Here is a 288358-nt window from a genome sequence, read left to right as displayed (position 1 = left end):
CAAGTGCAGCCCCTATATTTTGTAATATCTTTTCATATGGCCAATGGATTGATATTGTAGGTCATAAATCGCACCATGGTTTTTCCTCTTTGAGGTTTTCCACATATAAGTTTTTGAGTTATTGTATCCATTTATGTGATTGGCTTATTGGTTGCATTGCTTCTTTGAATTATATATGTATCGATATACTGGTTGGTATATGCATGTTTTAATAAGGTTAAAATTAATCATACTGGTAGAAAACTAATTCACCCCCCCCCCCCCCTCTCAGTGTTCCTGGATTCCAAAAATTGGTATCAAAGCCTTGTGCCTTAGAGGAAGTTTAACAGCTTGAGGGAGAACTTGAATCCGGAATCCATGGATATGGGTTTTGAAAAGCAACTTGAGATGGCAATTAAAGATTATGATGTTGAAAGGAAGAAAAACTTAAAGCTACAATATGAATTGAATTCTGCTAAGGAATCCATTCTTGTCCTACGGGAGAGGCTTTCATTTATTCAATCTAGGAGGAAGGAACTTATGCAAAATTATAATGATGAAGAGAAAGATGTACTTAAGGAATAGTGTCAGAAGCTAAGTAAGGAGAACATGGTCATGAAAAATGAAATACAATCTATAACCGTGAGAATGTCTAAAGATATTGAGGACCAGAAGAAAAAGGAAGAAAATCTTGTTGTATCTTTGAAGAACAATTTTGAAGAATGTGGTAGGTTGGTTCATGAGAATGATATGTTGAGAACTGATTTAGTACAATCCCAGGGTAATGAACAAGATCTTGAGAGACAAATGATAATTCTGAGAGATGATATAACTACTACAAGTTAGTATAAAGAAAAATTCAAGATTAGTTCAGCACAAATAGATGAGTTATTGAAGAGACAAAGGCAGAATGGAGATTCCAGTGGACTTGGTTTTGAGCAAGGACAGAGTTTCAATACTACTAATGAAGATCAAAACCATAAGGCACTAGTAAGGCAATTCAATGCTTATAAATTTAATGGTAGATGTTTTGTTTGCAATAAATTTGGTCACATGGCTAGGCAATGTAGAAATAGAGAAAATGTGAACCCTGATTCTGCTCCCAAACAATGTTCTAAATATAATAAGTATGGTCATAAGACAAAAGATTGCAGAATGAATGTTAAATGTTATGCATGTGGAAAATTTGGACATGTAGCTAATCAGTGCAGGTCAAGCAATTATACTAGTTTTAGCAAAGCAATTCAAAGGAACAATGTTACATGTTATGCATGTAATGAGGTTGGAAATATTACAGATTCTATAGAAGCAAAAATCCACCAGTTGGTAATGGAGGATCAAATGAGAAAGGAAAAGAGAAGGTTAATGAAATTCAGCAAGATCATACCCATAGATGGGTCAGGAAGTCTGAAGATCAATCTGCAAATGGGAATGCACCGGTTACTTATCCAATAAAGGAGGTTGCTTCTGCACTGGTAGGTAGCTCATCTGGTAACTAAGGTGGATGCCTTAGGGGTAGGAAAAATTCATGAAGATGTTGCATATGCCCCAGGAAGAGGTTTTCGAAAATGTTCTAGACATTGGAGATGCTTATCCGGCATAGAGATGTTTAACAGAGATCTTGTATCTTTCACCGGATGTCATTTATATCAATGATGATTAGGGTTTTTCTTGAAGGTTAAAAGGTTGACTCCACTTAATTTTTTATCACCTTGCATTTAGAGAGATTAAGAGAGATTCAGAGCGATAAAAGGCAATTCAGTGCAATTAGATATCTTCTTGAGCGATTTCACCAGCTACTAAAAGAGTTTATTAGTGTTTCACTGGCAGCGATTAACAGGTACTTATATTTAATCATGAAAGTAGGATTATCATTTGTTCCTATCTTTGTTGCAAACTTGACTGTTGTTGAGGTCACGGACCATCCTAGGACAACTTTCAAGCGATAACTGCATGTGGCTACCTTGGATGACTCGATTGGAGCATTTTCCCATGTTCCAGAATGAGTTGTGTATGTCAAAGATGTTAGGGAATATATACACTGTCACAATGAGGATTTGGAGACATCTGATATAATGGGCATGTACATGAGTGAGCTAATGGGAGATTCTGAAAAGATCAACCTGAATACAAGCACATGGAAGACTTAGGGTTTATCGGCATTCTGGACATTTAGGAATTCAAAGATGAAATAGTTAGGTATGTTTTGAGCAAAGTACATAGAGAGTTCATCTGGTTGGATAGACCATACAAGATCACAAAGGAAGCCATCAGGGCACTCATCGATTTACCATAGGTTGGGCAACATCCAGATAAGAAGGTTTCTAATGTTTATATAAATAAAATCACCAGCGTAACATCAGGCAGATGATCCATGAGAATAATAACTATTACCGACATAGACATTAGATTTGGTAGCATGATCATCGGTTATAAGGTAACTCAGTCAAACCGACTAAATTCTATTTCTAGCTCCTGCATTTTCACAGCTTATAAGATGATGAGAGAAACTGAGAAATTTGATGTATGTGGTTGGATGTTAGATGAATTATTGATAAACCTAGGAAATATTAAAGGAGAAAAGAAAGGAACTTTTCGGTATGGAAACTTGATTGGTTGTTTAATTCTATTTTTCATGAATGAGACTCCTAGTTTTGGGAAAAGATAATGGGCATTTGATGTCCCCGTAGGGAGGCAATTAAAATAGTCAATTGCTACATTAGGTAGTCAGAGAGATGACAAAGTATGGGGATGTTTTAAAGCATTCTGGAAAGCTATGAAATCTAGAGAAAGGGTTCTTAAGAATATTGTTGACAAATACTCAACTGACATATGCTTCATGGTGAAGAAAGATAAAACACTCATGGAAGCGGTCAAGCCCCAAAAGAACTGGATTGAGGAAATGGGCTATGAAGTTGATGGACAGATTTTAGATGCCTATGCAAAAATGTTGATTGATGCACCTATTGATGAAGTTGAGAAGCCCTATGGTACTGCTAAATAGAAGACACAAGAGTTTGAAATAGAGTTCAACTAGAAGAAAAGAGAGAAGCAAGAAGGAAAGGTAAGTAAGTTTGTTGAGAAGGTCTCATAGGAAATTAAAGCATTGATTGATGTTGTCCTAGAGAAAGGTAAGAAGAAAAATGAACCAGAAGTATTCATTGAGTCTATTACAACTGAGTCTACATCTTAGGATGAGTCACCCCTGGCTTTCAAAAGGATTATAAGGAAGAAAATAGAAGAAACCAAGGTAGAAGCTAAAAAGCAACCAGTTAAGAAAGTTACATTCAAGTTACCAGCATAGAAACAAGCACCAAAAGTAACACCTTCAGCTCCATCTGACACTGCAAGAAGGAAGAAGAAGGCTGAAATTGATCTGGTAATTGAATCTAGTAATGCAACTATCATTCCACCAAAAAATTGTGCAGAATTAGTTAATGAGATTACTAAGGATGGTATGTTAAAGAATGTACAATTCTATTATGATAATTTAAAGGATGATGAACAAAGAGAGATAGAGGAAGCAGTTTTGTTGTATTTGGATATTTATAAGAAAAAATTCATAGAGATTGAAAACCAAATACTGACATAATTGTATGATAGGCTACATGGTAGGAGACTATCAGCAATGCAATAAGACAAGCACATAAAAATTCAAGAGTCGTTATCTATATGTGTTTCTATTACTCCAGAGGAGATGGATAAGATACTTGAGGTTGTAGATAGAAAAGTATTTAACGGCAAACATAGAATAAACAATCTGATGCTAGGAAGGGTAAATGAGATAATAAAGGAGACCCACACGGCATGGGTTAAGTTCTTTGAAGAGAACCGAGGTTTCTTTACTTCACTGGAATCAAAGACAGATACTACAGACATCCCAGTTGAAGGGAAAGGAAAGCGTATTATGGGTACTTCACCCCCAATTTTGAAAAACATTAAGATAATGGAAATTAAGCCCCCGGTAGACACAAATGTACAGGCAAATGTTGAGATATCGGCAAATGGAGAAAGTGTAAAGGTTGATAATGTACAAGATACTAATTTTGAGCATAACAGTCCTCTACATATAAATGTACATGATGAGGTTAAATTTCCTATAGAGGAACCAATAGTTTCAGAGACTACACTAAGTGGTGAAGCCACTGGTGCAAGTGAGGAAGCTATAAGGGATAAATCATCAAAGGAGAAGAAAGAGGAATCTGACAGGGAACCGGTAGTAAGTCCATCATTGTTGTCAATTGACACCTTGCAGGTTGTAAAGAAAAACATAACCAAGATGAGTTATACTGAACTCATGATGATGGCTACCCAGAAATTAATGAAGGAGTGATCTATGGATAAAGGGGTTATTGATCAATCTTTCACTGTTTTGCATAGCCTACTCCTGGATTGCAAGTTTCATAGAGAAGTGAGCCCATCTGGCAAGCTTAAGACAATTACCAAGCACATTTCAAAGGATTTTCAATCCTTGCAGCAGATTTCGAACCGATAAGCACTGGAGAAGTTCAAATAGGCAAAAAGAGCTACATTTGATCAAGTAATTGAGTTTGAGAGGAAGAAGATTAATGAAAAGTTGAAATTGATAGAAAATTATTTAAAGAAGTATACAAATATTTACAGGGTATGTTGTAACACAAATGTACTTATAGTTAATGTGGATAAGAAGATTAAGGAATTCCAAGAGAAAATTGCAAGTCTAGGTAATTCTTTTGATGGATTGAGATCATTGACTACATCCATTGATGGTCAAATTTTGGTTTTGGAAGCTCAAGTCTCTACTCTTGAGAAAGAAAAAGACATAATCATAAGAAGAGCCAGAAGTCTTAGAGGTTTGGTGAGTCCCCAGTTGGATTAACTCAATGTACATAAGAAGGAGTGTATAGATATGGTTGGTAAGCCCACACTGACATAGCTAAATGGACTTGTATCTATTGTGGGCACATTCAAATCTGGTTGGGATACTTATTTTGAGCTATTGGAGAAGGCTTATCCAAAAAAATTCAAAAACTTTAAGCTCCGATAAGGTATTTTTGGGATATTCTGATGGCATGATGAAAGAATAAGTATCTGATAGAATACTGAGAGGGGGGGGTGAATCAGTATACCGAAAAACTGATACAAAGTTCCCAAACTCAAATTCAATCACACAAAGTAAACATATCTTAGCTAAGATCAATATTCATAAGAATACTTGACATCAACCAGTTTGACTGTTATGACAACTTAACAGTAAACAACTTCAATCTTGTAAACATCTACAATGCTTAATCATAACTCAACATATTCATCTCTCAATGCTTCTATTTATCATGCCTTATTAGAAGCTAATCAAATCAACAAATAAGATCATAACCACAAAAACATTCACCACTTGACACAAATGTTTATACGTGGAAAACTCAAATAGGTAAAAACCATGGTTAGATGAGACTCACAAGGATAGCTATCTGAACTGTTCTGAAGTTCACCCTGTTAGGAGCCAAGCCTGTTAAAGCTTTACAATAAGTCATGTTAAGAACTAATTCTGGTTAAGAATCACCTAGTTAAGGGATTTACAAATATGCCTTGATGAAAAGTACAATACCCTATTAGGAGTAACCTCGCTGGAGGATTTAAGAATCCAAGCTAATGGACCACCTTGTTAGAGGGTTTAATGAGTAATAAAGCTTGTTAGAGCTTACCCGGTTAAGGGATTTCACTATTGCTGTAATTGTTAGAAAACAAGTAGTTTTCTTGATCTGTCTGAATATCACTACATTTGCTTGATCAGATCCTTTTAAGCTTCAATCTGCCTTCACTCAAAGTGAAAATCCATTCACTAGTTAGGCAACAACACACTCAATAGGTTTCTGCCAATCTTGCCAACAAATTTTACAAGCAATTTTATCGACCTTAAATACAAATTAATTAGGTCGGTAACAAAAAAAAAACCTAATTCTCATCATCGAGATTACAAACAATTCAATACAATCTTGACCGTTAGAAATCATGACAATCTCTTCACATTCTTCAATAAAATTCCAACCGCTCTATGATCACCGCTCAATCGGACTTTGTAACTCATCACGTGTTGTGCATTAGATGCAATCCACTTTGCTCCTTCCCTAGACAATAAACAAATGTGCCAAAACAATTTGAACTTATCCTCATACAATGATCACACGTGTCTCCATCATTACCGCTCATTAGATAATAAACCAACAAACTTGATTGGTTAGGGTTTAACAACTGATAGGGTTTACCAGTTACATTGCATAGAAAGGTTTAACCCTTTACACTGGTTTACCGGTTCAAATCACAAACTTAACATACCAGTTTACAACATCTTCCATAAATCTCTTCTTACCGATTACTAGCCAATATAAAAAACAACAATATCAAAAATAACATGAATACCATTACCAATTCAATTGACATCAATGATAACATATCATTAATGCAATCTTCTATGCAAAATGCCAACAAACTCAAAATGCCAACAATCTCCCCCTTTGGCATTGACGGAAATACAAATATCAACACCTCTGATTGTTGCTAAGATTGGTGAATAGGAATCCTAGTTTACATTACCATGTATTCACCTTGCTCTGTCTATCTTCAACATGTCGTTGGTTCACCTAATCAGACACATAATTCTTCTCCCCCTTTGACAATAGTTCTAAAGTGAAAGTAAAAACATGTAATTCTTCTCTCACTGTGCATCAATATCATACTGCAACTTGATGCTCCCCCTGTGGAATACATCCACTTCTTCATCAATCCATGTAAAATTCTACAAGTGGTTCAGGGAATGATGCAATCAGCATCATGCTCAACTAACTTCATGAAGAGGGACAACCCCCAATTGACTTCTAAGATACTCAAAAGTGGTCTTAAGTAGAGGTTTGGTAAAAATATCTGCAAGTTGCTCCTTGGTAGAAACATGCTCCAAGATAACATCTTTACTTTGAACTTTTTCCGTCAAGAAGTGATAGTTCAATTCAATGTGCTTAGTCCTTGCATGCAAAACAAGATTTTTAGAAATGTTTATTGTACTTGTATTATCTCACAAAATATTTGTTGGTTCTAAGATTTTCATCTTCAAACCTTCCAAAATGTGCCTCATCCACATAGCTTGTGTGCAATTCATATAAGCTGCTACATACTCAACTTCAGTAGTAGATTATGAAGTACAACTCTGCTTTTTACTACACCATGAAACTAGCCTTCCTCCTAGAAAGAATGCTCTACCGATAGTACTCTTCTGGTCATTAATATTTCTTGCCCAATCAACATCCGTGTATGCTTTCAAATCAAAATTTCCACCATATGGATACCATAATTCATAGTCAATAGTACCTTTTAGATATCTAAAAATTCTTTTGGTTACCATCAGATGTGCCTCCTTTGGATTCTTCTGAAATCTAGCAATAATACCAACTACATGGGCAATATCCAACCAATTGTGAACAACATAGTGTAATTTTCCAATCATTGACCTATATTCCTTTTCATCTACAGACTTAGATGCATCTTCTTTGGACAACTTACAACCTATAACCATTGGCGTTCCAACTGGTTTACAGTCACTCATACCGAAAGTCTTCAAAAACTCTTTCACATACTTGGATTGAGTAATGAAAATACCATTCTTCATTTGTTGTATCTATAAGCCTATGAAATTTTTTATTTCTCCTACTAATGACATCTCAACTTATTCTTCATTTCATCTGCAAAACAATTACTCATGTCATCATTACCTCGAAATATAATGTCATCAACAAATACTTCACTGACCAGTATTTCATCTCCTTCAGACTTGAGATAAATGTTGTTGTCATCACTGGTTCTAGAAAAGCCTATCTTCATCAGATGAGTATGAATTTGTTCATACCATGCTTTGGGTGCCTGCTTTAATCCATACAAAGCTTTATGCAATTTGCATACCATGTCTTCCTTATCTGTCAATGCATAACCATCAGGATGCTCTATATAAACCTCTTCTTCCAATATCCCATTCAAAAATGTAGACTTAATATCCATCTAGTATACCTTGAACTTCTTATGAGATGCAAATGCAAGTAATATTCTAACACCTTCTAGTCTTGCTACTGGTGCAAAATTTTCTCCATAATCTTCTCCTTCTTCTTGTGCATAACCTTTGCATATTAATCTTGCCTTGTTGCTTACTACAACACCATCTTCATTTAACTTGTTTCTGAACACCCATTTAGTACCTATAACATTCTTGTTTACCAGTTGAGGTACCGGGGTCCAAGTGTTGTTCTTCTCAATTTGATCCAACTCCTCCTCCATTGCTTTCACCCAATGATCATCACCAAATGCCTCCTTAGCACTTCTAGGTTCAAAGGTGGAAATCATGCAAGAGTTCTCTCTTATTCTCCTTCTAGTTAGTACTCTAGCATCCTTATTCCCAATAATTTGTTTAGGACTGTGATTTAGTCTCACATACCTAGGAATAATATGATCATTCTCTTCAAGTTCAGCTTCTTCATTATCATCTTCTTCTGAATTTGTTTGTTCCGGTTGAACAAGTACATCAGAATTTGCTTTACTAGTTTTTGATTTAATGGTTTCAGGTTCCAAAAGTAAAATGCAAGGATCTTCATCCTTCTTCTTAGAAATGGTTCCTTCTGAAACTTTAGGACATTCATCTACATGAACATCAACACTCTCAACAATTTTCTATGTGTGGTTGTTGAAGAATTTATAGGCCTTACTCTTGGTGGAATAGCCAAGAAATATGCCTTCATCACTCTTAGCTTCAAACCTTCTTATGTAATCACCTCTTTTAATAAAACATTTTCTTCCAAATATCTTAAAATAGCTAACATCGGGTGATCTCCCATACCAGTATTCATAAAGGGTCTTGTCCTTACCTCTTTTCACTAGAACTCGATTCATTGTGTATACAGTTGTACTTACAGCTTCTTTCCAAAAAATTTTAGCTACACCTCCTTGTATCAACATATTCCTAACAACTTCAACCACTGATCGATTGTTTCTCTCTGCTATACCATTTTGTTATGGTGTGCTTCGTACAAAAAGTTGTCACTTGATACCATTCTCATCACAGTACATAGTGAATTCCTCATAAGTAAATTCACCACCTTGATCTGTTCTTAGACATTTTATCATTTTGCACTCTCTTTCTCAGCCAGGGCTCTGAATGCCTTGAATTTACCAAAAGCTTCACTCTTATCCTTCAAGAATGTGACCCACATCATCCTTGAACAATCATCAGTAAAGATCATGAAATATCTATCACCTTGAATGCTTCTTGTTCTTATTAGCCACATAGATCTATATGAACCAAATCTAAAAAGTGCTCTGCTGAGGACTTGCTCTTGAAAGTTGAAGAAGTCATCTTTCCTAGCTGACATTCTTTACAAAGATCATTAACCAATTTGTCTAGCTAAGGCAGACCTCTTACTATCTTAGACTTGCTTACTTTAACAATATTGTCAAAATTTATATGACAAAATCTCCTATGCCAAAGCCAGCTATCATCTATTTTTGCAATCAAACAGTTGCTAACTTTAGGATTAAGATGAAATAGATTACCTCTGGTTTGTTTCTTAGTTGCAATCAATTCACCTTTGTTGTCAAAGATTTTGCACATATCATTTCTAAACTCCAGTGGATATCCTCTGTTGTTAAGTTGTGCTACACTCAAAATATTGTGCTTTAGGCCTTCAACCCAATAGACATCGTCAGCACTACTCTTCCCATTAAGAGAAATAACTCCCTTACCTTTAACCATACAGGGTGATTCGTTGCCAAATTTGACAACACCATCATAAAATTCCTTCAGGGAAAGAAATTTGCTCCAATCACCAGTCTTGTGATGTGAACAACCACTATCAATGATCCAATCATCAAAGTTATCCATCTTGGATACTAGTGCCTTCTGATCTGATATTTCTTCCTTAATAGCTACAAACACAATATCTTCACTAGCATCATCATCAGATTCTTCATCAGTAATACCACTGTCAATAGCTACAGGACAATTTATCTTGCATTTACCCTTATACTTCTTAAATTTGTCTCTCTTGTATTCATTTTCACCATTAGGGCAATTAGTTGCTATATGACGAATCTTGTTGCATTCAAAACATTTTAAAGGTAGATTACCTCTATATTTACCAGTGCCTATAAGCAGTCATTTTGCTGACAATGCTTCAAGTTCCACTAAGATGTCTTCATCATTAGCATCTTTGCTGGATCTAGATTCATAACCATGGCCGATATCTCTACTTCTTCTCACAGATGGGTTAGAGACAAAAGCTCTAAATGTGGATTCTGATTTTTGTACACTACCATCATAGCCATTTAATTCAAAGGCAGTAATTTTGCCAATAATAGAGTCAAGAGTTACCTTAGTCTTGTGAATGGATCTCAGCTCCTAAATAGCTACAACTTAGATAGTAAAGACCGGTAGCAGGGTTCTCAGTACCTTACTTATTACTATGGCATCTTCCACTTTCCCTTTGCACTCTTTATTTCACCAACTATCTCTTTAATCCTTTGACCATACTGCTGAATATTCTCAGCTTCAGACATTCTCATGTCATCAAACTTTCCTCTTAAACTCCCCTCTTTGGAAATCTTAACATGTTCATCACCGCCGTAAATATCTTCAAGTTTTTGCCACACTTTATGTGAAGGTTAAAGACCATGAACATCTACATATTCAGCATCAGACAAGGAACTGATAATAGCCTTTAATGCTTGGTGATTTTCTTGTTGTTCTATCTTCTGATCATCAGTCAAGATTCTAGTAGGTGTAATATACTTAGTTCCTATATGATCCCAATACTGACTACCAAGACTCTTAATGTAAATCTTCATTTTTTCACTCCATATTCTATAGTTATCTTTGTTGAACTTCGGACCTTCTTTCTTCGTCATGATCTACAAGATCTTTTCCTCAAGATGTTAGGCTTTTAGATTAAAGAGGACCTGAGATGATCTGATACTAGTTGATGGTATGATGAAAGAATAAGTATCCAGTAGAATATTGAGAGGGGGGGTGAATCAGTATACTAAAAAACTAATACAAAGTTCCCAAACTCAAATTCAATCACACAAAGTAAACATATCTCAGTTAAGATAAATATTCATAAGAATACTTGACATCAACCAGTTTGACTGTTATGACAACTTAACAGTAAACAAATTCAATCTTGTAAACATCAACAATGCTTAATAATAACTCAACATATTCATCTCTCAATGCTTCTAGTTATCATGCCTTATCAGAAGCTAATCAAATCAACAAATAAGATCATAACCACAAAAACATTCACCACTCGACACAAATGTTTATACATGGAAAACCTAAATAGGTAAAAACCATGATGAGATGAGACTCACAAGGATAGATATCTGAACTCTTCTGAAGTTCACCCTGTTAGGAGCCAAGCCTGTTAAAGCTTTACAATAAGTCCTGTTAAGAACTAATTCTAGTTAGGAATCACCCGATTAAGGGATTTACAAATATGCCTTGATGAAAAGCATAATACCCTATTAGGAGTAACCTCGCTAGAGGATATAAGAATCCAAGCTAATGGACCACCTTGTTAGAGGATTTAATGAGTAACCAAGCTTGTTAGAGCTTACCCGGTTAAGGGATTTCACTTCTGCTATAATTGTTAGAAAACAACATGTTTTCTTGATCTGTCTGAATAGCACTACATTTGCTTGATCAGATCATTTTAAGCTTCAATCTACCTTCACTCAAAGTGCAGATCTATTCACTGGTTAGGCAACAACACACTCAACAAGTTTCTGCCAATCTTGCCAACAACTTACACAAGAAATTTCATTGACCTTAAATACAAATTAATTAGGTCGGTAACACAACAAAAACCTAATTCTCATCATCGAGATTACAAACAAGTTGGTAAAATCTTGACCGTTAGAAATCATGACAATCTCTTCACATTCTTTAAGAAAATTCCAACCACTCCATGATCACCGCTCCATCAAACTTTGTAACTCATCATGCACTGTGCATTAGATGCAATCCACTTTGCTCCTTCCCTAGACAATAAACAAACGCACCAAAATAATTTGAACTTATCCTCATATAATGATCACACGTGTCTCCATCGTTACCGCTCATCAGATAATAAACCAACAAACTTGATCGGTTAGGGTTTAACAACTAATAGGGTTTACCAGTTACATTGCATAGTGTAGACACCTAAAATTAATTAAATTAATATTTGATTAATTTAAGCCTATCAACATAATTAATTAATTTAATTGTGTTATCCTTATTCCTCTCAGAATCAATTAAATCTAATTTAATTAATCCTGTCACTATTGTCCAATAATTTATTTATCAAATAAATTTATTATTCCCCTATTCTTCTAAAGTCATCTCAACAATTATTTCATCTAAACCCACTCAGTTAATTAATTCTAATTAATTAACCTAGTCATGTGATTCCTACAAATCACTTTTCCTAATCCCACTTATCCTAATTAATCCTTCTAGAATCTCTCATAATCATGCTTATCATTATTCTCCTATTTTTAATTCCAACTCATGTCACGTCAACATCGAGTCTCTCAAAGAAATTCAAATTTCTTTGAATCTCTCAATGCATCCTTATTTTGGAATTTTTAATTCCTCAAGTTTGAAATTCAAATTTCTCCCCCCTTTTTCCAAAGGAATTTTATATTCCTATTTATTTTCCCAAGGCACCCTTGATCCATGCCTTCTATCTAAAATCAATCTCAACCCTTCATAATCAAATCAATCTTGGCCCTCCGTTGGCCTTCTCCAATCTATAAATTGGAGCCAATCCTCCTCACAAATCATCCACTTCGCATGCATTGTCATGCTGCCATTTCTTCTAATCCTCTCTCAAATCTAATCCAAATCCTCCTATCCATCATTCCAATCCCATCCAAATATCAATCCACCTACCTTGTTGAGCACAAGGAGAGCAATCCACATTCACCCCATCTCTCTCTCCAACTCTCCATTAGTCAAACTTTGGAGCTAGCAAAGTTCGTGGAGGCAAGGAGGACAAGGAAGAGCTACTTGCAATGGGAGATTCATGAATATTCTTTGTCTTGTTTTCATGAGTATACTAAGGGATACCATCTATGGAACTAGATGCTTTAGTCCTCCCTTCCTCTATCATGCATCCACTATCTTCCATATCCACTGATCCTTATCCTTCTCCATCCAAACTATTCCAAAAATTCAAAAAAAAATTTAAAAAATAAAAAATTCAAGAAAGATACAAAAAAAAAAGTAAAGAAAAATCATTTCATCCAATGGTGAAAACCACCTCTTGTGGCACCTTGGGTAAGTACCATGATGAAAACTTGGAAAACAAGCGTCATGTGTAATCCCCTCATCCCCTTGCACTCTACACTTGGGGGCAAGCTTCATCCACACAATCCTCCCATCCATCTGCATCTTATCTAAGTCCACTCTCCTTTCCTATATTTGATCTTGACTATCCTATCTGTATCCTCCATCTCATATCCCTCATCCTATCAAAATAAATTCTCCATTCCTATCTTTCATCTTGATCATATAAGAGGCAAAATAATGTATATGCATGCATGCTTTGGAGCATTTAAGCCTTAATCTTCTACCATCCATATCCATTACACATTATCTTTCAAAACTCATACATCTTTATCCACCATTCATTGCATCCTTAATTCCACTACCCTCTAGTATGGGGCATGGCACTCCTTTGTAGCATAGTCCTTGGGTCTCCATCATCCTACCCTCCAGTCCTCCATATCCTATACATATTAATCCACTCCATCCATCTGTCTCCTATCCAAACAATAACTCCCTCCTTTCATCCATCCATCCTTTTTCCTATCCTTGGTTCTCCCTTGTCATTGGTTCCGTTCAATTAAATCCTATTCATTCAATCAAATCCTATCCACCCATCCACCCCATCCAATCCAATTTCTAATCCAATCCTATCTTATCCAATCATATTCTCCATCTCCTCCAATTCAATCATTAGTCCCATCCTCAATCCAATCCTACTCAATCATCCATCCCCCTTTTTTTCATCCTATGTAATCATTTATCCTTCTTCCAATCCTATCCAATCCATCAAACTGATCTTTCCCCATCTACCTGAGCTCACACTGACTTGTGCCTAATCCAAGCACCCATCCATACTTTGCTAATCAAATCCAACTGGCAATCCTCTCATCTGTAGATCTTGCACATCCAACTTGTCTTTTGTCATCCATCAATCAATCCATCACCCTGCCCATTAGGATGCATCCTTCCCTAGTCCGGCAACTTATCCAAATCCATATCCTACTCTTGGCAAGAGATATTAGTTCATCATGTGCATGTTGTTTGCATGCTAGAGCTTTTCGCTTTGTTTTCATCTTGCGTCCCAAGACTATACTTGTTCAGGACTGCCTTGATCATCCTATATCTTGGTATGTCTTGGCTGGTGTATAATGGGGCATAGTTTTCATGGCATGGTGTGTTTTAAGGTCTTCCTTTTATTAACCAGCAACCCTGCATTAGTGTTTATCAACACTTACATGATTGTATGCAAGGAATTCCAGTTTGACTGAGCGTCAGTCCACGCCTCGAATCTTCATATCATCCTGGTTCTTATAATCAGTGGTGTAGACTATCCATGGCAATATCAAATCTAGGTTTTCTCTCTATACTTTCTCAACAAGAAATCCAATCCATTTATCATTTCTTTGTCTCATTTCATTCACAACACTCCAACTCATCCTACTTCCCTCTTTCATTATCTTCATCCTTTCATCACTTTTTCTTCTAATCCCTTTTCAAGAGAACACCCATGTTCTTCAAACCCGCATGTCCTCTCGAGGAGGCATACGACTACTTCCTCGTCATCCTTCCTCCTCATCATTCTTCCTCATCTTATGATTGGGGTATTGTGCTACTAGTCCTTATCCTTTTCTTCATTTCATGACTGGGACATCATGCTACTAGTCCTTATCCTTTTCTTCCAGTATGTTTTATTCTTCTTTGATATAACATCATTTCACGATGCTATATCAAAGAGGGGCAAAATGTAGACACCTAAAATTAATTAAATTAATATTTGATTAATTTAAGCCTATCAACATAATTAATTAATTTAATTGTGTTATCCTTATTCCTCTCAAAATCAATTAAATCTAATTTAATTAATCTTGTCACTATTGTCCAATAATTTATTTATCAAATAAATTTATTATTTCCCTATTCTTCTAAAGTCATCTCAACAATTATTTCCTCTAAACCCACTCAGTTAATTAATTCTAATTAACCTAGTCATGTGAATCCTACAAATCACTTTTCCTAATCCCACTTATCCTAATTAATCCTTATAGAATCTCTCATAATCATGCTTATCATTATTCTCCTATTTTTAATTCTCACTCATGTCACATCAACATTGAGTCTCTCAAAGAAATTCAAATTTCTTTGAGTCTCTCAATGCATCCTTATTTTGGAATTTTTAATTCCTCAAGTTTGAAATTCAAATTTCTCCCCCCTTTTTCCAAAGGAATTTTATATTCATGTTTACTTTCCCAAGGCACCCTTGATCCATGCCTTCTATCTAAAATCAATCTCAACCCTTCATAATCAAATCAATCTTGGCCCTTCGTTGGCCTTCTCCAATCTATAAATTGGAGCCAATCCTCCTCACAAATCATCCACTTCTCATGCATTGTCATGCTGCCATTTCTTCTAATCCTCTCTCAAATCTAATCCAAATCCTCCTATCCATCATTCCAATCCAATCCAAATATCAATCCACCTACCTTGTTGAGCACAAGGAGAGCAATCCACATTCACCCCCTCTCTCTCTCCAACTCTCCATTAGTCAAAATTTGGAGCTAGCAAAGTTCGTGGAGGCAAGGAGGACAAGGAAGAGCTACTTGCAATTGGAGCTTCATGAGTATTCTTTGTCTTGTTTTCATGATGTTCTTATTCAATCTTTCTTGATATCTCATTTAAATGGTTTTTAGGTTTATTGAATATCAATCATGCATTAACCATTTTATTGTGAGACACATAGAAAGGTTTAACCCTTTACACCGGTTTACCAGTTCAACTCACAAACTTAACATACTGGTTTACAACATCTTCCACAAATCTCTTCTTATAGGTTACTAGCCAATATCAAAAACAACAATATCTGAATTAACATGAATACCATTACCGATTCAATTGACATCAATGACAACATATCATTAATTCAATCTTCTATGCAAAATGTCAACAAACTCAAAATGCCAACATATTCATTGTACAATTTTGGATTTTTGGTATCCTTTTTGGAAATTTTGATGGAATTGAGGTCAAAGGGGGAGTGATATAGATTTAAAAAAGAAAAGAGGGAGTTGTATACATTAGGGGGAGTATTGAGTATTTTATATTGATGAATATTCAACTCAACGGAAGTAGGCAAGATGAAATCGGCAGATGAAACCATGATCATTTTTCACATGAGTGGTGCCATCAATGCCAAAGGGGGAGATTATTGGCAATTGACACTCAATTGGTTGGTTTCACTATGTTGTAATTGATGGCAACATGACAGCTTATTTCTAATAACTCAATGATGAACGATGAGTACCAAACCAATACTAAGAGGGGGGGGTGAATTAGTATAGGCACAATAACTTTCCCCAAGCGATTTGACTGCAAACAATGAACTTGACTGGCAATCACTAACACTAGTTAGAACCAGATTACTACTGGTTAAACACAATGTTACTAGGAAAGACATAAACCGACAACACTTAGCTTTCCATACAACCTACTCCCTCATTTCCACTTTATCCTTATGCATAAACAGATAACCTATCATCAGAGACACAATAATTTACTAGCATAACATGATTCACCGCTTGACAGAAAATAACAAAGCATCACATGAAAGAGGCATCACACATGACACACACATTTTTCACGTGGAAACCCAACTAGGAAAAACCACGGTGGGGATGAATACCCACAAGCTATTTTTGAACTCTTTAGAAGTCCGCTCTGTTAGGAGCCTAGTCCGATTAAAGACTGTTACAACAGGTTCTGTTAGGAACTGATCTAGTTAGGGATCACCCAGTTAAGGGATGGCTAGAATACCCAGTTAAGGGTCAAACCCTGTTAGAGGTTACCTTGTTAGAGGATTTTATGAACTCAATGGCTTTGAGTCACCCTGTTAAAGGATTTACAACAAGCTGGTTAAAGCTACCCGGTTAAGGGATTTTCCAACTGTTGAAGTAGTTAAAGTTCAACAGGTATTACAATGATCTATTAATAGCACTCAATGATAATGTAGATCCACTTTAGTTCCTTCCTTCTGCACACACACTAGGTAGGTATCAATCCTCTTATCTGGTCTAGCAAGAATCACGTATCTCCACACTTAGATACACACACAAAATTTGCCAACAACCTCAATATGAAACACAACATCAACCTTATAAAACATAGATAGGTCAGCATCATAAACCCTAAACCCTAAACACTTAGGTTAAGCAATTGATCGGTTCAATCCTGACCATTGAGCACTTTGCATTTGAATATAACGGTCTTGAACAAATCTCAAGACATTCTCCATCGTTCGTTCTTCACCGCTTCATGGAGGCGATAACCCATCATGCCTTCTCCACCATTTGCAAAGACTTTGCACATTCCTGAGGTAGATAGGATCAATCTCCTTCATGCAAGATCCTTCACATGCACGAGACTGACGTGGCAACACGATCTGATCTCCATTACAATGCTAACTCATCACACAATGTCATCGGGCTTGGAACACTTCAACCAGAAACCCTGAAGCTAAGACTACCAACCGGTAGTCCTACCACATTCCATGTGTCGATTCTCATTCTGACATACCGGTTCTGGTTCACAACATCATACTGGATCACTTGGACAAGCATACCGCTTTACTTATTGCACATATGCCAGTTCTCTTTGCTAGTTGCTTAACTTCAATATACCAGTTCACTTCTTAGCATATTGACATCAATGACAACATACAATATCATCATGTCATCATCATATGCCAACAATTTCGGGTTCATTTTTTGGTTCAGTTGTGTACAGGCACGCACTTCACAGACACTTCACCAACACCGACACCCATAGGATGGAAAGAATTCTTAGGTTACCGGCAATGTAGGCCGAAATGGTTTAGGTATTGGAAACTGACATCTTTTGGATCTGGCATCGGCAATTGATTTTGATATTCATGTATTTATGTTATCTAGCTGACAAGTATATTGATATTATAATTATCTTTGTAAGCCGACATAAGGCATGATAAATTATATAGGATATATAGGTCAGTTGGATTAGATCATTTTGATATATGTGATATGATGTGAATATATATTAGGAAGGAAATAATGAAGGAGATGTGAAATATATCTGAGAGATCATGTATGTGAGGATATTTATGTAAAGGGGTATTCTGGCAAAGGGTTTAGGGTTTCAGACCGGAAAAAATAGAGCTTAACTGGCACTGTATTCAAGCATAGAAGATGCTATCTCTTCAGTTCAATCATTTCTCCAGATTGAAGTCTAGATTTATATATAGTCAGTGAGGCTCCTTTTGTGATTGAGCAATGTGCTCTAGGATGTGAGCCTTCCTACAAGTGCAAGCCCCTATATTTTGTAATATCTTTTCATATGACTAGTGGATTGATATTGTGGGTCACAAATACCGCCATGGTTTTTCCTCTTTGAGGTTTTCCATGTATAATTCTATGTGTTATGGTATCCATTTATGTGATTGGCTTATTGGTTGCATTACTTCTTTCAATTCTATATGTACCGGTATAACGGTTGGTATATGCATGTTTTAATAAGGTTAAAATTAATCATACCGTTAGAACATTGATTCACCCCCCTCCCCCCTCTGAGTGTTCATGATTCCAAAAGTACTGAAAGCCTTAAGTGATTTCTTCTTTTAACCTCATATTCATCCATGCAATCCACCCATAAATTTTCTAGGTTCAATATATGTTGAAAATCTTTCCTATGTATAAGGTGGGCCGCTGCAAACCCCTTAGCATCAAAATCAATTATGGGAGTATACAACTGAAAGTTGACCTTCTTGAACTCTAACCCTAAATTCAGGGCATCCGAGACACTATTACAGGTGTAATAAGTCAACTCAATGGGAAAAGAAACTCTTGTCTGGTGCTTCACCCGGTATTCTTTGTCAATATGAGAAAGTTGCCTGCATACTTTAATTAAAACTTGTCTGTCAAAGGCATATCTTGGAAACTTATATGGTTCACCTTCAAAACCACCAACCCTCAAATAAGTTAATATGTAGAAATGAATATAGAAGCTCCAATATGTTCTTACAAACTACATGGCTTCCTCAGTAAATCTTTTATGGATATTCGGCCCCTTTCAACTTAAACACCAGTCTCCCAAGGAAAACATCATGGAGCTTGTGATAATTCTCAGTAACTCTATTTTTTTACAAATGCGGATGATAATCATATATCTTCATATCATTTTGCCAATTTTCATGGTATAAGACAACCCATTGGCGAGTGCAAGCTAAACCATATATGAGGTAAGATGACATATATAAATTTTTGTTACCAAAATAACTTAAACCCTCATGCATCCTTTCAACAATCAACTCCGCCCAATCTATGTATCTCCCATCATCTAAAATAACCTAAACAAAGAAGTACATCCAATCTTTCCAAAAGAAGGCCATTTGATTCCCTCTAATCTTGTGAAACAAAATGGCAATATCTCGTACCTCTCTAATTAGATGTTCTCTAGTTAGTGGTCTAGGTAAATGAGAGCCACCCTTTTGAAGTTTCAATAACTAGTTTCGGGCAATAACACTTTGATATATTGTCTTCTTTTCAAAAAATAGCCCTAGCGACTTAGACACTATCTAGTCCTCATATTGTTCCTTCTCAGGAATCTTCATGATTGCAGCAATGGTTTCCCGATTCACTTTCAGAAAAACTTCACCATTTTTGGTTTGGATTCTCCTATAAATAGGATCATAGTTGTTCAAACATTCTTGGACTGATTCTGGATAGAGAATGGCTGGTGGAAAAGCTGCCACTTCTATTAACCCACTATCAATTATTTTCTTCATGAGATGGGAATTTGTAGAATCGTGCACTCTCTCATGAAATTATGTTAATTCTACTAATGGGAGGAAAGTATCACCTAAATCTAGGTGTGAACAAACTAGCCCCGAGTTTTGGTCAAGTTTAGGCAATGTTGGTCTCATATTGGGTTTCTACACAGGACTCAGAGGTAAACAAGAGACTTTGCAAGAAAACAGATTAACAGAGCTCCTTGAATACATGGAATAACAAGGATGAGGGAAAAAAAAAACTCACCTTGAAAGATGATTCTGGATTGCAAAAACAGAGGTCAAGTCACCATGCATAGCATCCAACACTTGCTTAATTGTGAAATGGGCAACTACAAGAAATAATTTTAAAACAAACAAGAAAACTCAAGTGAGGGTGAAATAATTGCTCACACGATTCATTCAGGATTAATTGACTACTTATCTATGTCTTCTTACTTTGAAAAGACCCTTTCCTAACATCTCATCATTATCTAGCTTATTCCTTTCTTTTGATGATTACCATGCAATATAGTACACCTCACGACATATTATATCAGGATCTTTTTAAATTTGAAATATTCCTTTTTTGAAACACCCGCCAACATGATGTTTTCCTTTTCCGCTTGAAGTTTCATTCATCCAACATTGAACCTTAAACTATGAACCCCTTCAACGGTGGTTCACAGGTTCAAGTTCAACAAAACAAAAATAGTCTACTGACGGACCAACATAAGAATATACAACATACCTTGCTAAAGACAAGACTTCAGACCAAAATCCACTCATACACATATTGAACCTTGAACCTTCAACTTTTGACAATAGTGGTTCAAAGGTTCAAGTTCAAAAACACACTCAACAAAACTTTAATAAAGACATGACCATGGAGCAACAAGACCGCTTGAACCCGAACTTTCTACCTTGGACAAGTTCAACAGAAATGTTCAAGTTGAAATAATTTATGACCCGACATATAACTAAACTTTAAACAAGGCTCCACTTTAAAGAACACTGCCAAGAATTATTCAATCCTAACAATTGAAAATTAAGAGAGGGTAACATCGGCTCTGATTGCGGACCAAGACTATAAAGGACTAGGAAGGGACTTAGAAGCTCTAGTTTCACACCAAAAGAAAGATAAGGATCCGAAGTAAACCAAAATAAAACACAACAAAACCAACACCAAAATAGACAACTACTCTACAAAGCTACACTAAAAGATGCAGGGGATGCCTACTTACAATTTGTAAAGCTTAAGATCCTGCCCATTATAAGATAGGGGAAGAGTTGTACCATCTAAATAAGAGAGCCTAAAAGTATTTGGTCCTTTGACTTCATAGATATGAAACGACCCTTTCTATAATGAATCAAGTTTATCATGTACTCTTTTAGGCTCCCTCCTTTTATCCCAAAGAAAAACTTGATCTCCCAACATAAATTTCCTTGGTTGATCCCTGTAATCAAAAATCTTTTTGACCCACTGCTGATGTTCTGTAATGTGATCCACCAGCTTTTCTCTTTCCTCTTCAATCTTGGCCAAATACATTACTCTTTTGTCCAATGCATCCTGAAAATACACATCCTCAACTATTGTTTGCAATTTGGAAGCTTCTAACTCCAGGGGAAGTGTGAGTTGAGCACCAATTCCATATACAAGCTCAAAAGGTGATATTCCAATTGCTTATTTTGGTGATGTTCTATCTGCCCACAAAACTTAATACAACTTCTTGTGCCAATATTTTGAATTTTCACTCACTAAATTTTTCATGATGTTAATAAATTTCTTATTACTAGACTCTGCTTGACCATTGCCCTATGGGTAATGATCTGAAGAATGAGCCAAAGAGATTCCATGATCATAAAAAAATAGAGAAATTTCAGCAAAGGAAAAGCTTGTGGCGTTATTAGTTACTATTTTTAGAGGTACTCTGAAGCGAACCAGGATATTCTCCTTCAATAATTCACATGCCACCTCTGAGGTTGTCCTTCTGACAAGTACTGCTTTTACCCATTTAGTGAAATAATCAGTGGCTGCAAGAATATGGGTATGTTCAACACTGGCAGAAGGTGATAATGGACCTGTGAATCTAAACCCCATTGTTTGAAAGGTTCTTCTATAACCACTGGTCTGAGAGGTAAAGCGGCGAGCTACAACTCTCCTATGAATAACTTGCATTTCTCACAATTGGTAACCCAGTCATATGCATCTCTAAACATTCCAGGCCAGTAATAACAATTCCTTAATATCTTGTAAGTAGTGACGGTGGAAGAGAAATGACCGCCACATGCATCATCATGAAATGTTTTCAACAAAGCCTCCTGATGTGCTTTGTCCACACATTGGAGGAAAGTGCCATCTAGTCCCTTTTTATATAATACATCATTAAAAATAACATACTTGGTTGCTTTTAATCTCAAGTTTCATTTCTCTCTGGGAGAAAAATGTGCAGGACACTCTCCATAGGTCAGATACAAGGCTATATTAGTAAACCAAGAATCTTCCAGACCCACAAAAATAACTAGTGGCAACTCATCTTCAACTCCATTTTTACTTTCTGCAATCAACTTACATAAGCCTTGGCCTCTTACTAGCTTTGTTGGTTTGATATCCATATTGAAATCCTGTATCTTTGAAGCCCACATTGCCCTATTATTCATTCCAATGTCTTGTTGCATCAAGATACTCTTCACAGCAGAATGGGGTACATAAATTATTGCATGGGAATAAAGAATGTAATATCTAAAATATTTCACAACTTTTACCACTGCAAATGCATGTTTCTCCATCAATGAATACTTTAATTCATTCTTTTTCAATGGTATGCTCATGAATTCTATAGAAACTTCCATATCCTCTTCATTTTTTTGCAACAAGACTCTTAACATGGTGTGCTCAGTGGCATAAAAATAAATGATAAAGTCCTTCTTAAAGTCTGGATTAATAAGCGTGGGGGCTTGTGCAATGGCCTCTTTTATTGCTTCAAATGATTTCTTCCCATCTTCATTACATTTGAACGTCTACTTCTCACTCATCATATTCATTATATACCTAGTAGTCTCTACAAAATTTGGGACAAACCTTCTCAAAAAATCCACCTATCCAAAGAAGGACTTGACTCCATTTCTATTAGATGGTAGACTCAGTTACTGGATTGCCTTCACCCTTTCAGGATCCACCTTGACACCCTCTTTGGAATTGATGTGACCAAGTAATCTTCCTTCAGTGACCCCGAACACTGACTTCTTCGGATTCAAAGACACTCCATGCTCCCGACATCTCTGCAATACTTACCTTAAGTCTCTTAGGTGATGTTTTCTTCTTTTCAAAAAGACAGTTAAATCATCAAGGTATATAATAATTATTTTATCTTTCAAATGACCGAAAGACAAGTCCATAGCCCTCTGGAAGGTTGCTCCAACATTTATCAGGCCAAACGGCATCTTGTTGCATACGAAAGTACCCCAGGGAGTGATGAAGGTTGTTTTGCGTTGGTCATTTTCTGAAACACTAATTTGATTATAACCAGAAAAGCCATCAAGCATAGAAATCATTTCTGAACCTGAGAGTGTCTGCAAAATATGATCCATAGCAGGCAATGGGTAATTATCTTTCAGGCTGTCTTGATTCAAATTCCTAAAGTCCACACAAATTCTTATTGCCCCATTTTTCTTATGAACTAGAACTATGTTGGCTATCCAAGTGGAATGATGTATAGGATATATGATTCTAGCCTTCAACATTTTGTCTACCTTGTTAAAGATGGCCTCAGGTACCTTGGGATTAAAGTTCCTAAGTTTTTGTTGGAAAGGGCTTGTTCTAGGCTTCAAGGGAATATGGTGTTGGAACTTTCCCTCCCTGAAGTTCTTCTGGTCATCATAGCACCAAGCAAATACATCTTTGTATTCCAATAGGAGACTTATGAACCTTTCCTTCTCTACAAGTGTGCAACATTTTCCTAGGTTAACATACTTAGGATCCTCCTCAGTTCCAATATTAACTCTTTCATAGCCACCAGCATCCTGAACTATAGGAATTTGCTCATCGTTCTTCTTGCTAAAGGCATCATGATGGTCAAAAAGATGTTCTAAGGAGACTAACCCTTTAGGAATCTTATTTCCTATAAGTTGTATTACTTCATCATTTATCTCTTGACCCAGTTCCAAAAAAAACTCCTTGCACTCAGTTTTTGATCCTTCAAAGAAAGTAGCAGTGAATATTTCCATTCAATGCAAAAAGTTCTTGATTTGCTTGTCATTTTCAAAAACCTGCCAAAATTCTAAATTATCAAGTACACTCAGTCGGTATATCAGTCCTACTCAATAGGTATCATTTGTGAACTCAGGATGAGGAACCAAAAGGAAAGTTGATACTACCCAAGAATCAGCCTTAGAATTTTGCTCTTTGGGAATGTCCTCGATAGAAAAAGCATCAAAACCCTTAATTTACATTATTTACATTGAACAACCCTTTGACTTGTTTCAGAATCAACTTTGCATCTCCCTTGACTTGCAATAACTGCACTCCCAACTTCTTTGCCTTGGTCAATCCCAATAACAGGGCTTCATACTCAATAGTATTATTTGTATTCTTAAACTCCATTTTGAAAGAGAAGGGAATATGTTTGACAGAGGGAGGATTAAGAACTACCCTGACTCTAGAACTTGATGCTGAACAACTTCCATCAAATTCTATCAACTATAAATCCTCTACTGCCTCAGGTTGAGACCGATTTCTTGCAACTTCATTATCGGATAAGATCAAATAATTCCCAAATTGACATTCATGATACAATATCTATTCTTTTGGATCATCAGAAGGAAAAATAGTGAACTTAGATTTGGGCTCTGGTTGCAAGATGACCTATTGTTTCCCTATGGGAATGGTGGCCTAAGACCAGTCCATCTTAATCTCACCCCATAGGTCTCTACAAAATGTATGAATTAACAACATGTTGTAACTTGTAGGAATATCAGCTATCAAAATGGTTAACTTAATTATTTTATCTAGATGAGTAGCAAGGACCACTTGAGCATCTTTGATCTGTCCTAAAAAGGGCATTTGTTTGGAGTCCATTGAGTAACACCTACCAAAGGTTTTTGTTAAGGATAATCCCAAGGCCTTGGCTACTGTAGATGGCATGATGTTATCTGAGGAACCTAAGTCTATAATACAGTTATTTAGTTTATGACCATTTATGAACAAGGATATATAAAAGGCTCAGGTTTTGATTCAAGGACAGACAACATATCATCAGTTTGATGGGCGACTATTTCAGGGGAAACTTCATGGGAAGCAGGATGAGTTGACACATCTCCTTGGGAGGACAATGTAGCGTTAGCTGATTTCTATATCATATCAGCCTATACATATGCATTATTTCCTTTCACAAACTTAACCAACCTATCAAGTTCTTTAGGATTTGATTTAATATATTCTGTTGGTGTAATTTAAATCTGAGAGGATTTAAAAAATTCAACAATATCAAATGAACCTTCAGTTTCTACAGATTTCAATAACTAAGGTTCTTGAGGTCTGAAATCGTTATTATAAAACCAAGAAATGATCTCCTTACCTTTGGGATTCACAACAGAAGACGAAGGAGCACCTTGAGGTTTGACATTCTATTGAATTCTAGTCAGCACAACATAGGAAGGATCCTCCAAGGTAACCAAAATATCATCTCCTCTTTCTGAATCTGACTCATACTCTAGGAAGTGGATTTCAGAGTCGCCAGGCTACCTGGGAGATTCTTCTATTGGTATTTGCATGAAGATTGTATTGATTAACTTTTATGTTGTCATTGATGTCAATTATAACCGATAATGATGTTGTAATAATTTTTTTTTGTAACCGATAGGAAGAACTTGTGAAGGAAACCGGTATTACTAGTGAAGGAGTGAGATCAACCGGTAAACCCTACCTGTTGATATGCTAAACACTAACCGATGGAGCTTGGTAAATCAGTTGTATTGGTTTATGATCTAATGGTGAGTGGTAATTATTATGACACGTATGCATGTTGTATGAGAATATTTTCAAAAGATTTTTGGTGCATAGAGATAACAGTTTTTGTCTTGGGAATGAGCAAGTTCATTGCATGTAATGGAAACCGTGTGATGAGTTATAGAGTTTGATGAAGCGGTGATCAAGGAATGGTCAAGGATATCTTGAATGATGTGCATTGATTTCTATGTAATTTTGTATGTAATCCAATGGTCATACTTGAATCGATTTGTTTGTAATATCTATGAGATAATTAGGTTTGTGATGTATTACCGACCTATTATTTTGTTTATAAGGTCGATGAGTTGTTTTGTTGTAGTGTTAGCAATTTGTGGTTGAGAGTAAGAGAGTGTGGTTGTCAAACCTGGTGATGTATATGTAGTATGTGTAAAGGGAGATAGGAGCATGAAAAGGATCTGAACAAGCAAGTGTAGTGCTATTCAAACATATCAGCAAACCCCTGTTGTTCTCTAACAATTACAATAGTCAAATCCCCTAACTAAGTAAGCTCTAACAAGCTTAGTGTTATCTAAAATCCTCTAACTAGGTGGTCCATTAGCTTGGATTTCAAATCCTCTACCGAGGTTACTTCTAACAAGGTATTGCTTCTAATAGGGCATTATAGTCCATCCCTTAACTGGGTGGTCCCTAACAGGATCTGTTCTTAACATGACTTATTGTAAAGCTTTAACAGGCTTGGCTCCTAATAGGGAAAACTTCAAAAGAGTTTAGAATACTTGTTGGTATTCATCCCCATCGTGATTTTTCCCATTTGGGTTTCCACGTCAGAATCAATGTGTCAAGTGGTGAATATTTTTGTGGTTATGTTTGATATGGTTAATTTTCTTAACTGCTAAATCCACTTTGATATGTTATGTTAACCAGTAGCAATCTGAAATATTTTTTAACTATTGTCAGTAAAGTATTTGAATAATTTAGTCAAAAGGTTTTGAGAGTTTCAAAGATGATTTATTGTTAGTCTGTTATATCAGTCAACTGGTTTAACTTGACAGTGATATTGCAATTTGTCAGTTCTGAGTTTTCTTTGAGAGGTTGATTTTGAGTTTGGTGAAAATTTTATATCAGTTTTCTATCTACTGATTCACCCCCCTCTCAGTAGTTGACCAGATCATTATTGATTCATCATACCATCATCTTCTTCACTTGACTCCAACAGTGTCTTCTTTTAACCCGCCATTTGAAAATAACGTACCATTTTCAGGCAAGAATTCCCATCATGATAATCAATAAGATGAAAGATATACATATTGGCTTTTGATGAGGGTGCCTCAATTGCTAGTCTTTGTTGCATAGAAGGCAATTGTAAAACTCTACTCCCAACCCCAGATGACTGATTAGGAGCCTTCCTTGAAATATCTTGGTAAGGTTGTGGATAAGAAGTATTAGTTTTGGGCAATTACCTTTTCAAGGTTATCATATCATTCATTAATCTCTGAACAACAGGATCAAATGAGGTTGATGCTTGTGATGTGGAAGTTTGGACTTCCCTCTTCCACCTTCCTGTAGTAACCAGATCATCCTCTAATTATACTACCAATGTTTTGACATCAGTTAAGGCTACTACTCTTTGCCTATGGATCAGGAAACTAATTTCAGAGGGCATATAATTGATGAAAAAGCATTCCAAATTATCATCAGAAGGCCTTTGGTTTATTGGAATCTTATGAACAATTTTGTCAAACTTAGCCACAAAATCTCTCATAGACTCAGGGACTTATTTCTTTAATTGAGCTAATTGTGCTAGAAGAGAATGTTCATCTTTGGTTAATTTCAGTCTAGCCTCAAACCTACTTTTAAGATCATTCCAATTTGTAATTACACCATTTGGTAAATGATAGAACCAATCTACTGCCACCTCAGTCAATGTTTGTACAAACAATCTTACAACTACATCTTCATGTTGAACAGCTAGAACCCCACAAGAAACATTAAATGCATTCAAATTCTCACTTGTTGAGACCTTTCCATCACCATTGAATTCAGGCAAATGATCTTTTGCTCCTTTGGGCAAAGGGTTAAGATTTGCACCAAGTGCAAGTGGTCCTACAACAGGGCCCTAGGGATTATTTGCAGCCATAGGTAAGATGATATTCAAAGGTGTAGGGTTGATTACACTAGGGAAAGCAACACCATGTAATGTTAGGGCTTGATAGGTAGGAGATACAGGGGATATAGAAGAGAAAGTTGGAGGTCTTCTCTTTGCTCTTCTTCTAGGTGTAAAAGAGGTTAATAAGTTGAAATTTTGGAGTTCCTGAAAAAATAGAATCAATCACCCCTTCACACCTCTGAGACCTTGTATATCTTTTTTATTCCAGCCTACTTATGATTCACTATTTACTTGAAACAAAAAGAGGAAATCGATCCTTTCAAAAAACAATCTTACTTTCCTTTTATTCCAGCCTCTAGTCTTATTATTTGACTCCCCAGCAGAGTCACCAAAAATCTATTGGTTAATAGATTTGTCTTGTCTTAATTTTATATTGATTGACTCGTGTTGCCCTTATTTATTGAAAGACAAATTGAACCAACAGTTGGGTAAATTTATGAAGAATTTACCCTCTGCATAAGGGTGTAGCTTCCCGTATAATATTTAATGAATTTTATTTAAAATTCTAACTTCACTTTTAACCTGAAAGTGAGTAAAGGCATTCACATTCATAATTCAACACCATATGAATTCTATAAAGATGAAAATTATTTTTGCAAACTCACAAGCTTACAACTAAATTAGCTTCACTTCTCAGAAAATTTCCTCTTAACACAGATCTGATCGAGTCTCTCGTGTCTCATAGGACAAGGGGGATCAGAACATTTGTGCAAAATCAACAAAAGACCTACTCATTAAATTAATTCACAAACTTCTGAAAGTTAAATAACCAAAACAACAACAAATGTTTCATAAACAAATATATATCTCAACAAAGATTTTCTATTCACATTCAAACGCATAGATTTGAAAGCTGCAAAATAAGTACCATTCTATTCATTGATAAAATGCCTTCCTTGAAAATTCAACACATTTCATAAGAAAACTAAGTCTTCTAATCTATATCATCACCAAAATTTCTTAGACCTTATCAAAGTCAAGAAAATCATTTTATATAGCCACAACCTGGCTAACAGTTCACATGGGAAACATGGAAAATAAACCATTTCCGCCCTGCAAATTCAGAGAAACCAGTGTTTAAATAGGAAAATAAAACTATTTTCACAACTAACTACTGAAAAGAGACATCCTAGCATAGAATATTCCTAAGTTGTTTTGATAACTACTTTCTTTTTCCAATCTGTGTAAGCAACAACAAAGTGTTGAATGATTGTGCTATGCAGCAACCCCATGTGTGTCATTCTTTGCTTCCATACTTCCTTTTCGTGGCATATTTGTGCTACTTTATCTGAATGTTCACCTAGGTTCTGAATGCACAAGAAAAGAAGTGACTCTGTTTTAGACATGAGGCTCAAGTCATTTGAAATCAAGCCCTTGGCTTCCTTGATGTGATTGATTTTCTCTTCTAATGACCCTATTATGACCTCAACTATTTCTAGAGTTTTTCCATCATCTTTTAAACACTTGAAACCAACACAACGAAGGTCATTGCGCATGGAAGATATCAATTCTATAAGTTGCTTCACCAATTTGGCAGACTCTTCATATGCCTATCTCACCAATGTATTTATTCATTCTACATTTCGTTGGCACCCGTATAGAACATTATCATCCAGAGCTAGAACTGGCTTCTTTGACAAGAACTTCATTACACCATATTTCTGTACTTCTCTCATCTGACCTGCCATTTTCACCCCTTCAGCTTCTTCATTCTTCCATATCACAATTTAATTCTCCAACTCCTTTGTCACTGTGTTTGCATCATCGTGAACCTTACTCAGATCCACAAAATATTTCCCTCCTTTCGGCAACGTCTGTCATTAATCTGCATTTTTTAATTTGCTCGATTGTTTTCTGATTGACAGGGGACTTAGGGTCAAAATATGTAGGAGTCTGAGAAATGGGTTGTGGATTAGGACTATAGATGACCTCAATGTATTCGGCCATCTTCATTATCTATTTCATTTCAGACTTATCCTTTTCATCCTTCCAGGATCTTTTCAGCATCCTCTTGGTTGAAACTTCTAAATGTAATGCATCTGTTGCACGAGTTCCTGCCCCTAAGTTCACTTTTTCCACCATGAAATCTTTACTTGTCGGATCAGCTATAATTTCATCAGTTTTTGGGTGAGCAATCTTCACAGTACAGTTACATGTATCTTCATCAAAATCAATGTTTGATACACTCTTTCACCTTTTGGCTATAGAAACCTTACCCAGACATTTATTGACCATATCCTCGATAGGGATAGATACTACAACAATGTTCCTCTTCTTACTAGTTAATGTGTTCTCCAACCATGTTGGCCCTAGGGTTGCGAGAGATTTGTCTGAACCAATTTCTACCTTCTTTTGATCTCTCACTACTAAAGTAGTGTCCACATTTAGGACTTCATCTATCTATTGGCTGCCACCCTCATCATCTAAATCTTGTACTTCCACATTTGGATTTGGAAAATAAATATCCATCTTAGGTATGGTCTCAAGGTCAATTACTATATCAGCAGGGGAAGATTTTCTTCTTCTCTTAGTTCTAGAAAGAATTATGCTTCCTATTGGTAAATCTTCTTTGCTTTGTACCCTTTGTATTATCTGCTCACCCTTCTCCTTTTTCCTGGAAGGACCTGCACAAGATGGAACAAGGGGATTAGAAACCAAGGTTTTAGTGGTAAAGGTTGAACTTTTTCTTGAACTTTTGCTCAGCCTCCGCTCTCTAAGCCACTTTTCTATCTTTCGGATAACCAAGAACATCCTAGTTTGAATATGTTCTTCTTCATTCTTCCCCCAATTTATTTCTTGAATTACTCCCTTCTGCCTATCGTCAATAAACTGGAAATCAAGCAGATCACTTTCATCATCAATAATATTTGCAGTATTCATCTTCAGACCATAATTCCTAATTTGTTGTACTTGTTGGAAATTGACACTCAATTGGTTGGTTTCACTATGTTTTCATTGATGGCAACATGGTAGTTTATTTTGGCTTCATGTTTTGGTTCAATTGTGTACCGGCAGGCACTTCACAGAGACTTCACCGACATCGGCACTGGTAGGATGGAAGGAATTCACAGGTTACTGGCAATGCAGGTGGACATGGTTTAGGTATTGGAGACTGACATCTTTTGGATCTAACATCAGCAATTTATTTTTATATTCATGTATTTATGTTATCTAGCCGACATGTATATTGATATTATAATTATCTTCGTAAGCCAACATAAGACATGATAGATTGTATAGGGTATCTAGGTCAGTTGGATTAGATCATTTTGATATATGTGATATGATGTGAATATATATTAGGAAGGAAATAATGAAGGAGATGCAAAATATATCTAAGAGATTATGTATGTGAGGATATTTGTGTAAAGGGTTTAGGGTTTCAGACCAGAAAAGATGGAGCTTAACCAGAATTGTATTCAGGCATAGAAGATGCTATCTCTATAGTTCAATAATTTCTCTGGATTAAAGTCTAGATTTATATGTAGTCAGTGAGGCTCCTTTTGTGATTGAGCAGTGTGCTCTAGGCTGTGAGCCTTTCTGCAAGTGCAGGCCCCTATATTTTGTAATACCTTTTCATATGGCCAGTGGATTGATATTGTGGGTCACAAATCCCACCATGGTTTTTCCTCTTTGAGGTTTTCTGCGTATAATTTTGTGTGTTATAGTATCCATTTATGTGATTGGTTTATTGATTGCATTACCTCTTTCAATCCTATATGTACTAGTATACCAGTTGGTATATGAATATTTTAATAAAGTTAAAATTAATCATACCAATAGAACATGTATTCACCCCCCCTCTCAGTGTTCTTGGATTCCAACTATTGGTATATGAGCCTTGTGCCTTGGAGGAAGTTTAACAGCTTGAGGGAGATCCTGAATCCGGAATCCATGGATATGGATTTTGAAAAGAAACTTCAGATGACACTTGAAGATTATGATATTGAAAGGATAAAGAACTTAAAGCTACAAGATGAATTGAATTATGCTAAGGAATTCATTCTTGTCCTACAGGAGAGGTTGTCATCTGTTCAAGGTAGGAGGAATGAACTTTTACAAAATTAGAATGATGAAGAGAAAGATGCACTTAAGGAGCAGTGTCAGAAGATGAGTCAGGAGAACATGGTCATGAAAAATGAAATGCAAGCTATAACCATGAGAATGTCTAAAGAGATTGAGGACCAGAAGAAAAAGGAAGAAAATCTTGTTGTATCTTTGAAGAACAAATTTGAAGAATGTGGTAGGTTGGTTCATGAGAATGATATGTTGAGAACTGATTTAGTACAATCCCAGAGTAATGAATAAGAGCTTGAGAGGTAAATGATAATTCTAAGAGATGATCTAACTACTGCAAGTGAATATAAAGAAAAATTCAAGATTAGTTCAACACAGCTAGATGAGTTATTGAAGAGACAAAGGCAAAATGGAGATTCCAGTGGACTTGGATTTGAGCAAGGACAAAGTTTGGGTACTACTAATGAAGATCAAAACCATAAGGAACTGGTGAGGCTATTCAATGCTTATAAATTTAATGATAGATGTTTTGTTTGCAATAAATTTGGTCACATGGCTAGGCAATGTAGAAACAGAGCAAATCAAAACCCTAATTCTACTCTCACTCAATGTTCTCAATGTAATAAGTATGGTCATAAGATAGAAGATTGCAGAATGGATGTTAAATGCTATGCATGTGGAAAATTTGGACATATGGCTAATCAGTGCAGGTCAAGTAATTATACCGGTTTTAGCAAAGCAATTCAAAGGAATAATGTTACATGTTATGCATATAATGAGGTTGGACATATTGCTAAATTTTGTAGAAGCAAAAATCCACCGGTTGGTAATGGACAATCAAATGAGAAAGGGGAAAAGAAGGTTAATGAAATTTGGCAAGATCATACCCAGAGATGGGTCAGGAAGACTGAAGATCAATCTACATATGGGAATGCACTGATTACTTATCTGGAAGAGGAGGTTGCTCCTGTATTGGCAGGTAGCTCATCCAATAACTAAGGTAGATGCCTTAGGGATAGGCAAAGTTCACGAAGATGTTGCATATGCCTCGGGAAGATGTTCTAGACATTGGAGATGCTTATCCAACATAGAGATGTTTAACAAAGATCCAGTATCTTTCACCCGAAGACATTTATATCAATGATGGATTAGGGTTTTTCTTGAAGGTTAAAAGGTTGAATCCACTTCATTTTTTATCACCTTGCATTCAGAGTGATTACGAGCAATTCAGAGCAATCAAAGGCGATTCAGTGTGATCAGATACCTTCTTGTGCGATTTCATCTACTACTGAAAGAGTTTGTTAAGGTTTCACCAACAGTGATTAACAGGTACTTATCTTTAATCATGGAAGAGGGATTATCATCTATTCCTATCTTTGTTGCAAAACTGATTGTTGTTGAGGTCAAGGACCGTCCCAGACCAACTTTCAAGCAATCTCTACATGTGGCTACCCTAGATGACTCGGTTGGAGCATTTTCCCGTCTTCCAAAATCAATTATGTATGTTGAAGATGTTAGGGCATACAAACACTATCACATTGAGGATTTGGGAACATTTGATATAAAGGGCATGTACATGAGCAAGCTAATGGGGGATTCTGGAAAGATCAAACCTGAATACAAGCACATTGAAGACTTAGGGTTTATCGGCATTCTAGACATTTCGAAATTCGAAGATGAAATAGTTAGGTATGTTTTGAGAAGAGTACATGGAGAGATTATCTAGTTGGATAGACCATACAAGATCACCAAGGAAGCCATCAGGGCACTAACAACTCCTACATTTTCATAGCTTATAAGATGATGAGAGAAAATGAGAAATTGGATCTATGTGGTTGGATGTTAGATGAATTATTGATAAACCTAGGAAAGATTAAAGGAGAAAAAAAAGGAACTTTCCGATATGGAAACTTGATTGTCTTTTTAATGCTATTATTCATGAATGAGACTCCCGGTTTTGGGAAAAGACAATGGGCATTTGACATCCCAGTAGTGAGGCAATTAAAACAGTCAATTGCTACATTAGGTAGTCAAAGAGATGACAAAATATGGGGATATTTTAAAGCATTCTAGAAAGCTATGAAATCTAGAGAAAGGGTTCCTAAGAACATTGTTGAGAAATACTCAACTGACATATGCTTCATGGTGAAGAAAGATGAAACACTCATGGAAGCGGTCAAGCCCTGAAAGATTTGGGTTGAGGAAATGGGCTATGAAGTTGATGGACAGATTTTAGATGCTTATGCAAAAAAATTTATTGATGCACCTATTGATAAAGCTGAGAAGCCCTGTGGTACTACTAAACAGACGACACAAGAGGTTGAAACAGAGTTCAACCGAAAGAAAAGAGAGAAGCAGGAAGGAAAGGCAAGTAAGTTTCTTGAGAAGGTCTCATAGGACATTAAAGCATTGATTGATGTTGTCCCGAAGAAAGGTAGGAAGAGAAAAGAACCAGAAGTATTCATTCAGTCTATTACAGTTGAGTCTACATATGAGGATGACACAACCCTAGATTTCAAAAGGGTTATAAGGAAGAAAACAGAAGAAACCAAGGTAGAAGCTAAAAAGCAATTGGTTAGGAAAGTTACATTCAAGTTACTGATACAGAAATAAGTACCAAAAGTAACACCTTTAGCTCCATCCGATACCGCAAGAAGGAAGAAGAAGGCTGACATTGATCTAGCAATTGAATCTGGTAATGTAACTATCATTCCACCAAAAACTTGTGCAGAATTAGTCAATGAGATTACTAAGGATGGTATGTTAAAGAATGTATAGTTTTATTATGAGAATTTAAAGGATGATAAACAAAGAGAGATAGAGGAAGCAGTAACATTGTATTTGGATATTTATAAGAAAGCCTTAATAGAGATTGAAAACTAAATACTAACATAATTGTATGATGTGCTAGATGGTAGGAGACTACCAGCAATGCAAGAAAACAAGCACATAAAAATTCAAGAATTGTTATCTGTTTGTGTTTCTATTACTCCAAAGGATATGGATAGGACACTTGAGGTAGCAAATAGAAAAGTATTTAACAACAAACATAGAATAACTAGTCTGATGCTAGGAAGGGTAAATGAGATGGTAAAGGAGACCCACAAGGCATTGGTTAAGTTATTTGAAGAGAACTGAGGTTTCTTTACTTCACCAGAATCAAAGATAGATACTACAAACATCCTAGTTGAAGGGAAAGGAAAGGGTATTATGGGTACTTCACCCTCAATTTTGAAAAACATTAAGATAGTCGAAATTAAGCCCCTGATAGATACAAATGTATAGGCAAATGTTGAGATACTAGAAAATAAAGAGAGTGTAAAGTTTGATAATGTATAGGATACTAATGTTGAGGATAACAGTCCTCTAGATACAAATGTATAGGATGAGGTTACAGTTCCTACAGAGGAATCGACAGTTACAGAGACTGCAGCAAGTGGCGAAGCCACCGATGCAAGTGAGGAAGCTATAAGGGATAAATCATCAAAGGAGAAGAAAGAGGAATCTGTTAGGGAACTGGTAGTAAGTCCATCATTGTTGTCAATTAACACCTCATAGGTTGTAAAGAAAAAAATAACCGAGATGAGTTCTACTGAACTCATGATGATGGCTGCATAGAAATGAATGAAGGAGGGATCTATGGATAAAGGGATTATTGATCAGTCTATCATTGTTTTGCACATACTAGTCCTAGATTGCAAGTTTGACAGAGAAGTGAGCCTATCCAACAAGCTTAAGATAATTACAGAGCACATTTCAAAGGATTTTCAATCCTTGCGGCAGATTTCAAACCGGTAAGCACTAGAGAGGTTCACATAGGCAAAAAGAGCTACATTTGATCAAGTAATTGAGTATGAGAGGAAGAAGAATGATGAAAAGTTGAAATTGATAGATAATTATTTAAAGAAGTGTACAAATATTTATAGGGTATGTTGTAACACATATGTACTTATAGTTATTGTGGATAAGAAGATTAAGGAATTTCGAGAGAAAATTGCAAGTATAGCTAATTCTTTTGATGGATTGAATTCATTGAATACATCCATTGATGGTCAAATTTTGGTTTTGGAAGTTCAAGTTTCTTCTTTTGAGAAAGAAAAAGACAAAATCATAAGAAGAGCCAAAACTCTAAGAGGTTTGGTGAGTCCCAGGTTGGATTCACTTAGTGTACATAAGAAGGAGAGTATAGATATGGCTGGCAAGCCCACACCGACAGATCTAAATGAGAAAGAGTCCTTTGCCCATATGCTAAATGGACTTGTATCTATTTCAAGCACTTTCAAATCTGGTTGGGATATTTATCTTAAGCTATTAGAGAAGTCTTATCCAGAAATTTTCAAATTTGTTAAGCTCCGGTAAGGTATTTTTGGGATATTCATTGTACAGTTTTGGATTTTTTGTATTCTTTTTGGAAATTTTGATGGCATTGATGTCAAAGGGGGGGTGATATAGATGTGAAAAAGAAAAAAGGGAGTTGTATACATTAGAGGGAGTATGGAGTATTTTATATTGATGAATATTCATCTCAGGGGGAGTAGGCAGGATGAAACCGACAGATGAAACCATGATCATTTTTCACATGAGTGTTTCCATCAATGCCAAAGGGGGAGATTGTTGGCAATTGACACTCAATTGGTTGGTTTCACTATGTTGTCATTGATGACAACATGGTAGCTTATTCTGGCTTCATGTTTTGGTTCAGTTATGTACTGGCATGCACTTCACAGACACTTCACCAGCACCAGCACCGATAGGATGGAAGGAATACTTAGGTTACCGGCAATGTAGGCCGACATGGTTTAGGTATTGGAGACCGACATTTTTTGGATCCGGCATCGGCAATTGATTTTGATATTCATGTATTTATGTTATCTAGCTGACATGTATATTGATATTATAATTATCTTTGTAAGTTGACATAAGGCATGATAAATTGTATAGGGTATATAGGTCAGTTGGATTAGATCATTTTGATATATGTGATATGATGCGAATATATATTAGGAAGGAAATAATGAAGGAGATGTGAAATATATCTGAGAGATCATGTATGTGAGGATATTTGTGTAAAGGGGTATTCTGGTAAAGGGTTTAGGGTTTCATACCAGAACAGACAGAGCTTAACCGGAACTGTATTCAGGCATAGAAGATGTTATCTCTGTAGTTCAATCATTTCTTTGGATTGAAGTTTGGATTTATATGTAGTCAGTGAGGCTCCTTTTATGATTGAGCAGTGTGCTCTAGGTTGTAAGCCTTCCTACAAGTGTAGGCCCCTATATTTTGTAATATCTTTTCATATGGCTGGTGGATTGATATTGTGTCACAAATCCCACCATGGTTTTTCCTCTTTGAGGTTTTACACGTATAATTATGTGTGTTATGGTATCCATTTATGTGATTGGCTTATTGGTTGCATTACTTCTTTCAATTCTATATGTACCAGTATACTGGTTGGTATATGCATGTTTTAATAAGGTTAAAATGAATCATACTAGTAGAACATTGATTCACCCCCCCCTCTCAGTGTTCTTAGATTCCAACAGTACTGAAAGCCTTAAGTGAGCTCTTCTTCGAACCTCATATTCATCCATGCAATTTGCCCATAAATATTCTAGATTTAGTATATGTTGAAAATATTTCTTGAGTATAAGGTGGGCCGCTACAAACCCCTTAGCATCAAAATCAATTCAGGGTGTATACAACTAAAATTTGAGCTTCTTGAACTCCAACTCTAAATTCAGGGCATCTGAGGCACTATTACAAGTGTAATAAGTCAACTCAATGGGAAAATAAACTCATATTCGATGCTTCGCCCTGTATTCTTTGTCAATATGAGCAAGTTGTCTACATACTTCAATTAAAACTTGCCTGTCAAAGGCATATCTTGGCAACTTATATGGTTCACCTTCATAACCACAAACCCTCAAATAAGTGAATCTGGAGATTTGAATATAGAAGCTCCCATATGTGCTTACAAACTGCATGGCTTCCTCGTTCAATATTTTATGGATATCCCCTTTCAACTCAAACACCAGTCTCCCCAGGAAAACATCATGGAGTCTGTGATAATTCTCAATGACTTTGTTCTATTGCAAAATGTGGATGATAATCATATATCTTCATATCATTTTGCCAATTTTCATGGTATAAGCCAACCCATTGGTAAGTGCAAGCTAAATAGTATATGAGGTAAGATGACATATAGAATTTTTTGTTACCAAAAAAAATTAAACCCTCATGCATCCTTTCAGCAATCCACTCCACCCAATCTATGTATCTCCCATCATCTAAAATAACCTGAACAAAGAAGTGTTGACATGTGTTTTGACACACCCACCAACAGTCAGGTAGTTTATGCAAACACTCACCACCTCTCCTGAAAAGTAACGAGTTTGGAAGAACTTACTACCCCAAGGTCTCTATATTTAGGTCTCGATGGTGATGGATAGTGCAATGGTTGATGTGGTTATACCTGTAAAGGGGCCTGCTAGTTAGAACTAAATCTCGCTGGTTACAGATAATTGCACTTCCTCTTTTTTTTGTATTTTATGATTTGAGATTCTTTAGGGAAATAAAATGCCAAGTGTAAGGGAAACAAGAAAATAACAATAAAGATCAATATAATGATAACTTAATGAACTATTCAATTAGTTCCCTGCAATCCAAGCAATTATCAAATATTATCCAAGTTAGCATTCAACAATGACCTCCAGAAAATCTGCAAAATCATCAATTTCACAAATCTGTGGAAATAAAATCATCAACAATATGGCCTATCATAGTAATTCTCATACACCACTGACGTGCGCAATACAATTCATAAAATGATAGACAAAATGATTAAACCACGTTGCTAACTCAAAACAATAGACACTACCAGATTACACAGAACAATTTGGTAGAATATAAACGTACATTAGGCAATCTACAAGCTGCTTTTCATTTTAATCTCCATGAATGTATAGCAAAAATAACTCAAACTTCTTAATAATCTACAAAATACTCTAAAATCTCTAAGTAGGCCACAAATCATCAATTTGGGACCCCTACAAATGAATCTAACTTCTCAATTTATAGAAGTTTTCCACCCTATTATCTACAAAATAACTCTACTCTAAATTAAGAACTGATCCTAGGAGTCGCAGTTAACTTGCAAGTTTCTGCCTTGATACTCCACTTAACTACAAAATGGGGATTGCATGAGCACTACGAAGACCCTGCTTGGTGAGCCATGTTTTCGTAATCATGCAAAATTTCTCTCAAAATTGGAACTTGAGTAGGAGTGGTAGCTTTGCTATCTTTAGCAATTGTATGCTTATCTTTTATTTCTTGGAAAAAGCCTTATAATTTTGAATTATACATGCAACTGCTTGGACTGGAGGATTGGCTACATGCTTGATTCTAAATTTATATTTCTTCAAAACCTCATCTGCATGTGCTCCTTGCTCATCTAACTCCTTCACCGTATCTGCCACCTCTTGACACTGAGTAATCAGCTGTGTGTATCTATCCATAAGGGCAATGTCGAATTGGGAAGCACGCCCTAGGTTTTGTACCTCATACGCATCCCACTAATTCAAAAATTATTGCTGATCCATTATTCTAGTATCAGCTATTCTGAGGCCAAAAGGTCCCAGTATATTTGTCATAAGATTCTCTTATGAAAAAATTTCCCTGAGGAGAGGGTCCTGAATGTTAGTCATATCCTTGATATATTGTTGATACATCTCTATCTTCAGCTCCAAAATGTATATATAGGACTGTAAATTTTCATATCTATCCCCTCCTAAGAGATCCTCTTCTACTACCACCTCTTCTCCCAGTCGTAGTATCCTTTTCAAAACTCAGAGTTGTTTATTGAAAGTGCTCTCCTTATGCTCCCATTGTGTCAAGCAGGTTGCCAAAGCTCCACCTACCTATACTGCCTTGCGGTATATTTCCATTGTATTCTGCAAGAACAATCTAATCTTGGCCGCATTTACCTGGGTCCAAGATTTGGCAGCAGCAGCCACTCGTCTCACCTCTAGTAGTGCCTTTACCTCTCCCTTTGGCAATGATGAGGTTGAAGGTAGGTCATCCATTCTACAAGAGTCTAGAGGTTTACACATTTCTATCAAGAGCTATTTATATTGCCCAAGTTGTGCCTTAAGCTCCATATTTGAGGTGTGCTCCTTTTCCATGCGCCCTCTGACAACACTTGTGGCTAGCTCCAAGGTATCCGGCTCTGCCCACTTGGTTTGCTTACCCAAATTTACCTGGGATTATTTGATATTTGGGAGAAACCTGTCCTTTGACTTCATGTGGTACTGCCACATCTACAATCACCTCACCAGAATCTATCTTTGATAAATGATGGATGGTTTTCATCTTTTTAACCTTTGGAGGTTCCTCAGTGATTACTTGTTGTAGAGTGACCTCTAGGAGTTCTACTTTTCTCTTTTTCTTCCTGAAGGTGAAATCTAGCCATTGTGGTATATCTTCATCTTCATCACCTTGATGTGATACAATATCCGCAGTTATGACATGAACCTCTTCCTGCTCCTCTGCTTCATCTCCTACTTCGGCTCTCATTTGCCCTGAGTCTTGGAGCGATGAAATCTGGTGGGCTAGGTTCGCTTGGAGAGCTTGTTGCTTGTGTAATTCTCCTAGCTTGCCACTTACCTCTTCATTGAATGTCATTTCTTCATCACCTGGCTCCGCCTCTGCTTGCCCGATTGCTATATCCTTTAGAAGGTCCTCTTGATCTTGGGGGGTTAGGATCAACCTTTCATTGAATATGTCTTATGCTTCACCCCCTTCACCTTCTAGCGGTCGTTGTTGCTCAAGATCCTCTTCTTCTTGATCAGAGTCAGACTCAACGTTTCTAACTTTTACCCCTTCAGTAGTGAATGTGAAACCTTGCACTTCGGGCTTCCCTATAGATATATTGACTAACGGTGGTGTAGGAGCAGTGGTGCCTGCAGCACTTGTTGTACCTATAGAAGGTGGCTAAGTGGGTATCTTCTCAGTGGCTTCTACATTCTCTTCTTGTTCCTAGCTACCCTCTCCTACAGTGTGGCCTATAACCGTCCTCGATGGGAGAACTTTGGTGAGTGGTACCGAGCCTAGCCCATCGGTCACCCCTAGGTCTGCAGCCTTCTTCAATAGTTAAAATTCCCTCATCTTTTCCTGGAGTTTCTTCAATAAGTCCTCAGTGCTCTCTTGAGGCTTGTCTTCCTCACCTGGGTCGGTGGAGGTATTCTACCTTGAGGCTGACCTTGTCTTTCGAGTGTATTCCTTATGGCCTCTTGACCGAGGTACCCCTAAGGTGGATTCCTTCTGTTTTGTTTTTGCTACGTTGGGACTTACCCTATGGCTTAACCATTATTTAGTTCTATTGATGACCACCCAGGAGACCTTCTCCATATTTGTATCTTTAGTTACAAACCATTTTACTAGGGAGAGGGGCCTCTTATCTATCCCTGATTCTCTATAGACTAGATCAAGTAACTCTCCATCATCCCTCAGGTCCTTTGGGAGGTTAGTCTCAATACCAAAATCTCTTACCCGTGGGACATATAACCTATTATAGTTATTTTCCTTGACCTCGAAGATATCTTGTAAGTTGGCTCAAAAGTCTTCCAAGCTAGGCCTGTGTCCCTCATATGCCTTAGGCATAGCTTGTTTGAGTTTCTCATAGGGATCATATAACTCCCTAGCATGACCGTATTCCTTCAAGTTTAAATCTTGAAGCTCTTGTTCCACCAACTTTGCCACTTGTATCTTGGAACAAGCAAAGTATCCAATAGACACCAAGAAATCAATTCTTATTTTATGCTTTGATGACAACAATGACTGGAGGCCTACAAGTTGTCTTACATATTCTAGCAGAATCACCCTATCCTTGCAATAACGAGGCAACAACATTGGGTTCCCTGTGAATACACTAACCCTGATGTAAGTGGAGCGTGGGTTTTGGATGAACCATCATGCCCACTCCCGGATGATAGCCATAGCCTATGGGCTAATCTGATATCTTACATCTCCTGTCAATTTGATGATTATTGGGAAAACAAAGGCATCATTAACTCTCTTGAAATGCAGCTTAGCATTGGCTAGAGTGAGTTGGGAATAATACTCCCATATCTTCTTCTGCCCTTCCTTCTCTCCCAATTGTCCTTCCACATGTAGGCCTGGGAATTTTCCGGCTCTGGCAGCTACCTAGATGACATATGATGTGAAGAAGAATTTTTGTGTGTGCTTCACCTCTTTCATCTGCTTACAAATATTATCAGAGAGGATCTATGGCTAGTCAAAGTATTGTTTCCCTATCAAGATAGTGTTCATGAACTGGAACATCCATGGATAGAAGTGCTTGCAGTCTGGCTTGCCAAAGGCCCTGCTGATCATAATGATCAGGTCCTTTTGGGGTTCTTTGAAATCTGCCCTTAGGATCTCTGTTGCCTTAAGCCCTGTCTTTCTTTCTTCCTCTAGCTAATTGGCATTCATGTGCCTCTTACTAGCTAATATTTTGTCATTCCATGCCTTTAAGGCCTCTTATTTGGTTAACAGAAACACTTCTTCCCTAGTGGGGATACCAAAGATGAACCACAACGTATCTGGGGATAAATCTATAACTATTTTTCCCTGTGTGTCTGTGCACTTTCTAGTCTCTAGATTGAAAAATGGGGCAATGGCCATTATTAACTCTGGTGTCTGCAATGATTGTGGGAATACAGTGGCCTCTACTAGGCCAGATCTCTTGATTCTTCAGCGGAGGGCCTCCAGGCCAGGTTTATTCAACTGAGTTATGATATCTTCTATTTCTATATGGCCGATTTCAGTGTCTGTAACCCATCTGATTTGATCCTCAAGCTTTGAGACATGGACTTGTCCCTAGTAATTGTACTTCATGGTAGCTGGGAGTCTATCAATTTCCTTGCCTCTTTTGTTGGCGGATGAGTCCATCTAACCACAGGAACCTGCAAGCCAAACACAAATCTTCAGTCTCCAAAATTAAGCATAAACTTTAATTTGCTTCGAGACTTCGGGGTCCCAGGTTAGGCACAAGAGGAGAAGGTGCAGAACTCCAGAGGTTTGGGGTTTCGAGGTTAGGTCTATACAAAAACCTCCTGGAACTCTGAGGTTTCAAGGTTCCGGGGTGGTGGGAAGGCAAGGCACCCGGAACTTCGGGGATCCGAGGTTGAAAATGGGCACCCGGAACTTGGGGAATCTGGGGTTCCAAGGTGTGGAAATGAAAACGCCCAAAACTCCGGGGATCTGGGGTTGAAAACTAGGGCATGCAAACGAACGTGAAAGAAAAGAAAACAAAAGGAAAGAAAAGGAAAACTAACTAAGAAAACACAACAAGGGAGAGAAAATTCACCAACCTGGTGAATCGAAGTGCCCTAAAATGCCAAAGGAAGCTCGAAGGTCTAGAAGTTCGCGACTTGGAGCTCGAGAGGAGGAACTGTGGATGCACAAATGAACTTTCAAAGTCCATTATCTCTATTTATAACCCCCCCTGAACTCGTCTGTACGAAGGTGTTAAACGCAACCTCGGGACTCTGGGGTCCCGAGCTTCCGAGCTCGACAAAAGGAAAGGAACACCATACCCCGAAACTCCGGGGGTCCGAGGTTCCAGAGCAGGTAGCAAAGATGACCTTGGGAGTCTGGGGTTCCAAGGTCAACAACAAAAATGACCTCGAGACTCTAGGAATCCGGAGTTCTGAGGTCAAAAGACAAAAAGACCTCAGGACTTCGGGACTCCGGAGTTTCGAGGTCATCAACAAAAACAAACCTCGAGACTCCAGGACTCCAGGGTTCTGAGGTCAACAATAAAAATGACCTTGGGACTCCAGGAATCCAAGGTTTCGAGGTAAAAACCAAAAAAAGACCTTGGGACTTCGGGATTCTGAAGTTCCGAGGTAAAACCAAAAAAAGGCATAACAAGAAGTACATCCAATCTTCCCAAAAGAAGGCCATCTAATTCCCTCTAATCTTATGGAGCAAAATGAGAATATCTCGTACCTCTCTAATCAGATGTTCTCTGGTTAACGGTATAGGTAAATGAGAGCCACCCTTCTGAAGCTTCAATAACCAGTTTCGGGTAATAACACTTCAATATATTGTCATTTTCGAAAAACAGCTCCTGCGACTTAGACACTGTCTAGTCCTCATACTGTTCCTTCTCATGAATCTTCATGACTGCAGCAATGGTTTCCCAATTCACTTTCAAAAAAAAATCACCATTTGTGGTTTGGATGCTCCTCTGCATAAGGTCATAGTGGTTCATAAATTCTTAAACTAATTCTGGATAGAGAACGACTGGTGGAAAAGTTGTTGCTTCTAGTAACCCACTATCAATTTTTTTCTGCATGAGATGGGAATTTGCAGAATCCCGCACTTTCTCATGAAAATATTTTAAATCTATTGATGGGAGGAAAGTATCACCTAAATCTGGGTGTGAACAAACTAGCCCTGAGTTTTGGTCAAGTTTAGGCAATGTTGGTCTCATCTTGGGTTTCTACACAAGACTCAAAGGTAAACAAGAAACTTTGCAAGAAAACAAATTAACAACGCACCTTGAATACATGGAATAACAAGGATGAGGGAAAAAAAAAACTCACCTTGAAAGAGGATTCTTGATTTAAAAAATAGAGGTCAAATCATCATGCATAGCGTCCAACACTTGCTTAATTGTGAAATGGGCAACTATGAGAAATGATTTTAAAACAAACAAGAAAACTCAAGTAAGGGCGAAATAATTGCTCACACGATTCATTCAGGATTAATTGACTACTTATCCAAGTCTTCTTACTCTGAAAAGACCCTTTCTTGACATCTCATCATTATCCGGCTTATTCCTTCCTCTTTTTGATTACCATGTAATATAGTATACCTCACGACTTATTATCTCAGGTTATTTTTAAATTTGGAATATTCCTTTTTTGAAACACCCACCAACATGATCCTTTCCTTTTCCGCTTGAAGCCGCATTCATCCAACATTGAACCTTGAACTATGAACCCCTTCAACGGTGGTTCACGGATTCAAGTTCAACAAAACCAAAATAGTCTACTGACAGACCAACATAAGAATATATAATGCACCTTGCTAAAGACAAGACTTCAGACCAAAATCCACTCATACACATATTGAACCTTGAACCTTGAACTTTTAACAATGGTGGTTCAAAGTGTATATGGTGAAAATGGATAACAATAATAATGATATTGAAAGGCTAAATGAATTCAACCACAAAACCCTAGCCTAACAACAACAAAGATCCACCATAACATATGAAGATTACCTAAGACAATGCAAATCAAATGAAATCACAAAGATTATACCATCACATATCCAATAGGGTTTGGATCTCCATTCTTCCTATCTCCATTGATCTTGCTTGATATATTTGCTCTCAGATTTTATGTGCACAAGAGCTCAATAAAGAACAAAGATTTTATGGGAATGATAAAGAATTAAGCTTAGATATTTATTTAATTAGACTGGACAATTTTGGGTGTCTACATTTTTCCCCTCTTTGAGACAATGCGGCTTGTCGCGTTGTTTCAAAGAAGATAAGATGAACTGATACAGAGTTGCTACCAGAGGTTCGACCTCCTGCCTCAACAACTAGAAGGATTTTGGCTTCTAAAACAAAAAGGTGCTAGTAAGGGCATCTACTCGTGTGGCCATACATGCAGCACTTTCAGCTCTGTAAATACAGAAGGCTCCCAGCTGGTAGGGGTTACGCCCTACAACTAATCAAATAAATTTGATCAAACGGGTTTATGGGGAGACATAGTGTTGGTATAAACTAATCAGCACACATTATCCATAGTTTTCACCATGAATACAGTTGTTTATAGTGGTTTGGAAGAAGATGGCTTTTCTTTTGCTACCACTTGGGTCGTTCTCTCCTCACTAGTAGTCCTAATGACCACACAGGAAGACAGACCCTCTAAAGAGTAAACAAAAAGAGTCTATTGCTCAAGACACAAAAGACAATGATTCAATTTTAGTGCACCAATTGAAGTGTTTGCTAGTCTATGAAAACAAGGCACAAAATAAAAATCCAAAAACCCTTGCTAAGGACTTGCAACAAAGATCTATTAGTAGTTTGGATTGTTTGAAATAATCACCCCTTCCTGCAAGCACACAAATTAGGTAAATTTTAGATCCAAAAGACTTTGTGAAATAGGGGCCTTCAACAATGCATTTTGTTGACCAATTCAAATATTTGATTCATCATAAAAAAAGACCACCTATAAAATTTCAAGAGATTTCCAGAAATGTAAGAAAATCCAAAAAAATTGGTAATTTGCTCAAAAAATTAATTTTTTATGAAAATTCATATAAAATGCAAAATCAATCCAAAAAATCTAAAATTTTTACTGGAGAGTCCCGATGGTCTTCCAAACCTATATAAAAAAATTTCTGCAACAAATCCAAGCAGTTTGTGAGATATGAGTAAAATAATACAAAACCCTAATTTTCAAAGATCTGATTTTTGAGGAATTATTTTGCATCAAATTTAAAATCACAAAAAACAAATCTTGTGTATAATTCTGAGATATTTCAAAATATGTAAGAAAATCTAAAAAATTCACTAATTTTCTCTCAAAATTAATTTTTTATGAAAAATCATAAACAAATCATATAAATTGAACAAGTGATAAAAAAAATCTGAAATTTTTACTAAATCCTTCTAATACTTTTCCTGACTTGCACAAAAAATTTGATGCCAAAATTCGAAGCCGTTTGTGAGATCTGATCAAAATAAGGAAAAACCCTAATTTTTAAAGATCTGATTTTTAGGGAAATATTTTGCATCAAAATTAAAATCACAAAGAACAGATACTATGTATAATTATGAGATATTTCCAAAAATGTAAGAAAATCCGAAAAATTATCTCATTTGCTCTCAAAATTAATTTTTTATGAAAAATCATAAAAAATTCATAGAAAATGAAAATGTACTCCAACAATTTTGAATTTTGGATTGAGAGCTCCTAATACTTTCTTCAACCTGCAAAACAAATTTGGTGTAAAATTTCCAAGTTGTTTGTGAGATATGATCAAATCTCTCCAAGATCTTGATTTTGTGTCCAAAACCCTAGCTGCACAAGGTTATTCTCCAAATTGTTTTACAAAACAACAATATAGGGTTGGAAAAATCTGCAAAAAACACAAATCTAACAAAAATCCATGTCCCACGGGGTGTGCCAAAATGTATATGGTGAAAATGGATAACAATAATAATGATATTGAAAGCCTAAATGAATTCAACCACAAAACCTTAGCCTAACAACAACAAAGATCCACCATAACATATGAAGATTACCTAAGACAATGCAAATCAAATGAAATCACAAAGATTATACCATCACATGTCCAATATGGTTTGGATCTCCATTCTTCCTATCTCCATTGATCTTGCTTAATATATTTGCTCTTAGATTTTATGTGCACAAGAGCTCAACAAAGAACGGAATGTGGTTGCAAGTAGGATCACCTATGTTCAAAAGCGTAGTGTAGTCAAGTAGTCAACGGGGGGTGAATGCATAGTGAGTTAGTTAGAATGCATAGATTGATTAGAATGATTGATTAGGGTTTGATAATGAAGGAAGCATCTCCTTATATAGAAGACACTATATGAAATGGAGGGATAAGATTGAGAGGTGTAAAAAGAGGTTGGCTATGATTAGAGGGTAGGTAAAAGAAATAATAAAATAATGAAAGGGGTAGGTAGTGTATGAATTAAGAGAAGAATGACATGTGTCATGGATAGAAAAGGTTAATGAATTAATTAAATAAATAAAGATTTATTTAATTAATAGAAGGAGTGAGATCAATTAAATAAATAAAATGTTTATTTAATTTAAGAAAAGGATAATTTAAATAAATAAATATATTTATTTAAATGAGAAATAAGGCTAGAAGAGGATAAATGAATTAATTAAATAAATAAAGATTTATCTAATTAATAGAAGAATTAAGCTTAGATAATTAAATAAATAAAGACTGGACAATTTTGGGTGTCTACACAAAGGTTCAAGTTCAAAAATGCACTCAACACAACTTTAATAAAGCCCTGACCACAGAGCGACAAGACCTCTTGAACCTGAACTTTGTACCTTGGACGAGTTCAACATAAAGGTTCAAGTTCAAAGAATTTATGACCCAACATATAACTAAACTTTACACGAGGCTCCACTTTAAAGAACACTGACAAGAATTATTCAATCCTAACAATTGAAAATTAAGGGAGGGTAACACATTCCAAAACTCAAAACAATTGACCCCGAAGACTCAAAATTGAACTTACAAGACTTAGAATTCAAAAATTAGTCCGTTAAAACTCCATTCAGAGAGGGGTTTTGAACAAGAAACTGCAAATTCATAATCAAGACAAAAGAAAACTTCTAGAAAAAAAGGAAAGATTAATAGACATCACAATTTTCATTCAAATGCAAAAAACTACAATAACCCTTTTCAAATGATTGAAAACCCCTTCAGAAATCAAATAGCATACATAGGAAAAGAGAGCACATACAAGGTTCATACTCAATGAATCAAACAAGAATTTCATAATATCTTTAGTTACCATTCAAAACTAATAAATGAACATATTCCACACACGCAACCAAGAAAGATTGAAAGATACTTGCATACGGATTTAAAATCCCACCTCAGGTTCTGTGGAGACAAACAAATTTAAATTAGATCGATGAAGAACTGAATTTCAGACACAATCCATGAACAACCAGAAGATATCAACTATAAATGAATCAAATTCAACATAAGGATTTCTAGCCAAAACTTCCAATCATAAATCCAAGAAATCTTTCGTGAAAGGAAAAACCCACTCAACAAGAGTTTTTTTTTAAATTCTCAAGTCATTTGTACTTCCCAAAAAATTCCCATATAAAATCTCCAGAGTGTTGTTACAACCCCCAAAAGAAGCTCTAAAAAATTATTATAAAAAATAATTAAAAACTCTCTCAACTCCTACAAAAATTTCCAAATTAAGAAAAACTATCCTCCACCGTTTTTAAATCTCAAAAATCATAAAAATAGGAATATTAAATTAATATCCCACCCAAAAATCCTAATAAAACAATATTAAAATCCCCAAAATAAAATATATATTTAATACTTATTTTCCAACTCATAATTTATCCTTCCACCAAATAAAAATTAAAAATTAAAACAATTAATAATAATATGTATATTTATTATTAAAAATAGGAGCACATTAAAATATTATATCAATCAATTAATTAATTATTAATATGATCACCCCACTTAGGTTATTTTTATATTAATAAAAAAGTAAATATAAAATACCACTACAAAATAATAATTAACAATTTTACTAAATAATATCATTAGACAAATAAACCAAAACTCACAACACAACACAACTACTCACGCTAGGATACTTGGATATTGTCTTGATGACAATCCAATATGGTAAGACAACACAAGATAATTGTCCCTAGTTCGATACAATGGCTAAGGCTAGGAATAATTTTGGGCTTTTATGCTATCTCCATAGTTGCCATTGGGAATAAAGACGCGCTTAGACCTGTGGAGCTAGGTGGAGTCAATGTTTAGTGCCTGCATCCTACATAACACAAAATGTCTTGAGAAACATATATATACATATAATTTTTTGAGTGCTACTAGGGAGATATATCTTGAATAATTTTATAATGTATCAAGATCAAGACCAATTTGCACATTTGGAAAGCAACAAATTTACATGCACAATGACAAAGTTCCAAACCATTTTGTTAAAGGGTTCATCAATTTTGTTACAAGGGGATCTTATAATTAAGTATTTTTTGGGGGGTGGGTTGTCATCATTTCTTTGGTATTTGATTCCACTATTTTATCATCAAGATAAATTCAAAGAACTATTTTTTCTTATACAAATGGGATAAGGAATCACTACCTTTAATAGGATCTAGTGCCTTATATCTTTGAACTTGTTATTGTTGGCCATATGATGGAATTGATTATGTGTTGCATTGATGTTTTATCAATGATGTCAACACTAGTTGTTATGGTTGTTTACCAGCTTTCGATAGAAGGATTGGATTGGGAAGATTATCAGTTGATTGTCACCGATATGATCTGGATGATAGAATAAGTTTGTATGGATGGTTCATATGCTTTTGAAGTAAGTTTTAGTTAGTTGGTATTGACTTGATGATCAGATGCTATCTCATGTTCTAGTAAGCTTGCTTTATTGGTTCGGTAAGGGTTTCACCGATAGAGATTTATTGAAGATCTTTGATGTAATGCATAAGTGGTGTTGGTGCAACTTTTAGAAGGGATTTAGGATGTTGATGGTTATTGTGTTCGTGCCTCGACTGATTGGTGTCATTGCTTTGGTGTGTGTGGATCTTATTTAGGTTCGGTGTTATCTAGGTTATGGACTGATTTTCATGTAACGTGTTGGTAGATCCTCTAATGCACTTTCAAGGTGATGTTTGTTTGGCCTTAGGCCGACATGCTTTATGATTTTATTTTAGGATTATGTAATGGATGCATTGAATTATCATTTGGGTGGCCGACCTAATTGGTTAGGTCTCGGGTTGGTATAAATATATGTAAGATCTCATTGTAGATCATGGAAAGGAGTGAATAATGTAATAATCATTTTTGCAGAGGATTTGGTCGATCATAGGTGATCGATTTGGGTTTATGTAAGAGGTTTTAAACCTCTGGTATTGAGCTTAACCGGAACTATAATCTGGCATGTTTGTTGCTATCACCGACAGTTCTTCTCTCTAGATTGTTGTCCAAATATTTTGAGGTGGTTGAGATCTCTGTAGTCAGTGAGACTCCATTGTGATGAGCAGTGCACTCTAGGCAATGTGCCTTCTTGCATGTGCAAGTCCCTGTTGTAATCATATACTTGATGTAGAAGTATCATCTAATTGTGGGTAGGATTTCCCATTGTGGTTTTTCCCTTTCCGGGTTTTACACGTACAAATCATGGTGTTATGTGTTATGGTTGCATGGTATTGATTCTCTATTTTTCAATTATGCTTTAATGCTTTATTAGTTATTCCAATATAAGGTTTTAAGTGTTTTAATTCTCATAATATGTTAACAACTGATTCACCCCCCCCCTTAGTTGTTCACCGATTATCCTAACAATTGGTATCAGAGCCTAGTCCTCTTTTTGCAAAAGCTTAACTGCTTTAGGAATATCCTATGGCAACTAATAATTCAACTACTATTTTCCAGAAGGACAACCCTAGGCCTGATGGAACAAACTATGGAGTATGGAAGATTCAGATGGAGACTCATTTGAGATGCATTGGAAAGGAATTTGGGAAATAAATCAGAATGGTTACACTCCTCATAATTCGACATCTAGCAATCCTGCACCGACAGACTTTGATAAGAACATTGAGAATGACACATAGCTAGAGAAGCCCTCTTAAGTGCCTTCAAATCAACAAATCATGGGACTATCAGACAAATCATTGGCAAAAGCTATATGGGACAAGTTGGAGACTTTGAATGAAGGTGATCCTACTGTTAAAATTGTAAAACTTGAATGTTACTGGGTAAGATATGAAAGATTGAAGATGGAGGAAGATGAAAGAATTTTTGCATTCATGGAAAGGGTAAATGAAATTGTATTGGGAATTCAGTGTTGTGGTGGATCTTTGAGTGAGGAAGAGATTGTTTCAAAAGTATTAAGGGTTTTGCCACCGACATATAAGATGAAGGTAACTACAATTAATGAGCTAAGAACTGTGCCTAATTCTTGTGTCAATAGAGATACTCTTTTTGGGAAGATATCTACTTTTGAGCTAAAAAAATTTGGTCCTCCTAGAGCTACAAAGATTGATACTGCATTTAAGGCATCAACATCATCAACCAGCAAGCAAGATTGGAAAGTTTTGTATGTAAAGGAATTGGAAGAGATTAGGAAAGAAGATGAAGAGATTGAGAAAATTGAAGCCCTATTTGCTAGAAGCATACCTAAAGGTCCAACAAAAAGTAAGTATGAAGGAAAATCTCCTTTCAAATGTTTTGCATGTAATAAGATAGGTCATTTTGCATCTAGATGTCCTGAAAGGAATTAAAAATTCAAAGAAAGAGAAAGAAGATCTTTTAAGCCTAACCCTGAATATTAGATCAAGCATAAATACAGAAGAAACAAAAACAAATCATGCTACTATGCTGATGGGGAAGGAGTAACTGATGACTCAGAAGAAGAACCGACAGGAGATTCAGCTAGTGGATTCGGCAATGGAAAAGATTGGGTATTTTATGCTATCAAGGAAGATGATCTAGAACCAATTATCATAAATGAGGAAAAATCCCTTGCAACAAAAGTTGAAGACGGATATGAATGGGTAATAGACAGTGGATGTTCTCATCATATGATAGGTGACAAAAGAAAGTTTCTAACCCTGCAAGAATTTGATGGTGGTCAAGTCAGATTCGGTAATAACAAGGCATGCATGATCAAAGGAAGAGGAACCATTTCATTGGATGGTAAGCATAACACTGATGATGTCTATTATGTTGAAGGTCTAAAGAATAATCTTTTGAGTGTAGGACAGTTGGTAAACAAAGGATTTCAATTACAATTCAAGGATGGAAAGTGCAAAATTATTAGCAAATCAAGATTGGAGATTGCAACCGGTACATAGACAAAAGGTAACATCTTTCATTTGAACTTCGGTGAAAACACATGTTTGTTTGATTGCACATATTGATGAAAGTTGGCTATGGCATAAGAGGTTGTGTCATGTAAATTTTGATTGCATTGTAAAGATCAATTCAACTTAGGTAGTTAGAGATTTACCTAAGATTGTGAAGCCTCATAATCCGGTATGTAAGGAATGTCAAGTGGGTAAGCAAATCAAAACTTGTTTTAAGAGCATACCTGATAAATCTAATGATATCTTGAATTGATTCATACTGACCTATGTGGTCTTGCTAATACAAGAAGCTTTCAAGGAGATAGATATTTCATGTTAATCATTGATGACTATTCTAGAATGAAGTGGGTTGCTTTTCTAAGGGAGAAATATGAAGCCTTTGAGAAATTCAAGTTCTTTACAGCTATGGTTGAGACAGAGACAAGGATGAAAATCAAGTGTATGAGATCAAATCAAGGTGGTGAATTCACATCCGGTGAGTTCAATAGCTATTGTGAGAAAAATGGCATTAGGAGACAGTTATTTGCACCCCAGACACCTTAGCAGAATGACATTGTGGAAAGAAAAAACAAAACTATTTTGGATGCAGCCAAAAGCATGATGATGGAAGCTAATCTGCCTCATATCTACTAGAGGGAAGTAGTAAGTATATTGGTTTATACATTCAACAAAGTTCATATCAAAGGAGATACCGGTAAGACACCTTATGAATTATGGTTTGGTCATTCCCCTACTCTTAAGTATTTTAGAATCTTTTGAAGTAAGTGTTATATCAAAAGAGATGATTCCATTGAAAAGTCTAATCTTAGATGTGATGACAAAATATTTCTTGGTTATTCAACTAAAAGCAAAGCATATAGATGTTATAACAAAAGATTGTAGAGAACTGTGGAGAGCGCTAATGTGAAAGTGGATGATCAACACAAAGACCAAGCTAAATCTTATGACAGTGAACCGACAATGGAAATGACCATAACTGATCTGGTAGTGCCTGTACCGAAACATAATATTGAACCAGTTACCCCGGAATCATCAGAAAACTCAATTGTGACTGAAGAGCAACACAAAGAACTTGAAAAATAAGAAAACACCAAGGTATGTAAGGCTAAATCATTCTAAAAATCAGATCATTGGAAATAAAAACAAGGGAGTTATGACAAGGAGAAGATTGGCAAATCAAGAGGTATGTTTCATTTCTTAGATTGAACCAGCATCAGTAATTGAAGCTTGTAAAGATGAATGTTGGATGAAAGCTATGGAAGATGAATTAGATCAGATTGAAAAGAACAATACTTGGACTTTAGTTCCCCGACCTAAAAATAGGAGTGTTATTGGAACTAAATGGGTTTTTAGAAACAAACTGAATGAGGATGGACAAGTTGTAAGAAACAAGGCTAGATTGGTCTGCAAAAGATATTCTCATAAAGAAGGAATTGATTATGGTGAAACTTTTGCACGGATAGCAAGAATTGAAGCTGTTAGACTATTTCTTGCTTATGCATCCTATAAGAACTACAAGGTCTATCAAATGAATGTTAAGTGTGCATTTATGAATGGAGAACTTGAAGAGGAAGTCTTTATTGAGCAACTTGATGGATTTTTACTGACAAATGACCAAAATATGGTTTGCAGATTAAGGAAAGCTCTATATGGACTAAAACAGGGTCCTAGAGCTTGGTATGCAAGGTTGGATAAGTATCTTTTGAAGCTTGATTTTGTAAAAGGTAATGCCGATAGTAGCCTGTATTATGAGATCACTAATGATGATATTCTGATTATTGAAGTATTTTTTGATGATATCATTTTTGGAGGTGAAAAAATTGTGCATGGAATTCTCTGATAATATGCAAAGTGAATTTGAAATGTCTATGACTGGAGAAATAAGATTTTTTCTAGGTTTGCAAATTACTCAGTCTAACAAAGGCATCTTTATCTGTCAAACTAAGTATCTAAAGGAATTGTTAAAGAAATTTGGTATGGAAAATACTAAACTGGTTAGTACTCCTATGGTTACAAGTGAAAATTGTCAATTAATGATGTATCCCCTTCAGTAAATTCTACAAGATATAAATCCATGATTGGTGGTTTGCTATATTTAACTTAGACTAGACCGGATATAATGAATGCAATCAGTAGTGTATCAAGATTTCAAAGTAATCCAAGAGAAAATCATGAAAGTGCAATAAAAAGGATATTATGGTATTTGCAAGGAACAACTGAATATGGTTTATGGTACCCTAAAGATGATGACTTTACTTTATGTGCATATACAGATGCAAATTGGGTAGGTGATGTTGATGACCGAAAGAGCACATCTGGTGGAGAATTCTTCCTTGGGATGAAGTCGGTTTCATGGATCATCAAGAAGCAGTCATGCATTTCTTTATCTATTGCTGAAGCTAAATATGTTGCAGCCACAACCAATTGTATTCAAGTTCTATGGATGAAGTAGATGTTGAAGGATATACAAGTGAGTTGTAATGATCTAGTAGTTATTCATTGTGATAACTCTGCAGCGATTGACATATCCAAGAATCTGATATTTCACTCCAAGACTAAGCACATATCAATCAAGTGCAACTTTTTGAAGGAAAAGGTGGAAGCAAAAGAAGTCAGATTTATTTATGTGAACACTAAAGAACAGATAGCAAACATCTTCACTAAACCTTTGTCTCAAGAATCATTTGATTATTTGAGAGATAGATTGGGGGTTTCTACCCCTCCGGTAGAGACTTAAATGATGCAGATGTGCATCAGTCTGGTATGCATTATTAGAGCTATCTTTTGCTCCGGATTGATGAAATAATGCTACTACTCAGGGGGAGTAGTTAGCCTTGAGATTTAGAGTTTTTATTCTGTTTGATTATTTGGCATTGATGTCAAAGGGGGAGGAATATATGTGAAAAACCATTACTATTTATTTTTCAGATTGATTGCACTCCTTAGGGGGAGTTTGGCGGTATTTGGTCTTTTGTTTCAGATTTGGTTCAGAGCTTCATTGCTAAATCATTCTATGGGAGATTGTTGATGGTCTTCCATTGGGGGAGACTTGTATGGCACGTCTTGGCACTTGGATATTTTTCACATCTAGTGTTGCCATCAATGCCAAAGGGGGAGATTGTTGGCCATATGATGGAATTGATTATGTGTTGTATTGTTTTTTTGTCATTGATGTCAACACTATCTGTTATGGTTGTTTACTGACTTTCGGTAGAAGGATTGGATTGGGAAGATTATCAATTGATTGTCACCGATATGATCTGGATGATGGAATAAGTTTGTATGGATGGTTCATATGCTTCTGAAGTATGTTTCAGTCAGTTGGTATTGACTTGATGATCAGATGCTATCTCATGTTCTAGAAAGCTTTCTTTATTGGTCCGGTAAGGGTTTCATCGACAGAGCTTTATTGAAGATATTTGATGTAATGCATAAGTGGTGCTGGTGGAGCTTCTAGAAGGGATTCGGGATGTTGATGGTGATTGTGTTTGTGCCTCGACTGATTGGTGTCATTTCTTTGGCATTTGTGGATCTAATTTAGGTCCGGTGCTATCTAAGTTATGGACCGGTTTTCATGTAACGTGTTGGTGGATCCTCTGATGCGCTTCCAAGATGTTTTATTGATTGGATGATGTTTGTTTGGCCTTAGACCGACATTCTTTATGATTTTATTTCAGGATTATGTAATGAATCTATTGAATTATCACTTGGGTGGCCGATCTAATTGGTTAGGTCTCGGGTTGGTATATATATGTAAGATCTCATTGTAGATCATGGCAAGGAGCGAATAATGTAATAATCATTTGTGTAGAGGATTTGGTCGATCATATGTGATTGAGTTGGGTTTATATAAGAGATTTTAGACCTCTAGTATTGAGCTTAACCGAAACTGTAATCTGGCATGTTTGATGCTATCACCGACAGTTCTTCTCTCTGGATTATTGTCCAAATATTTTGAGGTGGTTGACATCTCTATAGTTAGTGAGACTCCATTGTGATGAGAAGTGCACTCTAGGCAGCGTGCCTTCCTGCATGTGCAGGCCCCTATTGTAATCATATACTTGTTGCAAAAGTATCATTTGACTGTGGGTAGGGTTTCCCATCGTGGTTTTTCCCTTTCCAGGTTTTCCACATACAAATCATGGTGTTATGTGTTATGGTTGCATGGTATTGATTCTCTGGTTTTCAATTATGCTTTAATGCTTTATCAGTTATTCTGGTATAAGGTTTTAAGTGCTTTAATTCTCATAATCTGTTAACAACTAATTCACACCGCCCCTCTCAGTTGTTCACCGGTTATCCTAACAGATATTATTTCAAGTGACAATAAACAAACACACACATGGTTTAACAATAATGACATAATCTATTGACTAACACGTCTTACTATTTTTGAGGATAACACATTGATTCCCTTTCACTACTTTGACCACCATCTAATAGTTGTATGAATACCAGGAATGTCTATTTTATATTATGTTTCCTTGGATGATCAAGCACATGTAGATGGCATTGAGATCATTATCAATCCTCTTTATTTTGATGTTCCATCTATAGTTAAGCACATTCCTCCTATTCCTATTACTACTATAGGGTTCAAATTCACTTCCTTGAGGGCTTTTAGTAATTATCAACAATATACTTCATGTCTATAGGATCCACTTCACTAGGAGGTCTAATTACCAAAAATTTCACATCTATTTTGGGACTTTCACCTATCAAATCCTAAGAATACCTTTTAGCACTTATTCTTCTTATTTTTTAATACTAATTCTACAACTATTGTCTCCACATCCTTGGCTCTTTTTCTTCATCAATTTTCACATTGTTTTAGATGATCACTTTCTTTTATGAGGCTTGAGACTCTTGATTTTTTCATAGAACCTTTTGATAGTAGCATGGCATCACTTGAGTAGTTTATAGGAACACACATTTTAATATTCCTTCTTTCATAATCTTTTCAAGAATGGGAAGATGTCCTATATGTACACCTGTGAATTGCTTCTTCTTAAGGGGAAAAGTGTTGTTTAGTGATCTTAGATCATCTTCAACATTTATAATTGAGCATCCACCATTGCCATAGGAGACTACACTTTGAGGAGGGTCAACTCTCTTGTTTTGTCTATTTTTGGAGGATTTTTTCCTTGCATGAGGTTATCCTTCTCCATATTTTATGGGGTTATCTAATACTCTCTCCCTCTCTCTTCTTGGGGGGCTTCTTTTTTTAGGCTTCAAAGTTCCTTGAGGGACATATTTCATGTATTGGTACCTAACATGGCTACACATTTATTGAGACCCATTATCCTTCTTTCCATACCCAACTAAATTATGCTCATTGGGGACTTTATGCATTATTTTATTTTTATTTAGTTTATTATTTTATTACATATTATGCACCTAGGATAGGATGAACATACTTAGGTGGGCAACTGCTTAGGTAGGTTTTACCAACATCATGTGTCTTATACCTTCTAGTTTGGTGGAGATGTTGTGGACACATGTGATGACATCTCCTATTATCCCACATTGGTTGTACATTGTCATCTCTTGGTGGTGTATCTTATTTATACTAACCTATTATTCTTATTTTGTACACACAAATTAATATTTTATATTACAATCCACTAATTAAATTCTACTTTTTTATGCTTTCTTTTAGTCTCTTGAACTTGGGTGGATTCCATAGCCAATCTTACAACTACAATCCATTATGAGACAACCTAGCCATATTTGTGTATTGGTTTTTGTATTTAAGGATATTCATTAGTTCATTTTAAAAATATTTATGAATCTATTGAGTGCACCTAGAATTTAATTAGTAAAGGATAAAATGAATGTAACTACATAATTAGATAATTTCATCAACATAATGTAGTTACCAATCGAATTCTACGTGCACCCTTGATAGATTGCATTATTGGATTAGTTTGTTATGTTTGTTCTTTCACTCAAAATCATAAAACCAATCCAACTAGGAGTTTAATTGAGGATAATGCAATTCTCACAAGTAAAATTTCAAAGGTGATATGAAAAATCATCCACCCTTGCATACATTTAGATATTAAATGATCAAGGTGAGTGAATCCCAATAGTCCACTTTTTTCTATATTAGTTTTATAAGTACAAGTTTATGTTGCATACTAGTTTAATTCTACAAGTGCAAAGATAGGTGTATGGGTATGAATTTGATATAGAGAAATGCACAATTAGCTTGTATATTATATGATAGTTATTAATTTAGGGTAACAACAAATCAATTCTTTCCAACTTTCACTTTTTCATCTCCAAAATCTAGTTAAGTATTACAATTTATTTTTTCAAATTTAATAATAATATTTATATTATCTACTCCCAATTCTCTCTTATGTGTAAGGTGGTTATTTATTTATTATTTTAATTATTCAATTTGCCTAGATAATTTTGTGTAATACTATTACAATTTCCCTTACAAATTTTGTAATGAGTAAAGTCAATATTATTAAATATTAAATATAATTCTTAATATTTTTTATGAAGTAATTAAAAAAAAATAAAAAATTGTTTAAGTTTAAAATGGAAAGAAACTATTATTATGTTGACATATGCAATCATGCAACAATACTCAAATAAATTTAGATAATAAAGCTTAATTTAAATAAAGTCTTGAAATATGTATTGTAATTGATAAAGAAGGAAAAATGTGATTAGCTATGTGTGTAATAATGAATGTTCTATTGTAACATGCACTTTGTGATTTAACTTAGAATTTTGTCAATTGTGGAACAATGATGCTTCAAAAAACTATTAAAGAATCATGTTTCATCAAGAGTTAGAGCCACACAAGTGATCCTTAATTTTTTGCATGAAGGAGAACCTATAATGACAGTCTCAAATTTCGTCTCTCAACTCTTTATAAACTTCTTCAACCACATTTACTTGAATTAGGTGGTGCTTAAAATCACTAATATGTCATTTTATTGACTATAGGAGTTCAAGACTTATCTTGATTCTAGTTAGGCTATATGTACCAATTCAACAATGTGTAGACAATATCAAAGACATGCTAAATAGAATTAGAAACACCTATCTTATTGTTCTTATAAATGTAGATGTTAATGCAATACTCTCTACGATCTATTGATGTACCCGTTAATGAATGCCTAAATAACTTAGGGTTGCATTCTTTTATATATCATCTTATTCAAATTTGAATCTTCCACATACGAGTTAAGTAATAACTATTCAGAATGAAGTGAACTTGAGCTTATGATTAATTTTGGAAAATAGGGGTTAATGCTGCCCTAGAGCCAACTTATGACTAAAGACATTAGGATGAAAAGCTAGATCCAAACCATGAGAATTTAGACTTAGACCTAATTTAAACTAAATATCAATTCTTGGACAATGATACACCATTTGAACATTAAAACTTTCATATTAGAAACAAAAAATAAATAAATCTAAAACAATTGAAAACAATATTAAGAACGGATTTTTCACCTTTATAAAACTAAACACATGAATGATTAAAACTTTCTCATAATTCTAAATATAATTTAAAAATTGATAAGTATACCAAATTTTTCCAAAAATTACATTCAAACAATTTGAACTATATTATAAAATATTATTAATATAATTTAAATTAAAGATATTCAATTTTTTTGAGCAATATTTATAAAAATAAATTGGAAACATTATAAATATTATTTTCTTTAATAATTTGAATTAATGAAAATAATTTTTGAATGAATGTTTTTATTAACGTTCACTAGGCAGACAATCTATGGGACCCACGGTTAACCAATAACAAAAAAGCTTACAAAGTCCGTAAAAGCTCAAAACACCTTGCTAACTAATTTTGTTTTTTCCTTCTACACTTTGAATCTTCTAGTGTATATTAAACCATTCTATTTGTTAATGATATAGGTGAATGCAATCACTTGCAAGAGTGATTTGAGGTATGATGAGGGGGTTTCAACTCTATTTTTAAGAAAGAGGTGGTATCATAAAGATTTTTTTTGTGCTATTAGATTATTTTGTTGGATTATTTGGAATCTTTTACAAAATAATAGACTTAGAGAGTATCTTGTGACATCAAAAATGTTAAAACATAATTTTGAAAGGAAATGAATTATTTTTACCTTTTTTTATTATACACATAATATAAAATACAAAGGTATTATTTTCATGACACCATCATTGAAGCTAAACTACAAAATTCAAAGACTGCAGTTTAAAAATTTTCAAAAAAAAATCTCAGCATCTTCAGCTCTAAGGAAGCCCCTCCCCAAGACCCCAGCCTAAGATGAGTAGAGAGATGCAAGAAAGCATGAGTTCAGCGGTACTGTATCACTATCCTTGCCCTGATGGAGCATTTGCAGCATTGGCTGCACATCTTTATTTTTCTGCACGGCAAAAACCTGTTGTGTTTTTTCCGAACACGGTTTATAATCCAATCAGGTTCGTCAGCACACTCACCATTCCTCTGCTTCTCATGTTTCTATTGCTCGATCTTTAAACAAACAACGACAAAAGAACAAGATGACATTTAGTTTTGTTTGGAAGGTATACATAGAACAGGGTTCATCAGATATTCATTCACTCATCTGGGAAAAAGCAACAGAGATTGCATTTAGGAACCTGCATAGCAGAATAAATGAAAATTCATAGCATGTATACTATCCTCTGAAGCCTGGAAAGTAGAGCAAGCGTACATAGAATTTGAAATTATGTGATAGTATGTCAGGACCTAATATTTATCATTCATGATAAAGAGGCTTCAATGCAGGATTTCCATAGAAATAGCTTCATCAAAATTCAGCTACAATCTTGTAAAAGAGGTAGACAGACTATGCTAAAGTTTCATGAACGCATCAAATTGAGACTTAGTAAAAACTACAAACTGAAATAGAGGTATAATGGAACATAAGGCAATTAAGAGAAATCTATGTATCTGAGAACCAAACTTTTGGCGAGCACTAATTTTGAATAACCCATTGCCAGGGCTATAGGGCTCCTTCAAGGAAATGTCTCGATCATTCACAAAATTTGTTGATTTTGCTCAATGAATTGAACCCATGTGGCTAGAAAGTCCAATGGGTCCTTAGCCTCTTTCATACTCTTAGAGGATTAAATTTGGAAGGCATAAATTGATAATTTTGTTGAGTCAATAAATAAATTTGAATTCAAGAAGTCATGGCCTATTTCGGAGTTGTTGTCAAAACAATGAAATTGACCCAATATAGGGCAAACTGGTACCATGACTCCCAAGGCACGCTTTGTCAGGCTGAAATTTAATGAAGTCTGGAAAAGTGGTCACAACACAAAAAAATGTGTACTTTTTGGTGCCTTGCCATGCTTAAGTGACCTTTAGGCACTCACAATGTGTATTTGCAGAAATTAGTGAAAAATGACTAGAGCATGGAAAAGTGGCAGATGATCCCAGAGCACAAGCTTTTCCAGTTATAACCAAAAGCTAAGTAGCAAAACCTTCCCAAAAAGTGTGTGCTTTTGGGTGTCTTGCCATGGTTGAGTGACCTCAGGCACACACCATTTGTGTGTTTGCCAAAATCAATGAAAAATAATTAGGGCATGGAAAAGTGGCAGATGGTCCTAGAGTGCACACTTTTTCAGGTTATAAACTAAAGCTAAGTAGCAGAGCACACTTTTTATGTTGTGACCAAAGTCCTCCGGAGCATGTGTCTCCCATTTCTGGACCAAATGAGGCTGGTTAAGCGGTCAAACAAGTGTGCTGCTTCTTATTTTATCATGGCAAGGTTCTTCCAAGTGTACACTTAGCAACGCTTTGCCTCACAAAAATAAAAAAGAAAAAAAGAAGAGATTAAAATTAAAATAGCACCCTCGAAAAGTGGAAAAAAGAAGGGATAAAATTCAAAATTAACACCCTTGAAAAGTGTGCATGGCCCTAAAGTGAGTTTTAAAGGAGCAAAGAGACGGAACTTTGGTCATTTTCAGTGTCTGAGTTTGAAGTGCTTGTTTGAAGGCAAGAGAAATTTCCAGATTTTCCAAGGGTTTGCAGGGCATGTTGGCAGTTCATCTATGTTTAAGATTGCAGAGTTTGGCATGTTTATTTGTTTGATGCATTCAATAGTGGAAATGACAATGATACTCAAAGCATATAAAAATGAGCAGGAATAGAGTATATAAACACTTCAGAGATAAGGTAAAGTCTAACCTCTTTAAAGTAGAAATAATATGATGCCAGAAATATATTGTACCTTTCAAATACAGAGTACATTCAATATGTGTAGCATTAATGTCCAGCGTTGTAATTTGCTGACGTTAATGAGTATCACCAAAACTAAAAACAAGCCAGACAACACCAAGGAAAGTTGATTTCATATGTCACAGATCAAGCAGCCAGCATCTTGACTTCATGCCATGAATGGGCTGCACCTAAAGTAGAAGGATAATACCGTCCAATACAAAGCCAAAATAAGAGATTTCATAGGATGTAAGCATGACACATAGATGTCTACACACTGCACTGTTGATGTGTTTTTTAGGCACATGCGAACACAAAATAAAATACCCAAAAGTATCTTATCCTCTCTTGAACAAAATTACTCAACTGCTGAAGATTAGCTCAAGGATCACTTGAGACAACTCCAAGGTTCTTGTATATTAGGTCTTGACTTGTGGATAAGCACGAGTGGTCATTGTGATTGTTGTTTCATCAAGGGGCCTTACGTGTGAGAAGACTTCACGAAGTGCTTTACGAATGATATGCAATGAAGTTCTTTCCTATTACTACTAGATGTTTATCAAAAAATTGCAAAAGATGAAGGTTGAGAGATGCTAAGCTACTCCTAAGAATGGATGGTTAAAGGACGATATAAGTGAAACTCTACTAGTCTTAGTATTTCCATACAAGAACAACTGCACCAAAACTAGTGCAATCTTCTAAGGACATTTGAAGATTTTCAAATCGCTACTAAGCATAGACACCATCAATAGAATGCATATCCACGATTAAGCAACAATTGAACTTAAGCACTCACAATATTTCCAGTTGACCACACAAGGCATGCTTACAATCAGCAAGAGCTAGTGGTATGGATTATGAGCTTCACAATAAATCATATACAACATTCCATCATTCAATCTAAATACTTAAATCAATATCAAAGATTGACTTGAGAGGATGAAAAACCATGCAAGAAGCTTCAAGGGTTGAATAGAAATACCATAACTTCAATGTTTTATTCACCCAATAGCAAAGTAACACCAATTCTTCAAGTCCTTATCTTATCTCTTTGAATTCTAATATCTATCTCTTATAGCTAATGTCTATTGTCTAATGTCTCTTCTTGTCTAATGTCTAATGATTACAAATGAAATGAGTGGGGTTTATATAGCACTCCCAAATACAATGAAGGGCCAAGATCAGATGAAGATCAAGGGCCAAGATTTTGCCACCTAAACCCTAATTAGGGTTTGATACAAATAAAACCCTATCAAGATAAGCATTATCATGATATCAACCAATGAGAAAATGACATGAGTTGGCATGAAAATCGAGGAAGCATCCTCCAATAGGAAAATGATCTGCCAAATAGGATCATAACAAACTGTCACCTAGAACTTTGTTCCCTTTCTCCTTCTCTTTTCTGGCACATTCAATGAATCTGGTCGTAATGCCTTCTATCTCAGTTATTGTAATTTCTGGCAAATTCTTCAACTGTTCTTCCAAGTGAATGACTTCCTCAAAGGATGTGACGATGGAAGCCTCCCATTCAAGCTCAAGATCTTTTATCTTGCTAGCAAGCACCATGAATATATGCACATATTCCAATTGCTTTTCGGTGATCATTCCATCATTCCCATGGAAAACAATATTTATTCTTTCCTCTAACTCCTTGGTGTCTATAATCGTGCCAGGATCAATCTTTCTTTCCAAGATGATTTGTGCTACTTCTACTATTTTATCATGAATCAGGTGCATAGCATCATGGACTTGACTACATCCATTGCCAATATCTTCAAATACAATCTTTTTTGTGCGAAGTAGGCTACTCCAACGTATAAAGATCGGTGTATGTCCATCTTTTATTATCTTCTCTTTCACCAAAACTTCTCTAGATGTCTTCCTCATTTCTTGTAGGACGGGGATAGTGATGTCTCTAGTGTGGATAAATGCATCAAAGGCTTCTATGAGAGTATGAGTTCCTTTGAGAACTTTTATGACTCTACCAAGGGTCTTCATCATATCTCTTACAAATTTATTTGCCTTCGTGAAGGAATTTTCTATCCAGGTATCCATCAAGTGTGCGGAATTCCTTATCTTTTCCATATGATCCACTGATTTGGTAGGAAGCAAAGGTGGTGGTGTAACTGCTGGATCATGCTGCCTCAATGGTTCCTTGAACTGTTGGAAGTAGTTCCTTCATGCATTTATCTCTTTTTCTAACTTCTTATTCTTCTATACTTCCATTCTAATCATATCATTGAGTGTCTTCACTAAATCATTTACATCACCTATGGCTTGCTCCGGATTGACTGGACCTAGATCAATAGTCTCCATATCATACTCTTCCGCAGTGATTTCATCTTCATATTTGTCAACCATCGGGGTAGCTATTTGTATCCTCCAAGAACCTGAATCATCTCTTATCACCTTAGACATCTTCGTGGCTTTCTTCTTTTCAGGGATTTCTTGGGTTTGACTTGGGAGGCTATCCAAATCACATACTGATTCTTCATCAACTGCTATCACCTCTCTAGCAAGCCTTTCCTTAAGCCATGTAGGGATAGATGATCTTCCTTCTTCCACTTGTGTCTTTTCATTGAGCAACTCATCTCTAGGTGGGGAAGTTGCTTTATCATCCTTTTCTCCTCCAACTTCATGATTCACTTGAATGTAAGGAGCAAAATCTCTTTGATCTTGTGATACCTTTTCTTTGCCTTTGTCATTATGAACTGTAGATTCCATTGACTGGTTCACCCTGTTGTTGGGTAATTATGTCATAGTGTATTTAGATTGTTACGTGTGTTAAGGGTCGGTGGTTACGTGACGGTTGTTGGCAGTTGGCACCGGACAACCTGTACCGACACCTATATATATGTACTTGGTTTCCTATTTCAATGTGTAGACATTGTCGAAGAAAGCTATGTTTTGAATGTACTAGCATTTGGCATTAATGAATACAGACATGAGTTCTTCTCACTTGTATCCTTGTGTACTGCTGCCGTTTCTATATTCCTGTTCTGTTATGCACTCAATGCACACACACCCCTCAAGGGGAAAACATCTGGCGCTGTTGCCAAATTGAACCTGGAATGATGGGAACATACTACATGGCACGACGATAATGGGACAACCAGTGAGAGGGGACAAGTAGCAATCCCGAGGAAGAGCCGACGGAGTTGTTCGAAGGAGAGAGAGCACTGACAAGGGATTTCACCTGCATCCTACAGGCATCGATCGAAACTTACGTATGGAGGGAGGGCACGGCCGAGGATGTCCCTGAGAGCGCAGTGTGGAGTGCCCTTGGTGTAAGTACGACCGTAAACCGGTTGATGAACAACTTGCCTAACTTGTTGGCACAGGCATTCGTTTCTCTCCAAACTCGCCGAGAAGAAACCTACCGTGAGACCCATCGGCAACAAATTTTGTAGCAATTTGAAGAAAGGAGTCGACGAGAGGAGGAGGAACGTGACAAAAGCTGTCGACGAACCTTCAACCCCACGACAAGAAGGAATTGATGCCCGTGACACTAAACAAGGATAGAAACCGTGTGCCAAAGGGACAGGAAGAAGATGCGCACGAGGCAGCCACGAGGACACTAAGGTTAGAACAACAAGCAAAACATCGACGACGACTGAAGAAACTTGCTGAAGAAAGCGCAATTGGCAATGATGGCTCAGGTGCTGAGGGCCAAGTTTCCGTACTAATAGAAACCACTAGAAAGCAGTTGGGGGACCTTTCCTTGACATTGGAAGAGATTGGTGACAAGAGTACGGTAGAGCCGTACACGCCATACAAAGGTGCCGAGATCAGGAGGGAAGAGGAGACAAAGACCGAGAATAGAGAGGTGGAGGATACCAATGCGACCGAAGGTGTCGGGAGGACACAAGGTCACGGTAGTAGAAGCAACCTGTTCAATTCAGGCTCATCACACCCTGGTTGTCAGAGTAACCTGGTGGGACGCAACGTACCAAATCTCGGCAAAGTACCTTCTGGAGGAGTTCCTAGAGGGCCGAGTTCGAGTTCCGGAGGGTAGACTGGGCCGCCGCCAAGGAGCGTGATGGTGAATCGGCAAAAATAGCCTAAGTTGAATGGAAACAAGAAAGAAGACCCAATACGGCATTGCCGTACGTGTGAAACAATTTGGTCGGCCAATGGTGTGATCGACAAGGCGGAATGGGTGGTGCAGTTCCCCGCCACCCTACGAGGGGTAGCCATCGACTGGTACTTTGATGTTGATAAAATGAAGCTGGCAACTTGGGACGAATTACATAAAGCCTTTGAAACAGAGTTTCGACTTCTCAGGGATGACAATGAAATCGTGGTGGAAATCCTGAGTACCAAGCAAGGGAAAAACGAGATCGTCTGAGCGTATAGTCGGTGCCTGAAGGAATTGCTGGGAAAAATGGAAAACCAGCTCGGTGATGGATTAAAGAAAAGGTGGTTTGTGGAGGGTTTGAAATCGTCCCTTAGGAGCAAAATGAAAATTGTACCACCCACCTCCTACGAGGATGCCTATAACCGGGCAATGGACCTGGAAAGTGAAGGCAAGACATCCAGGAAGAAGAAAGACAAATCCTTTGGGGAGGAGGACTCCTCCGAGGGGTTGAGAAAGAAGGTGCAAGCCCTCCAGAAGGACATGCATCGCATGATGAAGGAATTTAAAAGTATGAAGGGAAGCACCAGTAAGAATGAGGAAGTGTGGTGCATGAAGTGTAAGGAGGAAGGTCATACAAAAGGCCTTCTGCGACATTTGCCAAGTGTTGGGACACTCCACCAAAGAATGTCCCTACAACATGAAGACACGAGGGAATCAGGTGCTTTTCACCCAGGAGTAGCCGTTACCCTCTGCTATAGTGGGCACATCCCAGACTCAAGCCAACACCACGACATCATCCGATGGTTATAGAGGTAACCGAAAGGGAGGGAAAGGCAACAATAATAATAACAATAACCGAAGTCGAATGCAGTATGATGCCAAAGGACGACCGATGATTCAGTGTCGAGCTTGCAACTAGTGGGGACACTTTGTGTGGGATTGCCAAAAAGAGGAAACACCCCAGAACTTGTGCAGTTGGTGCGGTCTTGGAGACCATGACGACACAAATTGCCCCAAGCCAGGGGTTAATCTTCTCAATATTGAGAAAATCGACGATGATAAAGAAGTGCTGGCAATCACCCGTACTCAGGCCAAGAAGGCACTTATCTCGACCCCGTATGGAGAAGGAGAGATTACGGGAGGCAAAGGCCGAAATTGAGCGAGAAATGATGACAAAACGACGAAAAAATGCAGGGGTGGTGAGTACTTCATCTCGTACTGAAGCAGAAAAGAACATTATTGGGCAAGTCTTGCAGATGGAGATGCCGATAAGGGTGAAAGACCTTCTGGACACAATGCCACAACTGAGGACTGCCATTCTTAGTACCTTACAAAGCACCGCACACACACCTTCAGGTGTGACCCAGATGGAAGTCCCGGTCAGCCCTTTGGCTGATCCAATGTTGTTGGCCTTAAATAGTGGTCAGCATCCTGGGGTAGTGGAAATGGGAATCCTTGGGACTATCCTCAAGGACACCATCGTGGACGGAGGACCTGGGGTGAATGTGCTGCCGGAGGATACATGGAAGAAGCTCGTGAAGCTGACACTATGGCCACCCACATTCAATTTGGTGGGAGTAGACCAACACGGTATCAAGCCACTCGACACCCTGATGGCCCAGCCCGTGACCATTGGCACACAACCCTTCTTATTGGATTTTGTGGTAATCCCACTTAAAAAGAAGGGCTATGACGCCATCTTAGGGAGAGGGTGGCTGGTCACAGCAAAAGTGACCACAATTGGAAGAAGAACACCCTTTCCATGGAGAAAGGGGGGCAGAAGTACGTTACTGATCTGAGGACTTAGGCCGTCAGTGAGGAGCTTGCATCATCCGACACTGACTCAGAAGACTCAAACAGATGGGAGTGGGATTCCTACGAAGGCAGAGACGAGATGGAACCAAATAATGGAGTGCTTGAACTCGATGGCTACTCAGAAGACGACATCTGCTCATTGAATGGACTCTTCCACTAGCAGATGGAAGATTATGAAGTATTCCATCCTGCGTGCCACATGCTGCAAATTGAAGAAGAGCCAGGCGAGAAAGATGAGTTCCCGCCAGAATATAGGGAGTATAAGGAGGGAGACGCCAGAGTGAATGATGTTTCGGCGTGCAAGTTTTCAAAAGACAAACCAATGTGGTACGAAGACCCCACCGTGAAGGAGACGAACTTAGGAGACACTGCCACCCCTCGAAATATCTGGGTGGGAGACGATTGGAGCCCGGTGTTGAAGGCTGTGTTGTGGCCATTTCACACATCGCCCCATTAAAATGGGGACCCCCCTCTTTTTGCTTTTGTTTTGCCTGTTCTTCTCTCTACTTTTAGGGTTTTGAGTAAGTGAGTGAGTTGTCTGGACTAGGGTTAAGCCTTAGGGGTTTCTTTTGGATATTTTCAAGCTGAGTCCAGTCAAATTTTGAAGATTATTAAGCATCCTCCCGAAGATTGCAATTATGAAATAAGATGAGCCTGTTAGGAAGTCAGGTATGTCTTAGGTTAGGTCTAATCAGGATTTTGAGGCAAATTCAAGCTATGTCTAAGTGTTAGCATTTTGATGATGGAATCGTGTATTCTTGCCTAGGTAAGTTTTGATTAAAATTTTGTTGAAGGCTTGCTAACTGGTCCCTGGCCTTGAAGATGACCTAACCCTGCCTGGTGAAGTGATTGAAGATTTAAATTGTGGATATTTTGGCTTATAAAGGTGAAATCGCTCCTGTCCCTCCCCCAGGGACCAAGGCGAAAATGTTATTTGGTGCATATTGGTTACTGACTTGTTTAAATTGTTTTGTGCAGGGTCTCCAGGGGAGATGAGTGGACGTGAATTGAAGATTTTAAGGATTTTGAAGGTTTGAAAATAATGAAATTTGAAGGATTAAGACAAATCGCTCCTGTCCCTCACTGAAGGACCGGAGCTTGAATTCCAAATTTGCATTATCCTTGCAAGATTTAAGTGATTTCGCGATTTGAAGAGGTCAAGGGAAGTATGTTTTGCCGTTGAATATAACTTGAGTAGGCCACAAAGAAGAGAATCAACCCAAATGGCAATAGGCGCTCCTGTCCCTCTCCAAGGGACCAGAGCAATTTTCTCACAAGACAAATTTCTGGCAAAGGTAAAGCAAGTTTCATGTTTGAGATGAATGAAGGGAGGCATAATCGGTCCATTGAAGATAATTTTGAAAGTTAGCAAAACATAAGTGAGCTCATAATTGCCAAGGCGCTCCTGTCCCTCAGCAAGGGACCAGAGCGAAATCTTCAAATATGCCTAATCGCCTAACATTTTGAAATGCTACTTTTGTTTCCAAGACTCAAGATGGAATGGGGAATCATGTTTTACGCCTTCGGAGTAACTGAAGGTCGATGTGGTCAAGAGATTGTGCAATAAACTAAAAAGCGCTCCTGTCCTTCACTGAAGGACCAAGGCGATTTTCATAAAATCAACAAATCCCCTCCAGAATCACGCCAAGACAAGGTTGTGCAAAGTGAGAAATACCTTTCGAAAGATGATGAACAAGGAATTACCCCCAAGAATCGACAGTCTTAAGCTAAAATGTAAAAATCGCTCCTGTCCTTCACTGGAGGACCAGGGCGAAAATCTTTGGAGAGTCTATTTTGCCTTGAGAAAACGAGTTGAACATGCACTGAAGGGACGAATGAAGATCATTGTTTACCTCCAAACTTGAATTGGCAATTTAGAAGATAAAGATCAAGGACAAAAGACAAAAATCGCTCCTCTCTCTCACCAAGGGACCAAGGCGAAAATGTCTTAAGGTACGCTCCTCTTGAAGAACGAATGAATTAAACTCAAAGTTCCCAATAAAAATGCCATTTTGAATGCCAAAGGTGAGGTTTTGAACGTGAAAATAAGAAATGCAAGGTCTAAAATGCATGGGCGCTCCTGTCCCTCTCCAAGGGACCAGAGTGATGTTATTGATATCCATTATTTTCCCCAGGCTTGAGCGCTTACTTCAAACAAATCGCATTAAATGCCAAATTCACTAAAACCTTGAAATATTTTAATTAAATTGGCATTTAATAAAGATATATTGGTATTTAATAATTTTTTTTTAAGCCTTGGAAAATCGATTTTTTATTATTATTAAGGCATTCGAAATTAATTATTATTTAAAAAAAAAAAAAAAACACAGAGCGCTTAAGGTATCATTTTTAATATTTTTGCTAAGTCGGCCTCTTTCTTTTTATTTATTTTTGGCCTATTTTCCAAGTCGGCCTATGGGAAAAGGAAGTGGTGAGTGCCTATATAACATGGGTATTTTGAACCATTTTAATCAATCATTCAATCATTCATTCAAGTGCGATTTGGAGAAGCAATAAAAGGTGCGAAATCTGGTCTAAGTTGGAGCGAATTTTGTTGAAGGCTAGGGGTGGTGGAGTTGATAAAGGAAGCACATTTTGAGGACTTCGATCTACATTTTGCTTAGCAAATTCGCCTTAGTTTTTGCATCATATCTTAGAATTAATTCTCAAGTGAAGGTGTCAAGGTGGCGACCCCAAAGGCAGGAGCATCCACTAGTCGTCCAGCTCTCATGAAGGAAGATCAAAGGAATGAAGAATTGGAGACCATGATCGTGTCAAAATGGAGCAACATTGGAGATACCAACTTGGGAAACTTCAGTGTGAAGAAGTTTCGAGAGGTCCCTTACATTGGAAAGCCATCACCTGTCGCAAAGAGAATAATTGAAAGTGGCATTATCAAGGCGGCCGGTTTCCCTCCAGCAGTCCAGTGCCATGAGCTGATGATCGAGTGCGCACGCCATTATGACCCACAATCAAGATCGATCGTGTCCAAGGAAGGGAACACTTTGGCTTACCTTTCAGAGGAGGCTATAAGTGAGGCTCTTCATCTTCTAGAACATAGGGATATGATTTACAAAAGCTTAGAAGGAGCTAGGTCCGTGTATGAAGATGATCTAGACACTTGCTTGAGCATCATCAATAAGAATTGGTTACTCAAAAGTCATCCTCGCCTGAGCAAGATTCCCAACACACCACATAGGATCGACTTCCAAGAGGAGTACAGAGATTTGATAACTTTGCTCAATCGAGTTACAGGGGCTCCTCAAGCCTTCTATTTTGAGAAGTGGATGTTCTACTTCATCCAAGTGATAGTTCAAGGAAAAGGAACAATTCATTGGGCTAGAATTATTAGCCATTGCTTGGATGTGCAGTTAAGAAGACTGAAGGCTACCAAATCCTTCCACATGAGCTCGTACATCATATATGCCTTGATAAGGAGTTTTGAATATGCAGGACTACCTAACAGAGGAATGATCGGAAGAGGGACCGGAGAAGTCAGAGTTTGTGATTCTTATGTCCATTTGCATCATCCACCTGGAAGTGACTACAAGTTAGTCAATGATACCTTCACGATGAACATCACCAGGACATTGCAAGCGGGATTCACAATCGGTTATCTCAAGATGCACAAGAGCTTGTGAAGAGGTATGGTGCTTGGTTCATCCAATTCCAAAAATTTACATATATTAGAGTTCATGGGTGTCCTTCGCCTCCCTATATGTTGCCAAGATATCCGACAGATAGGATAGTGCTACTTGAGGTGACTAGGCAGTTGGCAGCTTATGCAAAGACATTCAGACACAGGCATGGAAATGGAATTCCTGTGCCTATCATACTAGGGAATTCAGTTGAGGTATGTCCTAATGCTCTAGCCATGGATGACGCAGAGAAGGAGTTGGCCTTATATTCATTTTCTTTCTTTGCCTTAAGGGAGAATTTTGATCCTTATGGGTATATAGAAGAAACAGTTGGTAGAAAGTACAAGCACGAATTTCAGATAGAGGACTTTTGGATGAATCTCTCAGATGATTTAGAAGTGAAAAGAAAGATGCATTCCAGGTTACCTTTAGATCTCATCAGGAAATGCAAAGTTTACAGAGTGGCTGATCAAGCTCAGGACAGTGGCAGACATCTCCAATCATCTTATGACCGAGAAGACAAAGCAGTGAAGATAGATTGGAATGAGCCTGAGGTTTTTGACTTAAAAGCTTTGATGGCTCCAGTTTTGTCTTGTACTCGCAGATGGGTTGATGTGCAACATCAAAAGTTGAGAGAACAGAACATACCTATGACTTTTACTTTGGAGGAAAGACCAGGGGAAGGAGGAGCAAGTGTAAGTGAAGGCAATCCTCATCCTAGAAGCACAAGTGAAGGTAATCTTCGAAGCGCAAGTGAAGGCAATCCTCATCCTAGAGGTGCGAAGAGGAAAGAAAGACCTGAGAAAAGAGAACCCTCCAAGAAGAAACAAGAGGCCAATCGAGATCGCTCATCCGGTACATCTTCTCGACATGAAAAAAGGACAAGTCAGAATGTAGGACAAGAGAAGAGGGTACCTGAAGTTGAGGAATCTATGGAATCAATGGTACAAAATGATACACACGAAGAAGGGCAGGCGTCTCAACGTTCATCAAGTCAATCTCCTCAAGTTAATGAGCTACATGAAGACAAGAATAATGATGAAGTGACATCTCCTCTCTGAGAAGAAGAACCATTGCCTAAAGAGATACAAGTTAGAGAGACAAGATCCGCCATTCCAGATTGGTTGAAGGAGAGGCTAACAAGGGTGATTGTGATCGAAGATGAAGATAATGTAATTGACTTAGAGAGCCTTGTAGGAAATTCTCAGGGAGTAACAGAAAGGAAGAAGGCCACCAAGATGTCCAAGATGATCAGAGATGAGACAGGGTCTAGGAAGTTACAGATAGCTACACCGGCAGTGGACAAATATGAAGGCGAAATCCTTGCAGAGGAGTATGATGTAGAAACATTTGAACTTGGTCCACTCACCGCCGAGCAGACACTGGATGAGGCAACTGATTCATTTGAGGCACTTAAAGACAAGCTTAAAGAAGAAATGGAAAAGAATAGAAAGCTTGAGAGAGAGGTTGGTGCTTGGAGAGGCTACTTTAGCCATCTTAGTCAGCCTTTGGGACATCAGGATCCAACAGTGTCTCCTGTGGAAGCACTTCCCCTTGAATCGGTTGGCGAGGCAGAGAGAGTTAAGAGCTTGGTTCAACTTATGAGCTCTTGGATTGACAAATCCCATACCATAGCCGTTGAATTCGCAACAAGAATGATGCAGACCACCCATCGAGCTATCCAGGTCCTTGGGATCATTCACAACCTAATGATAACAGTAGCCGCCTTTGCCCACACTAGAGATGTTATCATTCTTGTTCTGCAAGTAATCAGGCAAACACCAAGGAAGATCCTAGCACAAGAAAAGATAATGGATGGAGCAGCTCATAATTTACTCCAGTGGTCAACTCTACTCCAGATGAAGGAAGTTCTTTTCGAAGACATTAGCACCAAATGCAATCAAGTTGAGGAGGTCATCCATCCAATTCAGGACAAGGTGTTTGAGGTGTTATGTTCTATTCTTGGCAGAAGGATTGAAGATGAGACAGATGTGAATCATCAAGAGTTGGAAGAGAAGGTTAAGGTCATCTTTTGCAAAGATGAGAATATTATCACAGATGAGCAAAGGGATCAAATGTTCGCTACTATGCTCCTGATTGAGAAAATCAAGGAACTCGAACCTGGATGGGATGTAGCTCTTCTCAAGGCCTTCGATCAAGTTATCCACTTGGAGGAACGAATGAGGAATCTTCCCGAGATTCCTATTGCTGAGATTGAAGGAATTGTGTCTAGATTCATTGCATATGCTAAGAAGGAGCATTGGAAAGGGAACAAGGTTCTAGAAGAGAGGTTGTTATAGATGATGTGGCACCTTAATTATCATTGGTCTATGTTTCCTAGATTTTTGTGCCAATTAAATATTTGGCTATGCATTTAATATTGTTCAATAAAAGGGGAACTTTTTGTAATAAACCCTAATTAGGGTTTAGGTGTCAGAATCTCAACCGTTGATCTTCTTTTGATATGGGCCGTTCATTGTAATTGAGGATGCTATATATACCCTCACTCATTTTCATTTTTAAGAGAGTAAGTTAGAAATTAGAAGATTAGAGCTTTTGGAGAGAAGAAAGTTATTTTGTAGCAAGATTGAGCATTGAAGAGAGAATTTTAAGCAATTGTTGTCTATTTTGGCTTTGAGATCAATAAAATATTGAAGTTATGGTGTTTTATTGCAATTCTTGTGGCTACTTTCATGGTTGCTTACTTTCTTGAATCATTCTTGGTCGAAGTAGTATTTAAATTTGAAAGACTAAGTGTTGAGCTTGATCTTTGTTGAGATTCATGTTCCAAACCACTAGCTTCTTATTGATTGTAAGGACGCCTTGTGTGGTCAACTGGAGATATTTGGATTGCTTAAACCTTCAATCATTATTGAACTATTGATATGTACCTTCATGGTAGTGTCCATGATTCTGGATGAATTGAAAAATCATTAGTCACCTTAGAAGATCGCATCAATTTCAGTAGAGTTGTTATTCCTTGGCGATACTGAAATTGGTAGAATCTTACCAAAGCTAGCCTACATTAAGTCATTCTTAGGATTAGATTAGAATTCATCTCTTGCAAACCCCACCTTTTGATCCTTTTTGAGAACTTGTTAGTTTTAGGAAATTCTGTTCCTGTAATACGGAAACGTAAGGCCCCTTGATGAAACAACATTCACAATGACCACTGGTGCTTATCCACACGTAGAGACCCTACATCAAAGAACCTTGGAGTCATCCTGATTGATCCTTTTTTGCGACATCTTCAGCAATCAGAGGCTTTATTCAAGAGAGGATAAGGTACCCTTGTGTATTTTATTCTATGTTTGATTGTGTACAAAATACACGTCAACAGGCTGCAGCATTCAAATTTTTCATGGAGTACAAGGACTTGTTCGCTTGGTCCTACAAAGATTTGAAAGGAGTCCCGCCTGAACTATGTGTCCATCGGATATCTTTGGTCCCTGGAGCCCAGCCGGTATAGAAGAGGCCGTACCGCATGAATAAGAACTATGTGGCCAAGGTGAACAAAGAAATCGAATGGATGTTGGAGGCTAGCATCATATTTCGGGTGGAGACAAGTGAGTGGGTCTCGCCGATCGTGATCTTGCTGAAGGAGGCCAACCAGATCCGCATCTGTGTGGATTTTCGGTGCCTCAACGCAGTCACCATCAAGGATCCGTTCCCTATACCTTTCACAGACAGCATCCTGGAGGAGGTGGCTGACCATGAAATGTACTCATTTCTGGACGGCTTTTCTGGATACAATCAGATTTTGATAGCTGAGGAGGACAAGTTGAAGACCACCTTTGTGGTGGTCGGAGTCTATGCATACAACCGAATGCCGTTCGGTTTGTGCAATGCTCCGACGACATTTCAGAGGATAGTCCTTCACATCTTCGATAAGATGTTTGTGGGAAATTTTAAGGCCTTTTTGGATGACTGGTCGATTTTTAGTAGCGAAGACACTCACTTGGTGGCACTGCGAGAATGCATGGAGAGATGCCAGAGGGCCAGGCTAGCCTTGAATCCGAAGAAATGCAGATTTATGGTACCGCAAGGAAAGTTGCTGGACCATATTGTTTGTAAAGCTAGATTAAAAACTGACTCGGATAAGGTACGGGTAATTGTGGAGATGGAGTCGCCCATTGATGTAACAGGAGTAAAGTCCTTCTTGGGACATATAGGATACTACCAGAAGTTCATTAAGAACTTTGCTCAACTTTCATTCCCATTGGACAAACTGACAAGGAAGGGCGAACCGTACATATGGGGACCGGCACGGGGGGAAGCATTTGAGGAACTCAAGAGGAGACTGGTGGCCACACCCATTCTGGCCTATCCAAACTAGGACCGAGAATTCCACGTACACGTGGATGCCTCGAACTATGCCATTGGGGCTACGCTAGCATAGGAAGGGGGACATGGGTTGGACCATCCCATCTATTTTGCCAGTCGCTTGCTGTCGAAAGATGAGAAGAATTACAGTACCACCGAGAGGGAAGCCCTCAGAATGGTCTATGCCGTACAAAAATTTCGGCACTACTTGCTGGCAACACCTTTCACTTTCTATGTGGATCACCAGGCGTTGATGTACCTAGTAAATAAACCCATTATCCAAGGCAGAATAAGCAGGTGGCTACTGCTCCTTCAAGAGTTCACTTTCACAATAATTGTACAGCCAAGCAAGATCCATGTGATCGCTGATCAGTTATCCCGGATTAGGTTGGGAGAGCCACCTTAGGGAGTCAATGATGACTTTCCTGACGCACATCTCTTCCAAATTGCGGCACTACCTTTGTGGTATGTAAACATTGGGGAATACTTGTCCACCTCTAGGTTCCCAGCCGAGATGTTACCGAGTGAGAGAAGGAAGTTGGTCTTGAGAAGCAGGATATTGATATTGAAAGGTCTAAATAACATCTTGCGTCGTGGGAGCTTGGTTGGTTCACCCCATATGCATTTCATAAATAGGAAAAGATACAAGCCGGAAGGAAGACAAAGCCAATCATGGAATCGAGCCACATAATATTATTACTGAGGAAGGTCTATGAAGACCAATCACATATGCAGACTCAAGAATATCGATTAGGGCAAGACCAATAAGCATGGTATACGAAGGACCGAGTAGAGTAAAGAGGCAAATTAATAACGATTAGCCCATGTGCTATAGCTTGGTAAATACACAGTAATCAGCGGCAATTAAGACAATTATATTATTCATTAAGAAAGCAATTAAAATGATAAATAATCATTAACATAATGTAGGGATACGATCTGCTTATGAGACATGTCTCTTGGCATCTAAGTGTAGTATCCCCTGCTCATAAATGACTGTATAGGCAAGGAATATCGTCAAACAAATAGCTGACAACCTGCTGTTCTAAGACTCAGTCCTGTAAAACCTGCGTGTTATGCGGTTTGACTGTTACAGAATTCTGATTGCTTTTTTCTGTGATTGTTCTGAATGCTGGTGAAGTGTATGTTTGCTTGTTTGGTCATATAGGTGTAATGCAATAAGCAGAAAGACAGATTGACTAATGAAGACAAATAAGAAACTTCTCAATTTAACATCCACAACTGATTGTCATTTCGTCAAACATATGGCAGGCATATTCAGATTTAAAATAAGACTTATTATGGCAAATATAAAACTCATAAACTGATCCCTTAATTTGAATGCATCCCCATTTACAATTATCAAGCTCTATGCTTGCAAAATATATGTATTATCCTCTATATTTCAGAAATAGAAATAATCATCTATGGCAGCCACACCTACAGCCTTTATAGGCAATGTAATTGTAACAAACACAAGGTATGAACCTGGTCAAAGATGGCGCCCTGCACTGGAAATGAGGAAGCAAGCCGAATACACTGAAAAGAGGACCTCTATGATGCCAAACCGCCTCCTTGCCAAAGTCACCCCTGTTTCAGATATGCTTCAGACTGGAAAATATTGACAGCTTCTATGAGCTTTCATAGGCACCAAAAATGATCGATATCCTTCCCCAAAGCTAGCACTACAAACAAATGATGTCTTTGATGCTTGAACAAGATGGAATAAGCAAAATCGTAGGTAAGGCTGACAGTTCTGACTGCTGCAGGTCTGCAGATTTGTATCAATTAATTACCAGCTCAAAACCCTCTTCTCAAACCCCAAACATGATCACTGTCCTTCTCCAAAGCAGCGCTATCACCAAATAGGAAGTTCGATGCTTAAACAAGAGGACATGAACAAAATCGTGGTGATGGTGGGAATATTTTGATTTGTGTCTCAGATCTGATTTTACATCTACAATCACACACTTATTCACCTTCAAATTGCTGATAGAAAGGATCGCCTTGTGACCTCAATAACACTCGATGCCAATATGGATTCCTATGACCAAATCGTGGCACCTCCTCACAATCATGAAATCTGAAAAATACTGAGACAAGAACTCAGCAAATAGAATTCTCAGTCAGCTCCAAATAGTAGAACTGTTGTAGACTCTTTCATGCCAAAATATCTCCAATAAGATCTCAAGTAGAAACTGGCCCTTGGCCACCAATGTAGCACAAATGAGATGATTGAAGTATCACCTCCTCAATGCAATCTATGGGAGTTTTTGTTCCCAAAGATGAAGATCTGCAGAAACTCCTCGGTTCTACAAAACCAAATCAATATTCAATTCAACAAGCAAACTGCCTTGAAGCTTCATCTACATCTCCCTTTATACTTTTTCACCCCAACATCCAAAAGATTCTAGAAGTGACTTTATGAAATAATATTTAATTAGTCACTTTATTAAATTAATTAAATATAAAGTCATCTTTTAATTTTTAATTTATTTGATAACTTTATAAATAATTAACTTAATATTATTAATTAAGCTATCCATGAAAAATAATAATTATTTGGACAACTTAACTAATTAAATTAATTAATTAATTCTTTCCAAAAATGGGGACATTACACTAAGCAATACAACCCTAAAACATATAAGGTATTTATCGCGGATTGAAGAAGAAGAGGAGGGAGAGAAAAAATGAAGGAATAAGAAAAGAAGACAACCATTTTTCCAGGAAGAGAATCATATACGGATTAGAATACACCCATGAGAATTGTTGGATAACTTATTTCTTATTTCATCCTTGGTGGATTCAGCCTTATTAAGGAAACGACCCTTGGCTTTGGACATATATTTTCCAGCGATACATATTAGAAATAGCACCTTTGGAATTGCTATACTTCGCAAGTTAAATCCGGCAAGCATCCTTTTCTAAAGTTCATATGTAATCGCAACTGCCATATAATCATACATATCAGACAAGCATTCATATATAGATTGAGGGTCTTAATTGACCAATACAAAGTATATTACATATTGATATAGCCAAATCAGTCATAGCAATCACAGTATTACTATAAGCAATATTTAGGAGATAATTGCATACTTAAAGACTCTAACCAGAACAACAAACCTGCATCATTGCTATAAGTGATTGAGGAAAGAACACATGGCACATTGACATCCATAAATTAAGAAAGGCTACAAGAGGTTGAGAGATAACATGCGGCATAATATGCACTACCATATTAGAGATAGCGGTGTAAACTCCACCCCTTGCAAATCAGAGATCATCCTTGCACAATTATTATAGGTTTGTAAAGCGGAAAAATCGAACCCTAGTCGTTCTCCCCTCCCCAACTCCGAGGAGAGAGAAGGGAGAGTCACTAAGGTTGATGGTTTTCACTTAGGGGAGACTTTACATTCAAAAGAGGGGTTGAAACCCACAAGATCCAATCCCACGCAATGCAAGATTGGATTCTAAATGAGTTTCAAGGGTTGTGATAGCAAGGATACCCTCTTTTGTAAAGAATGTAGATAGAAAGATTGAACTAGGAATGCATGTAAAGTAGGAAAGATTCGCTTATAAACAAAGATAGGGATATGGGATGAAGCTGCGGACCTGGAATTAGCAGTAAAATGTCGAGACGGTGTTGTTCTGCAAATTTGAGCGAAAGTTGACGGGACGATGGCGCCCGGCGTGCACACGGTCCTCCGAAAAATCCGCGAAACGAAGGGGGATCTGTTCGTCTCTGCACAAGGATTCCAGATCTTCAATTACAGCCGCATACCTGCAACATGCGAAGGTGTAATGAATGTTGTATTTTGTATGTTATATGTGATCTCCTCTTCAATGGTTGAATCCTTGTCTTGAATGCAACACTTAGCCTTGAATGGAGATTTAGAATGCTCAATTGCTTGAAGGAAATGCTTGAATGCTTGAATGCTTGAATGTTTGAATATCGCTTCCGCCTTTTTTCCCTCTACCAAAATGGGAGAGGAAATATAGTTTATATACTTGTCAATTAGGGCTGATAGACTGATTTTCCCGACCTTAGGCCGACCAGGAAACATTATTTTCCAATTTGCAAACTTAAAGACCCGAAGCCCCAAAAGAGACCGGGCCCAAAATAGGGCCAGGGACCAGGGCGCTGGGCGCCCTAGTCTTGAAGGACCAGGGCGCTGGGCGTCATGGTCCCACCTCCAGGGATAGCAGGGTGCAAGGAGGATCAGGCCAGGGTGCTGAAAAATGCAGTTTTTGATGTCATGAGCAGGTTTCGGGGTCTCCATTCAGGTTCCGTGTTGCATCGCCATCGTGAAGACCCAAATGCAGTCGAAATTGCAAGTGTCACAATTTTAGGACGCTACATTTAGCCCCCACTTTAGCGGGAGTATAAGTGTACGCTCATACTTCCGGTAAAGTACAAGGAAACAACATTGAAAGACTTTCACCACGTCAAGGAGGCAAGATACACCAAGCCCCCAGTGGACTAAGGATCTTACGACTTCGATTGACAAAGTAAAAGGGAAGATTACGAGGGAGAACCATGACTGTCAGTAGTAAGGTTCCCTCACTATGAGTCATGCAAGAAAGATATCAAAAATTTTCAAGGCAAAGCTAAATTTGTCAAGAAATTTTCAAGTATCTTGAAAAGATATGAACGGGATGTATGCCCCCCTACGTTAAAGCGATCGCACACGCCTCACCGGGGGTGATTGCTTTAAGGTAGTGATACATATAAGAAATGAGAAAGGAGCACGTTATCACAAGGATTTAGCCTCCAAGTGTGAGATAAGCCCAAGGATAATAGACACAAAACACAAAGCACAAGGTGACTTCGCTTTCCTCGGGGTCAGTATGCTGTATGATAATTCATGTATATCATATGTATGTATGCATAATTGTTCTTCATTCCCCAATCAAGGAAGGTCACCTAGAAGAAGGGAACACATGTGTCTTTTGAGTCAACATGAGAGAGACCAAAAGAGATCTCAATGTTTTGCATCGTCCTCAAGTAGACAACACTGTTGGATTTTGCCAAGATCAAGAAGTCATTGAAATGTACATGAAAGAGACATAATATGGGATAAGAATAAACTGTATTCTCATCAATAGAAAATGATCAATAATTGTTCAATAGTTACATACAATGTAGATGAGCCTGCTTATATAGGCAAGGCTAGGGATATGTATGAGCACACAAATATGACATGTGGCTCAATAAGAAACAAGGGTAGGTAGGAAATAGGTGTGGGTAGGTAGGAGAAATAATATAATAGTCCACATGAGGTGGATCACCCACTGAATGTGGAGTGTAACAACAAAATCAACACTAAAAAAGGTGGAATTTCTCCTACACACACTATCCTAATGGCACAAACACCCAAGTGTCTCATATCCAAACTACTATGAAATGCATTATCCTAAGTAAACTTAAGTAAGTGTAATAATATCCATGATGAATAATTATTTACACCAACACCCCCCCTTAAGTGCAACTTAGGGGAATGCACTTAAGTCTACAATGCAACTAAGCAATGCAAGATGGGTCCCGGCTACGAGGCCATGTTAGGTACCCATGCACAAATGCAAATGCATGCAAACCAATGCAATGAAATCTCTCACAAAGTGGGGAAAGAGAGAAAAACCCAATGGGAAAAAACCCTCCCCCAAAAGAGAGATGAAAGCTATACAAGAGAACTCTCAAAGAAGTATGTGAGGAACAAAACTCCATGTGAGGAAAAAGTCCCCCCCATATGAGAGAAGAAGAGAAGTCAAACTGTGATCATCCCTCAATGAAGAATCTGCACCAATGATAGAAGCTCGATGTATGAAGAAACTGCTCCACGAACGTCGAACAACATTCCTCCCCTTAGGAAGAAACAAAACCAAAGGTGTATCCATGAAGTCTCCCCAATCATGAAGGGAAGATGTATGAAGAAAACTCATGATGAAAGGAATCTCTGAAAACTGCTCAAGTGTCCCCATGTCGATGCTAAAAGATACCCCTTCCAAAGATGGTAAACTGTGCCATACTGCTGAAAAAGGAACTCCAACATCTAGTGGAGATGGATGTAGAACAATGTCCAAAGACTCATGTGTCTCCTCAAAGAATAAAGAGACCTCCTCCAACTGCTGTACATAAGTATCCACAATCATGTCAACCTCGAAAGAATGATCATGTAGAGAATGAACAAGAGGGTCAGAGTGTGCCCTCGCAACAATCGAAGAAGGATCATCTTCATCAAAGAGAAGATGTATGTCATCAATGATGTCTCCCAAATCTGCAATGTAGGATTCCACAAACAAACCTGCAATGTCTGTCAAGTAATCATCCCATGAATCTGAAGCTGGAAGACAATGTATATCCTGCTGCACTGAATCACATGTAGGCAAAACTGTCGCACTATCTGCATCATCAGGTACAATAGGTGATGTGATATCAATATGAGGAGATGAAGTAGAAGACTCAAGAACGGGGTTACATGTGAGAATCCCCATGTTCAAGTGTCCAAAGTTCTCCTCAAAGTCTGAATCATCATAATAAGTGTGATCAACATGTGTAGAATCATCAAATGTGAAATCATCATCATCAACAAAATCTGAAAAGGAGTATAGCCGAGATGCATGATCAACCACCCCAGTTGCAATGATAGCTCTAGTCTCCATGTCTCTAATAAAAACTGAGTCAGGTGTGAACTCCACAACTCTCTTAGTTGCGCCATGTGTGATTTGATAGATAGAAAGGAGATTGTTTGTCAAGTGGGGTACACACAACACATCATTGAAGGAGTTATCCCCAATGTCAATAGATCCTTTCCCAATCACATCCATGTATGTATGATTGCCCATCAAAATCTGTGGCATGGTGCAAGGCTCAAATGTAGAGAACATAGACTGTGAAGATGCCATATGATGAGAAGCCCCTGAATCTAGAAGCCATCTCTCTGAAGTATGATTTGTTGTAGCACATAGAGCTTGTCCTTTTCTTGTTCCAAAAGAGTGAGTCTTTCCACTTGTAGAAGCCATGAATGCTTGCCCTTTTCCTTTTGAATGTGAGGAAGTGGAAGTTGATGAATCATCCTTCTTGTAGACTTTAGGCAAATCAATGTTATGCTTTTTGATGATATGTGTGAGCTCATCAATCTTCTTAGTATGGCAACGATGCTCATCATGACCAATCTTTTTACAATAAGCACAAGTAGGTCTCTCTCTCTTTGGTGAATTATCTTTCTTGGAAGAAGATGAATCTCCTTGTTGTGGAGAAGATTGTGCTTTTTCTTTAGGCTTTGATTGCCATTTCTTCTTGTTTGAGTTGTCCTTTCCTTGATTTCCTTTGTTTCCTTGATTTGCCACTAATGCTTGAGACTTAGAAGAAGCCTTAAGAATGCCCATGCTTATCAACTTAGTTTGTTCCATCATCAACATTTCATTGAAAGCATCAAATGTAGGCATTTTGTAGCTTGAACCCATTGTCATCCTATGAGTTTGGAAACTAGAAACAAATGCTGCATATTCTTGTGGAAGCTTCCCTATCAAGTTGAATATCAATTGAGTATCCTTTTTATCAATGCCACAATCTTTGAGTTGTGCCCTCAACTCATTTGCCTTAGTGACATAATCTTGTATAGTATCAAAGTTCTTGGGATCTAACATGGTGAGATCACTATCAATTTGATATCCCCTAATCTCATCAACTTGACCATACAAGTCTTGAAACTTTTGCCAAGCATCCTTGATTAGAGTACATTTCTCAATATGAAAAATGAGATCCTTTGATACATACTTTCTTAAGGTACCAACTGCCATGATATTTTTAGTGAGCCAATCTAAGTGACCAACTGGATCAGCCTTAGGATCAGCTGGAGCAACAATAGTTCCATCAATGTAATGAGAGTCCTTTTTCCATAAGTTTACTCCATGCATCAATTTTCCAAGTAGCATAGTTATGTGGAGTTAAGAGAGGAAATTTAGAAGAACCCATAGCAGAAAAAAGGAAAGAACACAAGAGCACAAAAGCACAAGAGACACCCCCCAAATTCAATCAATCAAAGTACCCCCCCTAAAGTGATGATTTTGGCACTTTATACTTAGTGCGATTACAATGAGCCACTTGCAAAACAAGGCAAAGTGGGCTTATGATGCAAATTTTACAACTTCTCAAATGAGATACAAGAGACTTCAATCAATAGTGCAATGAATCTAACTGAGATTCAAGCAAACATACAAGTACCAAGAGAGCCAAAAATGGCCTAGATCTGAAAGTACAATTTCTACTGACAATGACATCAATTTGATAGCATCATGTGAAAGTAGACGAAAAAATACGCACTTTCAAAAAAAACGGCACCTGAAAAGGAGGTCGGATGACCCCAAATGAAGCCTTTGAAGTTGCAAAAACTGGGATTACTCAGGGACAGTCACCAAAAACTGCATTTTCTGAAAAATCCGTGCATCAAAATCAAAAAATTCTTTCACCACTGCAGAGAGCACGAAATTCTAGCCCATTTCAAAAAAAATTGCACCCAAAAAGGAGCAAAAATGAGCAAGTTATGGCCATTTGAAGTTGAACTGCAAAATCAAAAATGCAAATGAGAGGGGGTCAAAAAATTTTCAAACCCTGCTGATGTGGCGCTGACGTCAGCAAAACACTAGGTTAAATTTGACGGCCGTATGAACTTCGCCAAAACTTCGCTGCCTGGCTGACTGTGCGTCCGTACCGTACGAAATAGACGATGTGGCAGGGTGATTTGGCTGCTGATGTGGCAGTCCGTACGATTGACGTGGCGTACGGTTTTGACGCGTGGTAGTACGGAGTACGGAATGCTGCGTGTCAGTACGGAGCGATGATGTGTCGTACGGTTTTCGGCGTGGCTGTGCTGACGTGGGATCCGTGTGGCGGTCTGCGTGGCGGTTCCCGGAGACCGAGGGTCGAAGCGGCGCCGGTGACGTGGCGGAGCCCGGGAGCGGAGCTGGAGGAGCCGCTCAGGTGGCGGTGGCGGTTACTGCTCGGGCGCTGTGTGGAGAGGTGGCCGGGAGCCTGAGCGGAGCCGGGGGCGTGGCGCGGGCGGCGCCGGGAGGCCGGGGAACCTGCGGATGACGGGCGGAGGGACGGGAGCGTCGGTGGCACGGAGAAGACGGGAGCTGCGGGAGCCGGAGGTCGTGGGAGCTGTGACGCGGGAGGCGCCGGTGGCTGCAGCGAGCGCTGGGCGGGACGCGGGGATCCGGAGCGGGGAGGACGCGCTGCGGGGAGGCAGGTGTGGCGCCGGGAAGCGGCGCTGGCGGTGGACGCTGCGGGGGGCCTTCACCGGTGGGAGCACAGGTTACGGAACGCGTCAGGTACGGACCCTGCGGCACGGACGGAATCTGCAGACCTGCGCAGGCAGGGGGGTACGGAGCACGGGGGGGGGGTCTGCGGACCCCCCAAACAAATTTTTTTTTTGATTTTTCTGATTGGCCTTTTCAATTTTTTTTCGATTTTTTCGAATTTTTTTGATTTTTTTCAAAACAATATTCAGAAAGAAATTTTTTTTTTTGAAAAAAATAATTAATATTCGAAAAATCCGTACGATTAGCAAAATTGGGGAAAAAATTTTTCCTCACCAAAATAGGCCAACTTTATAACCAAAATTCATGGAAAGGGCCTTTCGGACGCAATGGCGAGGTCGGATCTGGTCTAGGACGCCTCCAAATGACGATGCTCCTCAGATCTACCTCTTGACGTCACAATAATGCCTCTTCAAGACGAATCAATGAGACTCCAATAGCTCTGATACCATGTTGGATTTTGCCAAGATCAAGAAGTCATTGAAATGTACATGAAAGAGACATAATATGGGATAAGAATAAACTGTATTCTCATCAATAGAAAATGATCAATAATTGTTCAATAGTTACATACAATGTAGATGAGCCTGCTTATATAGGCAAGGCTAGGGATATGTATGAGCACACAAATATGACATGTGGCTCAATAAGAAACAAGGGTAGGTAGGAAATAGGTGTGGGTAGGTAGGAGAAATAATATAATAGTCCACATGAGGTGGATCACCCACTGAATGTGGAGTGTAACAACAAAATCAACACTAAAAAAGGTGGAATTTCTCCTACACACACTATCCTAATGGCACAAACACCCAAGTGTCTCATATCCAAACTACTATGAAATGCATTATCCTAAGTAAACTTAAGTAAGTGTAATAATATCCATGATGAATAATTATTTACACCAACAAACACCAAGGACAACAAATAGAAGAATGAGAGTAACACATAGAAGAAGTAACAAAAGAGAGGAGGAGAGAGTCTGCTATGCTAATGAACTAGTCTAGCACGTCATCTACCCCCCGATCTTGCTGATCAATATTTCGGGAAGGTAGGGAACATGCTAGAGGAGGAACATCCAACACAGCAGATGGAGCTATCACAAGATCCAAACAAGGGCTATGTTCATATCCCAAGCCACGGTGTTCTTGTCTAGGAGCTAGGATAAGTGCTTTAGAAAATTCGTTAGATAGATGGTTATTAACATCAACATATTCATACTCACTATCAGAATGAATAGGAGTAACATTTTCATCATGAATAACATTTTCATCTATATCATCATCAAGATTTATAAAAATAGGATCTTTAACTCGCACAGGATCAAGACCATCATGCATCTTATGTTTAGGAGATTTCGGCTCAATCGTCGGCTGAGGAGAAAATGGGATAATGTTGGCTGAAGGTGTTTTTGGGGATTGCAAAGTTTGAGCTCTAAGACGACGCTTTCGTTGACGTTCACGTGCAGAACGATTCCGTCTAGTCTTAGTAGGAAGTTGAGAAGATTGAGGAGGAGGAATGTTCTCATCCTTATCACTTGGGTGTTTAGGTTGTGGTCTCTTAGGTTGAATAATAGGAGAAGAGGAAAATCTCTTCTCTCCATAAGATGAAGGAGGAGGAACGGCTCCATATAAAGGAGGAAAATTCGGTTTAGGAAGGAGACCAAGTCCATCATGACGAGGAGGTATAGGTCTACTTTTAGGAAGTTTATTAGTCATAGGCATAGTCACATCCATAGGGATGGGTTGGGAATCTTCTTGAGGAAAGACATTAGTTTTATCTTTCAAAGGAAGAACTTCGATAGGAATATCAAGTTTGGGTGTTCTAGGTTCACTTAGAGATAGGATCATATCTTTTTTCCACTTTTGATAAGATTTGAAAAGATGATCACTTCGCGGAGGAAGAGATTGGAATTGTTTAGGCCAAAAGTAATCAATAGGAACGCTAGAAGTTCTTTCAGCTAGTTTAAAGAGACTATGATTGACAGCAACAACTTCACCATTATGGGGAAATTTCAGACACTTATGAATAGGAGAAGCAATAGCTTTCATGGAAGATAGCCAAGGATAGCCTAGCTTCACACGAAATTGTTCGGATAATGGAATAATAGCAAAGTCCACATCAAGGGATTTGTTATGGACCTCAATAGGTAATGTAATAGAACCAATTGCAGGAGAAGAAAATGCATCAAATAGTTTCACAACCACATTTGTTTCATCATAGATCACTTGATTCAATTGCAAAGTAAAAAGGAATTCTTCAGTAATGATATTAACCATACAAGAAGGATCAATAAGCACTCCACGGCAAGGTGTATTCTTGACTTTTGCAACTATATATAAAGGACCATCAGGTGCCCTGATAGTTTCACTAGAATCAAAGGTGATGGAAGGTTCTTTAGGGATTTTCTGCTGCTCTACAAAGTTAATCACATTCGGAGTCATAGACACAAGATCATCAGGTGAGACAGAGGAATCAGTAGTATCAATCGCATTAGAGGTATGAGAAGGTAATGGATCAGTAAAAATCTGAAGATTTTGGTTAGGAGGAGCTACAGATGTGTTGCCTTTATCATTCACTCCAGAAACAGAAATAGTATTATTATCAATCAAATCTTGAATTTTACCTTTTAAAGCAAAACATTTTTCAGTATCATGCCCAGGATGACGATGAAATTGACAAAAAGATTTGTTATCAAAATAGGGTGAATTAACCTTTGCAGGATCTATTTGCCTTATAGGAGGAAGAGTAAGCACATTTTGTTCCAATAACTTATTCATAATACTATGCAATGATTCATTCAAAGGAGTAAACTTTCTTTCTTTCTTGAAAAACTTAGAAATAGGAGGCACACCTGATGCCGCATTCACATTGTTGTTGATGATGTGTTCATTGAATTTAATGGACTCTCTGTTCGGTTTAAACTTCCCAAATGGTTGTTGACTACTATCACCCTTATCACTCGGAGCCATAGGATTTGCTTGTTCCATTCGACTCACAGTCAGTTGATAATTGTGAAGAGTTGCGCACAACTGTTGGAAAGAAGTAAACTCAGAAAACAGGAGTTTTTCTCTAATGTCTTTTTGTAAATTAGAAATAAAGATTCTTTGAATATCATTGTCAGGTACTGGAAAAGAAATTTGAGCATACAAATGCTTATATCTACCAATGAAATCAGTCACTTTTTCTTTAACACCTTGTTTACAATGCATTAAATCAATCAAAGTAACTTTAGGACTTATATTGTTTTGAAATTGTTGAATGAAAGCATTTGCAAGTTGTTCGAAAGAAGTAATAGAATAAGAAGGCAACGAGCAATACCATTGTAGGGCTTTATCTCTTAATGTTCTAGTAAACAGTTTTGCAAGCAACCTTTGGTCATAAGCAAAATCAGTACATATTGTTTGAAAGGTCTTAACATGTGTTAGAGGATCACCCTTACCATTATAAAGCTCCAAATGCGGAATTTCGACATGTTTAGGGGGGATAGCTCGAACAATGTCAAGAGAAAGTGGGCTCGCAACATCAAATGTGGGCACACTAAACTTAGATTGATTCATAGAGGCAATTTGTTGCTGTAAAGAAGAGACGGTTTGTGCAAGATTGTTAATGGTCGCTTCAGTCGAAGAGTTCATATTAGACGTGTTAGATTGTGACGGAGGTGTTATGTTATTGAAAGAAGGTAGAGAGTAAGGTGGTGGGACACTATGATAGTTAGTCATAGGAGATGATTGGAAAGGAGGAACACTACAAGGAGGAATGGAAGGGTTAAATGAATTGCCCCCTTGCGTCATGTTCATTTGTGGACATATAATAGGAACACTTATTGAAGGAACGAATGAAGAAGTTGGATTGAATGAAGGAAGAGCATTGATTGAAGAAGAAGGATTGCCCCCATGACTAGTGATCATAGGAGGAATGTCTTGTATTGAAGTAGTCATTATGTTTGATGTAAAAGTAGGTATACTAGCAATAGGAGTCGTCAAAGGAATAGAATGATTAACTTGAGTAGGAGGTTGTGTATAACCTAAAGTTTCGGCACAACTCTTTATAGGCATCACATTCGAATCCACAATGTGTGCAATACCACGCAAAATATCAATTCCATTCTTATCACTTTGAACCATACGTTTTAGACCCTCAATTAATGAAAGAGCTTGACTATCGGGGTATTCTTGAGACATCCATTGTCGAAAATCATCAAATTGGTTATCCAATTTTGAAAGTTGTTCTACAAAAGCCTCATGGAGAGCTTCTTCATCATTAAGAGGATTAGAGGAATTACCCATGTCCTCGTTAAAAAGGCCATTCAAATTAGGTTCCATCTCCTCGGTAATTACACCTTGGAAAGACTTAATTCTAAGGCTTCGTCTAACAGGAATAGTGTAAGTAGGACTTATTGTTGTAAAACTCATGCACTAAAGAGAGAGAAGATTTTGAATTTTAGAGGTAGCAAATTTCAATAAAATCAGCCAATCTCCTAGATTTAAGCTGTTAAATGCAATCAGGACAATCTCCCGAAATTTTGGAAAAAATGTCCGGGACTGTGGCGAATGGAGTGCACACGGTCCTCGCAACTTTTTTCAAAATTTTTAGGGATGAAAGTTATGATGATTTTAAAGCTAATCTGAAAAAATTGAATGATTTTACGATCTGTAGATAGGCCAAGTTAAAGTTGCAATCTCAAAATTGAACCCTACCAAGATTGTTGAAAAATGTAAAATTTGAATTTTGAAAAAGAGAGGGAAACTGAAATTTTGAATTTTATGATTTTAGAGGGAATGCTAAAAGCAATGCAATTTTTGAAATTTAAAAGTTGACTCGATTTCATGCAAAATTCGAATTTGAAAGTGGAAATCAAGGTTGTTGCAATTAAACACTTAATTTCAAAAGTCACAAATTGTAAAAATTTGAATAAAACACTGAAATTTCGAATGAATGCTAACACACTTTTCAGATTTAGGACTGTAAGAAACACAATTTTGATATGAATTTCAATTTCAACAATTTTTGAATGATTAGAAGCCTCAATCCAAGCAATCGTTAGACCAACTTCGACTTTAATTTTGAAGGTGTTAAAATTGATAAAATCAGCCAAAATTGTGGATTTTAGCAGAAAAATACAGTAAGATCTAGCTCCCGAAATTTCGGAAAAAATGTCGGGGACGATGGCGCTCGGGGTGCACACGGTCCTCGCAACTTTTTTCCAAATTTTTAGGGATGAAAGATATTGTGATTTTATTGCGGAATCCAAAGTTACAGCCGATTTGGAGGTGTTTTGATTAGTGAAATTATTAGTCAAAGGTTGAATCAAGGTCTTAAAAATTAGGGTTTTGACATTTAACCACTTAATTTTCAGAATTAAAGCACAAATATGAATTGACAATTTGCAATAGAAGGGTAGATCTGAAACAAGCATTAACAATTAAACATTTCACAAGTTTAATTACTTAAAAGAAAATTTTAAGGTTTTTATGCAATCAACTTCTAAAATTTGCAAAAGATCAAACATGGAAATATAATTAAGGAAGCAAATTTTTAGATCTAACCATGAATAATCAGAATTAGGATGTTCACGTCGGGTTCACCAAAATGTAAAGCGGAAAAATCGAACCCTAGTCGTTCTCCCCTCCCCAACTCCGAGGAGAGAGAAGGGAGAGTCACTAGGGTTGATGGTTTTCACTTAGGGGAGACTTTACATTCAAAAGAGGGGTTGAAACCCACAAGATCCAATCCCACGCAATGCAAGATTGGATTCTAAATGAGTTTCAAGGGTTGTGATAGCAAGGATACCCTCTTTTGTAAAGAATGTAGATAGAAAGATTGAACTAGGAATGCATGTAAAGTAGGAAAGATTCGCTTATAAACAAAGATAGGGATATGGGATGAAGCTGCGGACCTGGAATTAGCAGTAAAATGTCGAGACGGTGTTGTTCTGCAAATTTGAGCGAAAGTTGACGGGACGATGGCGCCCGGCGTGCACACGGTCCTCCGAAAAATCCGCGAAACGAAGGGGGATCTGTTCGTCTCTGCACAAGGATTCCAGATCTTCAATTACAGCCGCATACCTGCAACATGCGAAGGTGTAATGAATGTTGTATTTTGTATGTTATATGTGATCTCCTCTTCAATGGTTGAATCCTTGTCTTGAATGCAACACTTAGCCTTGAATGGAGATTTAGAATGCTCAATTGCTTGAAGGAAATGTTTGAATGCTTGAATGCTTGAATGTTTGAATATCGCTTCCGCCTTTTTTCCCTCTACCAAAATGGGAGAGGAAATGTAGTTTATATACTTGTCAATTGGGGCTGATAGACTGATTTTCCCGACCTTAGGCCGACCAGGAAACATTATTTTCCAATTTGCAAACTTAAAGACCCGAAGCCCCAAAAGAGACCGGGCCCAAAATAGGGCCAGGGACCAGGGCGCTGGGCGCCCTAGTCTTGAAGGACCAGGGCGTTGGGCGCCATGGTCCCACCTCCAGGGACAGCAGGGTGCAAGGAGGATCAGGCCAGGGTGCTGAAAAATGCAGTTTTTGATGTCATGAGCAGGTTTCGGGGTCTCCATTTAGGTTCAGTGTTGCATCGCCATCGTGAAGACCCAAATGCAGTCGAAATTGCAAGTGTCGCAATTTTAGGACGCTACAAGGTTATATCAGAGACAGTAGAGATAGTACTCTAAACCTTCCTTGACATTGATTGCATTACACTAAGTACAGATATTTATATCAAGATCATTCGGCATACATTTAAGTGTTAAATCAGAGAGAACAGATTATTCTAAGTATTATTAGTCTAACTTCAAAGGAAGTCTCTTGCAATTGATTTTTAATAAAAAGAAGTCCTTTGCAATTGATTTGCAAGACAATTGTTCCCTAATTTCATAAGGAATAATATAAGGGGACATTAAAACACATGATGCAATTATGAACAACTACCATAAGTATCGTTTTCTTCCTAAAAAGATACAAGACATCCTTTCCTTTTCCACAATTTTTGGGTATACCGGATGAGGATGAAGATGATTTGATGTTTACAAGTCCATATCAGCAACGAAACAAGAATGAAAAATCAAAGGATAGTAAAGAAAGGATTAGGGAAGGTGAAGAGTCAAATATGCAAGAACACGAAAGGGAAGAAGATTTGCTTCAGCCTATCCATGTTCATGATAAAGACAAAATTCAGTCATGTGGAAGCCCTAGGATGGATGAAGGTATTGACATTCATAAGGACCATGAAGTTAAAGAAGACACCATAATGGATCAGCCACTTGCAGGGTATGCAGAAGAGAAGCAAGAAGATGTGTTATCATTTGATTTGCATCCTAAGGAGAACAAAAATCAGTCAGCCTATGACAGCCCTATGGTGGAAGAAGAGATCAAAGGTCTCTTTCAGCGTACCTGTGAGGATAAGAAGAGCGAAATTCAGTAGACCCTAGCTTGGAGGAAAAAGAATCACATGGTTTTCATATTGAGCACAAAGATGGAGACAACACCGTCAGGGATCAGCCGCTTGAGAAGGAGTCTCTATGTACCTTGACATCACGTCCATTGGTTGATGGAACAGCTTGTGGATCCCTGACCGTCAAGAAACATGAAGGAAAGATCACTATTCCCAGCTTTGTACATGGTATGGCAGCTTATAATAACCTTGGCTACCATAATTTTGTACACATTTTTATATTAGAAGAGCATTTGATGAGGATGTTTCAGATTCATTGCATTGAAGAGCTGTTCATAGAGACTAGGAGATTTCCAAATGGGAAGATACTCCACTTTGACAATGTGTGGTTTGTCATGAACCTTACACCATGGAGTTGGTGAGAATTTGGAAATAGAGAAGCCATAGAGATGGAAGCATCTAGCAGGTTTGGGACACCTAAAGTAGCTAAGGAGACATGATGTTCAATTCACCACTCCTAGACCAGCACTTCTTGACGAGTCACCCACCATGAAGAGAGAAGCAAGAAAAGACAAACAAGGCACCTTGGAAAGGTATGAGCATGAAATATCCCTAGCCAATTTTTTTGAAATTTTTGATCAACTTAGTTACAACAACTATATGAGTGATCAATTAGTTCTGAGAAAAAAGTATTTGATTTGCTGAAGCAACCCTAACCAGAATGGCACCGTGTGGATGAGCATTGGTCAGAGGATCTTAGTTGCTTATGAAAAGAACTCTAACCAGTATGGCGCCGGGATGGCGAGCATTGGTCAGAGGGTCTTAGTTGCTTATGCAAAGAACTCTAACCAGTATGGCGCCGGGATGGCGAGCATTGGTCAGAGGGTCCCTGAAATCTAGAACTGGAAGGAACTCAACGCCAAGTATGTGCTACCCACTCCAGACGGATAGGGGCTACCATATGACGGAGTGAAACTTAAATGCTTGAATTTAATTGATTGCAGAAACTGAAAAGACACTCGACATCCAGGATGTGCTTTCAATCCCAACAGGGAGAGGAGCTACCATAGGATGGAGGTAGATAAGATAAGTTTGGTTAGCTTAACAATTACAATCAAGATCACAGTTCAAGACTGCCAGTACTACTGGTCAGAGTACAATCAAAGAAATTCTTTCACAACTCCCCTTTTAGAAGAGAGTTTCTGATTCAACATAAACCTGCACATTCAGCCGCGAACCCATGGATCACTGCCAACAGCTCATTTCGTCCTCGTACAATCTTCTTTCCTCCGGAAACTAATTGCAAAATGCCTTGGTGACGTGGAAACCTGCGAAAGACTCAAACAGCACTGCAAAACCCTCACAATGAAAAATGGCATGATTTCCAATGCATTTAAAATGGTACGGCTGGCTGCAAAATACGATTTGTCATTAAAAATAAATGCATGAACCAAACTTGCTGAAACCCTAGGAAATGCAACGCCTAGGTGAGGCAAATGCAAAGAACTAATACCCACAATGCAATTTTTTTGTATTTTCTGGTTGTGAACAAAACATGAAATTAGTCGCGGGAATTCTAGATGCAGAAAACTGAATGAACTATAAGCCTAAATGATTACAATGAAAACTCTGATGATAAACTACGGCTAAATGCAATTACATAGAGAATATAATCACCCTAGTTGCTATTTTTCAAGCAAGAAGAGATGCCTATGCTAGAAGGCTTCCATTCCTTGAAGCATGTCCAGAGCCAGACGGCTGCCCAAATACAAATTCTGCCAAAAGATCCCTTCAATCCTCCCAAGACTCCAATAAATAGCTTCACTTGCCTCCTCAAAACCCTAATTCGATTTCCAAGGCAAACCCTAATCCCCTCCTCAACATGGCGCCATCACACCTAGCCAAAAAGTCAAATGAAATAATATAAAAATATCACCTTGGTAAGTTTTCGCCATGTTTTGACTTTGGCCAAGGATAAAATATTAAATAAATCTTCCATGAGGGCGCCACCCATAAAGTCCCCCTTTTAAGTGATGTTTTTAAGTTGTTGGACTAGGCCAAGGGGGGATAAGCAACTTTATAATTATAATGATTATTTAATTAAAATAAAGTTACTTGACCACACAACTCCAAAATCTGAAGCTAGAACCTGACCATGCTCCTGGAGTTGACTGAACAGGATATAGAGATTGCCCGATGCCACGCGAGCCCTGCCAAAAATAGAACTTACTAAAAATAGTAAATTCTGAAAACTGCTCCAAAAACTGAGATGAAGACATCGTTGCGAAGCCCTCTGAACCATCAGAAAAAGCCGACGATGAACCCATCCAAAAAGACCTCCTCAAAAATAGGAAACCCTAATTTTACCCTCCGACTGGCCTCCGAGCTTCCTAGAAAGAGACCAACGGTTGCAGAAAGGATCAGGTTTGAGAAGGGGTCATTACAGAGCAGCCTTCAGTTTTCCTAAGTTTGAATAGTAGTACAGTGTCCTCATGTGAGTTTGAATCCAATGAAGATTGTGGAGATAATGATCCTAGTCATTCTGAGTGGTAAGATAAGTATGTGATGAGAAATTCATTTTGTTGGTATTCTACATCAGCAGTTGTAGAGAGGCATGAGTCTATTGATATGATGCCATCTCACTCTTATCATGATAATCCTTTGTTTGAGTATGTTGATGACTTAGCTCACATGCATGGAAAAGAGGAAGATGTCATGGAGAAGGCCGTTTGGGATGAACATGATGGTAGGGATGAGATTTTGCATGAGGAAGACAAGTCCTATCATTCACATTCCTTGATGAATCAGTTGAAGGTGAAGGAGGATATGGTCATGGCAGCCTTATCCCATTTTGACCACATTTATGAATTGGTGGCAGATTTGTGGGGTCAGGATAGGCCCTAGGATCGTGAAGTGGTGCAAGAAACTCTGATCAAGAGGAAGAACAACTATGTGCACCTTCTTGCGGATAGAGATCACCTTTTCGCATTTGCATCAAGGACCATGAAGGAGGAGAAGTTTACTCGGAGCCATGATGCCTATACTCTTCAGTTGGGAACACCTTTAGTTGATGACCTTATACCCATGAAGGGAGGGAGGATGGAGATCTATGAGGACTCCACACACAAGCATGTTGTTTCTTATCCTTCACACATTGATGATCACAAGATGATTGAGACACTTCACTCAGTGATCCCATGGGAGGATCAAATCGTTTTGGGTAGTGAGGAGACTACCTATGCTTTGGATTCTTTGGATGGATGATATGTTGAACTAATGGAAAGGACCGGTTTCATCATTTGTAATTGTTACTGAAATTTTCATAATATTTACAATTTAATGGAAAATTCAAGTATCTAGGCAAAGATTATAGTTACATGAGTGAATTTCAGAAAAATCTTTCAATTATTTTTCAATTCATTATATTTTATACAGTTGAAAAGATTACGAGAAAGTAATCTACAAAATAAATTTTCTCTCACACAAGACCGTGAGAGTGATCCTTATTTTCCTATGCAAAGGAGAAGAATTGAATTAAACAAAGCAAATGCATAGAGGAGATAAGAAAGGAACCAACCATTGCCTGGGGTATATGGCTGGCATAAGTCTGCTCTCGAAGTCGTAGGTCTGCATTTTCGGCGTCTTTTCTCTTCCAGTCTCCTCCTTGTTCTGAAAAAGTCAAAAATTGAAGTAGGTTAGATCAAAAGATCCAAGCAATGACTAAATGCCTATTGATCTTGCCTATACATTTGCATTATTTAATCAAGATCCCTTTTTGACAGAAAAATAAACATCTTGGAAGTAAGAAAAGGTCATTCTCGTTGCTTGGAGAATTAGTGTTTTTTCTAACTGTTTGTTTAATGTGCAGAGGCAGGTAAATAATTGCAGATTTCAGAGGTTTTATTATGAGTGGGATTAAATGAGGCTCCCACAAGGGTTGAGCCCAGCTCATAGAAACTTTATGATTGTTCAAAGTGTACTTGCAAGAAGCATAAGATGGTGTAAAGGCAGCCATGGAGATGTAGGCAGAGGCAGAACGTAAAAAAGAGAGCCCAAGTTCTGGAGTTTGAAGGAATATACCAAGCGAATATCAATATTGCAAATGGAAAGAAAACCACAGTTATACTGGAAGCACAAGGTAAAGCTGAAGCCATCGTAGCTAATTCTAATGCAACAATAAAAGGAATTAGAGTGCTTTCAGAAACTTTTCAATCAAATGGGTGAAGAAGGTGGGACAGACATAGCACAAGCTGTGCATAAAGAATACTTATCAACAGCGTTTCATTGAAATGAAAGTGCAGATTTTCAGAATTCAAACAAATTTCAGAAGTTAAGAATAATGAATAATTTTACAGGTGACTGTTTGAAAATTATAGAGATTTCATTTCCAAGATTGCATTTTCAGATATACAGAAAAACTCAGAAATATTCAAAGTTCTGTGCGTAAAAAAAAAACAAAACCCACCAGCATATTTCATCCAAGGAAAAAAGCAGAGATTTATTCAAAGGGAAAAAACGCAGAGATTTCCTATATCTAGAATGCAAACAAAATCCCCAAATTATGTTCAAATTACAAATATTCTTTCTTGAAATTCTATAGAAAATGGAAAACCCAGAAAATTGCAGAGATTACAAGGAATTTAATGAAAAACCCATTAATGCAGTTTCTTGTGCGAGAAATTTCAGAGAGTTCTTCTTCAGCAGTAAATGAAAAATGCAAGCAAAGCTAGTGAATAATACACATTCGCTGAGTTTTCAAAGGGAAATGAAAATTGCAGAGTTTTCTTTATAATGCAAAAGCGAAGTTCACAGATTCTGTCCAAATTCCAGAGCAGACAAGAAATAAAACGGCAAGAAACCATAGTGCGGCTTCCTTTCCAAAAAATGCAGAAATCTCTTCTTTAAAATGCAAACAAAACACATTCTAAATTTTCTGAGTTTATAGTTGAATAAACAATGTAAGAAAGGAGAGAATCTTCGAAAAATATGCAACCCGAAGGGAGTACCTCTCATTTTCTGCAAAGGAAGCAATGCCACGGTTTATAAAGAAAACCCCTATGATTTCCAACGCTGGAGTAGACTAGTTAAGTACCAGATAACTGATGTATAGAAGGAGTCAACGAACAAATCCTGTTTTCCTTCTTCAGTTCAAACCCTAGTAGCTCGACAGTTCTTCTTCAGCGAAGTTTCAAATGCAAAATGAATAATCATTTTAGGTTTTCATTGTTATATTTCCCCCTATCTTTCATCATCTTTCTTTTTCCCATTTTAATGGGATTGCATTTTGTAAAAGAAGGAAATTAATATATGGTGGTCGAGTTCCAAACTCCCACTTATATGTTAGATAATAACTTTGCCTAGCCGTGGGGGGCCTTTAAAACCCCTAAGTCTTTCAAAGACTTATAAAATTTAAAGGATGTAAATTAATTTTTATATTTATTCATTATATTAATGTTGAAAAAAATTAATATTTTCTAGCAACATTAATATAATTAATAAATATTCAAATGAATTATTTTGCACATATTAAAATTTCCTAACAATATTCTTATAAGGAAATTGAATTTTTTGCATCTTTTAAACTTTAGGATTCAATACTTTTCATCCATAGACACATGAAAAATGTAAAATGAATATTTTAATTGGATAATTTATAAATCCAATTAATATTTGTTATTTGTGTCTTTAAAATTGTTCCCAATATGCACATGGAGGGAAAATATTGAATCCTAAAGAGGTGAAGTTATCTCAAGAATTTGGGTTCGAATTTGAGCTTGAAATGGAGTTATCCATGAGTTTGAGCTAGTTTTCCAGCAGTTAAAGCTTGATTTTGAGTATTTCATGGGTCAACCTTCAGTTGACCAAGAGTTTACACCTGATTTCACACAATTATGCAGAGTTTGAAGCCTTTTTGTGGGGGTTTCTTTCCCTACTCGGATTTGGAGATATTTTTGACTTGGAGATCACTCAAGGAGACTTTGAGTTGAGCACCAGTCATCTTATCCTTGCCTTTGGAAGGCTTTTTGCATAAAGGAAGGAAGGATTTTAGTTTGGGGGGGGGTTCTGGATTTTTCCTCAATCCTTCTTGTAACCCATTTGCAGTTCTGACAGTAAATTTCAATAAAGATATCAGTTTATGCCTTTCTCATTTCTAAGCTATTTTTCATTGTGTGATTGAGAGTAATTTTCATTTTTGTGTTATTTATCAAATAACCTTTCTTGAAGTTTGTGTCTCATGCATGAATCACAGGTCATGCATTGTGGTTTATCAATTTAATTGTTTGTGAAATTCATTTCCTTTCAATTTTTTTGAGCAATGATCCTTTGCATGAAATACTTTTGTGATATCAATTCAAAGATGTTAAATGTGCAAAACAGGTGGATTTAGAAGAGTTTTTCTGTCATTTTTCAGATCATATGGTGTATCACCCTATTTAGTTTTCCTTATTTTTCCTTTTATCTTCATTTATTCCCTCTCCCTTTTCTCCAGAAGCTGTTCTTCAAGGTCTTGTTAGAGTAGGTGATCCATCATTATCAGGAACCGGCCTATCCGGAGGTCCAATCATAATAATAGTTTACCCACAGACTCATGATTGTTCCCATGTTATCCCAAAGTGCTAGGTTTTAATAGCTTAGTTTTCGGGTGCACTTTTGGGCCTTAACAGTAATAGCATACTAGTGATTGGTACAACAAACCACAATGTGATTGGAGCTACTATGGCTCATGAGAGAGAATTTTAGCATGGTACTGTTGTGACGTATTCACACATCGCCCCATTGCAAATGGGGACCCCTGCTTTTTTTGCTTTCTAGGGTTTGTCTTTTTAGGTCTTTTAGGGTTTTGTCAGTTAGCCTTTGCATTTTGAGTGTCGCCAAGGGTATCACCTGGATAGCAGGTCCTGCTTGAGTGACGTCCTGATCCTGAAATTTGGCTAAGTCTGAAAGTCCTGATCCTGAAATTTGGCTAAGTCTGGAAATTGAAAAACCTCCAAAAACTAGATTTTGCAATATAACTCCTGGAGGTTTGAAACCACTCTCAAACATCCTGAAAGTATATATGAAATATAACTTAAAGTATAAGTGACATTTCCTTTAGAAGGAAATGTCACTTATACTTAAATGTTATATTCCATAAAATTATCCTGATAGAGAGTTCAAAAAGTCAAATTTCGCTCCTGACCCTCAGAGAGGGCTGTTGACGTGTATTTTGTACACGATCATACACAGAATAAAATACCCAAAGGCATCTTATCCTCTTTTGAATAAAGTCGCTAACTGCTGAAGATTCGCAAAAAGGATCAGTTAGGATGACTCCAATGTTCTTTTTGGTAGGGTCTCTACGTGTGGATAAGCACCAGTGGTCGTTGTGATTTGCTGTGTCCTCAAGGGGCCTTACATTGCCGAAGATTTTGCTAAACTAAAGAAGCTTTTCAAAAAAGACAAAAGGATAGGGTTTGCAAGAGATCTAATCTAGTCTAACCCTAAGAATGACTCAATGTGGACAAGACTTGGCAAGATTCTACCAACTTCAATTTTGCCATAAAATAACAACTCAATTGAAATTGATGCGATCTTCTAAGGTAACAAATGATTTTTCAATACATCAAAGATCAAAGACACTACCACGAAGGTACATATCCAAGATACAACAATGATTGAAGGTTAAGTGATTCAAGTATTCTCCAGTTGACCACGCAAGGCGTTCCTACAATCAGCAAGAAGCTAGTGGTTTGGAAAGCGAATCCTACCAAAGATCAAGTCCAACACTTTGTCCTTCGAATTAACACACTACTTTGATTGAGAATGATTCAAGAAAATTGAACAACCATGAAGATAACCAAGAGAATTGCAACAAAACACCATAACTTCAATATTTCATTGATTTCAAAGTCATCATGTACAACAATTGTTTGAATTCTTTCTTCAAAGCTCAATCTTGCTACAAAAGTAAATTGCTTCTAAACTCTAATCTCTCTAATACATCAATAATCTAATCTTCTTCTCACATCTAATTATGAAAATGAAATGAAATGAGGGTATAAATAGCATCCTCAAATACAATGAATGGTTCAGATCAAAAAGCAGATCAATGGTCAAGATTATGACACCTAAACCCTAATTAGGGTTTGTTACAAATGGCCTCCTTTTTACTGAACAATATTAAATGCATAGCCAAATATTAAATTTGGCACAAAAATCTAGGAGACATAGACCAATGACAATTAAGGTGCCATGTCATCTATAACAACCTCTCATCTAGAATCTTATTCCCTTTCCAATTCTCTTTTTTAGCATATGCAATGAATCTTGACACGATTCCTTCGATCTCAGCAATTGGAATCTCGGGAAGATTCTTCATTCTTTCTTCCAAGTGGATGACCTGATCAAATGCATCTAGAAGAGCTGCGTCCCATGTAAGTTCAAGTTCTTTAGTCTTTTCAATCAGGAGCATGGTAGCAAACATCTGGTCCTGTTGCTCATCTGTGATATTAGCGTCCTTGCAAAAGATGACCTTGATTCTATCTTCCAATTCCTGCAAGTCCACATCTGTCTCAACTTCGATCCTCTTGCTAAGAATGGTATGTAGTACCTCAAATACTTTGTCCTGGATCAGGTTGATCACCTCCTCAACATGGCTACATCTAGTACTGATGTCCTCAAAGAGAACTTCCTTCATCTGGAGTAAGGTTGACCACTGAAGCAAACTATGAGGTCCTCCATCCATGATCTTTTCCTGCGCTAAGACCTTCCTCGATGTTTGTCTGATTACTTTCAAGATAGGAATGATAACCTCTTTGGTATGAGCAAAAGCAGCTACTGTTATCATCAAGTTGTGGATAATCTCAAGAACCTGGATAGCCCTATGAATAGTCTTCATCATCCTTGTTGTAAATTCTACGGCAACTGTATGAGATTTGTCCATCCAAGTACTCATACGCTGGACCATACTCCTGAATTTCTCTGCCTCACCAATTGATTGAAGGGGAAGTGCCTGTATGGGTGATCTTGCTGGATCCTGACGTCCTAAAGGTTGATTGAGATGGCTGAAATATGTTCTCCATGCACCAACCTCTCTCTCAAGCTTCCTATTCTTCTCCATTTCTTCCCTAAGTTTGTCTTTCAAGGCCTCAAATGAATCGGTGGCATCATCAAGTGTTTGCTCGGCTGTGGATGGACCTAGCTCAAATGTCTCTATATCATATTCCTCTGCTAAGATCTCACCTTCATACTTGTCCACTGCCGGTGTAGCTATCTGCAACTTTCTGGATCCAGTTTCATCTCTAATCATCTTGGACATCTTGGTAGCCTTCCTCTTTTCTGTCACTTCCTGGGAATGTCCGACAAGGCTCTCCAAGTCAATTACATTGTCTTCGTCCTCAATCACGATCACCTTAGTTAATCTTTCCTTCAACCAATCTGGGATGGCAGATCTTGTCTCTTTAACCTGTATTTCCTTGGGCAATTCTTCTTCTCTGGGAGGAGATGTTACTTCATTATCTTCCCCATCTTCATGCAACTCATTGTCTTGAAGAGATCCACCTGTTGCCTGTCCTTCTTTATCATTTTGTACCATTGACTCCATAGAATCTTCCACTTCAAGTGTCCTCTTCTCAGGTCGAGAAGATGTGCCGGATGAACGATCTCGGTTGGCCCCTTGCTTCTTCTTGGAAGATTCTCTCTTTTCAGGTCTCTCTTTCCTCTTCGAGCCTCTTGGATGGAGATCGCCTTCACTTGCACTTCGAAGGTTGCCTTCACTTGCATTTCTGGGATTAGGATTACCTTCGCTTACACTAGCTCCACCTTCGGCTGGTTTCTCTTCCAAAGTGAAAGTCATAGCTATGCCTTGCTCTCTCAACTTCTGATGCTGCACATCAACCCATCTGCGAGTACAAGACAAGACTGGAGCCATCAAAGCATCTAGATCCACGACCTCGGGCTCATTCCAATCTAACCTTACTGATTTGCTTTCTCGGTCATAGGATGACTGGAGATGTCTGCCATTGTCCTGTGCTTGGTCGGCCACTCTGTAAATCTTGCATTTCCTGATGAAATCCAAAGGCAATCTAGAATGCATCTTTTTTTTCACTTCAAGATCGTCTAAGAGATTCATCATAAAATCTTCTATCTGAAATTCATGCTTAAACTTCCTACCGACCGTCTCCTCTATATATCCATGTGGATCAAAGCTTTCTCTCAAGGCAAAGGATGAAAAAGAATACAAAGCTAACTCCTTCTCTGAAAGATCCCTGATGGATCTCTTTTACCAATCTGCTGTAATTTTTATTTATTTAAATTGATTTTTCCTGCTTATTAATATTTTCTTTCAGAAATAGACAGAAGTTGCAGAAGGGTTGAATTCTTTTTGTATTTTGATGATTTTTCAACAAGTAAATAATGAAGTACAAGTACATGAACAAAGTACTGAAAATGAAGTTCATATACAGCCAAAACAAATTCGATTCAAGGCAGATTTCTGAATATAAAATCAAATATTTGACCAGATGAAGATTTCCAATAATTTCAGGAAGATTACAATCAGGAATAATTCCAACCTGGATGCTGAAAGAGTAACATAACTAGGAATGAAGTTGTGGCAAGATTCCAGCCCTCCAAGTGCTGCACGTGGGAAGGAAAGTGGCTGCTAGGTACAGCCGTACGGCTGCCAAGTACACCCAACTGGTTAGAAACCCCAAACCCCACGCTGAACTCTGTCAGAATTGCTGAACCTCCAGAAAGAATGCCGTACAATCTCCAAGATGCTAATAGCTGCAAACAAATCCAAACCACTGTATTGGGGGCTATGTCCCAAACAGGCAAGGCATTGGGGTTGGCGTCCCAGATGCTGAAAAGCTCTTCCAGAGCCAAATCTCAAATCCAAGATGTAAAATGTGTAAAAGATAATAAGAATTAGGTCTCAACTTCCTTATAACACCTTCCCACTAAGCTCAAACCCTAAAAGTGACTCAATGGGGCGTTTAGGGTTAAAATGTTATATTTCTCATTTTAAGTTGTCAAGTGCATAGAAAATGACCTTTTTTCAAATATAAAGAAATCCGTTCACCGAAAGGATCTGAGTCAAAAGAGAAATATTTAGAAAAGTCCAAGACCTTTCCAACGAGCTATCACACCAAGGGATACGCATCCAGATGAGGCCAAAAACCCCTTATCACTCCAAAATGGCTATAAACATAGCCTTATTTAAATAATTAAATGCTAACTTAAGAAATATTTAAATATATTAAAAATATATCCCAAATAGCTGTAGAAGGCTCAAATGACTCCAAAAACCTGAAACGGAATTTGCCACCTGTCTGTGACTGAAGTCGGAAATCATGGATCAACTGGCAGTCTCATCCCTAAAATCTAGGGATGCTCCTAGAAACTAGGAAACACACCCAAATCTCCTGAAACTGAAACCATCTAAAAGGTCATGAATAACCTCACGACTGGCAACTGTCACGACCTCCTAAAATTTAGGGATACCCCCTAAAATCTAGGAACTGCTCCAAACTGGCTCCAAATTGCCTGTAAAGCCAAAATCCAATCACTATATGCACTGAACGAGTCCCAATCAACCTCTGCTAGCCTACGAGACTCCAATGATAGGCCAACTCCTCCGTCTCCGATGTCCACTCTAGAAAGGGGACATGACATTCTCTGCGTCATCCATGGCTAAAGCATTAGGACATACCTCAACTGAATTGCCTAAGATGATAGGTACAGGAACTCCATTTCCATGTCTGTGTTTGAATGCCTTCGCATAAGCTGCCAACTGTCTTGTTACCTCAAGTAACACTATTCTGTCTGTCGGATATCTCGGCAACATGTATGGAGGGGAAGGACATCCATGAACTCTGATATAAGTAAACTTCGGAAATTGGATAAACCAAGCACCGTACCTCTTTACTAGTTCCTGTGCATCCTGTGATAGCCTGTTGTGAATCCCACCTTGCAACGTCCTCGTGATGTTCATCGTGAAGGTATCATTAACTAGCTTGTAGTTGCTTCCTGGCGGATGATGCAAGTGGACATAGGAATCACAAACTCTGATCTCGCCGGGTCCTCTTCCAATCACTCCTCTGTGAGGTAGTCCTGCGTACTCAAAGCTCCTAATCAAAGCATATATGACGTATGAACTCATGTGGAAGGACTTGGTAGCTTTTAGTCTCCTCAACTGTACGTCCAAGCAATGGCTAATCATCCTAGCCCAATGAATTGTTCCTTTTCCCTGAACTATCACCTGGATAAAGTAGAACATCCACCTTTCAAAGTAGAAGGCCTGAGGGGCTCCTGTAACTCGATTGAGCATTGTAATCAAATCTTTGTACTCCTCCTGGAAATCAATCCTATGTGGTGTGTTCGGGATCTTGCTCAGGCGAGGACGACTCTTGAGTAACCAGTTCTTGTTGATGATGCTTAGGCAGGCATCTGGATCATCTTCGTACATGGACCTGGCTCCTTCGATGCTCTTGTATATCATATCCCTGTGCTCTGGAAGATGGAAAGCCTCACTTATAGCTTCCTCTGAAAGATATGCTAAAGTGTTTCCTTCCTTGGACACGATCGTTCTGGACTGAGGATCATAATGACGAGCACACTCGATCATCAACTCATGGCACTGAATTGCTGGAGGGAAGCCGGCCGCCTTAGTGATGCCACTTTCAATTATTCTCCGGGCGACAGGTGATGGCTTACCAATGTAGGGGACCTCTCGAAACTTCTTCGTGCTGAAGTTGCCCAAGTTGGTATCTCCAATGTTGCTCCATTTAGACACGATCTTGGTCTCCACTTCTTCGGTCTTTTGATCTTCCTTCATGAGAGCTGGACGACTGGTGGATGCTCCCGCCTTCGGGGTCGCCATACCTACACAACATTTCATAATAAGAAACTAGATTTTGCAATGTATAACATAGATTAGAAATGAATTTTAGGAAACTTCATGATAAGTCCTTGAGTTATCATTTCCTAAAAACGATTGAGCCACTGAAATTGAAAATTTCAAAATTCAAAATTTGAAGCAATGATGATCAAAATTCAAAATTCAAGGGATCCTCGCCATACCTTGTTTGAGAGTTTAACTCTAAAATGCAAAACAAGAAATTCGCCTAGGCAAAACTTAATTTGAAGCTTCCCACGTGATCCCTCTTCAAATGAACGTCCTCCTTATCAATTCGCCACCCTTGGGGTCTTTGATGTGATCTTTAATGTCTTTGGCAAGTTCGCCTTACTTTAACTTCAAGTTCGCACTCCCTTGATGATGTTTGCGCCTTCCTTGGAATGGAAATTCGCTCCACTTGAATACCAATCGCACTTCTCCAAAATCGCATATGGAAGATGATAAAATGATAATGTGAAAATGAAAATTTTCACCCTCCTTTTATAAGCGCTCACCTCCCATTTACCTCTAGGCCGACTTTGCCAAAATAAAGAAATTAAAATGATTTTTAAATAAATAACAAGGGCCGACTTTTTATTATTTAAAATAATAATTAATTAATTAAATGCCATCGTTTTTTAATTAATTCGATTTTTAAATAGGCAAAAATTAGTTAATTAATGCTCATGCGCAATTTTTAAATGCTATCAATTGATTTATCGATTTTTTCTAGCATTTAATAAAATTTAAAAAATTGTTTTAGCGCCAAAAATTGGGAGAAGGGAAAGATACGAACCTATCGCTCTGGTCCCTGACTGAGGGACAGGAGCGAACTTCATTTTGGCCTTGATTCTTGTGCTTTCGACATCCAAAACCATCATCTTCACGTTGAAACTGGCATATTTGCAAGGAATTTCGAACTTGATTAACTTGGTTTCATAAATGAATGCCTCTTGTGACCATCATCGCCCTGGTCCCTGACTGAGGGACAGGAGCGATCTTGGTGTTTTCTCCTTGATCTTAGCTTCTATGATCACCAAATTTCATCATGAGGAAGAAACAACGTTATCCTTTCGTTCCATGCTTGTTCTACTTGTCGTTAACAAGGCACTTTGATGCTTGGAGGATTATCGCCCTGGTCCCTTGGTGAGGGACAGGAGCGAACCTTGTATCTTAGCCTAAATTTGTCGTTTTGTAACCTTTGTTTCTTGTTCATTGCTTTCCAAACGATATCCTTGATCTTGTGTATCCTTGCCTTGTCATGATTTTGAAGGAAGATGAATGATCTTGTGAAAATCGCCCTGGTCCCTGACTGAGGGACAGGAGCGATGTTGTCTCCTTGGCTCAATTGATCACCTTTTGACGTTTGATTTCTTTGCATATCACCTTCTTAAGACACCTTAGACCCTGTGCCACCTTGTACAACCTTGACTTGGCGTGATTTTTGAAGGATTTGGCCAATATGGTAAATATCGCCTTGGTCCTTGACTGAGGGACAGGAGCGAATTTGGGCATCCTGGGCTCAACCTTGTTTGTATCAACTTGCAATCACTTTCACCATGTAGAATGAGGTCCTTTGATCCTTCTTAGACACTTGAAACTTGATAAACCTTCAAAACCCAAGCCTTCATAGAAATTTTGCTCTGGTCCCTGACTGAGGGACAGGAGCGAATTTGGGCATTTGATTCTTTCAACTTTAGCGGTCCTTGTAACTTTGTTCTTCGTTGAGACGCTTCAAAACGTCCTTGCCTTCATGTATCCTGACTTGGAGTGGCTTGAACTTTGAGTGAAAGGCAAGATAATCATCATTTCGCCCTGGTCCCTGGCTGAGGGACAGGAGCGAATTTTCATGTGCAAGCTCAATTACACTTTGCCAACCCCAAAATTTATCTTCAACGATCTTGTTGTGCATCCCTTCATTCATCCATGGCTTGGAATTCATTCTAACTTGGCAAGAAATTGACCTAAGGCAAAAATCGCTCTGGTCCTTGACTGAGGGACAGGAGCGCCTAGGCCAATTTGAGTCCCCTGTTGATGTCTTGTAATCTTCAATTTGTATTCAACGGGTTCATTTCACCCTCCTTTCTTGCTTCAAACTCAAAACTTGCTCAATCTTCACCCAAATTTTGCCCTATGAGGAATTTCGCTCTAGTCCCTAGGAGAGGGACGGGAACTACACTGAATTTCGCCCTGGTCCCTGACTGAGGGACAGGAGCGAATTTGCATTTTGGTCCATCTTCCTTCACGAAGGCACTTCTAAATTATATTCAACTGATAAAACATATCTCCTTTGATCTCTTCAAATCGTCAAGTTGTTCAAATCCTGCAAGGACAAGGCAATGTTTGATTTTGACCTCCTGTCCTTCACTGAGGGACAGGAGCGATTTTTACTCCTGGCACATTTCCATGTTTGTGAAATTCTTCAAATTATATTCAACGGAAAGATCATCCCTCCCTTTATCACTTCCACTCTGAAATTCGTTTGGATCCTGCAAGGACAGTAAGATTTTGAGAAACGAGCTCCGGTCCTCCACTGAGGGACAGGAGCGATTTTGCTCCTACAGGCCAAAATATCATGATTTCGGGATTACAATCACTTCACAAGGCAAAAACAAGACCTTTCCAATGCCCGGGATCAAATATCAAAATTTTCAAAATTTGGTCAAAATCACTCAATTGGACAAAATTCGCAATTTCATCATTCACACTTAGACAAATTTAGACTCTTCATTCAAAATTCCAATTGAAAATAGACCAACTCACTTAGCCTCTGGCGAATTCACTTTATTCAAAATTGCATCCTACGAAAGGAAGCTCGAAAAACTCTCAAGATTGACTGGACTCTGGCCTAAAAACGTCAAAACGGGAACCCTAAGGCTTGACCCTAAATCCAGACAACTGACAAACTACCAAAACCCTAAAAAGCAGAGAAAAAGAACAGGCAAAACGAGCAAAAAGAAGGGGGCCCCCATTTGCATGGGGCGATGTGTGAAATGGTCACAACAAGGGCCCACAGTGAAAAATTGCTCCGGACCCTCAGAGAGGGCCCACAGCGAGATTTTGAAGGAAATGTCACTTATACTTAAATGTTATATTCCATAAAATTATCCTGACAGAGAGTTCAAAAAGTCAAATTTCGCTCCTGACCCTCAGAGAGGGCCCACAGCGAAAAATCGCTCCGGACCCTCAGAGAGGGCCCACAGCGAGATTTTGATTTCCTTCGTTTTGCAATGAAAAGAGACCAAGTTTTGATCATGAAGGGGAAATAAATGACTTTCTCCACCCATCTGAGGAAGTTTTGGCTTGAAATAATGAAGGACCTTGTTGAAAACAGAAAAATCGCTCCTGACCCTCAGAGAGGGCCCACAGCGAGAAATCTTATAGGGGTCATTGCTAGCCTTATTTGGTCGATTTAAGATGTCAAAAGCATGGTGAAAGATAGAATGAGCATAATGAAGTATCCAGACTTGATCAAAGATGATAAATTGAAGGAGTTTTGCCCAGGAAAGGTAAAATCGCTCCTGACCCTTAGAGAGGGCCCACAACAATTTTCTTTGTGTGCACATTTTTGGACCTTTCTTGGACATGAATTTTTATTCATAGCAAAGAACAAGGTAACATCTCCCTTGGCAAAGTGATTTTTAGATGAAAAGTGAAGCATTTTGGTCCAAGAAGCAAAAATCGCTACGGACCCTTAGAGAGGGCCCACAGTGAGATTTTCAAATATGCATTATTCTTACAAGATCAAAGTGATTTTATGATTGGAAGGGATGAAGGAAAGCATGTTCTATCTGTTGAATATAATTTGGAGGATCAACACAAGAAGAAATCAGCCCAAAATCAAAAAATCGCTACGGACCCTCACTGAAGGCCCACAGCGAGAAATCGCTCTGGACCCTCAGAGAGGGCCCATAGCGAGAAACCTAAAATGGGAATTTTTCATCCAAGTTTGAGGGAGGCTAAGGCTAGGCATGGGTTAGAAACGATGTTTGAAAAGCCTTGAAGCGAAAAGAAAATGTTGAGAATCAAAATTTTGAAGGGAATTACAAAAATTGCTACGGACCCTCAGAGAGAGCCCATAGCGATTTTCCAGTTTTCTCTCCTTTGTTTGAAGAATTGAGACAAAAACTTGCTTGGACAGGAGGAGGACGTGATGTGTTATGTCTTGGAGGTGATTTGAAGATTAAAAGATGAAGGAATTTGCCTAGAACCAAAAAATCGCTACGGACCCTCACTGAAGGCCCACAGTGAGATTTTCAAAAGGTGCATGTTTTCTTCAAAATGGTGCTCAGGCAAGGTTTGGACAAGGAGAAAAGACCTCCAAGAGCAGGATGAATATTATTTTGTCTTTAAAACTTGATGATTTTGGTCAAAAAATGAAAAATCGCTACGGACCCTCAGAGAGGGCCCATAGCGATATTGTTGAAAACCTCATTTTACCTTGCAACAACAAAACGAATTTGGTTGGAGTGGATTAAGGGAAGGCATTGCCAAATGATGAATGAAGTTTTAATGAAAAATGATGAAGAATCAAGCTTAAATTGCAAAAATCGCTACGGACCCTCAAAGAGGGCCCATAGCGAGAAACTTCAAAATCACACCTTTTCTCCGAAATTGGATTGAGCTAAGTTTGCAATTCAGTGAAAGGACCTAGTTGAAACATCTTGAAGAAGTTTTGGAGGTTGAAAAGTGCTAAACTTGAGCAAAAAAAGTCAAAAGTCGCTTTGGACCCTCAGAGAGGGTCCAGAGCGAAATCCTCATGAAATCTCATTAAGCCTTGTTTTAAAAATTAATATTCTCCAAATTGCATTAGGCCGCTAAAATTGCTAATTTTGAGGCATGTGGAAAATTAAGATTAAATTGACATTAAATTTTGGCATTTAATAAATTGATTTTAGGCCTTAAAAAAATCGAACTTTTATTGTGAAGGCATTTAAAATTAATTTTTATTAAATTAAAATTAAATATAGAGCACACAAGGCCTTATTTTCACTTATTTTGCCAAGTCGGCCCCCCTTTTTTGGAAATTTATATATTTTTAACCTCTTTTTTGCCAAGTCGGCCTAGAGGGAGCAAAGGGGTGAGCGCAGTATATATTGGAGGTGGTTTTTCACAATTCAAATCATTCAATCATTGCCTTAAGAGCGAATTTGGAGAGCTAATTGGAGGTGCGAAATCTGGTTTGCTTGGAGCGAATTTATTTCAAGTGTTGGAGACTAGAGGGAAGTGGAGTTGATTCTTTTGAAGGCCAAAGGAGGCGCATTTTATCCAAGAGAGAACTTTTGATCTACATTTTGCCTTGCGAAATTCATCTATTTTTGCATCATTTCTTAGAGTTTAATACTCGAGGAGGTATGGCGAAATCATCTTGACACCATTGTTGAAGATTTGAATTTTGAACTTTTTTTAGAAAAGTCTAAATATTGCATGGTTAATTAGGAAATGATAACTCTAGATTTATCATGAAGTTTCCTAATTAAAATCTTAAATCTTCCTTTTGAATCCTAATTTCTACACTTCAAGGTATATTACTAATTGTGAAATGTTGTATAGGTATCAAGATGGCGACTCCTAAGGATGGATTATCTACAAGTCGGCAGGCTCTCATCAAAGAAGATTTGGTCCAGGACAAGGGCGACCTCCTCCAGTCTAGCATCAACAAGGACGACCTTCCTCGGACAAGCATCATCAAGAATAACTTCTTCCAATCTAGCATTCCAAGGCGAGGTACATCATCATCCTGCACATCAAAGACAAAAGAAGTTAGAGCAAGGGTTCGTTGAAGAAGCAGATAGTTCCAGAAGAGTTAATTAAAGCTAGCTTCTCAACAACATCAAATTGGCATCAACCAAGTGTTAGACGAGTTGGCATCCTAGTCATCACTTCTCTAGTTAGTGTGGTCCACCTCAGCGTGTCCAGATTCAATGTACCTAACTCATGGGAGGTGGCACAAACTTCGATGTACCTACCCCAGCTATCCATTGGTCGAATTTTCCAGAGAAGACATGTGTCCTTAAAATGTAATTTTATCATTGGTCAAGCATTAAATGTTATGTAATGGTTGTAACAAACCCTAATTAGGGTTTTCATTGTTGAATCTTGGCCATTGATCTCAAACGGATCTTAGCCATTGAATTGTATTAAGGGCACTATATAAGCCCCGACTCTTCATTTGTAAAGGCAAGTTAGAGGAGTTAGAGAGAAGTTAGTGAATAGTTAGTAGTTAGAAGGTGATTAGCTAGTTGATAGAATAGCAATTAGAGTAGAGTAGAGAGAAGGCAAAGATTGTTGCCAAGATGTTGTTGTAAAAGACTTGTAACTTCATTGAAGAAATGGTGAAATTTATGGGTCGATTAGACAATTTGCATGGTCTCTATACTTCTCATATTTGATTTCATGTTATTAGATGAGTGGAAAAAATGTGCTTGATTGATGGTGAAATTCGTATATCCATACTACTAGCAGTTTGTTGATTGCAGACTTGCCTTGTGTAGTCAACTGGAATCATTCAGCTTAAGCTTAACTTCAATTGTTGCTTCTTCATTGATATGCATCAGCCTGATGGTGTCTATGCCTGCAGTGATGATTTGAAAATCATAAAGCTTTCCTTCGAAGATCGCACTAACCTTGTGGAGATGTTCCTGGGATGTCAAAACAAGACTTAGTTAGAATTTCATCAAAAATCATTCATTGCTTTTACATTCTTAGTGTTAGGATTAGATCCTTTCCTTGCCCTCGTCTTTTTCCCTTTTTTTTCAAATCTAAGGCAGTGAAAACTCGTGTTCCAGCAATATTCAAAGCAAATCAGACGTTCAGGTCATTGAAGTGTAAGTCCCCTTGTGATTCCAGCAAATCACATCATACCATAGAGAGCTTATCCACACGTAGAGATCCTACAGCAAAGAACCTTGAAGTCACCCTGATTGATCCTTTTTGCGATATCTTCAGCATTCAGAGGCTTTACTCAAGAGAGGATAAGGTACCCTTGGGTATTTTATTCTGTGTTTGGTGGTGTACAAAATACACGTCAACAGGTACTTACCTTGGGACAGCAGCCCATGATGATCTCCATTAAGATAAGATGAGAAGGTATGATGGTACTTCTGATTTTCTGTTTGATGGCAGCAGTATACCTTCATTAAATCATGAGATGGCAGCCATAACACATAATGGTGGCAGCAGCATAAGATCTTCGATTGATGTGAATATAAGCCACATAAGATCTGATTTTTTGTATTCTAGCATGGATGACGTGGAAAAGACACAGGACATGTGCAATAAGTGGAGACAAAGAGCAGTGAAGGCTAAGGCACTTGCTGCCCAAGCAAAACAACACTTGCAAGAAGTCAAAGATCGCTGCAATCTCATGGAGCAAACAAGACAGCAGGGGGAAACCTACTTTAGATCCTTATTTCTTCCAAGGGAAGAAGCTATGGAGATAGAGCATGTGAGGGATGTGCCTGTTTTGACAATCAAAACTCAGATGCATTCAGATTTGCTGACCTTGGATGAGAGTTATGCTAGTGGTTTTGGTCATGAGCTTGTTGAGTCACCTCTCTTGGTGAGTCATTTCGAGGCTCAAAACAAATTTGTTGAGGAAGAATGTGTGGATGTTGAGCATACAAGGGAAGAGCTTCTTGAGGTAAGCCCACAAGATAGCATGTTTGGTTGTGTGAAGAAGGAAGGAGGAATGATTTAGGAAATTCAGTTTGGTCTAGTTTGCATCATGAAGTTTATGACTTTCCTCTTTTAGAGAGCCCCTTGAAGGATCAAAACAACGAGGATATTAGATACAGACTTGATGGATCAGCCACAAGTGTTATATCCAATTTTGTGGAAGGGAATGTTATTATTTTCAAGTTGGCTAGTCACGCATCATCTACAATGGGGGGACAATTGTTAAGATCATATGAAGCATCTTGTCTTAAAGAGCTGATTTTGGAGATTAAGAGATTGCTTACTAAGAAGATCTTGCGCTTTGATAATGTTTGGTTTGTTTTGCATACTACACCTTGGGTTTGGTTAGTAATGGTAAACCTATTAGTGATGGAGGTGAAGGTATGGATTAGAAGATGGGACAACAATCTTTTGACAATACATGAGCCTGAATCTAGGCTAGATCATGGTGACAAGAAATGTAGCATGGTGGACATTCATGAGAGGATAGATAAACATGAGGTAATGGTGAGAACTTCTACTTTGCAACAATCTGGTTTTATAACAGCAGTTGGAAAAGAACACATGAGCTTGCAATCCCTATTCATGGAGAAACTAGTAAAGGTGAGTCTTCAAATGATGGCATGCAAGATGCATATGTTGGGCATGGCTATTAATAATAACGATGATGCCGTCTCCAAGAGGACTGAATTTGTTCACTTTGGAACAACAACACTAATTCAGTCCCAGGTAACGATTGAGAAGGCAAACGAAGCTAAATTGATAACCCAACAAAATAAGTTTCCCCTCCAACAAATTCGGGATACACACTACTCCATAGTTAAAGTTGAGAAAGAACCTTCAAATACTTGAATTTTGGTTGATGTTGACAATATTATGGGTGGACATAATGATTCTATGGATGATATTATTAGTGGACCAGCCACTCATGAGTTGACTTTGGGTGTTGGTGATGACATCTATATTGAAAATTTGATGTTGGCACCTAATTCTTGTGACTGTACAACTGCTTATTGGTTGGCATTTTAGCCAAATGACATGGGTTGTTTAGTAACAAGTGACTGTCCTACATGGCTGTACACTACATTTTCAGAATTATTTGTATCCACATCAACTTTTGGTATACATGAGGGTGTTTGGGAACATGATTACTTGATGGGTAATCCTTATGAGACGAGTCTTCTACTTTCGCTTTGGTATATGACATCATTGCCATCCTATTTGTTGCTGGTCTGAGATATAACAGTGATTACTACTTCATCTCATACAGTAGGTGCTATATTTTGGATCCAGGTATTGATCGGTTGGGTGTATTGTTTCACATGGATTTTATTGCGTTGCTTTTTGGTTGGTGGTGTATTGGCACTGATATCAGAGTAGCGCAACGTTTTGGAAGAGCAGTATTCCTGAGACTGATTTGGGATCCTGGAGGTACAGTGAATCATTGCTTGCGGACAAGCAATGTCGGGCAGGGAGGACTGTAATGTCCCCACTTTCTTCCTAATGCTCAATTGATGATATTCTGGCTAGCCTTTATTTTATTCCCGAAGGCTAGGGCACAAAGTTATTCAATTAGGGAATAAAGTGACAATTAAATATGAAGGGGCAAAGAGCTTAAGTAATGGTTCATGCTTATTTAATTATTATTGGGGCCATTTATATATTGTCTTATTCATTTTAAACCTAAGTTCAAGTGTCCATTAGACTTGGGTGGCTTATAAGGTAGACATTTTATTATTTAATGCCCATCTGAAATTATTAATGAGGCTCGACTTATTTCATACCCCAAAGTGAAACATTATATATATTTAATAAACATATCGATGGAGGAAAAAGTGTTATAAAAGGATGAATCGGAAAGCTTTGGGACATTATTCATAATATTATCCTTTTTTATTAAAAACTTTGTGGGAGACATTGAACGCATGTTTCATTTCAGTTCTGGGATGAAAACCCTAGAATGGTGGATGATTGGGACGAAATCTCCAAACGTCCAGAATTCAGCTTCAGTTTCGACAAAACACAGAGCTTGCCTTTGGTTGCAGTTCGCTGAAGATTCAAGGGCCTTACGCAGGACCTAGGGCAGAAAAGTCTTCATTCCACAGGTGTTTTCCATGGACAGGGTCAGCGTTGGTTTGGCACGTAGTTACTGAGGACAAGTGGACCACTTCATAATGCAGGATCTTCTCAGGTTGCCATTTCAACTTTGGCCATTGGCCAGATTCCAATTTCAGCCTGCAATACATTCTAAGGGAATACAAGGGTTGACATATGGACTATAGGACTTCGGTTATGCCTGATGTGGTGATTTCTTGGTAGGTGTAGTCTTCTCCAAGAACATACTGGAATGAAATTGGCATCGATGAGGGTATATTTGCATGCTAGGGTCCTATGTATTATGAGATATTGTAATAATCCATGCCATTTACATAGTTTGCATATGAATGATATACATTTGGTAATTACTAGTCAATTCTGGCATTATGTGTTCATCATGTACTGATGTTACTTACAAGTATTAGTAAGTTCTGATTTCCTGAAATTTTGTGTGGAGTTGAATTTCTGAGATAAATGCAATTGCTACAATTCGTAGTTTGTAAGCTTAAATGCCCTCTGTTTCATATGTCTCATTGGTAAACAATAACTCAATGCAAACACCCAAACAATACTCAAATAAACAAGAAGTCAAATCAGAAAAATTGAGATCAGAACTCATAAATTGAACTTAGAACTCAGAAAATCAGAAGATAGTGATTGCTTGACAAATGTTTGTCATAATGTCAAACTATCAAAACTGAAAATAAAAGGGCAGATGGTATAGGGGTTCTTACACACATAAACAAGAGATCTGTCCTTTTACTGGTTAATAACTTAATACAATTAAAGACTGCATTTACAGCCGTCAAAAAACTTGAAACTTAATGCTGCTGCAAATGCCAAAGTTATGGAACGCTTGATAAATGCTAGGCCTGCTATCTTCTTGCTCTGTCCTCATTTCTGCCCGTCATGCCTTGTGATCTCCACATGGGGCTTGGAAAAGTGAATTTGATGGAGTGATATCAATAGAGTCATGCAAGTCAAACAAGATAATGTCATGTAGGTTGGTTGACATCATCAAAATGTTTATAGAAATTCAAGAAATTGCATGATCAGGTTGGTCCTGAAATAGAAAATAACTCTTGGTGAAGATTTTTCTAAACAACTGCATAATATCGTAAAATCCAAGTTTGATTATAAACGAGACTTGATGTCAATCTTGTCAAATATTGCTGAAGTAGGGATATTGATGCCATAAATAGTAATATGATGTGATGCCTGCTTCATCCTCCATTTCCTGACTTGTAGGTTTGGTTTATGCTATCTTACCTCTACATTGTATTGCATTATCCTGAAGGTGTAGTTAACGGATTCAAAGTGACGTGAAGATATCTCATTTCATGTCACGCAATTGAGTTTCTTTTGAAAATTAATACTAATTATTTTACATGTCAAAAAAAAGATTGATATTTTCATTTTATTCATTAAAATTCTTCTTTTTAAACTGTATGTAGTGGGACATCTTTTCTCTGCTTAGCATATATAACTTTGAACTCCTCTAGGGTCATTATTAGTTAAAAGTAAAAATATCCTTCTTTGGAATTGACTATTGATACAAAAGCTTTTTAGTCAACGAATTGTAGGATTGTACTCACTAGGGATTCATATAATGTGTATGCTTCATATCTTTGTTTAATTCCACCACTCCATATTGTTGGTTGAAAATTTTGTACACTTGGGGAAATATACAAAATTGTGGTTTCAACCACAGCACATGAGTAAAAACTCTCCTAATTAAGGGAAGGCTCCCCCTATCTAACTACAACTTTGAAATAAAATAGGATGGGACAACAATCTTTCTTCTTCTTTCAAGAAAGACAATATCCTTTTCTCTTCACAGAAAATGATAGCAATTGAATATAAACAACAGTAACCACTTTCAAATGAAATGAGAGAAAGGAAATGAATTTTCCTGAAAGCGCAAAGACTTCCGTCACTTCCTTCGGGACGGGACGACAATATCAAGCTCAAAGACTTGATTTTATGAAGTCCTATCTACCCTTTTCTACACTAATGCTATAAAGAACGAGTTATGATAGCTCAAAGACTGAAAAACACTATTCTTTTCTACTTTAAATAATGGGAAGTAGTATAAGCGCAAAGACTTACAGCTATTTCTCACAGAATCTATCCCTAAATTCTCTTAAGAACAAGTGAAAGCACAAAGACTTGCATCTTCTCTCAACAAAATATTTAATTCAATCTATATTAAACTCAACTACTTGCAGCACAAAGACTGCAAATCAGAAGTGATTAAGCTCTTTAGGAACACTTGCAAGAAAGATAATATAGAACACTAACTCAAGAATGTAGCACAAAGACTCAAAGCTTGAGCAATTTCCTTCTATTCCTTTTAATTCTTGAATTTACACATGAAAGCTCAAAGACTTCTTTGCTGTAAATTTGGCAGAGTTTTTGCTTGCTTTCCAAAGATAAAAATTACAATAGACCCCTCAAGTATTTATAGAAGAGGAGCCTTGAGAAAAAGGTGGGAGGATCCTAACTAACTTGAGAGATTCCCTCAACCACCAAGACTTACTCAATAACTAACTAAGACTTCAATAACTAACTAAGACTTATTCCAACTACAGTCCTAATTGGACACAACTTGTAGTTGCCTTACATGTAATTACAAAAGTGCAAGTAATGTGTAACTTGATTTTTACAAAAAATACTTTTACATGTAACTTGTCAAAACAAAATTACAACTAAAGATTACAAACGTGGAAAAATACAACTAAGTGTTGAAAAACACTTAAGTTGCATTTTGTGAAGACACAAATCCTTGAAATTTTTGGATGCTCGTTTGTAGTTCCTCGGGATTCGGTTCATGGGTGTTCTTGGCAACAACCATGGTCTTCACAATAGTGTCATGAGACCGGAGGAGCGCAGAATTGTTTTTATCCGTGATAGACTGGATTTCATGCAGAAAGGCTTGGTGTTTCATCAATGTCTGAATTAAAGCGGTCGTGAATTGTTCGCTCCTCCATTCATTATGAATCTTCATTTGTAAATCAACAAGAACTTCTTCTTTTGGAATCATCTCTCCATCCTGACTTACTATGTTGCAAGAGGCCCTTTCACAATGTGAGACAATATCTCAGAATACTTCGCCTCAGAATCTCTTTGCATCACCGATCTCCTCAATGAGGGATTTAAGAACAAGGGTCTTGTTTTCCAGGAGTTCTTCAAATTCCAAGTGCATGATCATGGAAGAGATGATGGCATGCTCCTGCAAAACACTCAACTGTTGTTGGGGCATGGTACGCCAGATTTTCAAACTTTCTTCAACTATTTCCAGATTCTTTTTGAAAGTATTAGAAGTCAGATCTAGTTTCTCCTCAACAGTCTCCAACTTAGACATCATCTGAAAAATGTCTTTCATTACCTATGCACATATATCATGAAGCTGATCAACCCAGGAATCCAGTGCTTGTACCTTCTGAGCAGCCCTTTCCACTCCACGAATTGATTCTTGGGAACCAGAAGAACCTATGGAGTTACTCCCTTCAGCAACAGGTTTTGTGATTTTATGAATGGCTGCCATAAGTTGTCGGTTTTCACCTTCTAGCTTGTCTTTCTTTGCTAGAAGTTCATCACACCTTTGCACCAGCGAAGCAACAGAAAACTGAGCATCATGTTTAATGACCTCATGCGTTTGTTTGCCCAACTCTATCCTTGTAACTTTATAATCAGCAGCTAACATTTCTTCAAGTGGCTTATCTGTAATAGGTTCCACAATTTCAGGTACCTTCATCTTGTTGCTGTCAACAGTTACTCTGGAGATAGTCTTGACCTTCTTAGCAACTTTAGATCTGGACTGTTTCAGTTGCTGGTAATCAAAGGCATCAGGTGAGATTTTTTGCTTCTTCCTTTTCGGGGTAAAAGAACTAAGCCATGGAGGCAAAGTCATCAACTCCACTCCAGTAGCAGCCGTAGGCAAAGGAGAAGCAGTTTATGTTTGAATCACCGTGGTCATCCTGGGAGGAATATCTGTTTGGATAGCGACCACAGTTTTCTCAGTTACCAATGGGGATGAAGATTGCCTCATGAATTCTTCAAAACCAGAAGTGGAAGTATCAATTTCTGATAGCTGGATGCAAGTAGGAATATCCTCAGGAACTTCCAACACATTCTCTTGTTGAGGATCAGGAGATGGCTCATATGCTGAAATGGGAATAGCATTTTGAGGAGACTCATCCACAAGCAGATCAGGAGGAGAAAGCGGCGTTTCAATGGGAACTGGAGGAATGATCTCATGAGGCGAATCTGAAACTGGAGACTTGGGAGCATCATCAGATTGCTGCCCCTCTTCTGGATTATCTACATCAATCACCTGAACATGAAATCGTGATTTTTCCTTCCCACGAACTGTCGTCTCCTCAGGAGGAAGCAGTACTGCACGACTGACTCGCAACTTGATCCTTGTGCCCGAAGATGATGCACCCTCCTTGTTGTCAACCTGAATCGCAGACTTACGTCCAAGAGGCCCTGTAGAATCATCTTCTTTTCCAACCTTGATTTTTATAAGTCTAACAACATTACTTTTTAGCCATGCATTGGTGTTAGCCAAGATAGGCTAAAATCTCTCAAGGACGGATATGCACTCTTTGTGTGACCATTGGATCAAAGGAAGTGGGGCTTCCTCAACCCTACGAGAAATGTATTTAGGATCAAGTATGTGCCCATCATCAATCATCCCTTGTGGGATATCCACCAAGTTCAAATCAACAATTTGCTCAACTGTGAGCCTGTAGTAATCCATCTTGAGAACTTCGGCTTCTGTGCGGAGATCTACCCAGATGTCCTCAATGCGATGCACATGCACAAAGGATTTCTTGATCTTCTCCTTCATACCTCTGTAATCAAAATCAGCTCTAGGTTTAAACCTTTTGAGCTTGATTTCCTGCAATTCAGTCTCCATGGCCTTAGAATCCTTTGGACCGATTAGAATCCTTTTTGATTTTACCAGCTAGGATCAAATCGTCCTCAATTTCAATAGCCATTGATTGAGCAGCGTCTAAATCAGCAAGAGATGCTCGCCTTAAGAAGAAATTGACCTTGGGCAACTGAGTGTTAATGAAAAAGCACTTGAGGTTCTCAGGAGTAGGTTTAGAATTGATAGGAATTCTATTTGCTAATTTATTGAACTTAGCAATGAATTCACGCATGCCTTCATGGGTATCCTTCTTCATTTGGGTCAACTGGGCTAGCAAGGCGTGTTCATCTTCTGCAGGCTTGAAACGTTCCTCAAACTTGTCTCTCAACGAGTTCCAAGAAACAATCGAACCTGCAGTAAGATTGAAAAACCAATTTGCTGCAATACCTTGAAGAGTCTCTATGAATAAACGAACAACAACATCTTGATGTTCAACTCCAAGAACACCACATGCCATATAGAAAGACTTGACATGTTCGTCAGGATGCTGTTTTCCATCTCCATAGAACTTGGGAAGATTTTTACGAGAACCTTGTGGAAGTGGATGAAGAGGTGGGGTTAAAGCCAAAGGACCAAAAGCTACTCCCCACGGACTGGGAGGAGAGGTGGATTAGCCATACTAGATAATGAAGATATCAGTGGTTTGAAAAAGAAAGAGGAATTTTCACTTGGGATAGATTTCTTTTTTCTTGAAGGAGGATAACTTGTGGTTTGTGAAAGGGAGGGTGTACTAGTGAGCAAAAGGAATCTATCTCTTTCAGCAGGAGATATTTCTTCTGAATGTTCACCTCTCTTTCGACGAACGTAAACACACAAACTTTCCAGCTTAGAGAAATGAAAGTATTTCCAAGCTCTTCTTTAAAAACAGCACGACACTAGTCTTCAAACGAAAGCATGAGGCTTCCGAATGCGTCCGTGTCCCCAGCAGAGACCCAAGAAAATGTTGGTGTCTCGGATGGGCCAAACAAATTTATATCAAAGATCTTTAAGACACAATTAACAAAGTACTTCAAATCTCGTTCGATCAGCAGGAAACCCAAGAAAAGTTATTTCCTTTTTTCTTTTTTTTTTACTAGCAAGACACTAATCTTCAAACGAAAGCGTGAGGCTTCCAAATGCGTCCGTGTCCCTAGAAGAGTTGCCAAAAAATTGTTGCTTGAAAATTTTGTACACTTGGAGAAATATACAAAATTGTGGTTTCAACCACAACACATGAGTAAAAACTCTCCTAATTAAGGGAAGGCTCCCCCTATCTAACTACAACTTTGAAAATAACATAGAATGGGACAGCAATCTTTCTTCTTCTTTCAAGAAAGACAATATCCTTTTCTCTTCACAGAAAAGGATAGCAATTGAATATAAACAACAATAACCACTTTCAAATGAAATGAGAGAAAGGAAATGAAGTTTCCTGAAAGCTCAAAGACTTCCGTCACTTCCTTCGGGACGGGACGACAATATCAAGCTCAAAGACTTGATTATATGAAGTCCTATCTACCCTTTTCTACACTAATGCTATAAAGAACGAGTTATGACAACTCAAAGACTGAAAAACACTATTCTTTTCTACTTTAAATAATGGGAAGTAGTATAAGCGCAAAGACTTACAGCTATTTCTCACAGAATCTATTCCTAAATTCTCTTAAAAACAAGTGAAAGCACAAAGACTTGCAGCTTCTCTCAACAAAATATTTAATTTAATCTATATTAAACTCAACTACTTGCAGCACAAAGACTGCAAATCAGAAGTGATTAAGCTCTTTAGGAGCACTTGCAAGAAAGATAATATAGAACTATAACTCAAGAATGTAGCACAAAGACTCAAAGCTTGAGCAATTTCTTTCTATTCCTTTTAATTCTTGAATTTACACATGAAAGCTAAAAGACTTCTTTGCTGCAAATTTGGCAAAGTTTTTGCTTGCTTTCCAAAGATAAAAATTACAATAGACCCCTCAAGTATTTATAGAAGAGGAGCCTTGACAAAAAGGTGGAAGGATCCTAACTAACTTGAGAGATTCCCTCAACCACCAAGACTTACTCAATAACTAACTAAGACTTCAATAACTAACTAAGACTTATTCCAACTACAGTCCTAATTGGACACAACTTGTAGTTGCCTTACATGTAATTACAAAAGTGCAAGTAATGTGTAACTTGATTTTTACAAAAAATACTTTTACATGTAACTTGTCAAAACAAAATTACAACTAAAGATTACAAACGTGGAAAAATACAACTAAGTGTTGAAAAACACTTAAGTTGCATTTTGTGAAGACACAAATCCTTGAAATTTTTGGATGCTCGTTTGTAGTTCCTCGGGATTCGGTTCATGGGTGTTCTTGGCAACAACCATGGTCTTCACAATAGTGGCATGACACCGGAGGAGCGCAGAATTGTTTTTATCCGTGATAGACTGGATTTCATGCAGAAAGGCTTGGTGTTTCATCAATGTCTGAATTGAAGCAGTTGTGAATTGTTCGCTCCTCCATTCATTATGAATCCTCATTTGTAAATCAACAAGAACTTCTTCTTTTGGAATCATCTCTCCATCCTGACTTACTATGTTGCAAGAGGCCCTTTCACAATGTGAGACAATATCTCAGAAAACTTTGCCTTGGAATCTCTTTGCATCACCGATCTCCTCAATGAGGGATTTAAGAACAAGGGTCTTGTTTTCCAGGAGTTCTTCAAATTCCAAGTGCATGATCATGGAAGAGATGATGGCATGCTCCTGCAAAACACTCAACTGTTGTTGGGGCATGGTACACCAGATTTTCAAACTTTCATCAACTATTTCCAGATTCTTTTTGAAAGTATTAGAAGTCTGATCTAGTTTCTCCTCAACAGTCTCCAACTTAGACATCATCTGAAAAATTTCTTTCATTACCTATGCACATAGATCATGAAGCTGATCAACCCAGGAATCCAGTGCTTGTACCTTCTGAGTAGCCCTTTCCACTCCACGAATTGATTCTTGGGAACCAGAAGAACCTATGGAGTTACTCCCTTCAGCAGCAGGTTTTGTGATTTTATGAATGGCTACCATAAGTTGTCGGTTTTCACCTTCTAGCTTGTCTTTCTTTGCTAGAAGTTCATCACACCTTTGCACCAGCGAAGCAACAGAAAACTGAGCATCATGTTTAATGACCTCATGTGTTTGTTTGCCCAACTCTATCCTTGTAACTTTATAATCAGCAGATGACATTTCTTCAAGTGGCTTATCTGTAATAGGTTCCACAATTTCAGCTACCTTCATCTTGTTGCTGTCAACAGTTACTTTGGAGATAGTCTTGACCTTCTTAGCAACTTTGGATCTGGACTGTTTCAGTTGTTGGTAATCAAAGGCATCAGGTGAGATTTCTTGCTTCTTCCTTTTCGGGGTAAAAGAACTAAGCCATGGAGGCAAAGTCATCAACTCCCCTCCAGTAGCAGCCGTAGGCAAAGGAGAAGCAGTTTGTGTTTGAATCACCGTGGTCATCCTGGGAGGAATATTTGTTTGGACAGCGACCATGGTTTTCTTAGTTACCAATGGGCATGAAGATTGCCTCATGAATTCTTCAAAACTAGAAGTGGAAGTATCAATTTTTGATAACTGGATGCAAGTAGGAATATCCTCAGGAACTTCCAACACATTCTCTTGTTGAGGATCAGGAGATGGCTCGTATGCTGAAATCGGAATAGCATTCTGAGGAGACTCATCCACAAGCAAATCAGGGGGAGAAAGCTGCGTCTCAATGGGAACTGGAGGAATGATCTCATGAGGCGAGTCTGAAACTGGAGACTTGGGAGCATCATCAGATTGCTGCCCCTCTTCTGGATTATCTAGATCAATCATCTGAACATGAAATCGTGATTTTTCCTTCCCACGAATTGTTGTCTCTGCAGGAGGAAGCACTACTGCACGATTGACTCGCAACTTGATCCTTGTGCCCGAAGATGATGCACCCTCCTTGTTGACAACCTGAATCTTGGACTTATGTCCAAGAGGCCCTATAGAATCATCTTCTTTTCCAACCTTGATTTTTATAAGTCTAACAGCATTACTTTTTAGCCATGCGTTGGTGTTAGCCAAGACAAGTTGAAATCTCTCAAGGATGGATATGCACTCTTTGTGCAACCATTGGATCAAAGGAAGTGGGGCTTCCTCAACCCTCCGAGAAATGTATTCAGGATCAAGTATGTGCCCATCATCAATCATCCCTTGTGGGATATCCACCAAGTTCAAATCAACAATTTGCTAAACTATGAGCCTGCAGTAATCCATCTTTAGAACTTCGGCTTCTGTGCGGAGATCTACCCAGATGTCCTCAATGCGATGCACATGCACAAAGGATTTCTTGATCTTCTCCTTCATACCCCTGTAATCAAAATCAGCTCTAGGTTTAAACCTTTTGAACTTGATTTCCTGCAATTCATTGTCCATGGCCTTAGCTTTCACAGATGTGACAAGGGAATACCGGCCAATTTTCAGTGGATTTGTGGTAGAGATCCCCATTCCAACCTTGTGCCTAGCAGATTGAAAAGTGTGGACAGCCATGATCTGTCTTTCCAACTCAATAAAAATGATCTTATCAGTTGGGTATCTGGGAAGCATTTATGGCTGACCACCATAGCATCCAATCCTCATATAGGTGAAGGTGGGAAACTGCAGAAACAAACATCCATACTCGCACACCCTTGCCCATACCTCATCTGAAACTCTCTTGTTCTTGAGATTTCTGTCAAACTGACACATGAAATATCCGAAGAATGTATCTTGGACTCTTATGAAATGCAGTCAGCTGGGTCTCAACAGCAACTGGTCATAATACTCCCAAACTGGTATAAGTGAGCGATCACCCCTGGCAGAAAGACCTGAAAATTGTCTAAGTGATGCTGCCAAATAGACCAAATATGAATTCATGAAGAAGGTCATGGTGGTAGGAACTGCTGCAAGTTGTTCGCACAAGGCATCGCTAATGACTTCTCCCCATTAAATATGATGAGACTGCCTTATGAACATGATGAACTGGTACATCCATGGCTCAAAGACATTGGAATGCTCCAGGCCCATCATCCTGTTGAGAAGAGTTATGGTGTCTCTTATCTCCCATTTGAAATCGCAGCGGTACAATTTCGCCCACTTTGAGGAGGCTCGTGGCTCTTGGATCCACCTGTTAATATGTCGTTTGCAATCTATTTCCATCTTCACATAATATTTTGCTGCACTTTCTTTGGAGATTTCCATATAAATAGGTGCAGGAGGTATTCTAAAAACCTTCTTGATTGTATCTGCATCAAGACGAATTATAGCTTCGCCATCATCATTTTTGATGACTCTTGTCTCTTTATCAAAATGATGGGCGCAGGCAAGAATAAATTCAGGTTCTAAGGCAACCACCGGGAATGATGATGCATGGTGGATATGGCTGTCCAACAGCCGTTGCAAGTTATTATCCTGTGGATCTTCTACCCTCTTGACGAATTTTGACATATCCACGTGCCCTATTTCTGTGTCTTTGATGCGATCCAAAGGAGAAGAAACCTGGGAAGGTGCAACCTCGTTCTGATATTTGTCATATTTGTACTTCATTTTCTTTGAAGCTGGAGATGCCGACAAATCTGACATTGATTGTGAACTTGGAATACTGTGATGAAGACTTAAAAGAATTAAGGCAACATCATAGTCAGCTGCAAATATCATTCTTCCTCCTCCGAATGGGAAAAACTTCGATTCTTGAACTTCACTATTTTGTGAGAGGAAGAGGGGAAATATATAGAAATGGGAAAATTTTGACTTTGACCAATTTCGGATCTTGGGGAAATTTTCGCAAGTATACAAGTTGGAAAGAACATACATGCAATCGGGGTTTTAAAACCCGAATGCAAGTACACTTGTAAATTTGCAAATGGAGAAATGGATGGAAAATGAGAATTTGACTTGTGGAAAATGACGGAAATGGAAAGTACGGATATGGGAAAAATGAATGGATAGAAATGGGAAAATCTGGGAATGTCATTTTCATGAAAATGGGTAGAACTTTTCAACATGTAATCCGGTTTTTAAAACCCGAATTTGAAAGGGAGGGGTATTTCACACTTTTCAACTTGGAATTTTAACCAAAAATGGTGAAATTCCTTAACCGTAAGGGAAGAACAAGAATTTCCAGCGAACTTGTAATCGAGATTAAAAATCCCGAATACAAGTAAAGAGGGAAATATGGGAAGAACAATGCAATTCAAAAATTGCATACCAAGGGGAAGATCTCTCTCACAAAAACCGATTTTTGGGGGTAGAACAACACATTTCCCAAAAAAAAAACAATTTAAGAAAGAAAACTAAGAAAACAAGAAAATAATAAAATGAAGGAAAGAAAGGAAAGAGAACATACCCTTTCTTCAAACTGAAAATGTTTCTCCAAAAATGCAACAATCTTTGGAATGAAGAACCTAAATCAATAAATAGAGACAAACCACAATCTCCAAACTCTTGCCATGTTTTTGGAAAAAACGCCTTATATGAAAAAACGTGGCAGCAAATGAGTGTAAAATGAAACAAATAAAGCTCCAATGTCCACGCCTAGGTAGGAGAGTTCAAATCGATTTAGGAGAATGCAGCTTGATGAAGTTTTAATCCCCCAAAATGTGGCGTTTTGGAAACATGTGGTTGCTCATTTGGAGCAAAAACCAGTAAATACAAACCCCAAATGGCGTGATAAGTGGTTTAGAATGCATAAGAATAGGGTAGAAACCAAAACGCGTCTCCTTCCTAGAAGATCTCCACAAAAATCTGCTTTGAAATCTTCAAAAACCGTTTTTCCTTGCAATTCGGGTTTTTTGGACCAAACTGCAAGTTCGATTTTGCATAAAAGAAATGAAAATCGGGTTTTTGGGAGAATATAACAAGTTTTAATTTTCACTTTTTCACTTACAAAGCCAAATTCGGGGTTTTTGGAGAGAAAGACAAGTTTAAAATTGCACTTTTTCACTTACTAGGCAAATTCGGGGTTTTTGGAACAAATTGCAAGTTTAAAATTGTCAAAAATGCACTTTATGTGTAAAATCGGGTTTTTGGGAGAGAGATGCAAGTTTTAATTACTTGTAAAGGGGAAATAAAATCCCTACAAGAAGTTAGAATTGTTCGCACACATGTAATGGGGGTTTAAAATCCCTATTACATGTAAAAACCATTAAAGTAGGGGTTTTTGGAGAGAACTACAAGTTTACTTGTAATTTAGCCAAAAAATGCCTATTTTAACTAAAAAAGAACAAAAAACAATAAAAATGATAAAAACAATAATAGGGAAATTTAAAACAAATTACAAGTATTCATCTTTTAATAAAAGTGCACATGTAATAAGCCAAAAATTCCTCTACAAAGACCAAAACAATGGATATCATTAAAACTTGCAGTTTGAAGAAAATTCTCCACCTGCAGTCGGGTTTTTAAAACCTGAAATTGAAGGAAAGACATAGCAGACGAACCTAGAATTTGACGAAATTCGAAACGTAGTTCGAGGATGGATTGAGGATTAAGCCAGTCCAAGGATTAGTCAAAATTCTGCCTTGGGAAGCATGCCATAGAGTAAATTTTTTCATTTTTTCAATTTTTTTTTTATGTAGTGGTCCTTCATTTTTGGAAGCAAAATTGAGGACAACACATATCTTAGTAACTCTTCGTTCTGGTTTTTCAGTGTTGATTAATTGTTGTGGTGCAAGATATAACATGGCCATGGATTCAAATTCACTTCTATTTGGAAATATGTACTAGTCTCATCCAAATTGCAATTCTAAATTTACCGCGACTTGTAATTTTTAGAAAATCAAGTATTGTAAGATTATTGTTTCAAACTTTTAACACTATATATGAAATGGATTTTTTGTGTGTGTTAGAACTGAAGATCTTCCTCTAGAGAATTTTGATGCAATCTACCTTTTGGACTACGTGGGCCCTGATGGCTTTGTCAGTGAGCTATCTTCAAAGGTTAAAAGGTTATAACAGCTTGTCTACAAGATATTTTTATTTATTATGATTTTGAAATGTTTGGAATGATTGTAGAATAGTATTGTAATTTTTTGTCTCCGATATGATGCATCATATAATTCAAGATAATTTATTTATAGGCCAATGACAGTTTCAATCTTACTGTGTTTATAACTAATTCTTGAAATTTTATCATATCAGAAAATTAGCTTTTCCCATTTATGAAATAAGAAAATTCACCCATTTAAAGATAATTTACCCTCAATAAAGGGCAATAACTTTGTCACTTTGGAAAGAAAAAATATATATTTTTGGACTCTACAATCTCTCTAGGAAAGCATAGAACTTAATCGTGATGGTGCTCTAGAAGGCAACATGGGGCCTATAGATTATAATGTCCCCAATCGAACAAACTTAGGAAATAGACAATCTCCCTAATATGTGTAAGCTGAAATGATGCCAATATTGGCATAGTGTGATGGTTAAATTGTGGTGTTGTGGTTCTTGCCACCAAGGTTTAAACCCCATTGGGGTGTTATTGTTGAGTTCTCTTGTTGGGGATGAGGTCCCCTGTTTGTGACCTCATTCATAGCTTTAGGTCAGAATCTTTACCTTCAAAGAAAAAGCTGAAATGAAAAAAGAATACTAGAGAAGGTGCCAAATCTGAATTAATAACATTATTTTGAGTTGGGCCCAATAATTTCATATTTAAGGAGCAACTTAATATTATTATAGTTGATTTAAATTTTTTTTTTAAACACTTAATTATAAAGAAAGTATTTTTAAAAATTTTGGAGGGAAATTTTACCAGGGGCCTATTTGCTGAGTTTAATGTTGCTTGAAGTTCGATAATTTAATAGAATCATGTCATCCAGAGTTCCGTGACTCGCGGCGAGGCACGCGAGTCAGCGGGCCGAGTGACCCCTGCCGGGTCACGGTGACCGTGACCCGGGCTCGGACGGGTCAGGGGGCATGACTCGCCTGACTCGCCGAGTCAGGAGAGTCACGCCCTGACTCTCCGAGTCCGAGGGTTGTGACCCGGCATAATGCATGTGATCCAAAAGTTTTCATGTCAAAACATGCGTTCAAATAAATTATAAACTTCATACTTCACATTTCCCAATACAATGGTTCAAAATAAGAGCAGATTGGTATTGAATTACCCATTCTGTGTCTGAAGCATATTTCATGATTTGGCATCGAGGATACATCAATTGGTGAAGTGTTTTCCTCTTGGGTTGAGGGCGACCAGCTAGTAGGTGATTTGAGACATTTATCTGCAGTCTTCATTGTCATCTCAGACTTTTCACATCTGCAGCAAGGTACGACAGTGAGCAGTTCGATTGGGCATTAGGAAGTCCTCAATATTTTGGATATTGCTTGATTCTTCATCACCTCATCAAAGCGACTCTTACCAGGTTCTTTGCTTATCAAATACATTGCATTTCCAGTTTGAATGTGTGAGTCTATAACTGCCATATGTTCTCAGACAATCTGAAAGTGTCCATGTCTGTTGGTCAATATAATTGATGTAAATTGGCTATGTAATGAGCCTATTTGATTCATTAATGAAGGAGTTATAAGGCTGTCCATTTAGACAGTGTTATATGATGCTTGCCAATTATTTGTCTTAATGACAGTCTGCTGTAACCTTTATTTTCTGCATACCATTTTATGTCAATGGATCAAACTTTAGGAATTGTGGCTGCACTATCATTCTAGATCATAGTTTATGTTTAGCAAGTCACCTTATTTACATTTCTACGCATGTGATGGATGTATGTTTATGTATGTGATCAAACTAGCTTCTATTTGATGATGTTATAGTGTCTTTAAGCTTAATTCAATAATGGGTGTATGAAACAAGTTTTAAATCGTTAAAAATCTCTAAATTTCAAGGGTTTTCTTATTTTGCCGAGTCGTTGCTGAGTCATTGCCGAGTCCGAGCCGAGTCACGAGTCGAGTCAGCCTTGCCGAGTCAGAGCCGAGTCCGAGTCTGGGAACTTTGCTAGAGATGATACCAATCCTCAAAAGACCCTCTATCCAACACATTAGCCTACGAGGGTCAGGATAATAGGCTAATCTCACAAAATCCAAGTCTGCTAAAATGGGGACATTACATACATCCCTCTAGTCAAGAGGGTTTTCGGCCACCGTCACTTCCACTACCATGTTGTCTCCTGCTCCTTTTGTCTCCTCCTCAACCACTGAAATATCACCACCCTCCGTTCCAACCTCAACTAACCGTCAACCCATGGCTGGAGCCAAGCGAAAACTGTCATCCTCTCCACTCTCATTGTCGTCGGACGAGGATGCTTCCACGACATCTTCCTCACTATCCCCGCTGCCTGCACTGGGAGATTGCCCAACATCTTGTCATCGCTTCTTCCGTTGTGGTTCACCGTCGGCTGTCATGATGTTCAGATGCGTCCAATAAAAGATAGGGGGTCTATATGGCTCTAGCCTGGCTAACGACTGCAAGTCGCCCCTCTTCTCCGATGCCACTCCTATATGAATAGCATCCAAAAACATGGCGATGGCATGATGCGACATATGAAAAACCTTGTGCTGGAGTCCTAAGCATTCACGGATGCGCTCATAAAGAAATGACGCCCAGTTGAAGACCGTGCCATTCTGCAGCCCGTTCATCAAATACAACATCCACACGGCAATGTCCGACCCCTGACTGGCTCTTGTTATTCTGCTTTTGATGATGTCCATGATGCATCGCCACTCTGCGTTGGCCAGAAATGTCCGCTTCACCCCATGGCTACTGCTAGACCTCCATATACTGTCCTGTTCGCCCTATGTCAAGTCCCCTCGGCAAACCAAGCAGACCAATTGCTTCTTTTGTTCTAATGTCATTTTTTTTTTAATGACAGGGCTGCCCTAGTTAGGAATTCCAAAAATTCTGGCGAACTCAGGGGCGGAATAAGAAATAGTGAGGTGGCATCCCCCATATTGTACCATAGACCTGTGTGTATGCTGATCATATCCAGCCACCATTCCCTTCAGTACATGCTCAAATTCCTTAATGCTAAAGACTAGCATGGTCAGAATGTGGTCAACCCCTGCCCTCTTCAAATTCATTTTGATGATATTGGTGTCCTTTGTCTCCTCCCACCATGTCTTGCAATTGCTGCCATTCAACCCCTCCCATGTCAAGGACTGCATCGTTATAGGCTCGTCTCACTGCACACGCGCCCGCACCTTCTTCCCCTTGTTGTTGCCTGGTGTGGCCATGTTTCCAACGAAGATGACTGTTCCTTTGTCACTGGGGTTTCCAAAACTCAGTCATGGCATAACGGAATCAACTTTTATAAGTTGCAATTCCCTATTCAATTCTCCTTCCAGATCCACCCTATCACTATCAAATCCGTTAGCCCAACTATTCCCGCAATCAGCTGAATCCTGACACGTGCTAACTGTGTTGTACGACGAGCTGGCCGCCTTTGGTTCACCATAAAAATTTCTTGTGTACCAGTCGTACGGAATTTCGATCTCTTACCAGTTGTACGAACTCCCCCAGTGTCCTAGTTCCGAACGGATTTGTGCTAATTCCGTATGGACAGCAAAAAAAATTCAGCGTGTTACCTCCCTCCACGTACGAAATGTCGTACAAATTTCACTGTACCCCTCTTCCAACTCTGTACGGTGGTTGTACAGCGTCCAATCTCCCTTGCCTTCCGTTCCTTGCTTGCCCGTACGATCACCGTGCATTTCATGGTGTTCTCGGTAATCCGTACGATACGGTTTTCGTGTTTCGTGTAGGCCATGCAATCTCTCCCAGGTCGTACGGAGTTCGTATGCTACAAAGCCCCATACGGTGTGAACTCTTCAAGCTGTACGGAAATCGAGCGGGATTTGATGTGTTGAAAAACTGTACGATGATCGTACGAATGGCAGTGTGACAAAAACCGTACGGAAGTGGCCTTCTCCTTCCACCATACGAAATCTGTATGGATGGTCTTCTTCTGGTTGTACGGATGCTGCTCGCAAAAATCGCTTTGATCTCCGATTCCTCCTACTTCTTTCCTACGCACTATGCTTGAAATGGCTAGGTAGGGACACTTATACAAATTTTTAATTTTTAGGGTTAGGGCGTATTTTGTCAATTTTTCATAAAATAATGCTTTTTCTACTTCATACACCTTTTCCTTTTGTAAATTTACAATAATTGTCCTTTGTTTTAATTTTCTAATTTTCCCTAACCCCTTCTTTTTAATTCCCAAGTCATGCCTTACTTTTTCTATTTTTAGCATTCCCCATTTAAAATACCTTTTTAATTTTTTAATTTGGCCTCCTTTTTTAAATTTTAATCCCCGTACCTTTAGATAGCTATGGTACCGAGTTGCTTGCCTACCCCGACCACTTGTTTGGCCACTTGGCTGCACCTTGGCGAGTCCCACCTTTGCTTTATGTATGCTAACTGCCTTCTTTTTCTTACGCCGCTTACCTTTTCATACCCCCAATCTCAATCGTCTTCTCGGCTTGGCTTTATTGTCTATTTCTTTTTTTAATTTTTTTTGTTGCCCAGCATCATCACTGTCGTCATCGGAATCCTCCATTTTCCTTTTTATTCCGATGGGATCTTTCTGGGGTCTAACTTTGATTTCTGAATCGTGAAGCCACGCACACACGTGTGGTCGTCTCCTGTAACATTCCTCGAGACAACATGTGCCTGCATATTCCAAGTCCCATATTTTATCTACCATTGATGTCGGTCCCACCCCTTGATATCTTCCATCTATGTACCACCCTCCATACGGCTGGTACCATGTTACTTTTTCGCCATCCACCTGTGGTGGGCCCATGGGGTTGGGGATTACTCAGTAAAGTGCATTAGGGCCAGCTTCCTGCTCTCCCGGTTGCAGAGCTATCACGAACAAATCTTCGACTTTTAGGACCATCTTCAGACACGGTCCCAAGGTGGCACCGTACTCTTCCAAGTCTACCTCCTCCTCTAGATCAACCGACTCCTCTTCCTTCCCTGCCAGTTCCGCCTTCCGTTTTGCCTTAGCCTCTTCATCAATGTAGTACGCAATGTAGCCTTCCCAGGGTCCTTCATAAGGAGCCCTCTTCCTCCAGTGTCCTGTGATCCTTGTCCATGTTGTCGGATCACCAAAATAGGCATTGGTCAAGTGCTTGTGAATTCTAGGCACCGCGATACCTTCAACTTGCTTCGGGACCAATCGCTCCTCAATGGACATAAGCGGCTTAGCCCAATCTTCGTCATGCCTATAAGGTTCTGTAGCGACCACTGGGTCGTCCTCAATTTTCTTGCTCCTTCCGATAGCCAAGTCTCCTCTTGTGGCATATCCCAACATGTTGACTGATAGGACTGGTTTATCCTGCTCTCGATACAATTTCAACTTCAAGCCATTGACAGGATCGCGAATTGGGTTATCATCTAGGGTAGACAGTTTCACTATTCCATTCTTGCCCACTTCTCGGATCTTATAGGACCCCAGCCAACGAACTTTGAACTTTCCAGGACGAAGTTCGTTGCGGCCGCTATATTTGAGAACCAATTGTCCACGACGGAAATTTGTCTGTCGGAGGTGTTTGTCGTGCCAATGTTTCCATCGGCATTGGGCCACTTTCGTTGCCCATTGTGCTATTGTCCAACGTTCATCTAGCTTGGTGAGGTTCGTCAGTTGAGCATGCAAACTCTCTTCATCTCCCAACCGATTATCAACAGCAATCTGAAGGCTTGGTATAGTATATTCCGCCGATACCACCGCCTCTTGGCCGTACATGAGCTGGAACGATGTATTGCCCGTGGTCACCTTGTATGAGGTACGGTATGCCTACAATACCGTTGGTAGGCATTCCTCCCAGTTCGCCTACTCCACCCCACAGGATTTATAAATGATAGACACGAGTACCTTATTTGTGGCTTCAGCCTGGCCATTCGCTCGAGGGTAGTAGGGGCTGGACAGATTGTGAAATATTTCAAACTCGATCGTCATTGTCTAGATGACCTGGTTAACAAAGTGGACCCCCCTATCACTTGTGATCTGAATTGGAATCCCAAACCTGGTTACAATTTGTTCGTACAAGAACCTTGTCGTACTTATGGCAGTGTTGTCCGGCAGGGCTTGAGCTTTGGCCCACTTTGTCAGGTACTCTATGGCTACCACAATGTACCAGCATCTATGCATGTTGCTTACTTTGAGAGGTCCTATGAAATCTAGCCCCCATCTTTCAAACAGTTCCTGTGGCTGGGAGGGAAACAGGGGCATGAAGTCCCGTTTAAGAGGCTTCCCCGTACCCTGGCATGTGTCACATCCAACCACCCATTCGCACACATCAGTGTGCAAAGTCGACCACCACAGTCCTGACAACAAAACCTTTCGTGCAGTAGCATCGGGCCCCATGTGGCCCCCTGCCAATCCATCATGAGCTTCCCTTAGCACATTTGGGATTTCATGACACATCTCCTCAAGATTTGATCAAGTCCCATTTTATACAAAAGACCATTGATCAGTTGGAAGGTCTTACTCTTCAGTGCCACTCTCCATCGTTCCCCAGGTGGCATCTCTTGTGGAAATGTGGAAGTAGAGAGGTACTAGCCGATCTTCTCGTACCATGACGGTAGTACTGCAATCTCGAATAAGTGCGCATCTGGAAAGTCCTCATTTATCCCTTCGGCTAGCTCTCCCGACCTGATCCGTGATAGTTGATCGACTATCACATGGGACTTCCTTGGCCATACAATAATGGTGAAGGTGAATTCTTGCAAGAGCAGCAACCATCTACTTACCCGACCTTGGATGATCGATTTATTTATCAAGTACATTAGTGCTTGATGGTCCACGTAAAATGTGAACGGGGTAGCCAACAAGTAGTGACGAAACTTCTGAACGGCATACACCATCCAGAGTGCCTCACTCTCCATTGTACTCTAGTTTCGTTCGGCCCTCGACAAAAGTCGGCTGGCGAAAAAAACCGGGTAATCCAGTCCTTGCGTCCCCACTTGTGTGAGGGTAGCACCAATGGCGAAGTTAGAGGCATCAACGTGTATGTGAAACTCTTTCTTCCAATTCGGGTACACCAGTATCGATGCACTCACCAGCTGATCCTTCAGTTCCTTGAAGGCTCCTTCCTGCTTCGTACCCCATACTAACGGCTCTCGCTTCCTCGTTAGCTTGTCTAGGGGCCAGGAGACTTGTGCAAAGCCTTTGATGAATCTCCACTAGTAGCCCACGTGGCCTAAGAATGACTTCACCCCTGTTACATTCATCGGATTCTCCATGTTGATGATCATCGCTATCTTGTCTGGGTCTGTCTTTAGTCCTTTACAAGCAATGTGGCCAAGGAGCTTTCCCTGCGGTACCATAAACCTGCACTTCTTCGGGTTAAGAGCTAGCCTAGCTTTCCGACACCTCTCCATATATTCTCCGAGTGCCTTCAGATGAGTGTCCTGATCACTGAAAATAGACCAGTCATCCAAGAACGCCCTAAAGTTCCCTATGGACATTTTGTCAAAGATGTGTAAAATTATTCTCTGGAAGGTTGCCGGTGCATTACATATCCCGAAGGGCATGCGATTGTAGGCGTACACCCCCTCTTCCATCACGAATGTAGTCTTTAGCTTATCTTCTTCCGCAATACTTATCTGATTGTATCCCAAAACCCATCCAGAAATGTGTCTATCTCGTGCCCAGCTACTTCTTCCAAGATGTTGTCTGTGAATGGGATTGGAAATGGGTCTTTGATTGTTACTGCGATTAGGTACCTGAAGTCTACGCATATCCTTATTTGGTTAGCCTCCTTTTTGAGAGAAATGACTATTGGGGAGACCCAGTCACTTGTCTACACCTTAAATATGATCCCAGCCTCCAACATTTTGTTGATCTCCTCTTTCATCTTGGCCGCATAGTTCTAGTTCATTTTGTACGGTCTCCTCCGTATGGGTTGGGCTCCTGGTACAAGGGATATGCGGTGTACGCACAATTCCGGAGGTACCCCTTAAAGTCCTTGTAGGTCCAAGCAAAGACGTCCTTGTATTCCAAGAATATCTTGAAGGCCACCTCCTTCAGTACGGGGTTCCAATCATCCCCTACGAGTATCACCTACGAGTCCTAGTCCTTGCCTAGATTGACTTTTTTCACATCCCTTTCCTCGTACTTCATAGGTTTGTCTCATTCAAACCGGTGAGTTGGTGTGTCATCCACCTATGCCATCCCTTCCTGGTACCTACCGTACTCCGGGAGAAATGATTGCTCTTCCGTACCGCCACTTCATTCCCCAATCTCCCATATTTGCAGCATGTGGCACTCCGAGTGGAAGACCTCGTAGTCCTCCATCTGCCAATGGAAGAGTCCAGCCAATGAACTAGTTCCATCTTTAGAGAATCCGTCCAGTTCCAGCACTCCTTCCTCGTTGGGTTCCCTCCCTCCTTTGTCTCCTTCGGAACCCCACTCCCATCTGTTTGAGTCCTCTGAGTCGAAGTCAGACGATGCAAGCTCTTCACTGACGACCTGGTTCCTTAGGTCAATCACATACTTATGACCTTCACTCTCGATTGAGAGTGTATTCTTCTTCTAGTTATGATTGGCTCTAGCCATGATCAGCCATCCCCTTCCGAGGAGGGTGTCATACGCTTTTCTCTCCAGTGGAATGACTATGAAGTCCAGAAGAAATTGTTGTGTCCCGATCACCACCTTTTGTGCAATGAGAGTCCCGAGGGGTTTGATATCGTGGTGATCTGCACCAACGAGGTGGAATGTTGGTGGCCAGAGGATAGGCTTGCCAAGACCCCTCCAAGTTTCTTCTGGTAGCACGTTGACTCTAGATCCGCCATCCACAATGGTGTTTGTGAGCTTCTGCCCCATTATCTCCATCTCTACCACGGCAAGTTCTTGTCCAATGCTTATGGTGAGCAGCATAGGATCTATGGCATCCGTACCAGGTTTCGTCATCGGAGCCATACTAGATGGTCCTATCGTCGTTCGGTGTTCCTGGTCGACGGTGGTGTCATCAGCTGCATTTGTCAAGGCCACCCTCAACTACGGCATGGTCTGTAGGAGGTCGAATACCCATACGGGTATAGTGGTCTGTAACATCTGCTTAATGATAGTTTTTCCGGTCCCGACCGAAGTGGGGTACTGGCAGCCAGATGCAAGGCCCTCCGTTCTTCTGCCATCGCACGTTCAATGTCTACCCTGGCTTCCTGGAGTTTTTCCTTCTTCGTGCAAGGGTCAGGATACGTGGCTTTCTTGTTTTGCATCTTGTGATTGCCAGGAAACCTTCTTGTTGTGCCTTGCACACACTCCCCATCTTCAACAGGGTCCCCCCTTTCTGTTTTCTCGTCTTGTCCTCACTCAGGTCCTAAGTAGGGAGTTCTAGTAATTCGTCGAGAAGATGCAACAATTAGGAATTTGAGGCATTAAGGAGGTGAAGAAAATTCGCCTTGGAGGTTGATCGCAATTTCATTTGCAAAGAAAAGAGGATGAGTAAGCATAACATTTTCAAAATTGGTAAAATGAGTCAAACATGAGCCAAAGATTTAAAAGTCGGCCTAGTATGCCGAAATTCAAGTCTGAATGCAACCAAAGGTAAAATTTCGGCCTCTGAGGGAAATGTAAGCCTAAACCCAAAACTTGGCCCTCAAAGCCGAAATTCAATATACTAAAAGGCGAAATCGGCTAAATAGCCCAAAATGCGACGTTGTTTCATCAAAAGTCGGCCTCCAAAGTCGAAATTCAAATCAAACTGTCAAAAATTGGAATAAACACATGAGATGAGAACTCCAAAGAGTTGCGAATCGACCTCCTTAGCCATTAATGATAAGGCTATTAAAATAATAGTGGATGGGGTAAGAAATAATATAATGCCCATCACTAGAAAGCAGGAGACGGCTTATAAAATGTTCAAGGCACTTGAAAGGACATTTGAGATATCAAATGCAAGTCATACTCTGGCATTAAAACAAGAGATCAACCATATCAGTATGAACAAAGGGGAGACAATTAACTCCTACTTCATGAGGATATGAAGCCTAAGAGATGACCTAGCTTCCCTTGGATAAGACATCCAAAGCAAAGAGTTAACACTCATTGCTCTAGATGGATTGCCTAGTGGATGGAACACATTCGTCCAAGGCATCAGTGCTAGGTCCAAATATCCTAAGTTTGAAAGACTAAGAGATGACTGTCTACAAGAAGAATCTAGATTGAACAAGGTAGGAATAAAACAGAAGAATATAGATGAAGACTTGCAAGTCCTAAATACAAACATAATTAAGAAGTACAAAAAGAAGCAATTCAGGAAAAGAAAAGCTAAACAAGGCAAGAACACTTCTAAGAAAGACCTATCACATGTTCAATGTTATAGGTGTGACAAATTCGGACACTATGTTGCAAACTGTCCGGAGTAAGGGAAGCAAGCCACATTTGCAAAAGTGAGGAAATCTAGAAGAGAAATGACTCCGAGAACTATGTCCTCTACTCAGCACTTACAAGCCATGCTTCAAACAAGTCTAACTCATGGGTGATCGATAGTGGTTCATCCAGACACATCACCGACTTTAGAGAAATACTAGACTCCATGATAGAGAAAGATGATGAGGAAGTAACCATTGGAGACGATTCTTCACATCCAGTCAGAGGAATTGGAACCTGCACCATCAAACTAAAGATAAGCATGTCACTATGACTTGAAGAAGTACTATATGTTCCAGGCATCAAAAGAAATCTAATCTCCATATCAGCACTAGAATATCAAGGATACAGAGTGACCTTCATGGAAAACAAGGTGTTGGCTTGGCCAAAGAGATCCTCCATCAAAGACGCTAAGGTCATTGGTCGAAGACAAGGCTATTTGTATGAGCTATGTACAGAGCCCAATCTAGCATTGATCCATGAAGCAACTAATGCAAATGAAGTATGGCACAGGAGATTAGGCCATCTGAATTATAGAGGTTTGTCAACTATGGGAAACCTTGTCACAGGTCTACCTAAGTTGAAGCAATATCATTCAGAGGCATGCAAAGGGTGTGCCTTAGGTAAAAATAACAAAAGTGCATTTTGAATAGTACTAGGAAAACTAGCAAAGTTTTGGAATTAATTCATTCTGATGTATGTGGACCTATGTCCGTACCCTCGCTAGGGGGATTTTTGTACTCTGTAATTTTTGTTGATGACTACTCTAGGAAGACATGGATCTACTTTCTGAAATGTAAAGAATCAAAAGAGATCCTAAGTAGGTTTAAAGAGTTTAAAACATTAACAGAAAATCTCTCTAAAAACAAAATTAAAACCTTAAGAATTGACAATGGGGGGCAATACACATCAGGACTATTTAAAGACTTTTGTAAAAATTCTGGGATTAAGAGGGAGTTGACAATACCTTATAATCCACAACAAAATGGAGTAGCTGAAAGGAAAAATAGGACCATAGTAGAAGCTGCCAAAGCCATGATACTAGATCAAAATCTAAACTTGAACCTTTGGGCAGAAGCAACTAACACTGCTGTGTACATACAAAATAGATGTCCTCATTCACACCTTGAAGATAAAACTCCTGAGGAAGTCTTTACCAAGACAAAACCAGATACCAGCCATCTTAGGATATTTGAGTGTCCGGTCTATATTCATGTACCTAAAGAGAAAAGACTAAAACTAGAACCCTCTGGAAAAAGGGGAATACTTGTAGGATACAGTGAAACTTCTAAAGCCTACAGAATATATGTATAAGGGCAGAGAAATATTGGACTCAGTAAGGATGCAATCTTCGAAGAAGATTTAGTCTTCAAAAGGGCCCAAAATACAATAGAACCTGAAATTCGTAATCCTTCTCCTAACCTAGAAGAAGAACCTACTCCTGAGCTTCAGAGGGAGTATCTTGAGGAAACTATAAGTGAAACACAAGACCCACCTATAGATAATCACAAGAAAAGACCACTATGGGCCACCAAAACTGTAGCAGAAGCTCAGAAGTTCGCTGCTCCTTCAGGAACCTTCAGGGAAAGCAAGAGGCCTAATAAATTCATCAACTATGTTGCACTTATGAATGATCTCTCTAAAGCTGAACCTAACAATGTTTCAGATGCACTCAAACATCAAGTATGGATAGATGCCATGACTGAAGAATATCAGTCCATTATGAAGAATGATGTTTGGGAGATTGTTCCTAGGCCAACCAAGAAGTCTGTTGTGTCTTCTAAATGGTTGTTTAAAATCAAGCATGCTGCAGATGGCAGTATTGAAAAACACAAGGCCAGATTTGTAGTTAGAGGGTTCTCACAGAAGGAAGGAATAGATTACGAAGAAACATTTGCACCTGTTGCCAGGTACACATCAGTAAGAGCTGTCCTAGCCATTGTAGCAGCAAAGGGGTGGAAGGTACATCAGATGGATGTTAAGACAACATTCCTAAATGGCGAGATCATGGAAGAAGTCTACTTAGAGCTACCTGAAGGGTTTGAAATTCATGATGCAGAGTCTCATGTGTGTAGACTCAAGAAAGCTCTCTATGGGCTCAAACAGGCTCCCAGAGCCTGGTATGAAAGAATTGACACCTATCTCTCAAAGCTGGGTTTCTCTAAGAATGATGCAGATCCTAATCTCTACCTCAAAAGAAATAAAGGTGATATGTTAATATTAATTTTATATGTTGATGACTTATTAATCATAGGAGATGATCACCTAATAGAACAATGCAAGAAAGATCTATCCACAAAATTTGATATGAAAGACTTGGGGCTTCTTCATTACTTCCTAGGATTGGAAGTATGGCAGAATTCTGATAATATTGTACTGAACCAAGGGAAGTACACCTTGGACATATTGACAAGAGTTGGAATGCTAAACTGCAGACCCATGACCTCTCCTATGGAAACCAACTTCCATAAACTTAAAGAAGCAGCAGCAGAATCAAGACCTACTGACCCCACTCAATACAGGCAGATGATTGGGTCCCTGATGTATCTAGTAAATACAAGGCCAGATATCTGCTATGTTGTTAATGCCTTAAGTCAGTTCATGTGTGAACCTAAGGAGATACACCTGGTTGCAGTAAAGCATATAATGAGATATCTACAAGGTACCCTAAAGCTTGGTCTTAAATATGAAAAGGTTGACATAGATCTACATGGATTTACAGATTCAGATTGGGCTGGCAGTGTAACTGACAGAAAGAGCACTTTAGGGTGCAGCTTCAGTTTAGGGTCAACCATGATATCCTGGATCCGCAGAAAACAATCTTTAGTAGCTCAGAGTTCCACAGAGGCTGAATATATTGCAGCTTCAATGGCTGCCCGAGAAGTAGTATGGCTAAGGAAATTGCTGCATGGGATTATTTGGAGAACCTATGAAACCTACAATCATTCAGCTTTGATTATCACACTGAATGACTTTAGGTTTCATAGGTTCTCCAAATAATCCCACGCAGCAATTTCCTTAGCCATACTGCTTCTCGGGCAGCCATTGAAGCTGCAATATATTCAGCCTCTGTGGAACTCTGAGCTACTAAAGATTGTTTTCTGCTGATCCAGGATATCATGGCTGACCCAAAACTGAAGCAGCACCCTAAAGTGCTCTTTCTGTCAGTTACACTGCCAGCCCAATCTGAATCTGTAAATCCATGTAGATCTATGTCAACCTTTTCATATTTAAGACCAAGCTTTAGGGTACCTTGTAGATATCTCATTATATGCTTTACTGCAACCAGGTGTATCTCCTTAGGTTCACACATGAACTAACTTAAGGCATTAACAGCATAGCAGATATCTGGCCTTGTATTTACTAGATACATCAGGGACCCAATCATCTGCCTGTATTGAGTGGTGTCAGTAGGTCTTGATTCTGTTGCTGCTTCTTTAAGTTTATGGAAGTTGGTTTCCATAGGAGAGGTCATGGGTCTGCAGTTTAGCATTCCAAATCTTGTCAATATATCCAAGGTGTACTTCCCTTGGTTCAGTACAATATTATCAGAATTCTGCGATACTTCCAATCCTAGGAAGTAATGAAGAAGCCCCAAGTCTTTCATATCAAATTTTGTGGATAGATCTTTCTTGCATTGATCTATTAGGTGATCATCTCCTATGATTAATAAGTCATCAACATATAAAATTAATATTAACATATCACCTTTATTTCTTTTGAGGTAGAGATTAGGATCTGCATCATTCTTAGAGAAACCCAGCTTTGAGAGATAGGTGTCAATTCTTTCATACCAGGCTCTGGGAGCCTGTTTGAGCCCATAGAGAGCTTTCTTGAGTCTACACACATGAGACTCTGCATCATGAATTTCAAACCCTTCAGGTAGCTCTAAGTAGACTTCTTCCATGATCTCGCCATTTAGGAATGTTGTCTTAACATTCATCTGATGTACCTTCCACCCCTTTGTTGCTACAATGGCTAGGACAGCTCTTACTGATGTGTACCTGGCAACAGGTGCAAATGTTTCTTCGTAATCTATTCCTTCCTTCTGTGAGAACCCTCTAACTACAAATTTGGCCTTGTGTTTTTCAATACTGCCATCTGCAGCATGCTTGATTTTAAACAACCATTTAGAAGACACAACAGACTTCTTGGTTGGCCTAGGAACAATCTCCCAAACATCATTCTTCATAATGGACTGATATTCTTCAGTCATGGCATCTATCCATACTTGATGTTTGAGTGCATCTGAAACATTGTTAGGTTCAGCTTTAGAGAGATCATTCATAAGTGCAACATAGTTGATGAATTTATTAGGCCTCTTGCTTTCCCTGAAGGTTCTTGAAGGAGCAGCGAACTTCTGAGCTTCTGCTACAATTTTGGTGGCCCATAGTGGTCTTTTCTTGTGATTATCTATAGGTGGGTCTTGTGTTGCACTTATAGTTTCCTCAAGATACTCCCTCTGAAGCTCAGGAGTAGGTTCTTCTTCTAGGTTAGGAGAAGGATTACGAATTTCAGGTTCTATTGTATTTTGGGCCCTTTTGAAGACTAAATCTTCTTCGAAGATTACATCCTTACTGAGTCCAATATTTCTCTGCCCTTATACATATATTTTGTAGGCTTTAGAAGTTTCACTGTATCCTACAAGTATTCCCCTTTTTCCAGAGGGTTCTAGTTTTAGTCTTTTCTCTTTAGGTACATGAATATAGACCGGACACTCAAATATCCTAAGATGGTTGGTATCTGGTTTTGTCTTGGTAAAGACTTCCTCAGGAGTTTTATCTTCAAGGTGTGAATGAGGACATCTATTTTGTATGTACACAGCAGTGTTAGTTGCTTCTGCCCAAAGGTTCAAGTTTAGATTTTGATCTAGTATCATGGCTTTGGCAGCTTCTAATATGGTCCTATTTTTCCTTTCAGCTACTCCATTTTGTTGTGGATTATAAGGTATTGTCAACTTCCTCTTAATCCCAGAATTTTTACAAAAGTCTTTAAATAGTCCTGATGTGTATTCCCCCCATTGTCAGTTCTTAAGGTTCTAATTTTGTTTTCATAGAGATTTTTTGTTAATGTTTTAAACTCTTTAAACCTACTTAGGATCTCTTTTGATTCTTTACATTTCAGAAAGTAGATCCACGTCTTCCTAGAGTAGTCATCAACAAAAATTACATAGTACAAAAATCCCCCTAGGGAGGGTACGGAATCCCCCTAGGGAGGGTACGGACATAGGTCCACATATATCAGAATGAATTAACTCCAAAACTTTGCTAGTTTTCCTAGTACTATTCTGAAATGCACTTTTGGTATTTTTACCTAAGGCACACCCTTTGCATGCCTCTGAATGATATTGCTTCAACTTAGGTAGACTTGTGACAAGGTTTCCCATAGTTGACAAACCTCTATAATTCAGATGGCCTAATCTCCTGTGCCATACTTCATTTGCATTAGTTGCTTCATGGATCAATGCTAGATTGAGCTCTGTACATAGCTCATACAAATAGCCTTGTCTTCGACCAATGACCTTAGCGTCTTTGATGGAGGATCTCTTTGGCCAAGCCAACACCTTGTTTTCCATGAAGGTCACTCTGTATCCTTGATCTTCTAGTGCTGATATGGAGATTAGATTTCTTTTGATGCCTGGAACATATAGTACTTCTTCAAGTCGTAGTGACATGTCTGTCTTCAGTTTGATGGTGCAGGTTCCAATTCCTCTGACTGGATGTGAAGAATCGTCTCCGATGGTTACTTCCTCATCATCTTTCTCTATCATGGAGTCTAGTATTTCTCTAAAGCTAGTGATGTGTCTGGATGAACCACTGTCGATCACCGATGAGTTAGACTTGTTTGAAGCATGGCTTGTAAGTGCTAAGTAGAGGACATAGTTCTCGGAGTCATTTTCTCTTCTAGATTTCCTCACTTTTGCAAATGTGGCTTGCTTCTCTTTCTTCGGACAGTTTGCAACATGGTGTCCGAATTTGTCACACCTATAACATTGAACATGTGATAGGTCTTTCTTAGAAGTGTTCTTGCCTTTTTTAGCTTTTCTTTTCCTGAATTGCTTCTTTTTGTACTTCTTATTGATGTTTGTATTTAGGACTTGCAAGTCTTCATCTATATTCTTCTGTTTTATTCCTACCTTGTTCAATCTGGATTCTTCTTGTAGACAGTCATCTCTTAGTCTTTCAAACTTAGGATATTTGGACCTAGCACTGATGCCTTGGACAAATGTGTTCCATCCACTAAGCAATCCATATAGAGCAATGAGTGTTAACTCTTTGCTTTGAATGTCGTATCCAAGGGAAGCTAGGTCATCTCTTAGGCTTGATATCCTCATGAAGTAGGAGTTAATTGTCTCCCCTTTGTTCATATTGATATGGTTGATCTCTCGTTTTAATGCCAGAGTACGACTTGCATTTGATATCTCAAATGTCCTTTCAAGTGCCTTGAACATTTTATAAGCCGTCTCCTGCTTTCTAATGATGGGCATTATATTATTTCTTACCCCATCCACTATTATTTTAATAGCCTTATCATTTCCCTCGATCCATGTGGATTTCTCGGTTTCATCTTCTGGTTGTGCACTTTCAGTTTGGACATATGAATCAACTTTGTTTTCTCTTAAAATCATTTTGATTCTAAACTTCCAAGCTGAAAAATCTTCACTACCTCCGAGTCTATCTTCGAATCTGATAGCGTTGGCCATTATGGAAATGTGATGTAGTTTGTAAGTTAGTCCTTGAATTTTATCAAAATTGAATAGCCTTAGGTTAGATGGAATAAACTCATCTTCCCGAAATTTTAAATGCACACTCGAAACGCTCAAAGTAAGCAAGTCTGAAAACTAAACGATTTTGGATATCAGAAAATGTTTGCAATTTTTAATCATCGGCAACAAATGGAATGATAAAATCTTGAACTTGCTCAAAGTCAACAACGGCACATTATCAAATCGGCCCTCTAGCCGAAATGTAAGCTTAGAGAAGTATTAGAAATTTCAAGCCTAAACTAAAACATTGGAGCACCATTCCAAGCCCCCCTGAAACGTTTGAATCTCCCTTTAATATCCAATGGAGAAAACAAGTTTGAGAATAAAGCTCTTTTAAACTGAAACCTTTTTTCCATGTCAGTAGCATAAAGAGCAACATTTTGAATTTGCTTAAACCAGTTGCTCAAACCAACCGACCAATTTTCAGTAGCCCGATTGTTTAAAGCACGGAGAATTTGAATTGATTAAATAGACTGTTTTAAAAAGCTTTCAAGTACTAATTATCTGATTGCTTAATAATTTTGGTGCTAACGTCGTCTTCTGGCACTGCTAACCCCTATTTTTCGCATCAAGGCATGCATCGTAATCCGTGTCCGATTGTGCAGGATAAATGCCTAAATCAGCGATAGAGTCCTCAAAAGCACCTGATGCAACTGGAACATCACGAATTTCCAAAGCTGACATTCCCCGCAAGGTCGAAAAAATGAAGTACCAGTTGCGAGGAGGAGTCAAGGAGTCAAAGGTCCAAAGTGTGTGGGATAGCATAGGGGATACAGACCTAGGACATATTGATATTCAGGATTTCAGGAACAGAGTGTACTCTCCTAACACCTATGGCAAGCCCAAACGGATGATGGAAAGTGGCATTGCTTAAGCAGTCGGTTTCCCTCTGGCCATGCAGAATTATGAATTAGTGGTTGAGGCTACTAAACATTATCAGCCGGAAACCCAAATTAGTGGTATTGAAGGAGATGGTACTAGCTGACTTCACGCCTGAAGCCCTTGGGGAAGCATTTGATATCTCGTTTCCTGACAATCCCATTGCCACAACTATCGATGAGGCTCAAGTTGTTTATGACATGAATCTTGCTAAGTGCAAAACATTGATAAACGAGGAACGGTTCAGTGAGAGAAGACCACCAAGCACTAAAATCAGTAAAAAGACCCCCAGAAGAGATTTTCACAATGAGTATGGTGATATGGTTACCTTACTCAGCCGGGTCATGGGACTTCCTCAATCCAATCTCTTCAAGGAATGGATGTTCTACTTCACTGAGCAAGTCTTCGCTAGGAAGTCTAAGTTCGACTGGGCTCAGATCATCAGCAGCAATATTCATACACAGTTGATTGAGCTTGAAGAAAAAAAGTACTTTGCCATGACTTCCTACCTGGTCTACATGTTTGCTCGACACCAGTCGCTAATGGGATTCATTAAGAAAGGTGAGATTGGGAATGGGCCGAATCAGTGAAAGTATATGACTGCTACCCTAAGTTGCATTACTATGACATTGCCCAAAGAGAAAAGAATAACATCACATACGCAATTAGTCAGTACAAGCGTGTTAATGACGCTTTTACAATGCGCCTAGTTAGATTAATGCAAGGAGGATTGCATATAAGGCTGTCAAAACAGGCTACCACCCTGATCCGAAAATACGGTGCATGGTTCATCCAGTTCCCCAGATTCACCTACATCAGAATAGCAGGTTTTGAGGGAACACCATACCAGCTTCCGCGCTATCCATCAGACAGATTAGTCCTCATGGAGGTAGCAAGGCAGGCACACCCAGCGGGTAGCTTACTTAGAGACAAAAAGCAATCGAGGTTCACCTTCCCCATGATTTTGGGTAATCTTGATGCGCATTTCAAGAATTTGGTGCAAGATGAAGAGTCATTTGCTAAATTGGCATCCTATTGCTTACAAGAGAAATGCTTTGACCATGAGCGATTGGGAAAGAAGGCCTACGACAAGCATTACAGGGCCAAGGCATCGATAGAGGACTATTGGGGCAATTGTTCTGATGACTTTGAGGTCCATCGGCGGGAATATTCAAGGTTGAGTGTTCAACAAATGCGGCTTTATGAGTACCGCTAGGTCCCAGATCAAGTAACGGACTATGGAGATTGCTTGCAAGTCCGGGAATTTAGGCAGGCATGGACCTCCCGCCAGCTATTGATTGGACTCAGGACCCAATCACAAATTTTGAAGCAGTCATGGAAGGTCCAAGAAGGTACACAGATAACTGGTTATCCCAACAAATTGAGAGGCTGACCCATGAAGGAACCCAATTCACATACAATTTGATGGGTAGTCTCGATTCCCAGTCTTTAGAGGACGAAGGAACCTCAAGCGCGCCAAAGGAAGAGGTTGAAAAACCTGAAAAGAAGAGAAAGAAAGCAAGGGCCAATAGGGGGACTCGAACATCGAAGAGAGCAAGAAGAGAAAAGATCCCAATCAGGAGGCCAGAGGTCACTTACTCATCCAAGGACTCCAGTTCAGAGGATGATGTGGTTGAACTTGATTACATACCCACTCCACCTTCACAAAATGATCCTGTTGCAATCGAGGCAAATGATCCTCAAAAAAAAAAGAGCAAGAAGCGGAGGTGAGGATCATTGGTTTGGATGGACCTGGAAATCAGATCGAGGAGGGAGAGATTGCACCTGATCAAGGGATTGGTAAACAAGATCTCACGCAAGAGAGGCGGCATGAGTTGCAGTAGGAAAGCGGCAACAAAGATGACACCACGGTTGAGGGAGAACAGAAAGAAGATGGAACTCAAGAACCCACCAGGACTGAAGAGCAGCCATTACTAGAGGATACCCAACAGTTGCTCAGTGAAGTGGGAGAGAACTCAACCGTGAGTAAAGGATTGGATACTGCACCCATTCCTCCTATGCCCGATCAATTATGGATAAGCAGTGAGTCAATTGAGGCCTCCAAATAATAGAGTGAGAATCTAGCAATTACATTTGGACAGACCATCCCTCGGGACTAGTTAATAGCTCGTGCACAGCAGAAAGCAGCTGTCAAACCACCAATTAACCTAGAGGATATTTTCTCTCAAATAGGAGAAGTAAAATCCAAAGGCAGGAAAAGGCCGAAGACTTACTTCAAGATCACTAAAGATGAGCAAAGGAATCACACATTTCATATTGCTACCCCACTTGCAAACAAATCAGCAGATCAGATTGCATTGATTGATTACAACGTCACGACCATCCCAATAGGGCGAGCAACCAAAGAGCAGGAGACAGAAGAATTCAAAGATTTTGTGCATAACATGCTCAGACAGCTAGACGAAATGACCGTTGAGAGAGATATGTATCAGGTTCATGCTGAGAAAGCTAAAGGGTACATAGATCACCTGTTGAGACCGCTGCAGCATGCCGCCGAATCCCATGTTCCCCCATTGGCGTTAGCACATAAGACTACAGCTGAATTTGACGGAATGCGTGATACCGTCAGGGAATTGATTCGGGGCATTAAGGAAAAGGGAGAGCAAATCTTCAAAGATGTGCGAGAAATGGCTCTCCATAGGGAATTCACTCTTATCAAAATGTGTAAGCTGAGGAAAGAATGTTATAATGCTCATGAGGCGATTGCCAAGACATTGCCCCTCATAAGGGCTCTATTTTGGACCCACACTCAGATCCCCACACTACATATTATCCTAGATCCCTATGATGTCAATACTTTCAAAGAATGGTATTGGATTCTCAGCATGAAGAATGACATGAAGGATAACATCAACAAAATGCAAAATAAGTGCGATGACGTTTTGTCTAACGTAAAGGATCTTGGTGAAAAGATCCTCAAATCAATGGTCCATGGCTAGAAGAGTAGTATGATAGATAATGAGGTACAACCACGGTGGAAGGATAGGCTGAAAACCAAAGTCACCTACTCCACGGAGGACCTGGAATTTGCTAGTGGGCTATAGGTAGATATATTGTGTTTTGAAGATCATAAATTATATTGGAGAGAAGAGATGGAGAATGTAAATAGCCTCCTCGAGGGTATTCAGTATAAAATGTTTAATCCTCCTATACCTCCAGCAACTGAACTATTCGAGTTGTGCCTAAGATTCCAGGACTACGTTCGGGTAGAACATGCAGCAGATTGGGATATCTGGGGAGAGTACTTGTGCGACGAGGACGAATATGTGGAAAAAGAGAATACCTCGGGGAAGAAAAAAGTGCTTTCTTGAAAATATTTGTTTCTCTCAAATTCTAAATGCACCTTTTCAACATAAAGTTCCTTCCCAACAACCAAAGTCATCGTAAATTTTTTGAGCTCGGTGCAAGTGCACTTTTTGGAGCAGCTTTATGTTCGGTAGTTGGTAGTTATTAGTTACTTTATGGTTGGTGGTGATATTTTGTTTTCCATTTATGGGTATGGGCAGCCATGTTTCACAAGATGAATTTGGGCCACTTGTAGAATCTAATCCTGGCCATTCATCCATTTTGAAACTCTATATAAAGGAGTTGGTTTCTCCTTTATTTTTAGTAAGAAATTGTGGATTGTTGCAAAAGCTCTGCAGAAATATATTCAAACTTAATGGAAATTGAAGCTATTACTAGTTCATATGAGTGCATGGTCTATTTCTTCACTCTTTAAATTTATGTATGCATTTTGCTTTACAAAATAATATGTGCAAGTTGATATCTGATAGAAATCTTCGTTCATACCATTAAGGATTGGTTGATTGCTAGTTTCTTTGCGTGTTTAGTCTAAACTTATTAATATGTTTAGTTCGATTTTTGAATATGGAATGTATGAATTTCTCAAATTCAATGTTTATGTTTAAAAACTTGAAAATATGTTTCCCCTTTGGAGATTGCATCAATTTTATGTAGTAGTGAGAATTGTTGGCGAAATAAAATTTGATTATTGCAAGATTTTTGTCTATCAGCTTGAAGGTGTTATTTTTAGGTAGATTAATTAGGCATTTTCTCCCTCATTTCCCTTTCTTTTTCCCCCTATTTTATACCAAAGTTGAAGTTCGAACAGCATCGTATTAAAGCAAAATCTGATGAAATCAAAACTGTAGGATCCTAGGGAACCTGTGCGAACAAAACCAATTATGTCCAACCATAAGTCCCCTTTGTGTTTCCAGCAAAACACATCAACTGTTGAGCTATCTTGCAGTCAAGACTTGACAATCGAAACCTTGAGGTCGTCCCCATTGATCAACTAAAACAGCATTAGGGATTTCCTTATCTCAAGAGAGGATAGGATACTTAGCATTCTATTCTGCGTTGGCTTGATAAAGTTATAGAAATACGACTTTAACCACGTCAGCACTTCATCCGGTTCTTTTACCTCTAGCATATTCACCCCTTTTTGCTTTGGACACTCTGTGTCCTCGTGATTTCCCGGACCGCACCATTTGCACAACAAACTCCCCGCATTATCTCCATTTTGACATTCCCGTGCAAAGTGACCCCATTCGTTGCATTTCTGGCATTGGATCATGGGTCGTCCTTTTGCGTCGTACTGAATTCTACTCCTCGACGTGTTATTGTTGGACCTATTGCTACCCTGCCGGTTGTTTTGGTACCCTCCAGGAGAGCCATCCGAGTTTGCTGCCGGCTTCGGAGGTGTCATTGGTGGTGTGACTTGGTCGGGTTGGGCGTAGAGCACTTGGGTGCTCCGTGCTTTCAAGTTGTACGGGAATTCCTTAATGGAATGCCCCATTACTTGGCATATGTCACAAAAGGCTTTTCAGGGGCAATTCCCCTTAGTGTTCCCTTCTGTCTTACAGTCGGTGCACCATAGTTCCTTCCCTCCCTTGCCATTTTCTTTGTCAATCTTCAGTTCTTTCATCATCCTCATCATATCCCTTCGGAGTGCTTGTACGGTTTTGGATTCCCCGTCGCTGTCTTCATTCGTACTATCACCATCACTCACCCGGCGCTTCCCTCGGGATGTCTTATTTTCATTCTCAATATCCATCGCGTGGTTGTATGCTTCGTCATACGAGAGCGGAGGGACCACCTTCATCTTCCGTCTGAGGGATGGTACCAATCCTTCAACAAACCATCTCTTCTTCAGGCCATTAGTCGGCTGGTTCTCCATTTTGTTGAGCAGTTCCCTCAGCCTTTTGTTATAGGCTCGCACACTTTCACTTTTTCCTTGCTTGGTATTGTAAATCTCCGCCACAATTTCATTGTCATCCCGTAGGAGTTTAAAATCCTCTTGGAAAGCCTTCCTCAGGTTGTTCCATGATGTTTTGTCCTGGGCATCCAGGTCTGTATACCAGTCAATTGCTATTCCTCGCAAGGTGGCCGGAAATGCCTTCAACTAGTAATCCCAGTCGTCTTGGCCATTTGCCTCCCAAATGGTCACTTGCCTCCCAAATGGTCACGCATGTCTTACAATGTCATACGGGATCCTTCGACCTGTCGCCCATGAATTTTGGAAGCTTTTGTTTCTCTGGAATGTGTGCCATTGTCTTCGTCTAGAGAGTTTTATGTAGCGCCTCGAAGTTATTATATGCCCGGAAGGTATTATGTGTCTGGAAGGTACTGTACACGTTTGACCTGGTTGGACCTGTCCACAGGGCTTTGGTCACCCTCGCTCCTATAGTCCCTCCTTCCTGGGGTGGGGGTCTAACCCTCCTATTTTGGTTTCCTCCGTCAAGGACAAATTCTCGAGGCGGGATAATGTCGTTTCAAAAATATTGGCGATCTCTTCGTGTGGATCCCGTACCACCTCCTCTCCTTGTTCAGAATACTTTGACAGACTGCTCTGCGACTCCACTCCGGAGTCTTCTTCACTTGACATCGAGTGTGGGGCCTAGTCGGTGAGATCTTCCTCCGCTACGTCTGGAAGTGGCAGGTTCCTAGCGACCTCATCCAACTCCTTCCATGTACATGGTCTTTGTCTCTCCTGACTACGACTCCGACTCACACTCCCACTTCTGCTATGTTCTGTTGATGTCTGTTTTATCATCTACCAAACATTAGGATAGGATACCCAAAGGCATTCTATCCTCTCCTGAAAAATCACTACTGATTCCAAGGTCTATATGTGCGAACAAGCGACTTTAGTGGAATAGCTTCTTGGGTAGTGTATTCTGAAATTTCAAGGGGGACTTACGTTTAACAAGTATCTTGAATTGTTGGACTTAGATGGTTTTAGCAATTTTAGGCTCTTCTTCTTTTTTGGAGGATTTTCTGAGATTTAGACTTTCAAAAGAAAGGGAAAAAGAGATAGGGTTTGAGAAGGCTAATCTAAACCTACGAACTCTGGAGACGGTATCAACTAGGTGCTCTCGAGAAACCAAACCTTGCTTCGCCACACTAGGGACAACTACACAAGGCTGGTGCAATCTTCAATGGGTTGTGCTTATGATCGAGATGTTGGGATGCACAGGGGATGGGCTCAGACTAACTTTGTACGGTGAGATGGAAATCATCCATACACCAAAAGTATGAGCGGAGATACACCATCAATTGACACTTATCAAATCCTTCATTCAAATTAACAACAATGAAAGCAAATCTAAGTTAATTCTAACTAAGTGTTGAGGCAATTGAAACCATGCAAATCATTCAAATAATAGAGATAACAAAGCAGCACACATGCAATATATTATCTGGAAATGACCTTAAGCAACAATACATCAAAAACCTCACACACTCAAAATGAGAGGAGGTAGCCTTACATAGTTTTCAAGAATAAATGAACGGCCGAGATCAAACAGTGATCAAGGGCCCAGATTGAAAGCTATAAACCCTAATTAGGGTTTCCCAAAACTAACTACCCTCGACCAATTACATTTGGGACACTTGTCCTTCTTGCTAAATATGAATCATCAATGAAAATAGAAGGTTGTTGCATTGTGAAGTGTGTCCTTCTAGAAGCTTCTGGATAAGTCAGGTTCATCGAACCTGGACATGCTGACTTGGAGCGATCTAATTGGTTGGAAAATGACGAGGCGCCACCTCAACGTGTTGGATGTTTTTCTTGAATTCTCCAATTTGTGTCAAGAAATCGTCTAAGTATGGAAATTTGGTTACTTCTTGTCGCCATTTGATTCTGCTTGGGAGCTTGTCTTTTTTTTTAAATTCCTTTAGGAGATGAAATTCTTCAAGAAGTTGGAAGTTTATCTAACTTTTCCATATTTTCACCAAGTCTGAGAACTTTTCTTTCTTGATGCCTTGAGATTCTTTCAAGTGCCTCGAATTTGGAGAAGAAATCCCCTCATGAAGTTTTTCTCATACTTAGCCAAATTTTGGCCCTCTCTATACTCGGACGAACCTTGCTCGTGGTCCCGTCTTCAATTCTGAATTTGGCTCGAAACTCCATTTGTGTTTTCTGTGATGATCCTCCCTTCAGTTGCCAATTTATGTTGCGTGGGAGGAGGGTAAAAGCTCTAGATAACCCCTTGCAAATATGAAATGATGGGATCAAGTTGTTCAGGCATTCGTTGTGATCATGTCCTTCTTCTCGATACCCTGACATGCCTTCATCATAATTGAGGAAATTGGAATTTTCTTTGTGAAACATTTCCCATACTTAGCCAAATTTTGGCTATCTTCACGCCCGAACGAACCTTGCCTGTGAACTTGTCCTCAATCTTTCGTTTGGCTTGAAACTTCCAACTGCGATCTCTATGATGATCCTGCTTCTATTTCCTCCTGCGACCTGTAAAACCAAAGGAAAATAAGTTAGAAATCTATCTTGGATTAAAGAAAATCGAGGCTGCGAACGGCCAAGTGTTTGGAAAATTTCATTTCATTTTCATACTTAGCCATGAGAATGGGATTTTCACATTTAAATTCTCCAACCTTCAAGATAACTGTGATCACAAGCCAACACCAAGTGTTATAACTCTGAAAATTTCTTATACTTAGCCAAAAAAATGATTTTCCTCCTTTAGAAATTCAAACAAATTCACTAAAAATCATTTCTCAAACTTTGGAAAAACTCAAAAAATACATATATCTGTATCATGAATTTAATTTCACCTTCAAGAATACTCAAAAATTCAGGAGAGATTCAATAATTCGTCCTTATACTAGTTGTCTTTCTCCAAAAATCTGTGAAACTTCTGTCAAAAAAGTTTATCCAACTTCCAACAATATCCAAAACTTTCTCCAAATGAACTCCAAACTGAAAGTATTTTACTATGCTCTCCTTAATATTTTCGAACTTCTTGGTGTAGAAATGAAGTTTACAACGAAGTATTTGTAAATAAAGTTAAATCCTCAATCAGAAACCCTTAAAATCTTCCAAATCATGTTTCCAATTTTAACTTTATTCTTTTGGAAAGCGTTGTCATGTTTCCAAATTCGAAGAAAATATCTTCCAAAAGTTTCCAATTTGGCTATAACTTCGAAATATTTATTAATCTTCCAATATTCTCTTTAAAAAAACTTTCCATTTTGGATTTAAGTTCGAAATCCTTATCAATCTTCCAATATTCTCATTTTGAAAACTTTCTATTTTGGATTTAAGTTCGAAATCTTGAAGGATTTTCATGACATCACTTTGTATTTTCGTTGATTCTGTTTGACTTTTATGTGTAGGCGGACTTTTGGAGGCTTACCTTCATCTTCCTCAAACTTGGGCAGACTTTCCTTACCACTCCAAGGCATGGCGGAGTTTAAGAAGGCTCTTCAACATCATACTTAGCATCTACTTCCTTGGGCAGAGTTTTGAAGGGTCCCTTCAACATGGAGGGCCGACTTTGAGCAAAGCTCAATCAAGGCAAATTTTTGGCTAAGGCATAGGGCGGACTTTGGAACACACCCCCTAGGCAGACTTCTAAGACATCTCCAACATGGGCGGACTTCTAGACCTTTGCATCATTTTGCTAGGGTAGGGCGGAGTTTTGATGGGTCTCCAACATAGGGCGGACTTTGGACTTCACCCCTTGGGCACCCCACACACATGGCGGACTTTAGAGTGTTGGCCATCATGGCCTCTTCCAAAACATGGCGGACTTTGAAGGGTTGGCCATGTTGTGACCATTTCACACATCGCCCCATGCAAATGGGGGCCCCCTTCTTTTTGCTCGTTTTGCCTGTTCTTTTTCTCTGCTTTTTAGGGTTTTGGTAGTTTGTCAGTTGTCTGGATTTAGGGTCAAGCCTTAGGGTTTCTGTTTTGTCGTTTTCAGGCCAGAGTCCAGTCAATCTTGAGAGTTTTTCGAGCTTCCTTTCATAGGATGCAATTTTGAATAAAGTGAATTCGCCAGAGGCTAAGTGAGTTGGTCTATTTTCAATTGGAATTTTGAATGAAGAGTCTAAATTTGTCTAAGTGTGAATGATGAAATTGCAAATTTTGTCCAATTGAGTGATTTTGACCAAATTTTGAAAATTTTGATATTTGATCCCGGGCATTGGAAAGGTCTTGTTTTTGCCTTGTGAAGAGATTGTAATCCCGAAATCATGATATTTTGGCCTGGAGGAGCAAAATCGCTCCTGTCCCTCAGTGAAGGACCGGAGCTCGTTTTCAAAAATCTTACTATCTCTGCAGGATCAAGATGATTTTTCGAATGGAAGTAGTAAAGAAAGGCGTGATCTTTCCGTTGAATATAAATTGAAGAATTTCACGAACACAGAAATGCCTCAGGAAGCAAAATCGCTCCTGTCCCTCAGTGAAGGACCGGAGCTTAAAATCAGATATTGCTTTGTCCTTGCAGGATTTTAACAACTTGACGATTTGAAGAGATCAAAGGAGATGCATTTTATCAATTGAATATAATTTGAAGGCACAAACATGAAGAAAGTGGACCAAATTGCAAAAATCACTCCTGTCCCTCAGTCAGGGACCAGGGCGAAATCCATTGTAGCTCCCGTCCCTCTCCCAGGGACCAGAGCGAAATTCTTCATAAGGCATGTTTTAAACAAAGATCAAGCAAGTTTTAAGTTTGATGACAAGAAAGGAGGTGAATTGAACCTATTGAAGACAAATTGAAGATTACAAAACATCTACAAGGGACCCAAATGCCTAAGTTCGCTCCTGTCCCTCAGTCAGGGACCAGAGCGATTTTTGCCTTAGACAAATTTCTTGCCAAGTAAGAGCAAACTCCAAGGCATGGATGAATGAAACGGAGCATAACAAGATCATTGAAGATAATTCTTGAAGTTAGTAAAGTGAGATGAAGCCTACAAGAGCAAGTTCGCTCCTGTCCCTCAGTCAGGGACCAGGGCGAAATTATGATTATTTTGCTTTCTACCTAAGTTCAAGACACTCCAAGACGAGGTACAAGGTGGTGAGGACGTTTTAAGGCATCTCAATGAAGAACGAAGTATCCAAAGTCGCCAATGTTGAAGGAATTACACCAAGACACCCAGTTCGCTCCTGTCCCTCAGGCAGGGACCTGAGCTAAATTTTCATGAAGACCTAGATTTTGAAAGTTTAACAAGTATTAAGCGACCAAGAAGGATCAAAGGACTTCATTTTACACGATGAAAGTAATGGCAAGTTGTTAAAAGCAAGCATGAGCCCAGGACATTGAAGTTCGCTCCTGTCCCTCAGTCAGGGACCGGAGCGATATTTACCATATTGGCCAAATCTCTCAAAAATCACGTTAAGTCAAGGTTGTGCGAGGTGGTAAAAGGTCTAAGGTGTCTTAAGAGGATGATATACAAAGGTTTCAAACGTCGAAAGATTATCAATTGAGCCAAGGAAACTATATCGCTCCTGTCCTTCAGGCAAGGACCAGGGCGATTCTCACAGGATCCTTCATTTTCCTTCAAAAGCATGTCAAAACAAGGTCGCACAAGATCAAGATCGTCGTTTGGAAGGCAATGAATGAGAAGTTAAAGGTTAAGTATGAAGAATGTTGGCTAGAGCACTAAGATCGCTCCTGTCCCTCATCAAGGGACCAGGGCGATAATTTTCCAAATAACGAATATGCCTTGTAGAAGTCAAGTGAAACAAGCGTGGAATGGAGAAACTATGTCATTGCTTGCCATATAAAGAGTATTGGTGATTAAAGAAGCGAGATCAAGGAGAGAAACACCAGGATCGCTCCTGTCCCTCACCAAGGGACCAGGGCGATATTTGCTAAAACACTTGTTATCCTTCGAAGATCATGTCAAAACGAAGTTGCAAAGGGTTTAAAACGTCGTTTGAAAGGTAATGAACGAGGAGTTAAAATCAAGAATGAAGAATTTCAAGTAAGAACATAGGGATCGCTCCTGTCCCTCTCCAAGGGACCAGGGCGATATCACCTCAAGAGATACTCATTTGCAAGGTCAAGTCACCCAAGTTTGAAATTCCTAGTAAAAATGCCAACTTCAACGTAAGGATGAAGATTTTGAACGTCAAAAGCACAAGAATCAAGACCAAATTGAAATTTCGCTCCTGTCCCTCAGTCAGGGACCAGGGCGATGAGGTTTGTACTTTTCACCTTCGAATTTTGGCACTAACAAACATTTTTTAATTTATTTTAAATGCTAAATTCGATAAATTAAAAAATTCAATTAAAATAGCATTTAAAATTTGCGCAAGATATTAATTAATTATTTTTTGCCTTGTAAAAAATCGAATTTGTTAAATTAAAAAACAAAGGCATTTAATAATTAATTATTAATTAATTAAAAATCAAATGGAGCGCTTGGATTGAAAGGTCGGCCTTATTATTTATTTAAAAATCGTTTTAATTACCTTATTTTTACCAAGTCGGCCTCAAGGTAATTGTGGTGTGAGCGCCTATAACGGGAGGTGAAAGATTGCATTTTTTTTTACATCATCGTTTAATCATCTTTACATGCGATTGGAGGAAGACAAGGGAGAGGTGCGAATTGTATTCAAGGTGGTGCGAATTTCATTTCAAGCAAGGAGGTGCGAAGTATTATCCAAGGGGGTGCGAATTTGAAGTTTGAATTAAGGCGAACTTGCCAAAGACCACATCAAAGACATCTCCAAGGGTGGCGAAATTGATAAGAAAGACGTTCACTTGAAGATCACGTGGAAAAGACTATCTAACGTTAATTTTTCCTAGGCGAATTCCTCTATTTTTTTTCATTCTAGAGTTAAGCTCTCAAATAAGGTATGGCGAGGATCCCTTGTTTTGATTTTGAATGTTGATCGTCATAGCTTCAAATTTTGAATTTTGAAATTTTGAATTCCAGTTGCTCAATTGTTTTTAAGAAATGATAACTCAAGGACTTATCATGAAGTTTCCTAAAAAATTAATCTTTAATCTAATCTAGTTATGCATTGCAAAATCTAGTTTCTCATTATGAAATGTTGCGTAGGTATGGCGACCACGAAGGCGGGAGCATCCACCAGTCGTCCAGCTCTCATGAAGGAAGATCAAAGGACCGAAGAAGTGGAGACCAAGATCGTGTCTAAGTGGAGCAACATTGGAGATACTAACTTGGGCAACTTCAGCACGAAGAAGTTTCGAGATGTCCCTTACATTGGCAAGCCATCACCTGTCGCCTGGAGGATAATTGAAAGTGGCATCATTAAGGCGGCCGGCTTCCCTCCAGCAGTACAGTGTCATGAGTTGATGATCGAGTGTGCTCGTCATTATGATCCTCAATCCAGAACGATCGTGTCCAAGGAAGGAAACACTTTGGCGTATCTTTCAGAGGAAGCTATAAGTGAGGCTTTCCATCTTCCAGAGCACAGAGATATGGTCTACAAGAGCATAGAAGGAGCCAGGTCAATGTACGAAGATGATCCAGATGCTTGCCTAAGCATCATCAACAAGAACTGGTTACTCAAGAGTCGTCCTCGCCTGAGTAAGGTACCGAACACACCACACAGGATTGATTTCCGGGAGGAGTACAGAGATTTGATTACAATGCTCAACCGAGTCACAGGTGCACCTCAAGCTTTTTACTTTGAAAAGTGGATGTTCTACTTCATCCAGGTGATAGTTCAGGGTAAAGGAACAATTCATTGGGCTAGAATGATTAGCCATTGCTTGGACGTACAGTTGAGGAGACTCAAGGCTACCAAGTCCTTCCACATGAGTTCATATGTCATCTATGCTTTGATTAGGAGCTTTGAGTACGCAGGACTACCTCACAGAAGAGTGATTGGAAGAGGACCCGGCGAGGTCAGAGTTTGTGATTCCTATGTTCACTTGCATCATCCGCCAGGAAGCAACTACAAATTAGTTAATGATACCTTCACGATGAACATCACAAGGACATTGCAAGGTGGGATTCACAACAGATTATCTCAGGATGCACAGGAACTAGTAAAGAGGTACGGTGCTTGGTTTATCCAATTTCCGAAGTTTACTTATATCAGAGTACATGGATGTCTTTTACCTCCATACATGTTGCCGAGATATCCGACAGACAGAATAGTGTTACTTGAGGTAACAAGACAGTTGGCAGCTTATGCGAAGGCATTCAGACACAGACATGGAAATGGAGTTCCGGTACCTATCATATTGGGCAATTCAGTTGAGGTATGTCCTAATGCTTTAGCCATGGATGACGCAGAGAAGGAGTTAGCTTTGTATTCTTTTTCATCCTTTGCTTTGAGAGAAAGCTTTGATCCACATGGATATTTAGAGGAGACAGTCGGTAGGAAGTTTAGGCATGAGTTCCAGATTGAAGATTTTATGATGAATCTCTTAGATGATCTTGAAGTGAAACGAAAGATGCATTCTAGATTGCCTTTGGATTTCATCAGGAAATGCAGGATTTACAGAGTGGCCGACCAAGCTCAGGACAGTGGCAGACATATCCAGTCATCCTATGATCGAGAGAGTAAATCAGTAAGGTTAGATTGGAATGAGCCCAAGGTTGTGGATTTAGATGCTTTGATGGCTCCAGTCTTGTCTTGTACTCGCAGATGGGTTGACGTACAGCATCAGAAGTTGAGAGAGCAAGGCATAACTATGACTTTCACTTTGGAAGAGAAACCAGCCGAAGGTGGAGCTAGTGTAAGCGAAGGCAATCCTAATCCTAGAAATTCAGGTGAAGGTAACCTTCGAAGTGCAAGTGAAGGCGATCTCCATCCAAGAGGCTCGAAGAGGAAAGAAAGACCTGGAAAGAGAGAATCTTCCAAGAAGAAACAAGAGGCCAGCCGAGATCGTTCATCCGGTACATCTTCTCTACAAGAGAAAAGGACACTTGAAGTGGAAGATTCTATGGAGTCGATGGTTCAGAATGATAAAGAAGGACAGGTACCTCAAGGGTCACCAAGTGGATCTCTCCAAGATTATGAATTACATGAAGACAAGAATAATGACGAAGTAACATCTCCTCACAGAGAAGAAGAAATAGTGCATAAGGAAATACAGGTCAAAGAGACAAGATCAGCCATCCCAGATTGGTTGAAGGAAAGATTAACGAAGGTGATTGTGATCGAGGACGAAGACAATGTGATTGATTTAGAGAGCCTTGTTGGACATTCCCAGGAAGTGACAGAGAAGAGAAAGGCTACCAAGATGTCCAAGATGATTCGAGATGAGACTGGATCCAGAAAATTACAGATAGCTACACCGGCAGTAGACAAGTACAAAGGTGAGATCCTAGCAGAGGAATATGATGTAGAGACATTTGAGCTAGGTCCATCCACAGCTGAGCAGACACTAGATGATGCCACAGATTCCTTTGAGGCATTGAAGGACAAGCTTACAGAAGAAATGGAGAAGAGTAGAAAGCTTGAGAGAGAGGTCGGTGCATGGAGGACATATTTCAGTCATCTCAATGAACCTTTGGGACGTCAGGATCTAGCTAGATCACCAGTGCAGGCACTTCCCCTTCAATCAATTAATGAGGTAGAAAGATTCAGGAATATGGTCCAGCGTACGAGTACTTGGATGGATAAATCTCATACAGTTGCCATAGAATTTGTAACAAGGATGATGAAGACTATTCATCAAGCTATCCAGGTTCTTGAGATAATCCACAATTTGATTATAACAGTAGCCGCATTTGCTCATACCAAAGATGTTATCATTCCTGTCTTGAAAGTAATTAGACACACATCAAGGAAGGTCTTAGCGCAAGAAAAGATCATGGATGGAGGACCTCACAGTTTGCTTCAATGGTCAACCTTACTTCATATGAAGAGTGTTTTCTTTGAGGACATCAGTACTAGATGTAGTCAAGTTGAGGAGGTGATCAATCCGATCCAGGACAGAGTATTTGAGGTACTTCATACCATTCTTGGCAGGAGGATCGAGGTCGAGACAGATGTGGATATGCAGGAATTAGAGGATAGAATCAAGGTCATCTTTTGTAAGGACACTAATATCACAGATGAGCAATATGATCAGATGTTTGCCACCATGCTCCTGATTGAAAGAACAAAGGAACTTGAATCTACTTGGGACGCAGCTCTTCTAGATGCATTCGATCAGGTCATCCACTTGGAAGAAAGTATGAAGAATCTTCCCGAGATTCCAATTGCTGAGATTGAAGGAATCGTATCAAGATTCATTGCATTTGCTAAAAAGGAACATTGGAAAGGGAATAAGATTCTAGATGAGAGGTTGTTATAGATGACATGGCACCTTAATTGTCATTGGTTTATGTCTCCTAGGTTTTTGTGCCAAATTTAATATTTGGCTATGCATTTAATATTGTTCAGTAAAAAGGAGGCCATTTCTAACAAACCCTAATTAGGGTTTAGGTGTCATGATCTTGACCGTTGATCTGCTTTCAATCTGGACCATTCATTGTAATTGAGGATGCTATTTATACCCTCGTTTTCATTTCATTTGTAAGAGAGATAGTTAAGAGATTAGAGAGAGAGTTTGATGTATTAGAGAGATTAGAGTTTAGAAGCAATTTATTTTTGTAGCAAGATTGAGTTTGAGGAAAGGAATTCAAGCAATTGTTGTACATGATGACTTTGAAATCAATGAAATATTGAAGTTATGGTGTTTTGTTGCAACTTTCTTGGTTATCTTCATGGTTGTTCAATTCATTTGAATCATGCTCAATCAAAGTAGTGTGTTAATTTGAAGGACATAGTCTGAGACTTGATTTTTGGTAGGATTCGTAATCCAAACCACTAGCTTCTTGCTGATTGTAGGAACGCCTTGCGTGGTCGACTGGAGATATTTGAATCACTTAACCTTCAATCATTATTGTATCTTGGATATGTACCTTCGTGGTAGTGTCTTTGATCTTTGATGCATTGAAAATCATTTGTTACCTTAGAAGATCGCATCAATTTCAATTGAGTTGTTATTTTATGGCGAAATTGAAGTTGGTAGAATCTTGCCAAGTCTTGTCCACATGAAGTCATTCTTAGGGTTAGATTAGATTAGACCTCTTGCAAACCCTATCCTTTTGTTATTTTTTTGAAAAGCTTCTTTAGTTTAGTAAGACTTTCAGAGTGTAAGGCCCCTTAAGAACACAACAAATCACATCATACCGCTGGAGCTTATCCACACATAGAGACCCTACTAACCAGAACATTGGAGTCATCCTAACTGATCCTTCATGCGAATCTTCAGCAGTTAGATACTTTATTCAAGAGAGGATAAGATGCCTTTGGGTATTTTATTCTGTGTATGATGGTGTACAAAATACACGTCAACAGGCCACCAACATGGTAGGATAGGGCGGGGTTTCAAGTGTTGGCCACCAAGGTGCTAGGATAGGGCGGAGTTTCAAGACCATTCACTCAGCAGTACCTTGGGCGGAGTTTTGGATGACTAGCACCATGGGCGGAGTTTTGGTGAGTCTCCTTACCTTGGTCGGACTTTGGACTTGGTTCCCACATGGCGGAGTTTAGAGAGTCCTAAGACATGGTGGACTTTGGAGGCCTTTTCTCATGGCTCTCTCTAACATGTATGGCGGACTTTAGGCTAGGCTCCCACCACTTTGAAGACCTTGGGCGGACTTTGGAGGTTGCTCTTCAAAAATCTTCCCAACCTATGGTGGACTTTGGAGGTTGCTCCTCATAGGCGGACTTCTAGACCTCTCCATCATGTTGCTAGGGTAGGGCGGACTTCTAAGGACTCTCAATTCTTGGAGGGCAGAGTTTGGACAAGGCTCCCACATCTTCTTTTCTCACTCCACAAGGCATAGGGCGGAGTTTAAGAGGCATGACCACCAATTGACATGCTTGGGCGAAGTTTTGATGTCCTTACCATCTTCACCAGCAAGTTTGGGCAGACTTTGGAGAGTCCACAAGACATGGCGGAGTTTTGAAGCCTCTCAAGGCGGACTTTAGGAAGGTCTCCTTGAGGGCGGAGTTCTATGCTCCCTCTTCATAGCCTCTCCAAAATGCATGGCGGACTTTAGACACCTCTCAACATGACGGACTTTTGGTCTACCTCCCAACATGGCGGACTTTTAGACATCTCCAACATGGGCGGACTTCTAGACCTTTGTTCTTCAAGGCGGACTTTTGGAGGCTCTCAAGACGACGGACTATATATGAAATATAACATTTAAGCCACTTATACTTTAAGTTATATTTCATATATATTGTCAGGATGTTTGAGAGTGGTTTCAGGTCTCTAGGACTTATAATGCAAAATCTAGTTTTTGGAGGATTCTCCAATTTTCCAGACTTAGTCAAATTTCAGGATCAGGATGACATTCCAAACTTAGCCAAATTTCTTAGAAAAAATTCAAAATTTCACAGCTTAATCAAATTTAACTGGATTAACTTGAAATTTGAAATCCATGCCTAGGTGGATCATCTGAGGCATCACGCCCCCTAAAATCTAGGGATTTGGCCTTTTAGGTCAAAACTTAGAATTTTTGAGTTCCGGTCGAAGCTAGTCAATGGTATCAGTGCAAACCCTAGGTTCCCATTCCGAAAAAGCAAAAAGCCTAAAATCTAGGGATTTAGCTTTTTAGGTCAAAACTTGGAATTTCTAAGTTCCGGTCGAAGCTGGTCAATGGTGCAAGTGTAAACCCTAGGTTTGCATCTCGAAAAAGCAAAAAGCCTAAAATCTAAGGATTTAGCTTTTTAGGTCAAAACTTGGAATTTCTGAGTTCCGGTCAAAGAAACGGGACTCGGACTCGGCTCAGACTTGGCAAGGCCAACTCGGACTCGGACTCGAGACTCGGCGTCAGACTCGGCTCCAGACTCGGTTGGACTCGGGATAGTGAAAAACTCAAGAAATTTAGAGATTTTTAAATATTTAAAACTTGTTTCAGACACCCTTTATTGAATACACCTTAAAGACACAATAACATCATCAAACTCGGCTCATTTGATTACATACACAAGTATACATCAATCACATAAGCATAAACGCAAATTGTAGCTGAAGAAAATAACAAACATAGATATATAAATATTGTCAAATGTATACAATATTACAAAACTCATGGAATAAAAAATCCATGTCATCATATGATCATCATCAAATGTTTCATACAAATACCAAAGGTAAATACAACTACAAGTCTATGGCTCAGAGGAGCCTGCACTCTCCGGCCCCAGCCCCCTGTGAAGGCGTCTAAGGTAGGTCCTGGATGATTCGACTGCCATAGCCGCTCCCCGTGACACCATGCCATGCTCACCAACATCAGGAACATCCGTGTCACTATCTGCCTCTGAATCTCCTGTCTGTGCTCATGCTCTCCGCTCCTCCTCTGCCATGGCTACAGTCTCAACCTCTATATCTACTTGGTCGATCCAATCAATGTCAAACTCGGAGGTTAAATTTTCTCTACTTCTATCGACGCAGTTTCCCCCATATTTTTCGATGGGGGTTTGGGGGCAGCGCCCCCAAGGTGGGGTCAAGGGGCAGCGCCCCTTGCGCACTCCCTGTCGCGATACAGGGCGAGGTCGAGGGGCAGCGCCCCGCGAGGCCAAAAATGCTTATTACAAGTCTGACTTAGGGTTTCTTTGAGAGTCTTCCTTAGGGCCTGGTTTTGCTCTTGTTGCTAATTGGGTCTTGCTTGGTGAGTGAGTATCATTCTTGAAGGTCCAAGCTAGGTCAAGTTGGTGAGTGATAAAGTCTGGAATGTCATCCTGATCTTCAAATGCCCTGAAATTTGGCTAAGTCTGGAATGTCCTGATCCTGAAATTTGACTAAGTCTGGAAAACTGAAGAATCCTCCAAAAACTAGATTTTGCAATATAACTCCTGGAGGCCCGAAACCACTCTCAAACATCCTGACAGTATATATGGAATATAACTTAAAGTATAAGAAAGAAGAAAGATATAAGGAAATGTCACTTATACTTAAATGTTATATTCCATAAAATAATCCTGACGGAGAGACCAAAATGTCAAATTTCGCCCTTCCAAAAAAACTTTTTAAAATGTTTTTTTTTTCGTCATTTTATTAACCCAGCCAGTAGCCGAGTCTGGGGCTCAGGACTCGCCGAGTCTGGCGATTTTGAGCCAAAATCTCCAACTCGGCGAGTCTGGCGAGTTTACTCTCCAGACTCGGCCGAGTCCGAGTCCGAGCCCCTAGGACTCGTTTGGCCTGACTCGGACTCGGACTCGCCGAGTTTGGGCGATTTCGGGCGAGTCTCGTTTCTCTGAGATTCTCTAGTGTTCAGAGTGCTTCAGTTTGGTCTTCATTTGGCATCATTCGGACATCATTTGCTCTACTTCCTATTTTTAGTAAGTCTTGGGATGTTAGAGATGGACCCCTGCTATTTTTAGTAAAGGGGGTATGGTCATATGCAGCTTCATCATGTCAGCTCCCAGTTCAGACGGCGTTCAAAAATGTTGAATATTAATGGAGATATTAATGTTTATTTAGTTTAAATAAACATTAATGTTTTGAGCTTATATTATTAAGTTATAATATAATTTTATATTATAACTTAAGTAAGGGTCCAAGTATCATTAAAGGGGGCCATTTAATTAATTAATTGTGGCTCTTTTACCAAGGTGAAATATTAAATGACAAAGTGAAAATATTATATCATTAAATGTCATTTAATATCATTAATTGATTTAATGCCTTATTGGAGAAAATCAATCCTTCATGGGAAATATATATAAGGCTTTTGAAAAGAAGAGAAGGGGGATTGATTATGTGATTGGAGTTTTTGATTGAAGTTTCTCTGGAGCATTGAAGTGTAGAATACCAAGGGTTTCTGCAGGATTCAAGGCTTGTCGGCATTGGAGAGCGTGGCTTCTTCATTGTAACAGCATATAGAGGGTGTGCAATATCATCTGATTATGCAAGTGAGAGTTGGCTTCATTCAGAAGTCAATATTGAGCTGATTGGAGGGTTTATTTCAGAGTTTGTTTGCAGATTGAAAGAGACTACAGTGCGCTACAATGCCGTGAACAGTGCGCATGAACAGTGCCGTGAACAGTGCACATGAACAGTGCCGTGAACAGTGCGCTACAGTGCCGTGAATAGTGCGCTACAGTAGTTTGAATTCTATAGAAGGGGATTTAGAAAGGTGAACAGCTATATATATTTGACAAGGGCTTTGCGTATGAAGAGAATCAAACCAATATATCAAGGCAGCCATTGAAATTCCAGGTTTTCTATCTATGGTCATTGTATTAGAAAATCATTACTTCATTGCATCATTTTCTATTATGATTATATCATGAAATACTTGGAGGTTGCATATGTTTAATGGAGATATAAGTTGCATATACCACATTCATGGTAACATTCAACATTGATCAGCCACTTAGCTTTCATGCCAATTGTTTGCTTAAATGCCTATGTAATGTCCCCTTCTTGGACCTGATTTTCTCTGCGACCGTTGGTCTTTTGTTTGGAAACTCGGAGGCCAGTCGGAAGGAATAATTAGGGTTTCCTATTTTTGAGGAGGACATTGTTCATATTGGGTGGTTTCCTTGGCGGCTTCTTTCTGGTTGCTCAGAGAGCTTCGCAACGGTATATTCATCTCTGCTTTCGAGGCAATTCTTAGAATTTACTATTTTTAGTAAGTTCTATTTTTGGCAGTATCCAGGTGGCATCAGGCAATCTCCCTTTCTTGTTCAGTCGACTCAAAAGGGCGTAGACAGATTCGAGCTCCAGAATGCAAGGTTGAGAAGTCAAGTAATTTCAATTTTAAATAACATTATAATTATAATGTTATTGTACCCCTTGGCCTAGTCAAATGACTTAATGACAACTTAAAAGGGGGTTTCTAAGGGTGGCGCTTTCATGGAGTATATTTAATATTTTTTTGTCCTAAGCCAAAGTCAAAACCAAGGCGTGACTTACCAAGGTGAAGACTTTATTATATACCTTGACTTTTGCGCTAGGAAAGATGGGACGCTATGTTGAAGGTGAGATTAGGGTTTGAGGTGAAGTTGCATTTAGGGTTTCGTGGAGTCCAAGGAATCTATATATTGGAGTCTTGTGCATCATGGAGGGATCTTTTTGCAGAATTTTGTCTGGCTGCCGTCTGGCTCTGGGATTTGCTTCAAGGAATGAAGGCCTTCTAGCACAGGCATCGCTTCTTGTTTGAAAGACAACAACTAGTGGTGATTTAATCTCTATGTATTGCATTTGATAGTAGTTTATCTTCAGAGTATTGCATTATTAATCATTTAAGCATTGTAGTGTATTCAGTTTTCTGCATCCAGGAAACCGCGACTGCATGTTTTTCATTCATAAAACAGAAAACACCAAAAATATCATTCTGGGTATTAGCCCATTGCATTTGTTTGACCTAGGCGTTGCATTTCCTAAGTTTGTAGCATTTTAGAAGCTTGCATTGAATTTTGAGAGCAAATCGTACCATTCTGCTATACCATACCATTTGGGAGTGCATTGAAATTAGTGCAGGTTGTATGCATGGTTTTTGGGTTGGTTTCTTTGTCTTGTCTTAAGCATCTCCATTAATAAGGGTTATTGCATCTGATTGCTGGTCATTTGGAGGTTATATGTGAAGAATATGAGCATGTGAAGTAGTCCTATAGACTGCTGTTTATGCATTTAATGTGCAGATTTGTAACAGGAATCGGGAGATCCAGTATTTTGATCTTTGAAGCTATTGGATTTTGTATTTCCACTTAAGTTCATAATGGCTCTCCATAATGTAATGTGATCTCTTAGAAATTCTACAAGATTTGAACAGAGGAATCCACTCTTTGTAAAGGCTGACAGTAGTACTGGCAGTCTTGGTATCATGCTTCATTTCTAGTTGTAATTCTCAAACTCACTTAAGTTGTTGTAATAAGTTTATCCTCCACCCTATGGTAGCTACTCTCCCTTCTTGGGTCGGAAAGCACATTTCGGGTGTTGAGTGTTTTCAGTTTCTGCATTACTAATCAAACAAGCATTATAGTTTTCACTCCGTCATATGGTCGCCCCTGTCCGTTTGGAGTGGGTAGCACATACTTGGCGTAGAGTTCCCATTCCAGTTTTAGAATAGGGGATCCTCTGACCAATGCTCGCCATCTCGGCGCCATGCTGGTTAGAGTTTTCTGCATAAGCAACTGTTTTAAAGATCCTCTGACCAATGCTCGCCATCCACGGCGCATTCTGGGTAGAGTTGTTTCAGCACATGGAATTATATTCTAACTTAAACGTACAATCATCTAAGTTATTGCAATCCAACTTGTTTTAAAGTTTTTTCAAAAAAAAATTGGCTAGGGATATTTCAGCCTAATGGCTGTAGGTATACATTGGGATGCATGACAAGTGTTTGTCTTAATGTCAACTAGCTGTACTAGTTAATTTCAGTCATTACATGTGTGTGTAAAGGTCTAAAACAGCTAGTATATCATTTCTATAACAACTTTGCATTGTTAGAAGCTTTCCATAACTTCATTTGCAGCCTACAAACCCAAAGAAGATAAATAAAGAACTCACTACAGCGGCTTCAAACATTGTATGCCAAGTGTTTGACAATATTCCTTGGGGTTCAAATAAGCGAAACAGGGTCAGATTAGCCAAGGGATATTACAATGTACCAACCCAGGTGATTGATGTCGTGGACGTGGAGGCATCACTGCCACTGCCACTTCGAGTGACCCTTGGGTAGGAGGAGACCATTCCACACTTGAGTCCCACCCGTGTTGATGACCACCAGGAGAAGACGATCGACTCTTGGTTGTTGGAGACCATTGGGGTAAGCATGGAGAAATTGCTTGAACTGCCGCCGTCATCTGGTGGGGATGAAGGACTTGATACCAGCACTCTGCAGATTGACAGTATGGAATCTGTTGCGGGACAGGATCTCTAGAATCCCAGGCCTACATAAGAACTTACATTGCACAAGGAAGTTCAGGAAGGGAGGGGGGAATCTTCCTCACCTCATACAGAAGAATTGATACTTCGGTTGGAGAAACCTGACCCCGCATACCCAATTGGCACCTTGCAGTGTTGTACACTCCAGTTGGAGGGCATGGCGAAGTTCCTGAGTGACGTCGGCCATATCATGAAGGGTGTGGAAATTGGCCAGCATCCGAGGATAGCCCAAGTGGCCGAGTGCCTGTTGTCCTTTGTCGGGGAAGACTATGAGGGGGAATTCTTTCGATGCTTCATGGCCAAAGGATGGCCGAAGACAAAGACTCCAGAGATGATGGATACCTGGATGAGTGTAATGTCCCCATTTTGTGAGCATCGGAGTTTGTAAGAATTAGCCTATCATTTGACCCTCGTAGGCTAATAATTATTGATAGAGGGCCTCGTGTGGCAGTTACTTGGTGATTAGAGACATTACTCTTCAGCTGGATTCAGGTTTTGGCCTTTGCACAGGTTTTTTGACTCAGATTGGCACACTTACTATTTATAGTAAGTTACTATTTTGGGAGAGTCAGGGTTCCTATTAATAGAAAAACACCTGAGCAGAGCTTATTGGCAGTGTTGACCTTGATTGGGCCTTTGCAGCTATTTCTAGACTCAGTTCCACATACTTACTATTTATAGTAAGTCACTATTCAGGGTTTCTATTTTTAGACAGGCATCCAATCACATGGAGAACAGGGAGAGTCGACTCCTGGCTCAGATGGCTTAGCAATCAGACAAGTACATCAAGAGATATTAAAGTTTAAGTGACTTAAGTGATTTATTTAATATTTTAATATTATTATAAAGTTCTAAAGTAACTTTATAATAATAAAGTCACTTTAATATAATAAAGTGCGTTAAGTGAATAATTTAATGTGGGAATAAATCTTTTATCCCACATTGGCCAGGAAGGTGTTTGAGCTCTCTTAAGGAAAGAATAAAAGGAAAGGCAGGAGTTCATTCTCGGCATCCAGTTGATGAATAGTATTTTGATTGATTTTTATTGTGGAGCCTGGGGCTTTCGCAATTTTCTTCTTTGATCATAGGAAACGAAAACTTCCTATTGATAGCAATTTTGAAGGTGTGAAATAACACCTGAATTATTGCAGTTGTGGGAAAGAATACTTCAGTTCTTTCATTTGTGCAAATTGATGAAGTTTTCTACAAGGGTTTGAAGTTTATTGTTGAAGAACATTTATAGTTGGTTGTGAATCATCCTTATTTGGCAACAAATTATTCAAGGTTTTAAGAGCAGATTGCAAGTTTGTTTTTGTTGCTACAGTGCGCATGAACAGTGCGCGTGAACAGTGCGCATGAACAGTGCGCGTGAACAGTGCGCAACAGTGCCATGAACAGTGCGCATGAACAGTGCCGTGAATAGTGCGCTACAGTGCCGTGAACAGTGCGCATGAACAGTGCGCTACACTAGTTGGTGTTCTATAGAAGGGGATTTAGAGAGGCTGAGCAGCTATATATATGTGACAAGGGATTTGCATATGAGGAGAATCAAACCAATATATCAAGGCAGCCATTGAAATACCAGGTTTTCTATCTATGGTCATTGTATTAGAAAATCATTACTTCATTGCATCATTTTCTATTATGATTATATCATGAAATATTTGGAGGTTGCATATGTTTAATGGAAATATAATTTGCATATTCCACATTCAACATTGATCAGCCATTTAGCTTTCATGCCAATTGTTTGCTTAAATGTCTAATGGCTGTAGGTGTACTTTGGGATGCATGACAAGTGTTTGTCTTAATGTCAACTAGCTGTACTAGTTAATTTCAGTCATTACATATGTGTGGAAAGGTCTAAAACAGCTAGTATATCATTTCTATAACAACTTTGCATTGTTAGAAGCTTTCCATAACTTCATTTGCAGCCTACAAACCCAAAGAAGACAAAGAAAGAATTCACTACAGCGGCTTCAAACATTGTATGCCAAATGTTTGACAATATTCCTTGGTGTTCAAATAAGCAAAAACAGGGTCAGATTAGCCAAGGGATATTACAGTGGTATCAGAGCGGTTTCCTGCCAACCTGTTGGGTGATGGTTGCATTCAATTGGTGGGAAAATCATCCGTGTACAAATCAGTTTTGATTTGGTTTTCAGTTGGGTAGTGAAAATGGGCTACATGACAACATTGTTCAGCGATAAACAGGCACTGAAAGAACTTGAACAATCACAATACAAGCTCAGCCGAGAGTTGTTGCGTTTAGAGCAAACGTTTTCAAAGTTTGGGTTGCCTAAAAGATTCAATTCACTTCCTACCAGCAAAGGTCGAACACCACAAAACAAAGAAGAAGAAGTGATTAGCATGTTTAAGGAGTATAGCACTCTTCCTCAAAAAATTAAGAAGGAACTTCCTTTCATGAGTTACATGGATTTGCACCCGAGTCTTTGCCATAAGACAGAGTTTGCAAGGAATAAATATCACACTATAGCTAATGAATTGTTTACACATGAAATGGATAGAGAATCTACACATAAGGATGATACAACTCTTCATCAAAATGATTTGGTATCTTCAAATTCCTATGAAGTATGCAGAAATTTATATGATGAATTTGATAGACATGCTGATTTGATTCAAGAAGACACTAGCACAGCTTTGGGTAATGATTTATCTACATCATCCTTGCAAGAGGTGACTCAAGAAGTTTTTAATATAGAGGCTACTTCTGATTTTCATGACAGCGATGATGAAACTTTGCATGAGCATGAGACAGCAGTGTTTTCACATGTGCAAAATGATCCTATTGAATTGTCACATGAAAGTACTCAGAAATTGGGTACTAATGATGCATTGTATGTGGAGGATTCATGTCATGGTGAGTCTGATTTTCCAGATCAGACCTTTGAAAACAAGCTAGAAGATTCATATGTTGATACGGAATCCCAAGATCGTGCTTTGGATGGGCATGCAGTTACTTTGAGAGTGGAGGTGTGTGAAGATACTGTCATACCAGCAACTTCTACCTTATCAGTTGAGCCATCCTTTGAGGTACAAAGCAGCAGTACCTTAGATGTTGAGGTGTGCATGGATGAAAGCACACATGATGCTGCATATCATGCAGTGAGTGATGACGAATCAGCCTCATATAATAGTGCATATTGTGAACCGGAAAACTTGTATGGGGGTCATAAGCTACAGAATCCTCATCATTTGGTTGGGCAACTAAAAGTGACTACAATATGATTGCCACAACCATTGAGCATTTTGATGTTGCTCGTCAGATGTTGGCTACCTATGGTTGGAGTACTCCTTTGACAGATGAGCATGGTGATAGTGGTTTTTCCCTTGCAGAGATACATGCACTTCGAGAAGCAATTGGAATGATGAAACAAAATTACCTAAAACTACTTGCGGACAGGGATTTTCTTCTCGAGTGGGATTGCATTTGTTATGATGCATTGAAGGGAAAGGAGGAGCAGGTCGATGAGCTCACTCATGAGCTTGAGGTGACTATGGACTCATTGCAGAGTGCCGAGTTGGCTCTTCAAGAGTCACAGTTGCAGGTTGAGAAGCTTACCGAGGAGTTGAGTTTGGCACAGTCTCCACCAACTGTAGATATAGTACAGTTATATACAGAGGCAGTTGATGAGGATTTTATATCCACTGGTTGTAGTGAGGATGTGGTTACATCTATCACAGATATAGGTACGAAAGTTTCAGCTGGGATGAGTACCTTGGTTGAGAGCAGTAGAGAACCACTAGTTGCATCAAGTTCTCCTGAGGTCAGTACTGTGACAGTTGATGCAGGACAGTTTACTGGTAGCTCTTGTGTCACAATGGTGGATTCTCTTGAGAGTTGTGTGGTAGTACACAATGCTACTCCGTCCTCACAGGGCATTTGCAGAGTGTCATCTAGTTGGGAGTATGGCTCCCATGTTGATTTGTTTCCATCTCCTCGAAGCAAATCTGTCACTTCATCCCATGCAGCTGATTTTGGATGCCAGCTTTTTTTTCAGAATCAAAGGGATCAGCTGCTCGATTCAAGTGTTGTTAGTGATGAGCCATTGACAGAGGTTGGAGCATTTTACTGCGACTACACAGTGAGGAGTGCTCATCATTTTTCTTTTGATCCACACACAGAGGACTTGATGATGCATCCGTGTGGATTGGCTCGGAGATGCCATCCTTTGTGGGATGGGTATTCATCATCTTCAGAAGATGGGATTAGCAGTTGCGAGCGCCCGACTCAGCAGTTTATGGGGGATTACTTGCAGGGACAGCTGTCAGTTATACATCATGCTGATATGTATCCAACAGGGTTTGCTACTTCTATGTCACAAAGTTTTTTTATGGGTACATGGTTATAGGATGACTATGGTGTCAGTGGGCATGACGGTTTGGTTAGTTATCACATCCATGGGAGTTTACCGAGAGTTGTAGAGAGATATTGTGTTATAGACGCTTCCAGATATTTTTATCTCTATATGGCGAATGGATGTGGGGTTCAGTTGTTTTGGGATCCAGGAGGCGACAGGTTTGGCACAGTGTATTGGATGGGTCCCATTGGTTTGCTTCACCACTTCTGGCATGGTGAAGTTGAGATCAGAGTAGCGCAGAGGAAGTCAGAGGGTATTAGGCTTGGCAGACTTCCATTCCGGGTTTGGGATCCAGGGATATTGTGCGCAACTATGTTTATGTTGGTGCTACAGGAGTCGGTTAAGGATGTGTGGGACATTTCACAATTCTCCTTTTGGGCCTCCCGAGGATTGGAGTTTCTTTGCAGTGGAGATTGCTTGGGGACAAGCAATTTCAGGGAGGGTGGACTGTAATGTCCCCATTTTGTGAGCATCGGAGTTTGTAAGAATTAGCCTATCATTTGACCCTCGTAGGCTAATAATTATTGATAGAGGGCCTCGTGTGGCAGTTACTTGGTGATTAGAGACATTACTCTTCAGCTGGATTCAGGTTTTGGCCTTTGCACAGGTTTTTTGACTCAGATTGGCACACTTACTATTTATAGTAAGTTACTATTTTGGGAGAGTCAGGGTTCCTATTAATAGAAAGACACCTGAGCAGAGCTTATTGGCAGTGTCGACCTTGATTGGGCCTTTGCAGCTATTTCTAGACTCAGTTCCACATACTTACTATTTATAGTAAGTCACTATTCAGGGTTTCTATTTTTAGACAGGCATCCAATCACATGGAGAACAGGGAGAGTCGACTCCTGGCTCAGATGGCTTAGCAATCAGACAAGTACATCAAGAGATATTAAAGTTTAAGTGACTTAAGTGATTTATTTAATATTTTAATATTATTATAAAGTTCTAAAGTAACTTTATAATAATAAAGTCACTTTAATATAATAAAGTGCGTTAAGTGAATAATTTAATGTGGGAATAAATCTTTTATCCCACATTGGCCAGGAAGGTGTTTGAGCTCTCTTAAGGAAAGAATAAAAGGAAAGGCAGGAGTTCATTCTCGGCATCCAGTTGATGAATAGTATTTTGATTGATTTTTATTGTGGAGCCTAGGGCTTTCGCAATTTTCTTCTTTGATCATAGGAAACGAAAACTTCCTATTGATAGCAATTTTGAAGGTGTGAAATAACACCTGAATTATTGCAGTTGTGGGAAAGAATACTTCAGTTCTTTCATTTGTGCAAATTGGTGAAGTTTTCTACAAGGGTTTGAAGTTTATTGTTGAAGAACATTTATAGTTGGTTGTGAATCATCCTTATTTGGCAACAAATTATTCAAGGTTTTAAGAGCAGATTGCAAGTTTGTTTTTGTTGCTACAGTGCGCATGAACAGTGCGCGTGAACAGTGCGCATGAACAGTGCGCGTGAACAGTGCGCAACAGTGCCATGAACAGTGCGCATGAACAGTGCCGTGAATAGTGCGCTACAGTGCCGTGAACAGTGCGCATGAACAGTGCGCTACACTAGTTGGTGTTCTATAGAAGGGGATTTAGAGAGGTTGAGCAGCTATATATATGTGACAAGGGATTTGCATATGAGGAGAATCAAACCAATATATCAAGGCAGCCATTGAAATACCAGGTTTTCTATCTATGGTCATTGTATTAGAAAATCATTACTTCATTGCATCATTTTCTATTATGATTATATCATGAAATATTTGGAGGTTGCATATGTTTAATGGAGATATAATTTGCATATTCCACATTCAACATTGATCAGCCATTTAGCTTTCATGCCAATTGTTTGCTTAAATGTCTAATGGCTGTAGGTGTACTTTGGGATGCATGACAAGTGTTTGTCTTAATGTCAACTAGCTGTACTAGTTAATTTCAGTCATTACATATGTGTGGAAAGGTCTAAAACAGCTAGTATATCATTTCTATAACAACTTTGCATTGTTAGAAGCTTTCCATAACTTCATTTGCAGCCTACAAACCCAAAGAAGACAAAGAAAGAATTCACTACAGCGGCTTCAAACATTGTATGCCAAATGTTTGACAATATTCCTTGGTGTTCAAATAAGCAAAAACAGGGTCAGATTAGCCAAGGGATATTACAATGAGGAACATGATAGTGACAGAAGAGTGTGGGCTTTGTGGTTCCATGCAAGGAATAGAGAAAAATTTTCGGGACCTAGTCCTGAAGTATCAGCATATGGTAGTGGTGCAGATGGAAGCTATGAAGACCCAACGGGACCAGGCATTACAAGAAGCAGAGAATGTCAAGAAAATATTGGCCCAAGAGCACTCTTGGATTACCACGTTGGAGGAGACAGTTGCAAGGCACGTGCAGGACTTGGAAGTGAGTGGTAAGGCGAAGGATGAGCTGATAAATAAGGTAGCAGGCTTGGAGGCCCAATTGGCAGAGAAGGAGCAACATTTGCAGGGCCAGGAGATTTAGAAATCCCACAACAAAATTGTTGAGGCTGCCCATATGGTCAAGCTGGCACGAGAGCGGGAACTGGCGGCCACACAACGACTCCAGCGAGCGGGCACATCTCAGTCATCTGTACTTCCAGGGACGCCTTCTCATCCCTCCTCACATTAGTTTCAGTTGTTTCCGTCAGCTTCCATTTGTTTGTCGTCTGGAAGACGACTTCTTTTTTGGGGGGGCTGATGTTAGGCTGTAATTAGGGAATAAAACTTTTAAGTTATTATTATGTCTTTTGGTTATGTTTGAAGTCGGCCGTGTGGGTTCCTGTGTTAATTGTAACGGTTGGTACTTCCGTCAACCGTCAGTTAGTGTTAGTTGTAACGGTTGGTTTTCGCCAACCGCCAGTTAGTATATATTTCCATGTAAGGGAACCCCGACGATAGTGTTTTTGGATGTACTGAATATTTTGGAGAATACAATAAAGAACATCTTTCTGCCATATAAATGTTACTTGCATAGCTGTATTGTTGGAATATGTTATGTTCTTATTCGTGATTCATTCTGGAACTTAAACCATGCATAGTAGGGAACAAACAATCACTCATCCTAGTACTACTCCAACTTGAGCGTGCTTAACCATGGAGTTTCCTCCAAGGTTAAGCCCACTCGGCTAGCAACCCCATTTGCAAGAAAGCATATCTCCCAAAAGAAAATCTCCGCATACCAAACTTGGAACTCAATATTCAATCGCCCAAATGTGGAAACTCTTGCTTTGATCAAATACTGATCTTCTAGTGAACCTTTGCAAAAATCTCACAAAATAAACTTCATTCGCACCTACAAAAATCTTTTTCACATAAATTGAAACCTTGGATGGATTTCACCATATCAACTAGGGAGGATCTTTCACCACCAAACCTGATCTTTTGTTGTAGGGTTTTCGTCCTAGGGCTATATATTAAACAAATTTGTTCAATCTCCACAATTGTGGATTTTAGAGAAAATATCAAATATTCGGAATGAATCAAATGAGACCCTTCAACCCTTTTTATAATCCTCCCAAGAACTTTCTAGAAATTAATATTTCAAATCATCTCTTTTAAAATAATCATCTGTATTGCTTCAAAAAGTGACTTTATTGAATTATTTAATATTTCCAGCACTTACTCACTTCTATGTTCACTTTATAAATTATTAATTTAAGTCGTCTTTTAATATGCTTTTTCAACAACTTACAATTAATTATTGCCTGCACAACCAATTGAAAGTATGAAAAATGTAAGAATAGTTCGAAAGTGAAATTGGAAGGCGTCGGTATACTCAAGAGCTCACTAGGAATCCAACTTACTATAAATAGACACTTTTCAAAAATAGCATTTTCCTTCGAGATGTTTGGAGTGCACTAGAAAAGATGAAATCCCTCCCGAAAAGCATCAATGTTCAATACGATCCCCAAAAAATTGATGCCAAATCCCAAACTCCAAACCAATAAGGATTTCTCCCTCCAAGAAAACTGGAGCTAATATAGATGCAAGAATGCCTGACAAAGGGACATTACATTTTTCGTAGTGTTTTTTGTGTTTGTCAGAGTTGTGAACTTTTGGGGTTTCCCTTGGTGTCATGCCTTTCATCTCAACCTTGATATCTTGGTAGTTCATTTAAAAATGTTTCTATGTCCTTTGGACCTTATTGTCGAACTTTCCTACCCCTTCATGCCGCCTTGTCTAAGTTCAATTCTCCTTACTCTAAGACACAATAATCTCATCAAATACAATAAAAATTACTAGATACCCTTAAAGACACAATAAACCTTAAAGACACTATAAATTACTAGATTTGTGTATAGACTATAAAAGGTTGGTTGAGACAATCATGTGTAGATGACAACTTCTTCATAGGTTCAATCTCTGAAATCAACGAACACAATTTTCAAATAGAAAGTGTAAAATGATACCAAATCCCTTATTCATGACTCTTTGTAAATTTTGATTTTCCCTAATGCACCAATGGGGTTCATGCATGCCTAATATAGTATTGAGAAGAAATAATCAGGTGCACATGAATGAGATATTGAAACTTTTTGCATGTATTAGGATATCATATCTTAGTTCTGTTTTTAGTCTCCTATTTATGCCTTACCTAACCATGCTGCTATTGGAAAATATTGATTGGGCTACAAGTTATGCATCTTCAAATTTGAATTCAAGACATTCTTTTGCAGATGTGTAGCACTGAAATCTTGCAATTTTTGATTGAGATTTTACTTCCACATGTCAGCATTTAGTAGATTATATAGTGTAATACTAATTTTGTCCCATCCATTTAGAAACTTTCTATGTTGGCAGATACAATATCCTCACTCAAGGGTCAAGATATGTTGTCCTCCGTATTTAATAACTATTTGGATTGGACATTGGATACAGCTCATGATCTGATAACATCACCTATAACACATATTAAGAATTGAAAATAAAATTTCCATAGGTAAAAATTAGCTTTGAAATCTTCTATGTGTCAAAATCTTACCCTTAAGACTCGGCGAGTTTGTCGAGCCTGGTAGACTCAGCTAGACTCAGCCAAGTCCAAGTCCAGAATCCCTTGGACTCTGCAGAGCTGACTTGGCTTTGGACTCTATTGTGATGTATTCACACATCACCCCATTGCAAATGGGGACCCCTACATTTTTTGCTTTCTGGGGTTCGCTTTCTAGGTGTTTAGGGTTTGTCTATTAGCCTTTGCATTTTGAGTGTCGCCAGGGGATCAATAGGATGGCAGGCTTTCCTTGAGCCAGGGTGAGTCCACGGGGCCCCAAAATTAGGGTTTCTTTGAGAGTCTTCCTTAGGGCCTGGTTTTGCTCTCGTTGCTAATTGTGTCTTGCTTTGTGAGTGGGTATCATTCTTGAAGGTCTGAGTTAGGTCGAGTTGGTGAGTGATGAAGTCTGAAATGTCATCCTGATCTTCAAATGCCCTGAAATTTGGCTAAGTCTGGAATGTCCTGATCCTGAAATTTGGCTGTCTGGAAAACTGAAGAATCCTCCAAAACAAGATTTTGCAATATAACTCCTGGAGGTCTGAAACCACTCTCAAACATCCTGAAAGTATATATGGAATATAACTTAAAGTATAATCTTATACTTAAATGTTATATTCCATAAAATGATCCTGACGGAAAGTTCAAAATGTCAAATTTCGCTCCTGACCCTTCCAAAGGGTCCAAAGCGAATTTCGCTCCTGGCCCTTCCAAAGGGTCCAGAGCGAAATTCTCCATAAGACATTCTACTTTGACCAAAACCTAAAACTAACACATTCCTAGGCTTGAATGAAGGCAAAAGCACTTGTTTGAATGAAGAAATGCGAAAAAATGAAGTCAGGATCATGGCCAAGGTGAATTTCGCTCCTGACCCTTCCAAAGGGTCCAGAGCGAAATTCATATTTCCTCTATTTTGCTCCTTAACTTGACCAAGCTTGTAGACTTTTGAGGCATAATTGAGAAAGTTTGATGCAACTTTGCCTTGGAGAGGAGATTTTAGACCTTGGGATGATGGATTCTAGTCTGGGAGAGGAATTTTGCTCCTAACCCTTCCAAAGGGTCCAGAGTGATTCTTCATAAGCCTCATTTGCTCCCTTGTTTTGGATACCAACCTTGTTCCATGGGCGAATTTGGGAAGGAAATAACATGTCTTTGCCTTTTGAGGTGATGGAACGTAGAAATGTGAAGGATTTTGGCCAAGATTAGGAATTTCGCTCCTGACCCTTCCAAAGGGTCCAGAGCGAAAATCCTTATGCACCTCAATTTATCACTTGTCAAGACCAATTTCATAGTTCCTTAGGCATGTTTGGGGGATTTTTGACATGTTCTGACCTTAGGAGGTAAGTAAAGGTGGATGAGATGAAGAATCTAGCCAAGAAGGTGAATTTCGCTCCTGACCCTTCCAAAGGGTCCAGAGCGAAATTCCTTTCAAGCATACCTTTTGACCTTTCTTAGGCTTAAAACCTTGTTCCTAGGGCAAAGGGAGATGAGATTTTACCTTGCAATGAAGTTTCAAGTTGAAAGAATGATGATTTTAGCTCAAAACAAGATTTTTGCTCCTGACCCTTCCAAAGGGTCTAGAGCGAAATTCTTGGAAACTCGTATTTTCTTCTTGGAGATGGTCAAATTCTTGAGTTTTATGGCATGGTTAGGTGGACTTTGATGTGTTCTTGCCTTTGAATATTGGATTGAGGTAATGGAGTAGCCAAAACAAGCTCAAAATAGGAAATTCGCTCCTGACCCTTCCAAAGGGTCCAGGGCAAAAATTCTTCAAACACCTATTTTCCCTTGCAAAATCAAGTCAAACTTGGGTTGGACGTGAGAGAAGTGTTTTCTAGCCTTTTGAAGTGAATGCAACTTGAAATGATAGAGGAATAAGCCTAAAAAGTGATTTTCGCTCCTGACCCTTCCAAAGGGTCCAGAGCAAAAATCTTAAAAACCATCTTTTCTTCCAAAATTTGAGCAAAGTCAAACCTAGACAAGGGTGAGAGAAGTCATTTGGATTGCCTTAGAGTGGATTTTAGTCACCAAGAATGCAAATTTTGAAGCCAAAATGAGAATTTCGCTCCTGACCCTTCCAAAAGGTCTAGAGCAAGATTCCTAGGATCACTATTTTTTCCTTGCAAATCAAGTCAAGTTTTTGGTTTTTATGGCCTAGATAGGAGTGAGGTGATGTGTCCTTGGTCTTGGAGGTGGATTGGATTTGAAAATTTGAGGAAATAAGCCTAAAATAAGCTCCTGACCCTTCCAAAGGGTCCAGAGCGAAAATCCTAAAATTTACATATTCCTTTCAAATTTATGCTAAACCATGCTTAGGCCAAGGTGAAAGATGCCCTTGAGATTGCCCTTGAGTTGATTGTTGTCTCCAGAAATGATGATTTTGGCCTACAGGAAAAATTTGCTGCTGACCCTTCCAAAGGGTCCAGAGTGAAATTCCCAGATCACCTAAATTGCTCACAATGACGATCAAGAAATGGATTCCTAGGCCTTGGTGGAGAAAAGACTAGTGTATGCTTGCCTTGGAAGGTATTTTGGAATAAAGACATGATGGAATTTGTCCAAAAGTGCAAAATTCGCTCTTGACTCTTCCAGAGGGTCTAGGGCGAAATTCTTATAAGGCCTGTCCCTGGAAAGACTCTTGAACAAACTTAATTTTGATGTCTTCTTGTTGATGATTTAAGGTATAAAATGCTATGTTGAAATGAATTTATTATGTGTCCTTAATCATCTTTTTGTTTGTCTTGCAGTTAAAAGGCGACCTTCTCCGGTCCAACATCAACAAGGACGACCTTCTCCAGCCCAGCATCAACAAGGACGACCTTCTCCAGTCCAGCATCATCAAGGACAGCCTTCTCCGGCCCAACATCATCAGGGACGACCTCTTCCAATCCAGCATTCGAAGGAAAGGTACACCATCCATCCTCCACATCGAAGACAAATGAAGTTAAAGCAAGGGTTCGCTGAAGAAGCAGACAGTTTCAAAAGAGTTAATTAAAGCTAGCTTCTCAGCAACACCAAAATGAATATCTACCAAGTTACAAGTGTCAGACAAGGTGGCATCCCAGTCATCACTCCTCCAGTTGGATTGGTCCACCTCAGTGTGTCCAGATTCAATGTACCTGACTCATGGGAGATGGCACAAACTTCAATGTACCTACCCCAGTTTTCCATTGGTCGAATATTCCAGAGAAGACATGTCCAAATAATGCAATTATTTCATTGGCCAGAATTGAGTTTGTTGTAACAAACCCTAATTAGGGTTTTCATTGTAAAATCTCGACCATTGATCTCAAATTGATCTAAGCCATTGAATTGTATTGTGGGCACTATATAAGCCCTGGCTCTTCATTTGTAAAAGCTAATAGTTAGTCAATAATGGCTAATAGTTAATAGTTAGTAATAGAGGCCAGAATAGTAGAATAGCAATTAGAGTAGATTAAGAAGAGAAGGCAAGAAATTGTTGCCTTAATTGTAAAGACTTCTTTTCATTGAAGATATGGTGGAATATGTTGTTTCTTTGCAATGTGCATGGTCTCTTGTTGAATCTTCATTTTTGATGATAGATGATTAGATTGAGTGAAGAAAATTGTTGAATGCACCTGTGTGGAATCTGTCTAGTCCATACCACTAGCCTCTTACTGATGGTAAGTGCGCCCTGCGTGGTCAACTGGCATAAAATGAGCTTAATCTTAAGTCTTTACACGTCTATTGTTCATGCATTATCTTGAATGGTGGTCATTGTCAGATGGTGTACGATTTGAACGTATTGGAAGCATCCCTTAGAAGATCGCACTGAGTTGGTGTTGAATTGTTCAACCTGATGGTGAGACCCAGCCTAGTAGGACTCCACCTAGTCATTCATCCATCTTCTCGCATCCTAGATAGTAGAGTAGACTTCCTGAACCCTGCATCTTTTGCCATTTGTTTGTCTTCCAGTTAGTGAATAGGACTTGTGATTCCAGCAAATTAGACATTCAGGTCATCAAGTGTAAGTCCCCTTGTGATTCCAGCAAAATCACATCATACCACAAAGAGCTTATCCACGAGTAGAGAACCTACATACAAGAACCTTGAAGCTTCTCCGATTGATCCTTCTGCGATATCTTCAGCATTCGGGAGCTTTACTCAAGAGAGGATAAGGTACCTCTGGGTATTTTATTCTGTGTTTGGTCACGTACAAAATACACATCAACAGACTCGTAGAGTCCTGGATCATTGGTTTATAGATCTCGAAGGGGCATTTTTGTACAAAACATTAATGAACATGATGACTAGGGTGCGGACAACCTCTGTTGTACTAAATCTTCACGTTTTCACCTTTATAGCTCGAGTACCTAGGTTGCATATATCTATATATACAAGGAATTCGTTAATTCTAAGGGTTTGTCATTTTGTGTTTCATAGAACAAAGTTGTAGAGCTTCCTAGGGTTTCCATAGTTAGATTGTCAGCTATTAGAGTTGTCACTCAGAACTTGTAGGATGGTAGTGTTGTGACGTTTTCACACATCGCCCCATTGCAAATGGGGACCCCTGCTTTTTTTTGCTTTCTAGGGTTTGTTTTTAGGTCTTTTAGGGTTTTGTCCGTTAGCCTTTGCATTTTGAGTGTCGCTAAGGGGATCACCTGGATAGCAGATTCTGCTTGAGTTAGGTCATTTTGGCTAAGTCTGAAAGTCCTGATCCTGAAATTTTGGCTAAGTCTGAAAGTCCTGATCCTGAAATTTGGCTAAGTCTGGAATGTCCTGATCCTGAAATTTGACTAAGTCTGGAAACTGAAAAACCTCAAAAAACTAGATTTTGCAATATAACTCCTGGAGGTCTGAAACCACTCTCAAACATCCTGAAAGTATATATGGAATATATCTTAAAGTATAAGTCACTTATACTTAAATGTTATATTCCATAAATTATCCTGACGGAGAGTTCAAAAAGTCAAATTTCGCTCCTGACCCTTACTGAGGATCCAGAGCGAATTTCGCTCCTGACCCTCTCAGGAGGTCCAGAGCGAATTTCTCTCCTGTCCCTCTCCAAGGGTCCAGAGCGAAATTTCCAAGTATGCCCATTTACCTTACATTTCGAGATGATATTTTTGTTTCCAAGATTCAAAAGGGAGTGGAGAATGATGTTCTACGCCTTGGGGGTAATTTGAAGGTTGAAGTGACTAAGAATTTGTGCAAAGGACTCAAAAGCGCTCCTGTCCCTCACTGAAGGACCAGAGCGAAAGTCTTTGAAACACCTATTTTGCCTTGCAAAAAGCAAGCTAAACGTGTATGGAATGGATGAGAGAGATCATTACTCACCCCACAATAAGAGTTGGCAATTAAAGGATGAAAGATTAAGAGCAAAAGTGAAAAGGGGCTCCTGTCCCTCTCCAAGGGTCCAGGGCGAAAAGGGTCCTAATGCACTTCCCTCCTAGAGATCAAGTGAAATTAAACTCAAAGCTCCAATTAAAAAATTGCCATTTTAAATGCCTAGATGAAGTTTTGAACGTGAAAATGAGGAATGCAAGGCCAAAATGGAAAGTTCGCTCCTGTCCCTCTCCAAGGGTCCAGGGCGAAGTTGGTAGCATTTTTTTTATTTTCACCATACTTGAACGTTGATATCCTCCAAATTGCATTAGATGCCAAATTGCTAACTTCGAAATATTTGGAAAATTTAAATTAAATTGGCATTAAATAAAGACATTTTGGCATTTGATAAATAGATTTTAGGCCTTAAAAAATCGAATTCTTATTATAAAGGCATTTAAAATTAATTTTTATTAAATCAAAATTAAAAATGGAGCGCTTGAAGGCTTATTTTTATAATTTTATCAAGTCGGCCTCTCCTTTTTGTAATTTTATTTATTTTTTAGGCCTATTTTGACAAGTCGGCCTAGGGGAAACAAGGTGGTGAGCGCTCTATATATATTGGAGGTGTGTTTTTTCATTATCCAAATCATTCACTTATTGCTTCAAGTACGAATTTGGAGAGCAAGAAGAAGGTGCGAAATCTAGTTGGAGTGGAGTGAATTTCTACTAAGTGTGGAGACTAAGGGGGGCGAAATTCATCTTGAAGGCTATTGGAGAGGCGTATTTCTTGCTAGTTTGGAGGATAATTTCCAGATTTTTTGAAGACATTTGAAGGCGAATTTCCAGATTTTGGAGAAGCTAGTGGAAGGTGAAGCTCTTTTGAAGGCTAAAGGAGGCGTACTTCATCCAAGGGATGGCTATAAATGTTTCCCAACAAAATCCGGTCTTCTTCCTTCATTTTTCAAGGTTTTGTAGTTAAGCACTCAAAGGAGGAGGTATGAAGAATCATTTTTGAAGTTCTTATTCAAGACTTATTGTGATCCCATTGCAATTTTGTAAAATCTAAGTCTTGAAGATCCAAATTCCATTCATAATTAATTTGAAAAGGTATAATTCTTGATTTATCATGACTTTTTTCAAATTAATATCTTAAGTTTTACCTTTGAAAGATCTTAAATTTCATGCTTTGAGGTTTGATGCTCAAAAGACTAACTTTAATATTTTGTGTAGGCATCAAATGGAGATCCCGGAGTTGGAAAATCAAGCCAGATCAAAGATGGTCTCCTCCAAGAAGATCAAGCAAGGACAAGGAATAACTTCTTCCAATCCAGCATTCCAAGGTGAGGTACATCATCATCCTACACATCAAAGACACAAGAAATCAGAGCAAAGGGTTCGTTGAAGAAGCAGATAGTTCCAGAAGAATTAATTAAGGCTATCTTCTCAACGTTACCAAATTGAATATCAACCAAGTGTCAAATGAGGTGGCATCCCAGTCATCACTCCTCCAGTCGGATTGATCCACCTTAGCATGTCCAGATTTAATGTACCTAACTCATGGGTGATGGCACAAACTGCGATGTACCTACCTGTTGACGTGTATTTTGTACACTGCCTAACATAGAATAAAATACCCAAGGGTACCTTATCCTCTCTTGAATAAAGCCTCTGATTGCTGAAGATGTCGCGAAGAAGGATCAATCAGGATGACTCCAAGGTTCTGTAATGTAGGGTCTCTACGTGTGGATAAGCACCAGTGGTCGTTGTGAATGCTGTTTCATCAAGGGGCCTTACGTTTCCGTTCAGGAACAGATTTTCCTAAAACTAACAAGTTCTCAAAAAGATCAAAAGGTAGGGTTTGCAAGAGATGAATTCTAATCTAATCCTAAGAATGACTCAATGTAGGCTAGACTTGGTAAGATCCGACCAATTTCAGTATTGCCAAGGAATTACAACTCTACTGAGATTGATGCGATCTTCTAAGGTGATTATTGATTTTCAAATCATCAAGAATTATAGACACTACCATGAAGGTACATATCAATAGTTCAATGATGATTGAAGGTTTAAGCAATCCAAATATCTCCAGTTGACCACACAAGGCGTCCTTACAATCAGTAAGAAGCTAGTGGTTTGGAATATGAATCTCACCAAAGATCAAGCTCAACACTTAGTCCTTCAAATTTAAACACTACTTCGACTGAGAATGATTCAAGAAAGTAAACAACCATGAAGATAACCACGAGAATTGCAATAAAACACCATAACTTCAATATTTTATTGATCTCAAAGTCAACATAGACAACAATTGCTTGAAATTCTTTCTTCAATGCTCAATCTTGCTACAAAATAACTTTCTTCTCAAAAGCTCTAATCCTCTAACTGCTATTCTCTATATCTCTCTTATTTCTAATTTCTAATGACAAAATGAAAATGAATGAGGGTATATATAGCATCCTCAATTACAATGAACGGCCCAGATCAAAAGAAGATCAACGGCTGAGATTTTGACACCTAAACCCTAATTAGGGTTTATTACAAAAAGTTCCCCTTTTATTGAACAATATTAAATGCATAGCCAAATATTTAATTGGCACAAAAATCTAGGAAACATAGACCAATGATAATTAAGGTGCCACATCATCTATAACAACCTCTCTTCTAGAACCTTGTTCCCTTTCCAATGCACCTTCTTAGCATATGCAGTGAATCTGGACACGATTCCTTCAATCTTAGCAATAGGAATCTCTGGAAGATTCCTCATTCGTTCCTCCAAGTGGATAACTTGATCAAAGGCCTTGAGAAGAGCTACATCCCATCCAGGTTCGAGTTCCTTGATTTTCTCAATCAGGAGCATAGTAGCGAACATTTGATCCCTTTGCTCATCTGTGATAATATTCTCATCTTTGCAAAAGATGACCTTAACCTTCTCTTCCAACTCTTGAAGATTCACATCTGTCTCATCTTCAATCCTTCTGCCAAGAATAGAACATAACACCTCAAACACCTTGTCCTGAATTGGATGGATGACCTCCTCAACTTGATTGCATTTGGTGCTAATGTCTTCGAAAAGAACTTCCTTCATCTGGAGTAGAGTTGACCACTGGAGTAAATTATGAGCTCCTCCATCCATTATCTTTTCTTGTGCTAGGATCTTCCTTGGTGTTTGCCTGATTACTTGCAGAACAAGAATGATAACATCTCTAGTGTGGGCAAAGGCGGCTACTGTTATCATTAGGTTGTGAATGATCCCAAGGACCTGGATAGCTCGATGGGTGGTCTGCATCATTCTTGTTGCGAACTCAATGGCAACGGTATGGGATTTGTCAATCCAAGAGCTCATAAGCTGAACCAAGCTCTTAACTCTTTCTACCTCACCAACTGATTCAAGGGGAAGTGCTTGCACAGGAGATACTGCTGGATCCTGATGTCCCAAAGGCTGATTGAGATGGCTAAAGTAGCCTCTCCAAGCACCGACCTCTCGCTCAAGCTTTCTATTCTTTTCCATTTCTTCTCTAAGCTTGTCTTTAAGTCCCTCAAATGAATCAGTTGCCTCATCCAGTGTCTGCTCGGCTATGAGTGGACCAAGTTCAAATGTTTCTACATCATACTCTTCTGCAAGGATTTCACCTTCATACTTGTCCACTGCCGGTGTAGCTATCTGCAACTTCCTGGACCCTGTCTCATCTTTGATCATCTTGGACATCTTGGTAGCCTTCCTTCTCTCTGTCACTTCCTGAGAATTTCCAACAAGGCTTTCTAAATCAATTACATTATCTTCATCTTCGATCACAATCACCCTCGTTAGCCTCTCCTTTAACCAGTCTGGAATGGCGGACCTTGTCTCTCTAACTTGTATTTCTTTAGGCACTGATCCCTCTTCTCGGAGAGGAGATGTCACTTCATCATCATTCTTGTCTTCATGTAGCTCATTGACTTGAGGAGATTGACTTGATGAACGTTGAGGTGCCTGCCTTTCTTCATGCTTATCATTCTGAACTATTGATTCCATAGATTCCTCAACTTCAAGTACTCTCTTCTCTTGTCCTTGACTTGTCCTTTTTTCATGTTGGGAAGATGTGCTAGATGAGTGACCTCGATGGGCCTCTTGCTTCTTCTTGGAGGGTTCCCTTTTCTCAGGTCTTTCTTTCCTCTTCGCGCTTCTAGGATGAGGATTGCCTTCACTTACGCATCTAGGGTGAGGATTGTCTTCATTTGTGCTCCTAGGATGAGGATTGCCTTCGCTTGTGCTTGCTCCTCCTTCCCCTGGCCTTTCCTCCAAAGTAAAAGTCATTGATGTGTTCTGTTCTCTCAACTTTTGATGTTGTATATCCACCCATCTGCGAGTACAAGACAAAATTGGAGCCATCAAAGTTCTCAAGTCTGTAATCTCAGGTTCATTCCAATCTATCTTCATTGTTTTGTCCTCTCGGTCATAAGATGATTGGAGATGTCTGCCACTGTCCTGGGCTTGATCAGCCACTCTGTAAATTTTGCATTTCCTGATGAGCTCTAAAGGTAATTTGGAATGTATCTTTCTTTTCACCTCTAAATCACTTGAGAGATTCATCAAAAAGTCCTCTATCTGAAATTCGTGCTTGTACTTTCTACCAACCGTTTCTTCTACATATCCATAAGGATCAAAATTCTCTCTCAAGGCAAAGAATGAAAATGAATATAAGGCCAATTCCTTCTCTGCATCATCCATGGCTAGAGCATTAGGACATACCTCAACTGAATTCCCTAGTATGATAGGCACAGGAATTCCATTTCCATGCCTGTGTCTGAATGCCTTTGCATAAGCCGCCAACTGCCTAGTCACCTCCAGTAACACTATTCTGTCTGTCGGATATCTTGGCAACATATATGGAGGTGAAGGACACCCATGAACTGTAATATATGTAAACTTCTGGAATTGGATAAACCAAGCACCATACCTCTTTACAAGCGCCTGTGTATGTTGAGATATCCGATTGTGAATCCCACCTTGCAATGTCCTGGTGATGTTCATCGTGAAGATATCATTAACTAACTTGTAGTTACTTCCAGGTGGATGATGCAAATGAACATAAGACTCACAAACTCTGACTTCCTCGGGTCCTCTTCCGATCACTCCTCTGTGAGGTAGTCCTGCATATTCAAAACTCCTGATCAAGGCATATATGATGTATGAACTCATGTGGAAGGACTTGGTAGCCTTCAGTCTTCTCAACTGCACGTCCAAGCAATGGCTAATAATTCTAGCCCAATGAATTGTTCCTTTTCCTTGAACTATCACTTGGATGAAGTAGAACATCCACTTCTCAAAATAGAAGGCTTGAGGAGCCCCTGTAACTCGATTGAGTAAGGTTATCAAATCTCTGTATTCTTCCTGGAAGTCGATCCAATGTGGTGTGTTTGGAACCTTGCTAAGGCGAGGACGACTCTTGAGTAACCAATTCTTATTGATGATGCTTAAGCAAGTGTCTGGATCATCTTCGTACATGGATCTAGTTCCTTCCAAACTTTTGTAAATCATATCTTTATGTTCTGGCAGATGGAGAGCTTCACTGATAGCCTCCTCTGAAAGGTAAGCCAAAGTGTTTCCTTCCTTGGACACGATTGATCTTGATTGCGGGTCATAATGGCGGGCACACTCGATCATCAGCTCAAGACACTGGACTGCTGGAGGGAAGCCGACCTCCTTGATAATGCCACTTTCAATTACTCTCCTTGCGACAGGCGATGGCTTTCCAATGTAAGGGACCTCTCGAAACTTCTTCACACTGAAGTTTCCCAAGTTGGTATCTCCAATGTTGCTCCATTTTGACACGATCTTGGTCTCCAATTCTTCATTCCTTTGATCTTCCTTCATGAGAGCTGGATGACTAGTGGATGCTCCTGTCTTCGGGGTCGCCATCTTGATACCTACACAACATTTCATAATGAGCAATATACTTTGCAACGTAGAAATATAGACTGGATTTAAGTTTTAAATTTAGGAAACTTCATGATAAATCTTTGAATTATCATTTCCTAAATATAACTATGCAATTGAAATTCAAAATTTCAAAATTTGAACAAGGGAGATCTCGCCATACCTCTTCTTGAGAACTAACTCTAAAAAATGATGCAAAATTAAGAAATTCGTTAGGCAAAATGAAGATCGAAGTCCTCTAGCAAATGCGCCTCCTTCATTAACTTCACCACCTTTTGGTCTTCAACGCCTTGAGGAAAACTCACTCCACCTCTAGCCTCCAACAAAGTTCGCACTTCTTCTTAGACCAGATTTCACACTCTTCCTTTGCTTCTCCAAATCGCATTTGAATAAATGATTGAATGATGGATTAAAATGCTTCAAAATACCTCTCCTATATAGGCGCTCACAATTGCAATTGTCCATAGGCCGTCTTGGAAAAATAGGCCAAAATAAATAAAAATTAAATAAGAGAAGAGGCGACTTTGCAAAAAACATTAAAATAATATTCCCAAGCGCTCCATTTTTAAATTTAATTTAATAATAATTAATTTTAAATGCCTTTGTAACAAAAATTTCGATTTTTTTAAAGGCTTAAATTAATTATTAAATGATATGCGCCCTTATTAAATGTCAACTTAATTAAAATATTCCAAGTTTTAGCGAATTTGGCATTTAATGCAATTTGAAGGATATTGGCGCCTAAGCATGGGAAAAATAAGGGAGATCAAACAACATCGCTCTGGTCCCTTGGAGAGGGACAGGAGCGCCCATGCATATTGGCCTTGTATTTCTTGCTTTTCACGTTCAAAGTCTTATCTTGGACGTCCAAAATGGCATTTTCGTTTGGAATCTTGAGTTTGATTTATTCCATCTTTGGAAGGAGTGCACCTTAAAACATTTTCGCCCTGGTCCCTGGGTGAGGGACAGGAGCGCCTTGGCCATTATAGGCTCCACTTGTGTTTCGCAATCTTTCAAAATTATCTTCAATGGAGTGATTATGCCTTCCTTCACTCATCTCAAACGTAAAACTTGCTTTTCCTTTGCCAAAAACTTGTCTCTTGAGAAAATCGCTTTGGTCCCTGGGTGAGGGATAGGAGCTTCCTTTGAAAATCGCTCTGGTCCCTTGGAGAGGGACAGGAGCGCTTTAGTTACTTAGGTTGATTTTCTTCATTGTGGCCCATTCAAGTTATATTCAACGAGCAAAACATACTTTCCTTGTCCTCCTCAAATCGCGAAATCACTTAAATCTTGCAAGGATAAGGCAAACTTGGAATTCAAGCTCCGGTCCTTCAGTGAGGGACAGGAGCGCCTTTATCTTTCTAGGCCAAAAGTTCAACCTTTCATTGTTAACGACTAAGTCTGGATACTCCATTATGCTTGCTTCATCTTTCCTTGCATCCTTGATGCTTCAGTTTGATCAACCAAGACCAAAAACGATCTAAATAAGCCATTTCGCCCTGGTCCTTCAGTGAAGGACAGGAGCGATTTTTGCCTCAAACCTTAAAAACTTGTCATTTTTGAGTCCTCAAAATCTTCAAAATCTTCAATTCACGTTCGATCATATCCCCTGGCGACCTTGCACAAAATCATTGAAACAAGTCAATAACCAAGATGCACAAAACATCATTTTCGCCTTGGTCCCTGGGAGAGGGACAGGAGCGATTTTACCTCTACAAGCCAAAATATCCAAAATTTAGGTTTTCAGTCACTTCACAAGGCATAATTAGGTCATTTCTAAGGCCAGGAATCAGTTATCAAGCCTTAAAAAATTTGGCCAAAACTACCGTGACAAAAAAAATGCACAATTCCATCATTAAAATGCTAACACCTAGACCAAATTTGAATTTGCCCTCAAAATCTTGACTGGACCTAACCTGAGACATACTTGACCTTCTTGACAGGCTCATCTTATTTCAAAATTTGCAACCCTCGGGAGAATGCTCAATAACCTTCAAAATTTGACTGGACTCGGCCTGAAAATATCCAATAGAAATCCCTAAGGCTTAACCCTAGTCCAGACGACTCATTCACTCACTCAAAACCCTAAGAACAGAGAGAAGAACAGGCAAAACAGAAGCAAAAGAGGGGGTCCTCATTTTAATGGGGCGATGTGTGAAATGGTCACAACACTACCCCAGCTATCCATTGGTTGAATTTTCTAGAGAAGACATGTGTCCAATTAATACAATTATTTCATTGGTCGAGCATTAAATGTTATGTAATGGTTGTAACAAACCCTAATTAGGGTTTTCATTATTGAATCTTGGCCATTGATCTCGAATTGATCTAAGCCATCGAATTGTATTGAGGGCACTATATAAGCCCTGACATTTCATTTGTAAAGGCAATAGAATAGAGTTAGTGAATAGAGAGTAGTTAGAAGGTGATTAGCAGTTGATAGAATAGCAATTAGAGTAGAGTAGAGAGAGAAGGCAAAGATTGTTGCCAAGACGTTGTTGTAAGAGACTTGTAAAACTTCATTGAAGAAATGGTGAAATTTATGGGTCGATTCGACAATTTGCATGGTCTCTATACTTCTCATACTTGATTTCATGTTATTAGATGAGTGGAAGAAATGTGCTTGATTGATGGTGAAATTCGTATATCCATACTACTAGCAGTTTGTTGATTGCAGACTTGCCTTGTGTAGTCAACTGGAATCACTCAGCTTAAGCTTAACTTCAGTTGTCGCTTCTTCATTGATATGCATCAGCCTGATGGTGTCTATGCCTACAGTGATGATTTGAACATCATAAAGCTTTCCTTCGAAGATCGCACTAACCTTGTGGAGATGGTCTTGGGATGTCAAAACAAGACTTACTTAGAATTTCAGTAAAGATCATTCATTGCTCTTACATTCTTAGTGTTAGGATTAGATCCTTTCCTCGCCCTCGTCTTTTTTTCTTTTTTTTCAAATCTAAGGCAGTAAAATCCTGTGTTCCAGCAATATTCAAAGCAAATCAGAAGTTCAGTCATCAAGTGTAAGTCCCCTTGTGATTCCAGCAAATCACATCATACCACAGAGAGCTTATCCACACGTAGAGATCCTACAGCAAAGAACCTTGAAGTCATCTCAACTGATCCTTTTCGCGATACTTCAGCATTCAGAGACTTTACTCAAGAGAGGATAAGGTACCCTTAGGTATTTTATTCTGTGTTTGATAGTGTACAAAAAACACGTCAACAGGTAGCTATAGAAGCAAATATTTGTAACCATAGGTCTCCTTGACCAATTGTAGACATTTTGGAAAGTGTCGAGTAGTAGGGTATGGTAGGTTTTGTTGATGTGTGTTTTATGCACATACGAACATAGAATAAAATACCAAGGTATCTTATCCTCTTCCTTACTGCATGCTCATCCATGAGATTATCCTAGTAATTGTCAATGTCAACCTTATGCATACACCTTTCTCCCTTGATCTTCGCAATATTTATGAATGGATCAAATCGATCCTTTCTCTTACAAGTCCCAAGGCGATAGAACTCAAGTTCTTTAATGAATGAACTTGTTGCAGTTGCGGTGTGGCATACCTCCAAAGTCTTCGCAAGTGCAATTGGGAGAGTTATCTTTGTTCAGTGCTTCTCCTTTTGGATGAAATCAAATTCCAAAAGTTGTCTCACTACCTCAAGTATGATCATCTTGTCTGTAGGATACCTAGGGAGTTTGTATGGTTTCGACCCAAATCCTTGATTCTGTAGGTATGTGAAGGTAGGAAACTGTATATACCACGATCCATTTTTTTCAATAAGCTTCATTGCAATAGCCTTGTGATGTACATGGTGAAAGCATTGTTCACCCTTCTATAGCATTCAATTTTGTGCATATGAAGTTGTGGATAACATTCATAAACTTTGTATTGTCCTAGCCCATTCCCGACTTCTCCTTTGCATATTAGTCTTTTGTATACAACAAATCTGGCAAGCAAGTACACAAGATAGGAAGTCGTGTCGAATGTCCTTGTCTTTTCCACATTCCTCAACTGGAAGTCAAGGTTATCACTTATAATCTTGGCCCAATTAATCACTATTCCTCTTGATATGTCCTGAATAAAATAAAACATCTAGTTCTCAAACAAAGCCCCTTGAGGTGTCCCCATCACTCTATTGAGTTGGAATATCATATCACCGTATTCATCTTTGAAGTTCGATGATAGAAGCCTCTTGGGTAGCTTAGAGTGGTGACGCCTAGGCTCAATGATCCACTCTTTGTTGATAACTGTCATGCATGCATCCGTCTTCTTAAAAAATTTAGCTTCATATTCATCCTTAGTTTTCTCTTGCATGTCAGCACTCTTGGGGGGATTCGAAACACTTCTACGATAGCATCCTTGGCTAACTATGCAAGCGTTGTCCCTTTAGGTGACTTGATCATTTTGGTTATTGGATCATAGTGCTTTGCACACTCAATAATAAGTTCACTGCTGTACAGATGGTGGAAAGCCTGCTGCTTGATATATTCCACTCTTCATGATGTTGGCCAAAAGGATGGAAGGAAGATGGTTCTTCACTCCAAACATTTGTTGCCACATTTGGTCCATGTCCAGGAATTCCATGTTCATGTCCGTGATCTTCTTCCATCTGGACGCCAGCAGTGACTCCGGGTGTAGTATCCCTTGGCTAATCTGACCTTGTTTTGCTTATATGAACACCAAGGAATATTGTCAAACATTTGGCATACAATGTTTGAAGCCGCTATAGTGAATTCTTTATTTGTCTTCTTTGGGTTTGTAGGCTGCAAATGAAGTTATGGAAAGCTTCTAACAATGCAAAGTTGTTATAGAAATGATATACTAGCTGTTTTAGACCTTTCCACACATATGTAATGACTGAAATTAACTAGTACAGCTAGTTGACATTAAGACAAACACTTGTCATGCATCCGAAAGTACACCTACAGCCATTAGGCATTTAAGCAAACAATTGGCATGAAAGCTAAATGGCTGATCAACGTAGAATGTTACCATGAATGTGGAATATGCAAATTATATTTCCATTAAACATATGCAACCTCCAAATATTTCATGATATAATCATAATAGAAAATGATGCAATGAAGTAATGATTTTCTAATACAATGACCATAGATAGAAAACCTGGTATTTCAATGGCTGCCTTAATATATTGGTTTGATTCTCCTCATATGCAAATCCCTTGTCAAATATATATAGCTGTTCAACCTTTCTAAATCCCCTTCTATAGAACTCCAACTACTGTAGCGCACTGTTCACGCGCACTGTTCATGCGCACTGTAGCAGCAAGAACAAACTTGCAATCTGCTCTTAAAACCTTGAATAATTTGTTGATAATCTCTCCCAACAAGAATGATATAACTCCATGTGCCAAAGAAGGATGATTCACAACCAATTATAAATGTTCTCCAACAATAAACTTCAAACCCTTGTAGACAACTTCACGAATTTGCACAAATGAAAGAACTGAAGTATTCTTTCCCACAACTGCAATAATTCAGGTGTTATTTCACACCTTCAAAATTGCTATCAATAGGAAGTTTTCGTTTCCTTTGATCAAAGAAGAAAATTGCGAAAGCCCTAGGCTCCACAATAAAAATCAATCAAAATACTATTCATCAACTGGATGCTGAGAATGAACTCTTGCCTTTCCTTTTATTCTTTCCTTAAGAGAGCTCAAACACCTTCCTGGCCAATGTGGGATAAAAGATTTATTCCCACATTAAATTATTCACTTAACGCACTTTATTATATTAAAGTGACTTTATTATTATAAAGTTACTTTAGAACTTTATAATAATATTAAAATATTAAATAAATCACTTAAGTCACTTAAACTTTAATATCTCTTGATGTACTTGTCTGATTGCTAAACCGTCTGAGCCAGGAGTCGACTCTCCCTGTTCTCCATGTGATTGGATGCCTGTCTAAAAATAGAAACCCTGAATAGTGACTTACTATAAATAGTAAGTATGTGGAACTGAGTCTAGAAATAGCTGCAAAGGCCCAATCAAGGTTGACACTGCCAATAAGCTCTGCTCAGGTGTCTTTCTATTAATAGGAACCCTGACTCTCCCAAAATAGTAACTTACTATAAATAGTAAGTGTGCCAATCTGAGTCAAAAAACCTGTGCAAAGGCCAAAACCTGAATCCAGCTGAAGAGTAATGTCTCTAATCACCAAGTAATTGCCACACGAGGCCCTCTATCAATAATTATTAGCCTACGAGGGTCAAATGATAGGCTAATTCTTACAAACTCTGATGCTCGCAAAATGGGGACATTACACCGGGTAGAAGCCCTTTTGTACTATCCTTAATTGTTCCTTCCTCGCAGCGATTCCCACCTTAGACATGGTACTTGTAAAAAGCATGAAGTCAATATCATGGAGAAAAAAACTTAAATAACTTGTTTTCAGAATTTATTAAGTTCTGATTTTGTATGATTTTGTCAAATTTAAGGTTCTAAAATCAGAAATTTCATCAATTTGCAGCATAAATTCTGAGAACAAAACAAACTTCGATCAAATTGGGGTCTAAAACCCTCATAAAACCTCAATTTTCAGACTTATGTGAGGTCAAGTCATAAAGATAAGTCTGAAGACATGCTGATATACTTAGAAAATAATTATTTTGGGGCTCAAAAAGTATACCACAATTCAGAATACACTCAGAAAAGGGTGTATGTAAGTCTGAATTTTCTTATTTTTAAGCTTGAATACACCTTCCAAGGTCTGAAAATGGCCTCCAAAAGTCTGAATACACACTGGAAATGATGGAAATCAGTGAGTGGAAGTAGTCACAGCCATGTCATACACACACTTATAATATTATCTTAATGCTGGTTGGGCATACTTATTCATGTTTTCACCTTGATATTTCACCACACAATCTATGTGGGATAAAACTTGCCCTTTTCTAACAGCCTAGGGAAAATCGATTTGCCTTGGGATAATTCATTTTGTCATTAAAAAATTATTGTTGATCATTAAATAATTGCAATCAAGGAAAAAATAATTAAGTTCAGGCACAATTGTCATTAAATCCTTTCACTTGTATTAAATTTGTGCCAGATGGGGAAAATCGATCCATTTTGGGACAATTTTTTTTATTAAATTCCATCATAACTCATCAAATAAGACCCTTGGGGAGAAATGTGGGCCATTAGGTCACTTAAAATGTCATAATTTTACTTGCCTTGTCCAAAGAATTCAGCTTGGGGAAAAATGACCCCTGTATGGACACATGAATCTTGTTCATTCATTTGTTTATCTTGTCCACACATTTGGCCTTTGGGGAAAAACAACCCCTATGTGGACACATCAATTTTGTCCACGTACAACCCATTTTCATCCCTATGGAAATTCGCATCTCATCGGGACACATATTGTAACACTTAGTCAATTTTCTGGGCCTCTAGTGGAAAAACGTGGTCCATCAGGACACATAATGGGGAAAATCATTGCCCATCGAGACAATGTTCAAAACTTAAGGGAAAAACGTCTCCCATCAGAACAAACAGATTTTATGACTTTAATTTCATGGGGAGAAACATTTCCCATTGGGACAAAGGTGTTTTTCGCACTGCAAATGCCCAGACTTAATCAAATTTCATCGTTCTATTTCGAGACTGGGACTATTTTAACAAGGGGAAAATGAGGATCCATCGGGACAATGTGCAAATCTGACTTAATTTACCTCTCAGGAACAAGGAAATGACTCCCAAAGGATCTCTAGATGCTCTAGCACAAAAAATACCCCTAATTTGCAACACTTAGACACATTATTCACATTTAAAACCTGTTGCGACCCCTAGACTTAGACAAAATTTAAGATCACTTTAACAATTTTGACATTTTTGAAACATTTGATCCTATTCAAAATAAAAACCCTAATTGCACCTTTGACATGATCACTTCAAAACTAAGACTTGAGCATTGGAAGCTCAAAGTTGCCATCTGATTGCAAAAACCCTAAACTAACACGATGCAGAGAGCAGGAAAGAGGGGGTCCCCGTTTGCAATGGGGTGATGTGTGAAAAGATCACAACAGGTTCTTTGTTGTTTGAGATTTTCCCTTCACCACACTTGTTGGTGTTCTTATAACATAGATTAGATAAGTATCATAGCACTTTAAATCAATGCAATTTGCTATATGTATTGGTCTTCTTTGTGTTGCATATGAATGTTTATGAGTGTGATGAAGGATCATTAAGTAGATATGTTTGCATTATATCATACCTTTGTTGAAACTTCATGAAGGATCATTAAATAGATATGTTTGCATTATATCATACCTTTGTTGCAACTTCTTGTTTATTGTCTTATTGGCTGTATATGATCTTGTTACCCAATAAGGCTCTACTTTTGAGGCTCACACCTTTCACATACATTTCAAATCATCAAAAACTAGTTACCAGTAGTATAGGAAGTAGGAGTAAATTAATACTTTAGTATTGCAAACCAACAATGAATCTTACGTAAAACAAAATGTTACATTCTCTATGATTCTTTTCCAACATTTTCATACTTTGTCAATGCATATGAAGTCATAAATGATACTACCTCAAGAAATTGTATCATTGTCGTTTTCTGTTGATGCATTTGCAAAAGTATTAATGAGCTATATAGAGGTTTATTGCAGCTACTAATCCTTGACCTAGTGACAGGAATATGGGTCAAGTGTGTAGATTAGGTTTAACTGAAGTTTGTTATTTTGATTGTCCATTTTGTTTCATTTCAATGCTTGCTAAGGCCTACCTCTAGGAAAACCTCCAAGGTTTAAGTTGAGCTCATAGTTTATGAGAGATTACCCACTCTTATCTCATGCCTTCCACCATCCTCAATTTATTGATGAACTCCTTTTTAACCTTCTTGAAGATAACCCTTGGCCTTGAAGGTGAAGAAAAACTGTAGGATTTTGGACCTGCGGTTTTAGAACCTAACATTGACGCCATTGCCAAGGATACACAAATTAGAAGGTTACTTCTAAGACCTTGGTGACATTGTCAAAGAAAGTTTGTCATTGTGTGTATTCAAATTTCAGTCTCTTTTGGTAAGAGGAGTGTTGACTCTGTGGTGAATCCAACTTAGAAATAGCCAATAGCCCTAAGGAGAATATAAATAGAATCTTGAAGTCAAGGACAACCTAATATAATTTCATTTGAAGTAAAGAGAAGGGAGACCAAATGGAGATAATAGCAATGTGGTAACTCTGGTCTTGTTCATCCCAATCTTAAATCATGGTAATGGCAATGTCTTGTCCATCCCAATCTTGTAATGTGTCAGTGGTGGGAGGTGCAAAGCACTAATAAGTCCATTGACAAAAGAAATGTTAGTAATGCATTTTTAGAGTTTATATACGATGAAACTTTAAGTAAAAGGTTTTTACTCATAGCCTGCCAAAGAATTACTTTCAACTTTATTTCGAGAGTTAGATTCTAAGTAAGAAATGTTTGAGAATTGAGAAACTATGTGGCCTACATTTTGATTTGCTTTGGTCTTGGTTTTATGTTTCTTGTGGCTTGATGACCATGCATACTATATGCACCTGTAGTTGGGTAAACCATTGAATCATATATGTTGCTTCATCTCTGCACTTTCAGTTTTCCAAGCTATCTTATTCCTTTGCATCAGTCTGATGGCTAATGCACTTTTGCTGATGACTCTTCCTTTTTAATATTTATGCATTTTAACGAACTCTCCTGATCATTACCAAACTTGGTCAAGGTTGCATTTCTATGCCAATAGTTGATTCCATTTGACTGTATTTCTAGAAATTAGCTCTGCCATTTAAAGTTTGGATTCAGATGCATGAGATAAACCTACCTAGACCAGAGTAGCTGGATACACCAATGCCCCTCCTTAGGAACATGCATCGCCGTATCCAATACACGTATAATATGGCTTGGACATGTGTCGGATACCATACACATGCATGTCCATAAAACACTAATTTTCCAACTGTATCAGATACTGAGTGATTTGATTTTTAAAAAGTTTGACGTGAACTTTCCTAAACTTAATTTAAAAAAAAATCATTCGTGCAACTTTCTTTTTATCTATTTCAGTGACCCATTTTTGGGACTTTCTTCCATCACAACTGTACTATTTTTTTGGCATTTTAATTTTTACAGATTTAAAAAAAAAATGTTTATAATTTTATATTTATATTAACTTGTTCAAACATAGAGATTTAAAAAAAATTAAAATTTGTTCTTCAAAAATTAAATATAAATAAAACATATTAATATATATTTAATTGTTTATTCTTTATTAAATTTTTAATATTTATTTATATTTACTTATTTTATTATAAATTTTAATTTTTAATTAATATTAAAAAATTAAATGTGAAAATTAGTTTTTATTTTTTGTTTAGATCAATATTGTTTATTTAGTTCTTTATATTTAATCTTTTCTTTTAATATATTTAGATATTTTGCTTTTTAATTTCTATTTAAATTTTTACTTTGTTTTATATTTTAATTTGGATTTAAATGACATTATTGTTAATTTAATTAAAGCTTCTGCTTTGTAGTTTTTGGGTATATTGTAGTGTTAAATCAACTTATAATTATTTATGTAGCAATTATGTGTCTAAGTTGCTTTTAAAGTAATTAAAATCTCCTCTAATAACTTATAAAATTGTGTTAAATATGTGTGTGTTTTTTATGAATGTCATATCCAGCTGTATCACTTTTAGGGGGGTCTTCAAAAATGGCCGTATTCGTATCTGTACCTGTAACCTTGTTAATGCAACTTTGACCTAGACTGATGCACTTTTACAGTCTACTCTTCTTTTTTAATATTTATGTATTTTTATGGTCCTTTCCTTATCATTTAACTAACTGGTTAAGGTTGCGTTTCTATGTTAGTAGTTGATTCCATACAAATTTATTATTAGAAATTGGTTTTGCCTTATAAGATTTTGATTTACATGCAGGACATAAACCTGCCTATACTCATTAATATGCTTCAGTTTTCTAGTAAAAGTTTTAATGTCACAGATTTTTAACAAAGTTAGAAAAATGGCTCACATATTCATTGGCCCTTATTGTAGGTTAATTATTCTTGATCATCATAAGACTGCGATGGAGAGACTCCAAGCAAACAAGTATGATGGTAAAAATATTGTTAAAGTCATAGATATGAACCACAGTGGAGCAACTATTTCATATGATTTCTTTGCCAAAATATTACTGTCAGAAAATATGTGCTCTGGAACTGTCACCACACAAGAAAATTGTCAAAGAAACTCATTGGTACCTGAGACAGATATGGAAAGAGTTGGTCAACTTTTTAAATATGTAGAAGATGCAGATCTCTGGAGGTGGAATCTTCCTGATAGCAAAGCCTTCAGCAGTGGATTGAATGATATGCAAATTGAATTTAGTTTCACAAAGAACCAAAAGCTATTTGAACAGGTATTACTTTCTTTATATCTGATAGACAAATATGATAGTCATGATCAAAGGCAATAGTGCTAGATTCAAGTATTCTTTGTAGGAAATCTTCAGATCTATTCCTTCTAGTCAATAGTCTATGGAGAGTTTCTCCCCACTGTGTTAACATCAGAACTCTATTAATCTTCTCTGAAAGCACTCTAAAAGTTATTGACCCTTCCATCCTAGATTTTGATGCTAAACTAGTGCCCCTTGCACGAGAAGCATGAAATTAGTAGGGCATCTAGCTATGATATCAACCTGAGATATGCAATCTTTGTAAAAATTAAACTTTACTTTTAAGTCATCTGCTTGATTAACATGCTAATACAATGATTAAGAAAATAATTTACTGAATGCCTACTTACATTGTTATGATTTGTTAAGAATCTCTCCATGACAAAATTGTGTATTCAGTAAGCATCTCATCTTTACTTGTTTTTTTCATTTGGTAGAACCCATTATGGATTGCCTTGTCTGCTTGCACATGGTAGAGAATCAAAAGCAAGCAAGCATAAAAATTTAAAATAAATCAGTTCATTTATCCATTCATGCAAATCTAATGAGCATGTTGATGAAAACTGATGGATCTGAAGGTGGAAGGGTGTATGGTTGTACTAAACTATTTAAAGTTCCTTGCTGCATTCTATGGGGAATTTCTGGCTCCAACCTTCTTGTCATTTCTGACTAATCTGTAATAAAATTAGCCCACCAGCATAATGAGAATAGCTGGCTACACAATATCTCCTGTTTGAGCTCACTTCAACAGATTGACAACAACCCTCTTACACAGGAGGAAAAAGATAATATATCTTAACCAAGCTGCAAAAATCTTCTTGCTGTGCATCAATATCATATTTCATCTGCTGGATGATAAAGGGCCTTCTTAGAGTGGATGTGAAAATAATTTCTATCCCAGAGATTGTAATCTTCCCTTTAGATTAGAGAGGAAAACAATAACATGTGATCATAATTGACTTTAAAGACAAGACATTATAAGAACTAAACATTTAATGTAGACGGGTTTACATTTATGAGTTTTTTTACAACTTCCTAGGCAGGTTACATATCTTTTGACATGACAATATTTGACAAGTATTTGTGATACTTGCATAGTCATCTTTGAATTGTTGACTGACATGCACTGAAACAAAACACACATATCAGGGTTTCTTTTTTATAAGGGATGCCTCCCAATGGCAGAAAAACGGTTCCCAAACTAATGTCAATTTGAGTTTGAGAGAATGCAGTGATTTTTCACAAATGAAAAAGTGAGATAAATTTAGCAGCCAGGGCATTGTAGCAGAAATGAGCTGGATAACTGCATTTCTTCATCTTTACAATGAAGAGATAGAGGGAGGATTTAAGTTAATTTACCTTGGAAAACAAATTTAGAGAGTGGAGGTGAATTTCCTTAGTCTTTTTTCCACTTTTTAGGGTATTTTATTTATTCTTTCCCATAAAACCAGAGATTGTAAAACCAAAATGGTGAGGGAGAATTCATGTAAATCTATTGCACTAACACAGGTGCAAATTGGGTGACTGAAAAGAAAAATCAATGTGAAGGATATTAAGTAGAAACCTACCATTTCAACTCCCACTTGCCTTAATAACTGACAATAATGTTATTACATGTCCACATGCACCTCTATATAATTTTGTTTTGATAAACTAAAATATTTGTATTAAGTATACAGTAAGATTACAAAAACACCAATATTACGATGGTATAAAGAGAGGTGATTAAAAATGCTCTCCAAGGGGGAAAGAAGACAAATGCAGCTCAAAAAATAATGAAGACAATTTGGATTACATATATGAGATCAAAAAATTACTGTTTTTAGACTGCAGCAGCAAAACAAAGTTAACATTATGATATTGCTAGGGTTTCAGAGTTGAAGAGCATAATTGCCCCAATTGCTAATTTTGAAGTATTGCAGATCTGATTGCTGTTATTGGAGCCAGGATGAGGATGACTTTCTGAATTCCATACCAATCAAAATGCCTGTTGTTGGCGGCATATTGTATCTATGGGAATAATAAGTGATTACGTAATTAGGAAGTACTTTGTTTAGTGATGTAACCGAGTGTAGGTAGTTATGGGTGCGACGGTTGTCCCTCGCACCCCCTTGGTACCTTTATATACCATGTAATGTAACTTGCCATTATTACGATTATGTAACTTGCCATTATACCGCCAACACCTGTTGCCGTGGTTGCCATTTGAAGAATTTCATTCAAGGGTTGGCTATATTTATGGATTGTGAAACTGCTGGAGCTATTACTGGACAGCGAGAGTATCCCTTGTAGTCTTTTCCAAACACTGAAAATTTTCTATAGCTTCAATTCGGTTGAAGACAGTTTGATAGTAATGTCTCATCATTGTCAACCCTTCATCTTGCATCTTGCTATGTGGGCAAGGGATGATTTCTGGCTTTTCTTGGATCCTTGCAAGTTTATGCAGCAGAAGATGGGCATGTTTTGTTCAAGTTCTGGGATTTTGTCCTGAATCTCTGCAGCTTTCAAGAACTAGTTAAGGTTTAATATATGTTGGCAAAGGCTAGGTGGATGGTTATTTCTGGAAAGGGAAACAGATGGCTGGTTTCTCACTTTATTTGCTGAATGGAACTTGTAGTTAGGGAAGAATGGATTGATTGGATTAAGAGATTTATCAGACAGATTAAAGGAGAGTCACTTTTTTGTGGTACATGATTGAAAAGGTTTGGAGTTGGCTCAACATTAGTGGGAGAGTACTGTTGTCATTTTATGACACCCTTGGTCCATTAGTGAGAACCAATCAGAGATATGTTCCATGGACCAGCGCTGCCTCAGTTGATCAAAGAGAAAAGCAATAGAATTATGAAGTGTGAGGTGTTGTCTTGTCGGTTCCGAAGTTCCTTTCCTTGGCGTTCTCTTTCTCCTCTCTGGAACTTTGGAACCCCGAGGTTCCGAAGTTCCTTTCCTTGGCTTTCTCTTTCTCTTCTCTCCGAAACTCCGGAACCCCGAGGTTCCGAAGTTCTTTCCTTTGCTTCCTTTTCTCTCTTCCCCGGAACTCTGGAACCTCGAGGTTCCGAGGTTCCTTCCTTAGCCCTTTTTCTAGTTCCTTTGCTAAGTCTCCTTCCTCTTTCTCAGAACTCCGAAGCCCCGTGGTTCCAAAGTTCCTTCCTTGCCTTTTTTAGAAGTTCCCCGGAACTCCGGAACCTCGGGGTTCCGGAACTCCGGAACCTCGGGGTTCCGGAACTCCGGAACCCCGAGGTTCCGAAGTTCCTTTCCCTTGCGTTTTTTCTTTCCCCGGAACTCCGGAACCCCGAGGTTTCAAAGTTCCTTTCCCTTGCCCTTTTCTTTTCCTGGAACTCCGGAACCTCGAGGTTCCGAAGTTCCTTGCTGCCTCTCCTTTCTCCTTCCTGGAACTCCGGAACCCCGAGGTTCCAAAGTTCCTTCCTTGTCCCCCCAACTTCGGCAACCTGTGCTTCCAAAGTCTTCCCAACTTCCTTTTGGCTTGCAACACTTCTAGATGGTGTGATCAACACCCAAGCTTTTTAATGCTCCAACAACCCTTGCAACTAGTTTTTCTATATAAGGCTGTTAGGCCTCATTGTAAAGGGTTCTCTCCCTGTTGGCTTGAGCTATTCTATGCTCTTTCACTTCTCTTAAAGACTTGTATATTTTGCATTTCTGCAACTATAAGTTTGGCCATTGGCCTTTGAATGAATTGAAATTATTGTTCTTGCCTTCCTTCAACTTATGAATGTTTTGTATGTGTTCTTACCTTCATTATAAGTCTATGTTTGTGTCTTTCTTTCACATATATGTTGTGTTAACCTATTTCTGGGTGTGACTTGTGGGAAACCTTCTCCTCTCTTGACATTCAGCAAGTTCTAACCTCCATACGCGTGTCAAGGTCATTCATGCAATTGAAGTTTGTGCATCTCTTGGGTATTTCAATTGATTCTTTGTGCCATTTTGGGTGGGAAGAGAAACATCTCTTATCTTGGTGCATCACCTCCTTTCATTTTAAGCATTTCTCTCTTCCCTTTTCCTCTACAAGCTGTTAGGATAGGCTTAGGAGTAAGTTTTGAAGTGTTGAGTTGGTTCAACACCTGCACCTGGATTGAGAAGGAAGTCGGCCTTCTCCGGAGATTCAACCCCCTTGCGCAAGGTCCCACACTTCGGGGTTGTTTCCATGTTTCACGAGGTTGTTGAGTTGATAGCTCAGCAAGGGTGTGTTGACGTGTTTGAAATCGCATTGCTACGGTTCCATCCGGCCAACGCAGAATAGAATGAACTTGCTGAGTATCCTATCCTCTCTTGAGATAAGGAAATCCCTAATGCTAGTTTTGTTGATCAAAGGGGACAACCTCAAGGTTTCGATTGTCAGGTCTTGACTGCGGGATTGCTCAGTGGTTTGATGTGTTTTGCTGGAAACACAAAGGGGACTTACGGTGATATGGATAATTGCTGGATGAGTTCCCTAAAATTCTAACAGTCTCGTTATCGATTGGTTTCGGTTGGATGATACTATTTCAGCTGGACTGCAGGGGTTTCTTGGTTAAAAAAAAGGAAAAAAGCAGGGATAGGGAAAAAGAGATACAAAGAATCTAACTATTTAACTAAGATAGCATATTCAAGAAAAACAGATAGACACCTCCAAATAACTAGATTAAACACTATCAGCCATTTAAGCACAATATTTGTATGATTCTAGTGCGATCTTCAAGGAAAATAGATTTTTCATGCTATTAAACACAACTTCAGAACTTTAACATTCTTTCAATGAGTATTCAATAACCGAACTAAGCATATGGGACGGTTTAGATTAACTATGTAGAAGGAATGACAATCAGTCAATCCCTAATGGTATGAACAACGAGGATTCTATCAGATGTTTATCTAGAAAATGCTATAAAAATGAAAGAAACATAACTAAATAATTCAAATTGGTGAAGGAGACTATGCACTCACAATGAAATTGGGACAGTGTTAACTTTGCATTAAATCCTATAAATTTCGCCAGAGCTTCAGCAACAATCCATGAACTTCTTACCAAATGAGGGAAAACTAGTCCCTTTAAATAGGCTTCCAAAAATAGATGAATGGCCGAGATCTAGTCTAAACAAGTGGCCCAGATTCATCCTTACAAAAGGTACCCATACCCATAAATGGAGTGTAAATATCAACAACTACCCCAAAGGGAGCAATAACTACCTAAAAAAGTAAGTAAAACTTATCCAAAATAATTCAAAAAGTGCGCATACACAAAGTTTTAAGTTTACAGTTGACTTGGAAGTCAAATATGACCCTTTGGCCAAAAAGTGCACTTTTCAAAATTTAAAAGAAAAAAGGCTGTTAGGGGTAAAAACGTATGTTAGTATGAATAATAATTATAAGTGTGTTATGTGTGGTTATGTTTTGCTGTTGGCTTCGGCAGTGTCGCCGGCGGTGTGGCTTGGTCGGGTTGGGTGTAGAGCACTTGTGTGCTCCGTGCTTTCAAGTTGTACGGGCATTCCTTAGTGGAATGTCCCATTACTTGGCAGATGTCACAAAAAACTTTACGGGGACAACTTCCTTTAGTATGTCCTTCAGTCTTGCAGTTAGTACACCATAGTTCTTTTCCTTCCCTACCACTTTCTTTGTCACCTTTTAACTCCTTCATCATCCTCAGCATATCCTTTCGGAGTGCTTGCACTGTTTTGGATCCCTCGTCGTTGTCTTCGTTCATGCTGTCACCATCACTGGTCCGTCGCTTCCCTTGGGATGTCTTGTTTTCACTTTCAATATCCATGGCGCAGTTGTATGCTTCATCGTATGATGGTGGAGGGACTACTTTCATCATCCTTCTCAAGGATGGTACCAATCCTTCCACGAACCACCGCTTCTTGAGGCCATCTGCCGGCTGGTTCTCCATTTTGTTAAGCAGTTCCCTCAGCCTTTTGTTATATGCGCGCACACTTTCATTTTTTCCTTGTTTGGTGTTGTAAATTTCCGCCACAATCTCGTTGTCATCTTGTAGGAGTTTGAATTCTTCCTCGAAGGCCTTCTTCAGATTGCTCAAGGATGTTTTATGTTGAGCATCAAGGTCCGTGTACTAGTCAATAGCTATTCCTCGTAGAGTGGCCGGAAATGCCTTCACCTAGTAGTCCCGGTCGTCCTGGCCATTTGCTTCCCAGATGGTGATGCATGTCTTGCAATGTCGTACAGGGTCCTCTAACCTGTCGCCCATGAATTTTGGAAGTTTTTGTTTCTCCTGGGTGTGTGCCATCATTCTTTTTTGTGCGGTTTTATGCAGTGCCTGGAAATGGCTATATGCCGGGAAGGTACTGTGTGCTCGGAGGGTATCGTACGCTCCTAGTCTGGTTGGGCCACATCGTTTGTAAAGAAGAATTGAAGATAGACCCAGACAAGATAGGTGTAATCGTCAACATGGAAAGCCCAACGAACGTAACAGGGGTGAAATCATTCCTCGACCATGTCGGCTACTACCAGAGATTTATCAAAGGCTTTGCGCAGGTGTCTTGGCCATTAGATAAGTTGACAAGGAAGGGAGAGCCGTTTGTGTGGGTTATGGAGCAAGAAGAAGCCTTCAAGGAATTGAAAGACCGGTCGGTGAGTGCACCGATATTAGTGTACTCAGACTGGAACAAGGAATTTCACGTGCACGTTGACACCTCCAACTTTGCAATTGGTGCTACTCTCGCCCAGGTAGGGGTGCAAGGACTAGACCATTCCATCTTCTTTGCAAGCCAACTTCTGTCAAAGGCCGAACGAAACTATAGCACAATGGAGCGAGAAGCACTGGGGATGGTGAACACAGTACAAAAGTTCCAGCACTACTTGTTGGCTACGCCGTTCACATTTTATGTGGATCATCAGGCACTAATGTACCTAGTGAATAAACCAATCATTCAAGGGAGGGTAAGCCGGTGGCTACTGCTCTTACAGGAATTCACCTTCACCATTGTCGTACGGCCAGTGAAGTCCCATGTAATAGCCAACCAACTATCAAGGAGCAGATCAGGGGAACCGATTGAGGGAGTAAACGAAGACTTTCCAGACGCACACTTGTTTCAAATTGCAATACTACCAACTTGGTACGAAAAGATAGGCCAGTACCTATCTACCTCCACATTTCCAAGCGAGATGCCTTCAGGGGAACGAAGAAAGTTGGCACTAAAGAGAAAAACCTTCCAACTAATCAATGGGCTTTTATATAAGATGGGGCCTGAACAGATCTTGAGGTGTGTCATGGAGGAGGAAATTCGCAGTGTACTAAAGGAGGCACACGATGGATTGGCAGGCGGCCATATGGGACCAGATACAACCACAAGGAAAGTGCTTTTGGTAGGTCTATGGTGACCAACCCTACACACCGACGCCCGAGAATGGGTGATTGGATGCGACACTTGCCAACGAGCGGGAAAACCTCTCAAAAGGGACTTCATGCCTCTCTTCCCTTCGCAGCCACAGGAACTGTTCGAACGATGGGGTTTGGACTTTGTAGGACCTCTCAAGACAAGTAACCTACACCGGTGCAAATATATTGTAGTTGCTACAGAATATCTCACTAAGTGGGGAGAAGCTCGGGCTTGCCGGATATCACGACACGGTTCTTGTACGAACAGATTGTCACCAGGTACGGGATACCACTTCAAATCACCAGTGACAGAGGAGTGCACTTTGTCAATCAAGTAATCCGTACCATGACCGTGGAATTTAAAATATTCCATAACTTATCCAGTCCGTACTATCCCCGCGCTAATGGACAGGCAGAAGCAACCAACAAGGTGTTGGTATCAATAATCTACAAATCGTGTGGGGTGGAACAAGAAGACTGGGAGGAAAGATTGCCAGTCGTGCTATGGGCCTACCGTACAGCATACAAAGTCACTACTGGGAATACATCGTTTCAGCTCATGTACGGGCAGGAGGCAGTGGTACCAGTCGAGTACACCGTGCCGAACCTTCGGGTGGCAGTAGAAAATCGACTAGGGGACACCGAAAGCATGAATGCAAGGCTTGATGGGTTGATAAAGCTAGATGAACGGAGACGCTGGCACAATGGGCAACTGAGGTGGCACAATGTCGGCGGAAGCATTGGCACGACTAGCATCTGAGGAAGGCCAACTTCCGGCCGGGGCAGTTAGTTTTGAAGTATAACGGTCAAAACGAACTTCGACTAGGGAAGTTCAAGCTTCGTTGGCTCGGACCCTATAAAATTAGAGATGTCGGTAGAAACGGAGCAGTGAAGCTCACGACTTTGTAAAACAATCTGATCAGGGACCCGATGAACGGTTCCAAGTTAAAAATCTACAGGGAAAGAAATAAACCTGTGATTGGGATCAACATGCTAGGATATGCCACGAGAGGGCATTGGACCATTGGTCAAAGCAAGGAGATTGAGGAAGACCCGGTAGTAAAAGGAGAACCCTATCGGAGGGATGACAACTGGCCGAAGCCCTTGTCGGCCATGGAAGAACAACTTGTGCCAAAAAGGGTGTAAGCTGTAGCAGTTCCCAGGATTCACAAACATCTCACTAATGCGTATTTCGGAGACCCAGTTGTGTGGGTACGAGTTTCAGGATATTGGAAAAAACGGGCCCCATACGAAGGAGCTCGGGAGGGATATGTTGCATATGACATTGACGAAGAAGCAGAAGCCTGGAAGAAAGCTGAGAACCACTTAAAGGGGTGAAGCCGGTGGACTTGGAGGAAGAGCTCAATCTGGAAGAATATGGGGCAACCCTAGGCCCATGTATAAAAATGGTACTGAAAACAGAGGACCTATTTGTCATTGCTTCCAAAGCAGGCAAGGTAGAGGCTGGACCTAACTCATTGTACCGGGTGATCCCCAACCTGGCTGGACAACTGGAGATCGACAGAGAAAGAGTAAAATGGTACCACCAATACGAGGACCGGTACATTGACGACCGCTACAAGGGTGTGGGACCCGCCCCACTGGTGGACAAGATATGGGACCTGGAATACGTAGGGACGTGCTGTGCACAAGAGTGCTACAGAAAACTACCACATGTGTGTACGTGGTTGCACGATTCAGAAATAAGAATGAGGATGCCCAACAATACCTCAGGAGTAAAAAGGAGGAACAAAGGGGATGGAGACTCCGAACAGGAACCAAACAAGAAATGGAAGGAGGACAAGACGAGGAACGACGAACCAGGGAAGAAATGGAGGTAAAAGCAAGGTAAAGGGCTAGTAAGAAGGAAACAAAGGAGACAAGGAAAATCCTTGCGCGCAAAAACAAACACAATAAACTGGCCAGTAGCCTATAGAAGGTCAGCCAGAGGGCACAATCAGCCCAAGCGGTACCGAGGTAAACTAAAGGCAAGGAAGCTAATATTGAAAAAGCCATGCCAGACAAAAGAAGTAAGACGACTGGCAAAACAAGGGGTCTTAAAAGCTGAGGAGGGGAAATACAGGAAAAAAGCGAAGAAGGCCAAATCAGCAGGCATTAAAAAATTGGAATGTCAGGCAAGTACAAGCAAAAACAGTAAGGAAAAATTAAGATTGCTGAAAAAGCAAGTATTTTATGTTAAATTAATAAAACATGTATACCTAACCCTAACTTGGCAAAGAAAAGTGCTTATAAAAGTTTCCACGAGACCCCATTAGGCACAACGCAGGAAAAAGAGCAGGGTGAACCTGGTAGCCAGCCAACATTGAGCAGAACCACTTGTACGGATGCCGAAGGAAGCTAGAGGGAGTTGATCAATTCGTACGGTGTACGAACTGCACAGTTGGGAAGGCACGAGCGCTAGGAAGCTGGGCCGAACAACGTACGGATTGTAGGGAGTTGCCAGCAGATTATACCGTACGACGTATGGATTCAGGGCACAAGTGAGTCGATCAGGACCCACTGTATGGCGTACGACACACGAAGTACAAGGAAGAACGCAAATTCACAGTACGTGTACGACTTATGAAGTACGGGCAAGTGCAAGCAAGGACCACCGTACGGCATACGACACACACTTATCGTATGTGTACGACGTACGACGCACATTGTTTGGCGTACGAAACACAGGGGGAAGGCATTTATTCGCCGTACGCCTACGGCATAAGAAAACTCCAGAAGAGCCAACGGGTGATATCGTACGCTGTATAGCGTGACCGTACAAACAAAGCCCGAAGAAGAGGCACATCTTCATCGTACGGTCTATGGTCCGCGCACACCAGCACGTGTAGAAGCATTTGCACACGATAGAATCCGTACGGCGACAACACCCTACCCATACGGTAGGCACTTGTCAGGCCAATCAAAGAGGCAATACGCAGGTATAAGAGGCAAAGGGCTTGTCCACCAGAACACAAAGAAAAAGCCGTACAGCAAGGAAACTGAGAGTGACACAATGGGCCGTACAAACTGGCGAGACAATCTGTCAGACAGTTATAATAACGACTCAGGAAGGGGTATGGGAAGAAGAATAGAGAAAGGCAGTTGCAGTGCAACCATGACTGCCACAGAGCCCGCCAGCAGCAAGAAAACCAGAAGCAGACCGAAGGCAACAAAGGACTCAGAGGAACTCATCGCAGCAAATGTAGCATTCGAGAGTGTGACTGGCAGTGAATGCCATACCTGGTGGGAGGAAAACCCTCGAGACCATGTGATGAAGGAATCTCTCAGGAGGGCACAAGTCGACCAACATTAAAGAGTTCGAGCCAGTCCTGCGAACCATGGTATCCGGCTATAATCCACATGAACGAGCTTCTGTCATCCAGTTTCAAGGGCACACAGTGGGGGTTTAATTCAAACTTGAGGATTTCAGGCGAGTATTTGCTATACCAGAGAAAGGAGCATTTGCTGCCAAGCCAACCAAAAAACTCACCAGAGAAAAGAAGCAATGGTTGATGGATTTGGTGTGCAGAGACGACCTCACAAAAGAGCAGTGGAAGAGCGCCTGGGCTGACACCAGAGGAATGAAGCGTACCTTTATCGCACCTGGGGAATGGAGGATGTTAATGGACCTAGTCAAAAGCCAGCCACGCCTCTGACATAGCCATATGGATGATTGGATTAATGAACGGGATCAAATGCGAGAAGGTGTACAATTGGGGGCAACTCCTAGCAGAATGCATCCACGACTTCCTGAGATTAGAACACAAAACGTTCTACATGTGTCATCACGCTATCGGCTTGTTCCTAGATGTCATACGCCTACAGGTACCGCTAGAGGTTTGGGGGACGTTTGAACCTCGCGGACGGGTTGAACCAAATAAACCCACCATGTACTACTACATTCACCTGGACATCCTTGGCGACACAGCACAGCCCACACGAAAGAGGAGGAAACTAGACACATCTATAGAAATTGGAGAGGTTAGGATCGCAGAGGATTCAGAGGAGGTGGAAGAAACGGAAGAACAAAAAAGTGGGGATGAAGGGTTCCACTGTCAGGACACACCGCTGTAGAGGAAGAAGAGGAAACAAAGTCATGACAGCAGGAAGAAGATGAAGAGGAGGAGCAACAAGGAGGATTGCGGGCGCAATGGAAGAGTACGAGGGTAAAATTTACACCCTCGAAACTAGCCTCGGCACATGTGGTACCTCAGGAGGCGCTTGCAGTAGCTAGCCCAGTGGGAGATGTACGGCCAGTGGGGGTGCTGTTCTAGAAGATTGGAGAGGGGGAACCGTCGGCACAACGACGGGTATTGTTGCCACAAATCAGTTTGGCCGTACTTGCAGCAAGAACAGAAACTGGTATGGCGGCAGCAGAAACTAGCACGGTGTAGGCAGAAACTAGTACGGTGTCGGCAAAAACTAGTACGATGTCAGCAAGAACCGGTACGGTACCAGCTAACTTAGAGGCAACCTTGGATACTCTGACAGATGATGATATAGATGCCTCATTGGATGGATGGCTGGGGCAGTTCGCCCTCACCCCACACCTTCCCCCCTCTCCTACACCACATAACATGGCCATTGGGCCAAGCATGACCACAGATAGAGAGACCTCTGTCCCAGACTTGGTAGGAGAGAGGTCCACTGATCAGGAACGACAAGGAAGGGACAAGCAGAGCACTAGACCGGCAGGAGCTTTCACGGGACTTCATATCACACCACCCGACCCAAATGACCCAGCAGGCTCACTTGGACGATTCTTAGGGGAGCTACAAGGGCTCTCTGATGTTGCACGCAACATGGCTCAGCTTACTAGATACATGGCTCAGCTTACTGGATAGATGGAGGCCGACAATTCAGTCAACGCTACACAGCTGTGTCACTTCATGACCGAGGGGTGCAAGGATGAGTTCACACAGGACTTTGAGCAGCAACGGTGGCCGGACCATAGTACGCCCGAGATGGTTCAGAACTGGAACCACAAGCACTGGATAGGAGGTATAGGCACCTTAAGCACCACCTTCTGCAGCATGGAGGGGGCTTTCCAAGAGGTGTACTTACAGATGTGGCAGCATCAATTGGAGAAAGAGGCTCAATAGATGTACATAACAACCCTAGAAAAGGAGGGTAAGAAACAGGTAGAGTTGGCCACAATAGAGAGGAGTTTGAGGAAGGAGATGGAAATGAAGATGACTACTTGCGAGGCCCACTGCAACATACAGGAGGAGGCACAGGCATTAGCAGTCCAGGTGGCGGAGCTCACTTCACAGCTGGAACAAAAGGACAAAAAGCTACTGGAAGCTTCTCACATGGTAAAGAAATCTCGCGAATGGCAGTGGATGGAAGAAAAGAACTTGAAACTCCAGGCCGCTCAGCAGCCTCCTACAACGACCACTACAGGGATGCCTCCTCCCTCTTCTCGGTCTTAGCTATGTTTTTCATTTCAGTTTCTCTTGTCTGAGTCGTCTGGAAGATGACTGCGTTTTTGGGGGGGCTAATGTTAGGGGTAAAAACGTATGTTAGTATGAATAATAATTATAAGTGTGTTATGTGTGGTTATGTTTTGCTGTTGCCGAGAGGTTCCCGTCGGGTAGTTGGGGGTTGGTGACGGTTGGCAACTTGGCCAACCGTCGGGTCTATATATTGTTTGGTTGGAACCTCAGCAGGGGGAGATTATGTATGGACAATTCTGGACATTGGAATAAAGATATAACTTTCTAGTCTAATTACTATCATTTGTCATTTATGTTATGATGTACAATTGTTCAGTTCCATGAATACTTGGTACGTGCAGGGAATATTGTCTTATCTGATTATTCACCAACTATACATTTAGGACTAAACAAAGGCACTTTAGGAAAGCACTTTTTCTTTTCTAGTTTCATATCCTTTTACCAAGAATTCATCTTCGCCATGCAAATATTCTTTCCAAAGGTCTTGACCTGCTGCACGTTCTTCGCGAACATACTCCTGGAACCTTATGCATAATTGGAACAGTAAACTGAATGGAGGCATAGGGGGATGACGAATTTTATATTGCATGCCCTCCAGATAACAGTCTACGTGCCTCAAACCATCCTGCGAGTTGGACCGATTGCGCTCAAAACACAATATGTCTGAATGCAGTTGACCGGCAAAACCAAGGTCCTCTGTCGAGTAGGCGATCCTGTCTGTTCTCAATCTTTTCTCCCAATCCGGTGGCATCGCGTCATCAGACAGATCATTCTTCCACCCCAAAACCATGGATCTGAGGATTGTCTTGCCAAGTTCCTGCATGTTGTTCAGAATTCCATCGCATGCATCCTGCTCCTTGTCAATGATCTCCCTTGTCTCATTCCTCATAGTGATGATCCAGTACCATTCTTTAAAAAGGCTGATATCATGGGGGTCCAGGATGGCGAAGAGTGTAGGGATCTGTGCTTGGGTCTAGAAAAGGGCTCTTACCAGAGGCAGGGTTGTAGCAGCTACCTCATGGATTCTGAGGTATTCTCGTTTTACCTCGAGCAGCTTGACCAAAATGGTCTCTCGATGGTGGGCCATTTCTTTTACCTCCTCAACAATTTGTTCTCCTTTTTCCTTAAGGCCTTGCATCCATTCCTTGACGGCCTTGGCAGTATCCCGTACTCCAAATTCTGTCGTGGTCCTCTGTGCCAATGCTGTAGGGGGAATGTGGGATTCGGAAGCATTATGCAATGGTCTCAGGAGTTGATCAATGTACCCTTCGGCCTGTTTAGCACGAGCTCGATACATGTTCTTTTCAGCGGTTATTTCTTCGAGTTGTCTGAGCAATGTACCCTTCGGCCTGTTCAGCACGAGCTCGATACATGTTCTTTTCAGCGATTATTTCTTCGAGTTGTCTGAGCATGTTTTGTACGAAATCCTTGAATTCCTCCCTTTCCTACTCCTTAGTGGCTCGTCCGATGGGGACAGTCGTGATGCTATAATCAGCCAGTGTAATCTGATCTGCTGGCTTGTCTACAGGCGGGGTGGCAATATGAAGGGTACGGTTCCTTTGCTCATCCTTGGTTATCGTCGAATATGCCTTAGGCTTTTTCTTCCCCTTGGCCTTGGCTTGGCCTATACGTGAGAAGATGTCCTCCAAATCGACGGGTGGCTTGGTGGCAGCCTTGCGCTGAGCTCGAGCAATTAACCATTCTTGAGGTACAGTTTGGGCTGATGCTATGGTTAAATTGACACTGTTCTTTAATGTTTTTTGTCGGCTCATCGCATATTTGCAGCTGTTCCGTTATAGGAGTGGAGGAGGTGTCAAGTTCCTTGCTCGCAACCTAATTCTCTCCCACTTCATTGAACAACTGCCTAGTATTTTCATGTGATGGTTGTTCCTCAATCTTTTCAGGCTCGCGGCTCTCATTTGTCCTTTGCTCTCCTTCAACTGTAGAGTCATCCTTGGTAGTATTATGGAGCTGCAATTCATGGCGGCTCTGCTAGGTGGGTTCATGCAATTCAATCCCTTGAGTGGATGGAATCTCTCCCTTCTCAACTTGATTATCAGGTTCGACTGATTCAATGGCTCTTAGCTCAGCATCCAGCATGTCGGGTGCAGGAGTATCATCAGCTCCAAATGCGTCAATATCACTCTAGGAAGGCGGAGCAGGTATATAATATAGTTCAACTACATCATCAGACGAACTAGGGTCTTTTGATGATGAAGTGACCGCTGGTCTCCTAATAGGGATCTTTTCCCTTCTTGTTCTTTTGGATGTCCGAGTTCCTTTGCTGGCCTTAGCCTTATTCCTTTTTTCAAGCTTTTCAACCTCTTCCTTTGGTGCACTGGGTGTTCCGTCATCTTCAGAGAACTAAGAATCAAGGTTACCCATCAAGTGGTAGGTGAACTGGACTCCCTCATGAATCAGTTGCCCAATTTGCTAATGCAACCACTAGTCAGTATATCTTCCTGGGGCTGCCATAACCGCCTCAAAACGAGTGATTGGATCTTGTGACCAATTGATGCCTGGCAGAAGATGTCTTACCGCCTCAAATTCCCGGACTTGTAGGCAATTTCTTGAATCTATTAGTTGATCTGGGACCCGATGGTATTCATAGTCGCATTTGTTGCACACTCAGCCTCGAATATTCGCGCCTTCGGACCTCACAGTCATCAGAGCAGTTCTTCCAATAATCTTCAACTGATTCTTTTGCTTTGTATTGCCTGCCATAGGCTCTCTTTGCTAGATTGTCGTGATCAAAGCATTTCCTTGGAAAATGCTCTTGTAGGCCGTAGGATGCCAGTTTTGCAAAGGATTCCTCTGCTTGGGCTGGGTTCTTTAGATGGACATCAAGGTTACCTATAATCATAGGGAATGTGAATCCAGACTGCTTCCTATCTTTGAGTAAGCTATTCGCCAAGCGTGACTGCCTTGCGACTTCCAGGAGAACTATCTTGTCGGTTGGGTATCGCCGAAGTTGGAAAGGAGCACCCTCAAAGCTAGCCATCCGGATGTAGGAGAACCTTGGGAACTAGATGAACCAAGCACCATACCTCTATACTAGAGTAGTAGATTGTTCTGAGAGCCTTATGTGTAGTTCTCCTTGCATCAGCTTGACTAGGCACATTGTGAAGGCGTCATTGACGCGCTCATACTAACCAACTGCATAGGCAGGGCTATTCTTTTCCCTTTGAGCTATGTCCTGATAGTGCAGCTGTGGATAACAATCATATACCTTCACTTGATTAGGCCCATTCCCAATCTCACCCTTCTTGATTAAACCTAGCAGTGGCTGGTTTCTAGTGAACATGTAGACTAAATAGGATGTCATAATGAAGTACTTCTTTGCCCCAAGTTCGATCAATTGGGTGTGGATGTTGTCTCTTATGATCTAGGCCCAGTCAAACTTGGACTTCCCAGCAAAGACCTGTTCTGTGAAGTAGAACATCCATTCCTCAAAGTAGTTGGATTGGGGAAGTCCCATAACTCTGCTGAGCAATGTGACCATGTCCCCATGCTCGTTGTGAAAGTCGCTTCTAGGGGTCTTTTTCCCAATCCTAATGCTTGGAGGTCTTCTCTCCTTGTACCATTCTTCATTTATCAATGTTCTGCATTTGGCAGGGTTTACATCATACGCCTCTTGTGCTTCATCTATAGTTGTTGCTATGGGGTTGTTCGGGAAAGGAATGTAATATCCCCACTTTGAAATAGAATTTAATAATAAATGATAATAATATCCTCACTTTGAAATAGAATTTAATAATAAATGATAATAATATCCCCACTTTAAAATAGAATTTAATAATAAATGATAATAATAAAATTAAAATATAAAATGATATAATTAAATATGATTAATAAAAAAATTAATTAAGTTAATGAAAAGTCAAAAGGCATGAAAGGAAAAGTTGTGACTCCCTCAACAATGATATATAAAAGGGAGAAGAAAACCTCATTTGAGAGGGGGGATAATTTGGTGATGAGAAGTGCAGATTTGATTTAAATAATAAGTGCAGATCTGATTATGAAAGGTTGTGTCCCTTTCAAATGGTAGAAATAATGAAGAGTTACACTCTTTCAAAGGGTGCTAATGGTGAAAGGGTATGTCTCTTGCCAAAGGGCATACATGATGAAGAGGTGTGACCTCTCCCTCAAATTGAGAGACATAAAGGGAAGGAATCAAAAGCATCTGGTGACATCACCATTGATAAGTTTAGATCAGAATTTTTATCAAGTTACAGGAAGTAACATTTGTGTTCTTTGTGGTATGCCTCCCAATCTGTAGGCGACATCTACAGTGCGAACTCCAACCGCAGGCTACAATCTGCGTACAGGTAAGAGGGGTTAAGAAGTCTTAAGGTATATGTGTGTGTGGACGTGTGTGCCACACGCACACATATATATTAATTCATTTTTATGAATACATATATCTCTAATGATTACTTATATGAATGTAGCAATAAAGATAGGAATCTATGTAGAATATGTATGTATATTTAGGATCATTAGAAATATTAAAGAATATGTAAATGAAGATATAAATTATGGAATGGAAAACAGTAATGAATTATAAAATGTAATATTAATGTGATATATATGATGAAGGTTATAGGGAAGAAATTCCCTTAGCCTAATGGAGGGATTATGATAATCCCTGGTAGGCAGTATATATTGAATATCTATATGCATATATATGGCTTGGTTGACTAAGTTCATCCAAGAAGAGAAGGATCTGGTCGATCCCTTTTGAGGACTTGGATGATGGAGGCATGACACTTTTAGCTAAAAAGCTTAATTGATTTAAACATGAATATTTATGAAGCTTTTCGACTATGAATTTATACTTAGGCACTTTAGGATCAATTTTCAAAATGGATGATGCTTTAAAATTTTCCTAAGTCTGAAAATGCATTTCTGGCTAATTCCTAGGAACAGACTCTGATTTCAATTGCTCCTGACATCTTATAAACAGAAAAAGATGCGGTTTTAAGACTTAATCAATTCAATTCATTTTGCCCATACATCTATCCGATTTTGCATATATTTCGAATGATTTCAAGAGAGGTGAAGCACACTTACCTGGCGAAAATGAATGGCGTGAATTCGCACAACCTGCCGTGCAATAATGAATTCCTTTGGATTTGAAAAATGATACTTCTTATGCCTTACGTTCTGAAAAGATAAGCTCACAACTTGCCAATTTGGAACGAGAGAGTTCTGCAATTTCGAATTTCAATGGTTAACTCCCTATTCTAGATTTTCGCACCTAAAATTTGGAGAGAGAAGTGCAGTTTTAGAAATTTAGAATTAGCGATTCTTTTTACCTCAATGATTTTACCTTTTGCGTTTTCTTCTATGGCGTTGAACCTGGGCGTTTTGAAAACTTCGGCACTTTGAAGTGCTTTGCAAACTTTTAACTTTTATCTTTCATACCCTTTCTGGCGATTTTCGGAGAATGGGGAGGGTTTCCAAAATACCTTGTTGCGCGATCTACCTAGGCGATTTTAACCTTGGTAACTTAGTTTTAAACGCGATTTTTACCTTGGTGATTTCGGGGAATGGGGGGGGAATGGCGTTTTGAAAACTTCAGACTTTGCCATTCTGCCTTATGGTGTGAAACTTCGGCGATTCAATGCCTCTTGCAGACTGCATAAACTTCGCATGATCTCTGGAGGGTCTCTCAAATGCGATTTTCTGTATGGCGCGTTTTCGGGATTATGATATGGTTTGCAAACTTATAGTTTTTGCACCTTACACTTCTCCCTCCATATTTTCGGGGTTTATAGATGCCTTGAAATCTTTCGGAGTTTTACCTTATAGTGCCATTTTCGGGGTTTTGACCCACTTTGCTAATTTCAGCACTTTAGTGCTCTTTGAAAACTTCACACTTTTCATCTATCCTTAATAACGTGATTTTCGGTACTTATGAGGCTTTTGCAAACTTCGGACTTTTACCTTATAGCGCTATTTTCGGGGTTTTGGGCCATTTTGCCAATTTCGGCATTTTAGTGCACTTTGCAAGTTCTTTCTTTTACATTTTGCATTTTACTTCCACAATGCGAACTTTGGGGATTTGGAGTGTTTTGCCAATTTCGGCGTTTTGGGGCACTTTGCCAACTTTGAACTTTTTACATTTGCCCTCCAAATCGTGATTTTTGGCATTTTCAAACACTTTTCAAATTTTAAAAAAATCGCGCTTTTCCCTTATAATGCGTTTTTTCGGGGTTTTGGGGCATTTTGCGAACTTTTACCTTTTTTGCATTTTCACTTAAAAGTGCGAATTTCGAGGTTTTGAGTGTGTTTGCAAACTATAAAAAAAAACTTTTACTTACCCTTTATGCGATTTTCAGGCTTTATGCGCCCTTTGCAAACTTAAAAAAACTCACTTACCCCTTTACACATGTTTTCAGGGTTTTTGAATGTTTTGAAAACCTTTATACTTTTGCGCTTTACCCTCATTGTGCGATTTTCGGCGATTGGACTCATTTTGAAAACTTCGGCGTTTTCGGGGGGTTTTGAAAGCTTTGAAACTTCGGCGTTTGGAGCCACTTTGCCAATTTCGGCAGTTGAAGAGTTTTTTGCAAGTTTTTACTTCTTGAATTTGGTCCAATGCTGGCGAACTTCGACATTTTGGCCCATTCTGCAAACTCTTAGAAACTCACTTAATTTCTCCCCCTTAGTGCGAATTTCAGGATCTTGGGAGGTTTTGAAACTTCGACATTTGCATCCTTTATCTCTCCTATATCCTCTAATGAAAATCGGTGCTTTGGGTCTTCATGTGTCCTTCAAACGCTTTATCCCTTTACTTGGCGGATTTCGCCAGTTTCTATCATTCTGTGCCTATCTCAGGCGATTTTTCAAGCTTAAACTGTCTCTTGCAATTTCATGCCCGAAGGCTCAACTGATCTCACGGATTCATAGGCTTCCGTTCATAACATCATCATCTCATGGACTGATTACACTCAAAAGGACGCGAGCCACTTTGCGCGGAACTCAACAGGGCGAAGGTGAAAAGACCAAAAAAAAAGGAAGGGGGACCCTGTCGGCGACAGGGAGCGTGTGCAACGTACAACAGGGTGCAAGCTTTTGTGATAACAAGTACCTAGAAGCAACAAGAAAATGACCATTCCTAGAAACTACGTTATCATTGTTATTGACTTTGAAGGCCGCACTATAAGAAAACCAGTCCTATTTGAAATGGGTATGAATGCAGATCAAACATATGACTTACCCTTACCTTTTGGAGAATTATTGTTTGTGTTTGATTCACGGGAAGCATTTTGACGTTTAGGGATCTCTTTGCTCTTGTATTTCACATCTAATATGATTGTAACTTGACTATCAATAGCTGCAGATTTGAGATGATTACATTGCTCTTGTTCATATTTCTCTGTGAGATTGATGACTTTTTCTTTCTGATATATGGTTGTAGGTTTTGTTTTGCACTGAAAGGCTCATGCAATTACAGAATGCAAAGCTACTAGTTATAGCCTTAGGTTTCTCCAAAATGCACTCTATATTATTGTATAGAACCTGTTTGAAAATTTTGGCATTTTAGGCCATTAGGGAATTTAAAACAGAATGTAAAGATTGAAGCATGAAACTGGGTCATCTTCTTGTACTTGTACATACTTTTATTTGGATGCATCAGATAGCCACCTATGGAATTTTCTGGTTCAACTCCACTTTATAATATCCTACTCCTATTCCTACATGTCTTAAACCTGCACCTTGTCCAACTCGTTGAGCTACTATCAATGCCCATGCATCCTCCAATAAGCCCCCTAGCTGCACCTACATAGGTTCCACTCTGAAGGCATGACATTTTAATCAAGTTTCAAACTTGCGATCATTGTTCGTATCTTTCAATGGCTTGACCATCTGGTCTATATGCTTGAAGGTTTACCATATTCAATATCTGTCCCATGATAACTATATAATTTCTTTCAAATTTGAGGATTTTGAAATTCCTTTTCCTTTGTTACCTATTGTTTTACTTGACTAATCTACTGACAATGAGGAGGTTGCAAGCATTGAATATATGTGGAGCTCGGTTGTGCAGAGCCATGAACTCATTTGTCATCCAAGTGACATTCTATTTCTCATACATCTAAGTGACTGATTTATAGTGATTGGGAGGCTGGATTAACTCACAGTTGCTATAGTTTTCACCCATGGAGTGTTTCGCCAGGGTAAATCCTTGCTTTTTAGTCTCATGTGCTTGATTTGCATATTGTTAGTTGTTTCTTAACAAATGAATGTTGCTTTAGTAGTCCTATGGATTGAGTAGATGTTTTGATGTTGTTATGTTGTGTTTTTCAGCTTGTTATGAGAATTTGTTGTGCTAGTGTGTGAAATCTGTAAGTGAAGAGAGGCTATCCTTAGCAGTTTGCAGAATAGTAAGGGGGGTTATTGGATCTGAAAACAAGCTATTGAATTTCCTGCAGAACTTAGTAAATTATTGTGATTATTTTGAATTCAGAAAAGTGATTTATGACTTCTCAGCTGATTTTTTCCAACTTAAACATGTGTCACACAATGTTTTAGAATTCTAGAGTTGGCTGTTCATTGTGCTGTAGCATGTTTGAAATGAATGAGTTACTGCTATTTATTTGAAATAGGTTACAACAATTTCCAAATAGTTGCTTGATAGTGATAAATTTGGCGATTATTTGAGCTGCACCATTCTCTGTGTTCGGAATTTGTTTAGTAACATGCAGAATTGGTTGATTAATAACTGAGTTTTTCACTACATTTTTGTTTCTCTTCCTTATCTTTTTTTCATAATAATGAAGGATAAAGTGTACATCAGTTGTATATAAGTAGAATCTTCTAAAAAAATATAATGTTTTTTGAATTTGTTTTTCTTTAAGTTTATGCATGACACAATTAAACCCTAGGAATATGTTTGAGCAACTCATGCATTGGATTTATATAGTCCTAATGTGAGGATTATCTCCCTTAGTGAAACATGTAACACATTGCTCACCAATTACACCCTTTTTAGTTGTTCTAATATATTAATTTTAATGCTGAAATGAGTTGACGAGCTTCTTGTTTTAGCAGCTATTGGCTCTTGATCCCAGAAACATAATTGAGGCAGGCAGAGCTAGCCTAATGCTCAAACAAAAGACGATTGACGAAGCACTTGAACAATCTTATGAGCTAAATCTTGGAAACGGGAAGTTTGGAAAATGCCTGGTATGTATACTTGTTATAAATATGCATTGTGCAACATTAATATTAACTGTTTTCTCTACTATTTTATTTTCGGTAATATTTTGGTCTTTTCATGTGTTTACATAATGAAATTCTATGGGAAGTTTGAAAAGTCTAGTTTTAGTACAGCTAGAGATGTAAGGAACTTAGGAGAAACTAACAACATAGAGTGAAACTAGAAACAACTGATTGATACAAACTTAAAAGAGATTTGCATTGTGTCTCAGATGAAATAAATTCTGTGAATGGTCTTTGTCCTCCACAATGCCATGTTTTAATGGAATATTTTCATGCATGCTAGAATAAAAAATCATAGATAATTTGCTAGGCAAGAGTTTGTAGTGTCATCTTTTCTTTAACGAATCTGAATAAAAAAGTAAACAAATCAGAGAGAAAACAAGATATTTTTAGGCATGTATAGTGGCATGATAAGCCCTTCCTCCTTGGGGTATTGGAGGCGATTGCTCATAATTTTTTCTGCCTCTTATTTGTTTGATTTCAGTATCAGGACATTTTCATCAATTAACATGCCTTGACAATGAGTCATCTTTGTTGCTGCTTGTATCACCCAAATATCGATTATCATAACTTATTTACATTAAAATATGTGAGATCAAGAAGCAGATCATGTGTCTTATATGACATATTACTATACAAATCTTACATTTTTGTTGACTCATACAAGTTCTAACTAGATGATATGTGCTTTGTAGTTCCTTATTTTTATCTGCATCAGTTCTCAACCCAAATAAATTTTAGATATCAGATATGATAAGAATTTTACTTTGGTGTTTGTTACTACCAAAATCAGCATCCCTATGAATCTTTGCATTTTAGGTTAGTTTCATAGTCAGTACGCTTGCCATGTTTGTCAAATATTGATCAAGTTTCCTTATTATCAATTTGTCAAGTTATCAGGCTTTGGTTTAGGTTGTTTATAGTGACCATGTTTATAGAACGTTCATGGATAAGGAATGACAATACAATGATTCAAGATTTTGATGGTTGAAGAGTCCATGGTGAAATTGAAACCAATATCTCAATGAAGGCTAGAAGGCAAAGGCGATGCCAAAGTGAAAGAGTGATTCAAGTGACCAAGATGGAAGAAAAGAGTGACAAGAAGGAAAGAACTTTAAGGCTTAACAAAAAGTGAATTTTGGACCTTTTCAAGGGCTTAGCAAGGCAAAAATGGCGATCAAGGTGGCAAAGGTATGTGTTATCACAAAAGCTCGCACCCTTGTTGAGCTATCAACTCAGCAACCTTGTGAAACATGGAGACAACCCCGAAGTGTGGGACATTGCGCAAGGGGGTTGAATCTCCGAAGAAGACCGGCTTCCTTCTCAATCCAGGTATAGGTGTTGAACCAACTCAACACTTCAAAACTAACTCCTAAGCCTATCCTAACAAATTGCAGAGGTAAAGGGAAGAAATAATGCATGAAATAAAAGGAGGTGATGCACCAAAAAGAGATTGTTCCTCTCCCTACCGAAATGACACAAAGAATTAACTGAAACACCCCAGGAGATGCACAAACTTCAGTTGTATGAGTGATCCCAATGCATGTATGAAGGTTAGAATCCACTGAATGCCAAGAGGGGAGAAGGTTTCCCACAAGTCACACTCACAAAAACAAGTTAACACAACATATATGGAGAGAAGAGCCACAAAACAGACACTTATGATGAAGGTAAGGAAACATACACAACATGCATAAGTTGAAGGAAGGCAAGAATGTAATTTCAATTCTTTCAAAAGCCAAAGGCCAAACTTACAGTTGCAGAAATGCGAAAATAATTACAAGTCTTCAAGAAAAGAGAAAGAGCATAGGAAAGCTCAAGGCAGCAGGGAGAGAACCCTTCACAATGAGGCTTAATAGCCTTATATAGAAAAATGGTTACAAGAGTGATCATGACCCCTGTATGTCAGTCTGGAAGTGCAAGGAAGTGCATGCACTTGACTTCTGTACATGCAAGCAACCTAGCCATACCCACAAAAGGCAACCCTGAGAAAGTGGATTGACTGACCTTCCAAAGTCAGAGTATGCAAACATGACATAAGTCACCACAAGAAGCATGGCCCTGTACCTCCCTTGATGGAAATCCTGCCAAAAACATTAAATGCACCCCTGTGGCTCCACAAAAGAAGGTGCATAAGTCACCAAAACTGTCGGAGCACTTAAAGCCTTGAGTGTCGATCACGCCATCCAGAAGTGTCGCCAGTCGGAAAGAAGTCCGGGGACTTTGGAAACTCTGGTTCCCGAAGTGGGGAAGACAAGGAAAGAACTTTAGAACCTCAGGGTTCTGGGAAGGAGAAAGGAGAGCAGCAAGGAACTTCGGAACCTTGGGGTTCCGGAGTTCCGCAGAACTGAAAAAAGGGGCTAAGGAAGGAACTTTGGAACCTCGGGGTTCCGGAGTTCCGGGGGAACTAGAGAGAAAAGGCAAGGAGGGAAGGAACTTCGGAACCTCGAGGTTCCGGAGTTCCAGAGAGAAGAAAGAGAAGGCTAAGGAAGAGGACTTCAAAACCTCAAGGTTTTGGAGTTCCGGAGAAAGGAAGGAAGAAAGGCTAGGAGGGAACCTCAGGGTTGCGGGGATCCGGAGAAGGCAAGGGAAAGGAACTTCAGAACCTCGGGGTTCCGGGGAAGGGAAGAAGAAAAGAAAGGAACTTCGGAACCTCAGGGTTCCGTAGTTTCGGGGAACGAAAGAGAAAGGGAAAGAAAGAGAGGAACTTTAGAAACTCAGGTTTCCAAAGTTCCAGGAAAAGAAAGGAGAGGCAGCAAAGGGAAGGAACATCGGAACCTTGGGGTTCTGGAGTTCCAGGAAAGAAGAAAACGAAGAGGGAACTTCGGAACCTTGGGGTTCTTGAGTTCCGAAAAAGGAAAAGCGAGAGCAGGAAAAGAGAAGGAACTTCGGAACCTCGGGATTCCGGAGTTCTGGGGAAGGAGAACAGGAGAAGGAAAAGGGAAAGAACCTCGGAACCTCAAGGTTCTTGGGTTCCGGGGAAGGAAGGAAAGGCCAAGGGAGAAACTTCCTCCGGACAAGGCAACACTTCACACTTTATGATCTTCTGCTTTCTCCTTGATCAACTAGGGCAGTGCTGGTCCATGGATCGGACCTCTAATCAGTTCTTACTAATGGACCAAGGGTGTCATAAAATGACAACAGTATGCTAAAATTAGGAGAAGCCAAGGATGAGTTTAAGTACTAATTAAAGCCTCACTTCCTTAGTGGTTGTATCAGTCTAAAGGAATGATATAGGTGATTGAGGTTTTCTAACTACAGCCAACATGTTAACAAAATAGCCAAGTGAAAATCATACTTTTTATGTATTTATACTTGTTAAAAATGTGATCAAAATGGTAGAGGACTTAGGAAGCCGCAGGAGTCTTTTACATTGGAACAAGTTTAGTGAAGGTTGCATTATTTAAGTGGTATTACCATTGGAAATATCTGACTTAATTGGCATGACAATAAGGAAAATCAAAATGTGACACAAATCTGCAAATCCCAATATCCAAAAAGGAAGGGGATTTCAGGTTTCAGGGTTTAGGGAGACAGGCTAACTCTTACCAAAAAGGTAAGGGTTAGACTGTTTCCCCAAATCCCAAAATCTAACAAGGGAATTTTGGGTTTCAAGGAAACGGTCTAACACTTACCAAAAGAGTAAGGGTTAGACCAGTTCCGCGAATTGCAAAGTCTGACAAAGGAAGGGAATTTCAGGTTTTGGGGTTTGGGACAACAGTCTAACGCTTACCAAAAGAGTAAGGGTTAGACCAGTTCCCCAAATCTTGAAGTTTGAGAAAGGAAGGGTTGGAGAGTTGGTCAGTGGAGCTTGAGGTATTAGAGGCAAGATGCAAGGGAAGAAGGCCCGAGGTCCGACCCATGACAAAAGAACAGTTAAGCAATTTCCTAATTCCCTGACTTGCCGCTTGATCAACTGGGGCATAACTAGTTCATAGAACATATCTCTGATCGGTTCTCATTGATGGACCAATGATGTCATAAAATGACAACAGGTTGATTTGTTGAACTAAGTAGAAAAACCAAAACAACTCTCTTTGGCAGAGGGAAGTCGGGAGAGTTTGAGGATTCTTTCACAAATAGGGAAAAAGTAACGCATGAGAATGACCTTCAAGGCATTGAAGAGTTGTAAATTGAAGAAATTGAGCCACAAACTCCATGGCTAAAGGTATATAAAAGAAAACCTAAAGACAAAGTGAGTATGTGAAACTATGAATCTATAGAATGCATTGAGGCATATGACCAAGAGTGCAATACAAGCACTGGAACGTTCAAGTCAAGACTTGGGTGAGCAATTTCCAAGCACTAGGGTTGCACTAGAAGAAAAATATGGTGACTACACAATTAAGCCTTGGCATTGAATGGCAAAAACTGCCCAAATTCATAGGTGATGGATCGAAGGATTTAGTGAGGCATTGTAAAACTTGTGAAACAATCTGGGTAGCAAACAAATAAGATAATAGAGAATATTGGCTATGGTCTTTAAAGGCCAATTGAATGAGGTATAGTCATTGATTGGTATACCAAAATTGAACCAACTTCAAAAAGCACATGGAATAGGTTGAAGTTAGCCTTTGAAGAAGGGTTCGAGCTGTTGAGAGATGATAATAAAATTATAGTTGAGATTTGTAATACAAAACAAGGAAAAAATGAGTTATTGGTAAAACTAGAAAAAGAAACTATAGAAGTTTTGAAGTAAAGATGGTTTATTGAAGGATTCATCCCATCATTAAGGAGAAATATGAAGGTAGTACCACCCTCATCCTATGCGGACTATTGGTTTTTCGCTATAACTTTAGCAAATATATTGTAAAGAGCATGATTGTTGTCTAGTTTCTGATTCTTTTTGAATTGATCTATCTAGGGACAAGCTTCACTATGGCTCTATTAGTGGTAAGCATACAGTACCCACTCTTGTAGCTTCCTCAAAAAGGTCAAAACATCTTCATCAATCCAATTAACTTTAACCTCATTGAACACAACAAGAAAACCATCATATCCCGAGCATTTCTCATCCTTTTAAAATCTGATGACATAATTAGTCTTATCCAACATAACAGGTCCCTTAGTTTCTGTAGCATATCTTGCTGATACTTCCAAGGCAGAATACTAGTACATATCTATTTGTCCCTGGCCACCAACTCATTAGCACCTCCACAGGAAATAAGTATTCATAAAAGCTGAAAAAATATTTTTTGTTTCATCTCCATTTGTGTGTATTATAAGTTTAAAAAAAATCAAATGATAGTGAAAAACAAGACAAAAATGAACACTACACTAAATAGATCCAACTGTAAAATTCAAACCTATATTTGTAGATAACGTATTGATCCTTTTCTTTTTAATATCTACACGAATTAAGCCAAAATATAGTGACATTCTTCATGTGCTTGTGCTCTTTGTAATATGGGATAGTACCAACTTGAATATTGTAATTTGATTGCTTCTTGTTATATTTGGTTTATATATATATATATATATATATATATATATTTCTGATTTACTTTTCCTCTTATTTTTACATGTAGGCTACAGAGGTTGGTCAGACTATTTCACATTTGAGAAGTGAACTTGGCCACCAATTAGCTCTTAAAAGTTTTGTCTTGAATCTAAGGTAAGTATCTTAGTTCCAATTTTAATAGCATCTAAAAATTGTGAATGGCCGAGTTTGCTTCATATATTCTATAGCTTTATTAGTACAAATACAAGGGAGAAATGTATTTAATTTGTAATTTTTCATTAGTTTAAGAAATAGAGATTTGATGAAAGCTTACAGATTTAAAAATGAATATCAAGATAAAAATATAAGTGTGGAATAATTTGTTAAAGAAATGGATATATTATACTAGAGAATAATCATTGATAACATTTATTAAGGCAAACATATCTTTGGCAAATTAAGGGACCTGATAGAAAGTGATTTAGTCTTTCATGTTAATGTTCCCCTATGTCATATCCTCTTTTCAGAAATTGAGACATGGAGAAGACCTCTAGCCTATCTTCATTTCTCGAAGACTAAAGAATAAAGCAATGTTAACTTGGGTCTATTAATTTCTAATTAAGAGAAAACTTAATACTATTATTAAAATAAGTTCTTTAAACACTAATATTAAAAAAAGTATCTTAAATATTGAAGGAAATTGGACTCATGGACCCATTTTGGAGCACTACATAGGGAGGGCAATTTGATTTATTTGGGATCATACTTTGTGATTTTGCAAATCAACTGTTTTAGGAAATTTGAGCATTGTTGAAATGTTCACCCCTGATTGTTTTTTTTGTTTTTGTGAGAAAATAAGATGGAGATGCAGAAAGTGTTTGGTTTTAAGATTCATTCATTATGATTGTTGCATACGTAGAATATATTGCATTGAAAGAGAGTAGAACATTACATTTGTGTTTAAACCACATATATCATCCCTACCAAATCAGTAAGCAATCAGCATTGAACTGAAATCATATTTATATTACAAATTTCAGACCCGATATAGTCACCAATCATGAATATAATGCTCCAAAAGTGACCAGCACCAAACTAAGTGCCAAAATGGGACATGGGCAATTCTCGGGAATATAATGCTCCAAAAGTGACCAGCACCAAACTGAGTGCCAAAATGGGACATGGGCAATTCTCAGGAAGATATTCCAAGCCTTCAAACAGCTCCAAATCTGCTCCAGCTAATTTAAATATCAACAAGCAATGTTAGGTGCCTCCAATGGATGATCACAAAACTCCTAAAGCTGAAGATCTCAAAACCCAACAAAACCAATACCAAGGGAAATGGTATCACCCTCTAGGAAGGGCGATTTGCCTTAGTAAATCAGCACTCCACCAAAAATCACAAATGAATACTCAAAATGTGATGCCCAGCTATGAGGAAGACATATAACAAGCACCCAGAATGATATCACTCTCACACACAGTTATGAACAAAAACATGAAATCTTGTAACTCTGAAAATGAAGAACAGCACACTGAAAAAGCACCAAATCATCACCAAACTCAAACAACACTCTTAGAAAGCTCACACCACACCAAAAACTCAATACCCATATCAGAGTACCTCATAAATCCTCAACATCTTTAAACCCATATCACCAAAACAAGCCAAAGTCATTGTAAAACTGAAGCTAAGCACACCAGCCAGCTAAGGTGGATGTTTCACCACTGAAACTAGCAACCAAGAAGAGGGCTTTCATCCTCAACCAGCAAAAGAAGAACTCTCAGAGCTCATTCCAACAGCATCTCCTTGAGTTGTCAAATCTAGTATATGCAAATGAGAGCTCAAATTCAATAATATAAGAAGAGGGAAGAACTGGGGCAACACACATTAGAATTTGAATCTATTTCCCTCTCATTTCACCTTTTGAAATAATATGAAATAACCTCTTCTAGTTCAACCCCCTTTTGAGCTCACAAAATTTACTTTAAAAGCACTTTATTCAACTCCAAGTCTTGGCATCACCTTTCGAGGGCATGAATAAACCTTTTAAATTTTTAAATATCTCACCTTGCCTTGGCGTCACTTTTTGAGGTCTAATATAACTTTTAAAAGCAACTTCCGTTGACCCTCTTCCCTAGTCTTAGCAATAGGGAACACTTTATGAACACTTTGCCCCTTCACTTAAGTTATAAAGTGACTTTATAAAAAGAACTTAAGTGAAAATAAATGAAATATTATTCTGACAACCTTAAAACTCACCAAGGCATTGAAACTGGAAAGCATTTTTCTCTCAACTGAGGGGAGACGGAAGCCAAGATCAAGTGCTAAAAATAACACTTACTAAAAATAGCCATATGCTAATGTTGACCACTAAAAATGCTTTGAGGACTATAGCCTTATGGGAAACTCATTGATGGGGGACCTACGTGTTTTCACTGAGTGACCTCCGGGATTTGAGAAGCCGGCTCTTCATTCATTTGGGGGGAGAAAAGGGAAGGAAAGGAACATTGAAAGCAAAACTATTCTAAAGTGATGTGCCGAACTGATTTTGATGCAATAAGGGGCACAGAGAACTTCATTGAGTTCACATACATGTTATTCTGAGGCCCATTCAACAATCTACATGCCTAGACAGAACCATAATCAAGATATAACCAAAATTCCCTTTAACATAAAGTAATACACACCACGCATTCACCAGATAACAAGTGCAAAACATAGTTTAATCGGCAGAGTATTGGGCATATATTTCTAAAGTTATGTCAAAATTGCAAGGATGCACAAAAAACTATTAAAGCATACTGAAAAACAGTCATCATAGAGGCCGCGGACACAATTTGATTACCCCCTCTTCAGAAATACAATCACAGCTAAAAGGCTCCATTCCTATCTAGAATACTTGACTATATCTTTTAAGATCAAAGTTCTGAACCCCTTTTACAATGCACCCGCAGGCTTATATAATGAAAAAATCTTTGATCTGGAGCGATAATTGCAGCCAAACGGGCTTCTGCATGCTTGCCGCGTGTCCACTGTCATCATGAAGTTTGGTGCAACTGTCCTAAGCTTGATCTCTGCATCACTATTTTCTTCCATGTGCGCGGCATGGTTGCCACCTAAAATTCACTTTTTCTGTTGCAACCGCTAGATCATGCGCGCTTTTGTTTTTTCTTCATTCGCGCCTTCTAGTTTTGCCACTCGATGCCTCCTGCAGCCTTTTGCCCTCAAAAGAAACAAAGGCGTGCTTTTGAAATCTCCCCAGGCTCAAAAAATCTCTGGGCCCACGCTTTGTCGACATGTGGCACGCAGACGGAGCTCTTGGAGCCCTCTTCCCCTTCGTCGCCATTGAACCCCCACGGTGCTAACACATGGCACCCTCGCATGCCTTGGGGAGAGTGCAAAGCCGCGGGCTTGCAAGAAACTACGCCATGCTGACATGTGGCGCGTTGGTACCTACTCCTCGCGAACGGCAAAAAATTTGGTCTTGACTTGGCGGGATCATAACTTTCCGCTCGGCACTCGAAATCTCAAGCCACTTACACCGTTGGAAAGGTCTTCAAAAGATCTAGTTTCCATCCCTTAACACCATGCCTTTGGCTATTGAGTTAAGGGACCGGGAATAGTTTTGACCCCAAATCTTGCTCCGAAAGCCTCCGAAAATGCAAAATACTGAAACATAGACAAAATACCGAAAATTTGACTTTTGGTTTTTCTCACCTTTGATAGGTCCAGATCTCCTTCGGGCTGATTTTGATATGTTTCTATCAATGCCCTAATCATAAACCCCCGAAGGTGTAGATATTATCTATAGCTAAAAATAGAAAACTCTGTTGGAATACTTTGAAAACATTTGCTAGAGCCCTCTACAGGACACTGCTTAACCACATCCACTTAGCCTATGGGAACCTGGGGATAGGCTAATGGAAACCTCAAACTGACTAAGTGCAAGAAGGGGACATTACAATTGTGTTGAATTTCAACATCAAGGATGAAAACCCTTGGCATTGTGGAATCTTGGAGAAAAAAACTCTTTGCTTTCCATAGTTGGATTTGGAAATGATAGCTCTCATTTCCTTGGGAAAATTCCATCTAGTAGTTACATGTGAATTGATTTGGCAATTTTCAGATTTGGAGTGAATTGTATTTGCAAACAAATCTTTGTGTTTATGATTTTGGAGGGCTTCATTGCTAATTTTTTGAATTAATGATTTTTCGATCAATATTCCATGGCTAGTAGATATTGAACCTTACCTTTGGAGGGGTGACCATCGTCATCTTTTTTTTTTTAAGGGTTTTTTGGACATATTTTGCATGATATTCATCATTATTTGTTGTTGAAATTGCTATGCAAGCCATACAAGGAGATTTATTTGTTGATTACTCTCATAATTGCTATTGTTTGAGGCTGATCACTCCTATTTAGGGCATGTGCCATCATTTGTTGGGAGTTCTATGGTGATTTTTGGAAACATTTATTGCCGCAACCAACTTTTTGTCTTTTATTTTGGAGCCCTATTATTGTGTAGGTTAGATTTGCAACATTTCATATTGTTTTAGTTGTTTCCAAGCCTTCTAATCATCCTTCCAAGTCAGTAGTACTAGTAATCCTATATTAGCCAACGATCTTGTCATAATTTTGCAATCTACTTGTGAGAGGTTTATCATTGTTGTTACTACTTGTTGTAACCTTTTCACACATCGCCCCATTGCAAACAGGGACCCCCTCTTTTCCTGCTTTCCGCGTTGTTAGTTTAGGGTTTCAGCAACATAGTGTGTATGTCCCCTTCTCCGTGATGTGCATTCAGTGGTCCATTGGCCTATTCTGGAGACCCGTAGGCTATGTGGAAAGGAGAATTAGGGTTTCCAACTTTTGTGGAGTTCTTCTTGAGCTTTCTAGGGTTTACCAGGAGGGAATTCTTCAGTTCTGTCTATGGTTTCCTTTTGGGTTTTTCATGAGCTCCAAGGTGGTATAACATGCATTCGATTCTTTGGTGAAGTGAGAACTTACTATTTTTAATAAGTTAGGGTTTGGCTGTTTGGATGATGCAGTTCTACTGAGCCTTCCAAGCTCTTTCTCTGGGTGCAAAGATCATGTTTTTCAGAGTAGTATTTCTTGACTTACTATTTTTAGTAAGTGGCTGTGTTGAGCATTACTATTTTTGGCAATCTTGAACAGGGTCCTAATTCAGCACAGTTCAGTGGTCTTCATCGCATAGCTTCATCCTTGTTTTTGGTGTTGATCAGTATTGGAGTTATAAGTTATTTAATTGAATATTATTTCCTTATCCTAAGGTTTAATATTTAATTATTTTATTACTGATTATTGGTATGGTGGGCGACTTAAGGGAAATATTTATCTATCATCTATATTGTTATTTTTCCTAAGTCATTGGCGTTAGAAAGGAAACATATTTCATGTGCTAACTTCATTTTATGTTCCAAAGTCTTCAACATGGAAAGATATCAAAATTCTTGGCTAAGAAGGGGATGCCAAACACATGAGGCGAGTTGGAATAAAATGTAATTTGTTTTAGGGGGGGATTTCGATGAAGTTGAATTTGAATTTGGAGAGGGAAGTGTTATAAATAAGAGCCTTGGGCTCTCATTTGGATGATCTTGAAAAATTGCATCATTATGTTGTCGGTTTGGCGATTGAACTTGAAGCTTCGGAGTGTGGCTCCCTAGTATTGCCAGTTTCGTACTTGAGACATAGTACCTAGCTGAGTGGTGTATTCTTGTGACATTTTTCAGTGCGCATTTTCAGTGTGGGGTGTGTTTTCTGGAGTTGCTGGTTTGGTGTGGCTAAAGCGAAGAATCGCTCGTATCTCCCTGCCTGTGCAACCCATCATTCTAGGTATCGGCTCTTTGGAAGCGTACTGGGAAGGCAACCATTCTTCCAACTTGATGTGGTTTTTGGTGTGGATTCTGATTTTTAGGAGCAGATAGAACTTTCTGCTATACCCCCCCCTTTCCTGGATGTCTTTGGATGCATGCAGCTGCTTTCCAGTCTCCGTTGTTGCAGGTTTGAGTTTCTATGTTGGACGCCTATGTTATATCTATCGTTTTCTTTTGATTTGATGTGATTCTGGATAGTTTTGAGAAAGTTATGAGTGTTTTGGTGTTTTCGGTAGTGGCTGGACAGTGTGTTTCTAGCTTGCAAAATTAGAACAGTAGTAGTGTTTTATGTTGTGTGATTTTGGAAGTATTTTGCTTGAGATCAGCATTAAACATCTTCTCTAATCTTTTATCTCTATTTTGTAAGATTGTTTCAATAGTACTCATCAATCATTCTTGCTGCAACTTATCTGTATTTCCTACTGCATAAGTGGAAGAGGCTGGCCATGCCACCTATCTTTGTTTGTAATAATGTCCTCCCGCTAAATAAGCGGTGGAGTTGATAGTAATCTTCATTTTAGTCCTCCTGCTGCATAAGCGGTAGAGTGATTGCTCATTCCAGTTGTTTGTATTGTCCTTGGCTGGTTTACTGCCAAGTGATTTTAGGATTTTTCATTACCCACTGTATAAGTGAAAGGGTCTGGATTGCCGCCCAGTATTGTAATCAGCATCTCAGATTTGCATCTAACGATCCCTTGTCACTGTGTGCTCTCACCCTTCCAGTTTGGGCTCTTGGTGATCAGAAAGTGGAGGGCTCCCTTCAGTTGTTTGGATTTCTTTATTCTAACCTTAACGGGTTATTGTGTTTGTTTGTAAATCTCTTTGGAAAATCAAAAAAAAATTAAGGGGAATATTACATAGTGGGCAATTTTGAAGTTTCCCATGCTCGAGTCTCGGAATTTTGATCATGCCAATTGTCATTTAGGGTTTTTTGGAGTTATAGGATCAAGCGCGTAAAATTGAGATTTTAAATGATCCTAATTTTGTCTAAGTGTAGACCTTTTGAGTGTTAACATGTTTTTGAACATTCGCGTTGGTAAATTTTAAAGTGCTAGGGTGTTTTAGGATCTTTTGGAGTTGTTTTCTCACTACTAAGAAGTTATTCAAGTTGATTTTGCACTTTATCCCGATAGGTTTCCTTTTGTTTCGCTCAAGTTTTGGTGAATTTGCCTAAGTCTAGATGAGTTTTATTGAGTTTTGAAGTTTCCTAGTGATTTTGAGTGGAAAAATCATCATTTTCTGGATGAAAGTCCATATTCTAAGGGTTAAAAGGTCAAAATTTCACACTGGAGGTGCTTTTCCCCTCATATTCTCGACTACCCATGATTTTTCCCCACTCAAAATCCAGACTGAACATGGATTTCCCCTAGAATCCAAACATGCCCTGTTTTTCCCCCATTCAAAATCCATACTAGGATCGATTTTCCACCAGGATGATTAATTTTGATTAAGTGTTGGGATTTTTTCCTGATTCCTGACATGGATCGATTTTCCACCAGGACCTTTTGTGACTAGATTTTGTGGATTTTTATGCGGATATTCATTCTAGACTCTAGTCAAATTTCCACTGAGAATGATTTTGATGATTTTTGTGTCTGGATGATTGTCTAGACAGGGGTCGATTTCCCCACAGGAGGATTTTTGTGTTGAGTGATGAAGTTTTAGTTGGAATTTTGATTCCAGACCCAAATGGATTTTCCCCTAGACCCATTTTTGTGCAAGTTGGTGAAATTTTGATAGGGATTTTTATCCCTACTTGGATCAATTTTCCGCCAAAGGGGATGTTTAATGATTTTTAATGAATTTTGTTGGGATTTTTATCTCAATTAAAATCGATTTTCCCCTATTGGTCATTTTGGATCTAAATTTTAAAATCTTTTAAATAAATGAGCCCCAAATTTAATTGTTTTTATGAAGTGAAACGGTTATTTAAAAATAAAAAAAAAACAATTAATAAATGATTTGCAATAAACATTTAATGATTTTTACCTTCTAGAAGCAAATCGGTTTTTGCCAGGCAAGTATAATTACAAGTTTTTTATCCCACATTGCTTGTGTGGTGAAAATTCAAGGTGAAAGTAAGTTTTAAAGGAGGCTAGCATTATTATATCATTATTCTTGCCAAGTGTGTTGCTGCTTTGGGCGAATTTTCTCCAGCTAATGAATTTAGTTGAGTGTCTACTTGACACTATTGTGATTTGAAGTCGATTTCCTTGTGCATTTTCCTCCATTTCCTAGCTAGGTGATTTGTTTTGGCTGCCCTTGGAGAGTGTTGAAGCTTCATTTTCAAACTTGTACGATTTTCCTAGAGGTGGCGCCATTTTTGGAGAAGGGGTGATTTCAGTTTGGAGGAGATTTGCCTTCATTTTTGAGTGAATTTTTTCATCATTTATGATGCCTTGACTGGGAGATTGTTGTTAGACACTTTCAGACCTGAGTTGTGACGCCATTATTGAGATTTCTTACCTCCATTGCTGGCTAGAAAATCGATTTTTAGACATACATTTTATTTCCAGCCCATTTCCACCTAAGGCGATTCTGCCTAGAGGCTGATTGGAGGCATTTTTCAGTGCATTTTCAGAGCTATTCATCATTGTTGCAGGTTTGAAACTTCATTGTAGGGCGGCCGTTCTCAAAAAACTCCATTTCCAACCACTTGTCATTGTTGGCAATCTTGTTTGGAAGGCATTTTTTGATCATTTTTAGGGATTTTTACTACTTTGCAAGGTGTTGGTAAGTCTGGAACAATTCATTTTCAGACTTGTCCTCAGAAATATTAATTTCATCAGCCATACTTACATTCTCGGGATTGATTGTTTTCACCATTGAAGTCGATTTCCATCAAGTTTGTGCACATTTGGGTGATTGCAACGTATTTTAGAGAGTAATTTGTGAAGTTGCAGGTTGCCTTCAGATTTGTTGGCAACCATTGTTGACTTCGGAAGGAGCCTTCAGACATAGTTTTGTGTGAAAACACAACCTTTCACACCTTTCCTTAGTCATTGTTTGATCTGGTATACTCCTTTGCACTCTAATTTGAATATAATTTCTAAGTATAAGGAGGTGTTTTCAGACTTTGGTATGAAAATTGTTGATTTCAATGAATTTCATGAGGGCTATATACCCTAACCTTGTTATATTTTGCATTCAATTGTTGAAATTTATTTAGAATGTATACTATTTTTCTGATTTCCATACTCAAACTTGTCTAAATCATTAGGAAATCAGAAACTTTGTTAGGAATATTTTCCGAAGTTCTAACTTCTAGCTTCGTACAGGTACGATGTCGAAGTCCGGACTCAAGGAAAGGAGAGAACAACAGAAGATAGTTGAGACTGGATTCTATCCAGAATCCAAGATGTCATCTAGATGGAAGGAGGTTACGGACACGAACATGCATTTCCTGAACATGAGTCAGATGCGACAGCGGATGTTTGGAATTGGGAACCAGATTCCTTCCCCAGCTTATGTGAACATTATGAAGAGTGGCATTTATCAGGCCGCTGGATTTCCGCAATCCATACAGTGCAGTGAGCTTATCATGGAGTGTGCACGATGTTATGATCCTCGCTCCCGTATGATCAAGACTCCTAAGGGTGCCATCATTGCCTACCTTGCTGAGGTGTTTGGAATTCCACAAGGAGCGGACATGAAAGATATAACTAAGGATGAATATGAAGATCGATATAAGAAGAAGATGGATGCGTGCAAGACCGTAGTAAACAAGGAGTGGATGATCGAGCCTAGGACTCGTCATTCCAAGACTCCCAAGACATTCATGTGCACAAACTTCAAAGAGGAATATAGTGATTTAGTATTCCTACTTAATCGAGTGATGGGGATGTCGCAGGGTGCAATATATGATGGATGGATGTTCTATTTCATCCAGGATTGTCTAAAAGGAACATTGATAAATTGGTCTAGAATCATAAGTGACAATCTGGATTTTCAGCTAAGGAATGTGGAGCGGTCCAGATCATTCGCCATGACTTCCTATTTGGTGTACCTGCTTGCACGATTTGTTACATACAAGGGATTGATATGCAGAGGTGAAGTCGAGAATGGACAAGGACAATTTAGGAGTTGAGTGCTATCCACAGCTGAACATGTATAGAATTGAAGATTATAAGAGAGTGAATGATGTATTCACAATGTGCATAACACGAATATTGCAAGGTGGAGTCCACAGGAGGTTGTCCAAGGAGGCAACGGAGCTGATAGAGAAATATGGATTGTGGTATATAGAGTTTCCCACTTTCACATACCTTAGGATTCATGGATTTCAATCCGAACCCTACAAGCTTCCTAGGTATCCTTTTGATAGAGCGATCTTGTTGGAGGTGGTGAGACAGCTTTTGGAGTTTGATATCATCTAGAAGGAAAAGCACAGAACGGGCATGTCATTTCCTATTTCAGTTGGGAAGACATTGGAGGTTTGCCAATCCGCCTTAGCAGCCAGCACAACAAGTGAGGAACTTGCATTCTATCGATTTGCAACGTACAAGAGAAGAGAAAGGTTTGATCCAGATAAGAAAGTTGGAAGGATTAGGGGAGAAAAGTTCATCCACAAGGTAGACATAGAAGATTATTGGGCCAACCTAATGGACGAGCAAGTAGTAAAGAGAAGAATGTGGTCCAGAATGTCAGTGGATTTCATAAGGAAGTGTGGACTTTTCCTCATTCCTGACCAAGTGTTAGATGACAAGGATCATACGCATCCACAATATGAAAATGAAATGAAGAAGGCGATTCTATTGCCTAATTGGTCAGAACCAGAAGAAATAGATTTGAAAGTATTGATGAGAGAGGTCTTGAGTTTCTCCCAAGCATGGGTGGATATTCAAATGAACAGATTAGTTGATATGGGTGTTACCTTCACTTATGAAAAGATGAAACTAGAGGAATCCTCTTTCGAAGATGATCAGAGGACTATCAGTGATATCAGGATTCATGCGGATGAGGAGAGTCAAGCTCCCAAGAGAAGGAAGAACACACCAGCATAAGTCAAGGCTAGAGGGAAGAAGATTGAGGAGGTTAAGAAGAAGAAGCAAAAGACTATCATTCCTTCACCACCCCTTAGTGTCTCATCAATCAAGGAAGTTGAAGTGCCAGAACAAAACAAGGGTACTGAGAAATGTTCCAACACAGTGATATTACCAGAGAATATTTAGGATTTACATGCCACAACGACATCTGCTCCACGTAATGAGGATGATGATTAGCCGGGATCCCCTACTGTCCTTTTGAAGGTTAGTTTGGGAAAGAATGTATAGGATTTGACTAGGGATAATCTTGATGATGATGATGATGATGATGATGATGTTATCTCGGCATTGAGAGGGCTTGATCGAGAGATGTGTCTCGATGATGGTATAGAGATGGCCGCTATTCCTCATTGGCTGATGAGGAGTATGGAGAAAAGTAAGAAAATGATAGAGGCACAACCTATTGATGACATTGATGACTACTTAGCTAGAAGCAATAAGGAGAAAGAGCCTAAGAGAGCTGAGATTTTGTCACATATAGCTAGAGATGAGACAGAATGAGGGTTGCGCAGGTGGTTGTTCCTATTGGAGGTGTGACACCGGACATTGCTATTCCCATGGATTTCCAGATTACTTCAGTTGCCCTTGGCTGTACTACACGAGAGTAGGAATTTCAAGAGGTTGGTGATAACCTCAAGGATATCAATGTGAGATTGGGTAGAGAAATTGCAGAAAAAGAGAAGTACAAAGAAGAGAATATCAGACTTAGAGAGTACATCACAGGGATAAGGCGTGAGAATCCCACCCTTATTTCCCCTATTGCAATTGATCGTGGACTACATTCACATTATGAGGCAACGAGAGATACACTCTCGAAGGTGGAGAAATGGATTGAAAATACAAAGAGATAGGTGGATGATTTCCTTACTCAGTTTGTCCAGGCATTTGAAAGGACAACATGGCTCATATTCAGAATACAGTATTTGGAGGGAGTTTGGGAAGAATTCAGATCTATCCAGGAGAAGACTATTCCACTCCTCAGAGCTTTGAAGAAGATTCCTAAGTCCACATTGGTCAAGGAAAATGTTGTGCACAATGGAGATAGATACGATTTCCATGGTTGGTATTGTTCATTAGCCATGAAGAAATCAACTTATGAGAGTGCACAACTGAGTTGTGCAGAGATGGAAGGATCAATTCATGATATTCAGTTTAAGATCCTTGCTTCAATTGAGGAATTATTGGGGATTGATGTTAGTGAAGCCAGTGGTTTATGCTTGGCATAATCAAGAGACAAAATGAAATTCATGTATTTCAATCAGTTGGACTCTTTGAAGAAGAGTCAGATAGATGATTTGGTCTCTTTGTTGATTCATGTTCATAATTCGCAGAAGCTTATGCTAGATTGGGAGAACACTTTGGATGCTTGCTCGGATGCATTGGACGTGATTGATTTACAGCAAGATACCTTACCCAGCATTTCCATGGAGGAGTTAGATTCTGTATTGGCTAGATTCTTGGAGTATGCTAGGAGAGAGAGAGATGCAATTTGGAATCTTCTAGAAGATTCCCTATTTGATGACTAAATATCTTTCTATTGGGACATATGTTGGTGGCTCCATTTTTTATGTAAACCCTAATTAGGGCAACTCTAGGGTTTTGTTGGCATAATCTTGGCCCTTGATTTAGTTTTAATCTTGGCCATCCATTTTGTAAGAGACTCTATATATACCTCACTGCCTCTCATTTGTAAGAGAGTTTTTGTAGAATTGTTGGTATATGCTGCAACTTTTGAATATAAATCATTGTTTGACTTGATGGTGATTTTGTCTTTCAAGTGTTGTTTTGCATTCAAGGTTCTAAATTCCTCCAAGTTAGATTAGAATTTTAGATTTAGAATTTGCTTTCATGTTTGTTAGATCAAATGAACGAATTGTTGAGTATATTTGTGTGGAATCTATAAATCCATACCACTAGCCTCTTGCTGATTGTAAGTGCACCTTGCGTGGTCAACTAGAAATTTATGCAAACTTAACTTCGATTATTACATATCCATTGTTATGCATCAACTTGGATGGTTTCAATGTCTGATGGTAATGATTTGAAAATCTATAAGTATACCCTAGATGATTACACTAAGCTCGTGTTAAAATCTGTTCGACTTGATGGTGAGACCTTGCCTAGTTTGATTCCACTGAATTTGTTCATCATTTCCTACATTCGTAGGCTTAGAATAGATTTCTTGAACCCTATTCCCTTTTGCCATTTTTTTTAGTAAGTCTTGTTAGAATTAAGTCCAGAACTACATTGCCATATCCTAAGTTATCAGCACACCCATTCCACATCCATGATAAGAGAAATTGATTCGAACAATTGTGTAAGTCCCCAAGGGAAAACAACAATTCACATCGACCATTGAGTTACCCACTCGTCAAGACCTGACTGTAGAAACCTTGGAATCATTTTAGTTGATCTTACCCTTAGCATCTGAGGTGATTTTGTTCAAGAGAGTGTAAAGTACTTTTGTATTTTATTCTGAATGTTATGTGCATAAAACACACATCAACACTACTTTATTTTAGTCATTCATCATCATTCTTGCTATTCATCCAACATACATGTTTTCTTTGGCATGTGGCAATTGTATCTTCTTCATTTTAAATCAATTTTAGTAAGGCCTCTTGTGGGATGGAAATAAATTGTTGTAAATCTGAAATTATGTTTCCAATTTGTATCAGTCAAAGTATTTGTTCTAATTGTTGCAAATCAAATAAAATCAGTTTTTCATAGGGATAAAAGTTGATGTTTGATTAAGATCCAAGTGTATTTGACACCCTAGGGTTTCATACTTGTTGATTATTTGCATCTAGAGGTTCAATATATTCATTTCCAACCATATCAGCATTTATACTTGATGTATTGGATCATAATCTATTCAAATTTGAGCACAATTGGTATTAAATGTTTTCATATTGATTGTTTATTGCATATTATCATAAATTGACTAGCATATTTGTGGTAATTTGATATCTACACGTTGAAGCCATTGTATTTGATGCATTTGAAGTTGCATACTAGCCATTGAAGGTTTAATAAATGTTACCAACTACTTGTTTCTTTTTTTGGATTGTTGTCCTCACTTTGGTTTTGTTGCAAAAATTAAAAAATAATAAATTCCAAGAAAACCTAAAAATGGGACATTATAGTGATATTAGAGCTTAGATCTTGCCAACCTGCTAGGTTAGATCTATCAAGATTTCATGAAGCTGAGCAATGAAGAATTCAAAGTTTATTAGAGAAATAAATTAAGCGATCAATAGATATAAGAAATAGGAGAAAGAGGCAAGAAGGTATTGACAAATGATAAGAAGTGCGAGAAAGTCAGACTTACAAAATATTTTATTCTTTTCAGGAGGCTTTGTCTGCAAGAAAGTACTAATTTATTCCTGAAATGGTTGAATCAAGAAGGTGGCAACCATTACCAGGCAAACACAGATAAAAGCTAAGATGAAAGGCTTCCTTCCACAATCAAAGATGGTATCCAGGTGGAAGGAGATCAGTGATACAAATTTAGGAACATTCAACATGGCTGCCTTCCGAATCAGGATGTTTGGAACCGTAGGGCATAATCCATCACCTACCACTGCTAGGATTGTCAAAGTGGAATTGTTGCAGTAGCAGGTTTTCCTCCGTCTATTTAATGTTCAGAGTTGATCCTGGAATGCGTGAAACACTATAGCTCGAAGAGAAGGGCTATTTTAGCAACAAGTGGCAAACTTTTGGCCAACTAGACTCTAGAGGCTATTGGTGAAACCTTTGGAATTCCATCACATCATTCCATGACCTACAAGACTATGAATGGAGCTAAGGCAATATATGATGTAGGTCCTGACAGATGTGCGGAAATCATCAACAAGAGTTGGTTGCAGAAGCCTGACCTCACATCTCCAAGATGCCTAAGACACTCACCATTTTTGAATTCAAGCAGGAGTATGTGTATTTGATACTGATGTTAAGTAAGATAATGGGGTGTCCACATGCCATAAATTTTGAATCATGGATGTTTTTCTACATTGGTGAAGTCATGAATGCCAATAGATTAGTGGACTGGGCTCGGCTAATCAGCCATTATGTTCATGAACAACTGAAAGATTTGAAGGAGAAGACCCAATCCTTCTATATGAGCTCTTAAGTGATTTATTCACTTGCAAGGATGGGTGGCTTTGATGGTTTGCCGAGAAAAGGAGTCATGGGCTGCGGACCAACACAGCTGAAACTTCATGAATGTTATCCTCAGTTGCACCTCTACAATATTAATTCTTTCAAATTGGGAAACGACACTTGTACTATGTACTTGACTAGATTTATACAGAATGAGCTTCACAAGAGAGTCGCTGAAAGCTAGGGTTTTGGTGCAGAAATTTGGGGCCATGTTCTTGCAGTTTCCAAAGTTCACCTATATCAGGACGCAGCGATTCTCATACCAGCCATATAAATTACCGAGATATCCATCTGATAAACTAGTGCTGCTAGAATTTATGAGGCAATTGATGGCTTATGACCAAATTTAGAAGAAGAAAAGAAAGTTGTCTATTGAATTCCCAATTGTTCTCAGTGATTATGTAGAAGTGTGCCCGAACCTAGCAGCAGGTGAGAAAGCAGCAGAGGAATTGGCATTCTATTGCTTGGAATTTTACACCTCCAGATCTCATTGTGATCCATATCATAAGACCAGGAAGGTTGCTGGATTAAAATTTGTGCATAAGTTTCACCTAGAAGATTATTGGGCAGGTGCCAAGGACGAACTTGAGGTTAGGAAGAAAATGTTTTCTAGGCTACCCCTTGACACAATCAGGATAAGTGAAATAATGCAAGTGTCGGATCAAGTCAAGGAGGACTCGGACATAATGCAACCAAAATTTGAAAAGGTGAAAGATCAGCCCATTTAGCTTCTAGATTGGTCAGAGCCCGAAATTGATGATCTGGACATTTTGGCCAGACCCGTAATAAAATTCACCAAATATTGGGTTGATTGGCATCTCAGGAGATTGAGAGAAGGAAATGTCCGCTCAAGTTACCAGTTGATGGGAAGTCTAGATTCCCATAGTGAAGCCACTGAGGGATCTTCACAAGCTCAGGTTGAGGAAGGAGAAGTTTGATAGAAAGAAGTTGAGCCTAGTAAAGGAAAGAGTGCTTCGAAGAGGTCAAGAACAATAAGGAAAATAGATACCCAGCCAGAAATTCAGCAAGAAGTCCCGTAGGAAGAACCACCGCAGAAGAAGGCAAGAGTGGAAGAGACTTGATCACCAGCCAACTCTTACAGTGTGCAGGAGGTAGAAATGTTTACACAGGAAAATCTAGTGAATCCATCTCAAAGAAACCTTCCTGACAATGCTCCAACACAGGATGTTCTCAACGCTAGCCCTTCACATAGGCCCAATCAGCCAGGAGATCAAAGACAAGAACTTCCTCCCCATCAAGAACCTTGCCAGGATTGTTTCATAGAAACAATCCTTGGAGAAATGGAGGAAACATCACAGGAGCACATGCGAAATAATCCTTGGAGAAAGTGAGGAACCATCAATGGATGAGAATCTTTTGACCAAGTAGTGGTGGCACACTTATTGCTGGAATACTTTGACTAAGCGGCGGCTCGGTCAATGCATGTTGAATTTATGAAGAATCTTTTGCATGCAGCTAACACTTTTATGATTTTATGACAGATTCTTCTCGCATGTTGCCATCTCATGAAGGAATGATGGGCATTTATGTCTGCATGAACGTTTTTGCATTGGGAATATTCATTGTATATTGAGCAAACTTGATGCAAATGGTGCATTTAATGTACAAATGGGTGCTATTTTGGGCATGTTTGAATTAATTGTATATGGGCTTCATGGGCATTTATTGTAGATTACCACCTTGTTGAATCATGTGTGAGGAATCTTATAGGGGAAAACCCTAATTAGGGTTTGCATGTCCTCATGGTTTAAGGCCTATATAAAGGGGTGACCCCCCTCATTTGTAAGAGGAGAGATTGTATTCAAAGATTGTTGCTATAAGTTCTGAAGCAGTCCACTTAATACATTGTTCAAATTGTTGGTGTATTCTTGTGTTGTTTTAAAACTTGCATGGTCTCACTCTATTCATTTAGATTAGATTTGCTTTCAAGTATTTAGATGAACGAGATTTGATGAGGTTGCTTGTTGTGAAATCCATGCTCATACCTGTAGTGACCTTTTTCACACATCGCCCCATTACAAATGGGGACCCTCTCTTTTCCTGCTTTCTAGGGTTTTGTTAGTGTCCTATGACCTTTTGTTGCAGTTTCCCCAAGCCTTGTCCAGTTCAGAGCATTTCAGGTCCTGACGATTGAAAGTTAGTTTTTGCAAGCTATGTGATTCCAGAATGTGAACACCACCAGAGTGCTTAGAAAGGACAAAGGATGAAGATCGCAATTGATTTGGACGAATTTGGACAACTTTCTATTTTTAGAAAGTTTTCTTTTTTGCTTTTTCCTATTTTTCAGGAAGTTTCATTTTTGGCATTTTTAGCCCAATCCCCAGTATGGCTATTTTTAGAAAGTTTTCCCTATTTTTTAGGGATGTCTGCTTTTTGCTTTTTCAAGATGCAAACCTAGGGTTTACACTTGCACCACTGACCAGCTTCGACCGGAACTTGAAAATTCCAAGTTTTGACCTAAAAAAGCTAAATCCCTAGATTTTAGGCTTTTTTGCTTTTTCAGGATGCAAACCTAGGGTTTACACTTGCACCACTGACCAGCTTCGACCGGAACTTGAAAATTCCAAGTTTTGACCTAAAAAGCTAAATCCCTAGATTTTAGGCTTTTTTTTGCTTTTTCAGGATGCAAACCTAGGGTTTACACTTGCACCACTGATCAACTTCGACCGGAACTCGAAAATTCCAAGTTTTGACCTAAAAGACTAAATCCCTAGATTTTAGGTTTTTTTTTGCTGCTTCAGATGATCCACCTAGGCATGGATTTCAAATTTCAAGTTAATCCGGTTAAATTTGATTAAGCTGTGAAATTTTGAAATTTCTCTGAAAATTCTTCTAAGTCTGGCTAACAAGGGTTTTGAAGTATCGTTGCAGGCTCAAACTCCACCACGATACGGGAGACCATGTGTTGAAGACCATCCAAAGTCTGCCATGCATTGGGAGGCCATGTGGGAGCACTCTCCAAAGTCTACCAAGGTTGGGAGGCCATGAAGACCAACACTCCAAAGTCCGCCACTGTCTTGGAGGTACTTGGGGAGACACCACCAAAGTCCGCCATTGGTTAGAGGGCCATGAGGAGGGGTGTTTAAACTCCGCCATCGGTTAGAGGGCCATGAGGAGAGGTGCTTGAAGTCCGCCCAAGGTCTTAAGTGTTGGGAGCAACCTCCAAAGTCTGCCTAGGCCATGAGGAGCCTTGTCTAAAGTCCGCCCAAGCATGCCAAGTGATGGGGAGCCTTGCCAAAAGTCCGCTCTAGGGGATGTTGCTAGAAGTCCGCCCTAGGAGGTGTCTCCAAAAGTTCGCCCAAGGTGGGAGCCTTGCCTAATGTCCGCCATAAGTTGGAGAAGCCATCAAAGTCTGCCCAAGGTGGGAGCCTTGCCTAAAGTCCGCTCTAGAGGATGTTGCTAGAAGTCTGCCCTAGGAGGTGTCTCCAAAGTTCGCCCAAGGTGGGAGCCATGCCTTGAGCCCTCTTCAAACTCCACCATGTCTTAGTAGCACTTGGTGTCCCTAGCAAAACATGTGGAAGACCTTCAAAACTCCGCCCAAGGTCTTCAAATGATGGAGAAGCCACCAAAGTCCGCCCAAGAGCACCTTCCAAAGTCCGCCATACACATTGGAAGGCCCTCTAAACTCCACCATAACTTGGAGAGGTAGGCAAAGTCCGCCAAAACTTGGAGAAGATGAAGATAAACTTCCAAAAGTCCGCCTACACATGGAAGGTCAAACCAAGTCAACATGATGTCACAAAAATCCACAGAGATTTCAAAATTAAATCCAAAATGAAGAAAATATCTAAGGATTATTAAATATCTTCAAAATAAATCCAAAATGGAAAGCTTTTTTGGAGGAAGAGAATATTGAAAGAATATTGAAAGATTATTGAGATATTAAATCAAAATGGAAAGTTTTTTTGAGATATTGTCTTAAAACTGGGAAACATGAAGTTAAAATTAGAAGTATGAGTTGGATGATTTTAAGGGTTTCTACTTAACCTTGTCTACAAATACTTCATTATCAACTTCATTATTACACCAAGAAGTTCAAAGTTACTAAGGAGAGCTTAGTAAAGTATGTCAGTTTGAAGATCATCTGGAGAAAATTTTAGATATTGCTGGAAGTTGGATAATATTTTTTTTTGGGCAAAAGTTTTACAGATTTTTGGAGAAAGGCAAGTACGAGGAATAATTATCTAATTTTTTTTTAATTTTCTGAGTATTCCGGAGAAAATTCTAGCCTTACTTCTATCCAAGTCAGAGGTGAAATTAAAATTATGAATTCTCTAAATATTTTCCAGAATTTAATAAATGATTTTTTCGAAAATTTTGGAGAAAGAAAATCTTTTTTTTTTGGCTAAGTATGAAATTTTTTGAGAGTTTTGACACTTGGTGGTAACCACAACCAGCCTTAAGACTGAGGGTTTTAAGGTGCAAATTTGATTTTTATGGCTAAGTATGAGAATTTTGTCCACCTCTTCCCAATTAGAGGCTAGATCCTGGATACGATTGATCAATAAAGAAGTTGCCTCATGTGTCGATACTAAGTTTTCTACCAGTGTGTCAACACGCACCGAAGCGTCTGAAATCCACTCCTTTTCTTGAGTGTACGAGCCCTTCATATCATCATAGTCTTTCATTGATCCCTGCTGAAGAGGTTGTGGCGGAGTAGCCGGGACCTCACGGTTGAGTGGGCTAGTGAGATGGAGAACATATTTTCTTCCAGTTTTGGTTCTCTTCTTCAACCTTCCTCCTCTTTTCCTTTTCATAAGCTAGCCTCATCTTTAGAACGTTGCATGAGTCATCAAAATATTGGACCTCTTGGTCCTGGGTGGGTTTACCCAGCTCTATGGTGGTAACCTTGTAATCATCCGCGGCGACATTGTCTCTAGTCTTCCCTTCTTTGGGCACCGCTATGTGGACTGTCCTGAATCCTGCGTTGTCTCTTTGAATTAGGGAAAACTTCCTGGCGGGTTTGGGTGGTTTAACTATAGTGGGTTCATTCACCTTCTCCAGGAATGCTGCGGTGACCTCCTCGGGGCAGGCCTCCTTGGGAATCTTGGCCTTTATCCTTGCTCTCAGCCAATCCGGAATGGTTGATTGCTCTACAGTGTTTCGATCAAACTCATCATCTACCTCTCCTGGGTTTGCTGGTATGCCATCCAAAAAGATTGTAGGTGCTTCAATTTGCTCTCTGTCTGGACTTTGGAAGACCTCTTCCACTACTTCCTCAATTGGTTGGGAAAGTACTCTTACTTTATCATCAATCACACAGATGTCCATCTCTTGCTCCCCAGTTGCACTCTGATCGGGCGCAATGGAAGCAGCACTTAGGATGGAGTGACTCTCGCTGGATTCTCTTCTCTCACCTACAACCCTTTTCCCTGTGACCTTTGTGGAGCTTCCAACCAACTCCTTCCTCTTTCGAGACCCAACACTTTTTGGATTTCGAGCATCACCGGCGGAGGTACAAGGATTGATGGACAGAGTATCAACTACTCCCATCAATTCATAAGTCAAGGTCACACCTTTGGTCTTCAACTGTTTTGTCTTTTCAGACGCCCACCACCTTGAATACTCAACCAATGACCTCATGAGGTCTGCTAGATCTGATTTCTCTCCCTCCGTCCAATCTATTAAGACTAAGGGTTCATTTTTCATCTTCTCAAAGCCCGGCTGCTAAAGTTCTAGGCTTTCTTCTACCTGATCGGCAACTCTGAATACTTCCGTTGCTCTCACCATACTCAAAGGGATTCTTGACCAGAATCTCTTCTTGATCTCGAAGCTATCGGCTGCATTAGCCCAATAGTCTTCTAGATCCAGTCTGTGCTCAAACGTTGTTCCTTCGATCTTCTTTATCCTATGGAATGGATCGAAATCTTTTCTTGCCTTGTATTGATAGAAGGGACACCAGGCCAGCTCCTTCTCAGCGGTTGCAGCAGCTTGTGATGATGGACATGTTTCCAACCCATTACCAATTGTAAGTGAGGACGTTCCTGCCTTCTTCTTCTTATCCCTTTGAATCACTATATACTCCTCCATTTGTCTCACAACCTCGAGCAACACCACTCGGTTGGTAGGGTAAGCTGGAAGCTTGTATGGAGGCCCGGAGAATCCCTCAATTCGGAGGTAAGTGAATTTTGGATATTGGATGTACCAACACCCGAACCGACCGATGAAGTCCATAGACTCTTGAGAGAGCCTCTGGTGCAAGCCACCTTGAAGTGTCCGGGTAATGTGCATCAGGAAGGTATCATTCACCCTTTTGAAATGGAATTTCTCCTCCATGTGGAGCTGGGGATAGCAATCGTATACTCGAAACTGGTTCTCCTTCTTCCCAATTTCTCCTCTACAAGTGAGACCTTTGTGCTTGTAGGTCCTAGCCAAAGAATAAAACAAGTAAGAACTCATGAAGAAAGTCCTATTCGTCTCCAGGTTCCTTAGCTGGCTGTCTATGTTGTCGCTGATCATCCGGGCCCAGTCTATCATTTTTACTCCATTGATTATTTCATTAATGAAATAATACATCCAGGGTTCGAATGGAGCTCCCTGAGGATTTCCTATTATTCTATTGAGTAGGACAATCATGTCCCCAATGTCCTCCTTGAAGTATGCTCGCACTAGGCTCTTTCTCTAGAGTTTGGAGGCGCCCTTCCTTGGCTTGTCTAGCCAGGAGTGGTTAACTATGGCATCATATTCCTCTAGGTGGTCCTGGTATAGACTGTCAGCTTCGTCCTTAGTCATATACACTGGGTTGTGGTACTCTGGGATCCTGAAGGCCTCTCTGATGGCCTCATCGCTGACATTTGCCAACACTCTTCCATCAGGTGCAACAATGTCCTTACTGATGGGGTTGTAGTGTTTGGCACATTCGACTACTAGTTCGTTGCACTGCATGGTAGGGAGGAAGCCAGCAGCATGCACAATACCACTCTTCATCATCTTTCGCGCAATGGTGGTAGGCACAAGGTTGTCCAAACCAAACATTCGCTTCTTAAATTCCCTCAGATTGATGTGTCCGAGGTTGGTGTCGTTGATGTTCTTCCACTTTGAAGTCATCCTCAACTCTGGAGGAGCATCTTTGTCTACCTGGAATTTCATAATGTCTAGGGCCTATAGGCAAACAATGAAATTTTAAAGTTAGAAAATAATTTGCAAAGTTTTGAAAATAACGGGGCTGCGAAATGGCTAAGTGTTGGAAAATTTTCCATTTTTATTCTCATACTTAGCCATAAAAATTGAATTTTCACCTTAAAACCCTCAGTCTTAAGGCTGGTTGTGGTTACCACCAAGTGTCAAAACTCTCAAAAAATTTCATACTTAGCCAAAAAAAATGATTTTCTTTCTCCAAAATTTTCGAAAAAATCATTTATTAAATTCTGGAAAATATTAATGAATTCATAATTTTAATTTCACGTCTGACTTGGATAGAAGTAAGGCTAGAATTTTCTCCAGAATACTCAGAAAATTCAGAAAAATTTAGATAATTCTTCCTCGTACTAGTTGCCTTTCTCCAAAAATCTGTAAAACTTTTGCCAAAAAAAAAATGTTATCCAACTTCCAGCAATATCTAAAATTTTCTCCATATGATCTTCAAACTGACATACTTTACTAAGCTCTCCTTAGTAACTTTGAACTTCTTGGTGTAATAATGAAGTTGATAATGAAGTATTTGTAGACAAGGTTAAGTAGAAACCCTTAAAATCATCCAACTCATACTTCTAATTTTAACTTCATGTTTCCCAGTTTTAAGACAATATCTCAAAAAAACTTTCCATTTTGATTTAAGTTTGAAGATATTTATCAATTCTCCAATATTCTCTTTCAAAAAAAAACTTTCCATTTTGATTTAATATCTCAATAATCTTTCAATATTCTCTTCCTCCAAAAAAGCTTTCCAATTTTGGATTTATTTTGAAGATATTTAATAATCCTTAGATATTTTCTTCATTTTGGATTTAATTTTGAAATCTCTGTGGATTTTTGTGACATCATGTTGGCTTGGTTTGACCTTCCATGTGTAGGCGGACTTTTGGAAGTTTATCTTCATCTTCTCCAAGTTTTGGCAGACTTTGCGTACCTCTCCAAGGTATGGCGGAGTTTAGAGTGCCTTCCCATGTGTATGGCGGACTTTGGAAGGTGCTCTTGGGCGGACTTTGGTGGCTTCTCCATCATTTGAAGACCTTGGGCGGAGTTTTGAAGGTCTTCCACATGTTTTGCTAGGGACACCAAGGGCTACTAAGACATGGCGGAGTTTGAAGAGGGCTCAAGTCATGGCTCCCACCTTGGGTGGACTTTGGAGACACCTCCTAGGGTGGACTTCTAGCAACATCCTCTAGAGCAGACTTTAGGCAAGGCTCCCACCTTGGGCGGACTTTGATGGCTTCTCCAACTTATGGCGGACTTTGGAGACACCTCCTAGGGCGGACTTCTAGCAACATCCTCTAGAGCGGACTTTTGGCAAGGCTCCCCATCACTTGGCATGCTTGGGCAGACTTTAGACAAGGCTCCTCATGGCCTAGGCGGACTTTGAAGGTTGCTCCCAACTCTTAAGACCTTGGGCGGACTTCAAGCACCTCTCCTCATGGCCCTCTAACCTATGGCGGAGTTTAAACACCCCTCCTCATGGCCCTCTAACATATGGCGAACTTTGGTGGTGTCTCCCCAAGTACCTCCAAGACAGTGGCGGACTTTGGAGTGTTGGTCTTCATGGCCTCCCAACCTTGGCAAACTTTGGAGAGTGCTCCCACATGGCCTCCCAATGCATGGCGGACTTTGGATGGTCTTCAACACATGGTCTCCCATATCGTGGTGGAGTTTGAGCCTGCAACAATACTTCAAAACCCTTGTTAGCCAGACTTAGAAGAATTTCAAAATTTCACAGCTTAATCAAATTTAACCAGATTAACTTGAAATTTGAAATCCATGCCTAGGTGGATCATCGGAAGCAGCAAAAAGCCTAAAATCTAGGGATTTAGCTTTTTAGGTCAAAACTTGGAATTTTCGAGTTCCGGTCGAAGCTGGTCAGTGGTGCAAGTGTAAACCCTAGGTTTGCATCCCGAAAAAGCAAAAAAGCCTAAAATCTAGGGATTTAGCTTTTTAGGTCAAAACTTGGAATTTTCGAGTTCCGGTCGAAGCTGGTCAGTGGTGCAAGTGTAAACCCTAGGTTTGCATCCCAAAAAAGCAAAATGTAGACATCCCTAAAAAATAGGGAAAACTTTCTAAAAATAGCCATATCGGGGATTGGGCTAAAAATGCCAAAAATGAAACTTCCTAAAAAATAGGAAAAAGCAATAAAGCAAACTTTCTAAAAATAGAAAGTTGTCCAAATTCGTCCAGATCAATTGCGATCTTCATCCTTTGGCCTTTCTAAGCACTCTGGTGGTGTTCGCATTCCGGAATCACATAACTTGCAAAAACTAACTTTCAATAGTTAGGGCCTGAAATGCTTTGAACTAGACAAGGCTTGGGGAAACTGCAGCAAAAGGTCATAGGACACTAACAAAACCCTAGAAAGTAGGAAAAGAGAGGGTCCCCATTTGCAATGGGGCGATATGTGAAAAAGGTCACAACACAACCTTACCGACAATCCACTCTCAAGAAGAGTGGAGCAAAGAAGCTCAAGCCCTGTTTTTATCGATACTTCAAAGTCACCGGGAGGGTTGGGGAAGTGGCTTACGAGTTGGAGTTACTTGGCCTGAGAACAGTAAGGTACACAACATTTTCCATGTGTCACGCCTTAAGAAGGCACTTGGGTACAATGTGGTAGCTTCATTAGATTTACCTCCTTTGAATGAGGAGGGACAGTTGATTCTAATTCCAAAGGCCATCATTGACTCTAAGGAACGCTCTTTGAGAAGGAATCTTAAAGAATACTTGGTTAAATGGAAGAACCTACAGATTGAGGATGCGACTTGGGAGAATGATCAGATTTTGCAGCATCCAACCTTGCGATTGCTTGAGGACAAGCAATCTTGGGGAGGGCGAATTGTAATGTCCCCTTCTCAACTCTAGACCGTTAGATGGATCTTTAGCCTATTTTGGAAACTCGTAGGCTAATCAGAGACTAAATTAGGGCTTCCATCTTCAGGGTAGATTTCAAAGGGGTGTTTGCAAGAGTTTGGCAGTTTGCTCTCTGGGTCTTTCTGGGTTTTCAGAGAGCTTCAGAATGGTGTGACATGCTTTTCCATCAGAGGAGACTTTTGAACTTACTATTTTTAGTAAGTTACAACGGCTACCTGAATTGTGCTTAAAAGGTGTTTGAAGTCGCTATTTTTAGTAGTATGATGTAGCACTTGGTTTTTTTGGCAATCTAGTTTGAGGGGTGGTTTATTCAAGTTTCTTGGATTTCGTTTTTGGAAGGTAATAGCTGAAGTGATTTTATAATTTCAAGTTGCTTTTTGACCCCAATGCCTAGGCTCAATGATTTTTGTTTTTAAAAAATGTTCCCATGTGGTCGTCCAAGTTGGGAATTATTAATAATTTTTATTAAGTTATTTGTGCACATGAAAAGGGAAATAAAATAAAGCAAAACTTTTAATCGCACATGGCTTGGAGATGAGGGTCGATTCCTTGAGAAAAGCTATAAAAACAAGTTTGAGAGGCTCATTTTGGTATGCTATTATTTTGATAACGAAGTGTTGTTGGAATATTTTCAGAGACTCTTGCTTCGGGGTTGTGTGCCTCCTAGCTTCTTCCAGTTTCAAGTTTGAAAGATAACTCCTAACTGAGTGTGGTTTAGCTTCATCCAGAGGTTGCTAGGGTATTCCAATGGAGATTTCAGTTTTGAGTGGATTTGATGTTTTCTAGTTGGTGTGTGAGTGGTGTTGTTTGTTTTTGGAGTGTAAAAACCATGGTTGCTGATTCAAGTTTATACTCATACTGTCTGGAGGTTTGGTCTGAATTTTTTGGGTACTGGCTCATTTTTTCCTAGAGATCTGGGCTCTCCTATGCCCAAGGTTTCATGATTTTTTATGAGGACATTTGATTTTGTCATATCTTTTTGCTAGTCATACTATCTTGCCTAGGCTGCGTTGGGATTCGCGCCAACTCCCTAGTTGCTGGTTGGGACTTGGGATTGGATGGAGGTTGGACACCTAGCCTTTATGGTGTCTTTGCTTTCAGTTTGAGCTATTTCGGGGAAGAATCGAGGGAGATATGATCATTCGAAGTTTTCTTGGGTTGCTGGTTGAAAAGTTCAGTTTGCAACTGTTGCATATCAGATTGGATATCGATGTTCTAAACTCTTGTTTTTTATCATAATTTATCAGCATTGAGTTTGAATTTGTTTCTCTAACTTATTGAATCATAGTAGCAATGTTTCTCATGATGCTTCAATGTTAGCCTTATTGTAATTCGCTGATTTAGTAGTACTAAATAGCATTCCTTAATTTTCAGATTTTGAAGCTAATCTTGTTACCCACTAAACAAGTGGAAGTGGCTGGTTCATCGCCAATTTCTCATTTCATTACTTTCCAGCATTTGATATTAACACTTCCGCTGAATAAGTTGGTCGAGTTTAGTTTTTTGTATTGCCCGTTGAGAAGTGGAAGTGGCTGGTTACACCGCCAAGTTGTATTCCCTTTCATTTTCAGTATGTTTTTTCAAGTTGCTATCTAATACTCCCACTGAACAAGTGGTTGAGATTGTTGGATTTTCTTATGCTAACGTTAACGGGTGCAAATCCTTGTGTTTTAAAATGGAAAAAATTTAAAGGGATATTACAATGGGCGTGCACCTGGATTTTAATATTGATACTCGTTTTCTTTTTTAGAATGTGTACCTATTCTTATTTCTTTTTAGAACGTGTACCTGTTCTTAATCTATGAACTATTTTAAAATCTGAATTTTATATTGAAGATGGATATGAATATGCTCTGAGTTAAAAATTATTCTATTTCATGCCGGCGGATGGAATAATGACTTGTAAGTTGTAGACAAGTTGTTTGATTTCTTGATGCTAAAATCAGTGAAATGGATTTTGCTTGTCTTTTAAGCTACATTATGTTCTTACAATATTTGTTCGGTTGTGAAGTCTGTCTCTTCATCTCCAGCAGACTATTCTTTTCATATTCCTTCTTTTGTCCCTTCATCTTCAGTGACAAGTTCTATGTTAATCTGAGAAAATAACATTTTGAATAACGGACTGTTCTTTTCACATTCCTTTGTTCGGTTCTAAACTCCATCTCTTCATTTCCAATGGACTGTTCTTTTCATATTCCTTTTTTTGTCCCTTCATCTTCAGTGACAAGTTCTATATTAATGTGAAAAAATAACATTCTGAATAATGGACTGTTCTTTTCATATTCCTTTTTTTGTCCCTTCATCTTTAGTGACAAGTTCTATATTAATGTGAGAAAATAGCATTCTGAATAATGGACTGTTCTTTTTGTATTCCTTTTTTTTCCCTTTGTCTTTAGTGACAAGTTCTATATTAATGTGAGATATAACCAAAGAAACTGGACTCGGACTCGGCTCGGACTCGGCAAGGCCGACTCGGACTCAGACTCGGGACTTGGCGTCAGACTCGACTCCAGACTCGACTGGACTCGAGAAAGTGAAAAACTCAAGAAATTTAGAGATTTTTAAAGATTTAAACTTGTTTCAGGCACCCTTTATTGAATACACCTTAAAGACACAATAACATCATCAAACTCGGCTCATTTGATTACATACACAAGTATACATCAATCACATAAGCATAAATGCAAATTGTAGCTGAAGGAAATAACAAACATAGATATATAAATATTGTCAAATGTATACAATATTACAAAACTCATGGAATAAAAAATCCATGTCATCATATGATCATCATCAAATGTTTCATACAAATACCAAAGGTAAATACAACTACAAGCCTATGGCTCAGAGGAGCCTGCACCCTCCGGCCCCGACCCCCTGCGAAGGCGTCTAAGGTAGGTCCTGGATGATTCGACAACCATAGCCGCTCCCCGTGACACCATGCCATGCTCACCAACATCAAGAACATCCGTGTCACTATCTGCCTCTGAATCTCCTGTCTGTGCTCGTGCTCTCCGCTCCTCCTCTACCATGGCTATTGTCTCAGCCTCTATATCTACCTGGTCGATCCAATCAGTGTCATACTCGGAGCTTAAATTTTCCCTACTTCTATCGACGCAGTTTCCCCCCATATTTTTCGACGGGGGTTTGGGCGTAGCACCCCCAAGGTGGGGTCAAGGGGCATCACCCCTTGCGGGGTCAAGGGGCAACATCCCTTGCGCGCTCCCGATACAGGGCGGGGTCGAGGGGCAGCACCCCGCGAGGCCAAAAAAACTTATTATTTAATAAAGGTGTTGGGTGTTATTTTTCTATTGGCTGACATGTTGTAACCCTAATTTTTCTCATTCTCGGGCGAAGGTTGTAGTGAACAAAGACGATACCATTCATTAAAAAAAAACTTTTTAAAATGTTTTTTTTTGTCATTTTACTAACCCAGCCAGTAGCTGAGTTTGGGGCTCGGGACTCGCCGAGTTTGGGGCTCGGAGCCAAACTCGCCAACTCGGATGAGTCTGAGTCCGAGTCCCAGAGACTCGGCGAGCATGCGCTCGCCAGACTCGGACGAGTCCGAGTCCGAGTCCCAGAGACTCAGCGAGCATGACTCGGACTCGGACTCGCCGAGTTTAGGCGAGTCCCGTTTCTATATATAACATTCTAAATAACAAACTGTTCTTTTCATTTTCCTTTTTCGGCCCTTTCGTCTTCTGTGACAAGATCTATATTAATATTAGAAAATAACATTCTAAATAATGGAAAATAATGGACTGTTCTTTTCATATTCCTTTTTCTGTTCCTTCATCTGCAGTGACAAGTTCTATATTAATGTGAGAAAATATCATTCTGAATAATGGACTGTTCTTTTTATATTATTTTTTCCGTTCCTTCATCTTCAGCGAGAAAATAACATTTTGAATAAGTGGGACTGGGAATATATTTGCTGCTGTTAATAATAAGATATGAATACACTGTCTTTCCCATGGATGTAGTCAAATTGGTGAACCACGTAAAATCTAATATGTACTAATTTTTACTCTCTATTTTATATTGTACATGTTTTTTATCATTCACTTATTTGTCATATTCCGACAATATTCGTATTTGTACCTTAAAATTTAAAAGAAATTGTATTGGTGTTGTAGACCTATTGGAGCTGTTGTCTACAATGTTGAAGAATTAGACAAGGAGGATATCTTGAAGATAAGTCTTCGTAGTATTAGCTCTGAAGACACAACAGAAATTTCTCAGGTACATTGTCAAACTAGCTAGATTATAGTATTCTACATGGTCACTATGTTATAATGTATTTTTTAAAAAGGAGAGAACATTTTTTTATAATATATGTGAAACCAAATAGATTAATTATTATTGGATAAACACAAGTATTTCTTGCAGAAGCATTTTAGAAATTGGTTTTGGAACAGTATTAACCATAATTCAGAAATTACAGTTCAATGAACACTTCTCATATTTATGTCACATGTAGAAGTGGTCCATTCCTTCCAAAATAAAAGGATTTCAAAAAGTGTATTCTTTGTATGCATGAGAACTAGACAAAACAAATTTCTTAAAACTAAAAGGCATCAATTTGTTTTTATGCAGGTTTATGGAGGTGGTGGACATAAAAATGCAAGCTCATTTATGATAAATAGGGAAGAATTTGAGAAATGGAAATTGTAAATTTATGTAATAATTATCTTGTACATTTTAAGCGAAAGATATTTTCGACTTTAATGTAATTTTATTGAAAATCCATTTAATAAATAAAAATGTGGTATTATAGAGGAAACACATGTGCATGCACACACACAAAAGTAGTTCTATGTATGTGTTAATTGAATGTTTTTTTAACACGTCATATTAATTGATCTCAACATAAATAAATCTCAAACACTAAGAAAACATGTTGCTTTTATGAAGTTTAATACAATTTATTTTCTCTTTCAATTTAGGTTGATTTAGAAGTTTTTAACATGTACTTAATATTAGCATTATAGGATTAAAGTTGACAAGTACTTAATTGTATATCATTGACAATATAATGTATAGTAGAATGCACTTTTGTGTCTCATTCACTCTTTATTTTGGATGTAGAAAGGAAACATGAATTATTGTATGATTAGCCTTAGAAGTTGAAGTTAGCTCTTGTAAAGGTTGTTGAGATCTTGTACTTGTGGTACTTGGGTGATATTCACATGTAGAGAATCTTAGTAAGAAGAGTTTGTTTACATACTTGATTGTGTGATGTGCAATATAAATGTTTTGGTACAATAGTCAAAGCAAGTTATATATAATAAGGATGTTAAATATTTTGTAGTACTTCACAGATATGTTGGTTCATATGTGTTGGTGCTCTGACAATAATCATAACACATTTAAAAGACTCACCACATATGTAATTAGTGTTTGGTTTAACTTTTATTTTCTCTTTCAATTTAGGTTGATTTAGAAGTTTTTTAACATGCACTTGATACTAGCATTATAGGACTAATGTTGACAAGTACTTAATTGTATATCCTTGACAATATAATGTATAGTAGAATGCACTCTTGTGTCTCATTTTGGATGTAGAAAGGAAACATGAATTATTGTATGATTAGCCTTAGAAGTTGAAGTTAGCTCTTGTAAAAGGTTCTTGAGATCTTGTACTTGTGATACTTGGGTGAAATTAACTCGTAGAGAATCTTAGTAAGAAGAGTTTGTCTACATATTTGATTGTGGTGATGTGCAATGCAACTATAAATGTTGTGGTACAATAGGCAAAGCAAGTTGTATATATTAATGATTTTAAATGTTTTGTGGTACTTCTAATATGTTGGTTCATGTCTTGGTGCTATGACAATAATCATAAAGCATTATAACAACTTACCACATATGTAATTAATGTTTGAAGTAGCATAGTCATATTGTACATGCAACAAATCTAAAATTTTTGCAATACAATTTGTGAGCAATATAATGTCATGGAAGATGTCACAATGTATTGCAAGTAGTTAGGAGTAACATTATGTTGATGTGAGCTATTGCAAATAAGGAGATGGCACATGGTTATATTAAAAACATACATGTATGCCAACAATGTTAAAGTATAACTATTAATTCATAGTTTGTGGTAGTGGTAGAGTCTACAAGGTGATTATCTATGAGACTCATGCTTGGTGTTGTATGTTGATGTCGAGTATTGTCAGATTATAATTGCATGACTCGGTATTTATGGATTGGTTGGATATATATATAACACATTGAGTGTGAATTATATTATATAAGAGAAACATACAATATTAGAGAAACATGTAACATTGCGAACAAAATGGGAGCAAGGTTTAACCCATAAGGTAGCAAAAGAGATTGAAAACAAACTAATATGGGGGGTTGCCCAAAATATGGGAGTTGAGCTCGACCATTGAGCCAATAGAATAACTAGGTGGGAGAAGAGAGAGGAGAGATCATTGCTCAATGAACTTCGATGGCAGTCGAGTATTGAACTTGTTCACCATTGTTGGCAGGCCATAGAAGAAGTCTTGAATCCTACTCATGTGAGCCTCAGAAAAGAGGTCCTTGTTGTTGGCAAGGAACACATTCATTGTTGCAAAGTCATCGTATATGACACGACTTGAAGAGGGCCCACACCTTTTGCATTTTCTCTGCCTTACCCTCCACAACAAGGTCAAAAACTTCTCTTAGAGCGCTTGAGATCACACCCACATCAATTCTTGCAATGACCTGAGCAATTGTTGGCCATAGAAGAAGTCTTGAATCCTACTCATGTGAGCCTCAGAAAAGAGGTCCTTGTTGTTGGCAAGGAACACATTCATTGTTGCAAAGTCATCGTATATGACACGACTTGAAGAGGGCCTACACCTTTTGCATTTTCTCTGCCTTACCCTCCACAACAAGGTCAAAAACTTCTCTTAGAGCACTTGAGATCACACCCACATCAATTCTTGCAATGACCTGAGCAATTGTTGGCCAATATTGCTCTGAGACTATCTTGTTTCCCACCATGCATACCTAGCCAGGGAATGCAATGTCTACAATAAGGGAGTAAAGAAGAAATCATAAATCTGACCAACGTGGAGGTAGGTGTCTCCACTGCCAAAATAATATTGAAGGATCCGAGTGATAGCTTCCTAGAATTCTTCATCTATTGATCGAAAGAGATGTTCACATTGTTGTTGAAGAGACTTGCTCAAACACATTCAGTTCACACCAAAATGAAGAGCCATATCAAGCCGATAGCAGAGAGTTACTGTTGAACTTGGGCACTTGAGCCAAACTTAGAATAGCAGAGGAGTAATCAATGCAGCATGGAGAAAAGAAAAATGAGATGGATCTTTATCAACAAACAACAACACAAGATCAAATATAGGCAAACAAAAAACATGTAAACTCGAATCAAAAGTTGCACTGAGAAAACATGTGATCAAGGGTCATCGAGTGCATAAAGGAATGTACAAATCCATTTAAAATGGAAGAAGATAAAAGCCTAAATTCTATCATCAACTTGATAGAGCATGATTGGACTACATCCACAAAAAACACTCTGCTAGCTTCTCATGGTACCAAAGCATTGAGAGGGCAGTTAAGTTGTGGATGTGGGTTGTTGAAAAGAATCTTGATGCCAAGAACAAGTACACTCAAAATTGCAAAGCTAAAGCAATATGAGTTAAGATAGAGACATGTGAAGGAATCATGACAATGGACAAAGGTAACATGAGGAGGAAAAAACAAGTGGAATCGTGCAAGGAGCATGGATATCAAGTGGAGCAAAGATATAGAGTGGATCCCCAACGAATATAGAGAGGACAAAATGAAAACCAGACTAGGAGCAGACCACATGTGATTGAGTGAACCAAAAAGGGGGGGGGAATACGATATGAAATGGACTAAAAAAGAAGACAACCTCAAGCCTATAGAATGCAAGGATGGATATTCATTCAAGAAGCCAAAAGAAGATTGCCTCAAATAGGAATGAAGACGAAACTTGTGATCAAAGATACAAAAAGAAGTTAGCCGATAGTAGCATCTTTTATGACCAAGGAGGGAAGACATGGATCTATCATGATTTCAAGATTGTTATAATATTTCTCACTTGTTTCAAGAGAGTAGCCCCTGTTTGCCAACTTATCTACAACCCTATTAGCTTCTCTAAAGTAGTGGAGAAGGTGGTAGAAGTCAAATAACACCAGATATTGCCATGCTTCTTGTAATATGTAATAAATTTTTCAGTTGGGAGTTGTTCTACTTTTCAATGTTGACATAATGATCTAAGAATCTCCTTCTACTATTAGGTTATTCACTTTTGCCTTCACTGCTAACTTAAGACTCACAACCAAAGCCCTTGCTTCGACCATGTTGTTCGAATTATTAGGAGTTTTGGCAGCCAATGTTGCCATGGCCACACCCTTGGAGTCTTTGAGAATACAACCCACACTTGAGATATCGGGGTTACCTTTAGAAGCCCCATCAAAATTTAGTTTGGCAAAGTTACTGTCAAGGGGTTTCCATTTAATTTCTTTTATGTTAATGTTTTTAGGAGTGTTATTCAACAAAATCCCTTTAGATGGAAGGGATATGGATTTCCATTCAGATAAGATTATATCATCCACTGAAATGAAACAAGAGTCAACTCTTTTGTGTTTATTGGTGTAGGCATTTATTGATTATGATATTGCTTTCTCAATATTCATGAGGACCCCCTCAAAATTGTTTTTCTCATTCCTAATGATGCATTTGTTTCCCTCCCACCAGATGGTCCAGATGAGTGAGTGCAACCTTCCAGATGATAGCAAAGAAAGAGTTTTGGTGGAGGAGGTGGCAGGATTGAAAAACTCCAAGAAGATTTGATTGTAGTGGAGTACTCCAAAGTAACTTACCTTGTAACCATATCTAGCATGATCTCGAGATTGGGCAGTTCAAGAGAGTGGTTTTTTGTTTCATGTTTTGAATCACAAATCACACAATTAAAAGGAGGAACAGTGCCCCATCGAGAAAGTTTGTCACTAGTTAAAATTCTACCCTTTAGAGATAGCTAAGCAAACTACTTCGCTTTTGGCAATCCTACATCAGACCAGCATAAAGAATAGCATCTCCTCTTTGTAGCCCCTCTAGGATTCTCAATGAGATTGTATCCTTGCTTGATTGAATACATCCCCGATGGGGAAGGAGACCAAATGAGGCAGTCCATGGTGTCATTGTAGTGCAAGAATCTCTTTTTGAGTTCAGTTTGGAGGATGTTTCTTTGGTTTGTAGGAATTGGGATTGAGGAGAGATTTTTCCAATGTGAAGATTTCAATCCATTATCAACCTTTATGTAAAAATAATCACTCACATTGGCATCCCATTTTTCTTTAAGGATGGATTTTGTTTGATTTAATGTATCCATGTTGGAGAGAGGAGGGAAACCATAACAAGAATCTTCCCAAAACAGGGCTTTCTTCTCATTTTGAATAACCCAAGTTAGAAAGGGAAGGAAGACCGGCTTGCAACTTATCATGAAGTTCTACATCTAAGAACTAGGTGGAGGATTTAAGACTATGAAGATTCTTTCTGGATCATTAGAATCCAAATATTTAGATCTCAATATTGCAGCCCATTTTGATATCCACAACTAAACAATTGATATTTACAAAGGTGCCAAAGTCATCTACTCTAGTGTACATGTTAAAACGAATAGTATTTGATTGTATACTATTGGTGTGTAAACATTAGAGTGGTTGTAAAAGATTGTGATATAGATTGAGACTTTGTAAAAGTTTTCAAAGATCTCATTGTATTGAATTAGTTTTAATTCTAAAAATATAATTGTAAATGTCTTTTGATAGTGAGTTTTCTCTAAAAAATATTTTACATGCAAATATTTGTCTTGTGTAAATATTATGGATGCATGTTGCTCCATTTACTTTTATACACAATTTTGAGTTTTAATTATCCCAATTTTTTGATTGTTTACAACGAGGGTGAAAATGCTTAACATTTGTTATAAGAGTGCAAGGTTGTTTCGATGGTTACCATTTTGTTGGAGTTGCAAACCCTATCATGTATAGTGATAAACCAAAATAGTGGATGGTTTGTATAGTTTTTGTACAATGAGGAAGGAGGGAAGACGAATTTTTTTAACAAGAAAATAGAATAATATTAAATATATGGCTAGCATATTGATATCTAAAATTGATAAATTCAATAGTAAGAATTTCAAACTATGGAAGTTGAAGATGGAGGATCTGTTGGTAGAAAGAGATGAGTGGAATGTGGTATGTTCTACAAAACTATAAAGTATGTTTGATGAAAACTAAGATTGGATAAGAAATGTGGGAGTGCAATTTAGTTATGTTTATCAAATGTCGTGTTGATGAATTTGTTTGATGAAAAAATACAAATTTATTATAGAAAAAGTTAAATATGTCATATTAGTCTAAAAGTTTGTTAATAAGTTTGTTTACAAAAGAATTTTTTTTTATTTTAAATGAGGGATAATGATTCAAGTACTATTCATTTGAATAAATTTAATATAAGTTTAAGTCAATTTCCATTAATACGAGTCAAGATAGATGAAGAGGACAATTGCATTTTGTTCCTTTGTTTATTATTATATTTATAAGAAAATCTTATTGTTTGTAAGTACTAATGTTACATCACTTATTAAAAAATGTTATTGACATTTCATTAAGATTTGGCAATCTCATTCAAATATTGCATTGGATTTGGGTAATCCCGCAATAATGACTTCCACTTTTTGGCCAAAGTATAACATTGAAATCAACATTTTAAACTAAATTTTTACTTTTTGACACCTATAGCAGCTAAACATTAAGAATTTAAAGATGATCAAACTAGTGATATGTGGGATTTTGTTTGTAGATTCTCAATAAATTTATTTTCAATTGAAAATACATTGTGAATTTTTTAACGTAACTTTTAATAACTTGTTTTTATAGTAGACATTTTAAAAGTGATGTTTATGTCGTAAAACATCTCTTTTTTTAACAAAGGATAAAATTCTAATTTTTTTAATATTTTCATAATTTTTTGTTGTATTTTTTTTAATTAAGTTTTGAAGTCAAAGTAATTATAATTTAGACATAGGTGTATGTCGAAACATATGACTTGTTTTTTTATGTATCAAAATTCAATTCTTTTTTATTGAAACAAGGACTTCAATACCTAATGCATAAATATTTTTCAAATCATTTTTTTCGCTATTTCACTATTTTTCCACAATTTGTAGACAAAAGAACTTGATGTTCAATGAAAAACCTATGTTCAGTAAAACATAAAAAATAAATATATAATACAATCAAAATATATTAATAATTATACTTATTGTTAAACACATTTTGAGGGCACCTGGTTGTAGGACCATAGTATTAGCTACATGTTTTGGAAACCATTTATTGTTTCTAATTTATTAATTTTCTATATATTTGAAGCATAAGATAGTGGATTCAATTGTAATTTTGTAGGTATTATCATGTTGCTAGATTCTTATCATTTAGAGGGATTGAGTTGATTGCATTGTTGTACTCTATTTTTGAGATTAGTACAAGCTTGGGTCTCTTTGATGGTGGAGTTTTCAACTAGAAGGTTTTCTCCATGTATATCAATATTCACATAATTTGTTACTTCTTGTTTAATTCTCCATTATTTCATTGATATATTTTATGATTTATCAAATGTATTAAATAGCTTTAAAACACTTTCAATTGATGTTACTATTGTGTTGTCTACCTTTCTTTTAACAATTATCATTAATTACACATATTCATCTACATTGATCTCATTTGTGCAAACCATTGCAAAGAAGTAGGGGCATGGAGGAGAAGTTGCCCACGTCTATTTGTACCAACCCTAATTGTGCTAACTCATGCAAGAAGTGGACTAAATAGGAGTGATTTCCCTATTTCATCTTTATTGATATATCCAATGCTACTTGGGGAAAACATAAGTAATTAAGGCTTAATTATTTCCAACTATACACATTTTTTGTAATTGACTACACAATGGTAAACTAGTTGGGACATTGTTGTCACAAAAGTTTGCACCTTTGTTGAACACTTGTCCTCAACAACCTTGTGAAGCATGGAAACAAACTCCAAGTGTGGGATCTTGCGCAAGTGAGGTTGAATCTCTGAAGAAGGTCAACTTCCTTACCAATCAGGGTGCAGTATTGAATCAACCTAACACTTATACACCCTATTCTAATGATCTGAGGAGAAAAGGGGAGAATGAATGCTGAAAGGGAAAAGAGGTGATACACCTAGATTGAAATATGTTTCTTCCCCGCCTGTAAATGCACAAGACATCAATAAACTACCCAAAGATATACACAAATCTCTATCTTAACAAATATCTCCAAAGAAAGCAAGGAGGTTAGAACCTAGCTAGATGATGAGAGGGATTGAGAAATACCCACAGACAACACATACATGCAAGTTAACGTATATTGAAATCAAGAGACAAAAAGAAAGAAAGATTGCAGAATAAGAGGTGAAAAACACACAATGTATTCAACAACAGAGATAAGGTAAGAACGGATAGTTTATTAACATAAAGGAAAGGTGATTCATAGTTACACATATCATAGAAATTCTATAGGAGAAAAAGGAGAAGAACTGATGCAGGAGCATCCCCGATTATTGGCAATCTTGCATCAACCAAAAAATATTTCTTTTCAGTTTGTTTTCTCTTTTTATTTCTGCATTTTCTTGCATTGGCTCACCGGATTTTGTGGAGATGGATTTTTCTTCAGGACATGATCATCTTCTTTATTCCTAAACTGTAGAGCATTTGTATCATTTTTCGGCAAGTTATCGATTCTGGATTCTGAGAAAATTTTCTGGCACTGGAACCGCTTGGACCTATTTGCATTGGTGAATCTATTGGATCCTTTCCATATCTTGCAGAGCCCAGTTCAATGATTTTGATGTTCCTTGGCGTGTGGCCAACCTTCCCTTTCATCCACACTTCATCCTTTTGATTTTTGGGAGGAATCTCTTTAGCGGAGGCTGACCTGTTGGTTTTACATGTTTGATCTTGTTCTTCGACATTTGATCCCTTTTGGCCGATTGGATCTCCTTGGATCATATAAATCATTGTAATTGAGCATTAGAAATCAATCATTTCAAGCATAGAAGATAGATCTTAAGATTTGGAGGTACAGAGTTGACCAATTTTGTAATTAAGCATGTATGTAATAGGCCAGTGAGCCGAATCTTGTAATCCGAATGTTACCGATTATCTGTAATCAGTTTTCATGATCTATTTCATTGAGTCCTGCATTGCCTCCATCATATCCTCTTGTTTTCATTGTGTTTACTCTTGTTGCCCGGTCCAGACTTATCTCTTTGAGGTCCCTCCTAACCGGTGACTGCACCAAGTGGTATTAGAGTGAGATTTCATTCTAGAGATTGTGTTAACCTGAGAATTTTGTTATAGGGTGACAGATTGTGGATCTGAACTGCAACTACAGATGACTGGCATGAAGATGCCGCAAAGAGGAAATAGGAATGGTGGAGTGCGTGGGAATGCAGACCCTACTGTGATGGAAATATTGTGAGGAATTGCAGCCCGGTTGGAAGTTGTTGAGACAACCCAGAGAAGAGGCTGAATTATTGAAGATGTGAGTGAAGATGAAGAAGAAGCACTGACAAAACAAGTAGCAAATTCACCGGTGATTGATCTAGATGAAGAAAGGTTCTCAAGGTTTTTGATTAGGGCGAACGCTAAACCACATTTTACCCCACTAGAGTATGATGGAAAGTTGGATTCAGATGAATTGATGGATTGGATCTTAGAGATGGAGAAGTATTTTGATTTTGAGAAGACTGCAAAGGAAAGAAAGGTTAAATATGTTTGTACCTGGTTGAAAGGTCATGCATCTCTTTGGTGGGAACATTTGAAGGTCGATAGACAAAGAAGAGGTAAAGAGAAGATCAAATCATGGAAGTGAATGGTTGCTAAGTTAAAATCAAAGTTTATGTCAGTTGATTATCAAGTGAACATATTCCGGAAATTACAAAACTTGAAGCAAAAGTAATCTAGTGTGAAGGAGTATACCGAAAGCATTCTACAAGTTGAATATAAGATCCGGACATGTCGATGATGAGGTTGAACAAGTTGCTAGATATTTGAATGGATTGCAAATGTCTATACTGATGAATAATGATGAACAACATATACCCTAACTGGTACTAAGAGGGGGGTGAATCAGTACATACAAAATCTTCTCTGCAACTTATCAAGTTAAAACAATGCAAACCGGTTGTCTTTATTACTGAACTTAACCATGGCAATACTGGTTAAACACAGTAAGACTTCAAGCAACATAAACTGGTAAAACTAAACACTTCAAATACATTTAATACTTGATAACTACTTCACCCATAAACATATGCATGTGTTACATCAACAATACCATAACCATTATCTCTTCATGCATAATCACTTAAACAAAGAATACTTAATCATCACATGAAAAATGCACAACTCATGACACACAGATTTTTCACGTGGAAACCCAAATGGGAAAAACCATGGTGGAGATGAATACTCACAAGCTTGTTTTTGAACTCTTTTGAAGCTCGCTCTGTTAGGAGCCTAGTCCGGTTAAAGACTTTACAATAAGGTTCTGCTAGGAACCGATCCTGTTAAAGATCACCCGGTTAAGGGATAGCTATATACCCTATTAAAGGTTGGAACCCTGTTAAAGGTTACCTTGCTAGAGGATTTAAAGAAATCAATGAACTTGAGTCACCTGGTTAGAGAATTTACAGTAATCCTGTTAAAGCTACCCAACAAAGGGATTTTCCTTTTGTTGAAATGGTTAGAAGACAATAGGTAAAGCTTTGATATGATAACAACACTATATGCTAAGGTAGATCCTTTTCAGTTCCTCTACTCTACAATCACACTCTGTAGTTTTCTCTCACTGGTCTGGCAAGTATCTCATCACTCAGATACACACACAATATTTTCCAACAACTTACAATAATAAACATCATCGACCTTATATACAACAATTAGGTCTGTAGCATAAACCCTAAACCCTAAGTGTTTACAATACAAGCGGTCCAATCCTGACCATCCAAACACTTTGCATAGAGAAATACAATTTCAAATAGATCACAAGACAATCTGCATCATCCACTCTTCACTGCACATAGAAATTAGTAACTCATCACGCTTTCTTCTCATACTGCTAAGAAGAATGTTCATTCTCGAGGTAGACATTTAATGCAGTCGATCTTCACATGCAAGATGCTCAAGGAAATCCTTCACATGCACAAAGCTAGCGTGGTATCACGATCTCATCTTCATCTCTTAGCTAACTCATCACAGAATGTCATCGGTTGCATTGCACAAGCAAGATTGCCAAACCGGAAACCCTAGAGCTGAGACTACCAATCAATAGTCACACTCAGTGAAGCCCTGACATCAGTTCATTGCATCTCTTCATACTGGTTCACCAAATTCTTCCAATCTGCATACTAGTTCACTTGCACTTATTGACATCAATGACAACATACATTATCATCACATCAACATGTTGGTTCATCATATGCCAACAATCTCCCCCTTTGGCATTGATGACAATACTCAGTGTAGCATTGCAACTGTAAACATCATAGACCAGTGTATTCTGCATCATCAAATATCTTCTCCCCATACATCAGATATCTTCTTCCCCTTTGACAACAATACCAAAGTGGAGGCACAAGCTTCCATTCTCCACTATGCTGCTCCTCCTATGGAGTAGAATCCTTCAACACATCAATCCTAAAATATTTGACACTGTAGTACCTGACTGATGTGGAGCACACAACTTTAGTTGACTTCATGAAGGGGCAGAACCCCTAATTCACCTCTCAAATAGGTAAATGTAGTCTTCAATAAGGGCTTAGTGAATATATTTGCTAGCTGCTCCTTACTAGAAACATGTTCTAGTACAACCTCCTTATTCTGAACCTTCTCTCTCAAGAAATGATACTTGAGCTCAATGTGCTTAGTTCTAGCATGCAATACTAGATTCTTGGAAATATTGATTGCACTGGTATTGTCACAAAATATACTCACCGGTTCAGATATAGGTACTTTGAAACCTTCCAATACATGTTTCATCCAGTTTGCTTGAGTGCAGTTCATAAATGCTGCCACATATTCTGCTTTAGCTATAGACTGAGAAGTACAACTCTGCTTCTTTCTTGTCCAGGAGACCAATTTTCCACCAAGAAAGAATGCTCCACCGGTTGTGCTCTTCCGATCGTCTACCTTACCTACCCAATCGACATCAATATATAATTTGAGATTAAAGTCACCATTATATGGATACCACAATCCATAGTCAACTGTTCCTTTCATATATCTAAGAATCCACTTGACAACTACGAAGTGGGATTCTCTTGGAATTTTCTGAAAATGAGCTACTATGCCCATTGCATGAGCAATATCCGGTCTACTGTGCACCACATAGTGCATCTTACCGTTCATTGACCGGTACTCCTTCTCATTCACCAATGCTGAATCATCTTCCTTACTTAGTTTACAACCAGTCACCATCGGTGTACCAACCAGTTTGCTCTCCTCTATGCCAAAGGTCTTCAATACCTCTTTGACATACTTGGAATGGGTAATAAAGATACCCTCTTTCATTTGTTGAATCTGTAAACCAATGAAGAAATTTATCTCTCCAATCAGAGACATCTCAAACTCTTTCTTCATTTCATTTGCAAAAGCATGACTCATTTTATCATCTCCTCCAAAGATTATGTCATCTGCAAATACTTCACAGATCAAAATCTGACCACCTTCAGATTTTAGGTAGATGTTGCTATCCTCACTTGTTCTCTAAAATCCTATCTTCACAAGATGAGAGTGTAACCATTCATACCATGCCCTAGGTGCTTGTTTCAATCCATACAGGGCTTTGTGTAATCTACACACCATGTTACTATCTTCTAATAAGGCAAACCCATCTGGTTGCTCAATATAGACTTCCTCTTCTAGGATTCCATTCAAGAATGCAGACTTCACATCCATTTGATAAACCTTAAATCCTTTGAATGCTGCAAATGCAAGTAGCATTCAGACACCTTCCAGTCTAGCCATAGGAGCAAAGGTTTCTCCATGGCCTTCTCCCTCTTCCTGAGCATATCCTTTGCATACAAGTCTTGCCTTGTTCCTCACAACTGTGCCTTCTTCATTTGGCCTATTCATGAAGACCCATTTGGTACCTATGACATTCTTGTGTTCTGGTCTGGGTACCAAGGGCCATGTTGCATTCTTTTCTATTTGGTCTAGTTCCTCTTCCATTGCCTTAATCCAGTCTTCATCTGTAAGTGCTTCTCTGGAAGTCTTGGGCTCCAATTCAGAAATCATGCAAGAGTTTTCTTTCACCTTTCTTCTTGTGAGTATCCCTGCATCTTTATCTCCTATGATTTGCTTCGGATCATGATGTAGTTTCACATACCTAGGAATGACTCTAGCTGGTTCTGCTAGTTTTTCCTCTTCTTCTTCACTTACCTCTTCTTCTTCTTCACCTACTGCAGCTTCTACCAGTACAGGAACATTGAGATCTTTACTTGTTTCTTTCTTAACCAATTCCTAGAAGGCTCTACCCGGTTCATCTTCCACTTCCTCGCTGCAGGTTTCCTCAGGGGATTCATCAACCCTAACATTGATACTCTCAACAATTTTTTGTGTTCTATTGTTGTAGCACTTGAGAGCTTTTCTCTTAGCGGAATATGCCAAAAATATTCCTTCATCACATTTAGCATCACACTTGATCAGATGCTCACCTCTCTTGATGTAACACTTACTACCAAACACTTTAAAATAACTCACAGTGGGAATTTTCCCAGTCCAATACTCATAAGGGGTTTTAATTCTAACTTTCTTGATGAGTACCCGGTTCATAGTATAGACTACAGTGCTCACCGCTTCTCTCCAAAAAGTGTGAGCAACCTTTCCTTGGATCAGCATTGTTGTAGCCACTTCAACTACAGTCCTGTTATTCCTTTCTGCTATGCCATTTTGTTGTGGTGTCCTTGGGGCAGACAACTACCTCTTGATACCACTATCTTCACAGTACTTGTTGAATTCATCAGAAGTGAATTCACCTCCTTGATCAGTTCTTAGGCACTTTATCTTTTGACCACTTTCCTTCTCTACTAATTCTCTAAAGGCTTTGAACTTTCCAAATGCCTCAAACTTGTCTTTCAAGAATGTGACCCACATCATTCTTGAGTAGTCATCAATAAGAATCATGAAATACCTATCTGCCTGAATACTTCTATTTTTCATAGGACCACACAAATTAGTATGCAAAAGATCAAGTACATTTTCTGCTAAAAAAGACTTACCTTTGAAAGTTGAGGAAGACATCTTCCCAAGTTGACATTCTCTACACAAAGAATTCTTCGGTTTGTTCAGCAAAGGCAATCCTCTTACTAACTTGATCTTACTAGCTTTTACAATATTATCAAAGTTCATATGACAAAGTCTCCTATGCCATATCCAACTGTCATCAAACTTCGCCATTAGACATCGACTTATCTTGGCATTCAATTGAAACAAGTTACCTCTAGTCTGCTTATCGGTGGCAATAAGTTCACCACTTTTTCCAATTATACTGCAGACTCCATCTTTGAACTCCAGAACGGGTCCTTTATGATTTAGTTGAGCAACACTCAACAGATTATGCTTAAGACCTTCTACCAAGTAGACATCATCCGCACTACTCCTTCCATTCAGTGAGATGGATCCTTTTCCTTTTACCAAGCATGGTGCATCATTGTTGAATCTGACAACACCTCCATCATATTCTTCTAGAGACAAAAACCTTTTCCAATCACCAGTCATGTGGTGAGAACAACCACTATCAATTATCCACTCATTAAAGTTGTCAATGTGAGAGACAAGAACTTTCTTGTTAGACACTTCTTCCTTTACAGCTAAAAACACTATGTTTGCATTCTCTTCATCCTCAGATTCTTCATCAGTAACACCTTCATCCACTGCAACAAGACAATTTCTTCTATTTCCTCTTTTATACTTTCTAAACCTCTCTGGTTTATCCTTATTCTCATTGTTAGGACAGTTAACAGCGATGTGTCCTATCTTATTGCAAGAAAAACATTTTAAAGGAAGCTTACCTCTATATTTTCCAGTACATTTTGGAAGTCTCTTGGCAAGAAGAGCTTCAAACTCCATTAGAATCTCTTCATCATCCATACCTCTTCTTTGCATTGATTCATAACTGGTACTTGCTTCTTTTCCTTTTCTGGTTGGTGCAATAGATGCTCTAAAAGCTGACTCAGTCTTCTGAACACTACCATCATAGCTATTCAACTCATATGTAGTTAACTTTGCAATGATAGAGTCTAAGGATACCTTGGTTTTGTCAATAGACCTCAGTTCCTGAATAGCAACAACTTTGATTGCATAGACTAGTAACAATGATCTCAAGACTTTACTGACAATGGTAGCATCATCAATTGTTCCACCAGTGCTCTTGATATCTCCAACAACAGTCTTGATTCTTATGCCATATTGTTGAATGGTCTCACCTTCAACCATCCTCATGTCTTCAAATTTTCCTCTAAGACTCTCTTCCTTAGCTTGCTTTACATGCTCATCACCACCATAAATAGTTTCCAATGTGTCCCATACATCTTTAGGAGTGTCCTTATCTTGTACATCAATGAACTCAATATCAAAAAAACTGCTAATAAGGGCTTCCATGACTTGCCCATTTTCTTGAATCTCTCTTTTCTGATCATCGGTTAAAGTGCCAGTGGGAATTACATAGACATTCTCAACATAGCTCTAGTGTTGAGCACCCAAACTCTTGATATAGATCTTCATTCCATCCTTCCATATTTTGAAGTTATCTCTATTTAACTTAGGACCTTCCCTCTTCATCATTAAGGCAGGATCTTTTGCCTCAAGTGGTTAAGCTTATATCACCGAGGACCTAGAGTTTCTCTGATACCAATTGATGAATAATGATGAACAACATATACCCTAACTAGTACTGAGAGGGGGAGTGAATCAGTACATACAAAAATTTCTCCGCAACTTATCAAGTTAAAACAATGCAAACCAATTGTCTTTATTACTGAACTTAACCATGGCAATACCGGTTAAACACAGTAAGACTTCAGGCAACATAAACCGGTAAAACTGAACACTTCAAATACATTTAATACTTGACAACTACTTCACCCATAAACATATGCATGTGTTACATCAACAATACCAATACCATAAACATATGGAGGAGATGAAGAGCCTTCGCAGATGAGGAATTTGTTCAAGACCAGATGTAAGGTATCCAGTAAGTGTTGTAAAGTTGTTATTGATAGTGGTAGTTTAGATAATCTTGTTTCAAAAGAGAAGGTGAATAATTTGAACTTGGAAAGATTGAAACACCCTAAGCCTTATCAGATAGCATGGATTCAGGATGATCATAAGTTGTTAGTAAGTGAGAAATGTTTGGTAAAATTAAAAATTGGGATTATCATGATGATGTTTTGTGTGATATTATGCCTATGGATATTTCTCACCTTTTGTTGGGTAGACCTTGGCTGTTTGATAGACAGGCAATAAATGATGGGAGAAAGAACATATACACTATTGAGGCGAATGGGATGAAGCAAACCTTGTTACCCTTGGAGGAGCCTTTTGGTGCAGGGGCACTAGGATACAAGTTTGCATCATTAGGATGTGTGTTGATCCATGGTGATCTTTTGTGGTAGGATGTGTGTTGTTCCATGTTGATCCGTGGTGATGTCCATGGTGGTCCTAAGACAGTGTAATAAATCATAAGGCTCCAAAATGTGTAAACTTGGTCCAAAGCCTTATATGGGCATTTTATTTGATTTTTTGGTGTTTAGGAGTCTTAGATATGTTGTGTGTTCATTCTTACCCTTCTGGTGTGAAGGCAAGAGCCAAATTGTCATAATGGTCAAAAGTTGCAATGTTGTCATGAGCAACTTTGTCAAGTTTTTGCATATTTGGTCACCCAACGGCTAGTTGGTTGAATGTACACATTGGGGGGTGGTTGGAGGAGTTCCTTGGTATGATATAAGCCTGAGGAAAGATGTCAATAGGTTGGGAGAAGTTTGTGATGAAATTCTTGTTCCCAAATCAAATCGAAACTGCAATTTACTCCATTTTCCTTGTGTTTTCTGCACTTTGTATGGATTTGTACGGATGATTTGTAGGAATTAAGAGCAGGTTAAGTTGAGCTTGTGAATCATCTTTCTTTTGGCGTTGGTGTGACGTCTTGAAACTCTTTGGTTTGAAAGTTAGAGCATTTTCTTTATCGCTGACCTGAGAAACCCTTAAAACTAGGGTTTTGATGCAAAAAGGGTCACAATTCAACATTCCACCGTGGGAATGGCCAAAACCTTGGGGAATGTTGAATTGGATTGTATATTAAGTGTCGCATGCTAAAATTCATTAAATGTAATATCAACTAGGAATGAAAGGGAAATCACAAATCCCTATCCTAATTTGAATTCAAACAAACAAACAATGAAATAACACAGAAGCAAGAAATAGGAATATAAGATATATCAATCAATTCCCCCTATTCCAAGACTACATATAGCTTCCATTGCTCTTCTCCCCTTTGTGGTATGGTGGCTTTTAGATATCATGTTGGCAACATGCAAATGACACAAAGATTCAAAGTTTGTGATTGTTCATGGTTGATCGTGATTGTAGAAAATGGAGATTGAATGCTCAATTTATAGATAATTGGATGAGATTGAATGAGAGGTGGAACAGAATGATCAAGAGGTGGAGCTCGGGTGAGCTCACATGTTGATTGATAGTTGAACTACTGATTTGGAGGTGGAACTCAATAGATTGAATAGATAAATGAGTTAATTGATTGAGAAAAAAGCTAATTGAAAGATGAAAAAGAATGATTGGAGGATAATTAATTGATGACAGAAATATTTATTTAGAAAAAGCTAACTAGAAGATAGAAAAAGAATGATTGGAGAGAATTAAAGAAATTATGTAATCAATCAATTAATTGAAAAGATCAATTAAAATAAATGGAATAGTTAACTGATTGAAATCTTTTTGGAAAAAAGCAAAGTGGAAGATAGAAATAGAGATTGAAAAGATAATTAATTTAATAAATTAATTAATTGAATTAATTAATTTAGCATGTGCTTACACTTTGACTTTGATTTTCAATTTAATCTTTGCATGAGATTTAATTCAAATATTGATTTTATTTTAAATTCAATTTGTTATTTGAATATATTTAGAACTTGACTTTGATTTTGAATTTGATTTTTGGAATCATGCACATGTATTTGAAATTAGAAGAAATTGGAAGAATATGAATTTGAATGAAATTAACTGAAATTAGAAGATATTAGAAGAATTAATGTAATTAAATGAAATTCGAATTTGCGGATTTGGAATTAAATGAAATTAGAAGAAATTAGAAATTAAATTTAATTAGAATTTGGGGATTTCGAATTAAATGAAATTAGAAGAAATAATGAGTTAATTAAATAATTTAAAGAAACTCTTTAATTATTTAGAAATTGAATTTAATTAAATAATAAAGATTATTTAAATTAAAGGATTAAAACCACAATTAATTAAATAATAAATATTTAATTAATATTTAGAAAAGGGTTAATGATTAATGATGATATAACTAAAATAGAATAATTAGTAAGATGATGAAGAAATATGAATTAGAAGAATGAGATTATTTAAATTAATTAAATAATTAAATAATTATTTAACTAATTTAGATGAATAATTAGTACATGATTAATGAGACATTTTTCGATGTCCACATTTGCCCCTGTTTGAGACAATGTTGGAACGATGTTGTTTCAAAGAAAACAAAAAAATTTCTGCCTTAGTATGCCCCAGTAATACTTAGGGTGTAATGCCGCCTCGAGAGATTGTTTGTGCATTAAAGACATGAATGATCTCTCGAAAAAAGAAGAATGTGAGATGAAAGAGAAGAATAGTTAGCTTATTAGAGATAGAGATAGGTGATGTGAAGATGATATTGAGATAGAATATGTGAGAATGAACCTTAGAATGAAATAGAATAATGTTAGATGATAGAAAATGATTTAGAAAGAGATGATGAGAAAAGAATCAACAAACTAGAAATAAGCAAATGAGATGAAATGAGAATGATTGATTCAACAACTTGTGTCATTATTTATTGCGCAATATATATTCATCACTGAGCCTTATTATGGAACAATGGAGCTTAGCACATCAGGGTATAAGGAACCAAGATGTAAAGATATCTCATTGAAGAAACAAACACATAGCAGACAAGGAGTGAACCATCCATTCTGAGAATAATTCCAGGGGTCGAGGTATGTGTGGCATTCACTAGCTGAATGCTCCTATCCCAGACACCCACTAAAGCAATTTCCCTAGAACTTCATCAGTTCACACCACAAACATCAAACAAAGAAAAAGATGATGCCCATCATGGCTCCTCTATTCACTTTTTGACATCCTTGAGTAGCATAGAAACATGATCTGTCACCAAATGATAAAAGATAAAGACTGATCCAAACAAAATTCAGCAGCTATACTGACCTTGTGCCTTCGTTCTCAGTTGCTTGATGTGATGGTTGATAATGTCTGATCTCAGAAAGTTGCAGACCCCGCTTAACACTGACCTGCCTGATTTTGAGTGTATCCTCTTTTGTTTAAGACAAAGTAATGATGACTTGATATGGATATGATATGATTGATAAGACAGTTTGATCAGTTGATTGCAGATGTTTGACTGGATAGTTGTATCAATTGTTAACTTCATGCGAAGCATTTGCTGGATATATACTAGGGTATTTGTTTCTTGCGAGACATTTTATTGCAAGTTTTTTGATTGATTTTTGATATTTTTTTGGATTTTGTGGATTGATATTTGAATGTTTTTAATTGGTTTTTCAGGATATTATATGGATGTTTTTGGTATTTTTTCGGCATCGTATATGGATGTTTTTGGTTGAATTTTTCTTTTCAATGTTTTGGATTTGATGAAACATGACCTGTCATCAATTGATAAAGATAAGGACAAAATCCAATAGCCATATTGATCTATGTCATTGTTTTGATTGTTTGATGATTGATAGGAATGTCTGGTTTGAGAGAGTGAATACCTCGTGTAAGACTGATCTGTCTGGTTTCGAGTGTACCCTTCCTTGTATAAGACATGTTAATGTTTGATAGAGTTTGATCAATAAATTATTAACAAGACATGTGATTAGTTTGACTATAGACTTTGAGAGTTTGTCTATTGTTTATTTGATTTTATGGATGGTCTATGATTTCTTGCATTGATTTTTTCAATTTTTCAATTTTTCAATTTTTTTATTTTTAAGACTTTTTTCAGGACATTTTATGATTTTTTTTGGGGGGGGGAATTTTTTTAAAAGTTTTTTTAGCTATGCCCCCAGTATGCAGGCCTAGATAACATGATGATCTACAAAATGCATGTGGAGACAATGAATTTCTAACATGACCTATGTTAATGCAATATGCATGATGAAGATGCCTTTCCTATTTGAACAAGGATGACTATGTTTGTTGAACATTTTGTTATACACCAATTGAATTGAAGTTACAAAATATTTCATAGATAAGCGGTCAATCAATCCTTAAGGTCCCTTGAAACATCCAAATTAACACACTTAGTGACTAGTATTTACAAATAGAGATGTGGAAAAATTCCCCATTGGTTCTTGAAACTTTGATCTTCTTTTGCCCATGTGTGTGCAAATGAGTTAATTCTTTCTCTTGTATTCACTAAAGACCCTTAGCATCCTATATGACTAGCTACGTGGATTATTCTAACTTCAAAAGCATCCCAAATAGAGCCTCTCTGCCAACAATCTTTTAGAGCTTCGACAAGGTTATAGACTGTAATATCTCAAATATTTCTCCATTGCCAGCATGCGTTCATAGCTCTGATGGAGTTACTCCCATGTTCTAATAGCCAAGATTTTTTTCGCACATTGTATGCATGCTATTTCAGTTATATATCATTTCTCTTTTGCCTTGCGATGAATATTTGGCATAACACTTTTTTTTTTCTTGCCTTGACTTGTGAGTAATGAAACCTACTTGGGTGTGACAATTATAGCGGCACTAAAGCAGAATTTTAGATTTTTCATTAGGCATATGACCAAATAGGTGTCTAGAATTAATTAGAGATTTGTTAATGTGTTTGAGATATAGCAATTGATAGATTTTGGGTTAACAAGTCTCCAATAGTGGAATCACTACCCAACCATAAGTAAAGCATTGTGAGAGGGTGATGTTGAAAATGAATGACCTTAGGATCTCAAAGACTTCATGTCCGAATATCTATTAAAGGAGATGACCCTTGTTTCTCTTGAATGCAAACGGATGATAAACCTGGACAGTTGCCTTGTTTTATTGATGTTGCTATATGTAAATGTAGAAACTATATGCCAATGCAGAAATTTTGCAAATGCAATGCATTTGAAAAAGAAACTATATGTGATGTAATGCTTTGAATAAAACGAGATGCAATGCAGAAAGAAAAACCTAAACTAACCCAACCCTTAGATATAATATCGTTTAAGGTGCATGATGTTCATAGGGTCGAAGAGTTATGTGTAGGTAGTTCATTGTTCTTTGTTTGAAGAGTCGGATAAAGATGCACTAGTACATTCGGAGCTGATTTCTAACAGCCGTTTGTTGGATTTGCGATGAATTTTCGTCAGAGTGCTGACAAAATCAACCGTCAAAAACTCGGCGTCGGATTGGTCGACGATGCCATGCCCATCGGAAATACGACAATCCAATGGACTCTGTTGATGGTCAAAGAAGTCATCAAAATTAGTAGATTTCATCGCAAAGTCGACGATGATTTGGAACTTCGCACCGATGGTGATGTTGTTTATCCGATGCTTGTGTTGTCAGTCTATTTGGAGACATCGACAACCGTCCGACTACAAAGTGTCATCACATGTACAGCATCCTCGTCGGATGTTTGTGTGGTTTGAGTCAGAAGTGCGACAACTCTAGAACATTTCACCGACGAGAATGTTGTATGTCTGTCGATTACATCATCGGTCGAAAGATTGGTATTTGTCATAATTCTGATGATGATAATTTTTATTAAAAAATAATAATTATTATCCAGTCATTGATATGTACAGCGAATGATATTCTATCCCCACCACCTACCAGTAGGGGCATAGGTTTGAGGCTAATATGAGGTGCATGGTTTCAAGCTAATATGACCATGCACACCATGGTTGAGATGGTCCAACTCCCTAGTCTCACTTTACGACTAAGCTCATGCCATATCTAAATCAAAGACATCTCAAATACATCGTCGGTGGAAAGCTGCAAAATGTCATTTTTATACATAAGCAAGACATACACAATTGGGCACAATCACCAAGAGAATGGTAAAAAGTGTGTTTGAGATCATTGCCCTAATTGTGGTGTGGTCACGAAGAGATCACCGTAAATTTGTCAACCTCTTCGTGACCACACCACAATTAGGACAATGATCTCAAACACACTTTGTTCTCTTGGTGATTGTGCCCAATTGTGTATGTCTTGCTTATGTATGAAAATGGCATTTTGTAGCTTTCCACCGATGATGTATTTGAGATGTCTTTTATTTAGATATGGCATGAGCTTAGTTGTAGAGTGAGACTAGGGAGTTGGACCATCTCAACCATGGTGCGCCTGCATATGTATATAGTTTTGTGTATTCATTAAAGATTTTCATTTAATTTTGAGCATTTTGGTTAGCAAATCAGGGGTGCACTTTACATTCTTGTTGTTATCCAGTTCACTTACTTTAGCTCTATTTCTTTCTTTAGATTTGGGGTCTAGAGCTCCTCCCTAAGTAGAGATTATTGGTTTTGTCTCCCCTGCTTTGGTTGGAGAGTTTCTTGCTATCTCTGGTAGTTAGACCACAGAGTTCAGCTTTTCTTAGATGCATTAATCTTTTTATTTGTTGTGTAGTGTCTTTCTTGATATGCTTGATTAGGATAGTGTTTAATCTTTGATTTGCTAACCCTAATGACTGACATTTGTTTCTTGTGCTTCTCTTTGTGTGTGTAGCAATCAAATAGGTTTTTCTAACTATCCTTCTTTTTGCAGAGCATCATATACATATACATATTATGTATATATCTATATATCTACATATACATATATGACCAAATCCTATATATCATTTGGTTTGATTTTATTATTGGTTGTTTTCACATATGATATTATTATAATACCTAATGTTATATCCCTATTTATTTTTGTTATCCAATTTTCATTTATATGTCAATTGCATTTAATAGGGTTTTTTTTGTTTTTAGCATCTTCATGCTTTGAGTCTAAATTTTAATATCCTGAAGCTTATTCTAGTCTTTTCTAAGGTCCTAGGTCCTTGTTGTTTTGGAAATCTCATTAAAAGGCTCCAAAAGGTTTCAAATGTACCTTATAAATGAAAAGAAGGGCTATATTCTTATGATTATATTGTAAAAACTTTAGAAAAGAAGCACATTCATGTGACTTCATGAAAGCAAAAGTTTTTTCCAAAAGAAAATACTTTGGAGGGAAGGTCATTCAAGTCTTCAAATGCATGTTCTACATGTGACCAATGATTAACTTGAGTCTGAAGGAGTTAAACTCGGGTTTGACATAGCTAGACTTGGGTTTTCATGCAAATACCCTATTAGGAAGAGGGACCGGTAGTTGTGAGGGGTAACTTTGTCAACATGTAGTCTTTATATTTCTTTAGGACTTATTGTGTAAACTTATGAGACAATTTTTAAACCCACCCCCTCTTGATGAGTCTGTCAATTACTATTTCTTATGAGCTCTACTTCTATGTCTTTATTGTAAATTGCTTGAATGAATTTAACTCTAACCTTAAGAGACCATCCAAGGAAGAAATACGAGGAACAATTACAATTCGCAAGTAAATCTTTTATTCAAATCTACAATATGAAACATAGAGTTTTACTGGAATAACACAAGCAACCTTATCTCCTTTAGAAAATATCACAAGCATATGCCTACAGAAAAATGCAGTAATCCGCAATGGTTCGAATCCACTTCCAGGATTCACCAAAATGCTTCATTTCAGTTTTCTACCTTATTGTTTATAGGTGGAAAGCCTGAGGTTCAATGTCGAACTTGGTTGCTCTAATACCATATGTAATATTCCATTAATTCTATACTTAAAGAAAATAAATTGTGATCTATATTAAGATAAAAAATTGAGCATTTCAAAATAAAATACAACTACTTCAGTTGAAGGAGAAAACTAACTAAATGTTCTTCAACATAATAAGAATCTAATTAATTTATCTAAAAGGAAGGTAATCTTTTAATGATAAAAAAAATTGAACAAATATTATTAAGCTAATCAATATGAGAAAGGAATTCAAATGGCAAGTTTCATTTTTGAGGGAAGAGATAAAGGTTCAGAGGTTACAATTCATTTAACTTTCCAACTGAAACTTTTTGTATCAAGCCTCGACATAGTTTGGAATAGGGAGAGCATCATCAAGGGCTTCTCCATTCAATCATAGACTTGCCAGTCTCCCATGCCCCTTCCAATTAGAAGAGACCCAACCCTTCATGAGGGTGCATTCTAAGGATTGGGTCTCTTTTACATCTGGCCATCTGATCTTGGTGTTCAAAACCTACACACAACTAGTCAGTCACACACTATAGGTAACCCCTAACTACTATGACCATCTAACTAGTAGGTGTATCTAGTTCATGTGATCTAACAATCACTTAGATAAAGCATCACCATCTTGGCTAAGGTTTTAACATTGCAAGCACCAATGTGTTGTTAGTGTTCACCTCCCTTGCTCGACTTGTACATCCAGTTCTTGAGCTCAACAAACTCACTAATTACCAACCATCTAAACAAGCTGCTTAATGTGTACTAACAATAATGGTTATTAATGACCATCATATGATAAATAGCATACACTTGAGCCAACTAACTCACTGGTTTACTAACCAACTATCTAGCGAACTGCTTAATGTCTACTAAGAATAACGGTCATAAATGACCATCATAAGATAATTAACATACACTTGAGTCAGTTGATTCATTGGTTACAAAACTTCTATGTTTAGCTGATCCAATTCATTACATAATAGTCTCATGTCTACTAACATTAATGGTTTAAAAGGACCTTCATGGGATTGTGACATAACCTAACAAGCCAACTGCTACAAATCCCCTATCTCTAACAAGCTTCAACTGTCATCATGGAATTAAACCTAATACAACATTGGTTCCCTTATTTAGCTAAATTAACACATCATATTATGACTCAACAAAAAATACGGTTCTAATATATTTTTTTGTCTTTGTATATTCCCAAAAGTATGCATCTAATTGATGATGAGAATCCTTCTTTATGTCTTGCAACCATGGAGACTAGTTATAATTTGATTATAACTGATGTGCATTGATTCCAAGATGAACCATATTCGATTGAACTATGAGTTAAGAGTGAAAAATAAATAAACATAGAATATCTGCAATACTCAACTATTATGCCCTCGTGGGCTAGCAATCATATTCTATAGTGAATGCTTTGAGGTTGCTACTCAGCCATACTATGCACAAGATATGAATGCAGTATTCAATTTTCTTATGAATAAGGTAAGATAGTGTATTCGATGAAAAGTAACAAAATATCGTTATGATTTATATCTGTGAATAAATTTATCTTCCTTAAGTTCAAGACTTGATAATGAATGAGTAAATCATTTAGGCTCTACAATTTATCTTAACAAGAAAGATCATGAACATGCAATAGCTATACATCGGCTACTCAAGGCAGAATTTACATGGCTATGCAATACAGAATAATCACAATTAGGCATGATAGTATGTTCACAGCTATCAGAGCAAGATTCTTTTTAATTCATTTTACTTTTTCTTTTAATGAGTAATATTTCCATAGTCAATTAGTGATACACGGTTAACCTCTGCATTTCAGTTGGATATGAAATAGATACATACCTGATGTGAGAGGAAACAAGGAAGGAAATACCCCTCGAATGCAACATTTACACAACTATGATAGAAGAGAATCTGGAACAGTCTTTGTTTCCTCCTTCTTTCCCCACTACTAGAAGTTCACATATGCAAAGGAAAAACAATTGATTATATTATATATATTTGCCAAAATAGTATAGTGGTAAGCCCGAGGCTATAATCTACTCCTTTCTCTAAATTTCCTCCATATTAGAAAAGCTCCCTCCTTTATATGAGAGTATACATTATCACCAAGCGTCGTGGCTTTTCAACATATAACCATCAACTAACCCTTTTGTTTCGAACATTACTTCGACTAGGTATTTTCTCCCTTCATCGAAATGTTGTATTCGATCATTGTGGCTGTCTCCTCACCGATACCTATCTGATATCCATCGGGTTTTTATGTCGAAGAAACCTTGGGCTTCGGTGACCTCCTTTATTTTTCCACCGAAATACCTCTTCCATCGATATCACTATGCCCCGTCGATGAATGGATCTATTGTCTCACCAAAGCCTTTCTTTATCCTCTCTTGTCATCTTCCACCAATAAAGTTATATCGGCGAAACAATGCATATAAGAGACATGCCTTTTAGCCTCCTTGAAACCTATTTCCTCATCGATATATATCTGATGTCCATTGGGTTTCATGTCAAAGAAACCTTGGGCTTTGATAACTTCCTTTATCCTTCCATTGAAACACTTTTTCTATCGACATCACTACACTCCTTCGATGAATGGGTCTATTGTTTCATCGAGGCCATCTTTCTTTTGATGATTTGCTTCCACTATCATCTTTCATCAATGAGCTCATTAGTAATCTTCCTCGATAAAGTTGCATCGGTAAAACCACACATATCGGTAACATGCCTTTTAGCCTCCTCAAAATTCATATCCTTATTGATATCTTTTATCGATGTAGCTTCCTTCTGTTTGAAAAATATCATTCTTTCAATAAGAATGCTTCTTTCGATAAGTTTCCCTCATGTTGCGCCAATGGTATTATTTCCTCGGAAGCCTTTTCCTGTCGATGAAAACCGTCTCTACTTTCTTCAATATCCTCTTTCGGTGGAATCATTGCTTTCGATGAGTCCCTTTTAGAGTTCATTGGTGTTACCTTTCCTTCAATACCCTTTTTATGTCGATGAGACATCACTGGGTCTCATCGATACTATTTGAATTTTGGATATTTTGATAAAATGCTATTAGACTTGTTTGATAACTTATGGGTTATTACGGTATGAATGAAAATGATGATTTATTCCAAAGATAGATGGCTTCTATGATTTAATCTCTCAAATCAAGATATTTTACTTAATTTAGATTTGATGCTCAACAGGTTTCACAAGCTACACCTTCAGTTTATGTCCTAGCACGTCACCACAAGGAGGAAGGTTTATAAGAAAAGGACTGCATGCAACAGTCAAAGGGCTACTTCAAAGTTTGAATGAGAGGTTTGCCTCTTCGATGAAGGAGTTTCATAAAAATGTGAAGAGAATCCATAAGGACATTTACAAAGCACCTCATGCCAACACCATGCAAACCACATGCAGAGTTTAGGCGTGATAGAAGTTAGCATCAAAGCTTCTGGAGAGAAATTGTCATAGTCATAACAATAGGTATCCACATTTGGAGGTAGGGTTTTCATAACCCTATTTTAGAATTTTTAGTATCTTATTGTTTAAATAATGCATTGGATACGCCTACAGTAATGGTTCAAGCAAAAGTCGGGTTAAAGGAGAAATCTGATTATCTATAAAAAATAATATAGTTTCAGCTTTGTGTTATGACAACATCTATAAGTTTGTCAATGCTTTCTTGCTCACCATAAGGGTTCCACATATTATTTAAAAAGGTTGATTGTCTTGCTAGATTTTCTTTTTTCCTTGAAGTGAGCAAATCCCTAGGTCTCTTTTGTTCCCTAGGATAGCTTAGAAAGTACAGTCATGCAAAACTCATTTAGTGAAATCATCAAGAGTTTTAAATCCCAAAACAAATCTCAATCATAAATAGAAAAGGTGCAATAGTAGGATTGACACAAACCAGATAAAGATCAAGTACGGGAAGCAATGAGCAAGGTCTTTTACATATAGGGTAATTAAAGTAATGAATAGTGGCCCAAAATTATTCAAAAGGTCAAGAAATAGAGCAAGCTCAAGAGTCAAATTCAAAAGACAAAGACATCATATGATCATTGAGTAGTGATCTAAAATGCAAATTATAGCAAGGTATTGTGACTATAAGATAGAAACCATCCTAGGAGCCTCCAATATATCAAAAGTTGAGAAAGTAGCAAGCTTATTGTACAAAGACAATGATCACTATAAAGTTGCAGTCAAGTTCAAAGCATTGATTTGTGGGAACAAAGGGTTTCATATGGGGATAGAGCAGTCTCATGAAATATCATGATAGTCATAATCATAATTTAAAGAGTAGTCAAATCTTCAAGATAGATTGGTGATAGTGCAGTCATTCATTAATTATTTTGGATATTTCAAGCTATGTTTTCCTAATAGATGGTCAAGTATAAAACAACAACACTCGGAAAATATAGTCTAGAGAGATTGCAGTCTACAGTAAAGCCAGTAGGCAGTCATACCTAGTACCAAATAAAATGACAGTAATCAAGTCTACTAAGTGAAAAAGAGCAGGGTATAAGTTTCTAAAAGGTCTTTTCAAACCTTAACAACAAATAACATGTTATTGTTGCAGCATTGTCAAAACTTGACAAGAACAACACCTTATAATCTCAAGAGGCATAGTAGTCATAGGGCAACTCATGTCAAATGTGCAACTCAATACAATAAATAATCTTAGTTTGTAGCCCTATAGCATCATAATGCAGTCCTTGACCAAGTATGCATACAAGAAACATCTAGTTCTATTAAGGCACAAGCATCAAAGTCAGAGGTTATGACAACTAGTCAAAAACATCAAGTACAAAAAGGTTAGTCTCAGTCGCTAGAACACAATTTGCAACATGCATTAGGAGTTGTCCTCCTTACAAATAGTGCAACATTAAAAAGGTATTATCAAAGCTACAACTACAATTCAAAGAGGAAGCTTACAAAGATAGGACAAAGCTAGGTACAGTCATAAGTCAAGGCAAATACATAGTTGAAACTCAATCCAAAATAGTGAAGAAGTGCAATAAATGACATGAGAAGTCTAAAGAA

At 38.6% G+C, this 288358-nt stretch overlaps 1 protein-coding gene across 2 annotated transcripts; it reads left to right on the top strand.

The window, feature by feature from the left end:
• The first annotated feature begins 61110 nt into the window (after positions 1-61110).
• LOC131027153 (uncharacterized) lies at positions 61111-260032 on the top strand. Of its 2 annotated transcripts, none has more exons than XM_057957140.2 (7): positions 61111-61371; positions 129177-129275; positions 202127-202490; positions 224373-224510; positions 230075-230160; positions 259260-259365; positions 259720-260032. In XM_057957140.2, the coding sequence occupies exons 1-7, from the start codon at positions 61217-61219 to the stop codon at positions 259795-259797; spliced, it is 1026 nt and encodes a 341-aa protein (XP_057813123.1). In that variant the 5' UTR covers positions 61111-61216; the 3' UTR covers positions 259798-260032. The 2 variants fall into 2 exon arrangements, with proteins under 2 accessions (XP_057813123.1, XP_057813124.1); XM_057957141.2 differs by having other exon boundaries at positions 61114-61371; positions 224376-224510.
• The last annotated feature ends 28326 nt before the right edge of the window (positions 260033-288358 follow it).

This window comes from Cryptomeria japonica, chromosome 10 (genome assembly GCF_030272615.1).
Source record: "Cryptomeria japonica chromosome 10, Sugi_1.0, whole genome shotgun sequence".
In the NCBI taxonomy this organism is placed as follows: domain Eukaryota; kingdom Viridiplantae; phylum Streptophyta; class Pinopsida; order Cupressales; family Cupressaceae; genus Cryptomeria; species Cryptomeria japonica.
This window is presented reverse-complemented; position numbering and strand designations above follow the sequence as displayed.

Coding starts and splice junctions, on each gene's coding strand:
- LOC131027153 (XM_057957140.2), top strand. CDS start 61,217: ATGAGTAGAGAGATGCAAGAAAGCATGAGTTCAGCGGTACTGTATCAC. Junction 202,491..224,372: donor ACCAAAAGCTATTTGAACAG/GTATTACTTTCT, acceptor TTCTTGTTTTAG/CAGCTATTGGCTCTTGATCC. Junction 259,366..259,719: donor ACACAACAGAAATTTCTCAG/GTACATTGTCAA, acceptor GTTTTTATGCAG/GTTTATGGAGGTGGTGGACA.